This window comes from Miniopterus schreibersii, assembly GCF_964146895.1.
Source record: "Miniopterus schreibersii genome assembly, chromosome: 18".
Taxonomy (NCBI): Eukaryota; Metazoa; Chordata; class Mammalia; order Chiroptera; family Miniopteridae; genus Miniopterus; species Miniopterus schreibersii.
In genome coordinates this window covers 28,178,958-28,435,426 of record NC_138121.1, presented here as the reverse complement: position 1 = coordinate 28,435,426, position 256,469 = coordinate 28,178,958, and the positions used below count along the sequence as shown (strand labels likewise).

General features: G+C 47.6%; 3 protein-coding genes and 1 pseudogene across 31 annotated transcripts; 3 read left to right on the top strand and 1 right to left on the bottom strand.

Moving 5' to 3' along the window:
- Nucleotides 1–18,225: 18,225 nt before the first annotated feature.
- Nucleotides 18,226–136,308, bottom strand: BANP (BTG3 associated nuclear protein). 28 transcript variants are annotated; one of them, XM_081117641.1, is made up of 18 exons: nucleotides 136,183–136,249; nucleotides 134,274–134,362; nucleotides 131,187–131,275; nucleotides 129,855–129,945; nucleotides 121,164–121,259; nucleotides 117,604–117,742; nucleotides 112,436–112,527; nucleotides 109,074–109,273; nucleotides 89,915–90,031; nucleotides 88,007–88,182; nucleotides 75,228–75,467; nucleotides 69,236–69,403; nucleotides 67,998–68,024; nucleotides 66,342–66,472; nucleotides 64,676–64,747; nucleotides 61,643–61,681; nucleotides 36,715–36,858; nucleotides 32,638–33,277 (listed from the first exon to the last, which is right to left on the bottom strand). In XM_081117641.1, the coding sequence occupies exons 6-18, from the start codon at nucleotides 117,671–117,673 to the stop codon at nucleotides 33,206–33,208; spliced, it is 1,548 nt and encodes a 515-aa protein (XP_080973767.1). In that variant the 5' UTR covers nucleotides 117,674–117,742; nucleotides 121,164–121,259; nucleotides 129,855–129,945; nucleotides 131,187–131,275; nucleotides 134,274–134,362; nucleotides 136,183–136,249; the 3' UTR covers nucleotides 32,638–33,205. The 28 variants fall into 28 exon arrangements, with proteins under 28 accessions (XP_080973754.1, XP_080973767.1, XP_080973769.1 ...); XM_081117643.1 differs by lacking the exons at nucleotides 129,855–129,945; nucleotides 131,187–131,275; nucleotides 136,183–136,249 and adding exons at nucleotides 134,840–135,055; nucleotides 135,147–135,603; XM_081117622.1 differs by lacking the exons at nucleotides 121,164–121,259; nucleotides 129,855–129,945; nucleotides 131,187–131,275; nucleotides 136,183–136,249 and adding exons at nucleotides 134,840–135,055; nucleotides 135,147–135,603.
- Nucleotides 115,526–117,555, top strand: LOC308547967 (small ribosomal subunit protein eS1 pseudogene; annotated as a pseudogene). The gene is made up of 3 exons: nucleotides 115,526–115,558; nucleotides 115,654–116,581; nucleotides 117,526–117,555. The product of its transcript is annotated as a small ribosomal subunit protein eS1 pseudogene (transcript).
- A 7,755-nt stretch (nucleotides 136,309–144,063) lies between the features above and the next one.
- Nucleotides 144,064–174,263, top strand: CA5A (carbonic anhydrase 5A). The gene is made up of 7 exons (XM_081117619.1): nucleotides 144,064–144,296; nucleotides 148,690–148,887; nucleotides 164,137–164,255; nucleotides 165,969–166,064; nucleotides 166,219–166,281; nucleotides 171,509–171,664; nucleotides 174,006–174,263. Exons 1-7 carry the CDS (start codon nucleotides 144,140–144,142, stop codon nucleotides 174,147–174,149), a joined length of 933 nt encoding a protein of 310 aa, XP_080973745.1. The 5' UTR covers nucleotides 144,064–144,139; the 3' UTR covers nucleotides 174,150–174,263.
- A 19,661-nt stretch (nucleotides 174,264–193,924) lies between these two features.
- SLC7A5 (solute carrier family 7 member 5) lies at nucleotides 193,925–230,994 on the top strand. The gene is made up of 10 exons (XM_081118416.1): nucleotides 193,925–194,562; nucleotides 208,485–208,610; nucleotides 220,205–220,310; nucleotides 220,908–220,952; nucleotides 221,389–221,512; nucleotides 222,892–222,995; nucleotides 223,450–223,546; nucleotides 224,975–225,124; nucleotides 227,325–227,502; nucleotides 228,663–230,994. The coding sequence occupies exons 1-10, from the start codon at nucleotides 194,013–194,015 to the stop codon at nucleotides 228,716–228,718; spliced, it is 1,536 nt and encodes a 511-aa protein (XP_080974542.1). The 5' UTR covers nucleotides 193,925–194,012; the 3' UTR covers nucleotides 228,719–230,994.
- The last annotated feature ends 25,475 nt before the right edge of the window (nucleotides 230,995–256,469 follow it).

Below are 256,469 nucleotides of genomic sequence, written 5' to 3'. Positions count from 1 at the left end.
CTATTAGTCTATCCATTGGCCATCATCAATGGTTTTGAAATTTATAGCCCATGATATGGCTTGAACTGCTTTGCTTAGTTTCTATTTTCTGCCTGACTTGGAACAAATCTCTTAAACTCTCTGAGTTTTTCTTTAAAAAGAAAATCTGTATAATAGAGTTAACATCTAAGAGAGGATTTTATTTTATTTTTTTAAATTCTCACCCAAGGATATGTTTACTGAGAGAGAGAGAAACACTGACGTGAGAGAGAAACATCCATTGACTGCCTCCCATCCGTGCCCTGACCAAGTATTGAACCAGCAACCTTTTGGTGTACAGGACGACACTCCAGCCCACTGAGCACCCGGCCAGGGCTCCAGGAGGGTTTGGACAAGAATCGGGTCAGAGGAAGGAAACCTTAGCAGACTCTGTGCCTGGAACTCAGCAGGGACTCGGTCATGTCACATCACCTCAATGGAGAAAGGACAAACGTCGCACACCTTATGATGAGGCTTTTCCAGAACCTCAAAAACAAACGCCCCTGGCTGAGATCCAAGAAAGACCACACCAAATTCTCGCCAAGGCCCAGGGCATGTGGCTGCAGGCAGAGACTGGCTTGGTGGCCAGGCCTAGTTTTCTGACTGCACCCCACAGGCTCATCTCCTCTAGAACCAATACTGGACCCCAGTGACAGTGTCTGTCCTCCAAATTCCCTTTCCTCAGCATTTTCCAGCCAGCGTTCAGTGCCTTCCGCCAGCCAGGAGCCAGTTCGGAGGAGCATGGGAACCATGTGTCCTCGCCTGCGAGGCCGGCCTGGGAGGCGGTGAGTCAGGCTTTCTGGCTGGTGAGTACCAAGCACCACGAGCCCAGCTGAGTGGCCCCGGGACAAGGGTGGGGCCTTCCCCAGGGTAGACACCCGCCTCCTCTAGGCCTCCAACTTCAGGGTCAGGCCACTGTCGCAGCAGCCAGCAGCCTGGGGATGCCCAGCACCCAGCCCCTGCCACATGCCATTAATGAGTTTTCAGGTGACCATAATAACGTCCGGCCACTTCCACCAGATGCCTGGGGTCTGGGGAGAGCCACCTTGGCATCCTTTCCCAGCTCTGTAACTAAAAGGGCCTCCCTAAAGGGCCCGGTGACATCACCGCATGGAATGAAACAAAGCTCCAAGGCACAAACTGCTTCATCACCTGCCATGTCTGTGATGTGCACACAAAGGAAGGGGGTGAGACCTCCTTCGTGATCCCTGGAGAGAGTAAGCGGTCAGGGGCACTGCCAAGGACGTGCTCTGCTGGGCCTGCTTTGACTTCCTTTGAAGAGTACTCCGGCCTCGAAAAACAATCTGGCCAATCCAGCATTTTCTGGAAACGGAGAGCCGGAGAACGGGTTGGGGCAAATGCTTCCCCATCTCCACAGGCCACATCCACCCACCATGGAACCAGCTGGCATTAGCTTCTTTCTCCAGACCCCCATGCAGACTTTGGGGGGCCTCTTAGTTTGGCCAGTCTTAGAGCTATCTGAAAAATCTAAACGAAAGAAAAGTGATTCTGTCCATAGAAATGCAAAGGATTGTGTGTGGGTGGAAGGCAGGACCCTGGCCCTGGGTGGGCCGGCTTCCCACCCCGGCACTTCTCACTGCCTAGTGCGTGGTTCTCTGAAATCTCCTGTGAAAAGCTAGTGACATCTTCCTGGATCCCTCCTTAGCTCATGAGTTAAATAAAATCTCTGACTTGTGTGCATTTTGTATTGGTTTGAGTCAGAATTTTCTCTTAAAAATGATCCTTTCCCACCAGGCCCCACCGCTAGTAAATGGCAGAGCGGGGATCTGAGCCAGCTCAGCCCACTCTGTCCAGAGGAAGGAGGGAAAGGAGCCTCTCTGGCGCATCGATGGTGTACCTGCCACCTGTACTACTTTCAGTCCCCACTTCAGTGCCACAGACGTGAAGGCGAGGATCAGCCAAAGCGGCAAACTCTGCTCCTAAATCCGTGATCAGCCCCAAAGCCAGCACCTCCAACGGGGAATGGACGGCGACCCCCTTGGCTGGGAATTAACCTCAGTGAGGGGGTAGAAGTCCCCTGGATGCTGCAGCTGGGTACAAACTGCCATCATGTGCCCAGAAGGTGGCGGACCCCATGTCGAGTGACGGGCACGTCCCCTCCCATCCAAATATGGCGGCACAGAGGAGGCTGACGTGGGGAAAGCCGCCCTGAGGAGGCGTCGCTGTGTGTTTTCCTCCCCCCACCCCAACCCGTTGTTTCTCCTTGATGATGCCAGGGACAGGTGACCCACAGCCCCAAGACGATGCCATTCCAGGAGGCTTGTTGCTCCTCACAGAAAGGAGAGAGGCCCCTTCGCCCCAGTGATAACAGGACTTCCCTCCAGTCAGGCCGCAGCGAGCAGGGGAGAGAGGCTGCCTGTGTCCCCACTGTACAGCCGGCCAGAGCCTGAGGGTCAGAGGCTGAGGCCCAGAGAGGTGAAGCGGCTTACCTGAAGACACACAGCAGGAAGTTTCAAGGCCTCCAAGCAGATTCCAGGCCCCCAGCGAGCTGCCCTCTCCTCAGGCTGGCGCGTCTGCGGGTCCGCACTGCGGGACTGCAGGAGGCACTGGACATGCGCAGTTACGGGAGCCCGCTAGGCAGGAGCAGCGCCCTGCCGCTCTGACAGCCGCCCCTGCCCCCGGCCCAGGCTCCGCCAGGCTGCGTGGCTGCTCTGACTGCTTAAGGACCCCGTGAAGGCAAAGCTGTGTGCTCAGGCCAGACCCAGCTTCCCCACCTGAGCTCTGCTGCCCAAGAAGCCAGCTTCACCTTCCGTGCCCTGGGCCATGCAGGGGACAGCGGGCCAGGCGCGGGCAGGGCTCAGCCCAGGTCGGAACCCACAGGGGAGGAAACTGATCACCCAGACTTCTCGGCTGAGCCACAGCAGCCAGGACACAGGCTCCCCTTTAGCTTCTTCAGTGGTGCAGTCATCAGCCTCCTGAGGCCGGAGAAATGCCATCTAGAGCCAGGTGGCCTAGAGTGGGCTTGTCCTCCCTGAGACAGGCGTTCCAGGGGTGTGTGGCAGCTGGTGCCAGCTTTTCCTGCATTAATTTTGGTTAAGCAGGTGGCCTCCAGAACTGGATGACCTGGGTTCAACCCGCTTTACCACTCACCAGCTGTGTGAGCTGGGACAGTTTGCTGTACCTCTCTGGGCTTCACTTTTCTGTGTCTGGCACACAACAAATGCTCAATAAATATCTGTTGAATGGGTGCTGAATAATACAACTGACAACTTTGTGGGTTACTCATCAGTCACCAAGGCTTAAAGAGGGCCATGACCTTCTGGGGAAAGTCCCACCTCTCCTCATTGCTGTCTGGGAAAAAACCTGACTTTCAGCACCCCAGCCTCCCCAGAGCCCTCCAGTGATTCAGGCACTAATTACTTAAAGATCTTAATCAGTTCTCCAAGTTTAAAAAGATTAAAGGGACACAAGAATCCGTGCTATTTTTCCTTTGGTTTTCCCCTTTTTTTAAAAAAAAAACTTTCACTTTTGAAATAATTCACAGGAAATTGAAAAGAAATGGATAGCAGGTCCCATATACCCTTTCCCTCCGTTTCCCTCCTCCTGTCGCCCCTGGGTAACTATCTGGCACAACTGCAATATCATTGCAACAGCGCAACCAGGGGATTGGTGCAATCCCCAGAGTGGAGCCAGATTCCACCAGTCCTGTGTGCATGCATGTGTCTGTGTCTGCGTGTGCATGTGTGCATGTGCACATGTGTCTGCGTGTGCATGTGTGTGTGTGTGTGTTTCCCTCTCTACTGAGACTGTTTCTCTTTATTGTCCAGTAGTATTCCACGGTGACCAAAGGCATCTGAGTTGTTTCCAGGTTTTGACTGTTAGAAATGCAGCTGCTACAAATATTCATGTACAGTTCTTGTGCGACAATAGGTCTTCATTTCTCTAGAATAAATGCCCCAAGAGCGTAATTGCTGGGTTGCATGTTCCGTTTTAGAAGGAACCGCCAAACTGTCCTTGAGAGTGATGGTTCCCCTTTGCATCCCATGGGCAGTGGACAAGAGACCTGTTTCTCTGCATCCTTGCCAGCATTTGGCATTATAACGGTTTTTACTGCAGCCATCCTGATCCGTAGGTAGTGGTATCTCACTGTGGCTTTACCTTTCCGTGTCCCTACTTGCCATTCATGTCTCCCCTTCGGATGTTCATGTCTTTTGCCCATTTTTGAATTGGGTTCTTTTGCACGGTTTTTGAGTTCTCTCTATATTTGCGACCCAAGCGCTCCGTTAGACATGTGATTTGCAAATATTTTCCCCACGAGTTAGCTTGTCTTTTCACCCTCCAAACAGAGTCTGTCAGGACGCAAAATTTTCCACGTTGATCAAGCCCAGTTGATGGACTTCAGTACATGCTTTGAGAGTCAAGTCTAAGAACTCTTTGCCTGCCCCTAAATTCTAAAGATTTTCTTCCATGTTTCTTTTTTCTAAAGTTTTATAGTTTCACCATGTTCCACTTCAATCCACAACCCATTTGGCGTTGATCTTGGCAGAAGGCGTAGGATTACCTGGCAGCTCGTCTCTGCCTCTGGATGGGCTGCTCCAGCACCGGCTGGGGAAGAGCTATCGCCCTCCACGGAAGGGCCTTGGGCCTGTAGTGAGAGTCCCTTAGGCATGTCTGTGTGGGTCTATTTCTGGGCCTTCTGTTCCCTCCCATCGATCTGTGCGTCTGTCCCTCTGCCGACACCACACCGCCTTCATGGCTGTTGCTCTCACACGCTGGCTTATCAGGTACAGTGATTTTTCCTACTTGAGTCCTCTCTTCCAAAATCGCTTCAGCTCTTTCTTCCAGGTCCTTCGCCTTTCTGTAAAACTTTCAGAATAAATTTGTCTATGTTGACAGGAACCTTGCTGGGTTCTTACTTTCTCCTTTTAAAATATGCATTTGAAACAATCTGCATTTACACCGGCATTTCTGCACACCCCTGGCCAGAGGTGCCTCGAAGGCTTCCAGAGCTCTGGGTGGATAGAAGCTGGGTTTCCTGGGACACCAATGTTTACCACTTAGTGAGTGGCCTCCTGGGTGGCCCCCGCCTACTGGCTTCCTCTAGCTGGCCCCTCCCCCGGCACATTCGCAAAACCAGAGCAGAGAGTCTCTCTCATCGGCTTCTGCAGAGGCTTTGGCTGCTCCCTGGGGGCTGTGCCTACTGGGCGTGGGGGGAAGCACTCCTCAGAGGTGGGGCTCCAACACCTGCACCGCACCAGCACCACCGAGGGCTCGTAAAACACAGATGCTAGCCTCACCCAGAGCTTCTCATTCAGGCAGCCTGGGACCCAAGAAGCTGCATTTCAAACAAGCTCCAAGGTGCTGCTGCTGCTGGCCAGGGATCCCCACTTGAGAACCCCTGCGTCACATGATAGACTCCTGGCCTGCAGGCCTCCAGAGCCCCAGCCAGGCTCTTCTTAGAGAAACAACACCCTGTACAATCTGTGTGGGCTGATAACAGCCCCCAAAGATATCAGGGCTTCACCCCTGGAACCTGTGAATGTGACCTGATATGGAAAAAGGGACTTTGCAGGTGTGACTGAGTTAAGGATCTTGAGATGGGGAGACTGCCCTGGATTATCCTGGGGAACCCTAACTGCAATCACTGGTGTCCCTAGAGGAGAGAGGAGGCGGGAAATCTGGCCTAGATAGAAGAGGAGGGGACACATGAAGACGGAGGGAGAGACTGGAGTGATGTGGCTACAAGTCAGGGATGCCTGGAGTCCCCAGGAGCTGGAACAGGCAGGAAGGCTCCTGCCCTAGGACTGCTGTTGAGCGGCAGCACCTGCAGTGCTGAGGTATCAAAGTGACATCAGAGGGGCCAGAGAGCAGCTGCCAGGTCCATGTCCCAGGCAGGATCCCAGGACATGAGCAGAAGCAGAGATGTGGCTGCAACGGTTCCCCAAAGGATGCTCTCAGGAGCAACTTCTGCAGCGAGTGAAGAAGGCAGGCCTGGGCAGAGAACAGCGGGCTGGCACGTTCTCTGGTTGGGCCAGTGGCCTCAGCTGAGTCTCCTCTCCAGAGCTCTGAAGCTGGGACACCGCATGGAGGCAAGAAGGCCGGCAATTGCACCTGTCACATGCCACGTGCTTCCCCAGGCTGCCCCAGAGAAGGCATAATTGTGGGGAACATAGCAGTTTCCGAGGGGGGACTCAGCTGTGAGCTACCAACCTCTCCTCTCCCTGGGTGTATTGGCGCATTAGTTCTCTGTTACTGTGAAACAGATCCTTCCAGGACTTTGTGACTTAAAATGACAACAGTCATTGATTATTTCACAGTCTCTGAGAGTCAGGAATTCGGATTTGGCTTGACTGGGGTCTCTCATGAGGCTGAATGTCATAGCGTCATGCTGGGGTTGTCCAAAGGCTGGACTGGGGCTGCAGGACCCACTTTGGAGGTAGCCCCCTCACAGGGCTGCTGGCTGGACCTCAGTGCCTCTCCCTGTGGGTGATCACACAAGAGCATGACCACGGGAGGCGCCGGGTCCCCAGGAGCATCTTGGGGCCACGTCCCTGAGAGACGGCGTCTCCCAGTGCTTGGCAGCATCCACACAATCCACTCTCCAGGAGTCTTCCCAAGGATGGGACAGTTGAACTGAGGCTGTCCAGGCTGACAGAGGACAGGGAGGAGCCCAGGACATCTCTACATCAGAAACTTGGCCCTGAAGCAGAGCCAGCCGGATGGTGCAGACACTAACCTGGGTCTTCCTCTCCTTGTCGCTGCTGCGTCTCCCATCCCGCCCATTGGCTGCCGTTTCCATAGACACATGCAGAATGATGAATCATGGGTGCCTCTGTGGACCCACAGCCCCAGGGCTGCACTGTACCTCCAGTCACTGCAGTCTCGGCATTTCCCGGCAGAGAGCCCTCCACGGGCCTGGCCGGGAGAGCCAGGTGGGTTGATGGCTGGACATGGTGGTGAGCTCTCCATCCCAGGGGTTAGTATCATTTTAATGATAAAGGCACTGAAATTGGAAACTATGCACTATCACTGCCCTTGTTTTACAGATGAAAAGAGTAAGGCTCGGGGCCTAAGACCCTCGTCCAAAGCCAGGCCGCATTATGCTGGACCCTTGGATCCATCACAGGACCCTTTACCCCCTGAGCCACATCGGGTTGGAACCCTCAATGCACAAACTCAGAACCAAGGGGAGATGCAGAATACACCTGGGTGCTCAGCTCAGCCCTAGAGAATCTGCTTTCCCTAGATGCTCAGGAGATAGCGTCCTGGAACCTGGGGGACCTTCCAGGGGAGCTGTCCCCCAAAATAGGCTGCACAACACCCACAACCCCCAGCCCCACTTGGAAGGGAGCCACCGTGATTGATCTGGTCTCTTGCTTCCAGTTTCTGCCTCTGAGCCAAGTAAGCATCTCTCCTGTTTCTTACTCCCGACCCTGTCCTCACTCCCCTAATTCCGTCCTGATAATTAGGGGAGGCCTCCTCACCACAGGCCATGTGCTACGCAGTCCCTGCCCTGTGCCTTCACGCATTCCACTCTGCTTGGGGACTGCAGTGGGCTGAATTAAAGCCCCAAAAGTTGTATGCATGTCCTAGTGTCCAGAACCTGCGTCTCTTACCTTAAGTAGGAAAAGGGTCTTTGCAGGTGTGATTAAGATCACACGATGAGATCATCCTGGATTTAGGATGGGCCCTAAATCCAATGACTGGTGTCCTTATAAGGTAAGGACAGAGGGAGGTCTGAGACACAGACACAGGGAGAGGCCATGTAAGGACAGAGGCGGAGACTGGTGAGATGCAGCTGCAGACCGAGAATACCTGGGGCCCAGGAGCTGGAGGAGGGAGGGAGGGTCCTCCCCCAGAACCTTCGGGGAGAGCATGGACCTGCTGACACCTTGATTTCAGACATCTGGCCTCCAGAACTGGGAGGGAGTACATTTCTGTTGTCAGCCCCCTGGTCTGTGGTAACTTAGTTCCCCCAGTAACTAAGACGGTGTCCAGCATCCCTTGGGCAGGATGGGTCAGCTAAAAGGCCTGCTGGGCATTCTGGGTTCAGCTTCTGAAAGAACAACAGACAGGAGAAGTCTGGGGAAGGGGCATCAGACTTCCTAGGGGACCTTCAGCGCCTGGCAAGTTTTGGGTGAAACATGCACATCCTGGTAATATTGATTTCCTGGCACACTTTCGTAGCTAAACAATAATTTGAGCCAATAAAACTGGAGATTTGTATGGTGGGAGGTGCTCACAGGTGCCCTCTCCCTCCTTGGCTTAAAGTCCAGGCAGACCCTGCACATAGACTGGTTTTTATCTTTATAAACCAGTGCAACGACACCTTACGCAGTTCATGTTCTGAAAAGGAAGAAACGGAATTATTTTCCTCTCTTAACAACAAAACTCACTGAAGCCGCCCACACAATAGCTGGGCCCTGTTCGCTTTCCAGAGCTTCTCTGTCTTTGTCTTCTCATTTTAGCTTCATCAGAGCCCAGACCCAGATGGGGCAGGAGGCACCATGCCCATTGTTAAGATGGCATGGATGCTGGAGAAGGGAGGGGCTGGTCTAGTTCCTCCATAACAGAGCCAGCTCTGCCCCCAAACCGTGCTGGCCACACCAGTGAGACAGGCAGCTGGAGAGCGCCAGAGCTGGGGTCTCTCTGCCCAGCTGAGGGCAGAGTGCCTGGGTCTCCCCACCAGGAATGACTTCATAAGCTGATGGATGCAGGCCTCACTTCTTCTTAGAGAAAGGGGAGCAAAAAATGCTAGGGAAAAAGTCCTCTGTCCTCCACCTTTATTCATCTCCTAATGATACAAAAAATGGTGTGGAGGATCTTGGACCCTGGGGTAAGCTATCCTGCACTCAGGTCCTGGCTCTTAGCTGATGACCTAGACCTGAGTCACTGCATGGATTTCCTATGGCTGCTGTAACAAATTCAATGGCTTAAAATAACACAAACTTATTTTTCTACGGTGGCTAAAATCAAGGTGAAAGGGGATTTGCTCCCTCCTATGTCTCCAAGAGAATCTGTTCCTGCCCCTGCAGCTTCTGGTTGCTGCCAGTGGTCCTTGGCTCTTGTGGTTGCACTGCTCTGGCCTCTGATGTCACATGGCTTCCTTCTCTCCTGTCTGTGCCAAATCTCCCTCCACTTCCCTCTTATGAAGACCCTCTGATTACATCGGCCCACCTGGACAATCCAGAAGGACCTCCCTATCTCAAGATCCTTAACTTAGTCTGTTAAGGAAGTGAAGTCCTTTGCCATGTAAGGTCATGTATCCACGTGTTCTGGGTATTTGGACATGGACAACTTGAAGGCCATTTCTCAGCTTACCACAGTCATCTAATCTTAAACAGGAGTTATAAACCTGCCCTGAGAAGCCTGAGAGGGCAAAGGCTCCTAGAGCATGCATAGCGGGGGGGGGGGGGGGGGGGGGGGGTTGGCCAATATGAGCTCAGGCCCTGCCACATCAGTAGCTGGTGGCCATCAGTGTCCCCTCTTATGGCTGGTAGAGCCACCTCTACCCCCTGGACTGCTCAGGTTAAATGCCAATCTCTGGGGACCAGGAGAAGCTTTGGGCCAGCTCAGCCCATTTGCCCACAGAGCAAATGACATGCTGGATGACATTCCAACTCAACATCTGTGAAGAGAAACTTCTGGTCAACCCAGATATGGAGAGACTGGCCATATACTCATTTGCTGTCTGGATTGGTTTTTAAGGGAAAAATTGGATCTTTTGCAAGAAATGAATTAAGCAGAAGGTTGCAAACAAATAAAGGAGGTAAGTTAGGTGACAATAAAGAAAGTTCTAGAATTCTGGCAACATGAGTCCAGACACCCTACTCCTTTGAGAAAGTACACAGGGTTCTTCCCGCTAGGCAACCAATCTCACTTGTGGGAGTTTATTGTGCTCAATTCACTCTCTATTGGAAGAAAGTTCCTCTGGGAGCCCTTATCTGCCAAGGACTGTTTGTTAATTATGAGCAGAGGAGGTTCAGGGGGCAGGACAGTGCAGGGGGAGGAGGAGAGGCTTGTAATTCCTTTGCAATGCACTGACTTCAGAGGTGTGGAGACATGTGGTGGGAGGCTGGAGACCAGCCCGCGGTGCTGGCGCCCATCCACGCTGTCTCCCTCTGTGGGGACCCACTGGCCAAGAAGGAAATGCATTGTGCCGGCCCAAATATTGCCAGATGTGACAGGGCAACGGATTCTGGTTTTTAAATCCTCGATTACTCAGAGGTGGCTGACCTGGGACATGACTTCCTCCTGGACTCCCTGAAACGGGCTTGCTTGGCCTGGGCCCAGACCCCGCCCGACTGAAACTTGGCCTGGTCACTGCATGGCTGGGTCTAAGGATGTGTCCTTCAGTCCACACACATACACACATGAGCTGGTGTAAGTACTTGTCTTCTGAGTGGGCCTCAGCCTGACTTCCGGGATCCAGTGACTTCTCTCTTCTTACCAAATTTGTACCAGACACCACCACATAGCATGCTTTCTATCAGCCCATTCCCCAGTCCACGGCAGACATCACTAATCAATCACCTAAATCCCAGCAAGCCCTCTAGGATCCTTTACAACATAGTGCTTCAGGCTCTCGATATTTTATCAACCTGAAAAGACACATGTTTACTAATCTTGCCTGAGACACTGTTTACTTTCAGATACACATCACATACACTATCTTGACAATGTCCCCCAGCACCCGCTGAAAGTGCTGGATGTGTTCCAGAGCCTTTTATACTTTCAATGGTCAGAATCCCTCTTATTATGCAAGGGGTGTCCTGTCCGTGAGGAAAATGACCACGGTGCTCAAATCAATAGGGGAAGGCAGGTGAGGCTGCTAACAGCAAATCTAGCTGGCAGTGCAGGGATCTGCAGCCTTCTGTGTGTATTGGGGGGTTGGGGGGAGGGAGCAGTAGGGAGGGACTTTGTCATAACACAGAGAACAGGGCAGAACATGGGACTGTGCGAGGACGGTGAAGTGGTTCTGCTGACAGAGCCACAATAGTGAAGTGAGGCCACTTACAAGCCTGTGTCAGCTCCAACAGGAAAGGCTAAGATCTCAACTGGAGACAGCCTGCAGTGTCTGTGATGCTGAGTGAGAGAGGCCAGGCAGGAAAGAACACACAATGTCTGATGCCGTCACAGGAAATGCCCAGAACAGGCAAATCCATGGAGATGGAAAGAGAACTGGGGCGGCCAGGGGCCGGGGAGACGGGGCAAATGCTGATGGGAATGGATTTTGTTTGGGGTAATGAAAATTGATAGTGGTGAGCACAGCTCTATAAATATGCTAAAAGCCATAGACTTGTACTCTTTAGTGAGTGGACTGTATGGTATATGAGTTGTAGCCCAATAAACCTGTGAGGCAGAGTCACCTCACAACAGGACAGCCAGGTTGCTGGGAGGCTCAGGGCTTCAGGGTCAGGTGGCCTTCACAAGTGTCTTAACCAGCCTGAGGAACAAATTCTATAACTATGAAATGGGGTTAAGACAACTCACCCAGCTGGGCTGTGGGGGCTCTTGTGAGGATTAAAATATACCAGAGACAGCCTGGCATGCAGGAGACAGTAAATCTGGGTCCCTCAGGAGCAGGCCTGGTGAGTCCCAGATGTGGACCTAAGAGTGACCAACAGTTCCTCTGATGGCTTCTGACAGGCAGGCCCCACAGCTCCCACGCAGTGAGAGCACGCTCGCTGCAGACAAAAGGGGACCAGATACCCCCACCCCCACGCACATGGCCGCCTGGTACCAGCGCCCCTAACTCTCGTGGGGAGTGTCCAGCAAGGAGCCCCTTCATGAAAGGGGCTCAGGGAAAGTGCCCGGGCAGAGAGGAGCAGCACCCCCCTGAGAGCGGTCACCGCTTCCTTCTAGAGTCACGTAAGGGAGGAGTGGGGAGCGGGGTGGGGGGTGGGGGGTTGGAACGAGGTTCTACTGGAAATTTCCACCCCAGAGGCTACCATGAGGGCACTTGTAGCACCTGAAGGCCTTTCCATGCTTGGGACTCCATTGGGACACCATTTCAAGAGAAACCAAAACCATGAAAATGTGGGTTCGCCCCAAGCCTGGCAGTTTCCTTCCTCTTGTGGTCACAGCCACAAGGCACAAGCTCTGGGACACAAAACCGAGGGGACAGGATCCCAGCAGACAAACGTCGGAACAACACACTCAGGCCCCGGCAGCTCCTCTTTTCTGTCTTTTCAGCTTAAACCAAGCTCCGGGTCTGGAAGGACTGTCCTCAGAGTCCAGCGTCGGGAACACTGTGGGAATGATGGATAGATGGCACTTTTGAATCTGGGAGCCTGCCCGCCAGCGGGGACAGACCGGACCGAGGCCATAGGGGGGTCAGGAAGCCCGAGATCTCAGCCGTCCCCACGGAGCCGGGACATCCTGCCAATGTTTTCAACAACCGAAAAGCCGCTTCGCCCTGTCTCCGGTACAGCGCGGGCCGCGCAGGGCACGAGGGAGCGCCGGCACATGGCAGCGGCTCCCCGCGATCTCACGTTAAGCCCGATTTTTACAGAGCGTAAGGACACTGGGAAGAAATGGGACTTCTGAACGGCCTTTGGCGAACCCCATCCATTTCCCTTCCAGTTCCATCTCTCAAGTCCCCTCTGAGCATCCCTGTTAATTCGATCGCCACCCTTCCCAGCTCTGAAGCTCTAGCCCAGGGGGCCTACAGCAACCCCTCCCCGCCTTCCCGAGTGAGAGTTTTGGGGTGCGTTTGCATGTTATGGAAGAGCCTTCCCAGGGAGTTTCAGGAAGTTTATGTGCGGAAACCCAGATTGTCACTTTCGTTCATCGCCCGACTTTCTAATGGGAAACAGACACGTCAATAAGCACCAGGAAGAGACCAGCTTTAAAACTCGCTCGGATGAAACTGTTAGGCTCACACATGCTGTAAAAGCGGCTTATTATCGGTAGGGCATGCTTAAGGTGGCTTGTGCACAATTGCAAGCTGTTGATCCCCAATTCTGCCCCTGGTTGGTAAGAGGGGACCCAGCCCTGCCTCCATGCTTGGTCGGAAAAACCGTAATGAGTTGCACATTTAGCACAGAGTATAGCTAATTGGGTTTGTTTGTGGCATATCCGAACCGGGTGCTGAGAGACAAGCTTGTCACCAGGGACACGTCACAAAATAATGCAGTAATTGATAGAAAACCTTGATGAAGGAGGAAGCCCCTGATTGCGTCAGATCAAAGGCTGCAGACAGATCGCTGTTCCTACCAAATGAATCTGCTTTTGAGCTTCTGCCTTTGGTCTAGCACTCGGGATTTTCGCTGAGAAAACAGAATGCTTTGTTTTGCTTAAAGATATTCCCAGACTGCATTTGTCACATAATTTCATTGCCAGTCTGAATGCATTAATAATAATTTAAAAATACAGATTTCCTAATAGCATCACATCCAAAAACTCCTAAAGAAAGCACTTAATTTCCGACGTCCGGGCTAGAGCCAGGGAGCCCGCACTTACCCTGGAGGCAGCGGTGGGTGTCTCTGCGTGTCCTGCTGTGGGGCGTGTGGTGGGTCGGCTATTTACGTGTCCCCCCTGACGGCACTGGCCCAGGTGCCCGCGGTAGTCGCAGGGCGCTGACTCTGCTCTCCTGGACTGGCTTGTGCTCAGCTGGGAAGTTTCAAGTTCCAGGCAGTCTGGGATTCCCTCTCCCCTCGCACACACTTAACCCTGCTTTTGCCTGGTTAAGAGGGATCTGAGTGAAATCAGTCTTGCACGCTTGGGGACACAGACTGCCTGTGCTCGGTGGAGGAAGGACCTGCTCTTGGTCTCCATCTGGCTTCCCTCCTGCTTTCTCCCTAATAAACTGGAGCATGTGGGGAACATGCTAGAAGATGCTTCTTTGCAAGGTTTGTTGGTTTTCTTAACCCGCTGGGCTCTTTTTCCCCAGGCAGCAGAGGGTGCACCTGCTGGAAGGAATTCGGGAGTCCTCCCTGGGGGTTACCGGCCTGCAGGTCTCATGATGGGGAGTCCCCTTGGCCGCACTCCTTTTCAGGGCTGCCTTTGGAGAGTTGAAGGCTTAGACCCCACCCCCAGGCTCAGGAAGGATGGAGGCGCTGGGGAGAAGCAGGGCTGGTAAATTCCAGCCCACTCCCAATTGTCTGCGGATGCTCAGCCAGCTCCTTCCTTCCTTCTGCGCCTGTAGCAAGTAAATAGCGCCCACTGACCAATAAACTGGGAAGCAATTTACTGCCCAGTGGAGGCAGCGGCTGCCAGATTCTGAGCCCACCTCTTCTCTGAGCCCTCACACAACCCCTGGCCCCTGAGTTGCCCATTCTGTCCAATTACCAAGGCATCCTCAGCTCTCATGAACTACAGGGAAACTGAGTCATGAGAGCTTGACATGCTGTATTTCACCCCATAAGTAGGCACTGAGCTCCTACCATGCACCAGATGGGGGTTCCATGGTGGATGTAGGCAATGACACACACACGTGCTCACTCACACACGCTCACGTTCTTGCTCCCATCCAACCACGGCGACCACATGAGGCCATCGTTAGTATGTTTCCCGGTCACATGAGAGTCACAAAACCTTCCCAAAAGGGCCCTGGGGTCTCAGGTATTCTCTCTTGCTGACTAAGACACCTTCAAGAAATAGGTGTCGGGAGCCATTAACTGAAAAGACACAACCCCAATCTCGGTTCTGATTCCTGATTCCAGAACTGACACCCCAAAGTTCCAGCACTTGGAAGCACGTCTCTGGGGCCTTGTTCAGTGGGCCTCCATCAGCCCCCATATGGAGGAAAAGAGAGACCCACGTGGCCCAGAGAGGCAGCAGCACGTAGGGGTCAGACTGACTCTGCAGCCAGCTGCCTGGATTCAAATGGGACTTCACCACTTACTGGCTGTGCCACTTAAAGCAAGTTGCTTAACCTCTCTGAGTTTCAGTATATGTATTGCTAAAATTTGGATAATAGTACCCCTCTCATGGGGGTGATGTTCAGGATTAAATACTTTAAAACATGTAGAGCTCTTGGAAGTGATATTACTGAAACTCAAAAGAGAGATGCCATCGTTCCCTGGTCCCCTCACAGGGCTCCCTGGGAAGCCCTGGGGGCTGGAGCATGTGAGAGCCAGGCTCCGGCACTCATGCTGTGACTGCAGCCAATTTGATGTGTATCTGCAGCCTTGAAACCGCTGTTAACCTTTGCCACAGTCGTTCCCTGGAATCTCCTCTACAGAATAAATCCAAGATCCAGGAAACAGAGTACAAAGTACTAATTAACCAGAAACTAAATGCTCCAAAATAGGGGATGGCAAATTTGGAAACATTGTGAAATGGGTCAGCAGCAGCCCATGGGTGATGCATAAAGAGCTCCTACTTCCACGGGGTTTATATATAAACGTAGATTTAGATACGAGCACTTTCCCTAAAAATGACAAAATAAAATCTTCAAAATGGAGGACCAGTTCATTAAAATACAATCATTAGAAGTTTTAAATCATCTTAATTGATATCTGAGACACAAAATCTTGCAGCTGGGTGGGAGTGTGGGAGTAAAGATTGAGCGGGCCACGCCACCCCACATGTTCATCTTGGGGACGCCTAGATGGTAGGATTAGGGGTGGTCTCTACCTTGCTTTTCCACTTTTCTGTATTTTTGCAGTTTCCCACAATGAGCATGCATTTCTCTTAGTACCAAGACCCAGACATTTATAAAATAAAAAAGCCCATCCTGACTTTTCCTTCCCTCCTTTTCATCGGTTCTGCTTCTTCGCTGCAATGTCTCTCTCATTGTTTCCAATTTTCTGTCTCAGCTCTTTTCTGCCAGTCAGCAAATATCCCACCACCCACCTCCAGCTTCCCAAAGAGGCCCCCTTGCCCTCTGCTTGGGGCCACCTGCCTGCAGCGGTCCAGTCCACTATCACACTCTCCCTCCTAACAACCTGGGGGGTGCCAGTATTACTGTGCCCAGATCACAGATGTGAACACTGAGGCTCAAAGACTGTGACTTGTCCAAGTCACCCAGCTAACAGGTGGCAGGGCTGGGACTTGAACCATTTACACCAAAGCCCTTAGCCATCCTGGGAGGTGAGAAATTCCACCCCATGAAGCCTAGTTGGGAAGATGCCGAATTTGACCTGCTGCTTCCCTGGGTGCTTGTCTGGGTGCTGCCTTTCAGTGTAGTGGCCTCATGATTCGCATCCCAGTCGTCCCGAGGTCACCATCAGAGTTAGCATCTGGTGGGCAAGGATGGTGTACAAAGTACCATGAGGGGATGAATGCTTAATCCACTTACTCAAGGGACACTTCTGAATGCCTCCGCCTGAGCCACGGGGACAAGTTCCCTACTCTCGGGAGCTCACACTATATCGAGGGGATGACTCAAAAGGCACCCAGATGAGCAAGAAAACGTAGGAAATGCCTGAGTGCGGTGTGTTTAGGCAGAGAATTCCAACAGGGTCTTTATTTTAGGGGGTGACCAAGAGAGGCCCCTCTGAGGAAGGGGCAGGAGGATCCCAGGCCGAGTCTGGAGCCTGAGATGGTCAGGTTTCCGTGTTGGCTCAGCCAGGCTGACGTCTTGGTGATTCAATCAGCTCATCTGGGTGTTGCTGTGAAGGTTTTTGTAGACATGGTTAATTAACCCCTGCAGCCAGGCTTCAGGTAAAGCTCATCACCCAATGGGTGGGCCACCCCCACTCAGCTGAAAGACTTTGGAGAAAAACCGAGGTTTCCATGAGGGAGGAGAGTCTGCCTCTGGACAGCAGCGTAGGCTCCTGGCTGTCTCCAGCCCTGCCCCAAGAACATCAGACTTGCCAGGCCCACAGTCCTGAGAGCCAATTCTCTAAAATAAATTTCCTTATATATTTAAATCTCCTACTGGCTCTGTCTCTCAATACAAGATGGAAACTTTGTCTGAGTCCTGAGACTCTATTGTCTGAAGGAGCCTCAAGAGTTAATAAAACATGGCTTTCTCTACTATGCTTCCTTTTGTAATGAGATTTTATAGTTGGGAAACTGCGTGCAAGGCAGGTACACAATCGGTTAACCATGGTGCTTGTGGCCATTTCCATTTAAAAAGCCAGGCCGGGCATCCTGCCCTTCACAGCACCATGGCACTGTTTCCTGTGGCAAAATGCGATTAAACATAAACCATTTCAGGTTAGACCACCATTTCCAGAAACACAATTTCCTCAGTTGTGGACTGCCAGTATTTGTTGGATCCTACTTTTTAACCAAGTGCTCTATTTTGTACACAAGGCCTGAAAAAAACTTTATAAGCAGGAATCTGGTCGATTTAAACCAGTGGTTTCAGCCGTGGCGGCATATTTGCCCGGGTGGGTTTGTTCTGAGAGTGCCCACTTCAACTCCCGACAACTGAGCCAGTCTCGGGGTTGGGGAGGGCACCAGTGCTTCAAGTTCCCCCAGCTGTTTCCAAAGCATCAGCAAGGTTGAGCACCTCTGGTTTACCCACAGCACTCCGCTGAGGCATTCTCTGACTCCAGATGGGCATTCTCCTTCGTGAGGCAGGCAGGAGCGTGCCCTCTGCCAACAGCATGCCCAACTTTTGAGAGGAGCCAAGGACCAAACACTGGCCTCCCACGAGGTGAACTTGCTAGGCTGATAGTCATCAAGTGAGGGTGACTGGTGGCTGGCCTATTTAAATGACGAAAGCTATGAGAAAGCCTCGTTCGTGTCCCTGCACCTAGTGGAAGTTGAAATCTCAAAGCAAGTGATTGATGCTGATTGGAGTGCAATTACCCCAGGATTATTTTTTTTCGGGGGGGGGGGGTAGATGGTGTTGTCTGTTTCTGGCCCAAAGACATGGTGCATGCCCTCTTTTCTATTATGTGCAGGTCTGGGTGCTTGTTTGAGTATCTTGCTGTGTTACAAACCCCCAAAACCTGGTGCCTCGATACAGCAAAATCACTTCTCTCACACTCTCCGCTGACCACCACAGTGCTGCCCTAGAGAGAGGGAGACATGGAGAGGCTCAGAGAAAGGCAATAAGAGGTCAAGGAATCAGATTAACCCATTCCATCTGGAAATGGCCAAATTAGCCAGGGGTGGGGATCAGGGCTAAATCATGAAGGGTCAGCTAGGGTGCGCCTGCAGAAAGAGCCAAAGTCGGAATCTATGGACCGAAGCCTTAGCCCTACCACCTCCTGCCCCGCCTGTGACGTCACCTGACTTCCTCACCAGAAAGTTGGAGATGAAGCTGGTGCCCTTCTACATCCATTTGTTGGAAGAGCAAAGGGGCGACAGAAAGCATAGTCAGGTACCAAGAGTTATGCTGTTTTCATTGATTTATTTATTATAATTAGCATAAGGCCTTTTAAAATTACGCTTTATTGTGATATAATTCACATACCATACATACATTTCACGGATATGAAGTGTGTAACTCACTGGTTCTTAGTCTACCACTGCTACCGAATAATAAAGTCCCTTTGACACTCGAGGGGGTACTGTCAGGCCACGAAGAGAAGCACCAGCGACATGGCAGAAGTGAGCCAGGGAACCCCCCCGGAGGGACTAGCACCATGATGTTCGGCTGAAAAGGGGCTTCGGTGGGCAGAGAGGTCTGGACACGCTGGGGGTGGGCCGCCTGTGCAGGGGTTTCGGGACAATCCGTTTCACTCCCTTGGGGCTGGAGTAAAGCTGACAGCCTGTCCTGGGGGCCTCGGGACCACAGTCCGAACCCGCTTCCTGAATCCTGAGCACCCGTTTCACTGGCCGATGTTCCTTCCCTTGTTCTCTTACTCCAATGGCGGGGGGGCCCTTCCCTTCCAAGGCAAGTCGTTTGGGAGTAAGGGGCCCTGGGGCCTGTGGGACCCGCCCAGCCCTGTGGGATGGGGAGAAGGGTCATGAGTTTGGGGGTTTAATACCGCCCCTCCATGTGACCCTCGTGAAAGCCTTTCTGGCCAGGCCATTCCGCAGCCCAACCAGGGAGAGGGTGGATCTGCGGGCCAGAGCACCAGTAGCAGGTTGAGCAAATGGTGGCAGAGGCTCCTCAGGGCAGGAGACAGGCTCGGCCCCACCTAAGCACCTCCACAAAGGATAAGGGCCACTGTCAGGCGTGCTTTCCTTCAGGCTGACCACATCCAGGTGGAGGGGACAGGAACACCTGCGGCGGCAGAGGGAAGGCAGGGCAGCGAACACGGACTTGCTGGGCACGCCGATGGGGACTTGCACCTCTGCCCCTCCCTGGCTCCACGGCAAGTCCAGTGAGCAGAAGGCACTGCCGGCCCACAGCGAGGGTATGGGGGTGTCTCCTGGAGTGAAGCTGGGGGGCTCCCTCCTGACCCCAGCAAACAGGTTGGAGTGCTCTCTCTCCCACTGTGCTACCCTGGGGCCAAGTCCAAGCTGTTTTGCCAAAACATTGTCTCCTCTCACCTCCGCAGGCTTCAGCTGGAGAACCACCACCGCTGCCCTCTGACCCCGACCCTCAGTCAGGAGTCAAGAATTCTGTGGCATGCCCTGGCCGGTCTGGCTCAGTGGTTGGAGCATCAGCCTGAGGACTGAAGGGTCCCAAGTTTGATTCCGGCCAAGGGCACATGATTCGGTTGCAGGCTCGATCCCCGGCCCTGGTCGGGGCGCGTGTGGGAGGCAACCAATCAATGTGTCTCTCACATCAATGTCTCTCTCTCTCCCTTCCACTCTCTCTGAAGAGCAACAGAAAAAATAACCTCAGGTGAGCATTAAAAAAAAAAAGAATTCTGTGGCAGTCACCCAAGCCACAGTTCAGGGAGCCATTCTCTCATCGATGAACTGGAAGGGTTTTCAACTTTTTGCTCTTATAAAGAACACAGCTAAGGTCAGAAATCTGTTCAGAGAACCTCAATGGAAAACTGACTTCTGCCACTTGTCCAGGTTTCCCTGTAAGCCCCAGTGCTCCCTCCGTCAAAGTATAGGCTTGAGGGATATGCTTCTTCCAGGCCACAGAACCCTGGTCTAGACTGAGTGCAGAATACTGTACATCAATGAAGTGAAAACACAGACCGCTTGACAAGGGAAGGAAGCCGCCATTGGCTGACTGGGGAAACTCACTGGCAGATAAAGATGGATGAAGTGTGTGAGCAAGTGAGTGCATTTGTGCAGATATAAATTTGTGAGTGTGGACTCATACACAAAAATATCTGTACACACATGTGCATGTATGTGTGCACACACTCACACTGCCCAGTTCTGTTCACTGGGAGGGCTGGATCTGGGACACCCTGGGAGCAGGAGCACCCCCAGCACCCAGATCTTGGTTTCTAAATACCATCTTCCTCTAAAAGTGACCAGCACTCCTTGGAGAGACAGCTGATTCCAGTCTGAGCAGGAAAAACACCAGATGCTTCTGGAACGTCTTGACACATCAGATGGCCGGGAAGCCATTCAGGAGGAGCCTGGGTGCCGTCAATGCCCTGGGAGCCAGCTTGATGGGGAGTACTGAGAGCAACAGATTACACCCTGTTGAAAAAAATTGTAATTCATGAGTTCATACTCAGACAAATAGACGAACAAGTGAAAGTTTGAGGAGGCATGAGATGTTTACATAGTTTTCAAGTACTTTCCTACAAAATACTTATTTATAATAAAGAGGGGAAGTAACTTTGCAGGGGAGTGGCGTGACAGACACCATATTAATTAACCAATGTTTACATGGCCAGTAATGGGACAAATAAAAATTTACCCCCTGCTCCCTGGACACACAGAGGTACAGCCATACTTCCTGCTGTTCCTGCTCAACTAGAATCCCATCTCCGGGAGATACCAGACATCCTATGAAACCAGCCAAATGCCAAGGCTGAGAACATGGGGACAGATGAGAAACTTGCACAGACTAAAGGAGATGGGGGAGGGAGTGTGTCTGTGACAACCCTGTGCTGAGCACAGATGGACCCTGTGCTCTCCAGCCAGGCTGGACGGGGCTCAGATGGACCATGCTGCTTTCGGATTCTGACAGCACACTGAGGCTCATGGAAGGCCTGTGTTTGTAGGGGACACATGCCAAAAGGCTGGGCTGTGGAGATCATGGCTGGCCCTCACCCTGCACTGTACTTCCTGCACGCTGGCAGCGCTCTCTGCAGGGCACTCCCTTGCCTTTTCATGGAGCTGCTGTCTCATCCACATGTCCCTGGGTGTGAAGTCTGGTCCTTCCACATCCTCACTTCTGCCCATTTCTCTGCTGCCTCTCCTGATCTGAGCAAACCCCCCTCCCACCACCACCATACTTGGCACATTCTGCTGCCTGAGGCTTCACCCCAGAGAAGGGCCCAGGGCTGGAGGGACTGTAAGTGCATCCAAGGGAGAGGGTCACCGAGGAGGGTCCCCCCGGGCCATGGGTCTGAGCAAGGCCCCAAGGGACAGGCATGTCCCTTGCACCCTGAGCATCCACAGGAGGCCCCTGACCTGGTCCATCCGCTGCCCACTCCTCCAGTAAATGCCGAATACAGATATCAGGGTGAGAACACCCCTTGGGCCAGGGCGTCCCTCTATACACTTCTCCCCTCTGCCCTTTTATGGCACTCCACTGTCACCCCCACATCCAAGCCAAGGAAAGAACAGTGCCCTGTGGATGGGAAGCCAGCTGGGTCCGAGGGCACCTGGCCTCGCTGGGGAAATGGGGGCCTTTAGTGCTTTCCTTCCTTCCTCCCTTCCTTTTCCTCACACCAACTCCTGCATCAGCAGGTCCTGCTTCCACCCATTAGATGCCAGTAGCACCCACCCCCAAGTGTGACAAACAAAAATGTCCTCAGACTCTGATCAATGTCCTATGGGAGTAAGACTTGCCCCTGGTTGAGAGCCCACCCTTGTCCATGGTTAGCCCACAGAGCTCCAGCTCCACGGCTTATTGGCAAAATGACTCCACTAGCTGAGCGGGGGGGGCCTGGAAGCTCCAGGCATTCAGGCAAGTCCCCTGGGCCTCTGGGGGCCTGGTCCCGGCTGGCGAGGAAAGCATGAGAAGAAAGCAAGAGGTCTATCTGCAGGGTTTGTGATAAACTCCAACAGAGCCCAAACACAGGCTTTCCTTGTCATCAGGAGCCCTCGGCCTGAGTCAGCTACGCCCACTGCACTGAGATCATTGCTGAAAACCCCCCAATCACAGACACAGCGAAGGCTGGAAGGAGCGAGTAAGAGGGAGCTGCTTGGCTGTGATAAGCCAGGTCTGGGGCTCAGGGGGTTCCTGGGGCTGCCCCAGGCCCGTGGCCAGCATGAGGTCCTCACTTAGGTATGCTGCCCCCAGGGGGCAGCAAAGAGAGCCTGAGAGTCCACAGAGAGGCCTTGACCCACACCCACTCAAACTGGCTGGGGGCCGGGGGCCCCTGTGTGGTCACACTCGGAGGTCCTCACAGGGAGCAGGTCAGCAGCAGAGGCAGCGAGGCAGCAAGGCTTCGTGGCTCACCTCCTCCTGACAACCTGGTGGCCTGAGCAGGGCTGGGAAGGGCACGGTCAGAGGTATCTGAGGTGATGTTTAAGCCAGCCCAGCCCCATGGGCAAGCGAGTGCTGGGCAAGGGTCTCCCGGAGGCCTTCTGGGTCATTTCCCATGACAGGCAGGGCCAAGAGGGAAGCAGGGGCCTGCCCAGGAGAGAGGCTGCTGCTTTTCCCCCACAGAAGGGGCCCAGCTCCGGGGTTCAGGCAGTGGTGAGAAATGGCTTGTGACCAGAAGGGTCAGAGGGATGGCACACAGGATCCGAGCTGAAAATAAGACCTCTGCCCACATTCCAGTTCACTTCGGTGGTCCTTCTCTTTGGGTCCTTCCGACATCCAGCTCCCGTGATCTTTCTGAGAAACCAAGGAGTCGGTGACTACATAGAGGACAAATTCAGGGTTTGTGGGGCCTCTGGCTTATGTAATTTGAGGGGACCTCTTCAAGAAAAGCAATACAAAATCACAGATACCAGACTTGGCACAACCGTGAATGCTTAGCTCCTGGTCTGCTGGGTGCCCTGGGGATGACTTGATGTCAGATAACCAGTCCTGTGATGACTGACTTAGGAAACTGGCATTATTCTGCCCAGAGGAGGCTGCGACACCAGCCACAGACACGTCCCAATGTCTTGGGCCAAATCAGCAATATTTTACCTTTACAAATTGAGATTTATGCTATCACTCCCTTCATCATGTGCTAACCCTGTTTTTTAAGCCCCGTAAGACATTATTTTCTTTACACTGTCAGCTTTTTAGACTACTCACACGCCTACCACTTTCTCTGCTCTCCTTCCTGCATCTCACATCTTCCATCTGTGATCACTTTCCCTCTGACAAAAGCACAGCCTTTAAAATTTCTGTTAGTGCTTGTCTGCTGGTGGCAAACTTTTGCCCTTTGTGTGTTTTATTTAAAAATTTTACACAGTTTAAATTGAGAAATAACAGAGATAAGTGTGGAGCCATAGCACTCCTCATGGAGTGAGTGCACTCAAGCACCACAAGGACGCAGGCCCCCCCCATCACTACAGTCTCTTCCTCCCTAGACGGTTGTAACAGGGGCCTCTTTCTGTCCACACTCTGTGTGTGCAACTCATCGTTGTCACCGCAGGAGTGGCAACCCGTTCATTTCCATGGCTGTTTCGTATCCAATGGAATGAGTTGGCCACGAAGCGTTGCTCATTCTGCTGGTGACGGGCACCTGAGGGTTTCCCTTTGGGCTCACCAACGGGCGGCTGAGCCCGACCTGGCACGTCTTCTGAGGCACACACGCCCGCAGAGCATGCGTTGGACAGAGCCCGCAGGGGCTGCTGGGCGATCGGGGTGTGTGCTCAGTTCAGTAGCAGGCGCCTCACCGTTTACCACAGTGGTTTCGTCAGTTCCCACCCTGCCACCTCCCTCAGTATCATTAGTCTTTTAAATCTTAGCGATTCTGGAAGCATCTCGTGGTAGTTTTGACTTGACCAGTGAGGATGAACGCCTTTTCAGGTATTTATTGACCAGTTGGAGATCTTTTCTTGTTACGTGTCTGTTCATGTGTTCATGTCTTTTGCACTTTTTTGCGGGGAGTGGGAGGGAGACAGAAATTCATTATTCATTAGCTAATTCGGCAGTAATGAATGAATGAGAGTTATAACCCTCGTTTCTGAAAATGATCAGGATGGCCTCCCCTCCTCCATCTCCATTCCTTCTTCTGCTGGCTTCCAGGCGGCACCCCTGTGCTTGGTCCATCTACACATGGAGTTGTTTGTCTGTATTACCTTACAGGTAATAAAAAACCTTATTACCTGAAATATTGTGGAAATTAGTCCTTCACTGGCTAAAAGGATAGCAAACATCCACCCCACTCTGTGGCTTGATTTTCTGACCTCTTTTAATCCTGTCTCGGATGAACCAAAGTTCTCAGTCGGAATGAACAGCAATTCATCAGTCTTTTCCTTTATAGGCAGTACTTTTGCATTCAGTTTAAAAAAACTTTGCTAACTCTAAGGTCATGAAGAGATCTCCTTATTTACCTCCTAAAAGAGTAATTGTGCTCCTCTCACATTTTGCCCCCTAACTGATTTCTGTATAAGTTGTGAGATGGGGATTAATAACTGCTTCCTTCACAAATATCTAGCTGACCCAGAACCATGTATTGACAATAGTATCCTTCCTCACTGAGCTGCACCCATCAGTACCACCCATCAAGAAGAGCTGCATGAGTGGGTCTGTTTCCAGGCTCCGCATTCTGCCCATTGCCCTCTGTCCATTCTCACACCAACGCTGCCTTCCTTGATTTCTGGGAGCATGTTAGCCCTCCAAAGTTGTTCAGTCTTCAGCACTGCCTTCGTTATTCTTGGCCCTTTGCATTTTCAAATGCTATACATTATAGAATCAGTGTGTCAATTTCCACAAAAATCTGTGCTTGGATTTTAGTTGGAAGTGCACTGAATCCACCGTTTAGGGAAGAATTGACCTTTTTACAGTATTAAGGCTTGCAATCCACAAACATGCCCTATACCTCCATTTCTTACATTTTCTTCATTTTCCTTCAATATTTTACAGCTGTCTCAGATATCTTTTGTTAGCTTATTTCTATGTAGTGGAAGTGTCTGAAAGGCTATGATAAATAACATTTATAAGTGATCATTATTGTCTTTTTCTGATATTTAGAAATACAACTGATTCTCATAGTTGAGCATGAGTCCAGCAATCTTGCAATATTTACTCATTGCTTTTGGATTTTTTTGACTTTTCTTTATATACAAACATATCATCTGCAAATGAGTTTCGTTTCTGGCTTTTCAAACCTTATACCTTTAAATCTTCTGTTCTGGCCAGGTTCTGCAGTGCAGTGCCAAGCAGAAATGATGCTGGGCAGCCATCCTTGACTCGGTCCCATCTCAGGACAGAGCTTTGATATTTCACAGTTATTTGGGGTGTTTGCCACAGGTTTCTTTTTTGATCAGGTTAGGGAAGTTCCTTTCCATTCCTGGTTTGCAAAAGGCTCTCTTAATCATGAATAGGTGTTGAGTTGTACAAATGATTTTTCTGCACTTATCAAGATGACCATATGGTTTATTTCTTTGTTGATGTGGTGAGCTACACGGATTACTTCTTTGAATATTATACAAAACTTGCATTCCTGAAGCCAACCCAACTTGGGATGACATATTATCACTCAAAGTCACTGGATCCACTTGCTCATACTTTGCTTAGGATTTTCAAGAGAAACACTGGCCCATAACTTTCTTTCTCTCTTTTTCCTTTGTAACATCCTTCTCAGGTTTTGATGTCAAGGTTATGCTCCTTCACAGAACAAGATAGGACATGAGCCTCCTTTTTTGTTGTTGTTCTGTGAAAGAGTTTATAACAGATTGTTGTTTTTCTTAAACATTTGAAACAGGGAAGTCATTTGAACCTGGAGATTTCCTTGTGACAAGATTTTAAATTATAAAGATTTCTTTAAGATAGGCACTATGAAGAGTGACATCAGCAAAGTGGCAGTATAGGAGTTTCTGGTACTTGTCCCCTCCCAGAAACATTAATTTGAACAATTACCCACAATGAACATGACTTCAGAAGGACTAAGGATCCCACGTGAGGGATTACAGCTCCTAGGTTAAGCTCAGATAAGAAAAGATACACTGAAGAGGGTAAAAAAAGACAGTTTCGTGTTACCCCTGTCAGCCCCTCCCCCAGGCCCAGGCAGCCCAGCACAGAGAGAGACACTCTCCACAAGGGGGAGGGAGAGTGGGGAATGTTGCTCAGCTTTGCCATGGACTCCGGGGCCAACCCGCAGGTGCCAGGTTTGTCCCCGTGAACCCAGGTTTCAGGCCCAACTCTCTGGAGCCAAGCACCAGGCTACTCACCGGCTGACCCAGGCACCAGGCTGGCCTGCCTAAGAACTCCACCCAGGTTCCTGGACGGGCTGACTGGGGTAGGACTTTCCCTGCCAGTCAGTCTGTGAAGACTAAAGGAAGTGCCTACATCTTCAAATGTGCAGACACCAACAGAAGGCCACAAGGATAATGAATAATCAAGGAAATATGATACCAAAATAGGACGCTAATGAACTCCAAAAACGGACTCTAAGAAATGCAGATCTATGAAATGTCTGAAAAGAATTCAGAATAATCCCTTTAAAGGAATTCAGTGAACTATAAGAAAGCATAGCTAACTAAACAAAATTAGGAAAACAGTGCATGAACAAAATGAGAAGTTCAATAAAGAAGCAAAACATGGGTTTTTTTAAAGTAAACGAAAAACACGATGTCTGAAATGAAGACTCCGACAGAGAGCTTCAATAGCAGACTAGATCAAGCAGGAGAATTAGTGAACTAGAAAACAGGCCATTTGAATCATCCAGTCAGAGGAGCAAGAAGAAAAAAGAGTAGAGAAAGCCTACATGAATTATGGGATACCATTAAAAGGAAAAAAAACCCACTACATATTACTGAAGTCCCAGAAGGAGAAGAGAGGGAGAAAAGGGCAGGAGCTTGTTTTAAAAAATAATGGCTGAGAATGTCTCATAATTGGGGACAGATTTAGATATCCAAGTCATGAAGCTCACTAATTTTGCCCACCCTGCCAAATTTCAACCCAAAGTGATTCTCAGCAGGACATATTATAATAAAACTGTTTAAAATCCAAGACAGAGTTTTAAAAGGAACAAGAGGGTTAAAAATCTTAGATACAAGGGAACCTCCAGAAGGCTGTAAGTAAATTTCTCAGCAGAAACTATGGAGGCCAGGAGAGGGTAGGATGATGTATTCAAAGTGCTGAAAGAAAAAAGCCGCCAAGAGAATACCTGGCAAAGCTATCTTTCAGAAATAAAAGAGAGATAGACTTTCCTAAACAAATAAAAGCTGAGGGAGTTCATCACCACTAGACCTGTCTTACAAGAAATGTTAAAGGAGTTCAAGCTGAAATGAAAGGACACTAATTAGTAACCTAAAAATAGATGAAAATAAAAAATTTACACTGGTAATGGTAAGTATATAGTCAAATTCAGAATACTATAATACTATAATACACTGGCGTGTTAATCACTTAACTCTGGTATAAAAATTAAAGGACAAAATTATAAAATATAACTACAATTACAATAATTTGTTAATGGATACACAATGCAAAATGATATAAACTACAACAATGAAAACAAATTTGGGGGCTGGGGAGTAAAAGTGTAGGGTTTTCGTATAAGATCAAAGTGGTTATCAGCTTTGAAAAGGCTGTTATATTTATAAGATGTTTTATGTAAGCCTCATGGTAACAGGAAAGCAAAAACCTACAGAAAATTCACAAAAGATACACAGCCACAGTACGGGAACAAAATTATCCCGAACACACATCTGCATCAGCCAAAGCACCTGTACAACAGCTTGGACAACGTGGATGGGGTGAGCCTCACAGCCAGCCAGCCCACGAGGAGATCCCACCCACAAACAAGACAACAACCACCAAGACCCAATTACAACAGAAGAGCCCAAATAACCCAGAAAAGAGACACTCCTAGAGCATCCAGCTCAGGAGCTTAAGGAGACTGCACCAGCAGGTCCCACAGGACATTTACTACAAAAGGCCACTCCAGAAAGACCGGGAGTCATAGCAGTTTATCTAATACATAGAAACAAACACAAAGAGACAACTAAAATGGAGAGACAAAGAAACAACCCCCAAATGAAAGAAAAGGAGGAAGTTTCAGAAAAAGAGCTAAATGAAATGGAGGTATGCTAAGTAAAATAAGCCAGGCAGAGAAAGATAAACATCACATGATCTCGCTTATACATGGAATCTAAAGAACTTAATAAACTGATGAACAGAATAGATTCAATGACATGGAAGCATAGATGAGACATGAATGTCAGAGGGATGGAGGAGGGTGGGTGGGTGGCGGGGGAGAGCATAACCAAAGAATTTATATGCATATATGCACAACCCAAGGCACGGACAATGGTGGGGAGAGAGACTGGGGAGGGGGAAGGGACGGGGTGGAATGGGTCATTGGGGAGAAAAAGGGACATCTGTAATATTTTAAACAAAAATAAAATTTAAAAATTAAAATAAAATAAAATAAAGAGTTCAGAGTAATGGTTACAAGGATGTTCAAGGAACTTAGTGAGAACTACAAGAAACTTCTGGGAATATATCCTAAGAATTCTGAAACACTTATCAGAAAGAATATATTCATCCCTACGTTCATAGCAGTGTTATTTACAACAGCTAAAATCTGGAAACAGCACAAGTACCCATCAGTAGAGAAGTGGATAGGAAAGCTGTGGTATATTTACAGAATGGAATACTATGCAGCTGTAAAAAGGAGCTCTTACCCTTTGAGACAACATGGAGGGACCTGGATATTAATATGCTAAGTCAAACAAGCCAGTCAGAGAAACACAGATATCACATGATCTCACTTATATGTGGAATCTAATGAAAATAAACTGATGAACAAAATAGTTCGAGAAACATGGATGCATGGAACAGACTAAGGGGTCTCAGAGGGAAAGAGGTTGCGAGGGTGGGAAGAGATTAACCAAAGAACTTATATGCATAGGCCTTGGACACAGACAATAGTGTGGTGAAGGCCTGGGGTGGGGTGGGGGCTGGGTAGAAAGGAAATGGGAGACATCTATAATATTGCCAACAATAAAAAATACATTTTAAACAAATAAATACAAGGGTAAAGGTAAAAACAAAAACAAAAACCACACTCACAAAAACTAACCTAAGTGCATTAAAGACTTAAAGGTAAGACCTGAAACATAAAACTCCTAGAAGAAAACAAAGAGAAAAAGATCTTTGACCCTGGTGTTGGCAACAATTTTTTGGATAACACACCTACTGCACAAGCAACAAAAGCAAAAACAATCAAGTGAGACTACATCAAAATAAAAAGATTGTGCAAAGCAAAAGAAATAATCAACAAAGTGAAAATACAACCTACAGCATGGGAGAAAATATTTACAAGCCAGCCATCTGATAATGGGTTGATATCTTAAATAAATAAGGAACTCCATAGCAAACAAAAAAAAAATTCCAATTAAAAAGCAAGCAGAAAAACTGAATAAACATTTTCCCAAAGAAGACAAACATGTCTAACAGGTACATGAAAAGATGCTTAACATCACTATTCACCAGAGACACCAAAAGCACAATGAGGTATCACCTTACATCTGCTAGAATGGCTATTATCAAAAAGACGAGAGATAGTAAGTACAGATGGGGAAGTGGAGTTAAGGAAACCTGTGTACTGTTGGTGGGACTATAAACTGGTCCAGCCACAATGGAAAATAACCTGGATATTCAAAATGGAACTACCATATGACCCAGCAGTCCCACTCTGGGAACAGAACCGAAGAATTCCACAAGCTTTGATACATCAATTTGTCATATTTAATTGCCAATTAAAAATACCTTCCCACCCTGGCTGAGCGGCTCAGTGGGTTGGAGCATCATCCCAGCCACCAACTTGTTACAGGTTTGATCCCCGGTTGGGGCGCATAAGGAGGCAACTGATCAATGTTTCTCTCTCCTATCGATGTTTCTTTCTTTCTCTTCCTTCCCTCTCTTAAAAAAAAAAAAAAAAATTAATAAACAGACGCTCAGGTGATTTAAAAAAACCCTTCCCATTTTGATTTCTCAGTTGACCTTCTTTATGGTCTGGCCTGTGGCCAACTTTGATCAAGTTCCAAAGAGCACGTGGAAGAATGCGTGCTCTACGACGGCCGGACGCAGTTTCTACACGCCAATTAGGTCAAGTTTGCTAATCACATAGTGGAAATATTCCGCTGCTTACTGACCGCTTATAATACTGTTTCTGAAACGTTTGTCACCAGATACTGAATTTCACGTCTTAAAGCTGTACAGAATCTTCATCCTTTATCCAGGGCAACAAAGGGGAGCTTTAAAACAACTTTACTCCTTTCCAGGCTATCCCAGCTTACAGAATAATGTTTGCCAATATTTTATTGTTTTTAACAACTTCATTGTGAGACAGTTTTGTACATAACTGTGTTTACTGTTCTGGTTGTGCACCACCCCTTCTTGCTCAGAACCTCCTCCTGGAATCCACATGCCTCCTCTTGAAGAAAATTCCTTACAACTTCCTTTCTTGAGGATTCATCTGCAGGTAACACCTGCATTTTTGTTTATTAATGGTTTTTAAATGTCACCCAATTCTCGCCCAGCCGGGCATGGCTCAGCAGTTGAGCGTCAACCTAGGATCCAGGCGATCAGGGTTTGATTCCCGGTCAGGGCACATGCCTGGGTTGCGGGCTCGATCAATGACTCTCTCGTCATTGAGGTTTCTGTCTCTCTCTCTCCCTCTCCTGTCCTCTCTCTGAAATCAATAAAGATATATTTAAAAATAAATAAATGTCACCCAATTCTTAATAACTTTGAGATATATAATTCACCCTTTTAAGTGTGCAATTGAATGACTTTTAGTGAATTTATAGAGTTGTGTCAACATAACCACTCATTCTAAAACATTTTCGTCACCTCTAAAAGAAACCCCATATCCCCATTTCTCCCTCGCCTCAGCCCCTGACAACCACTAATCTGCTTTCTGTCTCTATGGCTTTGCCTATTCTGAACATTTCATATAATATGTGGCCTATTATATCTGGCTTCTTTTACTCAGAATGGTGTTTTGTGTGTGTGTTTTTTTGTTGTGTTTTTTAAAATATATCTTCATTGATTTCAGAGAGAGGAAGGGAAAGGAAGAGAGAGATAGAAACATCAATGATGAGAGTCATTGATTGGCTGCAGCCCGCAACCCGGGCATGTGCCCTGACCAGGAATCGAACCCCGATCCCCTGGATCCTAGGTCGACACTAAACTGCTGAGCCACGCCCGGCTGGGCCAGAATGGTGTTTTTAAGGTTCACCCATGTTGTAGTCTTTTTATGGCTGAATAACATTCCATCGTGTGGATGGACCACGTTTCGTTCATTCATACATTCATGCACTGATGGACCCCAGGTTCTCTCCATGTGAACAGTGCTGCTATGAATATTCATGTACAAGTTTACGTGTGGTCATTGGTTTCAATTCTCTTGCGTGGACACCTAGGAGTGGAACTGCTGGGTCAAATGATTGTCACCAGCATTCTTGAACAATAGTTTCACTACAGACCCAATCCTGTGTAGAGAATTTTTTTTCTCTCAATGCCTCATCGATACTACCCTCTGCTTCTGGCGTCCAGTGGTTGTTGAGAAGTCTGCTGTGGCTCCTTCATTCCACTGTAGGTGGTTTGGCCTTTCTCTCTGGCTGCTTTCAGAATTATTTTTGTCTTGAATGTGCTGTGTATGTCCAGGCATGGATTTGTTTTTATTTCTACTTGGAATCTATTCTGCTTCCTGAATCCTTTAAATGTTATCTTCTGTTTTCTCCACTCCCTCCATCCAGGATTCCAGACAGGTGTTAAATGCATTATGACTGGCCGTTTTTCCCACTTCTGTCTCCTGGAAAACAACCTCTCTCAGGTGACTGTCCGGGGAGGTCCTGAGGCCTCATTTCACGATGCGCATCCTTGGAGGATGAATGGAGGCATGGGACGTAGACATGCTGTCCCACTGTAGTGAGCTGCTCCCTACCCCCACCTTCACTCCTCAGCATGCCCTGGTGGGAATGACCCAGCCCAGGAACCCCCATGGGGTGGAAGGGGAAGAGGTATGACTGTTTGGAATGGCAACTTTAAATGTTTCCTAGAAAAAGCATTGAGCAGTCATAGTCTAAGTCAGTGAATACAATTTTGTTGTGAATTTCACAAACCCCACTAATGTAACTACCAAAACAGTTTGACAAAGCAGGCCCCACATGCCGGTCACATGTAATGCAAACCACCTCTGTGCTTGTGTTTGGAATTGTTTTCTCTGCCTTTGTTTTTTAACTCTAGACGATGAGGCAGGCTCCTTTGGCCACGACTTCCTCTAAGAAGCCCTGGAGGTATAATTTTCTGGAGCTGGTTAAGGTCTGTGTCATTCGACAGTACGGGTTACTGGTGGAGCACCTACAATACTGACACAGGCTCCCACTTTCTCTAGATACCAACAGTGTGACTCAAACGAAGGGGCCTGTGTCCAAAAGGGATGTTCCACCAGGCAATGCTCTGCCTCTGGGGGAGCTGACACTCCAGGCCTGTTACTGGGGACTGACAGAAACAGCACACCCCTTCCTTTGCAAGAACCCCACAAGTACTGTCTGCACAGGTGAAAGGGCTGACTGGGTAACCCTGAGCACCCACCAGGAGGGAGGCTGGCCTCAGTAAACCACCTCTTCAAAGGAAATAACATAAAGCCACTGTGGTCATAAATACATTTTATTTTATTAGAAATGCTTAATTACAATGTGGAGAGCATTTCCCCCTAGAAAAGTAGGTAAGCAATATGTCCATCAAAATTGTTAGTTGTCTTTGCAAATACCTATTTTCATTTCACTGAACAGAGCACACAGCAAAAGGCTTCTGCTACTCCATTTTTTTTTTCAATTTTCTTTTTTGTTATAAACACCATAGCAAATTAAAAAAAGCTGTTTAAACAGAGAAAAATATTGTAGTTCTTGATTTTCTGCGTGTACTTAACGCATTCCACACTGTGCTTCCCCACTCTTTCTCTAGATATCAACAGTGTGACTCAAACGAAGGGGTCTCCTGGTGAGGGCGGCGGTTGTTGTTATCATCTGTTTATTTATTGGGACACTTTCCCTGTGACGAGGCTCCGGATGCACTTTAACAGAATGTGTGCTATCACCTCCCTGTGGAAGCCATGGGGCCAGGCGCATGTAGAACTGGGTGGTTGGCTGGAGCCGGCGCTGAGAGCGGCGACAGCTCCTCCACCTTGGGTCCTGTTGTGGTCGGGCAGCCTGTCCTGCATCACTGGATCTGGATGGCTCCGTGCTCAAGCTGCATTTCGGGCTGCAGGGTGGGCTGCAGGGTCTCGGCTGTCTGCAAGAGGGGAGAGAGGAGGGCTTTTCTATAAAAGTACCCACCAACTCAAGTCCAGGACACTCACTGGTCACAAAATACCACTGGTTTTCAAGCACAGAGCAAACACACACAGCAGAACTGGAAGGGGCTGGGTCCTAAGTGCACCCCTGCTTTGAGCGATGACTTTCCCAGAACCTGAGCTGCTTTGCAGCAGCTCTGATGAATCCGGGCTGTGGAATCTCCTTGCGGGGCCTCCTGCTAGCCCAGGTCCCGACCGACCCTCCCACACAAGCTTGCAGGGCTCCCTAAAACCTGCGGTGATTTCCTATTCGTACCCCCTGCTTATCACCGGGGATACTCTCGGAGTGGTTAACGTAACCGTAACCTAATATATTTGCCTAGAATTTCAGTTACCATTTTGCCTTTTCTTATAAAAACTGTTCCAATGTTCAAAAAAAGCATTTTAGGGACAGGTACCTTTCTTTCCATAAAGACATAAGTACTATACAATGATTACAGATATTAAGAAGATTTTAAATGCATATTCACAGTTTTAAGACACGTTAAAGGGAAAAATACAATCTTGGAATAAGTCACCAATCATTCATCTCAACCATACAGAACTGGCTCCCAAATGGAGGTTTTGGAATTTTTAGGATCCCCTAAGCTGTCTATCAAAGGCGATGTCACAAAGACTAGACCCTCAGAGGTGGCCTTCCTGGCTTTTCTGGCAGGAAATTTAGTTGGAGGGGCCTGGCAGGGCGACTGAAAAGAAAGAAACAAAGAAAGCCACAGAGACGGGAAGGCGGAAGTCCCTGGGTATGGGGGCTGGGCGCTACAACTCCTATTGCAATTCAAGGCTGCAATTTTGAAATACTATACAAACATCAAATGACATTCAACAGTGTTTCCTTAAAGCAGAGGCTTTCCAGTTTCAGATGAAGGACTCAGCACAGACAATCCGTGCACTGTCATTGGAGCTCATGAGTGGCTGGGCAAGAGCAACAAAAAAGGGATCAACTGACACAGACAAGGTGGGGGCTTCCCCACAAGTTTCTGGATGAGGGAAAGTGGACTGGACAGTGCTGGTGGCTTCAGGTGGAGGGGAGAGAGAGGCTCCAGGCCGGGGCAGTAAGCATGTGTCTCATTCTCTGCTGTTGCTATCTGTCCTAATTGAATGGCTCTTGAGAACTGCCAGATGTGAACTGAGACCAAGAACATTGATAGGAAGCCAAGGTGGCAAGGGGCTAAAATGGACACGGCTTCCGTCAATTCTGAAATCTGTAGAATGACCACAAACCTATACTACAGGAAGCTGACCCACCACAGAGGCCCCAGACCTGAAGAACACATGCAGTGCAACCCTTCTGTGACTGCCCAGCAGCAGGGATTGAACTGCCTTTACACACGACCCTTTCACAATAGCCTCGTGTCAGGTACCATCGCCTAATGTGGGACAAGGTGGGCCCACATGGGAGCTTTCTTCCCAGACAGGGTCACTCTTAAACCACAATAAAAAGCTGGTTGGGGAGAATTCATCTTCCCTCCACACGCACCCCTCTGGGCTCCAGGCCATGACTCATCCTTCTCGGTCGGTCTCACAGTGGAGGGGGTCCCTGTAGTCACTGCTGTATGAAAGCCCAACACCACTAGAGTGGGAAATGCCTGGGCTTTGGAAGCGGCTGGAGGGGTCTGGGTTTGAGGGGTAGGGGGTACACACACACCTTTTTCAGGATATACCTTCCCAGACTCTGGGCCAGTTGGGGCCTCACTGTGAATCAGGACAGAGTAAGAATTTTAGTCCTCACAGGACTGCTGAGTCGCCAGGGTCACCCTGGGCAACCTACTTGGCTCCATTGAGCCCCACTCCTCACCAGGCTGCAAGCCAGCCAAATGAGAATTTCCTTTTCTCCAAGGGCAATGGAGAGCACATGGCACCTAGCACAGTGCAGAGTAGAATGTGGAAGGGAAGAGGGACCATCTGGAAATGTGGGGCTTTAATTCTAAGTGTCAAAGGCTGATGGCATCAAGACACACAAGGCTCATCAGTACTGGGCCGAAGACAGGAGAGGAGCAGACCCAGGGAGGACAGTAGGACGTGCAGAGGGTGGGGAAGGAGCCAGTACCCAGCAGGCTGGAATAGTTCACTGACAGGGTCCTGTGGGCAGGGGACTCCAAGGCTGTCCCCAGGCCAGGGCTGCCCAGACACAAGGCCTTCCCCTGCCTTACCATGGTAAAGTAAAAGCCCCTTGCATCATAATGGCACTCATCTTGATCTCAGCAGTAAAGTTAGTGATTTAACCCTACAGCCTATGAGGTTTGAGAATGCAGGCAACCAGCCTATCTGAGTTGTTCACAAAACCAGCAGCCTTGTACTTTGTTCCAATGACCCGGTGCCCTCTCAGGACCAATCCTATGATTATTCTCATGAAACAGGAATACGCATTTATTTTAGAACTGGTTGTTCTGAATACAACCAACCAACCAGGGAGAACTCACTCACACTGTCCCCTAAAGCGGCTCAGGCTGTCAGGCTTCTGCCAGTTCTCCCTGCTAGTATGAGGGAGCAGGCTTGGGTCCCCCACACCCAGGGGGACTCTGGAGAAGCCATGATGCTCTCTCCACAAAGCACACTCACTGTGGGGCAGCTCCATGAAGACCTCAAACATCTAAAGAAGTGACCCTCTCATCTGACATTTTAAAAAGTATCCAAATGGAGTGTGAATGCTGGAGTTTCCAGTGCTCCCAGGAAAGTACAGATAAAGGGCAGCTTGAGGGGAAATCCAGCAAAACCAGATGAGGAGAGGCTCATCAGTGGTCACAGTCAATCAGACATGCTGAATAAGCCCGTAACAAACACAAATGGGCCTTACAAATGTGGAGTTCCTGACAAGGCCGGCAGGCTGCCATGGTAGTAGTGTGAGAACCTGGCCAAACGGTGCCCCCAGGAGCAAATGCAGGCACCATAGCTAGCTGGGCCATCCTGCATTTCTACCCCAAAGCAGCGGGCTGCTTAGAGGCAAATGCCCCATAAACCTGCCCCTGGGAAAGGGGTGGAGGCTGAAGGCCAGGCCTGCATGAGTGTCGACCCCTGGGCCAGGTGCCGCCCACACTGGGGGAAGCAGGTCTCAGGCCAACAGGCAACCCTTGCTTGCGAAGGAATATTGAGCAGAATTTAATTTTTGCCTCTGAATTTATAGACAAACATTTGCACAACACAGAAGAGCTCAAGGATCAGTTTAAGACTGGCACCTGGGTGAGGATCTAACTTCTCACCTGCACATTTTCAGGCACTTATAAAAAATATAATTCTAAATGAGTGCCTATGTCCAAATTATGCATCTTTCAATGGTAATCACCTTCCTCCCAGAAGAATGCCAGAAGTAGAAATACCCAAGCTGTGTTCACACCCAGAGAAGGCCCAGGACCTGTTCACAGACAGAGGCAGGACTCACCTGAGCTGCTGTGGTGTGGTCAGTCACTGGCGCCAGCTGGACATACTGGACCTGGATGTCACTGCCCTGCAGAGACGACCCATCCACTCCTGCAGCAGTAGGGTCTGAAGAGGCCACAGCTATCAGCTGGGCCCCCTGCAGCACCTGAAAAGACAAAGCAGACACCATCAGCAGCGTTACGGGCACAAGGACAAAAATGAGAGCCAAGCATGCAGACTCCATTGTGACCGTATGAGCCAAGGAGGATGACCCGGGACTGCACTCCACACTGTGGGGTCCGTCTGTCTCGGGAATCACTCTGGAGTAACGTCTGATTGGCCACTGTATGTGTATGGTGTGAACATGTGTGAATGCATGTGTGTGAGATCGGGTTATTCCACTACATCTGCAAGGGGCCTCCCTCAAACATCTACATATTGGGCAGAAAGAAAGCTTTTTAAGCCTAATAGGAAAAAAGCAACCAGCTCGAGTTTCTGAACAGTGAGTGGGGGAGTGGTCAGAGCACTGGGATGGAGAGATGGTAGGACATAGAGCAGGAAGGAAAGCACTTGAAGACCTCCTGGAAATCACCATGGTTCTAGGTTCATGGGAAGGGGAGACATGGAGGGCAGCCAGGAGGGACAGGAGATGGCAGCATGTCCTTAACCTGTAAGCAAGACACATTCACTGGCCCTTCCTGGAACCCCCAGAGCATTTGCAAGTCAGGGGAGATGAAGAAGCCCCCAAAGAGTTGACCATCGAGTTTAAGAAATAGAAAACATGCATATGAATTACAACACCTAACACTCCAGATGGAGTCGAGAAGACCTCTGGGTGAGGAGCGGTGATCAGGAGAGGACATTGATGAAAGATAGCAGTAGAACTCCCAGGGGTGAGACCAAGTTCCAGAGACACATCACCAATGAAAGTCCCCGTGACACCAGGGACAGAGCGCTGGTCTGTGCCTGAAGGTGGGGGCCAGGTGAGGCCTTGGGGACAGGCTCTGGGTGACTCCACCACTCAAGAGCACCCCCACGTCCAGGCCTACTTCCCGCCCAGCCCACCTGGTGCTCCAGCAGCAGAAAGGCAGGCTGGTGCCTTGACATCTGAAGGCCAGGATGGGGAGTGGGGGTGGGGATCTCTGAGGCTTTGTATTCATGACAGTGAGTTGCCAAGCACTGTGAGGGTTTTTACTTAGGGGTTGTATCCCACCCCTCCCTCATGGGCTGTCCAGGTGGGGCAACAATGACCATGCTTCCTGGCCAGCCCACTGCCTCCTGCGACAGTATCAGAGCTGAGGAAGAAGGTGCAGATCTGGAGAGAAAGGAGGGATTGCCCACTCTGGAAAAGGCAGGCTTGGAGTCCTTATGAAAATACAACCTGTGGTTTTCAAATAGCATTCTAGTTTTTGATAAGCACGAGTTCCATTTCTTTAACAAAGAACCATCAGTGGAAAAACAGGTAAATTCAATTTTTAGAAAAGATGGCAGAAGGTTCTTAACTACTTCTTCTTTTGTTTCTTCAGAAACCACTGGAAAACAGTTTCCACTCTAATGCCAGCCAGCTATGCCGGGAGGAGCGCTGCCCCTGGGCGCACGCGTCCTCACCCCCAGGCCAACATGGGCAGAGGCACTTGGCAGACGGGATTAAGTTGATCATCTCAAGACGGAGAGAGTGTCCTGGAGTGTCAAGTGGGCCCAATGTCACATGGGCATCTTGAAAAACAGACTCTTTCCCAGCTGCAGAGGGACAGAGGGATGCAACATGAGTCGACTGGCCATGGCTGGCCTGGAAGACAGAGGAAGGGGTGCCTATAGAAGCTGGAAAAGGAGCCTCCAAAGAGACACGTCGGACTTCTGCCCTCCAGACTATGAAAGAGTAAATGCGTGTGGCCACACCACAGTGGCCATAGGATATGCACACAGCTGCACTCACCATTTCTACAACTGCCTTCTTCAAGCGCAGGGCCTGGCTTCTGGGTACCCAAAGGGCTGAGCTGAAAACAATGGCTCTTTATTAAAACACCACTCTTTTCCATTATAAACTGTTTACACTAATGAGTGAGAGGTTTAAAAAAAAGAGAAAACTGAAGTCTCCTCTATTACCCACATTTTCTTTTCCCCAGCACATACTCTCCTCCAGATCTTTCATGATCAGAAAATAGGACATGGTTCTGTCCAGTTCCATAGCTTTGCTTCCCCATCACCAGGGAGGCAGCCATCTCCCATGTGGTCCATGGGGCTGAGCAGTCAAGGGCAGCAGCCGACATGGCCATAGCTGAACTGAGGAGCCTGCTCTGCCTGGGAGCAGGCAGGGGACACTGGAGCTTGGGGGTATCCCCACAGCCCTAAGTGGGGAATCCCTGAGTCCCCTCTGCAAGGCCTGGAGGGCCTCCGCTAGGCATCAGTCTCCTTGTGGCTCAGGAAAGCATCAGTGTTTTTTTTAAGAAAAGGCAGCAAGACCCAGGAGGGTTCCCTAGGTCCCTCCAGAAAGAGTCCAGATATGCTCTCTATTCCACAAACTCCCAACAAGGTCAAAGGACTCAGATCCAGAAAAACCATCTGGGACCTGAAGAAAGGGAGACATGAAGCTGTATTTAGTCATGGATATGTTTTAGGAGCCTCTGGCCATCAAAGAATTTGGCAGTGGCTAGCTGATCTTTCATTCCTTTGCCTCTTTTTGGAGTGGCTGTAGGCACGACCCCCTGACCCAGAAAATAAAATCCAGTGTGTGACCTCACTTTGCCAGCCAGGAATGGACAAGGGTGCCACTGTTCTTGTCAGCTCTCAGCACCAGATGAAAATATGGAGCCGTGACCTGTCAGGGTCTCTGCAGGATTGCACAACATCTTTAGGACATGGGTGGGGCCACCAATTCCTTCTCTCCACAGGTTGCTTCACCCTGGTCTATAAGCCTGAAGTTAATGACTGAACCACTTTGGTTCAAGGATTCTATACTATTTGTCTCTGGCTCCCATCCTCACATTTCTCAAATTATCAATTCTTTGTGCTATGAATACATAGCTATGTTCTTGGGAATGTGATTATTCAAAACCTCTAGCACAGTGGAGGAACCACTGCAGAAACACTGACCAGCGTACATGTCATTAGCTGGCCCCATTTCCCACAGGCCTTATTTCAAATCTAAGACTGAGACCAACACACCTGCGAGTGGGTGACCAGCTGATTTGGAGGCTGGTGCAGTGCTTGTGGCATCTGTACCTACATCTCTTAGTCAGCAGACTCACTCCTAACTTACATGCATCTGTGAACTTTTTATGAAGAACTCCCACACAGGAATGTCCATGTGATGTTCTTGCTGCCAGGCCCCACATTCCCCAAGTACGTCACAATCAAGTATGGCATATTCCCAGTGGCAAAGCTGAGGAAAGAGTACTGTGGGCAACAAAGTCCCACTCAATCTAAGTTTGTGGTTTGGGTCAGAAGTTGGGCAACAATGCTGTCCCAAAACAGCTAGAAAAAAATAAAAATGGGGAAAAGACTAAAGGTAACAGAAGTGGTAGGAAATTCTCAAAACCACACAGTCGTCTGCCCTTTGGGTGGGTGAAAAGAGGGAGAGGGGTACAGTCTGCGATACCATGGCTGCCCTACCTCAGCACAGATTTCCTAGATCCTGGACTGAACTTTAAAAAAATCTAAGCAATATTTTCAAATACTAAACTAAATGTTAGGTATTTTAATGTAGTCACAGTTTCATAACTGATGTATATTTTAAAAGATCCTTTAATAAGTGAGTTTGAGGTCAAATCATATAACCATTTTTTAAGTAAACTTATAAAATCATGGGACTTATTTCTGAGAAGGTTCTGACTGTACTATGGGTTTGGCGATGAGCCACTACCCCCTACAAACGGAAGGCATTTTACCATATCCTAAGAGAGATTTTCCCCTGTCAGCATTGCCAATATAATGACTTTTCACATGATCTACACAGCTGATTAAATCTTAAGAATTATAATGTCAGAAATCTCAGAATCTAAATGTGCAGAATTATAATAGTGAAGGTAGGCACATTACCAGCCTGGCTGGCAAATGAAAATAAAAATAGGAACATGTTCTCCAATGGGAATTCATTCAAAATGCTATGCCCTTTAAACATTTCCACATTGGCTTGGTTTTGTTAAGTGATTCAGAAATGAGTTAAACATTTAACGTGCACACTACTGGAAGAAAAGACCTTCCAAACAGTTATCATTCTCCCTCTTCCTCGTACTCCAGACCCTGCAGAGAACACCTGCCCAGGGGACCTCCCCTACCGAGGCCTCAGCGGGAGTCCTGTGCTGCCCCAGCTTCAACACCTTGACTCCAGCATTGGGAGAGAGGATGGGCAGGCCAGCACCTAACTAAGCCTGCCTCCTGCTCATCTGTCCACAGCCCCATCTCCTGTGGGACAAAGCTTGCCTGGATGAATTTCCACTCATTTCCCAAAAATGAGCTTTCAGCTCCTTTTTCATCCTTCCTGCTCATTTTCTGTTTGGTGCCTTTTCCAAGCAGGCTCTGGAATGTAGAAAGATCTAACTGGAATGCAGTGAGCTCCAGGCAAGTAGCCAGTGGCAGCACCTCCAGGCTGCCAGCCACTGCAAGCTTGAGGCTGCACTTACAGTGGGGCTCCCTGAAGGGCAGCATATCATCCGTGAGGCATTCAGGGATGGGGTGCAGGCATGGGCTAGTGTCCCAGCTTCATTTAGAGGGTTCCTCTATACATTTCTGAAGCATAGCCAATTATTTTCCGACAAAAGAAAAAGGCCTAGGGTATGGATATAAAGCAGCCTACTAAGGGGATCATGGATCTAAGAGCACTGTTTAGTGGAGCAAACACATCTGGTTTTCCTCTCTACATTGCCAATTCTGAAACTCTGTTTAATACCCAACTGAGATAATGCAAAACTGGTGCAGAACAGAAAATAAATGCAAGAAGCCCAAGGTCTTTTCAGTATCATTTAGATATAAAATTTCAAATCCAACCAAAAATCCGCCCAGATACAAAAAAGAAAAAAAGAAAAAGAAAACCTAACTCGCCCCCCCTCCCCCAAAAAAACAAACCAACAAAAAAGCCGTCAATGCACTTACAAGATCTGTTTGTAACAGTTTAATTAAGTTTGTGGCCAGGAATGAGACCACTCATCCCGAGGCCTCCTAGAAACAAGTCCCTTGCTTATTTTGTGTTTATGTTTAAATTGAACTTGTCACCCTGCCTGGTGTGGCTCAGTTGGTTGGGCGTTGTCCTGTGCAAAATGATTGCTGATTTGATTCCCAGTCAGGGCACATGCCCAGGTTGCGGGCTCAGTCCCTGGTAGGGGTGTGCAGGAGGCAAGCTGATCGACGTTTTCCTCACACATTGATGTTTCTCTCTCTCTCTCCCCCCTCCCCTTTCTTTTCTTTTTAAAAATCAATTTTTAAAAAATCTTTACACTGAACTTGTTAAGGTAACACAATCAACCAACCAGGCTGATTTTCTTAAATCTGGATATTAATTCAAGGATTAGCTTCCTTGTGACAGAAAAATGAGGAGCTGAAAGACACCTGCCCCTATCCTGGGAATGCTCCCATACCAACTGGCCAGGAGACCAAACCAACTGTCCAGGAGATCTACCAGCCCAAAATCTTTTTTGTACATTTGTACATCAACTGTCAAAAACAAATTATCATTCTTAAGTCTTTAAAACCTCTGACGGACCACTAGTATGTTTCCTTGGATTCCATTTTGAGTGCTTTCATAAACCACATCGCCACTAGTAGATGGTCAGAAAGGAGGTCAAATGGCAAGGCTCCTCTGGGATCATTCCTCAACAAGATCCAGCACAGAAACTCCTCACAACCCTCAGCATTCAAGCCAACTGATGCAACATTTTAGAAAAGCATCCTACAGCCAGTAAGGCTACACTTGCAAAGCTAATGGGCTAACAGCCATAAACCAGATTTACAGCCCGGAGCTGATGGGAAGATGCCCCAGAGAACCAAGGTCCAGATTCTGTGCACACGAAGATGCCGTGTGGCAAGAGGTAATAAAAAGCAGGTTCTGCTGTAAGCTCTGTGGCTCGTTCCAGCATTGGAGCATGAACCTCAAACACAATCTAGGAGAAAGCAAACAAAACCTAAAAAATAGAATAAAGCTGAAACGGAAGTCTGGAGATACTTGGTATTCATCTCCCATCGCTCCAGATAGGCCAGCCTTCCTGGGAACAAATCTTAACCATGTGTCTTAAAACTTTCCAGTTGATTGGGGCTGGGGGTGGAGGGAGGTTTAATAACTCAGCCAGAGTCAAATCCAAGGCCCTCCACTTTTTCCCAGGGGTCCAGGCCTCTGGCTTCTAGAAGGGGTGGGTAGGTGGGGAGTGGGTGAGACACAGCAGGAACAAAATAAAGGTTTATTTTAATTATGCATGTGAATGATACATCGTATCACTATACTGCTGCTCAGACACTGGGAAGGAAAGGGTGCACCAGTCTGCCAGCCATCACACTTCATGACTGCAATGAGCTGGGAAGCCCAGTCATGGAGGTGAAAGCTTCCAGCCATCATCCCAACTGATAATGAGCACAACGTGGCTGGTGGTGGCCTCCCTGGGAAAGACCAAGAGAGGTACCTCATATGGCAGGTGCACCCACATAGGAAACACCTTGAGTCCTTGCATAAACTTAAAAGTTCATCATGTTGTAGAAACACAGCCTCGCTATTCATGCCGATGGATGATTTACTGTGAGATGCTGACTAATCGGGCATCTACACATTACTTACACGGTGATGTAGCCTCCATCAGACCAGCGTTATTATTCTATTCTGATAAACCACAAAAAGTTCAGAAACTGATTTCTACAGCTACTAACGGTAAGAATATTATTACTACTTACTAACAGTAAGACTATTACACACCAAGCAGACAATCTCATTAGTTAGACAATCTCAACTTATCTGTCTTCACCACAGAGGCCCTCTTTGGTGAGGACAGTACTTCTCCTGTTTCAAGGCAACAGTTCTAGAGGCGACTCCACTCCCACATGGGCCTGATTTCAGTATATGATGACTACAGTGCATTAAGGAGGTGCACAAAAATATGCCCACGACTGAGTGTCCTTTTATATAGGAGAAGAACGACTGCATCTGTGTGCACATCAGTGACTGGGAGGCCTGGGAGGGATGGTTAGATGCAGAGAACACACAGGTATCTCCTATAGGAAGCCCCACTGCACCCAGAACATCACCAAATTCACATCACTCCACAAACAACTTGTTTCATGGTGTAGAGCGTGGGTTTATCACATATCTCTGTGGGATGTAGGCCCAAGGTGGGGAGGTCAGCCAACATTTTGCCAACAATGGGGCTGGGGATATGGGGGGATCAATTATGTCTTCCAAGATATCTCTACCTGCCAACCTCCGAAACCTGTAGTGTGAGCTAATTTGAAATAGGGTCTTCGAGGATGCAAAAGATAGGCTCACCCTTGCCAGGTAGCCTCACTCTTGTACTGGCTGTGCTTGGTTCAGGACCTGCTTGCACTGGACCCAACACAGATCTGCTCCCACACCTGTTAGGGTGTCCAGAAAGCCTAAGGCCCAGGAATTTAGGAGAAAACTGTTGGCTTCTCCTCCTTTGAAAGGGCAGAGGAGTAATCTGGAGACACCCAGCTGTGAGGAGCAGACAAAGATTAGGGAGAGGAGAGGAGCTGTCAGGATGTTCTCAAGAAGCAAAAGGTCTGACCTTTGTCAACTAAAAACAGTTGACCAGGTAGCCTGGGTATGCATTCTAGCTGAGGGTCTGAAGTGTGAAGACTGTTCCTGGGCCATCATCCCAAAAGCAGTGACCTCCCCTGGGTGGCTTAAAACAGCCAGAAATATATCCTCTCCCAGTTCTGTAGGCCAGAAGTCCAAAATCATGGTCAGCAGGGCAGCAGTCCCTCCAGAGGCTCTTGGGGTGGGTCCCTCCTTGTCTCTTTCAGCTCCTGGGGCTCCTGACAACCTTGGCTTGTGTCTGCATCATTCCAACCTATGCCTTTGTGTTCCCATGGTATTCTCCTTTCTGTATCTATATCCAAATTCCTCTCTTCTTATAAGGATACTTTTCATTGTATTAGTTAGGGTCTAACTAAACCCCTTTCTGCATCCATAGCAGAGCTCAGTCTCAATGTCCCAAATCTTTTCTAGGAACAGACAGGGTACTCTGAACTAAATGTCTGTGACCCTCTCCCCCCACAAAACTCATATGTTGAAGTCCTAACTCCCCAGTGTGATGATGTTTGGAGGCAGGGCCTTTGGGAGGCGATTAGGATTAGATGAGGCCATGAGAGTGGGGCCTCTATGATGGAATTAGTGCCCTTTTGAGAGAAAGGGGAACTCAGGTGCTTTCTCCATGCATGCACCAAGGAAGCCATGGGAGGACTCAACCAGGGAGAGAGGGACCTCATGAGAACCCGACTGTGCCAGCACCCTGATCTCTGACTTCCAGCCCCAGAACTGTGAGGAACAGACGCCTATTGTTTAAGCCCCCAGTGTGTGGTGTTCTGTTACAACCGCCCAAACTCAACAGAGAGTGACAGTATATAAAGTCACCATCCTTCTCGTGAGGTGGAACAGACATCTACCTTCTTGTGAGGTGAAACCAGTTTGGAGATGGCTAGGAGGAAAGGACAGATCACTGTGAAAGAAAAAAACCCACTAATGAACCCACAGGCATCTCTAATAGATCAGCCTTGGGTTTAAAATCTACTGTTAATTTCTATAGGACTTTTAAATGAAGTGACATTCTTACACACACACTGTGTTACCTTCAATGGTTTGCAAAGACCTAGTTTACATACATTTCAAGTTCATTTTAAGAAGAATCCCTTCAGCGAGTCCCTGGACTCCTGACACCATAGAGCACTTCTCTGGGAGCATTTTAAATTTAGGGACTTCACAGCAAGTTCACCTCGGTCCCTTGACACTGAGAGACTATGTTTCTAACCTCTAGGGTTCAGAAAGAGGAAAATGTAAGACAGGCAAGGACAACAGCCTTTTTATTGTGCCCATCTCTGAAGGGTTTTCAGCCTTGAACCAGACCAGTGTCCTGTCCTTCCACTGGGCGCCCTTCAGATGGGACCAGGAGTTATTTGCTCTGTTAAAGCATGGCATGCTGCTCGCAAACACATTGGGTCAACACAGAAAGGCCTAGTTTGTATGTGGCAACTGCTTGCTCTCACTGCATAGTGTGCTTGAGGCACCCCACTCCGAGGTCAGATTAACTGATACCAGGAGTCAGAGACAATGCAAACATTTAACTTCAGGTTTTAAAAATGTCTTTAAACTTTGTCCAAGTGAAAAACACCCAAAAAGCAACACTTCATACTCGGCCAATGGTGGGCCGCCTCTGGGGAGGAGAGTGTGGGCTGCTTGTGAAAGAGGGCACACTTTACAGTACACTTCTGTACCCTACCCAACGTGGGGCTGTGCTCATGCTATCACTCAGGCACTGAAACGAGAAACCGTCACCACAATAACTCCAAGTGAGAAAGACAGGAGATAGAAGGGAGGAAGGGGAAACTTCCTCCTGAAGGTGATTCCACCTCAGAAAACACCATTTTGCAGATACAAAGGTTAAGCTACAAGTTCAGGCTGTGCTGGGGTGAGGGTGCAGCCAGGTCAGGGCCCCGGGCATGTCAGTAGAATGTAGGCCTGGAACTCAGGGCTCCCTCCTCCTGCGGCCCCTGCTGGCCAAACCAAAGAGGAAAGCCAGTGGGTGAGGGAGCCTAGAGAAAATCAAGCCAGGAAAGCAAGGGTTCATACAAGAGAGGCCAATAACAGGGATATCCCTGTGTCTTGCACCACCACAGTATGTCCTCTCTGGGGGATGTCGTGGCTGCTGCTGATGGCTGCAAGTGTCAGGGTCACACGTACACTATTTTAGTCATCAGAAGAGCCCTTGTCAATCATCATTCAGCCTGAACGTGAGCAGACAGGGACCCAAAGCCCTGGGTAGTGGGTAGGACTGCAAGGCCAGTGAGTTTATGTGGGAGCAGCAGGGCTGGCTGGGGTCCTGGGACCTTGGCTGCACACTGGGCATTCAACACAGATGCCATCTTGTTTGTTATCATTAGCTCCACTTTGCCAGGAGGAAACGGGGCCTCAGAGGCTAACTTATGTGCCCAGAATCACAGGCCAATAAAAATACAACTAAACAGAAGAAGCTTTGAGCACAGTTGTGGCAACTCCTCCAGGCTGTTCCCATCGCACCATGAGGCCAGAGCCAATCACTTGTGTGTGACAGAGATGTGTTAGAAAAAAGTGAAAAGAATGATTACGCAGCAAATCATACAACTAAGAAACCTCAAGAGCCTCGGTGACTTTAAACATAATTTACCTTTAAAACAAAGAGAATTATTTATGCTAAATCCCCTCTACTTCAGCCTTCACTCGGGTTTTTTTGGCCAATTTGTCTCTTGGCTGAACACCTGCCAGTCATGAATTATTTGGCTTTGGTGTATTCTTCACCTCTGGAGGGGCTTTAGGAATTCAACTCAGGTCCTTCAGTTCCCCACAGGTTAGTGAGTGAGGTAAACAGCATAGGATTCTCTTTAATCATTTCAACACAGTGTTAGAGCAGCAACTTTAACAATTTAAGCAGAGACCCTAACCAGACTGGGTACATGGTTTCTAGATGACAGTTTCCTCATAAACACATAGTGAATTTACAGTCCCCTCAGTGGTTCACTCTCAAAGTCAATAAAAAGGGGGAAATTACATTGTGCTTGAAATTTTGTTCCTTTTGCAGTAATTCTATCATTTAATGGTTCAAGGGCTCAGCACGATTTCAGTCAGGCTCACTGGTGTCTTATTATCTGTCAGAACTCAGGACACTGTGGATCCTACTGCTCACACCTCTTGCCACTAGATTGTCTAGCAGGTGGTTCCTTTGACAGCCCCATTTCCCCCTGCTCAGTGCCATGATGAAGATGATGTGCTCCTGGAATCTGCAGGCCCTGGAGACCAGCAGCACCAGGGCACACTCAGTGCAAATTACAGCACCCCTCCCTGCCTTGACTCCCCTCAAGTTTTTCCTACTATGTATACTCTTCCCTGGAGGAATGGAGCCACCTGAGTCCAATCACGACAGTTAAGGGCATGGAGGACAATCTGCCAGTTTTATAAACGTGGACCAGTTAGAGCTTCTAGAGTTTGCACAAGGGAAAAGCCAGGGCCTGAATAGGAATGAAATGTCCTAATAGGTACCTTCGCTTTCTAATGTTTCTGTCTACAAAGAGGTGAAATATCTGGAGCTAATGACAGAGTTCCAAGGGGCATTCCTGCTCCTGAAATTCTACCTCGCACCTACCCTCACTCTCTACAAGCCAGAAGTTCAGAAATCAAGCTCCTGGTGCAGAAGTGGTAACTCTGCTTCCTTTCAACAGATAGCAGCTGCTCTGACAGCTTACAGAATGGAATTCTTGGGTCTAAAGAATTCTTTACACATTCCTTAGATGCTCTGCATGGCCACTCAAACCAACAGGTACACTGGCCTGGCCCCAGATGTGGGCTCGGGCTGCCCACCTAGTCAGGTGACAATTCCTACCCATGACACAGGCCTGCTAGCAGGCAACACAGACGCAGTTAAAAAACTGAGACAGAAAACTTGCAGAAAAACCCAAAGAAATCACCAAAACTCCCTCATACAGAAAAAGTTCTACAACTTGGATCCCACTAGAAAGAAAACTGAAATTACTCAAGAGTCACAATTTTTCAGGTTACTGAGCTGTAGGTTTTAAATAAGTACTCTTCTATACATTTCCAGGTTATTATTCATGATTAAAATGGAAAAGTATTTCAAAATGTCTTCAATTAACCTGTGTAGCTTACAATGAACTAAGTGCTAACTTGGAATAATTACTATTGTATTCAATCATCAATCATTAAGTATTGATAATTTGGTACTACCCCAGGTACTGAGCAGAATAGAAATGAACAAAATTTAGATCTAACAGTATTAAAACTACTTAACCTTTTAAATACATATTTGACAGTAATGGAATTGATCAAAAATACTTTGGGAATTTTAGGGCCTGCCACCCCTCCCTTGACTGAGGTCAGAAGACTGATGTGGACACTCAACCAAAGGGGCTCAGGGTGGCCGTAAATACAGTGACCAGCGTATGATGTGTCCAAATCACTGGAAATTATCTTTGGGGTTTTATTATAAAGCTATTTCAGCCTACACTAATAAGGGCCCCTTCAAAGGCATCTTCATTTCAACTACCTAAATACTGAAAATGTGCATTTAAGTAATCATTTCATCCAACTTTTCTCTAAAATACATTATAATACCCTGCCCAGCCCAAACTGTTGTCCAGCCTTTTCCTAGTCTTTCCCGACGTGAAACAATCTTGTTCATTACAGCTACAGAGACAAAATAACAGGCCTAAGTGGATACGCCACGTGAGCCTGAAACTCCTTCCTCCCTGCTCAAAAGAGACCAAAGAGCTATATAGCACAGTGAGTTCTCTAGTCTTCTGTGCCCACTGGCATCAGGTCCATTTTGCTTCATATAACAAGCCTCTGTTTGGGACCAAAAGGATTCCTGAAAAAATTAGAGCCAGCAGCAGGAAATACCGTGGGCCCCTTGTCCTGTCCAGGCCAACCACCTCAGACAGGGTGACAAATCCACAGTGTCTCGTTTAGCCCAGGGCTGCCAGTGGGTTGGGCTCCTCAACCAGGCAGCAGGAGACCCACAGTTGTTTTTGTGACTTTTCTAGGATTTTTTTACAACTAATCAACTAAGCTCTGACCTTTAATGTCTTAAATTATATTTTTCACCATTTCCAGTATGGAAGGCTTTTCCATAGGGATGAATTCTCTGAGCTACCTGAGTTCTCCAAGATTTGCTTGTGCTTTGGCATGCAATACAGGAACATATTTCCTTGAAGGGAACATTTTTTAGTACAAGTGAAGTGATCAGTGTATACCATCTGGGAGGGTGGCGCTGTTCTTGTCTCTCCACTGCGACAAACCATTAAAAGTGGACTAAAGCTTCCTGGAAATAGAGGAGACATTTTACTGCTACAGATAAAGGCACCCTACACATGCACATGCATGCACACACATATCTTACACACATGCCCTAAATAAACGCCCTCCACACACACATGCCCTCCACACACCCTACACAAACCTCCCTACACACACACACACACACGCATGCACGCACACACACCTATTTTTCTCATGGACTCTAAAAAAGTCCTACATATAAAATGTGGGATACTTCTCATCTCTTCAAATCTTTTTCCCAGCTGGGTTTAAAGGCCTCATTTCATGGAAAAAATTCTGAAAGCTACTGAAATTTACCTTGAAGCAAAGTATAAGGAGGGACACAAATGCCAAAGAAGTCAAGAACGGTTTAAAAGTTTAAAGAATGCCCAAACTGTTGTTAGCTGGTTGTTGGTAAAGTTATCTCACCAATACGCAAGGAGATTAACCTGGCTTTATCACTGGGTTGCTTAACTTTGTTTAACGCATATGTATCCTGTGTGTGTGCATGGTGTATTCGTTATTACAAAGATGGGCTTACCAGAACACACATAGAATTATCAAGTGATTCTAATTATCAAGTGATCTGACATTGTTTAGCCTATAGACATACAGTATATAAATTCTTTCATACACATCTTAGATGACATTAGCTACAACTGTAAAGAGAAAACCTACCCGTATCAAAGTACACATCTAACTGAAACAGTACTAAACCATTTCATGATTCACGATCTAAGCAGCATGACTAAAGCTCATCTTTCAAGATTTCCTAAATGGCTGGAAACCTCCCAAATACAGAGAAATAACTGACCCAGATTTGAGTGTTTCAATAGATATAACATTGTGTAGCAACAGAGTTTGGTACAAAGTGAGGGTTCAAATCTTACTGAATCTCATTCTACTGGGTTCAAATTCCACACCCTGCATGCAGCCTGTATCTGGAAGCAGCACTATATGCCTTCTTGGTTTTGCTTCACACCAAAGTGTCTACTGAACACACACTGTAACAAGATAGGAAACAGCTCCCATGGATTTTTCCCTTACTTTTCCAGTATATTTTCGTAAGTTCAGTTACCTTACTCCCAACAAAAATTCCTATGAGCTGGGCAAAGAAAGCACTGTCATTTCAGTCTCTACAGAAAGAGGTTGAGAAGGCAGTAAGCAGAGAAGACAGATTAGAACACAGTACAAGGTGATCAGAAAACTCACTCTCCTTGGTAGTGGCTGGTGGTGGTAGTGATGGTAGTGGTGGCTGGTGGTAGGTAGTGGTGGTGGTGGTAGTGACGGTGGTGACAGTGATAGATGATAGCGATGGTGGTGATAGTGATGATGGTGGGTGGTGGCAGTCGTTGGTGGTAGTGGTGGTGGTTGTGGTGGTGGGTGAGGGGTGGTGGTGGTGGTGGTAGTGATGGTAGTTGGTGGTAGTGGTGGGGGAGGTTGGTGGTAGTGGTGGTGGTAGTGATGGTGGTGATAGTGATGATGGTGATTGGCAGTAGCAGTGATGGTGATGGTGGTTGGTGGTTGATGGTGGTTGATGGTGGTGGTGGTGGTAGTGATGGTGGTGATTGTTGGTGGTAGTAGCGATGGTGGTGGTAGTGATGGTGGTGGTAGTGATGGTGGTAATAAGAGTGATGATAATGTTCTAGAGAACTGGAACTAGTCTGGAGCTTCAGGAGTCATGAGAGTTGGGTTCTGGGTCCACCCCTGACCTCACCTCCCTTCATAATCCTGGAAAAGCTACTGTCTGCTGTCGCCACATGTAAAAGGAGAATAACACTCACCTAGTTCCTGAATTTGTCTCATTTCCTCTACAGAATACTACCAAAGAGTTTATGACACAGCAGAAAGCATGTGCCCTGCTCCAGAAAGGGATGCCTGAGTCATTGTAGGCAGACAGATAGCTCCCTGTGATGTTTTGGAAAGAAAGACACAGTTTAGCTTCTGAAGGTAATTTTATATGATGGGAACCTCTGTATGTTACATTGAGGTTAAAGGGACCCCTGACTTGTTCTTCTTGGTTGTGTCTGATCTTTATTAGCAACTTAATGTTGACTAAAACTACAAATGCACCAGCACCCTCTCAGGAACGGGTGCCTGTCCTTCCTTGGGTGTTGAAGGGCCTAGTAGGCAGAGAGGAGCCGCAGACATGGTGCTCCAAGAGGAATTTGAGGTTAGCCAGCAGCAGCTGCCAATTATCCCAAAACAGACTGCTTTCGGAGCATTATTTCTTAGTCACATGAATAAATGTTGAGGTTTTTTGTTTTCTTAAACTCTCCAAAGAAACGAGATGAACAGAATGCAAAAGAATCTCGAAAATTGCATAAATCTCTATTTTAAAAATCTAAGTTTTTAAAAGCAAAAATATTTTAAGACTGTTTTAAGAATTCAATAATTACTTGGGGTGGTGAACACACGATACAATATACAAATGTGCATTATGGAATTGTACACCTGAAACTTATAATAATTTTATTAACAAATGTCACCCCAATAAATTCAATTTAAAAAACACAATTCAATAATTAACAATGTATAATGATGAAAACGTAACCGATTTTATCATTAGCCAAGCTGCCCTAACAAAGCACACAGTTAATAAATCATGTAAAGTTTCTCGATGTGGATTTTATGCCACATGGGTGGGCTGGTGTCTGCCTGAGGTCATGACCCTGGCATTGACAGACTAACCCCTAATCCATCAGCCTGAACAGGGAAGGTCATTTCAGGAAGTTGTAGTGCAGGATTCACCCAATAAATGTCTACAGGAAATGTGTCTGTCCTCTAATTGCAGTGGTGCCTCACCTTAGAATCACTGAACTCCAGTGCAGCCCATGCTTTCTGCGTGCCTCCTGTGCACTCAGGCAGGGTACGTCCTGCCTTAAAGAACTCAGAGTTAAGCCATGTTAGGCACAGCATGGATGCTGAGGGACGCAGGCAACCCCACACCTCATCCTTACCAATTCAAGATCCTGGCATGGATGTCGCATATTGCCCCTCTAGGAAAACACAGGCACCATGAAGGCTTGCAGGGCCCTCAGCCTCAGCTTTTAAATGTTGGTTATGATCCTTCTTGGAATCCTGTCCCCATATTGTGGGGGCCCAAGTCACACGGGGAGCCTGCACAGAGAACTGAGGGACTCAGGCAGACAGCTCAGCTGAGCTCCCGGCCATAGGCCAGCGTACTCCAGCCCCAGAAGCAAGCACCCAAACAGGGCAGCATGCTGAGCCTCCAGATGACCCTGGATGATCCCAGAGACACCACCTGCTGAGCCAAATAAACCCACAGAGTCATGAAAGATAATATATGGTCATTGTCCTCAGCCCTAAGTTTTGGTTTCTTAATACAGCAAGAGGTAAGTGAAGCAAGAGTGATAATTAAGTGGTGGTGTAGGGAAGTGTCCTTGTGCTCACAAGTTCTATGGTAAAGTTTTTAGTGTCTGCAACTTACTATCAAATAGTTTAAAATACAACACACACACGTCCATACTTACTTATACAAATGTATGAATTTCTAGTTGTTTGTACTTTTATACAACTGAATCAGGATTCATTCAGTTCGTTCTAATTCAAGCAGATTTAGAACTAAAACCCTCTGTATTGCAATGCCAATGTCAATTAACATCTGCAATTTTTGTGAACACGGTAACTTCTTGTTCAACCATCATTCTCACTTACATGACTACGTGAAGACAAACCACTTATTGGCTTTCACTAGCAACTCAAATGCTCAAAGCAATTGTCCCAAGTAGAGGTCACAAAGGCAGTACATATATGAAATGCGAAGTGCCCTGTCTATGTTTAACTGCACTTATTCCAGTTGTTCTTACTGGAAATATCTGAATTAACCCAAAAGAGAAGGATTCACAGCCTTGTTAATGTGACTGAAATGCTCAGCTTGCAAAGGACTGGAAACCAAGCTCACATGCCAGTTCTCTCCTAAGGAATGTTCTTAATTTGAATAGTATTACATGATGCTCTAATTAAAACAACACATTTCCTATGCCTTATGCAATCTAAACCCCCAAGAAAACAATTATCTTTAGAGAAGAGGGGGAAAAAATAAAGCATTTTCATTTCAGCTCACTTAAATGAGTTACAGGAAATGTCTGGTTTTGATATGAAGTCATGTGGCTGGGAGCTTCATGTCACCAGTGTGTGACCTTGGAGCACTCTTGCTTCCATTGTGGTGCCAAAGGCAGGCCTGTGTCCTATGTTGACTCCACAAAGCCCCCTGCAGAGCAGGGCACACCTCAGTTTCAAAACCGCCATCTCATCTCCCTCACCTGTCACACAGATGTAAACTTTAATACCTTATACTTGCATATTGTGATTTGTTTTGTAGAAGCCAGTTCAACACTGAGGATATTTTTAGAATAAATGTCCTTTCTTTTTGGCCACTTCTTTCCTCCACTACTTAAATTTAATATAATCTCTCCACTTCCATGTTTAATTCTATAATTGCAATGCAATCTCCTAAACTGAACCAGACTGTTTAGTTGTTTCTCCAAGTGCTTAGATACTTCTGAAAAATTATTTTGAGTTGGCCAAGTGTTCAATCACATCAAATTAATCAGAACCAAAGCATGTACCTCTTGCTAACTAAACTAAATATCCAAATATTCGCTTTAAGAACTTGGAAATTTTTTACCCAAAATTCATCACTTAAATTGAAAAACTGTTATAACAAGCTTGCAGTCAACTGTTTGAGCTGCATGTGATTTTGAAGGGGCTGATGCTTGCTGTGATTAATTACATGTGAGCTTTTGACCCATCGTCTTTGCTCTCATGGTTTAAAAGTATCACCCATCAGCTTCCCCTCACCTTCCTAAGGGTTTGCCCCCTAAGCCCACAGTTGGCTTTTGCCAGCACCTGGGGACACTGCTAATTGGGGTCAAATTTAGATAATAGCTTTGAAATTATTTAATTAAAGGACATAGTCCTAGCCATGTAAATAGAAAGCATATTCTCACCCAACATGTTAGTGCATTACTGCAAAGCGCATAAGACATAGCAGCAAGTATGTGAAGCACAGCAAAATCAGGTCACTGGTGCTATAAAGGCTCTGAATTGAGAAGAAATCCTCTGTGGACGTAACCTAGTTGTGAGAGTGTTTTAGTGATACCTGGGGAAAAGGTGGGGGGGTTTGGGATGGGCTGGAATGCACTATTATTGCCCTATTTAGAACATCAGGGCATAAAGCCCCCACGCACTAAAGTCTTGTTGTCCAGTGCATTTCCGGAAGAGAAGGGATCTGAAGAGTGAGGGTGCCTCACTAGGGCCAAAACTCTGACTCACCCATGGGGGCTCATCTCTGAGCTCTAACAAGGATTCACAGAACAGAGATGCGCACTATACTTTGTTTCACCAGACCTCACAACTTGAAGGCTTCCCTATACAGAGAAGGCTTTACCTGTCCCACAGGCGAGGTGGGACAAGTACAGAGCATGACTTGAGTAACTCCAGGCTCTGCATGTTCTCCCCACCCTTCCTCTAAGGGGAATCCTGTTATTTCCCCTTCCTCACCTGAAAAAGCTCCTCCAGCAAACCACAGGGTGTGAGAGCACCAGGCCAATCAAGCACCTTCCTGAGCTATGGGCGCCAGGTCTGAGTGCTGATCTGTTATACTCTGTGAGGACTGTAGCAGGCCCCACTTTTGAGGCTCAAATCCAAATCTTAAAAGTTAAAAGGGGTTTCAGAGATCCTCTTGGTTTTCCCAGGGAGAGTTGGACTTTGAAGTAACACTGTCTATGTGCACCAAGCACTTTGCTTGGGCTCCTACCCTCCAGGCTGATGAAGGCAGGAAGCACACACAGCTGTCAGCCCAAGCCACAGGCCTCAGCTTCCTTAACCATTCACTCACAGGAAAGGCACTCGTTTCAGAAAACGAGTTTTTCCTCTCTCCTCCTTAAGAATCGCATCTTTTTGCTTGAATCTTTACTTTACCCTAAAGAATAGCTAGTGTCATGAGAAGCAGAACCATCAGGCAGGCCCAGGACAGGGGGTAATAGGAATTCTGTACAGCAAAATGCACACCATGATGTGACTTTATAGGCTATGACCAAAGAAGTTCTAGTGAAAGGACAATAACACTGTTACATGAACACAAGGTACAATTCATCAGAATTTAAGGGTTGCTCCCCAAACATATTTTTAACCTCATCACTCTTCATCAATGCTCAAAACTGGGCCAGATTCTATTCATTTAAAAGTTTGGGTGTTTTTAAAACATCCCCATAACTTTACAAGTATCTTCTATGAACAAAGGAGCAAGGCCGAGAAGACATGGTGACCAAAGTCAGTCAAACTGAATTCTGTGCCTTAACCTTCCAAGCAACGTGAATGCTCTGAGGACTGTTCTAGTCACGTTTGACCAAATTCAGTTTCCTGGTTCAGGGAAAGAAACACATTCACCAAAACACATGAAGAGGCTGCCATGACCAAGATGTTCATTCTACCTAATGGGGGTTTGATAAGAAGTGGGATTAGCAGTTTTCTCCAAGGAATTAGAACAAGCATCCTCGGCCTTTTCCAACCCCAGCATCCTGCGCTGTTACACGTCAGCCAGCTCCAAACCTTGGCAACGCTGTGAACCATAATCTGGGATTTTCAATAACACAAACATAATGCCTCATGCCATCCAAGATTCCACTTGCTAACTGTTCCCTAAGATTACTAAAACATGTTTATATTATGTTTGGCATTTCTTTAACAAATCATTTTAATTCATTTTAAAAAGCTAAGTTCTAATCTAAATTGCTTCACTGTCATGAGGCTCAGATGATCTACCTTCTTTGAGAGGTTCATTCATAATTTTAACAAGGAAGGGAACATTTCCCAATTAATACTTTAAGTATATATTTTCTAAATAATGTCTCTAAAATCATACACACACACTGAAACTAAAACGATGTTTTCTGCCAGAATCTACATGTAGAATTACGAAGGGTCACAGGTCAGTGACATCACTCAAGAACAAAACAGATCTTACTTTTTTAAGTGTGTAAAGTAAAAACTTCTCTCTTCAGAGCCTATTCATCACTCTCACATCCTGCCTGCACGGTCAGTTTCTGGGGGTTTGGACAAATGAAGCTGCTCTCCCAGAGAGGTGGCCATGTGTACAACAAGCGTCTATCAGGAGCCAACCAGATGCCAGGCTGAGCCCTGGTCAGCCTTCTGTTCTCAGGGAAGGGACACCTTCCTAAAGCAGGTCCCTTTTCAGTGTCAAAGAAACTGAAGCAGAAAGAAGTCTCTGCCCCAAGAAGACACACTGATTGAGTGGAAGCACGAAGGAGAGACTTGGGCCACAGTTATGACCCCCCCACCCACCTGGCTCTCTACCAAACAATATCCCACCTCAAAGCAGGGCCTCCTCCTCTGTGGCCAAAACAAGGGTCTCAGGAGGTAGCACCATGGGAGTACACGGGTGTGGTCAGAGGGACGAGAGCCCTGAATGGATGCTTCAACTCTCACCCCTCACCCCATCATAGAGCCTACCAGGGGCAGGCAGGGGCTCCAACTCCAACTTTCTCTGACAGAGAGTAAGTAGGAGATTTAGGTGCATTAGGTCCAACATGGCAGCAGGGCACCATGGAGAAAGGCCTCTGTTTCTGGCAGAAGCTGGCTCAACATCCCAGGCTGCTCTCAGCAGGACCTCCTGGCACAGAGCTGCTGCAGCTGACCCTCCAGGACAGGGCTCCTTCTCTCCCTAACCTTCCCTACAAGGGTGATGTGAAGACACACAGTAAATGACTAATTTAAAAATAATCACTGAGCCCGGCCAGGCGTGGCTCAGCAGTTGAGTGTTGACCCAGGATCCAGACAATGGGGGTTCGATTCCCGGTCAGGGCACATGCCCGGATGGCAGGCTCGATCTCCAGTCGGGAGCGTGCAGGAGGCAGCCGATCCATGACTCTCTCATCATGGATGTTCTATCTCTCTATCCCTCTCCTTTCCTCTCTATGAAATCAATAAAGATATATATTTTTAAAAACAATAAAAAATAATAATAATAAAAATACTCACTGACTAAAAAAAGGAGACAGTAGCAAGTAACAGTATAAGAAGTCACCTACACTCCTCCAACAGTATACCTATGGTCAGACTGGGGACAAGAGAAATCAGCGCAGTTTGAATTCTTTTAATAATGTGACTTTTAACAACAATGCCATCTGGAACAAAGCCACAAATGCCTGTGAATATCTGAAAGACCAGCCTCAGGCCCATGCATCTTTCTCCAAGGTCCCATAACCAAAATTAGTGACAGAATCTTAATTTCAACCCTAACAAATTTGGCCATTTGGCTTCCCCACAAAACAAGAGATTAGACGAAGGATAAGGAATGATCACTACAAGAAGATGTGCAGTCTATGGCCATACCACCCTGAACACACCCGATCTCGTCTGATCTCGCAAGAAGATGTGCATCACCAAAAATGGAGGGAAGAGAACAGGAAACAGCTGAACACACCAAAAGGCCCAGTGCTGCCTCAAACCTGCTCATAGCCACAGCCATCCCTTGAAATGTAGCTTCCAATTAAACCTCCCATTCTCCATGGTCTGCAAGCTAGTCATCTTTCCAGATCCTTCCTCCCCACGCTGAGGAAGCACTGGAACACTGCTGCCCTAAGCCCCCATGTCTATAACATACCAGGTGCTCACACGCTGTCATCTGACCCATAGCGGACTTGCCACATGCCACACCCCTACATGGGACAGGACCAAGATCTCTTGATATTTAATTTAAAGAAAATATATAACTCAAAAAAGGATGGTTCACTGTCAGAAACATGTTACACGGTTATGTAAATGTAGTATAATAAACTCCACACAATGTAAAGACATCAGATCTCTCTCCCGGAAATAAAGTTCACTGCGGACTTGACCCAGCAGCAGCAGCAGCAGCAGCAGTGGTCAGACAGCACACATTTCCCTCCTGTCTCCTGCCAGGTAACCAAGGAAGAGGTGCTTTCACAGAAGCTCTGCGCTGACTTAGAAAACACTCTGCCAACACAAGTAAGACCAGCAACACACATCTTAGAAGGAGAAATGAGGAAGCCTGTGATATACATGACTGTATCACAGGAACAGAAGTGGGAAGGGGCTCGACAGCCCCAGCATCTGGAAGAAAGTATTCCTGGTCACCAGCACCTGAGGGATGTTTAACTGCTCTGAAAGGATTTTGAGTGTTGGTGCTTAATCAGACTTAAATAGCATATAACACCCACCGAGTAAGAATTCCGCATGAAGCTGATGAGACAGTCAGTGAATCTATGAACTAAAAAGACATGTAATTTTGTGATAGTCATTTTTATGTAATTTTTAAATTATGTCACTAATACATAAATTTCTTTGTGAGCTTCTATAATTCAGGAGCATTTTCTGTTCCCCAGAGTTGAGGCAGCTATTCAACACCTTTTGCCCCACAAAACTGGAGTGAGCCTGGTGTTAGTTTTCAGTAAATCAAACACCAACACTTATACCGGGACTGGAAACTGGGAGTAGCTGCCTGGAGCGGTAAGGAGGGAAGATTCTAAGGCCAAGTCTGGCTAAAGGGGAAAGAGCCCTAGATGCCCAGGGCCTATCCCCTTGTGGGCGTGAGAGAGACTAGAGAGAAGGGAAAGAAAAGGGGAAAGAAAAGAGACAGAGACGGAGGTGATGTGGGGAGAGGGGAGAGATGGGACAACAGGTGATCCTGCCTCCTGCACTGCTATGTATCTTAGTCAGCCCTACCAGTGATATTGGGTTGAGTGGGGTGTTCTGTGTCTTGCAAAACACTATTCTGTTTCACAAGTACTTGGTCAATTTAGAAAACAAAGCTGTTATGAGCAGGAAAACTTAACAGATAACTTACTCAACAGGAACAAGAACTGGATAGATGATAAAATAACAAAAAACTATTTCCACAATGAAAAACAAGAAAGGATTAGCTAAACAGATGTTTAACAGAAAAGGGCAGCTTCTTATGAACACATAACTGTTTATTTAAATCAGGAAGCAGAGTTTCCTTTAAAAAAGAAAAAGGCGCTGGGTTCCAAAATTCCCTTAGCCACCATCAGCATCAGTTCGTCCTTTACTTACGTTCTGTCTTTAACTGGAGGTCACAAAAATGTGACCAACAATGAGAATCAGGTGAAGGTGGGAAGGCAGCATGGGATTTTATAGGCAGAATTCAGATGACTAATTATTATTTGTATGACACAGAAAGAGATCAGTGCAGTAGTTCTATTTATTTTGTAGTGAGGTTACTAAGAGAAACAGTTAGTGGGAACCTGGAGAAAGACATGCTTGAACAGATATAAATCGGTGGTAAATCCCGACTGCTCGTATAAACAGCCCGATGAGCCATGGACACAAACTCTGGCGAAGCAGCAGCACTTGGTGAATGTGCAGAATGGGAGAGCACAGAAAACACTCCTGTTTGGAGAAGTTTCAGAAGATGACTATTCCGATGTGAACTGTAGGAGTCCATCCTGAGTTGACAACTATGGATGAAGCTTATGTGCCTGCTATACCTGTCCACAAAAGTTGGGTTCTCTGCCTTCAAGACTTATGTGTAATTGTGTTGCCTAATTATAAACAGTGACATGATAGCAACATAATATAAAAACCTGATTATATTTCAAAATCCCTGGTGGTATTCTGCTCAGGAATATAGGCAGAAACAACGGGAAAATCAGAAGCAACAGACTTATTTTTCTCATCAACTGAAGTCCAGCAACATTTTAATTATGATCAAATCTCACTCTCAGTATGAATACAAACCCACTAAATTGTCAAAAACAAAGAGATAAATTTCTGATAGTTTATCCCCTACCCCAGCCCGACATCTCGTCTCTTCAAAAGAAACATCAAATTGAAGCTGCTGAGAACTGACTTCTACTGGGCCTGGCTCACAACTTTATCACCAAGACAGCTCAGAGAAACAACTGTGAATTTTTTTTTAATTTGCAATTCTTTAGCTTTTGGGCTCTTTTCCATGGCAGCAAAGTTATATTTATATATTAATACTGCTTCAGGACACTGATTAAAACCTCATGTGTATGTTCAAGAAGAAACTTTCAAACCAAGAAACTCCAGTTTAAACAAATGCTTTAAGGTCTGCTGCAATTCTCCCGAGGCGCTCTGAGGGTTCAAGAGAAAAATCCAAGGGGTGTAACTACTCTTTCACTTCCTAGTCCAGCAACACATGTTCTCCACGATCTACTCCCAGCAGAAATCAGGCCCTCACCGATGATGACGGGAAAACAGGTGTTTCAAAGGGGAGTTTGCACTTGGTTTTGAAAATAACAAGCATTATCTTGACAGTAAACAAGCTCTGTGTTTATGGTTCATATGTTTTATAAAAAAGGAAGATCATCCAGGCTCTTTGTCATAATTACAAACATCACTTTAATAGAAACTCTTCAAAAGGACATGAAGATTTTAATCCTTGAATTTACCAGCAATTTCACTAGATCTTAGAAAGCAAAGCACTCCCTAGAAACCCTCACAGTTGGCACTCTTCACTTTGTAAGGAAAAGTCATATCAAGTGTGTTACTTTTTGTCGAGACTAGAAAAAAGGCAATAGCTGGAGTTTGACAGCAATTCCCCTGAACAAAATCTACCTTGTTCTGATATATAGCTACTATACAAACACAGTGATCAACAACATGTCAATTTATAGAAAATGGGGATAAACAGATGGGAGTTTTCATCTGTAAGACAAAGAGCTACCTGAAACCCCAGAGAAGCAGATGTAGCCCAGAGCCCCGCAGTGTATATGTCCCACTTCCTTCAGCATGTCCTTAGCCACCAAGAGTAAAGCCAGTATTTCCCTGGGGCTAATGCAGCGACTCCCTCTGGTTCCCCTTCCTCACTCCCTCCCTGTGGCAATGCAGTGTCTGACCATCCACCACAGAAAGCAGCACGAAGTGAAGGCAGGCGAGCACTTACCTGCCCATCCTGTCCCACATGGTGTATCTGTAGATTGCCCTGTAAAATGGATGAAAAAAGAGCAATCAAGAACAAAACTAATTTCAAGACCTAGTGGCAGGAACTTCCCGATGCCATTGGTGAATACCAGCAAAACCAGTTACAACAATTCTATAAAAACTCAACCCTCGTAGCAATAAAAACCCAAAGCAAAATATTTAAGCTGAGCTTACAGGTTACTATTTTTTCTTATAAAAACAAACCCACTGTATCCCTCTGACCGCAAATGCAACTGTAATTTTTTTCTAACTTTTATTTTGAGATAATTTTAGACTCACAAAAAGAATCAAAAGTGGTATAGACAGAGGTCCTATATCCATCACCCAGCTTCCCCCAGGGGGACACCTTACATAATAGTGCATTATCACAAGCAAGAAATTGGCAGAACACAATGCAATTAACCAGATCACAGGTGTACTGGGATCTCACCAGTTGGAAATTCATTTTCACATATTTAAAAAAATAACAATTGCTTTAAGTTTGGTATGTTCTGTTAAATGTCCCTTTGCAGACATCCTCATTTTGACAAAATAATTAATTTTTAAGTGAACAAGGTAAAACTTGATTGTGATAAGAAGACAACTGCATATTATAACTTATTACAAAGTAATCATTAGTACTATCAGCAATTTCTTCTAATTCATTGCATGCAATTCCTAATGGAATAAAAAAAATATTGGATTATTTACACAAGAGGGATTCAGTTATGAAAACTGAAAAGGGGGAGAATTGATTTAAAAAATTAAAATTAAGAAACATTCTAATGATTTCTTTAGCAAAAACAATGTAAAAAACAAATGTATGTTGATTCATTCCTTTTATTATTATATCAATTTTCCTTCTTTCCCAATGACTACCAGCAAATCAAGCATCCTGACTGAGTGTACGTGCCTTCTAGACTGATACCTCTCAGTTGCCGTTTGGCCTCCACTTGTCAGTGCCTTTAAAAATGAAGTCGCCCTGTCCCTCAAAGGGACACCCTGCTTAGTCTGTGGGTTTCCTTACAACCTGCATTAGGGCGAGCTAGCAGATTCCTCTCCCATTGCCATCCAGCTCCTTAACTCTGACGGTCAGGCCTTCCAGAACCATCTTCAAGTTCACTGTCTGCTGCTCTCCTTCCCCTGCCCGAAGCTTTAGCTACGCCAGTGTGCTTTCTCCCATTCGCTCATTTGGCCACATGAAGATTAGTGAACTAATCATTCCTATGAATGAATCAACCCCCTCTGACCAGGTATTAACTGTTCCTCTCACAGGAATTCACTCGGCCAGGTATCCCCGTTCTCCCCTCAGAACCTATGCTATCTCCTCCCTTTGCATGCTGGGCCCACTGACAACCTTCAGGGTCTGAATGAAAGAACTTCCCTTATAAAGCATCCCAGAGCCCCTCTCTCACGAGCCCCCCATTCTCTGCACCAGTGAATGCACGTCGCTTCTAGCCCTCCTAGCACAATCACCTCCGTATACTGTCGGGAGCCTCTAACTCACATTTTTACACAGCAGCAACAGCCAGCACAGCAAGGTGCGCAAAAGGAGAGCTCAGCAAAGGACTCATACTCGAGACAGTAAGCAAATTACCGCCACTGCCACTGCCTCCTCAGCCCCCTAGGTTCTAGGAACTGAAAAGTCAAAAGGGCTCTCATGTCATATCTACTTAAGGAAAGCAGCCTAAGTTGCTGCTAGAATACAGAGAAATGTCCACAACGCACCTCTGAAACGCTATCAGGCACCACTAAACTAGTCAAACGCTTCCCTCGAGAGGTCCTCCTAAAAGGCTCTTTGACAAGTCAGGACTTTCAGTTACTGCTGATTCTGTACCTGCTTTCCAGGTTGGTGTGTGAGGAACCCTGACACCATGTAAGAACACACCACAGTGCAGGTGTGTTCTATCTGGTACTATCTTCCCGGCCTAGAAACAAGTATGTTCTTCAACACCCAGCCCACACTGCAGGGGGCACGCCGTTCCCTATCACGCTGGGTTAGCAGAGGGCATGTGCACTGCTCGGCAGCCATGGGACAAAGTCAGAGGAAGCCAAGTACACTGAGTCTGCTGACGCTATCCTGTGCTGTAGGAAACAACCAATGGTGTCCCCGCAACAGATAGCCACCAACCACTTATGCCCTGTACAAGGCAGGAAAGGCAAGATTCCCCAAGAGGAGCTCCAGAGAATATCAGCACCATGACTGTCTAGCCTCACCTTCCAACAACCCAGGGTCTACCTGACCTTCCTTCATGCACCGACCCCCTATAGCAGCTGATACGCATATGCAAGAGCATTTCTGCAGCTGGTCCCTGCATTCTGTCCTTATCGTGAATTACAATTAATGAAAAGTAGAATGCCGAAGCACTGCCACCAGTGATAAGAAGCCTGGATCTCATGAACTTAAGGCAGCTGAGGGAATTCTAGAAGTGGCAGGAGTGAGGAGAACCATGAAAAGATGCACTGAAAACTTGCAGGACACACACATGCTATCTCACCAGATTCCCAACCAACCCACAATATGCACATTGATCCTCCAGAGACAGCCAAGGCCCACGGAGGTGAGGAGAACTTGTGAGGTCACAGTCACAGGAGCAGGGCCCCACCTCCTGCTTTTCCCACTCTGGCATGCTGGGGAGCTCCCTGGGCGGGAGGGCAGGGCCAGAGAGCAATGCTGGGGGCTAGGTCTGCATCTCATGTGGGAAGACGAGAAAAGCAGGGTGGGCTGGAGAAAAGGAGAGCTCAGAGGGCAGCTCTAGCCAGGAGCAAAAACCTGGATATAGCAAGTGTTGGCAAAGAAAACCAGATGGGGCTGCCCAGATAAACCATCAGTGTAGCAAGAGCAGGACAGGTAAGGCCAGGAGTCTGTGCCCAAGGAAACGAGAGACAGTTGGTCAATGCTGGGCATCGTGTTGTCTGGGGACTCCCAGTTGTCCATCTCATTTGACAAAGGTCAGAATGCAGAAAGCCCTCAGGCATACAGTGGGCCCTGGGAAGTGCTGTGGCCACAACTCACCTCACTGTCCTGCGTGATCTGTACCTGCTCCCCTTGAGGCACCTGAGCGATGTGAAGGTGACCCTGTGGGATCCGCAGCGAGAGAAGACAACAAGAAGCATCAGAAGAAAATCAAAACTAGAGGAAACAGAAAATGCTTTCCGAAATTTTTTTCTTGATTATCTGCTCACAATTCAAAAAAAGACAGCTAAACCCTGAATAGTGCAATATAATATGTGCATAGTATCAGCTACTAAATAGCCCCTTGAAATTAAAACTTTTGGTATGTAACACATACAAAACATTTTGCAATAATTCTTAAAGCAATGGGGCCTAGGAAAATTCTGTTAAGTCTTTAAATTTGCTTAAACTAAACCAGCAAATTTCAGAAGGTGAAGGACATACAGAAAAAGGAAACAGAATTTTCCAGAAAATCAGAATAACTTTTTTTTAAAAATCACACTATTAACTCAGAGTGATCGGAGACCTCGTGGAACTACACGGCGGAGTCTCCCAGCGATCTGGGAGTGCAGGATGGCTACAGAGCAGTGTGGGATTGCGGGGAGGGGAGATGTACATGTGCATCTACACCGAAAACAAGTCAGGCAATATTTTTTAAACCAAAGAAACACTTACATGACTATTTAAACAGCTGGAATAAACACAAATAAATCAAGCATCCAACTATACAATGCATTTATATCTGTAGCTACAGGCAAATAACTACTGTAGAAATTTCTATTGATTTCATTTTACTATGTCTATGTAAACCCTGTATCCAAGTTATCTATTCTGGAATTCTTTCACAAAACTTTCTAAGGTAAGAGCAGCTGGCTTTATAACTGTCAATTAAACAAAGAATTCACTATTCACAAATGCTTCATCTCCTCTGAAAGAAGAAAAAAACCCATCTGAAAGTCCTCATCGGCACTTTCTGGAAGCCCACCCCTTTCTAGGCAGTGTCCTGAGTGCAACAACAAACTGAGGCCACCCTGAGATGAAATCGGGGTTCCTGGAGAAAGCCCTGGTGATGCAGCCATACAAAAAGAGTCTGGGCGTGACTCAAACATCAAAAGGATCCCAGGGGCACACTGAAACGGTCCCATTCCCTAGCAAAGTTCCTGCCCCTGACACCTCAGCCACAGGACCCATACAGGATCTGGAGGAACTTCCACCTGGGCTGGCACTGCCGCAGACAGCTAGCTCATTGTTGAGCTAACTGCCCACACGAGCTCAGCACATATCCCACAATCAAAAGAAAGTGCTACACAATAACTGAAGCCACCAGCTTTTGCCACTGACCCCAGAAGGAAATTACTTTTTCTTCCCCCAGTAAAGGGGTGCCTGTGTTTCTGAAATGAGAAAATATCTATGATATATCTATGACAACTCCCAGGAAGACAGGCAGAATCATGGACCCTTAGAGCTGACAATGACCATTGGGCGTAGCACAGTGGGGGGCCATGAAGGGCCCTTGACAATGACATGGCCACTCAGTAATCACCCTCATTATGAAACGTAAGAGCTCACACCCTAACTACTTCTACTTTAACTTGCACTTTTCCCTCATCCCAAGCTATCCATGTGATCCAGAAACGCAGGGAGGACTGGTCTTGGCCTTCCCAATCCCCACCGCACCCTCCCCTCCAATTCATTCATGGAGACAGACTAGCAGAAGGGTACATACTACTTGGACCTGTCCGTCCTCTCCAATCTGGTGGATCTGGACCTGCTGGGCATTGGCCAAGGCGTAGTGCAGGGCCTGTGGCTGGGGCTGTGGTATCTCAGTGGCGGGTGGCGGCGTGCTCATCATGTTCTCTGTGGGGAAAGACAGGCTCAGCATCAGCCCAACAGATGAGCCATACATGCACAAGTCCAGGCTGCCTTCTCTTCCCCAATCCCCACCCCAAACTCCCACAGAAGAGGAAAGGAAAAGTTTCATTCTGAAATCCAAGTCAACATGTCCTAATGAATACCAAGGCATTTTGTAGAGCTCATTAAAATCAGCATTAAATAACAGAGATTTCTGACCTGTAGATAGAAGGAATCTAATGAACAGGCTATTCTCATCTACTTCTTTAAATGAGTTCCTCAGGATATATCGACAAAATTAAAAATAGGAAAAATTAGATATTAAACTCTGTTTTAAACCAGCAATAAGTAATATCTGTCTTTGGATAATTAAACTACAGAAAAAAGCTCCACTCACTTATTTAAAGATACACTTTAAATAAAATTTTACTTTCTACTTTTAATCCAAAATGATGTTTGTTTTGATGGTATGTATTAATTTTAACTGCAAAATCTCTATGAGAAAATTTTTCTTGAACACTTAGAGCATTAAGGGCTCAGAAAATAATTTAATTTTCACATATTTTGTGGCAGAAAATTATGATAAATCAAGAAGACCTTTAAACATAAAAACATATTACGTTCGGATGAAATTCTATGAGAGAAGTGGATTAGTAATATGAATGAAAAAAGAAAAGTTATAAAATGTCTGATTTCTAAAGAAAAACTTTTCAAACATTTTTTAAATAATTTAATGGTGGGCATCAAATTGACATGGTATATAGAGTCCACTACATATATATTTTTAAAAGTAATACAGCAATATGCCAGAAATTACATCCTTTTAAATTATTTCAAAGTATAATGAAAAATTTTAGGTGTCAACATTTTAAAATGCCAACTTAAAAATATGCAAGGAAGAACACTTTTTCAAACTTCTTTAAGAGGGTACTGACCAAAATATTTAAAATCCACTCTGCTGGTTAATAAGAACTATAAAACTAAATAGGTTACCAAATAATGTCTGCTCCAATGTTAATAAAAATCAACACATTTTGCTGGTTTTAAAAAATATAACCAAAAACAGTAACAGTCCCCAGTGTTCTTAAAAAAAACCAGTAGAATACAGGACTTGTGGGTATGATGGTTCCCAAACCTAAAATTCAAATTATTGAATTTACCATTTAATCAATAGCTCCCTATAATTATACAACATGAACACCAATTTAAATTCATGTTTAGTAATTTTTACTGATATCAAAATCTAGTACAAAAACTTGCATTGATGACTTGTTTGTGATCAAGAACAGAACAAGATCTACAGCCAAGTGATGGGAGACAGGTATGGTCATGCTGACACGAGATCAAGGGATAGTGCTGAGGCAGCTCTGGAACACTGAGCCCACTGGAAGAAACTGAAGCAGAAAGGACAGGCCACCCAATGGGCCTCCTCCCCTCCCTGGGCTGGCTCTTCCCTGCGTCCAGTGGAAAATCAGCTGTAAGAGCTGGCTCCCTGCAACTCTAAAATATTGGGCACTAAACAGATGCCTACCTAAGGTCTTCAACTCATCAATGAGACCTGTGGGGAAAAAACGCTGAATTGTATTTTAAACAATAAAATGTAGCCACCTTAAATTGTATAGTGTTGCTAGATAAGAGAAAGCAACTCAAATGTTTTAATAAACTGATTTTTTTAAATGCCTTGAAACTAGTGGTTTTATGGTTTGTGTTCAAACTGGCAGTACTAACCTTGGCTCAGGATCTTATTTATAGCATTTATTTGGAAGTTCCTTTGATGTTAGCTGATAATTCAAAAGTAAGCAAGACACCCCAGCTGGAACTACTACCAACAACAAAATCCTGGTTTAGTTACATTTTACTGAATTATTTCTGTCACCAGAATATCCTTAAACATCAGATTTGCTTTGTTAGGCTGGGTATGCAAAAAGAACAATGACAAAAATTCCGTAAGTCTCTTCAACCACCTATTTTGCTTTACCTAGCTTTAGCCAAGTATGTAGTACATTAAAACAGAGAACAATTAAATCAATAGAAATTTACAAAGCAATGTACTTTTCTTAATGTTTGATTTAAAAAATGAGTATGTCCTGTGTTTCTCTCAAAACTAATCTGATTCCAGCACTCGCGAAGCGGCAGCCCTCAGACCAGGAAGCCTCTGGCCTCTTGCAAACTGAGCAGGAAGGCAGTGCTTCAGAGTTTATTAGTAGGAGCATGAGACTAAATATAATAGCTCAGAAACTCATTCTTCATCCTCTCCAGACAAGCAAACACCTGAAGGCCAAGGGAATGTAATTACGCTCATCTCCCTCCTGGGTGTTTTTAAAGCCCTGCCTTGAATGCCACTCTCCTCTTTACCCACCCACCTATGTCTCTGTTCCCTCCTACTCCAAACACCTGGCAGAGAGCAACATGGTAAATAACTGGGCAGAGGGAGGAAGTAAAAGAGCTGCTCAGTACGGAGCCCGACATGGTCCTAACTGTACCCATCATTCTGCCCAGCCCCACGGGGCATCAGTGTGTGGTGGTCCTGGTTCCCATGCCCTCTTCTATTGCCACCAAGGACCTCGAGTGGGTCTGGCTGAGGCTCCCCACCTATCACAGAAGCAGCATTCCCTAAATAACTTCCACTGATGTGTGTACACAGAGTTAAGGCTTGAATCACTGGGATCCAAGTGGCAGCTCTAGATTCTGCGGGTGAGGGGCCTCACTCGGGATCAGCCTCCCAAGTCCTGCAACGCAAACTGCTTCAGGCTGCTCCCCTAGGCATACCTGATGCACTGTATGAGGATGAGGAGGGTGTTCTCCGAGAGAAGCTCTTCACGGCCAGGCTCTGGCCTCGCTGTTTCCGCCGCCAGGCTGTCCTGCATTTGGAGTCGATGCTCTGTTTTATTCGGTACCAGTCAGATTCCGTGATTCCAAATTTATAGAAGAGGTGACCTGGAAGAAGACGTCCCAAATAAAAGCACCATGAGGTGAAGGCCTTCCTTTTGGGTCCTGGCTGTTTGGGAGCAATTTGAACATAAAAATGTGATTGGGACTGAGAGCCTCCCCGAAATGCATGCTGGTTATATGTTATAAATTCTTTTCATTTATTTAACTTTTAAATAACTCTGACTAGACCCATCCACACCAGACAGAAAAAAGGCAACAAGCTAGGTGGTGAGGGGTCACACGAGCTTCCCAAATGCTCCACGAACTTTTCTCTAACTTCTTGGATGTCAAAAATCAAATCAAAGATCCCAACAATTTTATCAGAGCTGGTTTTCCAGACTCCAGCTCTATTGATTCATATATTCCTGGCTGTCTCCCTCCCTTCTTTCAAGTCCTGGCTCAAATAGGACCTCAATAATCCTACCCTTATCCGGCCCCTTTGACCCCAAGGTTCCTCTCACCTCTACCTGTCCTGGTCTCTAACAACTTAGAGAATTTATACATTTATTGTGTTTACTCTTTGTTTCTCTCCCAGATACAGGGATCTTTGTTTTGTGCACCCATTTATTCCAAGAACTAAGACTATACAGGCCCACAGTAGATGCTACAACACACGATGACTTGGTGACAACTCTTAAGACATCTCCATTGCTACTTGAGTCTGCTCCTGGTTTATGTATAACTCTCTATGTGTTTCCATCTGCCTCCCCAATCAGAATGGAAACTCCCTACGGGCAGAGGTGATGTTTTATTGCCTAGAGCCCCGCACATACAAATACATGGGCTCTACCTCCATGGAACTGCTGGCTACAGAGGGTGCATGTAGTCTTGCAGTCCAACAGTTTATCCTGAGCTCAACAGAGCATCTTAATGGCACTCACATTTGTTAACCTCTTACATCACAGACAGCTCTCTATATGTGACTGAACAGCATCCAGAGACCCCTTATCAACAAGGGATCCAGTGATATGAGAGGCCACTGGGTAGCAGATGGAGACCTCTCACTGCAACCCTGCCTACTAGACCACACCACCTCTTCTTTATGCTGAATCAACAGAAAGTAATGATCATGAATGTGGGAACCATAAGAAATGCTTCAGCAGGGTGACCTTCTCTCTAGCTGGCTTATGAAACTTCCCTGATTAATGGAAAAACAAATGGATGTAATTCAAAAATTGAATAATAAAAAGATTAAGCTGAAAAACATCCTGTTTTGACTACTAAGAGCATTAAGTTAGGACCATCTACTGAGAATTAACTTGATTCACAATTCCTAAAATCTGTTCCTGTCAAGACCAAAATACTACAAATAATTAAAAACAAAGGGAATCAAGTTCTTAAGTACTATATTAAGTATCGAAAGTTTCTTTTGTCTTGGAAAGACATTTTTGGACTTTTCTATGAGCATCTCCTTAAAACATCTTTGATTCTAAATATAATGAAAACAAAAATTTTTGTAACCTAGATAAAAAAGAAACTGGGTTAAGGAGGGGTAAAATTTATAGGATCAAAAATAACAAAAACCTGAGGTAGTTTTAGCACTTTGTAATCCTCATGCATAAAAGGAAATACATAAATGAAGCAGCAACTCTTTGCTTTCTGATTTTCAGGTCATCTCTAAAATATTCACAGAATCATTAATTAATATCTACTAAGTGATTGCTACATGCAGGGTATGGCTTTAGGTGCAGGGGGTGGCCTCACAAAGTTCTGGGTTAGGGATCAACGTTAGTGACAAGAAAACTCAACCACTGCTGTAGTTGCAGAAGAACCCAAATATTAACTGTATACTCACCAGAGAACCCAACTCCCGGCTATAGTTACAGGGGAGTGCAACTGCCAGAACTACAGTTATGTAGCTACAGGAGAACCCAACACCTGACTGTAGTTACAGGGAAATGCAACTACCAGAACTAAAGTTATGTAGCTACAAAAGAACTCAACTCCTGGCTGTAGTTGCAGAGGAGCCCAACTACAACTGTGGTCTCCAAGACAAGGAAAAAAACAGCAATCACACACAGTATCAAAATATCTTATTAGGTATATCCTTCAATAAAGAGAAACATTCTACAAACCCTCCTCCTGTTCTCACACCCTCACACTCAAGGAAAAAAACTTTCCAAATGCCTCAAAGGATTAATGAAATTATACACAATTTTAAAAACTTGTCAGGAACAGAAAATATATATAAGACACACATGGGTGTATAAATATAAGAAATGAGCAAAAACATTAACATGTAAATTCAACTTGTAAAAACCAATTTGCCAGTTAAAAACCTGGCTTATATCCTTTGAAGAAAAAAATATACATTTATGTAGTTATATATTATCCATTTTTAAATTCTCCTAAGACATCATATTACATAATTCCTTCCAAAAGCAACTCAAGACTCAACTGGATGGCAAATGCCATCCTGATGACTGCCAAGAAAAACTAACTAATGAATCAGCAACACAAATGTTCCCCTGCTGAGAGCCCTAGGGGGAGAGAACAGGAGGATGGATGGAATGGGGCACAGCTCTGCCCTCAGAAACCCTGTCGCATCAGCGGGCAACTCCAGGAAGGAGCGCTAATAGAGGGTGCAGCCTCCTGACCACACACTCTACTGGATACTGCTGTTCTGACTTTTCCAAAAGTGTTCATTTGAACTCAGCTGGTACTTCACACTTGTGAAGCATTTTACCTCTTAAGTTATTTAATGTTCATAAGCAAACCTCATGAAACAAGAATGCCATTATCCTCACTTCAATTACAAGTTGAATTATCACTTAGGAGTGAGACCCGGATTTAAAATTCAGGTCTCCCAGTGCCCACCCAAGTGGAGAAGAAATGGTGACAGCATAAATCCCAGGAGTACTTCCCTCTGCCCCTCAACAGCACCCAAGAGACCCACTGGGGGATGCTCAGGGGACCTGGGAGAAGATGACATCTATCTCACAACACAGCCTCTGCTGGCATGACTCCCATGGCTAGCTAGGCTATCACCCTGGCTACCCTGAGTAGACACAGGCACAACTCTAAGGTCATTTCCAATTCGCTGCCCCAGTGTACAGGGTCCCTGGGGCACTGCACAGCCATCTCATCCAGAGGGAGAGCCACATAGCCCTCTCAGTATCTTTGTGGGGGAGCTGTTCAGCAGACAAGCCCCCTGGGCCACCCCCAGAAAGATGGCCCCTGCGAGCTGGCCCGTCTGCTTTGCTGGCAAGCTGTCTGGCCACTTCCTAGAGATCCGAAGAGTCCGTCACTGTTAACTGCCTTCCCACTTTCCAGAACGCCCATGGTTAACACTGGTGGTTCAAATCACAAAACCAGATTCCCAGCTCTCAAATAATGAGCCCCACAGAGGGGCTGAGACACATTGTGGGAAAGAGGAACAGAGGAAATCAAATGAACAGAGCATGTAATCTTGTATCCTTGGTGGGTGGCATGGGCTTATCAGTCACAAAGGAATGAAAAACACTATCGCTGCTAATGTAATCTCAAGTTCAAGGAGAAAAAGAAGTAAAAAACTGAGTGCCAGCAATTTATTTCTTAAAATTACAATCTTGAATTCATAGTGACTGGCCTAGAAAAACAACAGAAATCTTCAGCTCTCTGAGTGGGGGAAAACTGGCCGGCATGCTCCCTCAAGTGGTGGGGTCAGCATGCCTCTGATGCACCACGCACTTCGTACATCCAGCATGTCCTAGCCTCAAGGCCAGGTTAGGCTCTTCTCCCCAAGCAGTGGCCAATAAGTGTAATGCAGTGACAGCTCCTCAGTTTACAGGAGAGCCCAACGCTGCCGTCAGGCCTCTCCAAGCACTGCGTGCCTGTGAACGGGCTCCCAACAGTTCTGCATCTCACGGGCCCCTTCTCACCACTAGCCCACACTGACCAAAGCTTCCGCCCAGCTCTACATTCAAACGAGTGCCTCAGCATCCCCAAATCCCTGTGGTGCCCCCCCTGCCCCACCGAGAAACTGTGTGAGACACAACATTTGATGACCAAAGGTCTAAAAAACCCAGGCCCTGTGTACTGTGCTGAGATGTCCCTCAAAATTCTGTCCTTCCCAGGACCTCAGAATGTGACCTCCCTTAGAAATAGGGTCTTTGCAGATGTGATTAATTACATTAAGATGAGGTCACACTGGAGTACAGTAGGCTCTAAATCCATTATGACGGGTAGCCTTATAAGGAGAGGAGGAGACACAGGGAGAAGATGGCCATGTGACAACAGAGGCTCAGGGACAACATGGCTGTGTAATGATGGAGACACAGGGAGAAGACATCCAGCTGACAATGGAAACACGGAGAAGACGGCCATGTGAAAACAAAGACACCGGGAGAAGATAGCTGTCTGAGGATTACTGAAGATGTCCGTGTCACCCAGTCTGCAGAGGCAGCAGAGACTCAGGTGGGCATGACAAAGTAGCCAATGCCCACACTGGCCACTGTTCAAGCTCAGGGCTCAGTAGTTTGATCCATTCATTCGTTTCATTTGTTGTTTTGAATAACAATCAGCAATACAGATTAAACAGGGCCAAAAGGAAAAAAGTCCAACAAATACTTTTAACCTTTCAAAATTCCACCTGGATTTTAATAGTGAGAAGGCAGCAATTTGCAATGGTTCTAAAGGAAGGAGAGCTCAGAAGGCGGCCAACTTCCCCGTGTGCAGGGAAATACGACTTGCCCATTCTGACCATGCTGGGCCTTCCCTACATCACTCGGACTCCCTGAGCACAGCCGTGTCCACTCATCCCCATCCCCATCCCCATCCCCATCCCACCCCCATGTGCTTCTGCTCTGAGTACCACCTGCCCAGCTTCCCCACCACTCCTATAGAATGTTCTCCAAGCTTCTGCCTAACAACCTGTGTGTCACAGCCTGTACCTATGTTCCAAGGCACCTCTCCAAATCATCAGCACTGCTTGCAGGTAGCCCTATGACTCCCTATGGGAACAGTGGCCCACTACCCAGAGGCCATCAGACCTGCACAATGCTAGGCCTGATCCAGGCCACTCTCAGAGCCTTTGCATATGCACTGTTCTCCGTCAGGGCCTTCAACCACTGCAGCATGGTCAGCCTCCCTGTGACACACTGTTGGGCTGTGGCTATTCACATGTATCTGACTGCATACTGTGCAGTTGGGAACTACTTCTTGTTCATCTTTACATCCCAACAGCACCTTGCACTATGGGTTATGCTGTCACACACTGTCACATGGTATCCCATCACCATGCCAACCCATGTGTTCTAAGGTTGCACACACATTTGTCCCATCAGATCTGAGTAGTGCCCTCTGCACTAGGCATCATGCTCTAAAGCATGGGTTGGTAGACAGTCGGCATGCCCCTGCCTGCTTCTGAAAGTCACATTTATGGAACACAGCCATGCCTACTTGTTTACATCTGGTCTGTGGCTGTTTCAGACTGAGGAGTTCACAACACAGACCCTAAGCCCGCAGCCAGCATATCAACTGCATGTCCCTTGGGAAAAGTCTGCCAACTCCTGCAACACTGTTCTGAAAACTGCTTTATCCCCACCTGAAGGGCTGATGGCAGCTGGTTTCACAAGCAGTTTCTCAGTAACCTACTCAAAATAATTCTCAGGGTCTGAAAGGCCCACACTCCCAGTGTCTATTCCATGGGCTGGGCACCAAGCAAGTTACTAAATGAAATGCTCAAACCAGAAATCACTCTCCTTGCTCTGTGACTAGTTCTGATGCCAGCATCCTCTCCACCCCAACAATGGAGGTCTGACTCATCCCGGAAACCCTGCCTCACAGGGCCCACCCTCCAGCCAGGTCTTTCCTTAGAGAGGTGAGCAGAGAAGCAGCAGCCCACACTTACACCGGATGCCATAGATGGTGAGGGGGTCGAGCTGCTTCTTGCCGTGCTTCCCCTGGCCCGAGAGGTTGGAGACAGCCTGCACCTCCCGGTGAAAGAGGTAGTCCAGCAGTGTCAGCGCCATCTTCTCGGCTGTGCGGCAGTTGGTGCTGATGTGCAGCATATCAGAGGGGATGATGGCACAGCGCACCCGCATCTCAGGGTTGTTCTCGTCTCCCAGCCAGGTGCCGTTGGGGTAGTCCTCTGAAAGAGAGAAGGGGAGTCTCAGACAAGCTCACACACTCCAAAGGGCCCAGTATTCAGCTCAAATGCACACAAGAAAGATCCATGGGGTCTGGTCAACAAATCACTTTCCCAACTTCCTAAGTGTCAGCCAGGAGGGCTAGGGCAATTCCTGTGGTCACCAAACAATGTGGGATCTTATGTCCGATCAAGAACAGAAATGAGGACATCATTCCTAAAGGATAGGCCTGGGTTTCTGTTTATCCATCTCAGGGAGATTAATGCAACATGTTGTAACATGTAAATATTCTTCTGCTTGGGAAACTGGCTTCCCTAGGGCTAAGCCCACCTTGTTAACTCACGAAGGCAGAGGGCTGTGTGTTGTCGGCATGTTCTCCACCCAACAGCTTGCCCAGAGCTCACAAGTCTGATAACAGGTGGCTGCAGAGACCCCTCAGTGCCAGATGACAATGCTGCCTGGACCTGACACACACAGGCCTGTGTGTCTAGAAGAGGTGACACTGGACAAGCTCTAGTCTCAAAACCTGGATTCTCTTTACAACTCCAGCAGGGTAAAGAGCTTTTAGAAAGACTTGTGTTTATTTTCAAGTTCACCCCACATCTGGAGGGGCAGCAAATTAGAGTGGGCTGAGAGTGCCAACATCAGGGATTAGGGAGGGAGGCAACTTGCAGAACAAACTTGCTCAGGTTCTGACTGTGAATCTGCACCATCAGTACAGGACAATCACAAGCAGTGTTTCATCTCCAGATGAGAACCAATGCGCAATCCTGTGTTTAGAAGACTCTGTGACTCAAGTCTCCACTTGGAAAACTGCTCCGAGAAGAGGCCACTTGGAAACTGGGTACATCTTAAATGAGACAAGCTATTTACATGATGTAAGCTGTTGTTCTGACCTGCTGAGGATTTGGGCGGCAGCCAGCTCAGCATGAATAAAGGGCTCAGGGGATGCTAAGCTGCCCACACTCCTCTCCTCAATCTGAGTCCTTCCACTGTCCCGCTGTGTGACCTTCACTCCCTCCCTCGCTCCCCTGACCTCCCAGCAGTGAACCTGGAAGTATACAGATCAGAAACACCTTCCAACCTCCTGCTCAGAGCATCATGATCCCTTCCTCTCCTCACGACCAAATTTCCTTTCCTGTCACTTGTTCCTTCCAATAACCCTGTGGAATGCACCATTTGTGATTTTAAAATCTCAAAGGTCACTAATAACAGAATGAACACCCCCCAAGCCTTGCATCTACATTCCCCAGCCTTTGTCTTTCTCAAGGGTAGTCTAAAATGTAAACACCAGAGCTCAACATTCATATGTGGGAAGGATCCCACTTTCTCTACCTTCAGCAAGGCCACAGTGATAATCACGGGTCAGGTGTGTGGCTGATGTAGAGAGAGAGGAGGGAGGGCAATGAGGTGGGTAACTCTCCCTCCCACACAGGAGAAGCACTGCACTTAAGAACTATCAATTCTGGCCCAGCTGGCATGGCTTGGCGGTTAAGCATCAATCTGTGACCCAGGAGATCGCGGCTCGATTCCCAGTAAGAGCACATTCCTGCATTGTGGGCAAGATCCCCTCTCTCTTCCTCTCTCCGAAATCAATAAAGATATACTTAAAAAAAAAAAAAAGAAAAGAAAAAAAGAACTATCAATTCTGCCTGGAAACTTGGCAGCTTTCCAAACAATCTCTTCTTACCCTAACGTGGGAGCAAGTTAAGGTACAAGAGATAGTCCCTGTGCAAATATACCACTGTGAGAGGGGAGGAACGTTGACAGGGAGTTAGAACCTCCCTCTGGCTGGCAGGGATCTCAGAGGGACACCAGCTTTCTGCTAAGTGTCCACTAGGCCTGTGGGCTGCCAAGTCATGTCACAGCCATAGTCACCATTGCTTCAAAATGTCTCATTAACTTTATTCTGAAACACTCAGAATAAAATATTCTGATAATTTACATTCCAGCTTCCACCCACAGGAGAGGTCCCCAGAAAGGGTGGCCAGCCTGCCAGCTTCGCCAAAGGCCTGGAGCAGAGCAGAAAACCAAGGGGCTAGCTGTCCATGACTCCTACACCCTGCCCCTTCACAGGCAGCCTCTCCCAGCCGAGCTCCTGAATCATGAGATTTCCAGGAACATCAGGTGAGGCTTGGCAACCCTGGCAAGATGACCCCATTGTCACTAGGGCAGATTGGCCATTGAAGAACTGCTTAGGGTGGTTGAGGCTAGGCTCCTGGCTTTGGCTAAGGCCAGAAAACAACTCACAAATCTAATTTTTGGAGCTAAGAGTAAAAGATGAGTAAGCAGTATCATTTCCCAGAAACATCGATGGTTTAGAAGTGGAGAGGTGCCATGAGCATATGCTCAGATATATGCATTTTTCTGAATGTCAGTCAGCTACTATTACATTTAGCCTATCTACAGAGAAACAAAATGAACACATGATCTAAATATGGATGAGATAGGACTTCTACAGGGGCTGTCTTGAGGTCTTAGCTGGAATGCCAAAAGGGCTCCAACTTCTGGGGCACTTATTAATTTATCTACAAATACTTGACTGGGCAACTCTACCCCTGGCACTGAGTCTAATGCTCAGGATCTAGACCGTCAGTGAACCCAGAACCAGTCTTAATTACACCAAACAGAGAAAAAGAACCACCCTCCATCTGTAGCAGTCAAGCCACGAAGCAAATAGAGGGAGGGGGAGGGAGAACAGAGGAAGGGAAGTGGGAGGAGAAAAGGTACAGGGAAGGAGGAGGAGGGGAGGGAGGCTGCTACAGAGAAAAGGGCAGGTGCTAAAGCGGAAACAGGAGTCTTCTGGGACCGGGGAACTTATACTTTGTTTCAAAACATGGTCAGAGACAGTTAATGAACTCAGTGGGACTAAATATTCATGCCAGAGTCCTTGGGACACGATGCAAAGGTGTGCCCCAGACACAGTGACCTAAAGGAGCAGCAGGACTCCAGAGGATTGGAGGATAAGAGCTGGAAGGCCATCCATGCTTCTCCTCGGCAGTGGGAGGCTCCCTGACATAAACTGTCCCCTGATGCCAAACCCGCCAAAACACACCATACTGCGAGTTCCAATTAGATCAAGCCTGAGAGGCTGAACCCCTTGAAGACGTTTAGCACTGCATGATGGAGGTCTCTGAGGAGTGGAGGCTGATTAGTGAGGAGCTGGCTAGAATGCAGGATTCCTGAGATCCTCTGGGTGACTGGCTGCCTCACCAGCCAGTTTCCCCACATCTGGTTCAGAATCACCTCCTCACTGCTCTGGGTCACGTTGTAAGTGAACACACTGAAATTCGCGGATACATCTCATGGACACCTGACAACCTAAGTGAGCCAGAGGAGCTGCCCATACTGAGCTGATGAGCAGAGGGGACAGAGGGCACAGTAAACAGAGAGCTGGCAGCTGCAAGGCAGGAAGCGTCACACAGCAGAGGGCAGAGCTGACCACTTTAGATGGAGACCAGAGCCAGCCTCAGTAACAATGGGACTGCAAGCAGCCACCCCTGGGGAAGAACCACAGAAAAGGTTCCAGATGGGGGAGCATTTCGAATGTCCTGGACTGGGAAGGGCCATGTGCTCTGGGAATGAAATGGAGCTAATGTGGCCAGAGCAGGAAGAACTGGGCAAAGAGGTGCATACAGAGGACTGAACAGGGAGTGACACAATCAGTGCTGAGAACAAATGAATGGGAAACAGAGCAACAGAGGGCACAAGTGGCCACTTCTGGGCTACTTAGCAGTCCAGGAAGAACCCATGCACATGGGCATTAAGTCTCAGGACAGGGCCTGTGGTGGTTGAACCTTCCCACGTTCAAGCACTGATGCTAACCAACTGCGAATACAGTCAGACCGAAGGTAGTATCTAGTGATACCATGCATATTGAAACTTAAGTGTTTGAACAGGAGAATCCCATGTGAGCCCGCAGGGAACCACTAGGGGTACTGGGCGATGCTGCCCTGCCTCCCTGATGGGCAGTTACACTGCACACGGGCCAGTGCAAAGACGGTGTGCTGGAGCTCTCAGTCTAACTACCAACACTGCCAAAGATTGAGTGGCCATTTTCAGGAATAACTAGTGAAGCGGACTCTGCTTAGCAAGCTCCCCATGTTTACATAACATATTTAAAGCAATGTAAACATTGGACAAGAGCTCAGTGTTGTTTTCCAAATAGCAAGTCAACATCTTGTCAAAGTGATACTGAGTGTGTGTGTGTGTGTGTGTGTGTGTGGAATGCCAACAGGGAAGCCCTTCAGTCAAGAAGGGCTGACAACTCGAGGTCTCTATAAACTCACAGTGTTTACTTATTTCTTACTCCAGCCCAGAGAACCAGCTTCCTATCGGGATGCCCTCCATACTCATCCTCTCCTTCCACCACAGCCATGCCCTCTACACCATGAGGTCTCCCATTGGCACCATGGTGTACAGGCCCTGCCCAGGCTCTCGAATCACAGGCAGGGAGGAAGCAAGGGGGCTTCTGACGCTCACACACCTGTGCTAGGAGCACTCCACCTTGTCCAAACCCAATACTTCGCACTGGTGCTGAACCAGTGACATGCAGGAGAAAAAGCCATCCTTCCTCCAAACATCACCCACTGAAGAGCCTCACAGCTCCAAAAACAATCTAAAAAATATGCCTGCAGGCCAGCATTGTGACTTTCCATTTACACAGGCACAGGAAACACACGTGTAAAGGCAGATATTTTCAAACTGATTCAAGAGGAAGAATGAAAAAATGACTTCGTCTATTCAACTTAATTATTTTGAAGGCAAAACATGATGTTAAATTAACAACAACAAAATTTACAAATGAAAAGTTAAGCTAGCCTCTTTTTATGTAAAAAATAATCATCACTGCCCAGCTGGCATGGCTCAGTGGTTGAACATCGATCTAGGATCCAAGAGATCCCGGTTCGATTCCGTCAGGGCACATGCCTGGGTTGTGGGCTCAACTCCCAGTGGGGGACGTGTAGGAGGCAGCCACTCAATGACTCTGTCATTACTGATGTTTCTATCTCTCCCTCCCTCTCCATTCCCCTCTCTGAGATCAATAAAGACATATTTAAAAAATCATCATCATCATCATCATCAGTAAGACTGATTAATCAGAAATTACTCAGAGTTCACAGAATGATCTCTGCTAACAGTGTTGCAAAAGGTAATACCAAAGGGTACAATGTGAAAAGTGCAGCACTGCCTTCTCAGCTGAGGAGCCCACTGTCCAGCGTGGAGCATGAAAAATGTGAACTGGGGAGGGCACCTTAGTTGGGCTCGGTGGACCATCGAGGGTTCTTTCCTCACTGGGCCCACCATGAGGAAGTCAGCTTCAATGTCCCATGACGACCCTGCTCCCTGCTAACTCCTGCCTGTGGACAAAAGCTGGTCCGCAGTGCTAAGTACACGGACTTCCAGAACTACAACTAGAATATTCTGGAAGATAAACAATATCATTTTAAACTCCTACAGTAGTTGTTATTTCAGGGAATACTGTTCCCTCCCCTGAAAAAGTAAATTAGTCTAAAACTCAACTTTCCTTATTTTCCCTCCCTTATTAATACAGAAAATAATGGCTTAAATTTCTCTGGTAATGCAGGAAATTATCCAGAAACTTTATTCCAATCAAATATCTCAAGATTTTAGAAGGCATTTTATAACTTATTTATAACCTACCCATTCCTAACGTCACATAAATGCCCTGTGAATTGCGGTTGTGTCGTCATCTCTCAAGCAAGAAATCTGAACCAGGTAGTCAAGAAACACAGGCTGCAGCACAGAGGTAAAAAGGCATCGCCATGGGAACAGGGGACCCATCCCAGAGGGAAGAAAGGGCCAGGGCTCCACCATCACCATCTGTGGGTCTCACCTCTGAGCTCCCTGGCAAGAAGAGAGACTCACCGGGGTCAGTGGGTGGGCATTTCTTATCCGAGTCATGCTGGGTGCACCTGCTGACTCAGCTCTGCTCCCCTGGAAATACTCAGCCCTAACTCACCTCAGACTCAGAGCTGGAGCCCAGTCTGGATCCCCGCTTCTCCCCAGTGACAATGAATCGTGTCTTTCAAATGGAAAACAAGACAGAGTACCTGCCCACATAAATATTTGAGAAATTTGAGAAATTCGTCTTTTGACAATTCATAAAGGATATATTTATTTTACTAAAATTACTTGGTCCAGTCTTGGCATCTGAAACAATAGAAAGATTCTAGTAGCTTTATTTGAAAACTACCAGTTGGAATATAAGAAAAATAAACTTACTTTCTATTCCCATCATTTAAATCTTCAATTAAATTAACTGGCACTTCTGAAAAACCTATTACAGTGAAAACCCTTCAACAGTAACTGCAATTTTCTTACCATTAAAACGGCTCAGAACACACATATTTGTTCTGAGGTTCCATTTTAGTGCCAGGAAAATGAAATGAACAGGAGAAAGCACAGAGATGAAAAGGAGGAACACATATATTCTCGTGGTCAAGTTTAAACCAAGAAACACAACCAACTGCTGTTATGCTTCCCTCCCTACCTGCTGACACACATACACACATTCTCAAGATCCTGATGCACATTCCTGCCACCAATGCCAGTCAGCCTTGGTTCCAGTCATACTGCTATCCCAGGAACAAATCTCTCTCCCAAGGATAAGAATGGATCATGTGGAGCAAAAACAAGACAATATTTACTCAGCATCTACTATGTACCAGGACTTCACGTGCATTACTGCAAATCAGGGGCTCTCTGCTAAGCAAATGTGGACAGCTAAGCTGACTCCATATGATGTACCCTTACTCCTCCAAAGCAAACAGCAAAACCCACTTCTGTGTATATCTTGTGTGTGAATGACCTCATAAAGTGCAAGGCTGGGCAGTCTAAATGCCATCTAGCACCAACCAAGCCTAACCTGCCACCTTGACTCTTTCCAAAAATGATGTGGCTTGGCCTGTGGCGTCACACCTGCCAGTCACACAAAACACCTCAAGAGTCATGATATCCCACAGTATTAACAGTTCTGATGGGTAAAGGAAGAGGGAGCAAGTGCCCAATTCCTGCAAGTGTGCTGCTTGGATATGCCTGCAGATTCCCATTATGCTTCCTCTGCTCCTAGATGCGCCCTCACTCTTGCTGAGAGCTGCCTGTCACAGCCGATCCCTTAGCCTTTACTAAGACAATATATTCAGTTCTTTGTAGCCATGAGAGGTAACTAATGACCTATTTCAGTCTCTACCCAAAGGATAAGGAACAAATCAAAAGGCAATACTTTCTGATTCACTAAAGGCTTCAGGAGGGTTCAAAGGCTCGGACCATAGTGTCAATTCCACAACACAATGAACTTCATGTCAATCGAGTTCCTCAAGATCAGCTCCTACCATCTCCAGGCAAGTCTTCAGAGAACGGATTCATGGTCATAAGCTGGTATCAGGTTATATTTTCCATCTATTCCCCAAACTAATTTTCATCTGGCTTTTGTAAAGGCCTGCCCAAACTGTTTATGAATTTCAAAAGCAGCATACTGCATAAAAACATAAAAGACATAGTCCAAATACGTGTGGTAATACAGAATAAATCCACATAGAATTCGCCGAGCAGGAAATCTCAGGCCAGTGTCCTGAAACCTCTCAGGCTGCATTACCGTCTACATACATCATGGCTCAAAGTGTTTCCAGAGCCAGGACGTGCATTCACTGTAATGGAAAATAAATAATTTCTTCCACCCAAGGTAGAAGTTAAGAATCCTATGTGTAATACATGAAACATTTTATTGTTATACTACTTACAATTACCTGTCCCATAAAGAATCCTGTGTTGGGGTATTCCAGGATCCCAGGGGCTATTTTTATTTATGTAAAAATAAAGCTACACTTTTCACATGTGAACTCTGGCCATCTGCCAGCTAAATTTCTATTATGTCATATACAGATGCTTCAAAAAAATCTTCATCCCAGTCATGTAACAGCAGAACACGTGGGAAGGGGAAAGGGACCAGAATGATGAAAAGAGAAGGGGACCAGGGGACCCCACAGGCTGGGGAGGGACAGGACTGGGAATGAGCCAAACAAGGCTTTTCAAAGGTGTCCTGCTGGGCCAGTCCTCCCAGCTCTGGATCACACAGTACTTAGAATCTGGCACCAATTGCTGAGCCCTTATAAATAAAGGTGTTTACATCCGGACTGTGAACCTCATCATGTGTGATACCTCCAGTGACTGTCGATAACACTCTACCCCTTCTGGCAAACCCATAAAAACTAACAGCCGTTTTCTGATTTTAGACACAATTAACTTTGTACCTGTGGCCCAAACACACATGCTTATTGGAGAGTGATGTGACATCTTTAAACTGTACACAGAGTGATAATTTGGGGTTTTTAAACTGGCAATTCAACAGGGTTGACTTACATACAGAATAATGATACAGGAAAAGGGAAAAAACAAATAGCTTTTGGTACTGGAGTCAATTCTTTTCCGGCCGACATGAGCACACTTCCACAGAAACAGCATGATCACACCACTGACCAAGGGCCAAGGTCACCCACTCAGGCCTGGACACCCCCTGTCCCAGATGTCAAATTCTGGACTGCACGGCAGGGCCAGATGGGCTTCTTTCCCACTGAACTCCTGCCTGCTTACCATGGATATTGTCCTGAGCCCGACCATAACTAAACCAAGTGTTGAAGAGCACCCTTTGGCATAAAGGAGTGGGAACCACTGGGCACAGGCAGGATGACCCTAATCAGTATCACATGCTGTGCATTCTGAAACAGCATGAGAGGCTGAAATGATGTTACCCTCCCAGCACTATTCTAGATCGCCCTTTGGCCCCTTTTCTCTAATCTAGGACAAGTGCAGCATTCAGTGCACAGCCACGCTCACACATCCACTGACATTCTCATACCAGTTCCTCTTTATTAATTTGATTACATTTTGGTCACTAACCTGTCTATAACCCTTTACTTAGCAGCCAATTTATGATCGCTAATAAAATGTTTTAATGTTATCACACACAAAATTTATGCAAAAAAAATTTATGTAAAATAAATTATGGAAATATATTCTCAAGAAATGTTTTTGGCTAAATTTCCCTCTTTACATATGTACGGCTAATGTTTTGTGAACACAGCAATTTGTACTGATCTTATTTCATAGCCACAGGCACCATGAAATTTCGGAGAACAGGTCTTGGCTTCCCATTACTGTGACCGACCACCCCTCACAAAGGAACTGATTCGCCCAGACTACACTTCGTCACTCCCCACTGAGCACATCACAGATATTTACCATGTAAGTCAGCTTGCTGACTGGGCTTCAGGACATTCATGAGGCAAATCTCTGATACGATTAAATTTAAACCTGAAGTACAACCCTCCTACTAAAATTAAGTACCCAACATTTTATACGCAGGATTAGTCAGGTTTTCTAAGAATTACCAAATGCATACACAGCAGGGATTTAAACTCTTCATTAAGAATCTAACTAAATCCCTTCGTTAATCAACAGATCCCATTTTTGGTCCATGCTGCTCATTTGTTTCTCTAACTCAATTAGCCAGCTTAATCTCTGAAGGATTATACCCAACACACTTTCCCTACAACACAAGTAGAAGCACACCAAGACCAAAACTTCCAAGAGAAGACAGGAGTAAGAACTAGGAAATAAGTTTACTGTTCACTGCTCTCAACAGTTAACACTTCTTTCTTATTCTAATGGAGTTCATGCCCGGACAGATGGGACTGCCTAAACAAAATACTGGGATAAAATGATACAGTACCTTTGCAGTATAAATAAAATAACTCCAAATTTGATATAAAACAGCATGCCAATTTGTGCAAACCACTTGGAATTCTTCAGAAGTAACTATTTTGATACCTGTGGGTCTCTAAAACTTTAGGCACTTAAATATTTTTATGAGAAGATAAGAAAAATCTGTATTGTTACAGCTCTGGGCTCTCATTAGGAACTAAAATGGTTCAATCTAAAGACAAGCCTATGGCCCCTTAGCACATTAGTAATGTTTCTCTAATATAAACTAGGTGACTTGACAGTCTCTCTAGCTGAGCAAGTTGCTCTAGTCTTAAGGGAGGACACGGTGGGAGACAGCTAATCTGATTCTCAGTGCATTCATAAATCTCACAGAAATATTTAACAGGTGATACCACTACAGGTCGGTAGTAAATCTGATACAGGAGACATTAATGGATTAGCTCTTCCTCCAACATCACATACGCGGCAGTCACTTAAAGATGACTCCATCCATCTGTCTCTGTATCACCTTCCCTAAACAACTGTGCCAACTAAGACTTGCTCAGTCCAAGTTCTTGTAACACTGAAACTGCTGGGGGAAACATTCCCAAGGACAGTGTTAGTGAAACATATTACAAAATGTTTCTGCCTAATGGAATAATAAAACAGGATGGTCCTGACTTATAACCTCTTCTTCAAAATAAAAATGAAATTTAAAATCAGAAAGATTTCTCTAATTTGCCCCAATCCTAACAACCTGTATTGTACATCAAAGTCACACTTGATGGAAACAATTAGTTTTAAATGTGGTTATAAAGCTTTGCTCAAGACTTTGCTAAAGAAAAATGTTTTACACAAAACATATCACTTCATATTTAAAGAACTTAGATACAAAAAAATCCATATTTTTTCTTACAGATATTAATAATATTAATAAGCTCAAATTTTGATTCCTTTTTGTATGTTCATTTTAGTTTCAGTCTGTGGTTCCCCCCCACTGAAATGTATTTCACATTAATCATATCACGTTAAGAAACAAATATAAAAAATGAAATTTTTTACTTTTATAATAACCCTAGACTCTCCCCAAATTATCAAATGTTATGTTCCTTAGCTGATGCAGTTTAAACCAAACAAATGTTAGGCCTAAAGTAGGTTGCTAGACCTGGTGAGTATTTACCCAAAATCCACATGGAAAAAGAGTAAGAAGTTTTCCCTGCAATTGTTGCAAATGTGATTTCATTCAATATCCTTGAGGATAAAATCAGCAGTAGCCCTCTTTCCCTCAAATTTAATGTGTAAAAAACTAGTTACCCTGACCCAGCAATTTCACTCCAATTTCTTGGGTTGACTGGGTACCAATCAACCCAAGAAAAATGAAAACATACAGCCACACAAAAACTTGTATACAAATGTTCACAGTGGCACTATGCATAACAGTCAAAAAGTGGAAACAACCAAGTGTCCATCAACAGATGAATGGACAAACAAAATGCAGTCTTATCCATATGGTAGAATATTATTCAGCCATAAAAAGGAATGATACATTGATGCCTGCGACAGCATGGATGACATTATATGATTTCATTTATAAGAAATGTCCATAATAGGCATATCCACGAAGACAGAAAGAAGATTAGTAGTTGCCAGGGGCTGGGAAGAGAGAGAATTGGGAGTGACTACTACAGGGTTTCTTTTAGGGGTGATGACAATATCCTGGAATTAGACAGTGGTGATGGTTGCATAACTTTGTGTATAAATTAAAAACCGCTTTAAATGTATGATTTAAAATGGTGAATTTTATGGTATGTAAATTAGAGCTCACTTGTCAAAAAAGGTTCCCCCTTGTTCTCTTCTCTCCCCCCTACTCTGCAATCCCACTCCTAGTAATTTGTTAGAGAAATTTTGAGAAAAACATTGTTTTTAATGTTTCAGATATGGTAACAAGTCTTTCTAACAGGAAAATTTTTGTTCAGTAGAAAAATCTACCTCATGTTTTTAGGGAAAATCAATGACTCAGATGTAGAAGCAGAAAACGAGTTCTTAGTATTAAACAAATTACAAACTTCTGAACTCAGTAACAATGCTAGATTTGTCTGTGTTCTCTCCTTTCTCTCCATGCTGTAGTAAGTCCTATCTGGGAAGCATTAAGTTAGTCCTCAAAGGCATGACAAAGGTACCAGGTGGCAGGAATACTTTGAAGGGCACACCGAGCCAGCCCTTCAGGGATGGGAGTGCACCTTCAGGCCTTGGAAGGAAAGAGGAAGGAGGAACATAATGCCCAGCGTGGGTAAAACGGGGTCACTTAAAGGCTAACGGCCACCCCACACAGCTCCCTCTAAGTCTCACAGCTCACGAAATGGACCCGACTTGAACGTGCAATCCCCCCTGAGAGTCTACCTTAGGCCCTCATCAGAGACATAAACAGACCTATTGCCCAAGGCAATGAGCCAACTACTAATTATACCACTAGTTACAAAAATGACAACTGTTCATCACTAGAAAGCATCCAGAACTTGATTAAATAAGCAAAACTGACTGAAAATAATTATGTAAATCTGTACTAATGTGAAAAGATTTCTACTATGCAAAGGAAAAAAACAAGTTATAAAATCACAAATTAGTTTGTAGGTTAACATAGAAAAAGCCCAGGAAATGTAGAGACATCTCTAGACATAGAATTTTCCAGGTTATTTCCACTTTCTTCATCATTTTTATATTCTATTGCTTTCTAAAAACAATAAACATTTTTACTTTTTTAAAAAGAGGTGTGTGTGCCTAATGCTATTCAGGCAAAGGAAAGGCTCTGGGGGCGCACCTTCTGAGTTCAGGGTGATGAGAGTGACGTTGTTCCCGATGTTCTGACTTCCCGACTGTCCACAGGTGGAAACGGAGTCACTGGCCTCGGACCCGCTCTCCCCGTCCTCGTTGTGGCTGTCTTCTTGCCCTGGCACCTTCACCACAATGGTGTTCTGCCGACGCCCGGGAACCGCACTGAGCGGGAAACAAAAACACCACCAGTGTTGTGAGAGCAGCACCACTGATAAGCAGAGACTAGCACTGAGTCGCTGCGTGTTCCTCTTTCCTTCCCTTGTCAGAGACTAACTTTGCACAGAGCAGTGGGCCCAAGTCTTCCCATGCAGCTCCTTCTACCAAGATTAAAAGCAATTTAATACCAGGAAATAGTCTGGGTTAGAAGAAACTATGTACCATCTTAGAAATTTAAAAAAGTGTTTATGTCATAAAGTAAAATCACAGCTTTCTGTGACTCAAGGCCTAAATGCTGTTTCCTGATCACAAAGGTATTCCTACAAAATGCTGGCATTCATGTAAGAGTAACTTTTAAGGGTATGTCAAAGGGAAAACTAAATTAGGAGGAAGTATGGCTAGAGACGTCCATTGAGCCAATCCACTCCATACTGTTATAGACATTCTAGAAACACCTCAGCCTTTGAAAAATGCAATTATCACTCCCAATGCTTCCCACTGACAAAAACCACTGACGTGGGTTTAAAAAGCCAGTCGAGTATCTCTGATGAAAATTCTCACCACCACCGGGGTCCTGTACGGAGAACCGAGATATTTTCAGAAAAACAGGGCACAGTCCAGCTCCAAAAAAGTACTCAGAAAAAAAAGAGATTATCTTGAGACATGCTACCTGCCTTTTTAATGACCCTTTCAACGTCCCTTCACGTGAACTGCTAAGCACTGAGAAAGGGGAGAGAAGCACAGTTTCCCTGTTTACACATCAAACTGTTTTAGATCCTGGCCCTACCCGGAGAAGGGAGCTACACTTTCTTGATTCCACAGAGACCTGTGCAGGCTGATCTGGCTCCTAAAGGCTCAGACTCTGAGGGATGACCTCCACCCAAGCCCTCAAGAGGCACACCTGACCCTGCCTCTTCTCCACCGGCCAGACCTTCTCAGCCTCTGAGCATCCAGACACCCAGACTTCACCTGGTCTCCCTGCACCCCAGCAGGCAGGCCCACAGCAGCACAGCTGGGCTCCCAGAGACCTAGGCTATGACAACAAAGAAAACAGGACACAGCTGGAAGAGGAACAATCTGCAAAGAGACTGAGAGAAAAGGCAAAACAGAACACTATGAAGACAAAGGCAGGAAACAAAAAGCAAAAGAGCCCTCCTGGAGGCAGGTTATCTGGAAAAGCTAAGCCCCAACCACCAGGCAAGGCCACATGGAGCTCACTTCATCATTAGACAAGGGTGGCAAAAATGCCTTTTATACACTCCCATCTCTGACAAAGGTTACATTCAAAATGTCTCAAAAGAAAAAGGTGTGAGAAAAAAGCCATCACCTCAAAATGTCTCCACCACTTAGCAAATTTACATGAGGATGTCTGTTGACTTGGCATGGTACTGGACAGACAGATGTGAGTAAGCTGTGAGAAGATAAGAGGACAAGGGCTTGACTGACTGTCGTGAAAACATGTCATAATGTCCCGATTCCACACACTACACTGGACACGGCAGTCCCAAATGCTGTCTCTCCTTCAACCTCTCACTCTTATCCAGCTCATCCAACAGGACCTCGGTCAGAAGTATGGCACAGCCCCCCCACCGCAAAGAACTATGGGCAGTGCCTAATGGGCTCAACCCTTGTGAGGACAGAAATGCCCAACTGCGCCCGGCTCAGAATGCTGATTTGTCCTCAAGGGGACTCATCACAGTGGCAGTGAAAGGTGGGGTATGGTGTTGTGGCTACTGACTTGCTAATGATATTTTCCAGGGAATCCGGTGCCCTGTTGCTCAAGGGGTCTTCCATCTTGGCTACAATGGCGTTCTGCCGATCACTGTTGAGTATTACTGTAGTCTGGGGGACGACGCTAGGGAACAAAAGAATCACAAAGAAAAAGAAGACCTTAAAACAACAACATTCATTGTAAGAGTGCATAAGAGTAATTCAATACAGTCAGCTCCCAATGATGGGCACTAAGAAAGGGAGGTGGCACCAAGCAGAAACCACATTTAAAGTAATAAAAAACAATTTACTGGGCAAAGAATAAAGTGAAGATGGGGATTTTTTTAAATAGAGAATCAACCTTGCTCATTGCTGGGATTCTCAGTTTGCACAACGGGATAATACAGGAAAGGGATATTTAAACCTTTATAGAGAATAGATCGAGATGTCACAAATTATGCAGTCAATAAAGTTCCTACAGTAGTGTTTCCTGAAAAACAGCTTAGTATTTTTACTCATTCCATTCCAATGGATTCCTACATGACAAATCTAGGCTTTTGTAACTGCTATACTTATCAATACCATCCCAAAATGTTGGTGCTGCTCTGGAAAGAAAAGGCAAACACAGTAGAGGGACTTTGGGTGGGCCACTTCTAGGTTCCACTGCGCGAGTGCAGAAACCATGACCACAAGGCCCGGCATTTTGTTTTGAAGGAAAATGATCACAGGAGAAAACTGAGCCCTAACAGGGCACCTTCCTAGAGGTAGCACTGTCTGTTCACCAGTAGCCAACAGCCTATATGGAGGGGCACACTCACTGAGACTTCTCAGTCATTAATCTTCTAGCCCTCGGCACTTATGGCCGCAGGAAATTTGAGAGTCTGTTCCTTGTGGAGGTCAGAGTGCCACAAGGAGCACTTGAAACACACGGCAATATTACCTGAAAAGAATGTCATTCTTGACTTCACTCTCCAAGACACAATTCTGGGGAAGCATCACCTTTACCCATGACAATTCGCATAACCAACAGCACATGTGAAAACCTAGCCCATTGTCACAGCCACATGGCTGTTCAGCCCCCCCCCCCCCCCCCAAATCAGGGCACAAAAGACTCCGCTTCCTCCACTGCACTTCACTCAAAGGTGGTGTTTTTTCAATTATTCTATTTGTTCTTTGGTGACATCTAAAGTCACCACCAAACCCTGAGAACCTCGAAAGTAACCTAGGTGACCTTTGACTTGGTCACATACTAGTTGACGAATTCATGCTTCTCAAAACAGACAAAAAGGTTTGTATGTGTTTCGTATTTCCCAAAGTGTATTCCATGAACACTGGCATCCCCCAGGACTCCACACACATACCCATTCCTGTTCCCTCTCATTCCATGAGGAACTAAGTAAGTTCTGCTGAGTAGACAGCAATTCCCTAATGGACATTAGCACATTAAAGGTCTGAGAAGTCCCATAGGAAACACACTGATTAAAATTTATTCATGCCTATCCGGCAAAGTTCTGATTAAATATACCTTTTCTCCCTAAAGATTATTAGGATCAAGGAAGCAATGTTCTCAGACAACCAGCTTCAAACTGGAATGAACATAGACCTAGGTACCCCAAGACTTCCAGGAGGTTCCTGGGTGTGGATAGTTCTCAGCATTTCAATTTCAAGATCCTCACCTTCCAGAATGTACTATTTCCTAAAAATGATTCTCCCTGGGAGAGCACCTCCAGTCAGTTTGGTTTTTTTTTGCTTTTTTAAAAAATTACCTCTCACTCTTATTGTACTCAGATGCACACCTGAGGTGCAGACACAGGGCCAGTCTGAAACATGGCCACGCCTCTAATGCCCACCTGGAAAACCCTGCAGTGAGCTCTTGTTCCACATGCTTTGCTTTCAACAAAACTGACAGGACCCAGTTAAATATTCAGCTCACAGATCATCAAAAATAATTCTTGATGATAGACCACAACAATTTTTGGCATGTATCTTGAAGGCCTGAGGAACCCTTTCCTCTCCCACATATTTATTTATGAGAACGTTTCTCAGAACTTAAAACTATAAAAACTAAAAAGAGAAATAAAACCTGTCTTATTCTGAGCAATAAGTCATGGATTCAGAAATTAACTAAAACTAAATCCACCTCCATCTCAAGGACATATTTACAATATCGGGTTATTAGATTTCATTATAAACAAAAGTAACACATTTATGCTGTTTTGTTCAACTGTGCACTAGTAATTGTTATAAACTTCTTTAACCCTGGGGACTTACTGTTACAGGAAATAAATATTTAGCTTCCTTTTCTGTCCATATTTCTGTTACTGGGGAGTGTGACAGCCTGAATGACAGGACAAAATTTTGTGACAGAAAAAGCAAAGGAACAAGGTAAAATTTGGCTGTCAAAAGCCTATTCATAGGATTTTAAAAAATGAATGATGGTTTCAGATTAAAATATTTAAAGAATGAATCAGTTTTGTTTTTAAATATCAATATTACAATATGCCAGAAATTACAACCTTTCAACTAATGCAATTTATGTCAACCTCAAATTGTACAAAAGAATATTTCATTTTTCAAAATTATGGAGCATCCATATCACATTAAGAAGAATAAAGTAGTTATCTAAGGGTTGATATGGAAAAATTGTCACACTAAGTTTCTTGACTTAACTAGAATTACAGTCCCCAGTCAATCAATCAGACACTAATCTGGGTGCTGCTGTGAAGGGATTTTGAGGATATGATTAAAGTTGTAATTTGTTGAAGTTATTCAAAAGATACAGTGAAACCTCGATATAACGGACTAATTTGGGCAAGAGGATGTCCATTAAAGCCAAAAGTTCATTATGTAATAAAATACGTTTTCCAACTGTGCGGGTTAAAAAATTGACAAATTAGGTAGTTTACCTGTTTTTACTTACGTAGAAACGTTTGTGTAATTAAAATTAAGCAAGTATGAAAAGTTAAATTTCATAGATAAATTTTCTACATGTATTACAGTAATTTTAAATTTATACTGAATAACTCTAATAAATGTGTGCATTCACCAGTCACCAAGAGTAAACAAAAGCACACGGCTGGAGCATGGCTTATAGCACATGGCAACATCAGCTGCTGCAGAAAGTGACAACAGAACCAATTACCTCGCTCGATGTGGTGTGATCACGTGCTAATCATTTGCTGAACATTGTTTCCGAGCAGTGATTCTTGGATTTAAATATGTAGACTATAGTTGTAGATATGTAATATTTATTTATGTTGATGAAATTACTAGTGTTTTTTCCTAACATATGGCCTATTCGCTAAAATTTGTTAAAAATAACAGTGAATTAATAACAAAAAAAATAACCTGTTAATTTAATTATAAGTAAATCTTGGTTAAAAGCATTTTTAAAATTAACAGGGTGTTAATTTTCACATGATATATAGACTGGAAATTTTGTCCCTTACATCCGAAGTCCATTAAATTGAGGTCAGAAAAATCGAGGGTTTATTATAATGCTAGGTGAGCCTGGCCTGATCAGATGAAACCTTGAAAGGTTTAGGCTTTCCCTGGTCTTGAAGACTCCAAACAGCTCCTGCCACCTGCCCTACAGCCTTCAGATGTCCTTGGCTACCCCCACACTGTGTAAGCCAATCCTGTGTGATAAATCCCTCATAGAGGTGCTGTATTACTCTGTCTGCCTCTCTCCCCCTCTCCCTCTCCCTGCCTCTCTCTCTCTCCTACTGGTTCTGCTTCTCTAGTTGAACCATGACTGATATGTTTTGAAATAATTATAGATCAACAGGAAGTTAGAGAGGAAGCATATCAAGTCCTGTGTCCCCAGTGGTGACATCCTATAACCTGTAGTACAATATCAAAAATAGGAAAGTGACATTGGAATACTGCCTCTTTCAGATTTCACCAGTTTCTGCATGCACAAATGTGTGTCATGTGTTGTTCTATGCATCTGACATCATGTGCAGATCTGTGTACAGTTCCATTGCCACCTAACAGTGGCCTCCCACTGCCCCTTTAGACACACCCACCCTCCTATCTCACCCTATCCCCTCAAAACCACTAACCTGTTCTAATCTATAGTTCCGACAGTTCGGGAAAGTTATTGGCATGGAAGCATACAGCACATGACCTGCTGAAACTGGCTTTTTGCACTCAGCACAGTGTCCCCAAGGTCATCCAAGTGGCAGCATGTATCAGCAGTTCATTTGGTGTTGGTGCTGCATACTTTTCCATGGCCCGGGTGTTTGTTTACAGGTGGATTAGTTTGCATAGCCTTTTATCCGCAGAAGGGTATCTGCAGGTTTTGGTTATTACAAATAAAGCTGCCATGGACATTCATGCACAGGTTTTCATGCGGTCATAAGTTTTCATTTCTGTGGGACAAATGCCTAAAAATGTGATTACTGGGCCATATGGCAAGTATGTGTTTAGTTTTATAAAATACTGTCAAACTGTGCTCCAGAGTGGCTGCACCATTTTCCATTCCCACCAGCAATGGGTGAGAGATCCAGTTTCTCCACATCCTCATCAGCATTTGGTGGTGTTGCTATTTTTTATTGAGCCATTCTTTTTTTTTTTTAATATATCTTTATTGATTTCAGAGAGAGGAAAGGAGAGGGAGAGAGAGAGAGAAAAACATCAATGATGAGAGTCAATGATTGGCCGCCTCCTGCACGCCCCAGACTGGGGATCGAGCCCGCAACCCGGGCATGTGCCCTGACCGGGAATCGAACCCCGATCACCTGGATCCTAGGTCGACGCTCAACTGCTGAGCCACGCCCGGCCAGGCTATTTAGCCATTCTGATAGGTATGGAGTGATACCTCATTGTGGTTTTAATTTGCATTTCCCTGATGACTAACGATATTGAACATCTAAATAATCATATGCTTATTTGCCCTCCTATATCTCCTATTTGGTAAAATATCTGTTGTATTTTTTACCCACTTTCTAATTGGATTGTTTATTTACTGCTGAGTTTTGAGAGTTGTTTGCTCTAGAGATCAGCCCTTTGTCAGACAAGTGGTTTGCAAATATTTCATCCTAGGCTGTAGCTGGTCTTTCCATCCTCCTGGAAGCTCTTTCACAGAGCATAAGTTTCTTATTTTGATCAAGTTCAATTTATCTTTTTATGCTCTTGGTGTCAAGTCTAAGAAGTATGCCTAATGTCCAAGGATTTTGTCCTGTATTTTCATTTAAAGGTTTTCCAGTTTTACATTTGACATTTAAATCTCTCATTCATTTTAAATTAATTTTGGTAAATCTGTGAAGTTGACATCAATGTTCATTTCTTTTCTTTTGCCTGTGGATGCCCAATTGCTCCAGCACCATTTGTTAAAAGTCTGTCCTTCCTCCACTGAATTTTTTTTTGCACCTTTGTCAAAAACTATTTGGACATATTTGTGTGGGTCTATTTCTGGGCTCTCTATTCTGTTCCACTGATCAATTTATCTATTTCTCAGTCATCTTGTTTATAAAAGCTTTCTTATGTGTTCAGTTCATTCTTTTGCAATCTTAAATCATTATCTGAACCTTTACCTATAACTGTATATTTGTTGTTGAAGCTCCTGTTAAATAAAAACTTAATCAAAACTAAGGAAAAGGGAAATAGCTAGGCCCATAGACTATCCTAATTGTTTAATTCTAAGATTATGCTAATTATACAAATTGAATACTCTTGCTAAATATAGTATCAGAAGTAAAACACACCCTAGAGCTTGGCCCAGTGACCTGTGATGGGTGAAACAAGGACCATTTACCCCTTGTAGACAGTGACTATGAGTGCAGGACCCCCACGGACCCCAGCAGGGGCAGTCCCAGAAGCAGGACTACCCCAGGGGCTCTGTGTGAAAGGAGTCATTCAATCCTAAAAGTCTGAGGGGACACTGCACAGACAGGTGAATAACCTGCCCAAGCCCACACAGCTGGTAAGTGGCAAAGTTAGATTTGAGCCCAAATCCTCAAGCAGCAGAGCCAACATTCTTAACCAAAATCAATGAAGCCCCCTACTTCTGAAATATCAGAATTTCCTGGAGAAGCTAGGGCACACCCTCAGACAGCCTGGGACTTAAAAAAAACACAAAAAACAATTCCCAAGGTGATTCTGATGGATGCCCCTAGTTTAAAGCAATAACAACAAAATTACACACAACCTTATACAGGAGACACAAATCTGTTCTGTTGACTGCTTCCCCACAGCACTCAGCATCTTCTCATCTATTACACAGTTCCATTATTACCGTTTCGTTTGTTATGTGGTTGTCCACATACAGGGATCTTTTGTCTTTGTTCACTGGTACATCACAACTGCTAAGGTGAATGCCCAGTACATGGTCAAGCCTATGTGTTTAAGACATGAATGAATTCAAGAATAAGCCTCATATCTGAGTGCAAGCCTCTGGCTGTTGCCTCTAGATTTCCTTGGTCTCATGCTGCTAATCCAAATGCTAAAAGAAAAAAGGCTTAAGAATCATAAGCCGTGCCCGGCTGGGCGTGGCTCAGCCATTGAGCATCGACCTAGTATCCAGGAGATCGAGGTTCAATTCCTGGTCAGGGCACATGTCCAGGTTGCAGATCGATCCCTAGTCGGGGGCGTGCAGGAGGCAGACAATCAATGACAACTCTCTCATTATTGATATTTCTACCTCTCCCTCTCCCTCTCCTTTCCTCTCTCTGAAATCAATAAAGATATTAAAAAAATAAAAATAAAAAAAAAGAATCACAATCCAGAACAGAAACCTACTAACACAATGCCAGAGGAGGGCCTAGAATGGATCATCCAGAGGAATTTCTGAAGATACTAAACTGAGGGTGACCTAGAATCCTATGGTCTTACTGGTGTGAGCCCAGCATATACCACAGGGCCTAGTGGATATTAGACACAGTGAACAACCAACATTAATATTATTAACTTTTTAAACCTCGGGGTTTAGAAGGATCAAGGAATACTAAACACCTATATTCACGACTGGGACCCCGACAAAATTCATTTGATGTGAACCCTGAAAAGGAATTTATCTGCTGAAAATAGACTCCTATGGTCAACTGAGGGCCCAAATTTTATAAATACTAAGAGCCTAGTGGCTACTTCCTGATAGTGGCTCTCGCGTACCCTGCATACCAGGACCCTGGGCTCCCCTCCCTATACCGTTTGTTTACACTGTCTGGGCCAACCACCGCAGGGAAACCCTGGTTTTGACTTTCAGTACTATACAACTAGATACCTTATTTACATAAAAAGGACCTAATTGAAAGCCTTGGTGGAAACTTTTTAAAACCCGGCCTGCCCTCTGTCTCAGTGGAACACAATTTAGGTTGCTACCTGAATCTGTGTCTCCTGGGCTGCAGCTCCTTTTGGTTAAATAAATGCTTTTTATTTTTTATGAAGAATTTTATCAATCTAAAATTAACTTTTTTGGTTTACCATGATCTCATTCACAGAAACCCTAGCTTACTACTTTTATTTTCATTTTACTGATGAAAAAACTGATGCTTAAAAAAGGTAAAATTTTGTCCAAGTTCTCACCATTTATAGGTGATGGAGCCTGAATCTGAAACCAAGTATGTCTCATACTTTAGCTACTTATTGATCAAGAAGGATAATCCCATTTCAATTACCATTACAACTTACCCTCTCAGTGTTTAAGCATTTTAGTTATTTTGTTTTTAAATACATTTTGTATCTTCAGCTTTCAGAATTGTCATGGCAAACATTTTCCAAGCTGTACTTAGGAAGTGGCCAACTTAGTATCAGTTTCGAGAAATTGCTTTGTGACGGTGTTAGAAGTACCTGTATTATTATTTTAAAAAGTCAACTTTTCTGCCCCCTTTGCTCATCAGTCACAGGAAAAATGGACTATCATTCAAAAATACACTTGGGGGCTTTATTCAAATCTGTGCAAAAAAAATTTAAAAACCCACCAAAATGAAAGACTTGGAAAATGTAGGGTGTAAACTATTTTCCACAAGTTTGTGTTTGCCACTTTTTATTACAAAAAGTTTGACAAAAGCAGCCCCTTGGTTTGAACCAGGGAACTTGGAGCCCAGTTAGTGTGGTCTAGTGCAGATGAGGATGGGACAGAGATTGGGGAGGGGGGGGTGACACCAGGACAGGATCAGCCAACATGTAAGAAGAGGTCAGTATCTGACATGCAGAAAGCCCAACAAGAACACAGGCAGACCTGGGGCAGAGAGAGAAGGGTGGGGTGAACCAGAGATTGCACCCAAGCCCTCTACGGAAGAACTAAGGGTGTCAGATCTGTACATATTTAAAGTACTTCATAGGAACTCTAACACAGAATCTGCTAAAACCCTATACACTTTTCAGGGACTTCTAATTGGATTCTGAATGTGCACACACATGCAAACACATACACACACACCTCTTATTGTGTACTAACAGAGAACACCCCTTAGAATCAGAACAGTCAGCTTAATATTTAGAAACAGCTCCATTTACCTGAAAACACCACAGTGATTCAAGTTTGAAGCTCAGAGGGATGAACCAACATCAATTAACAAGTCTGCCATGGAAATGGCTGAAGGTGTAGGAGTCATGCCTATATTCTCCATCCCTACCCAAGAGTTTCAGTGCACTGGGGTTCAACCAAACAAACACTTCTGAAAGTTCCCTTGTAGAGTGGAGTCCCCTGGGACAATCAGATTTGTATAAGCAGCACAGTCATTCCTTATTTCCAATTTCCAAAGATCAAGGAAAACTTCCATGAGTACCAAAAGCTTTTAATCCAAGCAAAAAACTCAACCAGGAAATAAGAAACCAACTGCCACCAAGTCTGATGTATCACAGTGACATGTCTATAGATGTTCACTGAATAAATGTGTAGGGCTTAGGGGACATGGGCATATTGCATCAAATAATCAAGAATGTCCACAATTATGTTCTCTGCCTAAACCTCACTTTCCACGTATGGGTGCTAAGAGCACATACCATTTTAGGAGAAACTAATCTTCCAAAGACAAGTTTAAGTAACTTAAAATGCCCAAAGGCCAAATCCTCCATCACTAGCACTGTCCTGAGAAGCCCACTCCAGGCACAGTGGAAATGCCCCACCCTTGGGGAGTTCACATTCTAAGTTACTTGTATTAACCCAAACTAGGAGCAAACCCTACCTTGAAGGCTTAGGTACGACTAAAACTTTACCCAGAACTGTATTATTTGCAAATAACTTCCCATTCATTCCCTGTGTGAGGAAGTCAAGTCAGATGATATTTCTATTCACATAGTGACCTCCAACTTTGTTTTCTGTGGCCAGGGTGGGAGGAATTCCATCAGAATATCTGAAAATTATATAAGAAAGTTTTTGCCTCCCTCCCGCCTACAATTAAATCTCACTAATCTATATTCTGCTGACCACTGATCCTTCTGTAACTCAAAATGATGATTCATCAAGTTGAAAGTTTGCAAAATCTAATAATATCAACTTTCTAATTTTTGTGAATTATCTCATAGAAAGTCTCTCAATTAACAAAAGCAAGCCAGCAAGAATCTCAAGTAATTTCTTCTGCTCTCTACTTATAAGAAAACATGTTGACAGATTCTTCTAAACCACACAGGTATTTGTTCACTCAATACATTCTCTCCCATTGGCTTTCACAGTTATACTCCTGCATACCACACGAGAAACTGGGTCACAATAAAGAAATTTTTCAGTTCAGTGTAATATACTTACAAAACAGAATTGTTTACCAGTCTTAGAGTTTCAACAAGGGCCAAAAAAAGGGGGGAGAGGGGGTAGCAATCCTCACTTAAACAATGAAGTCAAACACTCTGAGACCCTCAAGCCCAAGACAGGCAGATGGGCTGGGTCCACCAAGAGTTCCTGCCCCTTTTTCATAGGGTGATACTGACCCTGGGAGACACTACACAGTTCCAGGCTACAGTTCCAGGTGGCCTTCCGTGCAAATGTAGCCCTGGGACAAGTGCTTATGGGTGGGATGTAAACAGGACAGAGGTGTGTCCTCCCAGGACAGCATTTTAAGAACAGAATGTGACTTCTCCAGTCTTTCCTTTCCCAGACTAAGGACCCTGAGGCCTTAGGGGATGTCTGAGCACAGATGGAAGGTACCAGCATCTGAGCCACATGGAAGAGAGCTGTGGGAGGCCCAGAAGCACTCACACTGTTCCATGAACATGAGCAAGAGGCAATCTTCGAAGGTGTCAACCCCCACGAATCAGGGATTCTTCATCACATGGTTCATGTTACCTAATCAATGCACCAAGCATTCAAATAAAAAATTTATGAAAATTTGTTTTAAAAGGTTTTTTTCTATTGCTTGTTAAAGATTAAAAAGTCATAACAACCAGGAAACAAAACAATACTCTTAGTGATAGGAATAAATTACCAATAAAAATTTCTTTCCAAGCTAATGAGATAAGTAAAATAGAGTATAAAATCAACCCCTCCCAAAATAACCAACTGCACTAAAAAAATGGGGACAATCTAATGCAACAAACTTCAAAAACCAGCTGTTTAAGAAAGAAGACTCTGGAGCAGACAGACTCTGGAAGGCTCGGGTTCTGACCTGCACCTAACCCCACTCCACAGAAACCATGCTTGTACACTAACAAATTTCTGTGAATTCAAACTACTGGTCCCAAATTAAGAGAAGAGCACATTGGTCAGGAATGCATATTTTTTTCCTTCTTTCCAAGGAGCTATAGAAACTACTAATAACAAACAAACGTAAAAGGGAGCCTGAATGATAGGCTGACTCCCAGGCAGAACAAGTACTCCATCACTGTACAGAAGAGCAGGAGACCTGCATGTGGCAGCCACAGGAATGGACCCTGTGGGGAATTCTGAGCACTCAGAAGACACCTAGTGTCCAGATCTTGTCTCTTATGCCATTTCCCAATAAAAGGAGAAATGGCTTACTCTAGGACTAGGGTAGCTAGCTACAAGATGAGCCTGGAGTGCCTTGTGGTGCCAGAAAGTAAGAAGTGCTCAGACCAAAAACAATCCCACAATGTTGGGGAAGGGGGTGGGGGTGTTCAAAGGCACAGGAGCCACCCAAAAGCACTCCCAATGGCCAAAGCTGGAACAATTTGATAAACAAAATAAAGTAGTACAGATACTTCTCAACTTGTGATGGGATTATACCCAATAAACCCACTGTAAATCAAAAATACTGTTAAGGCGAAAATGTATTTAATACACCTAACCTAAGGAACATCAAAGCTTAGCCCAGCCTACCTTAAACATGCTCAGAACACTCACACTAGCCTGCAGTTGGGCAGATCACCTAACACAATGAATACACTGTAGGGTATCAACTGTTGGCCCTAGTGACCTCATGGCTGACTGGGACCTGTGGCTTGCTGCCACTGCCCAGCATGACGAGAGTATCATACTGCATATCACTAGCACAGGAAAAGGTCAGATTCCAAAGTTCTAAGTATGGTTTCTATTGAATGTGTATCAATTTTGCACCACTTGTAAAGTTGAAAAATCCTAAGTCAAACCATCGTAAGTTGAGGACTATGTGTAATGAATTCTAACCCAAAGTATAAAATAAATATCCATGAGCCCATACTGATATAAATGACTGATGAAACCAATAAGTGGGGAAGAAAAGATAAACTCCCACGTGGAAGAAGAGAGTGCACAGACGCTCTACCTTCCAGGAGGAAGTGTGACTGCCCACTTTGTAAGTAGGCACCAAGCTTAGTGACATCCTTCCAAAGAGCAGAGGTTGGAAGGGGCAGGGGGACGATAGCAACTGTGCAGCTGAGAAGTCTGACAAGCACTCCTCAGCGTGATGATCCATGTCAACACCACCCACACTAAGTCATGGTGATGGCACACAGCCTTGGTAAGATGCAATCAGAAGGGCACTTCACTTCTATGGTCTTCCTTCCAAAAACCCACAATCCATGTCTAATCATGAGAAAAGCATCAAATTCCAATTGATGGATACTCTATAAAACACCTGACCAGCACTCCTCAAAAAGTCATAAAAACAAGAAAAGCCTAAAAAACTATCATAGACCAGAGGTGCCCAAGGAGACATGGCACCTAAATGTCATGTGGGCCTATGGGCATTTAAAAGATAATATTATATAGTATGAAAAATATTATGCTAATGTATGCTAGAATTTAGATGAAAAGGGAAGCCCCTTGAGAGATACAAATTAAACAACACTGACTCAAGGACATCTACATTTATTGAAGTTCTGTATTTATTAAAAATATTGAATTCATAACCAAAACCTAAGCACACACAGCTTCACTGGCAAATCCCATCAAACAGTTAAAGAAGAAATAAAACTCAAACTATAGAAATGCTTTCCAAAAACGCACAATAAGAGACAACTTCCAGCTCATTCTTTGAGGCTAGCATTAACCTGATAACAAAACAGATAAAGACAGGTCAAAAAAGAAAACTACAGGCTCATATACCCTATGAACATAGATACAAAAAATTCTTACCTAAATATCAGCAACTCAATCCAAAAATATATAAAAAGTGTAATGCACTATGATCAAGTCAGGCTTATTAAAACAGAAATGCAAGGTTAGGCTAGCATTCAAAATCAGTGTAACAAGAGAATCAAGAAGAAAAAGCATAAGATCATCTCAAGCAGATACATTGAAAGTGTGTGAAAATTCAATGCCTGTTCATGATAAACTATCACAAAAACAATAACTCTCATGAATAAGGAATAGAAGGGAACTTCTTCAACCTGATAAAAAGAATCTATGAAAAATTTACAGCTAACATCACACTTAATGGTGAAAGACAAGATGCTTTCACTCAAAGATCAGACATAGCACAAAAGTATAAAACAGACTACACTGAAATGGAGATCCTAGCCAATGCAGCAAAGTAAGAAAAGATATAGGAATTTGATCGGAAATAAAACTTGTTATTTTAAAACAATATGACCACACACATTTAAAAATCCCTATAGAAAAGTCCCTAAAATAAATGAATTTAGCAATGATACAGGATAATATCAGTATAGAAAAACCTTATTACATTTCCATACATTACCAATGAACAACTGGATATTGAAATTTAACATACAATATCATTTATAATAGCATCTAAAAATATGAAATACTTACAGATAAATTTAACAAAGTATGTACAAAAGTTGTACACTGAAAACTACATGGCACTGCTGACAGGAATTAGAGACCCATGTTAAGTGGAGAGGTGTACCATGTTCATGAAGACTCAGTGATGTTAAGATGGCAATTCTCTCCAAATTAACCTACAGACTCAACTCAATCCCAATCAATGAGATGTGAGTTATTCTAAAACTGGAAGTACATCAAATTATTAGAATATGCACAATCTATTAAGACATTTGACTGTGTTTATCATCTGCTTTATTAGATTGTATTTGAGTAATCAGATTAGGTTAATGAGTCCCTAAACTGTATGTATGTAAACTATGTTTTCTTGGGTTAGTACTTAGCCCTCACATGTACAGGGAATCACAACAAAGTCACCAAAGGTCTGTAGGTTTGTGAGGTACTATAGACGAGTCAGAAATAGAAATCATGTATACAAAATTAAATGGAAACATCAAAAATTCCAAATTTGCAAAGGAAAGAATTAAACAAGTCCATCATGGCCGAGACCACACCCTTCCTTCACAGTTCAAAGAACCTTATGTTGAGTTTGTCACATTCTAAAGATTATGAAATGCTATACTTTTGACAGAGAAGGTCAATGCCCCAAACTGGAAACACTCTGAACACTGAAGACCCAGGCCAAGACTGCTGGTGCTCAAATGCCAGAACGAGATGCACAGAGTGAGACTTCTCTCTACCCAGAAGCCATGAAGGCTCAAAAGGCCAGAAGAGTCCTTCCACAAATATCCAGCAACATTTAAATCAAAAGACCCTCTGGGAAGTAAAAGAGAATCAGCAACCAGCATATAAAGGGAACTTAATATGATCAAATATTTCTATTTTCTGTGGATCAGTGATCAGTTTAGAGGAAAAGAAAAAAATCTGCCCCTCCATATGTCTTACATGACACATCTTTCTATAAGAAAAATTTTAAAATAAATCACTTTTTTACTTTTAGAGGATCACAAAGAAGCCTCTAATTAATTATAATTGTTTTTAAATTGTAGAAATACACTAAGCTATAAAAAAAAAAAATTTAAGCTTTTAAAAATAAAAATCTGTTATGTCAATCTCATCTCAATAAAAAATAAACCACTTGTGTGCCCTGGCTGATGTGGCTCAATTGGCTGGAGCATCGTCCCGTACACCAAAAGATGGCAAGGTGGGGGTTTGATTCCTGGTCAGGGTACATACCCAGGTTTTAGGTTCCATCCCCAGTGATGGTTTCATCAATCGAAAGTCGATGTTTCTCTCTCCCCCTTCCTCTCTCTAAAATCAATTTTAAAAAAATAAACAACTTGTGCATACAAAAAATGAAAATAGCAAAATAGAGCCTGGGCTGATATGTCTCGGTTGAGCATTGTCCCATGCACCCAGAGGTCGCTGGTTCAATTCCCGGTCAGGGGACATACTAGGGTTGCGGTTCAATCCCCAGGAGGGGCATGTAAGAAACAGCCGGATGATGTTTCTCTTTCATCAGTATTTCTCTCTCTCCCTTCCTCTCTCTCTCTAAAATCCATAAAAACACATTTTTAAAAAATAACAAAATAGAAATCTATTACTTTGAAAAGTAAGAAATATAAGCATTTTTCTAGTTAGTCAATATGTTCAGTTAATGAAAACAAACCCCAAACATCTGGGTTTTGAGTTGCTGTCTGATTTATCAAATAGTCTGTTTCTATAAGATCCCACTGGACAAGCCGGTATTCTATCCCAGGATCCATGCATTGCATGCTGGCATTCTAGAGGGGTCATCAACTAGGACAGCACCCCACATCGGGCCAACACCAGGTTCAGCTGTGTCCTACTAGTGTACTTTCTTCAATTGATTCTATGTCTAAACTCAAAAAAGTGCAAAGGGGTTTCCACACTGATCTATAGTATAAATGTCCTTGTCCATACACTTGATCCCTTCAATCCAATTAATAAAATGAAAGCCCTTCCTGAAATGCTCACAGCTGGGCATTTAAAAGACAAGCCTACTCTACTCTATAAGGACTTCCTCAATACCAATTCGAAACAACTTTAGCGTTTAAACCTCCAGTTGCTACTCCTGGAATGACAATAAACAAAATCCAAATACTGGCACACTTGAGAGGAAGAAAAAAGGTACCTACTTAAAAGAATTCAAGTCCATTTTTCTATTCCTCAAGTAGAACACTGTTGTTGGGTGAGATCCCACCCAAATAACCTCACATTTTATTATAATGATTAAGTTTTAGCATCAAAGATTTTCTTTGTTTCTTTCTTAAATTTATTTAAAGAATCTCATTCAGGTGTGGAATCTGAAAATCTGGATCCAAAATGCCAGTCAAGGTTGGCAGCAGTCCACTGCCTTCTATCCTCCAGGGAAGACAATAACTCTCAGAGATGATAGCATGGTCTAGTCCAGGCCAGTTTTAATTAGAAATAACTAACAGGTGAGTGGATTTCGGTATGCAGAGAGGGATCCAGAGGTGGGCCTCAAGCTGACAGGCTGCACCAGCCCCTGCAGGTGGGGCTGGCTCTGGGCCATGTGCAGCCTCTCCAAAGGGAAGAGAGAGCGGTACAGCTTATCATCCACTATCTACAGGCCTTATTATAACTGAAAAGACCTTTACAGTATCTGCATTCAAGCTGTGAGATTACACTCAGACTTCCCAAAAAATCATTCATAGCAAATGCAAGTAGGCCTAAGGAATCTTAAGTAATTTTTTAAAGCATCCATTTGGATATAAAATAATCTAGGACTTACATAGTTCTAACCTTTATTTTAAATATCTGAGGCTCAAAATAAATACATTGTAGAAGGACCTTATTACTCAGAATGTTAACCAGTTTTTAACTGTTTTGGGAGACTTTCCCTTTCTATGTTCTACTTGCTACATTTAAAGCACACAATTCTCGTTTACTTATCTGTGTTTACAAATTAGTAACTTTCTAATTTAAATATATTTTTTCATTGATATACTGGGATTAAATTCTTATCCTTTAATTCCCCCAAAATTCCTTGTTAACAGCTTTCAATTGTTGGTAATTTTTTTTCTCATTTTCAGAGCTTATCCAGAGAGAAATGGCAGATTTAGTATCTTCTTTAAAAATTCACATACATCCTATTTTAAAACTATGCCTATGAGAAAATAGATTTTTCCTCCGAATAGTCTTACATTAACTTTCATTAGTAATGGTTGTATAAACAATATCAAAAAGTCTTATTTCAATATACAGTAAGTATATTCTATAATAGGTTGATTTTATCTCACCCAATACAATTCTTTAAAACCAGAAAACCCAACTAGATTATACATCTGATTTAGTATTAAAAAACTTTACTACTTGTTATACACACAGAAAAAACTATGGCAAGGCTCTAAATGATAAAACCTTCTGCCCGCAAAGGGAAGCACAGTAGAATTTCTGACTAGGAAAGTTGTTAATGGTTCTTTCCACTAGCCCTGCAATCACTATAATGCTAAAGAAAGTCAGAAAGATGGCAGCTCCTGGAAATGCCTTTCTTTACCTAAGCAAGTAGCTCTGTTGTCAAACAACTCAAAACCCAAAGGATTATGGCTTACCAGTCAGGAGGGAAACCTCAACAGAAGTGGTGCCACCCTCTCTCCTGCCCACCTGCATGAGTGAGTGTAGGCAGTTTTGTTATTAGAACAGTGAGAGAAACTGATGGGCCCCAGAGCTAGCCTAAGTCACCTTCTTCTGGTCTTTTTAAAGCTGACAAGACTGGCAATCAACACAACTATATGACTTGGTCCAGGTCATCCCAGCTGTTTCAAACCAGGGTAACTTGTAACAGGCAGAGGCCTGTTCTTCCTCCTGACACAGAAGGAATCCCAAAACAAGTCACCCTGGAGGTGCAAACCATAACTGTAATAGCTCTTCAGTCCCTGGGCACTCACCCTCAAAGACCTTACCCTGATGGAACCATCACGAATAATCAAAGACTGACTATGAATGGACAGGTTTTGTCAACACTCTCCCTGACTCATCTCATGAGGATTACATCTTCCAAACACAGGTAAAGAAGCAATACCCCACCAAGGAGGACCGTCCTTAGAACGTGCAAGCTTCTTACTAATGGGCAGGAAGCATGTCATTCACTCTTTTCTCATCCCTTAGAGCAATTGTTCTCAATGAAGGTTCCCGGGGGGCGGGTGGGAATCCAATGGGACATACCTGGTTATTAGAATTAAGAGATACCACTGAGATTTAGTGGGTATAGGCCAAGGACATTAAGATATCCTTCAATGCAGAAGACAGTCTCAACTAGCAGAAAAATCTTCCTGTACAAAGTTCAAATGTCCCAGACATTCATGAGTGAAAAACATGCTTCTAACTCTCTGAGCCCAGAATCTTACTCCATTCTATATTTACACACAAAATATTTTTGGATAGTTGTAAGAATTGAATTTTCTAGGAATTCAACGACTGTTGAAGTCCAGAAAAAATTACACTTTGCTTTATTTGAAACTTCATCAAAATTGCTCATCATTTTGTACTAGTCCATCACCAACTAGCATGAGTCACCAGGACTCAACACGGGAGGTTTGAGCATCTGGCATATTCACTGCCGCTTTATGTAGCTAATCCAACCATTTACATAATGAAACATATGCTATTTTATTATACACTACTACCTTTCTGTTTCTCCTTCCATTACACTTAAGGCATTATATTCATATTTTAATTATAAATTACATTTTCTAAACATTGCATTTTAGAATAAGAGGGCATTACAAAAAAATTAATCTTAAAAAAAGCACTGGGTCTGAAAGGTCTAAGACTCACTGCCTGCACAGAGGACATGCTCAACAAATGTTTGCTGGGAGTAAACACATGGGTGATCTGTTAGGACAAAATATAAACTAGGGCAAAAGGCCCTGTCTCACAGCAGCACCGTGGACTGCCTCATATTCCCCTATGGGGAATGAGATCCCTGGAGTCCCTGGCCCCAACCTGGAGATCAGGTGTAGGGGCCATGCAGAGTTTCAAATACACCAGGACATCTCTGAGAGTCAAAGGAAGCAATTATGCCCACCCAGCAGGCATCATCCACAGCTGTCCCAGACAAACCAGAACAGGTGGCCACCCTGAAACTGAGGCATGTTTGTGAGCATCCCCAAACCAACCAGGAACCCTTCCTCAATCCCACATTCCCCTGAAAAGTCCACAAAGCCCCTAATGCCGCTCCTGTCCCCAGAGCACAGGGCGAGGGCAGAACCCAGCCAAGCCTGGCAGCAAAGCCAACTACTGTCTTTCTGTCTCAATATGACTCCCACTCCTTTGCATCTACCCTGACAACCCTACTCCACCCCAGCATCTCACTGCCCTCCCTCCTCACAGCCACACAAGGCAGGAGGCAGCTGTCTGTCCAGGGAACCAAAACAGAAGAGCCCTCAGTAAAAATGCTTCAAGTTCTCCTCAAGTACAAAGACAAATTTTGCCACTGCCACAAATATGGCTTCTTTGTAACCTGCTGTGGGAAAGCACAAAAATGCCAATAGGACTAATGGAACTGCTACCCAGAGCCTGAGCTTTAGCTCGTTTCGGAAGCTCAAGTAGGTGACAGGGTTCTGTGGACTAACGAATACATAAACAGGTCAAAGACTTTAACACATCTTTCTAATCTAACCAAATTCTTAATAAAGTTTCTATTCAAATGGCACATACACTACTACTACACTTCCCACTAACATAAGGCTCTAAATATATTTTTTTTAATCGGTAAAATAAAAACTACAGATGTGAATGGAAAATTTGATGTACTCAAGTAAAATTTATAAATACTAATATGGAGAAAAAATATCTAAGAACTTGCCAGATAGAAAAAAAAAAGAAAGAAACAAATGCACATCTTCAAAGATCTGGTGGGTTAATTCCAAAGAAAAGATTCACCAGTCTGGTTTATGTTAGAAAGAAAATGTGAGGATGACTCCAAGTCAGTCCAGCAGGGTGTCACGTGTTTAGTTTGGGTCTAAGTGAAATAGGTGCTGTGAAGCTGCAGAGGCAGATGCCCTATGTATACTACAACTTGGGTAACCAATCAGGGGAGCCTGGGGGAGGAGGTGACCACAGCCCACTGGTCTGTTCTTACCATCGCACTTTGTTGCACGTCTGCGTCGCGCCGAGAGGGGAGCCTGCCACCATGGGGACTTGGATGGGACTGTGCTGCTTGTTCGTGACTAGATCCAGCTTTTCTTCTAATGATTTACAAGTAGCCTCGAGAGCTTGCAGCTTGGCTTCAATGCTATCCAATCGCAAGCATATTGTCTGGTTAATGGAATACAGGAATGACTGGAAGTGAAAAAAAGAAAAACTTCAGAAGGGATATCTTGAACTTTAAGGAGAAAGTTCCAAGGAACATCAAATGGCTATTTCCTAATTTGAATCGTATCTACTCCAATAGAATAATCCCTGCACTTTAGCTCTTTAGTTATAAGCCAGAAACATTTGAGTAAACAAGTTCAACCTCTTATATTTAAAATGTGACTACTTAAATCATGGGTTTACTTCCATGTGTAATTGTGATCCTTAGTAATGCTTAAGACCATATGATAAAAATGTATGTAGTTTTTAGGATGTCCTATTAATCAGTAAATTTACATATAAAACTAGTCACATCTTTCTAACTATAAAAACACATTTACATGTAACATCAAAACAGCATGGAAACCATTGGTCCTGCACATTCACATTATCCCCACTGCCCTGATGTTAAAATTTGGTAGAGTACGAACAGCACACCTGCCACCTAGTGGTCAACATGAAGAGCAACCTCACATTCTATTATCATTTCTGAGCCAAATCCCAATTACTAACTCCGATTGATCACAGTAAGCAGAGACATGCATGACTCCGGACCCAAGAAATGGATCAAATACATACACCAGACAGGAAAGCTCTTCACTTCCCACAACTGCCATTTCTGCCGTGAGTCGACAAGAATACAGATAGAAGCATGTTTTCAAGTAAAACACCGCAATGAACACCCTAAGCCGATCTCATCAGCTGGTAAAAGGATTAAGAGTGCTAGTTAGGAGCAAGTTCATAAAGTATCCAATAGCTCAATTTAGTAGAAAGGCTGGCTTGAGAGTCAGCAGATGAAAATGATGAAGAATCTGCCTTTCGTCTTTCTCTCTGCTTGTCTGCCCACAGTAAAAGGCTGGCCTCCGTTTGGCTGACAGGGCATGCCATCTAACTGTTGCTGGAGTACAGCATTAGCTAGGGCCTGCTTTCCTAATCTGAAGCAAAATAGCAAAACTAGAGCTATATCACATCACGCAGCTGCATCAAGGCCTGGGAGAAAGAAAAAATGTATACTCTTAATCAGTACATTTTCAACAGACTGAGCTTATCTTGTGAAGAAGTTAAATGTACTTGTCTAATTGCCTGGTAGATATGGCAGTAAGGGGCAGCAATGCAGTAAACAAAACCCACACACTGTCCAAACAACTCACTTTGTCTCAAGCAATCACGCCCCCTGATGAGACTCATCATGAGTGCTAACATACAAAGCAAGGGGCTAACCTCTATGTCCCCCGCTGACTGCCTTCAGGAGAACAGGATGTTGGAGCAAGTGTATGACAGAGGGCCAGGCAGAGACACACACAGTGCAGACATTCCATCACCCGGGATCTACAAAGAGGTAACTTCCATGGTTCACTCTGATGTAAGTTAACATTAGAACAACTCATTGGTGGCTGAATTCTTGAGACAAAATCACTTATAACACCACTATTCTTTATCATTTGAAGACATCAAACATTTGGCTCCTGAATTCTTAAAACACAGTAAAACCTTATTATTTCAACTCTGAATTACAAATGATTCTGCCTGGAGTTTGGGCAAGATTCACTGTTATGTACTAATAAAAAAATTATCAAACAAATTAATACAAAGAGGAGCAGAGAATAGTATTTTTGAATAAGTCTTTTATATACAAGTGATATTAACCATAAATATTTAAATTTATTCATGCCTTGGCAATTTGGTGAGCAAACTTTTCCAAACAGTACACACATGTAGCAGTATTCAAACTATGGCCCAAAGTCTAACTTATTCACAGTGGAACTAGGACTGAGGCTGGACCACTTTCGTTTTTTACTTTATACATTTTTGTATTGTTTATGTTTATAATGAATGTATCTCTGGTGGTAAAATTAGAACTGCATTTTAAAATATGATAATTTGGTGTTACTAATGTAGTCACCTTCTATCCATAAGTCCAAAACATTAATTTAACTGTGAATATACTTTTAAATCACCTACATGTTTAAGCTTATACTGTTTCCCCTTGTTAACAAAATTGTTACATTTGGGGGGATATGATGTTTCTAAACACACACCCCATATAAATAGAGGGATTACATAAAAATCTACTATGGTCTTCATTTGCATTGCTTTCTTGAACTTCTCACATGTGCTGATATTTATCCCCATGACTCTGTAAACACTAAACCAAAAAGGTAAATCCACAGATCCAAAATCACTAACTGACTGACTGACTCAGTGGTTTCCAAGACCACATCTAGTAAACTTTAAAACTTAGGTGACTTAAATGGTAGATAAAGAAGTATTTCGGCACTAGTGGGAAATATTATCCACACAAATTGTTCTCTTTCCTTCTGGCCACAACTGGTCTATGGTTCTATAGGAAGATGCCTCCTGTGGCAGCAATCTCAATCTAAACAATGTTGATTCTTTTTTTTTTTTTTTTAATGTTTTTATTGATTTCAGAGAGAGACAGGGAGAGGAAGAGAGAGAATAAAAACATCAATGAGGACAGAGTCATTGATCGGCTGCCTCCTGCAAGCCCCCTACTGGGGATCGAGCCCACAACCCGGGCATGTGCCCTGACTGGGAATCGAACCATGACCTCCTCTTTTATAGGTGGATGCTCAACCACTGAGCCAAGTTGGCCGGGCACAATGTTGATTCTTCATAATCTTTAAGGGGGAGAAATGGTTTTATGCACTATATAGGGGGTTGAACGGTGACTCCCAAAAATAATACATCTACATCCTAACCCCCAGAATTTATAAATGTGTTATTTGGAAAAGGGTCTCTGTAAATGAAATTAAGTCAAGGATCTTGAGGTGAGATCTTTCTGGATTAGGGTGACCCCTAAATTCAATAACAATATCCTTATAAGAGAAGAAAAAGGGAAACAGACACCAACACAGAGGGAGGAGGCCATGTGAGGATGGAGGCAGAGACTAGAGTGATGCAACCACAAGCCAAGGAACATCTGGAGCCACCAAAAGCTGGAAGAGGTAAGAAAGATCCTCCCCTAGAGTCTCTGGAGGGAGCACAGCCCTGCCTGCATCTTGCATTCAGACTTCTGGTTTCCAAAGCTGTGAGAGGATAAATCTCTGTTGTGATAGGCTCCCCATTTTTGACAATTTGTTTTGGCAGTCCTAGGAAACTAAGGTATAAATAATATATTTGTACTTTTACCTTTATAGAAGGGTCCTGGCAATTGATCTCTAATCGTTGGCGTTTCAAAGCTGGTTCATCTTCATCTGTCACTACATGATTCTCCAATACAACTGAAAACCAAAGGCAGAAACAAAGGACTTAAACGTGAAAGGTTTTACCAACTGTTTTAATATTAAGATAGTAAACCATTCTGACACCTTAAAGTTAAATGAGAAATGGCACAACCCGTTTCATATTTTGCCTTTTTATCATTTTAACTTAAAATTTTCAGAAAGAAAATAGGCTCTCTCCTTAATCTAAAGAAAAACTGAGATACTGGATAAATAATTTCCCTAATGTGCACTGGGTTGATTCTAACTCCAAAAACTATAGGTTTCTCATTCAATGTTCTATTAAGCAACCCTATCTGAATTTTAGCATAAAACAAAATCATTATAATAATGATATTTTCCCAACTTTAAAGGCTTGTCTGTTGGCTACCTAGTTTCAAATTCAAAATCTATCTGGCTATTACATCTTCTTAGGTGTTGATCATCAAAACAGTCCCAAACTTAACATTCTAAGTTACATAGGAAGCTACTCCACAGTGCCGCTGAAATCAATGCCTCCCCATCAGCAATTTCAGCTGATCTTCATAGCTTCCCCACAGAGAAGCAACTCAGCTCACATTCAAGGCCTGCCACAACCGCCTTCCTTTCATCGAAAATTAGCTACAAAAACAGTAATATTGCCACAGAATCAAAGACCAAAATTGTCCACAATCATATCATTTCTGCAAATTGTGTTTCTCTGTCACTGTCTGCTTGCTCTAGACCTAGTCAATCACTAAACATTTACATATTAGCAATTCTGGACAGACTATCATAGTCATCATTTTTATTGAGCATGATACCAGGAGTGCTTTTCCATTTTGCTGCAGTATTTTTCCTTCTCTCCTTGCCTGAAATTACCACTGTTAGCTGCCTCATGTGTTTCTCTCGCCTCTTTCTGCAAGCTCACACATGGACAAGCATATTACATATATACCAGAGGGCCAAGGCCATCTTACACCAATAGATCTGTCAGCATCTGTTGTCTTCACTTAACAATGTAATGTGGACAGCCCTCCCAGTTCATAGCTTTAACTCACTTTTTAACAGTAATATCAGTTTATGAGTCTATTCTCCAGAAATGAGTACCAGCATATGAGAGTATATATTATATAAATATACACATAGAACATACACATTATAATATTGTATATATATACATGTGTACACAGAAGTCCGTTTATTGTAGCACTTGTGGGAGAGTGTCTACCCATGGAGAATAAACGTTGGAGTTTGCACACTTTCGCATATTGTCAGACCTTCTTTCAAATGCAGCCCATGATACAATCAAGCAGGATAAACTCACTGTGGACAGATGATGCCTGCCTCATCTGGACAATGCTGTCTGACCATCCCAGCTCTTCCCCCTCCAATCCTCCCTGTACCCAACCACCTCCACTCAAGGAAATCTATCCCTCTTCCACCTAGTCGCACATCAGTGCTGCAACTAGTGCCTGCTAATGATGTGACACCAGCAGTGGCACAGTGACTACCCCTAAACATAGACTCCACCCCACCCCTCACACAAGGCTGTCGACATATGTGGACACAGCATATCTGGTTGGCATTGGATTTCTCATCTGCTAAGAGAGGGTCAGGGGCAAGCACTGGAAAAGCCAAGTGCACAGGTCACTAAGGCCCAGGCCCCATCTCAATCAATGCACCGCCACTTCGACAGGAGGTACATGTTTAAGTTCCAAATAAGATGTCGATTTAAAAAAAAGAGTGTCAATACCTTTAAACCTGTGCATACTAGATGATTCACTTCAAAACTCTTAAGTGTAAAGATACTGCATAGTCCTATGGCTCTAACATGAACCTTTCATAGTTTCTAGGCAAGAGGAGTAAAGTGATCTCCCAGAGGTGATTACCTAAAGATCCTCTGCAGAAACCAGCGAAGGACTGACGACAACAAAAGGCATCCTGCCTACCTAAGATCTCTGTATTATACACTGTGGATCCTGTGAGGCAGGAAATGCCTCAACCACCTCCACAGAAATAGATGAAAATGCATGCTCATTTAATTAAGTAATAAAGGGGAAAATCCATGTCTACAAGTTTTTGTGGTTAGCAAAACACAGGTTCTCAGAACCTTAGTCACAGCCTATTTACCTCCATAGGAAACTGGTAATTATATTGGGACTAGGAGGACAGAGAGAAGTCCTGGCAATCATTATTCTAACCCTTTTAATTTGCTGAATAGGAAACAACTCCAGAGAGGTTGAGTTACTTGTCCAGGGCCACACAGCTAGTTCCTGTAACTACAGAAAAGAAGACTCCATGCTCCTTGGCAGCGTGAAGCACCTCAGGCTGGAAGCAAAGGGCCGTAAAGCAGACACGTAAAAGGAGATGTGTCTGTGGCACACAGCACAGCCACAGGCACCCGGGATCAGCAATAACTTCCCATTGGCTGCGGGACTACACGTTTCTTTTCTTCTTTGTCCTTTGCTGCCCTGCTTTTTGTAATTTTGTGTGCATTACCTTTAGAATTAGACTAAAGAACCCATACTCATTTTAAATTTCACAAACTTCATATTTTAGAGATGAGGGGGAAAATAATCTCAAACCCACTCTGAATGCAAACATGTGCACCATAGTACTTGCTGAGTGTGTATAAGTTCTTTTGGGTAAGAAATTGCAGGCTTTCTGCATATGAAGGCCTGAGAGAGCCCTGCACACAGGTTTTCATTAAATGGTCAATAAACTGTAGTTCCCAGTTATTTAAGGAACAGAGATGGAACAAAACAAGATTAGAAATGCTTCTCTAAGCCTTCCATAGACTATACTCTATAGAGAGGGAATTTATGTAAGAAGTTAGTTATCAGAATTTTAATAGTTTTAAAAATTCTCAGATTTTATGTAACTGAAACATTTCTCTTTTATAAAACTGCAGTGTGTGCTTTCTAAAGAAATTGTTGTTCACCTATAAAAATATAAACACGAATATTTTTTAAATTGCTATACACAGTGATAGTGCTGCTGCTTTTTTAAGTTCAAAGGTATTTAAGGTGTGGTGCTAATGAGGCTGCAAGTTCTAACTCTAAACAACTTGGTTAGTTTTCACAGAGAAAATTATAGTTGAATAGCTGCACTCATATCCCCAACGTTGTTCAATGATATAAGACTCTTGATTTTGCCAATTAACAGGTGACAGTGCATCTTACTAAAAAAACAGAAGCAGCTTTTGGCTCTCTGAGCAGCACCACGGTGGTTGGCAAGAATTAAACGCCTTACAAAAGGCGGCAATAAGGGAGCCAAGAAGAAAGTGGTTGATCCATTTTCTAAGAAAGATTGGTGTGATGTGAAAGCAACAGCTGTGTTCAATATAAGAAATGCTGGAAAAATACTAGTCACGAGAACTCAAGGAACCAAAATCACATCTGATGGTCTCAAGGTTCATGGTTTTGAAGTGAGCATAGCCGACCTGCAGAATGATGAAGTTGCATTTAGAAAATTCAAGCTAACTACTAAATGTGCAGGGCAAAAAACACCTGATTTCCATGGCATGGATCTTACTATGACAAAACATGCTCCATGGTCAAAAAATGGCAGACTGTGATTGAAGCTCCTGTTGATGTTAAAACTACCGATGGTTATTTGCTTCATCTATTCTGTGTTAGTTTTACTAAAAAAACACAACAATAAGATTTGGAAGACATTCTGTACTCAAGATCAACAGGTCCACCAAATCCGGAAGAAGATGATGGAAATCATGACCTGAGAGGTGCAGGCAAATGACTTCAAAGAAGTGGTCAATAAATTGATTTTGACATCATTGGAAAAGACAGAGAAAAAGCTTGCCAATCTATTTATCCACTCCATGATGTCCTTGTTAGAAAAATCAAAATGCTAAAGAAGTCTAAGTTTGAACTAGGAAAACTTATGGAGCTTCACAGTGAAGGTCACAGCTCTGGAAAAGCTACTGGGGATGAAACAGGTGCTAAAGTTGAACAAGCTGATGGATAGGAGCCCCAAGTCCAAGAATCTGTTTAAAATTCAGACTTTTAATGATGACAAATTCCAGAATTCTTTATATTACTCTCCCCTTCCATATCATAACCAATTTCCAAAAGAAGTTTTTTTTTCAATTAACATATCAAATAGATCATACAAGACAGACATGATGCTTTCTTATGAAATTTCTGAAAATTCTCTTTTCTATGGGAAAAATAATTCAGCATTTCAATTCTACTATTCTAAAAAGAAAAACAGGAACCAGACACTCAGTAACTTAATTATGTGCACTTGTAACTATAAACTTAACAGAAATATATAAAACACTTAAAACTTTAAGGCAAAAAAAAAACTTACTGAGAAATTTTTTAATAAAGTAAGTGTAAACAAAGTTTTTTCATAGGTGAAGTTCTTGAAATTTAGTGTTTTCTTTATAAGGGGTCTTCTTAAAACAAATATTTAGTTAAGGTTTCAAAGTAGATGTATGACTTTAACGTCATTAAGAAAAATTACCAGCCTTAGCCAAGTGTAGGAAAAAAGTTGTTCTCACTCAGCTGATGGAAGAGTAACTTAGTAAGACATTTCAGGGAAATCTGTCAGTTTCTTATCAAAACTGTGAACATACAAAACAATTCTACTGCTGGGAATTTACCATAAAAAAAAATATTTGCGAAGATATATGTGCAGGGATCTTTTTGCAGGGGTTTATAAGAAAGAAAAACAGTGCAAAAAAATGTAAATGCCATCCACAAGGGGGAAGTTCAATAAATGAGGGGGCACCTATAAGTGGAATACGATGTAGTTGTCAAAAAAAATGCAGTCACTTTGTGCATATCAACATGGTAAGATTTCCATGACCATTATACAATAGCAAATTTTAAAAGGGGGAAATTATAAGGAAGAAAGTTGTCACAGAAGCCCCTGTGGGTGAGGGCAGGAAAAGGAAAGCAGAGACTATGCACATCAGAAGAGAGGAGAGCTGACAAGATGCTGAAAGCCTACCCACCTGAGAATGGATCTTTCATACAGTGCATGCATCACTTTTTCTGTTTCTTTCTTTAAAAGATTAAAGAAAACTTCTGGAAGCACTTTTAGATTTTTAAAAAATGAACAAAGTCCATCTACTCTCCCATAGCTCCATACCTGGGTGATGGGGACTCAGGTCTTCTACTGCAATCTGCACCACGTCCGCCAGATCCTGTTCTGACATCATCCAGAGTGAGAGGAGAGGGGCCGATAAATGAGCAAGAATCAAACTCACACAGGGCTAGGATTCTATCACCTACAAAACAAACACAATGGCAAAGAGAAAGATTAATGATACTGGCCTGTGAAATGAAAATTGCTAACCATGTATATTCAAGAGGATGTCAGGCACTGGCCAGGTAGCTCAGTTGGTTGGAGCATCACCCTGTGCACCAAAAGGCTGTGGGTTCAATTCCCAGTCAGGGCACACACCTAGGTTGCAGGTTCAATCCCCAGGGTGAGTCTGGAGGCAACCAATCGATGTTTCTCTTCTCTCTCTCTCTCCCCTTCTCCCTCTCTCTCTCCCCTTCTTCCTCTAAAATCAATAACATATCCTTGGGTGAGGATAATAAATTTTTTTTAAAAAAGAGGATGTCAGATGTCCATGAATGTTTAATATAGGGTTCTTCTTGCCCCAAACCACCAAAAGGTTAGCATTCTTGGAGAACTGAGAAACAACAGCCCAAAAAATGCTCACTGCCTCTGTCTAGCCCCTACCTGATAGCCTCTCACTTTATCAATCCATTCCTCACACCACCTCCAAAGTCACCTTTCTAAAATGGCTTAAACTTATCATCCCCAAGCCAAGAGTCTCCAGTGGTCCCCTACTGCCCTCAGAACACGTCCTATCTTCTACCTGCCCCCCATGGGGCCTCAGCTCCTGCTACACACACCACACCCCAGAAAACCATCATGCTGTTGTCTCCACCAGTAACACAACTCTCACCTCTCAAATATTACCCAAATGGACCCATCAGCCAAGTTTATCCTCTATTTCATACTCTATTTCTGCTACTCAAACCCACCCTCCCCGTGAGCTCCTCTGTTTTGTTTCCCCTTGGCTTCCAGCGCAAACCTGAAACACAGGTTTCATCTAGCCTACTGCTGTGTCCGGGAGCACTGCCATCCTATGGCCACCTCTGGTGTGAGTTGTCATCCCTGAGCCTAGCATTGTGTCTGGAATAGTCAGTTACTTTCTTCCTGATCCTGAAACACTTTGATTAGGCCTAGACAGACCTTATTTTCCAAAACAAAAATGAGGCCATGTCATTCCAAATATGATCAACCAGGGATCTAAATTTAGTACCTGAAAACAGGATGTGCTGAAGAACTCAGGAATCAATGTCAGTATTTTTTATCATATTTACTTTATATTATTTATTTATAAGTAAATATTTATAAAAGAAATTATTTCTCCACCTAGACTACATTCTCCCTGAGGGGAGAAACCATGCACTCAACTACAGCACAGCTCCTTTCATCAGTAAGTACTTACTATCCCTAGTCACAACTCCTGTGGGGTAGCAGAGAGATAACTTACAATTTTCAGATCATCTAGTTTCAAGTCAGAATCTCCTGAAGGCAACTTTTAATGGTAAGTTCCAACAGGCATTAAATTAATCTGCAGGTTACACACCTGTTCTTAAAGCCTATCAATAACATGGTTCCTCTTCTCTTTTGTTCAGATTTAAATTCTACCACTTAAATGGTAGCAGCTCCAGAATTTCATATGGAAAAGAAGTTGTAGGAAGAACCATTCTTCTCTCTTAAATCTTCCTTTATAGAATAAACATCTGATCAAATGTTTGATCATTAAGATGGCAAAGCTGTTTTTATTCCCAGTTTATACACTTCACACAAGACTGAATGCAGTGAGAAAGTATCAACTGTCCTTTAAAAAAAAGAGATTGATAATCAACAATCTGGATGAGAAACAAAGGATCTCAGAGGAACTTCAACTGAGCACTTTAGTAAAAGAATTTTTATCTTCGCAAGTCCCCCCCATAAAAACACATGGAGCAGCTAGGATAGCAAAACCAAAATCCAGGTCAATGTCTATAACAGAACTAAGTGATAAGGTCTTCCTAACAAACCCCAAAACAGAAGCAAGTGGAGACACACCACTGACAGCTACAAGATCATCACGGTAAAAGTGCATATGAAGCAGGAAGCAGAGAGAAGCAATGTGTCAACTTGAGAACAGCAGCTGAAACCAGTGAGCACAACCCCACAGTAGACAAATACAAGAAGTCTGCAGTAAAGTCCGGAAGGCTTAGAACATTCTGGGCCCCATGAACTCTTAAAAATAATCATCCAAAGCTCCCTTTAGTCCAAACACACTGAAAAGAAATGACTGGGAACAGAATACAAAATATACAGGACAGGGGAAACAGTGACAGAGGCAAAAAAAAAGTCTAATTAAAAGTGGGAGAGAAAAACAGAGCCAGGAGAGTTCAGAAAATGAACTGCTACATTTTTTTAAACTTCCTAAAAAGCATATAAAATAAAGCTCTAGAACACTGAAATTAGAAAAACTATTCTAAATAAAGCCTCCCTTCTAAATATTCAGGAAAATTAATTCCAAATCAAAATAAACAAGAAAAAATACTGAGTACCAGTATTTGTTTTAAAACAGAACAAGGAACAACCTAACATCAGCACAGTCAGTGAAGGCACGCTAGAAAGATGTCCCCAAAAGAGATGAAAATACTACCCTGGTATTTCAAAACAAGTTAAAATACATGAAGGAAATATGGTATTTTAACCCTAAACCATCATGAGAAAAGCTCAAAAATGAAGTGAAAGAACTCAGGAAAGATTAGAAACAAAAGAAAAATAATTTTGGAAATGAAAACTAGAAGGAACCCAAGAATAAATAAACACAATAAATTATGCCTTCAGAAAAACAAGTGAGAGAAGGAGGAATATTTTAAGAATAAAAAAGAACTGAAAAGAGTTCAAGAAAAAGCAGCAAAGTGACAAAGACAATCCAACATATGTATAACGGGAGACTTTAAGAAAGAAAACCAAATCAACACTCACTCAGTGTGGTACATTGTACTGGAAAAGTATCAGAAAATAGGAAAAATAGCCCTCCTGCACTTCTGGTGGAAGCATAACCCTGAAGAGCAACAAGCAAGACAGCTATCAAAATGCTCGGCCACAGCCCTGACCACACCATTCTCCATTCAGGAATCCTTCAAGCACAGTTTCACATACATTATCTGTGCAAAGATCTACATAAAAAAAACAACTAAGGCATTGCTTTTAGCATCGAAAGAATGGATGCAACCTATATGTACATCAACAGCAAACAGTATGACAGAGCCAAACAATGCAATTTCAAACAACTGTAAAAGGAGGCAAATATCTCTATGGACAACTCCCAAGATGCATTATTACATGAATATAAATAGGGCAGAATGGGTACAACATGTTTTTAAAAAAAATAAGCTAGATATAAACAGACTAGCCCTGGAACATAAAGTGTAAAAAGGAAATTATTTTCACTTTTCACCTTTTTATACTATTTGCATTTTTTATCAAGTGCGTTTATCATCTTTTCAAAAATTAAAATAAAACCAAACACTTTTTAAAGATGGCCAGACAACTAAATATTTAGGCATAACACACTAAATATTTAGGCATAAACTGTGGGGGAAATTCTCAATTCCAACCTCAGTTATATCCAGTAATATTCTCTGAACCTGGTGCCTGTGCTGAACACTGGGAGTTTCTTCAACCTTCATCCTCAGCAACTGCTCCAGGAGAACCTGTCAGGATAAGGAAATAAGGTGTCTTGCTAAATCTGTGTCCTCTGAAGATAACCTCTAAGTACAGATTAACTGGTGGTCAGTTTGAAGATCAAAGCTACTCATGCCATAAACTCAGTCTTCTTTTTTCCAAATTAAGAACCAAAGCAAAAATTATTAAAGGGATACACTGAACTCTGTAATGAAGGTGGTAGTCCTCAGTTAGATACCACCCAACTGATCTTTGACTTGAGAGACTTAAAACATTTTAGAGTCAGAGACTGCTTTCAGAATCTAATTTTTTTAAAAAGGTGGACTCTTTCCCTGGAAAAGTGCACAGACAGACAACATTCTGCCAAGTTTCACGAACTTCACCAATACCAGTGTAAGAGCTTTAATTTATAGGGCCATGTGGCCACCAGAGGAAAGCTCCCCGCCTCTCCTACAACACACTGTGGCTATGTGGCCAAGTTCGAGGCAATGGAACATGAGATCAGACACAGTACAAAACTAGTAATGGACATGGCCCTCCCTTCTTGTTGTCTTGCTGCTGCTGGACATCAGGGATGAAGATGGACAGGAGCTAGAACAACGGAGCAAAAAACAAAAAAGTAGCTTGGGGTCCTCACATCTATGGAGCTGCCACACATCCTGGACTGCCTACCCCAGACTTCCTCATAAGAAAGGAAAATAACCAACCACTTGCTTTAAAACAACGTATTTTGCAGTCTGTCACATGCAGCCAAGCTTGACCTAAGTGATACACCCTGACGCCCATTCATGATGGCCCTGGATCCATAGCTTTCAGGTTTAATACCTGTCTCTCATAAAGGTCTAGTGGAAAGTTTTCAAGGGCCTTTTCAAGCCTTTCCCTGGCTTCTGAAAGTTCTGCAAGTTGCTCAAGAAAATACTCCAAACTCACCAGAAAATCCTGAATCCTAACCTCTTCCAAATGAGACACCATACATTACCCAAGTTGTTTACTCAAAAGGATTTTGTGGCCAGGATAAAGAGTCATTTAAAATTCTGCTAACAGTGAAGGCTTGAATAGAAAAAACTAGGGCAACAAGCCCAAGAAAACTGGAACAGAGCAATATATGCGGTTGCCATTCTGGCAAATTAAATTTGCCATTTCTCAGAAGTCCTGGAGACAGTCCAGTCTTAATATAATAAAACAACTGGACTGAGATTAATGTTCAATGATGTCTTTAGTGGCAATGACTAGTTAGAACCCTGCTTTAAAACAACGTATTTTGGACTCTGCCACATCAGCCACCCTGAAGTCCATTCATGATCCACGGCTTCCAGGTTAAATACATGTTTCTCAGAAAAGGCTAGTGGAAAATTTCAAGGGCCCAATTCAAGCTTTTTCCTGGTTTCTAAAAGTACTGCAAGTGACTTAACACTCCAAACTCACCATAAAATCCTGAATCCTAACCTCTCAAGTGGCTGAAGAGAGCTTCTAGGGTGCACATAAAAAAAGAGCCCACCAACCAAATCAGCAACCTAAGTCCTCCATTGCTTCATCTTAGGGGAGTGGTAAATGAGTAAAACACTGCAGACACTAATGTGAGACTGGTTTAATTACATGAACCACAATGGAAAGGTCTCCAGAATATAATACTAACAGGAATATAAAAGGAAAATTGCAAAACAGTATGTATATGATCTCTATTCTGTTTTCTAAGAGTTGCGTATTGTAGTCATATGTCCCTGTGAGTAAATGTATACCAGATGGTCTGAAATGATACACACTGAACTTAAGGTTACCCATGAGAGAAGGAATATAGACAACATGAGCTGACCTTCATTCTTTTTTTTTTAATCCTCACCTGAGGAGTGAGGATATTATTTCCATTGCTTTTTAGAGAGTGGAAGGAGAGGGAAGGAAGAGAGAGAAACATCGATGAGAGAGAGACACATCGATATCGATCGGTTGCCTCCCGCACACACCCCAACCTGGGACGGGGATCAAATCTGCAACCAGGCACATGCCCTTGACCAGAAATTGAACCCACAACCCTCTGGTGCGCAGGCCGATGCTCTAACCACTGAGCCATGCCACCAGGGCTGACCATCATTCTTGATCCTTCTGAACTGTTGAATTTTCTATAACCCCATGTTCATTTATCACCTGTGAAATTGTTTTTCTAAAACAAAGTAATAAGTATATAGCCTACAACTCGTGTGCATCCATCACACACAGCCATATCCACTTGCCCAAGTATGCCTGAGGCTGCAGACACAAAACAGCCCTTCCCTCCTCTATGAACACTTCCTTTCTCCTGGACCACTGTGTCATACTTTCTCCTTTCCCTTCCAAACCCCAGCTCCTTCTTCTTCAGTAAGATAGCAACCTTGCTTTCTCTTCCCCATTAGTTCCCTTGAACTTAGCCTCCCCACCTGTGGCTGCTATGAGCACCACCTGGCCTCACTCCTGTTCACAAGCATGCCCTTCCCTCTCCACAGCCTGGGGCCCCCGCACTGCAGCAGTTCTGAGTCCCTCATCATTTGCCTCTCAGGTCATTCCCAGTACACATTGCACTGCTATTTCCCCACCTCCCCTCCATCTCCATTCCTCTGCTTCCATTCAGAGCAGAATTCCTCAGAATTGCCTAACCATGCTGTCTCCATCTCCTCCCTTCACATTCTCTCTAAAGCCAGTCAATCAGACTCTGGCTTTTCCACCAACCAAACTGCCCCCATTCAGCCTGCCCTGCCCATTCCCGCCTCCTCCACAGCCAGCTTCCCTCACCTTCCTGGCCTGGTCTTGCAGAGGTTTTTTTGAAGGTCTGCATCATCTCCCTGACGTGGAGGGCCCAGGGCCCAGTGCTGGACCTCTTCTCAATCATCCTGAAATATCACCTATGCGCTGATGGCACAGATTCACCTTTCAACTCAGACCTCACAAGTGAACTCCAGATCCATGAAGCAAACAGCCTGCTGGACAGCTCCCCTGAGTGTCTAGTCCCAATTGTAACATGCCAAACTGAACCCAATACCCACCCCACAATCAACCTGCTCCTTCCAGACTTTCCATCTCATTTTATGGTAACACCCAGTTGCTTAACCAAAAACCTTCAGCCCTTGGTTTTTCTCTCACTTGTGTTCCATCTGTGGGCAAATCCTCTCATGATACACATTCTGCGGACACCTGGAGTCATACACTGGCCTTCACAGGGGCCTCCCTTTTCTGCCTTTACCCTGCTGCTGGGACATGGGGGTTATGAGGTTCTACACCCTCAGAATGTGGGCCTACATGTGGTACTGGCTGGTTCCTCACAGTAGAAGCGCAAAGTTATCATGGGTTCTTGCACTTATAACAAGTATATACTTTACAACAGCCAAGTTTTTAATTAGCAACTGGTACTAACTTAAACACCTCTAAGCTCCTGTCCAATTCTAAATATCTAAAATTTTATGGTGTAAGTTTATAAAAGACAAAATTCAGGCTATATGCAAACTTCTATCAATTAAAACAGCACCATTTGAGGTTGACAAGCATAAAAAGATACAGGTTCTGGCAGGTAAAGTTGGTGATAACAATAATTATAGGAGCTACCGTTTATTGAATCTTGAGCACTATATTAAACATTATCTCATTTCATCTTCCCAACCTTTGATGTAGGTGTGTCCCCCTTTTACAGAGATAGGCCCATCCCTAAATGCTCCCCTTATCTGATACACCATGAATATTTATTAAGGGAACATGAGACCAGAGAGCAGCGAAGAAGTGGGGGTGGTGTAGGGAGGAAGCAGAGCACGTTCCCACAGTAACACATTTTGTGTCCAGTTAACTAAGCCCACATGTTAACCATCAGCATGTGTTCTTATTTCCTTTCCCTGGAGTTTAGGCCAGTGCATCCATCCATCTCCCAGCTCCCTCCAGAAACTGAAATCCTTTTATCACCCATCTGCTCCTCCTGTTTATTGCCTCATGCTGCAAAGCTTGGGGAAGGAGGTGGTCAGCAGTCCAGGGCTAAATGTCCTAATCTCCCCTGTCCACCTCACAATTTTATAGAAACCAAACCAAACAACTATCATGTGCCAAAATGTTAAGGGAATTTATAATCCTAACTAGCAACATAAAAACAAAAGAAAATTAACTCCCAACTTGAGCAATCATTACAATAAGTAACAAAACAAAAAACAATGGCAGTGGCAGATGCAGGGACCATCCCAGAGGTTGCTGACCCACACAACAGATGTCAGGCAAGTGCAACCTCTCAGAGGCAGAGTGAATAACCAAAGAGAACTAGTTAACATGATCTAAAACAGAAAATGAACAAAAGCATAGGGAAGTCTGCTAAGGTCATGTGTTTAACACAGGCTGACCACGCATAGCCCTGGCAGACACATCCACAATAGTATCATCATGGGGGCCAAATATTCTTGGAAAAAAATATATTCATCAAAATTCATAAAGGAGTCCCCTTTTCCTTCACTATAAAGGACATTACTGGGATAATTAATAAAATCTGAATTAGATCTATTGCTTAGATAATAGAGCTGCATAATGATAAATTCTTAGTTTTGTTAATGGTACTGTGGTTATACAAGGGAATGTCCTTGTTTTTAAGAAACAGACACTTAAATATTTAAAAGTAAAGATATATGTTAAGCCCTAGCCACTTTGGCTCAGTGGTTATAGCATCGGCCCTCGGACTAAAGGGTCCCAGAATCGGTTTGATTCCAGCCAAGGGCACGTACCTTGGTTGCAGGCTTGATCCCCGATGCAACCAATCGATGTGTCTCTCTCACATCAAAGCTTCTCTCTCTCTCCTCTCTCTCCCTTCCACTCTCTCTGAAAAGCAATGGAAAATATCCTTGGGTAAGAATTTAAAAAATAAAATATATATGTTAAACTGTTCAGAAAAAATTTACATATGTATACACACACACACAAAGTTGTAGAGAGATGATAAAGCAAATATAAAATATTAACATCTGAGAATCTAGTAGACTATACCATAATTCTTTGTACAATTCTTACAACTTCTAGGCCTGAAAGAAAACTCAATTCCTATAAAGAGACGTTGAGGCTTTTTCTCAAAAACATAAAAAGGGCAGTGAGGATGGAGAGAAGCATTTTCATTTGAAGGTGACTTTGCTAACACTAATTATACTTCCAAGAGGTTGCTACTGACAATTTTTTTCCAAGTAGATTTTCTCAAAACAACTAAAAGTTTCTGACCTACACTCTCAGTGCCTTCCTCAGATAAATGATATGGTTCAGTGGATCCCTCCAGATTGTCCCAAACTCTCCAAGTCAGCAGTGAAGAACATGGATGCTAGAGGTGACTAGGACAGCAATCCCTAAAATGACACCACTTTCAACAGTGCTTGGCACCAACTGAAGTGTTGGTGCCACTCTCATCCTACTGTTATTGAACTCCCAACCATGATTTCTTTCTCCAACTTGCGTTAGTACTTTTAGTCTAGAGATTGGGGATTCAAAACTACAGCCCGAGGGCCAAATCTAAACAGGTCCCCAATCTCTAGACTAAAAGTAGGTAAGTTCTGTAAGTTTTATTCAAAAACAGCCCTACCCATTCAGGCTTCCACCCTCCAGGGGCAGAGTTGAGACCCCAAAGCCAAAATATTTATCTGTCACCTTTGCAGAAAAAGTTTGTTGACCTCTGCCCTAATGTTTAATGATGTCCCCAGCATCTACAGAATCTTGACACTGCTTCTTAAGACAGCAGGATAAAGAAATTACAGAGACTATTGTTTAAGAATAGTAATCTTGACCTCAATTACCTATAGGTCTGGATTGGTTTTTCCTGCTCCACCTCCTGTTGGCTGTAAAGAGGGATTTCTGATTCAGATTTTAGTGGATTTATAGATGTCCCAATAAGGCAAAGCAGCCATACTGAGCTCTTGAATGATCCTGGGAGAACCCATGAAGCAAGTCGAATTAAATTTTTTGTTGCTTTTTTAGATAGAGTGGGAGGGAGGGAGAGAAAGAGAAACATCAATGTGAGAGAGACACATCAATTGGCTGCCTCCTGCCTGCACCCCAACCGGGGCAGGGAATGAACAGGCAACCCAGGTACGTGCCCTGACCAGGAATCAAACCCTCAACATCTTCGGTCCGCGGGCCGACACTCTAACCTCTGACACACACGGGCCAGGGCTTGAACTGAATTTTTTATTACTAAAAGGTTTGTCAGTACAGGGCTCTTGCCCAGTCACAGAGGCCACAGCCTGGCTGGCTCAATGCAGGCCCAGGTTTCCTGATAGTGCTCTGGCCAAAATAGCCAGGCCTCCACCCCTACCTAGGCCCTTCTGCTCAACTTTCATTTTTGGTGCATTATTTATCCTCAACTATTTAAAATGCTAATACAAAACACCATAGGACAAGGTAATGATGGTCAATTTCCACACATTAAATTTCACTTATCAACTTTTTCAGTGATTTAACTAAAAAACCTGTTCTCACCTCTTCACCTCTGGCCTTTTCTGACAGATTTTATTTGCCCATGCTCATGCCTTATAAGCAATCAGACCTTGTGTGTTACCGGTCTGGGACACCCAGTCACTCACATCACCACCATCCCTCCCCCTCCCAAATGTGAGGCTTCTTAAGAAGACAATGCAAACCTTACTGTCACCCCACCATGGAGGCACATGATCCAAAATATTTTCATCATATCAGACAGTTGTTAACTATGGGTAAACGTGAAAGATGCAGAGAAGTTAATTCAAAGTAGGAACCAATTTCATGACTTTACAGTATTTTGGGCAAACTATTTACTTGTAGCTTAAGAAATTAATGGTTCCATCATATTTTAATTCAAGACTATCCACAGGTTTCAAGCAATGGGAGGCTCTAGGTGCGGATGCCAAGCTCCACTTCCGAGAGACTTACTGTGGAGCACTATGATGTGGATGCCCAACCTTGCCAAAGCACTGGGAGATAATGAAGGGTCAAGAGCATTCCTCCTGCTTCTTACCTTCTAGGACTGAGGACAGACACCCTCTCTTCCCAGGGACCAGGCTGAGCACAGCCCTGAACAGTGGACAGAGCCAAAGGTAAGGCAGAGGGCATAAAATGAGTAGCTGAAGCTCTCATCTTTAAGTGGTTTCACATCCTGCACAGGAGAAAAGTGGGAAACCTAAGAGTTAAGTATTTTAAAAACTATTTGAGAAGGCAGAGATGACTGCTAAGATTTTCTTCATCTGTGATGTGCTAACTGAGCTCCAAAACTGTCCATGAACAAGAAAACAAGTATAGCTTTCTAAGAACAAATTGCATCCATGTGATCCCACTCAATATTTGCTCTCAAAGTCCCTGAAACTCCTCACATCCCCACAAAATGAACATTTCAGAATGGTTCCGAGCACTTCTGATGAACAATTCATTATGTGATTTTGTTTTTACGACCACCATATATATGAAGTCAGAGAAAACAATAACGATTTTTATTTACCTCTAGTATAGGGAAAACTTTTAAAGCTTTTATCTGAGACATTCTCATTGAGACCCTTAATGTGTATTTTCCCCACAGAAGTCTTTTCTTCAAAATGAGAAAATGTTTATTGTTTCCAGATTTAAATAGTTAAAGTAGTAAAGTTACATGGGCATTTTAAAGTCAGTTTGGCACTGTCATGTATTTAATTGTATAGCTAATGTTTTCAGGATACATACAGTATAGATGAAGATCATAAGGAAAAACTAAGGCTAATAAACTATAACAGGTGTTATCAATAAATCACTAATGAAAACTCATCTAGAATCTGTGCCTAGCACACCTAAATAACCAATCCACAAAACAAGGTTTGTGGTTCACTGTCTCTTATTTCCTTGGTGACCATCTAGCACAGGAGGTGTTCTTCAGCACCAAAGTGAATAAACAACACCTGGCAATTTTTTTAAATGCAAATTGAATCTTTCCCCATCTTTCAAGACTGGACACTTCTACTCCAGGCCACATCCTAGAGCAGAGAATAACTAGAAACGACCTAAATGACCAACAATAAAAGAACTGCTAAGCAAGTTATGATAGATACATCCACTCAAGAAATGTTATACACCCATTACAGGTTATCATGAGAACTACAGAAACAGGGAAAATAACTCATATTTTTAAGTAAAAGTCACTGAAAATGTTATGTTCATATGTAGACAAATTATGTAAAAAAGTGTCTTTTGCAGATAAAAACTGGAAAAGTATTCTCAGATATATAACGTATGAATGTGATAGGATTAGAGGGGGATTTTTTCAGAAATTTCTTTTATGTGGATGTGCTATTCTACAATAATAAAAGAAAAATATCTAGGAAAAGTATATGTTTTTAAGAAAAGAACTGTGTGTTTTATCCTGAAAAATCAATCTGGGAAAAAAGCAAATGCACTTAATTCAAAACAGTGGATCAGAAAAAGATCCCGACTACTATCTGGTGAGGGGAAATACCACAAGAAAGCAGAAAAAGTTTATTAAGTTTATATATTTTTTGCAATTATATCAAAACCTGACATTTATTTCTTAAAGTATTCATAATCAACTTTAAACCTCAAAGAAAGAGAGTGTGCATGTGCTAGAAACCATTACTATTTGCCTTTTATGCTTTTCCTGATAGCCTTTGTAAGGTTTTACTTCAGCTGATACTAACAATTACACCAACTAGGTGATGGTCCAAGAATCTGGGGTATAGATGCAGCATGGAAATTAGTTTCCTCAAAAATCTCTGGAACTGCCTTCTCCTAATAAAATAAAACAAACAAACAAAATAAAAATAAAGCCTTTTATTGGATTTGTCACAATATTACTTCTGTTTTAGAAGAGAAATACCAGTTCACAAAATTGGGACTACTATTAGTCCAATTGAATTGTTTTTCATTAACTTCTGGGGAAAACCAATATGACATAAATCACTTCTCCACAATACAGCTTATCATATAATAAGTTACTTAACACCTCAGAAAATTCAGTAAGTGACTGACTGTTAAATAATTATGGAATAAATAAATTATGGAAAATATATTCATACCATTCTTTGGTTCTCCACATTTTGATTGTGGCAATAACTTTGCCATTATTTTGTACATGTTAGTAAGTTATGTGCATATAAAGCTGTCTGTTTCCCAAGAAATTTGAGCCTCTTAGTTTCCAAATCTGCAGCAATCTCATTGTTTTTGTGAGGATCACATGCCATGTCTGCAAAGTGCTTAACTCAAGCACCCAGTAAGCGCTAAGTAGGGGAGAGCTAGTACCCTGTGGTGGATAAGCATGACAGCCTAAAGCCATATTGCCTGCTTTGAAGCACAGCTCCATTACTTACAAGTCACTCCAATTTCCTGTGCCTGTATCTTTAAATATCAAATAATGACTACCTCACAGGGTTGTTATAAAGAATAAATGAACTTGCATAAACATTTGCTATTATATTTTCTCCTGAGAATCATGCCTGCAATTTGAATAAATTGCAGCAAAAGAGGTTTATCTGTCTTTAGACAACTTTAGCTATCATGAAACTCTGCCAAGACTAAGACACAACCTTCCCAATGGCATAGTTAAAGGTAATTAGCATGACTTCTTCCTGTTATTTTTAAAAGGGGTAAAAGAGAGAAAACATTTTAAACATTTGCAAATATTAGTATAAAATTATACTTTAAGTGGTGATGATCAATGGAGTTGTTTTTGGAAACTGCAGGGATATTTTTTGGTTGCCAAAGTAATGGAGAAGGGGGTGCTACTGGCAGTTGTTGTGGGGAGGGGTCACTGTACACCCTGTAATACTTGGGTTGATCCTTCACAACAAAGAATTGTCCGGCATTCCTCGTGACTTTCAAATGCCCAGAAGACATTTCGTGTAAATGAAAATCTGTTTATAATGACCAAGCCTAGAATCTAACTATATTTTAATTAGGTTCCTTGTAAAATATTCAAACATTACAGAAACATTGTAGAAAATATTTAAGAAAAGTAAATCTTCCATAGTCACCTGTTATGGATATAATTGTGTCTCTCCAAAATTCATGTTGAAACTTTGGCCCCAGTGCCTCAGAATGTGACTGTATTTGGAGACAGGGACTTTAAAGAGGTGGTTAAAATAAGCCATTAAGGTGGGCCCTAATCCAATATGACTGGTATCCTTATAAGAAAAGGAAATTTTTACAAAGAGACACCAGACATGTATGTACAGAGGAAAGACTCTGGGAGGACACAGAAAAGTGGCCATCTATCTGCAAACCAAGGAGAGAGGCCTGAGAAGGAAAGAAGCCTGCTGACATCTTGATATCAGATTTCCAGTCTCCAGGAACTGTGAGAAAATAAATTTAAGCAAAAAAAAAAAAAACAACCCACCAAAAAAACAAAACAAAACTGGACACTTCTGAAAAGCACTAGTCAATATTTGGCAAATGTCCCTCATGAGTTTTCTCATGATTAGACTGAGCATATGCATTTCTCATCTGAGGGTATGTTTCAGTGCATCATACCGGGTTACATATCATTACGTCTTATTACTGATGATGTTAAGGTGGTATCTGCTGGGTGTTTTCACTGTGATATTACTAATTTTCTCTTTGCAATTTATAAATTTCTTGGGAGATATACTTTGGGGCTATATAAATATCACAGATTGGAGGAGATTTAAGGAGCTATGACAACTGAATGAAGAGTGGGATCCCGGATTAGATCCTGAAACAGAAAAAGGACATTAGTGGAAAACTGTTCAATAAGGTCTATTATTTAGTTAATATACCATGCCGATGTTAATTTTCTGGTTTTCCTACGGATATTTGATTATGTATGATGTCAGCATTAGGGGAGATAGGTAAAGGGAGTAGGAAAGCTCTCTAAACAATTTTTACAACTCTTTTGTAAAAATTAAGTTTATAAAACTACAGATTCTGATTCCATACATCTGGGCAGGGCCTGAGAGTCTGCATTTCTCTAAAATGCCCAGTAATGGTGACGCTCCTGGCCCATGGACCACTTCACTTGCAAGGCCTTGGCAAATACAGCTGGTGCATTCTACTGTGCACAACTTTCAAAGGACAATCAACTAAAACGCATCAAGATTACACTTCGAGTACAGTCATCACTGCTTAACTAGAGTCATTCCTTAAACTTTGGTACACAGAAATGCTCTCTTAGTACACTGATATTCTGTGAAACTGACTGAAGAATCTGAAATCACAATCTTTGCTAAAAGACCCATCTATGGTTAGCCTTCCCCAGCTGAACCTGATACCCTCTCCAAGACTGCAGAGCCAGGAGAACCTCCACAAGGAACGCACACCATCCTCCCACACTTGCAATAAGGAAGCAGCCATGGTGATTGTGACTGAACCGAGGTCCCACTGATGGTGGGCATCATCACCTAGGCCACTGGGAGGCATCAAAGAGGAGCACAGGGATGAGGAGAATAGGTTCTGGAATTCCTGCTCATAATCAGGAACTGACTGGTATACACGTGATCTCTGCTCATCCCATTAAAATTATTTTAATAGCACATAATAAACCCACAAGAAAGAAAATAAGAAGGCAGACAAGAGATTTTGCAAATTTCTGGCAGACTAACAGGATCTAAAGAGAGCAAAGGGAATAGCAATGTGGAGCACACAAGAGTGGGTGGGTACAACCAAAGGGGGACTGTAAGCCTGCAGCATGCTGGGAAGGAGAGGTCGAAGTCTGCGCCTGCACATGGAAGACAGTCCTGGTACAGGAGAGCTGTACAAGGGGCCCCTTAGACCAAGCGGGCCACACCCAATCAAAGGGGTCTTATGCTGGAAGGCCCAGAGCAAATCTCTTAGCCATCTGGCATTCAAGTTCCAAGCACAATAACAAGTTCCCAGTCACCCAAAGGGAAACCACACATTTTCAAAACCAACCCCACAGACTCAGATCTACCACCTTCCTCTTGCTTTAGATAACAAGTACCAATAATTGAGGAGTACTTGCCATACAAAGCAAAAAGCCAGTATTTTAAAAAAACAGTGACACTAGATGAAATAAGAAATCAGAAAAAAAAATGAAAAAATCCTTACTAGTATCCTCAGTGTAAAGAAGATAATGCATTAAAAAATAAGCTACTATGAAAAAGGAATAGAACAAATATACTCTTGGAAATTAACATTTCAATTATGGAAATAAAAAATTTAAAACAGGATTGGAAGATAAATTGAAGCCTTCTCCCAGAAATAATAAAATGACACAGGAAGAAGATAAAGATAAGAGATTCAGGTGGTCAAGATGCCCATCACCAAACTAACAGGAACTTGGAAAAGAGAAGAGCAAAAGAGAAGAAATTCTCAAATAAATAATACAAGAGACTTTCCCAGAGCTGAAGGACAAGCCCCCAGGATCAAAGAGCACATCCTTTGGGACTCCTGAAATGTCCTAAAACCAAAGAGGATCCTAAAAAGTTACCCTAAAGGAATAAGGCTACTTGGTCAAAGGTTCTCACTGAAATGAAGAAAACCAAGACTAAAATATGAAGCCCTGAACAAACCCAGATATGTATAACAAAGGAAAATACCAGAATGATACCACTGCTGGCATAGAAAAATCAATCCAGATTAGAAAAAGAAGACAGTGGACTGGAGAGGAAGGGGAAAGTTGAAAAGATTTGACACTACCCTTGAGAATTTAAAACAATGTAAGAAGTCAATGGAAGCCAGAAATGCAAAGAAAAAGAAAGGCCATTACAAACAATAGAAAAAACAAACAGCTGTATTAGAAGGAAAATGCATTACTTGGCTGTGAAGCAAACAATATATAACAACTTGAGTTAACTGAGCATAGTGAATTCAGGGGATAGAAGAGGTAGAATATGACACAAAAAGTTAGATCATACTATCGTAACAAAGTCAAAAACGTGTAAAATTAATACCAGCTTATCATTTAGAGCTATTAAGAACTTGAAGAAACAACAAAAAGATGTAAAAGTCTCTGAGGAGGGGGACTGAAAGGTGGGACAGGGGACTGTTGCTTCTTATTGTAAGCTTTTCATTGACATTTCATTGTGTACATTTCTTTAAAATATTAAATAAAGGTATGTTTAATTTTTTAAGAACATTCAAACCTTGGCTTTGTGTGTCAGGCAAGTCACTTAACCTCTGTGAGTCTCAGTCACCTCATCCATAAAACAGCAGTCTCTACCTCATTTGGTCCCTGTGATTAGAAACACTGGAAATGATTAGCAGTCCCAGCCACAGCACATGACCCATAAATGGCAGCTATTTTTTTAAGAAGTAAAGCCAATGATGGCAGAACACATGACAAGAACACATTAAACTGCAAGACAAAGGGGAAATGGAAACTAAATATATAAAATTTTACAGGCAGTTGTCGTGTCTTCTTTTACCACTGGATATCTGTCTGTATCCAGGGTTGTCCTAAAAGCTGAAAGTTAAATGACCCAATTATCTACTTTCTGATGTAACATTTCCCTCACTGAGGACCACTCAACTATCCCAAGTTATTTTTCAGTTTCCCAAACTTCCAGTTACAACTCTACCCTTAGGAAGGGCTGTCTCTTCTCATTAACTGGTTTAGTTTAGTGCTAGTTTTACCAAGGCAGTCAGGTCTCGGTGTACGTTCCTTAGAGGACATTGGGGAAGAACAGGTAACTCAAACTAGAGAAATCACCTGTTCCACTTCCAGACTCTAGCCTGGGCCCGCCCTGGTCCGGGCAGGCAAGCGCTCTACCCTTGGAAGTCACTCTTGTTGACAGTTCTTCGGGGAATATTTATTTCTCCAATATCAAGACAATCCCTACCATCTCATCAGAGACAAATCAGTCCTCTATTATCGCAATGTATCGAATGCACATCGACTTTTTGCCAGCACGGGAGCTGTGCGGGACTTCAAAGAAAAAAACTAAGGTCACATTTCAAAAGGATTAAACCACAGAAATAGCAAAAAAAAAAAAAAAGTATAGGAAGGGGAAAAAAACCTGAAATCCTCATTCATCAAGGTCGGGAGAACTGGATCGGATCCTCTGTGGTCTAAAGCTGCCTATTCCTGAAAGGGCACCTAATGTCCCTATTTTCCTTGGTGAAACCATACGCAAATTCAGAGAGCGCTGTTTGTGTTCCTGACTCTCGGGGCTCCATTTAACGTTGGTTAACTCAGGACGCCAACCGAGTCGGATGTCGGACTGACAGGAACTACCACACCGCAGGGTCTTTCGGGTGCGTTCGCAGTTTCCCATTTCCCACGGAAGGGACACCCAGCCCGGCCCCTCCAGCAGCTGCGAGCCGTCTGTCCGCAAAGAGGCCCTAGGGACGTCTGGGTGCACTTCTCGCAGGGCTGCTCCCCAAATTTAAAGGCAGCTGGCGCGGCCCGGAGGCCGGGCCTGTCACCCGGACCGTCCTACCCCGTGCACCGCAAGGCAGGGGGCTGGGGGGGGGGGGGGGAGTGCAAGTGCAAAAAAAACCACAACAAACTAATGAAAAGAAAGGAACAGTCTTCTCTGGGAAGAAAACGAGCCTGCGCTCGGCCCTTTGACCCAGCTCCCCAGTATCAGAATGCGGGGGTACAGCGGCATGCGCCCAACGGGAGAACGCGGGGGTCACGGGGCCTCAGAAGCCGGGGGGCTGACAGGGTTGAGGGGGCGCCCGGAGAGGCTGCGGGGAACGGCGGAGGTAAAGAGAGTGCCGGCAGGCCTGAGGGGGGCAGCGGTGCCCCGGGGCGCTGAGGCCGAGGGGGCGTCCGGAGGGACTGACAAGGCTGGGCGGAACGGCAGAGGGAGAAGGGGTGCCCGCAGGGCTAAGGGGGGAGGCGGGGCCCGGGGGCGCTGAAGGGGCTACCGGACGGAGGCAGCGGGCCGTTGGCGGGCCGGGCAGGGCGTCCCGGGTGGGGGCGGCGGGCGCGGGCGCCGCGGCCAGAGGAGGGCGAAGGGAGGAGGGAGGAGGGGAGATCTCGCTCTCGCTCTCGCCCCGCGGGAAGGGGGAGGTGGAGACGCGACCGGCTGCGGGAGCTGCAATTACCGTGTGGGCTGCGGAATTCTCGTGGTGTTTGTCGGGGAGATGTGATAATGGCGCCCGTCCTCGCGAGAGAAGCCGCTGATCTGCGCAGGCGCTGCGAGTCGCTCCCCGCGGCCCATCGTCCTACATGGTCTGCGCAGGCTCCCCGGATCGGGCGGGCTGGGGGCGGGGGCGGGGCTAGGGGCGGGGCCTGCCACTCCAGGCCTGCAGGGCGCGCTAAGCCCCGCTCTTGTGACCACGGAGCATGCGCACGCGTCCTACTCCAGCGCCACGGTTTGGACCCCGAAGAGTTCTTACTTCCCGATGGTATGCGTGGGCTTCTCGCTAGCCGGTTGTAAATCGCGTTGGTGGGCCGTTGAAGGAATTTGTATTTTCTTTGAGATTGAATGAATAGGAATTAGCTCCCCTCAACGACTACATATCCCGGAGGGCGTTGCGCGAACCGCGAGCGGTGCATTCTAGGACTCGTAGTCCTGGCGTCTCCGCCTTGCTTGCCGGTACTGGTAGTCTCTGCATACTCCGGTCGCCCTGCTCGCGCCCGGGGCTGCTGGGACTTGTAGTTCATGTGCTCCGGGAGCGGGCAGGAGCTTACTGGCTTCCGCTCTGGAGGGGTTCCCCCCAAAAATATGTGGTACTCACCGGTTTCCAGTGTCATGAATACAGTCTTGAGTGCGTGCGCGTGGGAAAAAATGTTAGTTATATGTGATATATTTTTACTTGTAATTAATGTTATGTTATATGCCATATAATGTGCCTATATAAACTTATAAATATAGTATGAATGTGGACATAATATATTTATATAGTATAACTGCGTGCTTGTGGGTACTCGTGGGGAAAAGAAATCGCAAATTATGGACAATTCCCAGGAACGTTACTTCCGCTTACTGGCATCACCATTACTTCTCATTTTTCTTCTTTATACTCACCTCTATTTCCTGAGTTGTTTACATTGAGCAAGAATTCCTTTGAGCATCCAAACACAAGACGATGGAACTATTTTCGTTTGGAAAAGAAAATGCTTTACCATAAGTTTCCTGCTCATTTCCCTTTTGCCAACAATAAAAACCTGATTTGGAGCAGCAACCAGCTGTGCAACCTTGGGCAACCTCGTTGAGTTAAAATCTCTTCTAGAACTAACACTCGGGTTCTGCTGAGGCTGGTCACTGGTTTCCTTTCCAGGAAAAGTGCCTTAAGTTCCAAAGAAGAACCACAGAAGGTCCTCTGGAAAAGATTGATAATGCAAATGAGCTATAGCCTATGTAGAGATGAAAAGTCCAAAGAGATTGGGAAAATTGCTCAGCAAGGTCACATGGCTGGAAAGAGACCAAAGCAGGATTTGGAATCCAAAACACCTGAGTCTGCTCATATGGGGGGAAGGAGGGGTTCCAAACACTAACCACAAAAATCCTGAGAGAGAAGTGGGGGTGGGGAGGGGAGGGGGGAGTCTAGAGAGCCATGCCTTCTATCCCTCTGCCTCAATCACAGCCGAATCTATACACTTAACTATGTAAGAATTTTTAACATTCTGCATCTGACAGGAAAGCAGATAAACGTAGGGTGGTATTTTTCATATTATTCCAAAGTATCACAAAATCCTTGCCTGTAGCTCTCTTCCAGGTATGGCTTTGCCTGCTCCTTCCTGCCCAGGCCTTCACACTGCTTGGCTCCAAACTACTGATGATTAAGTAATGATCAGAAATTAAACCAATCAAAATTATAGCTGTGCTTATGTTAGAGTTGTTGACTTCTCTTTTTTTGTTCTCAATGCTTCAAATTTATTTATTTTTCATTTTGCTGCCCAGGAAGCTCAAATAGAGGAAGGTGTTAATATTCACACCTAGCTGGTTAACCATGGTTTTAAAAAAATTAAATAGCTTGAAATAGGCAAAAATAACTGTCTACCAATGAAGGGTGACTTCCTGACCACAGAGGACCCTTCTCCTTGACAATCAGTTTATACAAGAATCTAGTGGAAGTTTCTGAAGTTAATTAGGCTGAAGTAACGTTGGTGGGGGCTTTATAGGAAGGGAGGGAGGTATACTCTGGCCTGGATGGCACCTGAAATGGGGAACCACTTAGATGTACGTACACCGGGCATTTGCAAAGATCTCAAAGGCCACTTCTTCAAAACTAGGCAATGCCCACCTTAAGCAAAACCTGGAATCCTTCAGAATGGTTCTGTTCCTGAAGATGTCACTAGGATAGAGAAAAGTGAATTATTCATGAAGCCCTTAGTTGCCCAGGAGAAGACCTAGAAAACTGAGCACACTTGTTTATAAGAACAGGGCTGTAGAAGCAGGCCTGACCTGGGCTTTGTATCCAGGCTTTTCTATGGTGAGTTGCTGAGGCTTCATACTCACAGCTCATGAGGATCTGGGGAGGATTCAATGAAGTAGAGCTTGTAAAGGGTTTAACAGAGAGTGTGACTTGGGAAATGATCTTATTACCACGTGTTGAGTTACCATGCCTTGAGCCAGGCACGTCTTATTTTAATCCCTCTTCTTTGTGAACATAAAGTTCAAAGAGATTAAGCCATTGTGATTAAGGTCACACAGCCATTGCAGTGTTAGTGCTCTGAGGAGAAAGGTGGTGAGATGTGGTGGAAAAGGTAGTTAGGATAGGGGCTGTGCAGGTCCTTGTTGGCCAAGGGATGAGTTTCGTCCTGATCCTAAACATAATGAATGGGTAGCCCTTAACGAGGTTCGGGGCAGGGGCAGGGTTGAATATGATCACATTTGTGCTTTCAAAAGTCACTCTGGCTGGAGTGTTGGAAAATAGGAGTGGGAAGGAGGGATTTTGAGTGGATTTGGGAAGAGTGCTTGAGGAAGTTGTGGCAGGACTCCAGGCAAGAGATGATGGAGGCCTGGACTAGGGTGATCATAGTTCAGCATGCAGAGAAGGGTGATTCCAAAGAATGAATTCAATAGGAATGATCAATACTGAGGGCAGGGTAAGGGAGAGGGGACAACTGGAATGCCAAATGGGCCTACAGGCATGTAAAATTGGATAGTCAGAAGCACCATTCCCTGAGAGAGGGAACTCTGGGCACCACGGGCCAGCAGCCACCATGGCTGTGGAGGCTGCCAGGAACAATGCCTCTTTGTTTTTGATCCAGCCGAGGGGACCTCTTCTGTAATTCCTCCCCCACCTCCAGGACACCTCTTTCCACTTTACACAAAGCCACTGTGTGGGTTCCCAGGTTTGAGTGTCAACTGGAATCCTAGAGATATAGCCCAAAGGATAATTCAGGGGGAATGGGAAAAAGCAGCACCCAACAACCACTGCAGCCCCATTTCCCCCTGGAGTGGATTCCCCCCAGACCTGGGACAGGCCATAGCCACATGTTCTGTGCCATTAGGAGATTTGAGGACCAGGAAGTGATGTCAGCAACATGGCAGAATAGGAGATTCCCCATCATATCCTCCCTCAGCAACAATAACTTGGCAGCCATCCATGGACAGAAGTGCTTCTGTGGGACCTTTGGGATTTAGGTAGGAGACTAGAAACCCTGGTGGCGCGCAAAACTAAGGAGGGCTATTTTTTTATTTTATTTTTTTATATCTTTATTGATGTCAGAGAGAGGAAAGGAGAGGGATAGAGAGATAGAAACATCAATGATGAGAGAGTCATTGATCGGCTGCAGCCCACAACCCGGGCATGTGCCCTGACCGGGAATCGAACGCGGATCGCCTGGATCCTAGGTCGATGCTCAACCGCTGAGCCACCCCCAGCCAGGCAGGAGGGCTATTTTGAGTCAGCTTCCCCCAGATAACAGACTCAGCCACAGATCCAGAAATAGACCATCCCCCTGTGGACTTGGCTACAGCTCCATTTGACCTTGGTCCTGCCACCAGCAGCATCTGCCGAGGGACCCAGCAAGAATCAGGCCTGCCCATGCCCCAAGTAACAGGCCCACTGAATTTGGTTCTGGTTGTGGACCCTGATGTAGCCTGAGATCCAACTCTAGCCCCTCTTAGCCCTAGTTCAGGAGCAGTATCACCCATCCAGGGACCCAGAGGGAGACACACCTATCCATAATGTGATATACCATATTAACAAAACAAAGGATAAAAATTTACATGATCTCAATAGATGCAAAAGAGAATTTGACAAATTCAACATCCTTCACGATTAAACCTTTCAACAAATAAGTTATAGAAGGGGCAAAGCTCAATATAATAAAGGCCATATGACAAGTCTACAGCCAATATCATGGTCGATGGTAAAAGGTTGCAAGCTTTTCCTTTAAGATCAAGAACAAGACAAGAAAATCTAAAACAGTACTGGAAGTCCTAACCAGAGCAATTGGGCAAGAAAAAGAAATGAAGTGCATTCAAACCCGAAAGGAAGAGGGTGAATTGTCTTTGTTTGCAGATAACATGATCTTATACAGAGAAAACCTTAAAGAATCCATCAAGAAACTGTTAGAAGTGCCCGGCCGGGCATGGCTCAGCAGTGGAGCATCAACCTATGATCCTGGTCAGGGCACAGCGCCCAGGTTGTGAGTTCGATTCCCAGTAGGGGACATGCAGGAGGCAGCTGACCAGTGACTCTCATCATTGATGTTTCTCTCACCTTCTCCCTTCCTCTCTCTGAAATCAATACAGGTATATATACTTTTTTTTTTTTTTTAAAAGAAACTGTTAGTACTAATAAATTCAGTGAAGTTGCAGGATACAAAATTAATATGCTAAAATCAGTTGCATTTCTATGCACCAGCAATAAACAATCTGAAAAAGAAATGAAGAAAATAATCCCATTTACAATAACACCAAAATAATAAAATACTTGGATTAAATTTAACCAAGGAGGTGAAAAATCTACACACTGAAAACTGTAAGACATTGATGCAAGACATGAAGAAGACACAGATCAATAGACATCCCATGTGTATGGATCAGAAGACTTAATATTGTTAAAATGTTCATACTACCCAAAACCATCTACAGATTCATTGCAATTCCTAGCAATATTACAATGGCATTTTCCACAGAAATAGAAAAAAAAAATCCTAAAATTTGTATGGAACCACAAAAGGTCCTGATTAGTCAAAGCAATCCTGGAAAAAAAAACAACAAAGCTGGAGCTATCACATGTTCTGATTTCAAACTACATCACAAAGCTATAGTAATCAAAACAGTATGATGCTGGCATAAAAATAGACATAGACCAATGGAACTATGTATAGAGAGCCCAGAAATAAAGGCACATGCATTTGGTCAACTAATCTTTGGCAAGGGCACTAAGAACAAACAAAGGGGAAAGAATAGTCTTTTCTTTTTTTAATGTTTTTTTTAAACTGATTTGAAAGAGAGTAAGGGAAAGGGAGAAAGAGAGAGAGAAACAACAATGTGAGAGAGAAACATCGACCAGCTGCCTCCTGCATGCCCCCTACTGGGGACTGAGGCAACAACCCAGACATGTGCCCTGAACGGCAGTCGAAGCGGAGACCTTCGGTGCTCAGGACAACACTCAACTAACTGAGCCACACCTGCCAGGGTGGAAAGAATAGACTTTTCAATAAATGGTGTTAGGAAAAACAATATGAGCATGCAGAAGAATGAAATTTGCCCCCTATCTTACACGGCACATAAAATTAACTAGAAATGGATTAAAGACCTAAAACCATAAAACCCTTCAAAGAAAACATAGGGAAAAACTCCTTCATACAGGTCTTGGCAATGATTTTTTGGATATGACACCAAAAGTACAAGCAGCAAAAGCAAAAACAAAATGGACAGCATCAAACTAAAAAGTTTCTGTACAGCAAAATAAAAGACAGTCTACAAATTGGGAGAAAATATTTGCAAATCATGTATCTGATAATCGGTTAATATCAAAAAATATATAAGGAACTTATACAACTCAACAGAAAAAAAAACAAAAAAACCCCACCCTGATTTTAAAATTGGCAGAACACCTAAAAAGACATTTTTCCAAAGAAGATACATAGGTACATGAAAAAGTGCCCAATATCACTAATCATCAAGGAAATGCCAATCAAAACCACAATTCAATATCTCCTCACGCCTGTTAAAATGGCCATTCTTCAAAAGACAAGAGATAACAAGTTCTAGTGAGTATATAGAGAAAAAGGACCCCTTGAACACTGTTGGTGGGAATTCCACTATGGAAAACAGTATGACGTTTCCTCAAAAAATTAAAAACAGCCCGGCCGGGCGTGGCTCAGCGGTTGAGCATCAACCCAGGATCGAGACCATGGTTCGATTCCCCGTCAGGGCACATGCCCGGGTGGCGGGCTCGATCCCCAGTCAGGGGCGTGCAGGAGGCAGCCGATCCATGACTCTCTCATCATGGATGTTTCTCTTTCTCTCTCCCTCTTCCTCCCTCTCTCCCTTCCTCTCTCTGAAGTCAACAAAGATATATTTTTTCAAAAATTAAAAATAGAATTAGCATATGATTCAGCAATCTGACTTCCTGATTGAGAGAGGCCCGCTTGGAAAGGAGCCACCAGCCAGCCAGCGCCACCTCGCCAGCCATGTGAGTGTCCCATCTTGCAAGTGGGTCCTCCAGCCCCAGATGAGCCATCTCAGCCAGTGCCTCCTGGAGCAGAGATAAGCTCCACTGAGCCCTGCCCACATTACAGATGTGTGAGCTCGATAAATGATTGTTGTTTTTAGCCACTAAGTGCTTGGCATGTAGTACTAAGCTTTTAGCTACTAAGTAATAGTAGCAGTACCATTCTAAGTACTTGATTCATATCAAGTCATTAACAACACAACAAACTTTTATTTCCTCACTTTACAGATGATGAAACAGAGGCAGAAGTGAATGAATGAATGAATGAATGAATGGTGAGTGAAGCTACCCAAGGGTAGCTACATTTCTAAAGTGACTCCATAGGAGGAAAAGCACATATATTCCAGAGTTGTTGATTTCAACAAAGGCAATGAATTTGTGGGTCCATTCAGAGAATTGGATGAAAGCTATAGGCCAATTTGTGCACGTGATCAATGGGATTCTTGGGTCCCCCGGAGACCACAAGTAGACTCAAAGTTCAGAACTCATTCTGTGGGGTCTTTCAGATCTAAGATCCTAGGATTCTAAGGTAAGTTATGATATCCCTGTCCCCCGGAAGCTTATAAGTTTAACCCCCCACCCAAAAAAGTACAAACTTCCCCAACCCTGTAGCCTCCGTTTCACTGGTAAAAGGTGTCTGCGAAATAAAATGCCATGTAGTCCAAAGTAAATTTGTCTGTTATCTGGCACGTGTAAATATTATAAGCTGTATAATGAGGGGACCCTCTAACTTACTGTCTAAATGTGGACAGTTTTGTGCAAGAAAGGGACACCACAGCCTGGGAGTGTCCTGGGCCAACTAGGGCAGCTTACTTGGGCCAGAACAAATTTGTATCAAATCATGTCTGTTTTATGGAAAGTGGGGATTGGCTGCTTTTCCAGGAGTCTTAGGCAGAGAGGTCACCTGCTCACCTGCCCCACCCACCCCACAGCTTTGACTGATTCCCCCCCACTCCTGCACTTTTGAACCTGTTGTTCCCCCTACATGCAGCATGGCTCTGTGCCTGGTCTGAAGCGGCCCGAGGCCAGAGCGCTGCTCGGCTCCAGTCTAGAGGTCAATACCTACAGCAGGGACTTTGCCCTCCCCTGTGTGCCCTCACCTGCTCCCCCAGACTCACAGCAGGCCTGCCTTCCTGGCTCGCTCATCCTGATGTTTACCACATCAAAGCACTGTGACCCTAGGGGCCTGGCTATGGTGAAGGTCACTTGTCCCAGTGCACCCACCGCTAAGCCAAACCAAGTGTCATCCTGGAAGCTGGGCAGGCATGGGTTGAAATTTAACTATCAGGGCTCAGGGTTTGGGTGAGTTTCTATAATAAGGGGTGGGTCCAACCCACTCCACCGTTTCCCCGATCAAAGTGAGGATAGTAGGGAAAATCACCCTCTCTTGATTGGGCTCCGTGGGGACAGACCCAAGATGCTAAGGACCCCGATGTTGGGCAGAAACCATCCAAAGTCCTCAGGTTTCTCCGTCTTGGTCAAGCAAGTATGGGGGACTCTACGAAGTCATCTGCTAAGGCCTGAGCGACCATGCTCCCAGGTTCCCTGTGCCCAGAGACGTAGGAATAACGCTTGTAAGTAGAGTTTCTTAGAATCCTCGAACTTCCCAAATGCAATTTGATGTGTGGCTAATTTTATGGTGTCTTTCAAAATGGATGACAATCTTGAGCCAGAACACTTAGGTTCAGATTTCTGCTCTATCTCTTTTCTTGTGGGCAACCTTCAGCAAGTCCTTTAACCTCAGATTCTCAGGGTGGTTGGGAGGGCGAGAGGCTTGGAACAAGGCTGGTACCAAGTGCCCCTTCCCCCAAGACAAGCTGTTATGTAACATCCAGCCCTGAAGGATCGAATGAGCTAGTTATTAGATCTCCAAAACCTCTCCAGCAGAGAACATTCTCAGCAAACGTGCGTTAAATAGACCACCGACCAGTTCTGTCCAGAGAGCCCCGCGTCAGCCTCGTTTTGGCACTGGCATCCTTAATGCTCTCTCAACTTGGACTCATCCTTTCCCCTTCCTGGGTCTCAGAATCTCCCTCTGTCACACAAAGGGCCTGCGTCCAAAGCTGATAAGTTGGCTTCTGGTGTAAATATTCCACACCTTCCAGGACTGGATAGTTGAAAGAGCATGGGCTTCAGAGCCAGTCGCTCCTGGGGCTGGGCATTAGTGACACTTGTCTGCAGTGGGTGCTGGGTGGTTGCTTCACCTCCCTGAACCTCAGTGTCCTCATCTATAAAATGGGGTGACTAAGTGTCCCATAGGGCTGCATAAAGATGAAATGATGTGAGTGGAAAGCCTGGCACACCCCAGGCTCTCAGTGAGCATTATCAGCTCTCTCCAGTTAATCTGTTGGTCCACACCTGCGAACGATGCTGAAATCTCTGTTTTGAAACCACAGGGCAATTTACAGGAGCACTCCAGGCTCCACTTGGGTTCCATTTAGGTCAGAACTCAGGCCTGTGAAGGTGAGGGCAGGCAGCCTGGGGTGTACTGGACCACATGCCCTGGGGCAAACTCAGGCTCAGGCTTTAAGAGGACTTTGGTATTCAGGAGCTGCTGTAGGTCTCCGAGAGCAGGAAACCCAAGGAGTCCTCCAGAACATGACACAGATGGAAACCAAGTCACTGGATGCACATCAAACCCCCTACCCAGAAAGGGCTGGGATGGAAGCTTGTCCCACCCCTAACCCTGATCCTTTCAGTTACCCCAGACTCAGAGTGCAGTCCCCCAGTCAGCAGCCGCAGCACCACCTGGGAGCTTGCTAAAAATGAGGAACCTCGGGCCCCACCCGACCTACTAGTAAATCTCAAACCATACGGAAGCGCATGCACTCACATAGAAAGACCCTCCCGCCTGTCTCCCTCCAACCCCAATTCCCAGAGGCAACTGCTAAGGATAGTTTGCAATGCAGCCTCCCGACATGTTCCCCCTGCACATAGAAATCTGTCCACACATACACAAAACTTTCCAAAAGATAAAAAGTACTGCACTGTACGTGCTTATCTGCACCTTGGTTTTCTTTCTTTACTTAACTGTAGCCATCTCCGCAATTGTCTCCTAGTAACCATCCCCTCTTAGTAGTTAGTACAACCACTAAGAGCATCAGACCACTTAGATGGAGTCTTGGCCCCACCACTTCGTGGATGTGTGCCCCTCACAAGTTTCTTAACCTCCCAGAGCCTCAGTTTCCTCGCCTGTAAAAGGTGGGTAATAAGATTACTTATCGCACAGCACTGCTGGAAGCATGAAATGAGGTGATGCGTGGAAAGGCTTGGGCCAGAGCCTGGACTCTTGTGAGAGCTGTCTTTGGCATTGCTAGTATCGCCATGGGTCATCATACGCATGTTCCTGTGTTTAGCCCTGTTGGGGGACATTAGGTGGTGGTCAGTTTTTAGCTCTTACAAACCATGCTCTCCCACACCTTTGCACACTTGTGTAGGATGGAGTAACAAAGTAACTGTATCAAGTGCCCAGATTGGTTTGTGCTGTAGTTCTCCAACCACAGGGTGCTGTGACTTCAGCATCCACAGTAAACGGGGTCTTTTCTGCCAAACAAGGAAGGTTGGAACTTCTTTCCTCTCTTCACTGTTTTGTTTATTGGGATTTGGCAAAACATTTCATTTGGGACGAAAAAGAAAGGTTGCTACTAAAAATGATTGAGAATCACTGGTGGTGGGGCCCAGAGAGAGTCAGAGTTATAAAATGTTTGGAAAAAATTTTAGGGACCAATCCAATGAAGTGTTCTCTGACCATGTTTCAATGTGTGCGGTAGGTAGCTACCTTGTACCAACAGTGGGCATCTCTTCTGGGGGTGGGGATGGGGGAGCGTCGGGATCTGTTCAACGTTTCCCTCATCCCTCCCTGCGCTGGGCCAATGCTGCACCCACAGGAGGAGCACTGTGAATATTTACTGAAGGGTGGAAAAGAGGGTACTGCTTTACCTGTATTACTTTCCATTGGAGAGCTGCTTTAGTTATGGCAAGACTTACTTTGCTGACACCGGCTTCAGCCTGGAGATACATGGCTGACTTGAGCAAACTTTGGAAACCCACTTAGGATTTAAGCGGCGTCACCTCTTTGCGGGCCGAGATGGGCAGCAACTTTTACTCGGTGGCAGGGCCGGTGTTCACTGCAGATGTTTCATGGTCGGCGGCCCCTTCACCCTACATGAATTTTTGCGAATGTAGCCTAAAGACCCCCACTCTCTGTATCTTGCATCCCTGGGGGCGAGGGTGGGGGCTCAGCTGAGTGCGGGGTTAGAGGGGGGCTGCCTCTGTGGCACTTAGCTGCTCCCGGGTTCCGTCTGTGTTAAGGGTTGTGCAGCCGTGTTAAATCCCCGATTCCCCTTAGAGGGGATGGACGTGAACATGGTTTGTGAGGGCTGTGCTGTTTGTTAAGTGTCGCTTCCCACCAGACACAACCATGGTTTGTGCAGGTCAGAGGAGTTTGGGAGAGAACAGACGATGGAAGACCAGACACTCCTGGTACAGATCTGGGTTAAAGCAGAAGGAAGCACAACCAAGGACACCAGACAGAGGTCCAGGCCAGTTACTGGGCTCTGAGTGGGCTGCCATCTCTTCATCGGTCATGAAAAAGAAGCAGGGCGCTTCAGGCTGCTCTTTCTCTGAGCGCAGCGTCATTGCTTTAGGGCACTGGACGGGGGTCTCTGCCCAACTGTAAGGTGGGAGCAGGAGCTAGCACACATCCCACAGGCTCTCTCATCTAACCTTGGCCAACCTGCTATTATTATACATTATTATTTTTGCCCTTACAGATGAGGAAACTGAGGGGGGTTGTTCAACAAGGAGAAAGGAAAGAACCTGCCCAGTAACTCTAGTGAGTAGGGAGAGCTGGGTTATTTGCTCACAAATATGTCTTTCCCCTACATAATGTTAAAAACTTTAACACAAAATTAATTATCAACACAAACATAGGGAGATGTTGCATGAAAATCTGCGTTTTTATTCTCTCTTGAAAAATCTAAAGGTCCGGAAACAAATACCGCTATGCTTTCCAGACTGCCACGGTCCCCACCTCTCCTTACTGCCTCCCAGCACTACGGTGCGAGTCAGCTGCCGCATTTACATTACTTGCCTGGCCTCGGCAGGCCCCCAGTCTGCACCCCAGGATCCGGCAGGGTGACTGCCAAGGCCTCCATCTCTGGGATTTTGTGAGCACTGGGTCTTTCATGCGGTCGGGTGACTCCTGCCCACATGAACTCAATTGGTCACCTCCCAAATGTGAAAGACAGCACTTCTTAACTATGCCACCCTCCAGGTTCCAACTCTGTGCCCCTCCCCGGCTCGCTCTCAAATCAAGGTATAAGTTATTTTTTTAAATATTTGTATTTATAGGGTTTCCTCCAGCAGCATGTACACTTTCATTGGGAAAGCAAGACACACGAATCTAAGGTGGAATTTCTTGGGTGGCCTTTGGCAGAAGGGTTGAGGGAACAGAGAAAACCCTCAAGGGAACAGAGAAAGCCCTGCCAGTTCTGGGTGGCAGCCCCAACCAACGCGAACCTTGAGAAAAGGGGGCAGGGTGGCCATTCTGCTTAATTTTCTTGTGGCCAGAATACTGTCACCTCCTCCTTTTGGGAGACTTTGAAGCATCTGTATCATCCAGTGGGACGGACAGGAAGGGGTCCCAAACTGCTCTGCACTCTGCCTCGCCCACCTGCTTCCCCGGCTCTGGCCTGGACCCACGGGGCGTGGACTTCCTGAGACCACACTGTGACACAGATCAAAACCAAATCAATGCAGGCCAGAAAAATCGGTATCTGGGGATGGTCCAGAGAGGGCATGGAGCAGGGGCCCCTCACAGGTGGGCAGGGTAAGCAGCGGGCTGTCTGGCAGCCCCCTGGCTCCACGCTGGGCTGGCTCTTTTGGGATCTCTGCCGTCTGCTACTGAGGTTCAGCGAGGCCAGCGCATCGTCAGGGTCTCCTTCTCTCCCTTCTTTCTGTCCCCAGTGCACCCCCTTTGGAAGGGCCCAGCCTCCATGACAGGGGGCTCCCGGCAGTCTCCCATCAACATCCGCTGGAGGGACAGTGTCTACGACGCCGGGCTGCAGCCTCTCCGGGTCTCCTACGATGCTGCGTCCTGCCTCTACGTCTGGAACACCGGCTACCTCTTCCAGGTGGAATTTGACGATGCCGCCGAGGGGTCAGGTGAGCCTGAATTGGGATTTAAGGCCTTTCTCTTCTCCTGTCACATCCTAAGAGTGGAATCATGGGCTTAGCAGAGAAGGGGATGAAGGTTTTGCTTAAGTATGAAGTTTGGGGACAGGGAACAGCATTGCGAAGGCAGGAACAGGAAGAATTCGCGAAGGCTCTCTGCACGGACAGAAGTGATGCTTATTTTAAAGATTGTAATGCCAATCACCTACATTCACATGGTTTTACTGGGCACAAAACTATAAACAAAGTTAAGTCCCTTTCTTTGTGGGTTACATTCCAGGAGCTGGGGAGGAAGAAGCCCTAAACTAATAAAATCGCAAAAATATAGCATGTCAGAGGAGATAAGCAGAGAAGGGCAGAGGAGAGGCGTGGCGGTGCTGGGGCCGGGAAGGAGAGGAGGAGGGAAGCTGTGCTGACAATGGGGTGAAGCACCCGGAGCCTGGCCACCTCGCTGGCTCTTGCTCAGAGCAGACACTGACCTGGCTGATGTTTAAATGAAACAACGGCACAGCTGCTATGAGGAAGAGGAGGGGAGGACGGGGGTGGAGTGGGGACCAGCCGGGGGCTGTCTGGGATGATGGTGGTAGAGGGCTGTGGGGCAGCTGGGCAGGGAGGCGGGAGAGGAGCCCCAGCAGCCACTGTCCCTTCCTGGGTCCCAGCGCTCTGGCCGGGCTTTCTGTGAACCCACTCATTTAAAACCCCCTCCAGGATGCTCGGAAGTGAGGGATGGCTACCCCATCAGGTTGGGGATGGTTCTTTCTACTCCTACGATACTTGTCAGGATTGGCTGCTCCATCCCAGCTGGTGTTTTTCAGCCCCTCTTGGTATCATCATAAGCTTTGTTTATGACAAACGTGTTTCCTTCCTGGGAGTGGAGAATGTCAGGCAGAGGGTGCCCACGTGACAAGCCCCCAGTGAAAACCTTGGGCACCAAGTCTCCTGTGGGCGTCCCTGGTGGACAACATTTCATGTGTGTTGTCACAGCTCATTGCTGGGGGGTCAGCGCGTCCCTGTGACTCCACCAGAGAGGACCCTGGAAGCTGGCACCTGGTCTCCGCCAGACATCCCCTGTGCACCTTTGCCCTTTGCCGATTTTGCTTGGAGCCTCTCTCTGTAATAAACCTTAGCCGTGTGTACGACTATGTGCTGAGTCCTGGGAGACCCCTAGAGAATCATGGAACCTGGGGACCCCTGACACAGCCCCCAGCCCCCATCCTTTCTGGGCTGGCCCTTGGCCCACCTCCTTCCACATGCTTGGTTATATTGCTCACTCACCTGTTGCCCTGGCAGGGAAGTGAGCTCCATGAGGGCACCCCGAATGGTGTGTGCTGTGTGCTGCTAGCCGCCTCGGCCCCCAGGGGGGAGGGGACTGGATGCCCAGCGAGCAAAGTCGGGCCTCACCTGTTTTACCTGTGATGGACTGATGGCTACAGCAGGGGACAGAGAGCACTTCCCCCACGCAGGCCCAGTGAAGAGCTTCACACACACCGTAGCTCAGCCTTCCCGGGTCTCTCCTCATCTCCCAGGTGAAAAGCAGCTTGTGTTTCCTGAGAGACACCCACATGCCTGGAGCTGCTCTCGGTTCTTGATCAGTCTTCGCAGTAACCTCAGGGACACTTCTCAGGTAGAACTCCCCAAATGCAAGGGACCAGAACCCCAACCCTGGCCAACATAAGCAAACAGGAACTTCTTGGGAGGCTAAGCCTAGCTTGAAGAAGTGAAGGGGAAGCCCAGATCTTAGAAAGCAAAGAACTAGGCCAGCTCAGGGCTCTGGGGAGCAGGGTTATGCATTTATTTACTTAGCGCACCAACTTTTTTCCTGCCCGTGTTGGTATGTTCCAAGTTCAAATTCCCAAGGAGCAACTAAAATAGGCTTTTCAGGAATATGGTTTGTATTATTTTTAAATATTTTATGCAGCGACTTTAAAAGATTAAAGAAATAAGAATAATAGTTCCTGAACTTTTGCTTTGTTAATAGTTGTGTGAATACATATTCTAATAAGATTGAGAAAAACAGATATGGATGTAGTCGAGTTCATAACCCTGTATAATTGTTATGTGTAGCCATGGGTTTTGCTGAATCTATTTGCTGAACAGATTTATTTTCCTTTATGTTTTAAAATATGAAAGGTGAAGGTTGCTTTGGACTTTTGTAGTAGTGTTAAACACATTTGGCGAAATAATTCAGATTCCCAGGCGAAAAGGTCTGATGGCTGAGCTTGGTATTCACCCAGCCCTTGGTCAGCGGGGGACCCAGCACCCTGACCCATATCCTCACCAAGACCACATGCTCAGGGAAGAGAGGGAAATCGAGGTGCTCTTTCTAGAAGGGGGAAGGTATGTGTACTGGAAGCAAACACCCTCTTTAAAAAGCACCACCATAATAGCCCACAAAACAGACACCCCTGTGGAAAGTATTGGGCCTCCTTCTGTGCAAGAAGAAGCGGAGACTCAGAGGGGAAGCGGCCCACTCAAGATCGAGTGGCGGGGAAGTGGGTCAGGTTCAAGGCCAAGTCCCGCTGATTCTAAAGCCCCCACCAGTCATTTACTGCTCCCTTCTCCTTGTCAAGGGCTTCACTCGCACAAACTTAAATATTCCTTGTAACGACCATGTGAGGCGCATATTATTTCCCATTTGACAGATGAGAAAAATGACTCAGATTCACGGCTAGAAGTCACAGAGGCCTCACGATGAGATTCTCTGCCCTCCAAAGAAGGGAATTTTAGGAGCAGGAGCCCTCTACGGATGGGATCTGCATCCAGTAGCCACATGGTTCAGGCATGAGGCCAGAGGTGCTAACCTCAATGTAGGGAAGGAAAGTGCTAGCACATGGGGTGAATGTGATCATGTAAGGTCCTCAGGAGAGCCAGCAGCTTGCTCAGGGTCCAGGTGGCTCCTGGCTCAAGCCCAACCAAGCCATGTCCAGTGTGCTCACCCCAGGAGGAGGGCCAGTGGGCAGTGAGGTCAGCCTGGGGCACCTATCTTTTACCTACGGGCAAGAAGACACCCACACCCAGACTCTCCTGACAGGTGGAACAGGGAATCTCTGCAATGCTCAAGGGCCCGATTGTTTACATTATATTTTTATATTGTACTTTCATTTGGGTGTCTTACAGCATGTGTGCCTTGGAATCTAATTGTTCCTGTGTCCCACGGGAGTACAAGGTCAGAGTTTAGACTGGGAAACTAGTCTTTTACAGGTGATAATTATCCCCAGACACACAAGTCAAGGCCTCTTTTTGGCCAAGAATTTCAACCTCGTGAATTTTTACCTAGAGCTTGAATCATAGGACTGGGCGTGACCAGTCCCAGCAACCCTTTCTCTGGCTTCAGTGATTTGTTCAGGGGTGGGCATGTGATTCAAGCCAAGCCAATGAGAGCCAAAGAGCTTTTCTTGGAAATGTTAAAAGAGAACCTCTCTTTCTGCCTGCATTGTGCTGGGGTCAGCTGCAAGGCTGGGTTTGCTGGTCCTCATGGCAGAGCAAAACCAAGAGGTAGATAAAAATTGAGGCCTGAGGCCATTGTCAGAGCCCCTAACTGCAGTTATGACTGAAATCAAACCAGCTCCTGAACTAATCAACCACTTTTTTGCGTCAGTCAGTTTGATTTACGTTGCAATCACTTGTTTTCAAGAGTCCTAATATAAGTAGACAAATAAAAAGTGACTAAACTAAGAGAGAAGAAATAGAAGGGAGGCAGCTGGAGAATTGCCAGTTTCAATCCTTTTAATCTTTGCTCAAATGTGATTCGGCTGTAGGCTGGGTCTGTGCCAGCCACCCAGGGTGGAGGGGAACTTTGGCAATGATCTGTTTAACTTGACCCAGAGAGATTGGTGGTCAGAGCGTGGTGCTTTAAGACTCTAAAACCTGTCAGGGAAGCCAGACCCATATAAGTCTAGCCCTTCTGACGTATATGAAGTCCTGGTAAATGTTTAGCAACTGGCCTTCTGGGATGTGAGTTGTGGGGTGGAGGTGGGGGGACAAGAAGCCATGATTTGTAGTGTTTGCCACTTTCCGTGGTGTAAATTACTCCCTCACAGTTGGCCAATTTCAAGCTCCCACTGCAAAGTCGTTGATCATAAATTAGGAAGAGTCTCGCACCGTCAGTTCCCATGAACCAGTATGAGCCTGTCTCACACGTCACTGTCCTGTTCTTTCTTCCCTCCGGTCCCTGCTTCCTCAGATCTTATTTTTGCTTTTATTTTTGCAAGGCATTCGCAGTATTGGTTAAGACTTCCTTTGTGTTGCATGTGGCAGAAACTCAACTCAAACTGGCCTAAGCAAAGAAGAGGGAAACATACTGGCTTAAATTCCTCAAAAGCTCAGGGTGTGGCTGGATCTGAATCCTCCACCACTCGGCTCTGCCTTCCCCTGGCGGGGATCCTGGAATGAGGCAAGGATGGCGGCCCTGTAGACCCTCCCAATAGAGCGGCACAAAGGGACAGTGCCTCTTTCCCAGCAACGGCAGCATCAGCCCCAGGGCTGGCTCCCACGGCCCAGCTTTGGTCACTCATTTTGGGTGAGCCAGTCACAGTGACTCTGAGGGTGAGCTGCCCTGGAACAAGGTGAGACCAGAGTAGAGGACCACAGGGGTGTTGTTCCCAGAAGTGAGGTGAGGCTGGAGGGGCACATTTGGCACTGTCTCCACTGGGCCTGACATTATTGCTCTTGACCCTGAGCTGACCTTGGCCCACCCCCGATTCGCATGCCTCTGGAAGTCCAAGGTTTTTGTACTCATTGTTGCAGCCAGGCCTCTATGTTGACCCAACCCTGAACCCCACATTTTGGCTTCTCCACCACCTTCTCAATCTGGTTCAAAAGGACCCACCCCACCCTACTACAGACGGGAAGAATTATCTGGGTGTCTCTCCCAGGCCACATAAATTAGTTGGATAATTCCCCCTGTGGCTCATGTCCATATAGGCCAATCTGGTTTTACTTTACTTTTTATTTTCTCCAAAACCCAGTTTCCCTTTTTTTCCTTTCCTACTCAATTTCCCAGGCTCCCGCACCCATCTCCATAGCTCGTTTTCCAGCCTCTAGCCCCCACTTTTTCAGATTATCTGTCTTCTTTGTTCACTTCTATTGGATATTGGGAGCCAAGGGAGCAAAGGAAATGGAAAACACAGCTGAAAGACAGAAAGCTCTAAAAAGAAGTCTTGCAGCAAGAAAGTGAGAATAATGAGACTTTCCCACAATTCTGGAAAAAAACAACCCTGGATGTACTAAAAGAAAATGCTTCATGAGCAAGGAAGGAAGTGAATAAAGAACCCGCGGGGTAGAAGTAATTCTGCATTAAATACGATCACTTAGGTTCCGTAACACCAACAGGCGGGAGCCAGAAACTCAAAGCGAAATGCAGCTGGGAGGCCAAGGACATTTTCCATCAGTGTGGAAGGCTCCAGCAGCTTTTCCAGCGGATGAGGGACACGAGCGCTTGGAGATTAACACCAGCCAGCAAGGATGAATAACAGAGGTGGAGCAGCGGCTCCTTCCAAGAAATGTGAGTGGCGCTGAGGCCCAGGACAAAGAGGCTGGTGGAGCCACGAAGGACTTTATGGGAAGGGGGAGGCAATGAAGGAAAACTGCTGCTTCAAATGGCCCCCTGCCGTCACACCCACAAACCACTCTGCAGGTGAACAAAGACCCTTTGTCCCAGCACAGCGACCCTTTCCATGATGAATGACAGTGCCATTTCCACCTGATGGGCATGTTGGTGCAGAAAATGTATCAAAGGTCAAGGTTCAAAGGGCGCAGATAGATCCCACTGCTTCTGAGCAGACTCTGTTCTGTGAGCCAGGCCCTAACTTACTGCAGTGGTGACAGTCACGGCTGCTGCTGTGACACGACAAATCAACATGCTAATTGGGGAGCAGTTTTCAAGGCGTTTAATTCTCACAAACCCCCAAGAGATAGGTAAATATTTCTATTTATTGGAAGAGGACACCCATATCCAATATTCAAATCCAGGGCTGTTTCCAAAACTTACTCCCTCCCCTCCAACCACATGAAAAAGCCAATGCATCTGGTCTTGCTGACAGTGTAGGGGCCCGACTCCAGGGCGCTCAGATGGCCTGTTGTCCCCCATCCCACCCACTTAGCTGAGTGGAGTGAGTAGAGCAACAGATGGCAAAATGCCTCCATCTTCCATGCTAGACCCTTCTTCTTTGGGGGGACAGGGCCCTGGGCTGCCCCTCCAGCACCCAAGTGGCAACTCATCTTACTCCTGAAGGGTGGGGGCTGGACAGCATGGTGTTGACGGCCTGGCTCTGGAACCAAAAAAAAAACAGGGTATGAGGCCAAGTTCTTCCACTTACCGTGGTGTGGCGTGAACATGTCACCTACCCACTCTGACCCTCAGTCTCCTCCTCTGCAAACTGAAGATCTGACTCCGGTTGCCTGGTGGGAAGATTAAAAGAGGGCCCATGTGAAGCACTTAGCTCCGAGTGAGGAGAATTAAGTACTTGATCAAGGATAGCTTCGCCTACTGTGTGCATTCAAAATAAGATGGTCAAGCAAGGCTCTAGCTGTGCACTCTTTTAATGTCTTCCACTGGAGGGAACACGGAGAAGGCAGAGAGGCAGCTGCCGGCCAGGCCGAGTGTGGCTTTCTCTGACCACGGAGGCCTCCCTGTGTTTGCCTGACCAGTGGGCAGAAGGAGAACGAACGGAAACGCCAACCCTGGAGGCCCCATGGTGACTTGCAAGCAGCCTTCCTGAAGGGTCACTCACACGCAAGGACAGGAATGGGCAGTTAAGGTGTCAGGCACAGAGGCCACAGCCTGCTAACTCTCCTTCCAGCATCAAAGTGAGTTTTAAGTCATTCATAAGTGGGGCCAAAAACAGCCTTTCATCCTCTAAGTGACTACTGAAAACTGTCCTCACTGCCAGGAGATCCCAGCTGGGCACAGTTCCTGGAGCCTTGGGTGTCTTGCCTGAGGGTGTCATTCATTGTCACAGAATTAGCCTCGGGCACACGCCATAGGAAATCAATGCATGTTTGCTCCTGGAGTGAATGCATGTCCTGCAGACCCGTATGATTTTCACGTTTGCAGACTTCACTTCCATCACTTGGGGATCTTCCGGTGTAAGGCAAAGAAACTGACTCAGGCCACAGAAGCCAAAAGGGAGCTGTCTGGAAGAATCTGGGGCTCCCCTGGAAAGGTGGGCTGCAGGTGGGGCCTGGAAATGGGTCCGGGACTCCAGCAGCAAGGACTGCTCTGCCATTTCTCTATGCGGAAACCAGAGTCCCAGGGGATCCTTCCGCTGGCAGGCCACCTGCTGTGAGGCATGGACTAGTGGTTTCCAGATTATGCAGAGGGGAGAGAGGGTCCCCAGGGAGGAAATCCTGTGGTGTCAGGAAGGGGACTGTGGCTACCAGGCCAGAAGATGACACCCTGACTGGGGTGAAAGAACACAATTATCACACTCATCCTGGGGCAATTATTTTTCACTGCAAACTTGTAAATTGGCAGCCTGGTTCCTAAAACCATAGACTTTCCATTTTCATTAAAGAATGAGATGTAATTTACTTACTACCTTACTTATCTCCTGTTCCTTCCCTCAGGTCCTGGGCCTGGGTTTTTGGAGGTTGTGTGGAAGTGTGATTCTCTGAGCCTGTTCCCTCACTCAGTCCACTGGAATAATAACTTCCACCTAGGAGAATGCTCTGCCCACAAGGGCCCGTGAATCCACGCCAGTCCCTCCCCCCTGCAGCCAGCCCTTGTCATTGGCCCATCCGGTTGCCAGTCTCTTCCTGCCCCCCTGCTCCCCGCCCTCTGGTCTCCCCTCCCAGCTGCTCCCTGCCTTCATTATTTCTTCTTCCCTTGCATTCTCCCACACCCTGGTCACGCCGCCCTCCCCAGTCGCCCCCACATCTGGAGTGCACGCGAGGCTGAAGAGGGCTCCCAGGCAGATGTGCGTGGCAAGCCTGCGCCCCGTCTGTGCTGACACAGTGCTCCACCGAACAGGAATCGATTGGGAAACGGACGATTCTCTTAGGACCCTCTGAAATCCCCATCGGTTGTCAACTCCCACGTGGCTCCAGGCCTGTTCTCGCTCTCTCCACCATTAGGAACGCTGCTCACCAGTGCTTCCAAAAAAGCACCCCGGAATTAAACGTACTTGTAAATCTGCAATAGAGCAGCTCAGGACTTTTTCTCTTGGCAAACATTTACTAAGCGCTTACCGTGGATGGAAATGTGCTAAGTCACAGAACCTTCCCAGACGCAGTCCTTACTCACAAGATCTCAAGGTAGGAAATATGTGAAAAGGAGAATGCACTGCTGACACTCCCCCTGCCCCCCACCCCCCAAGGCAGGCACGACTTGTAGACCCTGAATCCTCCCAGGTCTTTGCGCGAGCCACTGGTGGCACATGGCTGCCCTCAGAAAGAGTGCAAGGTCTAGTAACGACGCCTGCAAGGCTGGTGTGTAGAACAGAATGGGCCACTGCGCTTCCCCAGGGTTTGGAAAGGCAGAGGAACCGGTGGGTTGTGTGTGACATGTAGGGAAGAAGAGGAGGGGGAGGAGGGGGGCTGTGTGTGGCTGGGGAGACCACCTGGGGGAGGAGGGGAAGGAGATGGTGGGCGAGACTCAATGGAAGGGGCATGAAAGAGGAGAGCTTGGAAAGGAGCCATGGTGGAGGCCTTGGACGATGAATTGAAGGACTTTCTGAATGAGATGCTGAGTAGATTCCTGTGACACACTCAGGAGAGCCCACTGCAGGGACTATCATCCTTCAGGGCCTTTAATGTTGAAAACAACGTCAATGGCAATGGCACGCAGCCTCCAGGCACCCCAGCTGTGCTGGGGGGTCCTCACTGCTCCGGCCGGGTAGACGACTGCCTGGAAAGGATGCCCAGTCCACACAGAGCAGGGTTTCTGCCTGCAGGCCTATCTACATGCTGAGGTTAGAGTCAGGCTGGGGGAGTTGAGGAATCCAGCAGTTGATGGCTTGGGCAAATCTTGCATGATGTGTCCTTTTTTCAAAGACCAGAACATTCAGTCTGTTGATAAAGGCTCCCCTACTTGGCCACTGCCAGCGCCTACCCCTTTGCCTCTTTCTTTGCTCTGCTCCCTGCCCTCCAGCCACTCGGATGGTCCATCTGTGCTGCCAGGGGGGCCCACTCCCTCTCTCCAGTCCTTGCTACCTCTTGTCCCGGGCTGCCTAGAACCATCTTCATCTTCACTCTTAAGGCCCAGCTGAACCACCACGTCCTCAGGGATGCCCTACACCAGGTCCCCCCAAAGCACTTCCCTCGTGCCTGTCACAACACTCACTGCTCACTCTGATTATTCATCTTCTGTCTGCCCTTCTCTCCGGATTCCTAGCTCCAGGAGATCAGTATGACATCTGCATCGTTCCCTCAGGATCCCCAATACTTAGCATAGAGTTGGCACACGGTAGGAACTCAGTGAATATTTGTTGAATGAATGAATGATTTTTCCTCTTTTATGCGTCTGTGGCTGGCTGAGCCCCTTCCAATGGACAATCTCTTAAGATAATGTTTGTCCTTCAATGTCCTTACGGGATGTTCCTATCTTGGGAGTAAGAGTGGCTGTTTCAGCTGCCTGCAAATCTCTACTTTGACGGCGATAATGGTGATGATAATTTTAATAAGAACAATAATACCAGTAATAATAACAGATAGTGCTACCGCTAGTTGAGGCCCTGCTGGTGCCAGCGGCTCTGCTGGCGAACATTTTCCAAGCATCACTGTATCTGTTCCTAGCCATGTTCCGATGAACTCGTGTCGTTATCTTTTAAAAGTGTCAAGTCTGAGACACAGAGAGAGAAAACAACCCATGCAAGGCTGCACTGTGTGAAACCAGGATTTAAGCTGAAGTTTGCCTGGCTTTAAAACCAGAGCCGATATGTGATGATCTGAGTTTAACTCCCAGAGAGTGAGCTGGATCCCCTCATTCCGGGGTCCTGGGGTGGGGCTGTGCCCCGCACACACTGACAGCGTGCTGGTTGGTTCCTGCCGTGGCTCCCACTTGCCTGGAGAGCATTGCAGAGGGCTTCCTGGTCTGGAGAGCACACAGGAAACCTTTGCCTTTGAGCTTGACAGCTTCAGAACATTAGTAAATCCCTACAGCGGCGTCAAGAACAGGCTGATCCTCGGCAATGTCGTGTTAGTTGCAGTATTGACTAATTCAAACATCTTAAACGTCTCTTACACTTATTTTAAGCCTTAAAACAGCTGTGGCTGCCAAGAGCCTGCTTGTCCTGGTAAAAACATGGAACTACAAATAGGTGGCTGCTAACGGCCACTGTTGTAAGCACGGAGACAGTAAATTGCAGCGTGGATCATCCAGCAATGCCATCTGTCCTCGGGGTACTTGAAGGGTCTGGCAGTTGCTGATACAGTTCCCCAGTTACCTCTCAATGCACCTGCTCATGGAGAACTCTGGGGTGATCAAGGCCTCCTCTCTGTGATGACCCTGTTGATGGCAGAGTCTGGAAGCTGGGGACTGGCAAGCTAAAGGGCCCCTTCTCACGTACTGGGCTTGCCTTTTTAGATTGTTTTATTAAAGGAAATTTTTTTGACACTGTGTTGTCATTATGAAATGTCACTTTGAGATTTTGAAAACCCAGGGCTGCAATCTTAATTTGGATTCTTAACTTTCCTGGCAAGAAAAACCACAGAGTTTGGCTTAAATCCTGCTACGTAAGCCAATGGACTGAGCCTTCAAGCAGGCCTGGATTGAGGTCACCGGGTGACCTGGGGCAGGTGACTTAACTCCCGAGTCTTAGTTTCCTCATCTCAAAAATGAGCTAATAGTACCTGCTGCAAGGAGGTCCTATGTTTGCTGGGGGAACCTAAGTGCTTCGGACAATGCCCAGCAGGTAGCAGGTTCTCAGGAAATGCTGGCTTGTTAGGTAGTAGCGTTTACAGCATGTACTAACTGTCCATCGGGTGCTGACAGCCACACAAGCTGACAGATGTTGGCTGCACAGCACCCAGGAGGAGACGCTGACCAATGAGAGCCTTTCCTCTTTAATCAGCTATTTCATCCCATGCGGAGACCTTCAGTGGCTGCTGGGTTTCGTTCTTTGAGTGCTTCCAAACTGTCAGGCATCATGCTAAGAACTTTGTATTTACCACACCACTTAATTCTTGCAGTGCCCCTCTGAGTAAGCACTAGGATCACCCCTACTTTACACATGAACAAACTGAGGCTGGGAGCAATCCAGTAACTGGACCAAGATTGCTCAGTTTGGAAGAGACAGTGCTGGCATCTAACTCCAGACCCTTGCTCTTGACCACCTACAGAAAGGGCGACAAAACACTATTTCCCAGTTTTTACATAAATGCACAGGCACTCTGCTAGTGGGCTGTCTTTGTGGGTCGGATCTAATTTAAGAGACATTATTACAATGAGAGTCTTCTCTGTAGTCCAGATCTGCTGGCGTTCTTGAACTTAAAGTGCTTTTTTTAAAAAATCAATTTCAGAGAGAGAAAGAGAGAGGAAGAGAGAGATAGAAACATCAAAGATGAGAGAGTCATTGATCGGCTGACTCCTGCACACCCCTGACTTAGGGTCGAGCCCACAACCCAGGCATGTGCCCTGACCAGGAATCAAACCTTGATCTCCTGAGCTCCTGGATCCTAGGTAGGTGCTCAACCACTGAGCCACACCGGCCGGGCCTTAACATGCTTTTTGATGTGCTGGTTTTCTCTTCTGAAATGCACTTAAAGGAGTGAGGCTGCGTGGGCCAGACCGGCTGATCCCCGTGTGTCCCCACCAATCAGCCACAGGGCGGCGCCCCAGCCCAGCCCATGTTATAATTCACCCTGTGCCTTCCTGCCCCAGACCTTCTCCCTCCTCACTTATCCTAGAAAAGCTCACGTTTTGCTTATCTCTTTATTTATATTTGCATGTTACAAAGCTAGTAAGGGGCAGCGGGCTTTGGGGGTTCTGAGTTTGCTTGGTCCCAGCCCAGGTTTCCAGCAAGTCCCTGGTTCACGTACAAATGACCAGATGTCAGCTTGAACGCGCGAAGATCTATATTCTGAGGCCCCACTGAAAAGAAATGCTTTCCTGCAGTGGGAAAGCCCCAGGATTTCTAAGAACAGACTTCCATTTATATTCGGGCTACTGGGCCTTTCAGAAGCAGACAGGCCGAAGTCCGACTGGTGAGAGCCTGCTTCAGTCAAGAATCCTGGGGGCAGTTTGATGTTGGAGTGGACCTGTGGCCCATGGGCTCCAGTCCTGCTCAGGGGCTCAACTTGGGAAAGCCTTCTGACCTCTGCATCTCTTTACCTGCCAGAGGAAGGAGCAATGCTCTGTGCTCACAAGTCCCCTCCCGTCCCAGCAGTCTCCAGTTCTGGCTCTCTGTTGTTGGCAACCGCGGGGAGTGATTTTTCTAAGTTATTTTTGGTGGGGATCTGGCAGACATCCTGCTAGTGGTGAATGTGTGCCTCCTGCAGTTGGTATCATTCTTTTTGGAGACCTTACATATGTACCTACATAGAATTCTAAGATGCTCGAGCTGGAAGGGGACCACAAGAGCCATTTAGGCAGTAATTCTCTTTTTTTTTTTTTTTAATAGATGAAGGAGCTCAGTTTCTGAAAGGTTATATGATGTTTAGTCACCAGCACCATTAGTATCATTGTCGCCTGACATTTTACAAAGTGATTTCTCTGCCATTATCTCCATTTATCCTGTCAGCATTCCTCATTTCACAGGTAAGGAGGCTGAGGCTCAGAGGCTGAGCAACTTGTTCAAGGTCACACAGCAAGTTAGAGCTAAGCTGCAAATCCAGGTCTTTAAGTAATTATAGTGTTCTGTGGAATTCCCTAGAAATGCCAAGCACTTCCCAAGCTACCATGGGAAAGACTGAATTGTGCCGTAATACACAGATCTGCTTACTGAGTGACTGAATGAACCAATCATCAAGCTGAGTAATCCCATTCATTCACCCACCAGGTGCCTCCAACGGATGTGTCCTGGACTAAGTCTGAGAATACAAAGATCAAGACAGAAATGGTTCCTGTCCTGGGAACTAGACTGGACGGTACTTAACTCACAGCCTTATAAATTGTATTCACCAGTTTGTGTCTAATTCAATTTGTCCCCGACTTAGATGAAACATACATCATTCCTACCTTCTGGCACTTAACTTCTGGAAAAGATGATACAGGTGTACATTGGTGTTCATGTGGTTACCAGCCACTCTCGGTCTCTCAGTGCCCAGGGCATCTCCTGGAGGACAGTTGGTCAGATGACAGGCATACTAGCCCCTGAGGCTCACCTCTCAGTCATAAGCGATGCATTTTGCTGGTGTTTGGTCTCTGGCTGTCCAACGCTACAACTCCTTTCCTACTGCAGATACAAGGCACCAGGCAGAAGTGGCGCAAAGACTCTCACTGCCTGTGTTTCATGGTTATGTTTTGTACTTTGAAGGGTAAAGTGGAAAGGCACACATTTTAGCATCAGAACTGGGTTTGAATCCTAGGTCCAATTGCTACACCTCATGAATTACAGGCAACCTGTCTAACTTCTCATCAGCAATTAATATACAACACAAAACTACAAAGGCTGCTCTGCTCGAGTATCCTCTCTCCTCGAGGAATAACAATCACCCCTCTTGTTATTTCTAGCCACAGAAAATCTCCATCAAAGTCTTGCAATTCACACCCCTCTGAGAGGTTTTTCTCTTTCATGCTCACAGTGCTCTTGGCCACCAGTAGAGTCAGACTTTATGATTTTAAATGTTTTTATATACTTGGTAGGGAAAGAGATATTTCTGCATGTTTTTAAAAATGAAGATGTAGTTCATGTGTATGTGTGTTAAGGAGAATAGAAGATCACTTCATGAAACCATAGAACTTTATGAATGGATGAGACCCTAAGGACCTAGACCAACACCCTCATTTCAAGTCAAGAAAGACGGTGGGAAGCTTTACGACTTGATCAGGAACAGAATCATGAGCTGAACCTGTTGTCTTGTTTATAGTTCAGTGTTTCCTGCTACGAGTACTTTTTATGGTAAAGACCAATCAGAAAACACCACTAGTCAGTAGTATTTGACATGTGGAGGAGCTGATGCGAGCAAGGGCCCCTGGAATTCACTCCATCGCTCTGCCATGTCTTCCAGACTTGTCCCAGCCACCCCAGTAGCACAAGCTCACTTCAATTAAAAGTGGGTTGTCCAGCTCTGGCCAGCGTTACTCAGTGGTTAGAGCATCAGCCTACAGACCAAAAGGTTGTGGGTTCAATTTCCAGACAAGGGCGGGTACCTGGGTTGCAGTTTCGTTCCCTGGCCCCGTCAGGGTACATGCGGAAGACAACCAATCAATGTCTCTCTCACATCGATGTTTCTCTCCCCCCCTTTTTTTCTCCCCCCTCCCCCAACTCTCTCTAAAAAAAAAAAAATCAATGGAAAATATCCTCAGGTGAAGATTAACAATACAAAAAAGTGGGATGTCCAACAGTTACCATTACATCTGTAGCAGTTGTTCATGGAAATCTATTAGCAAAGTGCAGTTAGAGGCAGGCTAAGCCATGTACACCAGAGCCACGCAGGAGGTCATTAAAATGCAGAGTCTTTGCCGTAACCCTGAACCTCTGGATGGCACCCACAATCCTGCGGTTGGTTCCCCCATGAAGTATCCTCCTGTCCGAGCCCATGTACATTAAGCTAACAGCTCTTGGGGAGGTTGGGCTGGGTATTTAGAGTGACTTAGAAAGGAGTATTCCTATAAAACCTGGTCATATAGTGGAACTAGATTAAGCTAGGGCTGCATAAAGACCAGAACTGGTGGAAAAGGTAGCATGTTGTAGCTCAGAATTTCTTTGTTTTTAAATCTTGCTCTTTACATAATTAGTTTATGAAATTATTTGGTGACAGGATTTAAGCCCTTTTTTTTTCATTCAAAAGACATTTTTTTAAAAATTAAGGAAGTCTGGAAATCTTATAAGACGGCATGCATCTCAGATATGGTTTTTAGTACAGTATTTGCCTTATTGGTGCAGGCAGGGTTGAGGCTTCTACCGCCACCTGGCGGTAGCACTGGAATCTGCATTCACTGAGGCATTTACTGTGAGCAGGGTGTAGGCCTGCCTGGGGCCAGGTGACTGGGACGCGGGGCCCACCTTCCAGTTTGTCATTTCAGCATGACATCAGTCGAGAGTGGACTCATGTGACTTCACTTTAGACAGTGTCACAGCAATACCACAGTCCAACAAATAGACAAACTAACAGGCAAGTTCCACTGGTTTCATTTTTCAGGAATTAGTGGTGGCCCCTTGGAAAACCACTACCGACTGAAGCAGTTCCACTTCCACTGGGGAGCAGTGAACGAGTGGGGCTCAGAGCACACGGTGGACGACCACGTGTACCCAGCAGAGGTTTGTGGATATCATCCTAGCAGCGAATATGTGGGTGCTTTCTACATGCCAGGCTCGGTTGTGGGGTGACCAACCATCCCAGTGGCCCAGAAAGGGGAGTGTGTCCTGGGATGTGGGACTCTGTGCTCAAACCAGAACAATTGGCCACCCTACCCATTCAATCACACAACTATCCTAAAGGGAGGTTATTATTAGTACTTTTATTTAACAGAAGAAGGGACTGAGGTTCTAAGTGGTTTAAGTAACTTGCCGAAACCAGACAGCTGGGATTCAAGAGGCTTAACAGCCTCTCACTCAGCCCCCCGGGGTTGCTGGTAGTTGATTTTGGACTCATACCTTCCTGTCCTTCAAGGCGTTTGAGGCCTCCTATGGAGAATCTGAAAATCTTTATAATACAGATCACCCTACAACAAGTGATATTTGTAACATTCAAAAATGGGAGTCAGAGAAAAAATAAGCAGAGAGAAATGTTAGGAATTGGTTTTTGTAGTTATGGTGGGGTGATACATGGTGCCTTATAAATTTCCCCCAATATTTTATTATGAAAATTTTCCAACATACCCCCAAATGGAAAGAACTGTACAGTGAGAACCCATGAGTCTGCCACCCAGATCCTATGATTAACATTTTGCCAATATTCGCTTTATCACACTTCTGTCCACCCACCCGTCCCTTTATCCACCCACCAACCACCTGACTTTCGGACACATTTCAAGTTACAAACTGTTTTTGTTTCAACTATGTATTGCCATTGTTTTGGGACTGATACTGTAGTTCAAATCAAACTAGAGTCCGGCCAAACCAAAAAATAAAAATCACCTGTAATCACACACCCAGAGGTGACCTCTGGGGACAGCTTATAAATAGGGAGTTACATCTATTGTTCTAATGATACACATGGACCCAGCACCCCAGCAGAGGACCCCAGGGCCCTGGAATCCAGCAGCTGCGTGGACGGGGCTTGCAGACTCGGGGTTTGGGTCACCATTCAGAAAGACCTCCACACAACACATTCCCATAAAGAAATATGTACGGACACCCAGACCCCTTCCAGGTTCTGAGCCAGACCCGGCATGGTCAGCACCACACGCTCTCATCACAGAGAACCCCGAGCCAGGCCCCGGTGTCCCAGCTCTGCCTCCTGCTCGCCAGTGACCCAGGAAGCCTGTTTCCCAAGCCAGTCCCCTGCCCCTGATTTAAATCCCTATCATCTGGCCAGTCCTGATGCCATATTTAGATTTGGGAAGACAGAAGGAGGGGTGTGAAGTAAGGACACAGCGGAAGTTCAAAGGAGGGTGACAAATGTAGGGGGGAAAATGCAACATTTGGGGCATTAAAAATTATTTGTTGTTTATCTGAAATTCAAATTTAACTGGGAGTTCTATGTTTGATCTGGCAAATCACATTCAAGGATATCTGAAAAATACGAAAAATAGCAAATAATCCAACTCCCCGTTTCTATTTTATAAAGTTACAACAAGACTCTTCCTCTCCCACCAAAAACGCTGAGGCCCTTGCTCTCTGTGACTTTATCAACCCTTTGGGGGCTCCAAGCATGCTGGTGGAGCCCGCATTCCTTAAGCCAGGCTGCTCCTACTGAATTCGTTAAAACCACTAAATGGACACATAGGTCTGCCGTGCAGCAGGGGGAGCGACTGGTTTATTTCTTGCTGCAACATGATGGGTATAAATTCTCTTTCTCCTGTGTTTCAGCTGCACTTAGTTCACTGGAATTCTGTGAAATACAAAAACTACAAAGAAGCTGTGATGGGAGAGAATGGCCTGGCTGTGATAGGCGTATTTTTAAAGGTAACCCCTTGCTAGGGCGTAGCTCTCCTAGTGAAGAAAGCGCGCTCCGTGACCAAGAACTGCTTCTTGAACACAGTCTACGTAGCGTGAGGTGTGCTTGTCGCCCCGTCCTCTGCCTTTTCGACTGAACATTTTGTGTGTCTGTGCCGTGCAGCTGGGGGCCCTCCATGAGGCACTGCAGAAGTTGGTGGAAGTCTTGCCAGAAATAAAATATAAGGTAAGCTACGCATATGAAAATCAGCATCATTGGAAAAGCAAGATTGTTTGGAGTATTGACTCCTTGGCAAGGAGAAAAGCCAGCTGGTGGAAAGAGCGCTGCAGAGAGGGCCTGAGTCCCATTCTGGAAATGGAACTCACTGGGGCTGACTCCAGTTGTGTCACCAGCCGGCTCACTCTCTGACATTGTGTCACTGCTGTTCCTGGGGCCCCTCTTGTCTCAGCATAAAAGGGATGCTGGTTTAGATTTGGAGTTCGGTCATTCGGGCAGCAACTCGATTTTCGACATGTCCCCCCGCACTGATCCTGTCCCAAGCAATGACATTTATGAGTGATAACGTTTGTTTTAAAACTGATTGAAATAAACACCTATTACCTTTAAGAGTGCCTATCCAAGTGCCACCTGGCACACTCCCGGGGGAACTTAGGATCAGCCCCTCCCCGAGAGTACGGGGACCACGGGAAGAGGGAAAGTCCCGCAAACCCACCACTCTTGCGTGGCAGAGGGAAAATCCCGCAAACCCACCACTCTTGCGTGGCAGAGGGAAAATCCCGCAAACCCACCACTCTTGCGTGGCAGAGCGCATCTTGGCCCAGCTCCCCTTGGACGCGTTGTTGCACAAAGCACAACTCAGAAAGATGACAAGGACAACGCTGTAGCTTTTCCCTAACATCAGCTAAGAAAGCACTTTGATGGAGAAGTGGAAATTCCAAAGAAATGCAGTTTATTTGTTTGGTACCAGACAAAAGCATTCTGAGACGGAAGGAGTCACCGTGGTCCTTGAACGTGTGGACGGATGGGGCTCCCACCTGTCTTAACAATGGTGAGCTCGGATCCACAGGAAAGCTGGGGGTCAGCCCTTCCTTGGTTGGTTCACAGGGGTCCTTTGATCTGTGTGGTACATTCTCTTTGATGTCGACCTAAGGGTGGGCCTCGTGGGACCGAGACCACATCACCCTCCCCACCCCCACCGCCGTGGCTGCCGGCTCAGGAACTCCACAAGGCCAAGGTGCTTGGAGCTCCCTCTTCCTCGCTGGCCTTCGGCCAGAGTAAACCTGGGCTGTTTTCCCCACCAGCACCCACCTCCTCCATGGGGTGGTCTCCATCTCCTGGTGGGAAAGAAAGGAGTTGGCTGTGTGCTACTCAGGGGAGTGTTTTCCTTCTAGGGAAGGCCCTGGAGCATCCCCCCCCCCCATGGGCTAATTCAGGGTCTCCTGGGCCAACCACATGGGAGGAATGGTGTCAGTGGGGCAACTGAAGACGCTGCCTGGGCTCAGCTCTGGTCCTGAGGATCATCTCTGGGCCTCAGTTTCCTCCCCTGAAAAGTAAGACTTAGAACCTTAAGAGGTAAAAAAAAGTCCCGGGCTTGGCGAGCAGGAGCCCATGCTCCATGGCTGGGAAGTGTAATCTACTAGAGTGATTTGTCACAGTTAGCACTCCACCCTGGGCTCTAGGTCGATTTGTAAAATTTGGCAGCATTATGAGTCACCTCTGTGTTGTGCATTCTGTCGGTTTTAACACATTCATAGAGTCACGGGTCCCCCACCCAGGGCCACACAGAGCAGTGCCCGACCCCGCACGTGCCATCCTTCGGCCCTCGCAGAGTCAAACCCCCTTCCCCGCAAGCCTTGGGGACTTCTGATTTGTTCCAAACCCCATGGTTTGGCCTTTTCTCCCATTTTTATTCTGCCGTGTTGTACCGAATGGAGCTTTCTTTGTAAGCTACCTTCTCTCCTTCCAAAGTGGAATGTGCATTTTAGAAGAGAGAACAGGGAAGACTTACGGAGTGGGCACCGGTCCCCCAGGAGCTGGCCTGTCTGTGTCGGGGATGGACGGTGGACCGAGCTGCGCCGTGTGTTCCCAGCCGACACTCTAGCCAGCAGGGGGAACAGTTTTCTGTATCACAGGCTGCTCTGAACCCTAATGTGCTTTAGGGACAGGACACAGGGCTCCTGGGGACGTTACTAGAAATAGGTAGATGTCCTCTCAAAATTGTAATTGGCAAGAAACTGGCAGAGGGCAGAGCGGTGGTGCACCAGCTGCTCCTCTGTGTGACCCGCTCCCTTTGCTCCCACCTACAGCCCTTGAGGCGGGAGGAACCAGCCGGCTTTGAGGCAGACAGACCTCCCGTAGCATCTGTATTCGGCCACTGTCTAATTGTGTGACCTGGGGAGAGTCACTTATATCTATCTTACTTTTCTCATCAAAAACATAAACCTAACCCTGCAGGGGTGGGGAACGTCCAGCCCGTGGGCCTTTTGGTCTGGCCCTGCCGAAGCAACCGCAGGCGGGACTCGAAATTCAATAAATCTAGGAGCTTTTTTCATAGCTCATTTTTAAGTTGATAATTTTGTATGGCCCTCGAATGATGCTATAAATATCCAAATGGCCCTTGGCAGAAAAAAAGGTTCCCCACCCCTGTGGCCAAAGGGTGGTTCTGAAAATTCAAGGTAATAGCTTCAGACGTTGTCTGGCAGCCTTTGGGGCTGGGGACAAGGGGAGGAGGAGGGGATGTATTTGTCACCACACACCCACTGGTGTTTTTTACATTTTGTCCCGTGTGCATATGAGACTTGTTTCCTTCACAAATTAAGTAGACCAACCAATGGAGTATCATTCAGCCATAGAAAGGAACCAACACACTACAGCCTGGAGAAGCCTGGGCGATGTGAAGCTGAGTGAGAGAAGCCAGACGCAGAAGTCCACGTGTTGTGTGATTCCATTTCCAGGAAATGACCAGAAGAGGCAAATGCATGTGGACTGAAGGCAGAATAGTGGGGCCTGGGGCAGGGCAGGGCAGGGTCCCCAGGTTAGGGAGTGACAGTCAAACAGTATTTACTGGGGACCTTTCTTCTGAAGCGATGGAAATGTTCTAACTCGACTGTGGTTAGACATGTCCACCTGTGAATATACTAACAGCCATAGAATTGTACACCTGAAGCGGTGAATTCTATGCTCTATGAATTATGTTGCAGTTATGCTGTTTTGAAGACATTCCTAGGTAATTAATTGCAAAGAGGAACAATACCTGTGCCCACGAAGTGCCTCGGAATTGTCCGTGGGTGTGCACCAATTTACTGCCTTTTTGTTGGCAGCTTAATGAACATCTCCCCACTTCTGAGTGATGGGAGCCAGCAGTCAGTGTACAAGTCTGGTCATCTGCACCCCTTGCCTTTGCCTCCGAAGGCTGGGGGGAAGGGTCCGATTGGCAGGGAGGCCTCCCTCCTTGGGAACGAGAGGATGCCTGCTCCCTGCTTGAGTGTCCTCTGGCAACGCCCAGCCCGGGCTGGTCCGGAGTTGAGGCTGGTTGTGTTGTGTTGCTTGCAGGCCTCTCAGTCTCACTGGACTTACAGAGGGGTCCCTGAGGGATCCTTTCCTTTCTGAGCAAAAGCCTGCTAGGATGCCTTTGGCTTACAAGGAGGCAGACAGTGGCCCAGAGGCCCTCCTTTGTCTTTGTAGCCTGGGTGGCGCACTGAGCAGCGTCCAGACAGCAGCCCCTTGCTCCTGCCTCTGCCAGTAGACTTCCTTAGCGGTCCCGCCCTAGGCAGAAGCAGGGGTGTCCCCATCTGCAGGCTCCCCCCACCCGATCTCTTTTTACTGCCTTTGTGTATCATTTACTCACTCCAGTCACCTGGCCTCTTTGCTGTTTCTCTAGCCCATCAGCCGCACCCTGCCTCAGGGCCTTGGCACTGGCTATGACCACCCCCCCAGAACCTGTATAGCCTCTTCCTTCACCTCCTCCATGTCGTTGCTCAAATGTTACCTTCCTGGGAAGGCCTTCAGGACCACCCCTCTAACAACACTCCCCCCACTGCCCTACTTTATTTCCTCCATCATAATTATTACCGTGTAAACTGCTAGATATCTACTTATTATTTGGTGTGCTGTCTGCTTTCCACCGGTAAAAGTTGAGTCCCATGCCAGAACCTAAATAATATCGGGTTCACCGCAGATGCTAAACGCAGAGCTGTGAGGGAGGGAGGGAGTCAATGGGGCATCCCACCAACGTCACTCGGAACTCAGAGGGGCAGGTTTCTCCCTACCCTTTTATACAGCACAGGAATCGAGCAAACGTGAATTCTGAACACAGGGCTCCCAAGCAGGACATGCTGATGAGAGTCCCTGGTGGAAGCAGCGCAGAAATCTGGGGATGCAGTGGTTGAGAACAGCTATCCAGGTCCATCAATCCCGCCTGTTCCCTGTGAGATGGAAAATTCTGGCGCAAGAGTCGGGGAACAGGCTCAATGCAGGGCACCCTCCTGAGCGTATGTCATTACCACGGCTCTTACGGTAGGGACGGCTGCTTGAAAGAGCAGTTCAGCTGTCCTAAAGGGGCAGCCACGGTGGAAAACAGTGCGACGGTTCCTCAAGAAACTAAACATAGAATTCCCATAGGATCTAGCATTTCCACTCCTGGGCAGATATGCAAAATAATTGAAAGCCGGGTCTTAAAGAGATATTGGTATATTCATGTTTACGGCAGCATTACTCACAATAGCCAAGGGGTGAAAGGTATCCAAGTGTCCACTGAGGGATCAATGGATAAACACAGCGATATATTAATTAGTCAGCCTTAAAAAGGGAGGAAATTCTGACACATGCTACTGTATGGATGAACCTTGAGGACATTATGCTGAGTGAGATAAGCCAGTGGCAAAAGGACAAATAGTGCATGATTATTCCACTCATCTGATGTCCCTAGAGGAGTCAGGTCACAGGGACAGAAAGCGGGAGGGTGGGTGCCAGGGACTGGGGGTGGGGGATGGGTGGGAAGTTAGTGTTTAATGGGGACAGAGCTCCGGTTTGGGAAGATGACAAAGTCCTGGAGATGGATGGTGGTGATGGTCACACAAGCAGTGTGGATGTACTTGATGCCACAGAACTGAAAAACAGTTAAAATAATAAATTTTGTTATGCATGTTATGTTACCACCGTTCTTAAAAGTGTAAGTTTTTCACAGCCTAGGCATATGAAAAGAAATAACTTTAAAAGAAAAAATAGAAGCATTTGGTAAGGATCCATGCTCTGCCGCAAGGGTCATATTTTTTTATTACTACTTCCAAATGCGACAACTGTGGCCTCACAGCCTTTATCTCGGGAACACACTTCCCTTCTAGCCACGTGGAAGCCACAGCTCCGAGATAAAGATGGAGCACCGTCCCCTGCCTTCCAGAGCCTCTGCTCCTCCAGCCCAGCACTGATGCAGCCTGTGGTCTCTGTCTCTCAGGATGCACGGGTGGCCGTGGGCCCCTTTGAGCCTTCCTGCCTGCTGCCCACCTGCCGGGATTACTGGACCTACCCGGGCTCCCTCACCACTCCTCCACTAACCGAGTCTGTCACCTGGATCATCCAGAAGAAGCCCATTGAAGTGGCTGCGAGCCAGGTGAGCTGCACCTGTAGCTGGTGTAGTGGGACCGTATCGAAGGAATTGTTTGGCAGTGTCACTAAGATATTGTAAGCGAGCATCGTGGGGTTTTATCTTCTGGTGCATTTTGGATGTTCCTACCTCAGAAGAATTTTCCAATTGAAATACAAGCTCGTTGAGATTGAACAGAGAGATTCCTGAAATCATAATTCTTTGACCTTGAGATATTAGTGTGTGAGAGAGGCAGAGACAGAGAGAGTCGGGGGTTGCTGGGAAGGGAGGAAGAAGAGAGCATCTTAGTTTGTTCCACTTCTTTGGATGATAAAACAGTAAGTTACAGAATTATATATGCTGAGAAAATTCCAGAAGGATTGCATTAGTCAGCTATTGGTACAATAATGCGGAGTAACCACGCAAAACTCAATGGCTTGTAACAAGCATTTGCTTTTTCTACTTGTGGGTCTGTGGGTTGGCTGGGGAGGCTGTATTTTAGGTTGTGGATGGCTGAGCTTCACAGAAGGTGGCTGGTGGTTGGGTCGGGCCCAGTGTCTCTCATGCTCCTTGGATCAATGACCACCAAGGGCTGGTTCTCTTGGTAAATGACAAAAAATGCAAAAGGCAAGCCAAACCGCAAATGCATGCTTAAGGCATCTGCTTTCATCACACCCATTCACACCCTGTTGGCCAAAGCAAGTCACAATGGCAAGGCCAAAGTCAGTGGGGGCAGAGAGGTGGTGAGTGGATATTTACTGAACAATACCCTGATTTGTCACATAGATACATACCAAAATGTTACTACTCATTGTCCCAGGGTCATAAATCTGCAGTGGTCTTCCTTTTTCTTGTCTAAATAACCTATTTTTGTAAAATAAGTATATATAATATATCTACTTATTTTGTAGTATCTTTTTCTCTGGAAATCTCAAGAATTGGGAGAAAGTCCACCTGTCTAAGGCAGTTTAGATTTAGGGATGACAACTATGCAGCAAGCATGGTGTCACTGTCCCACCCCTGCCCAGGGCAGACATTTCTGATCAGTCATAGCATTATTTATCACCTCTGGCTCAGATACTTTTTCTGAGGGCTCTAGATGCACTCTTAGAGGTTCTTCCAGCCTCTTGAGCCTGTGCAAATATTCTTTAAAAGTCATGGAATGATGCCCTTTGCTTTGGGAGTCTGAACTTTGATGAGATGTGGGCTGCAGATTACTTATCCTACCCCCAAACCAGAACTGTTGCAGACATCAGAAAGTCCTTGGCAGAGGAATGTCCCCAATACCCCTCTGTCATTCACAAACATGTAATAAGCACCCATTCTGTGTCATGTTTGTAGCAGGAGAGGGTGGGAGAGGGGTAAGAAGGGAGAGGGTGATACGAAAACAATGATGTCAGTCTCTGGAAACTACTGGCTGGTGGGAAATGAAAACATAGGTGGATATTTTTAAGGAAAGGTGGTGAGTATTATACAAAAATACAGAGCAGGAGCCCCTTACCCTGACTAGGGGGACTGGGGAGGTGATGTGTGCACCCCCTGGACAGTGGGAAGGAGAATGCCGAGTGGTGGAGAGGAGAAAGGCTCCATGTCTGAGAAAGTAAAAAACATGTGCAAAGCAAGAGCAGGGAGCTTGAGCGTCTGGGGGACTATGTGCACCATGCAGATCTAACTTAATAAGTGGTCACTATGTAGATAAGATGTCTCGTCTCTATTAATTAAACATGTGAGTTATTTTCACAGAGTTCATAATTACATTCTGAGAACAAAGGAGATGACACATAAATAACCTTTTAGTCCCTCGAGTGAAAAGTAAATCAAATGTTACTTCAGCATTTATATTGTATGTGTTAGATCTCTACTGCTGTGTAACAAATAGATCTAAAACTTAGTGGTTTAAAATAATAATAATCACTTATTAAGACTCAGAGTTGCTGTGGGTCAGAATGTCGGTGCTTCTGGCCTGGGATCTCTCAGGGAGTTGCAGTCAGATGTCAGCTGGGGCTGTAGTTTTCTGAAAGCTCGCCTCAGGCTGGAGGATCCATTCCCAAAGTGGCTCACACCGGTGGGGCCTCCTCCCACGGCTGCAAGTTGGTGTTGGCTGAGGGCTCAGTTCCTCTCCACGTGGGCCTCTCCGTGGGGCCGATTGAGTCCTCGCAACACGACAGCTGGCTTCCCCAGAGCAAATAATCCAAGAGGCCATGGTGACAGCTGCAAAGCCTTTCCTGACATAACTCAGGCGTCACCTCAGCCATATTGGCCATCCCTGATTCAATGTGGGAGGGGACTGCACAAGGCACCAGGGGCACCTGGGAGCTGCTGCCCCCTGTCCCTGTCCCCAGGTAACTCTGATAGCTCTCTATTCCAGCTGGCCGCCTTTCGCAGGCTCCTGTTTACCGCCCTCGGTGAGGAAGAGAAGGCCATGATGAACAATTACCGCCCGCTTCAACCCCTGATGAACCGGGAGATCCGTTCATCCTTCCAGGCTGCCGAAGGGGACACCAGATCCTAAATGCATTACGTCCACAGCAATGGGCCGAACTGACTTTAAGAAGAGGAAGTATTGTTTCCCAAGTTTCGTGGTCTGATCACATGTAACCTCTGAAATTAAAGAGAGAGACAGAGATCATTGTTTCGGTCCACGTGCTTTTCAGCTGCAAAATGGAATCACTTTGGAGAAAGTTGAGTATGATAGGGAATGGATATCATGGGACTCTCAGAAGTGCATGGCAGCCTCAGGGGCTGAGTAAGCCCCAGGTGGCTGAGGTCACCTGACCAGCCTTCTCTCACTTCCATGCTTTCATCTCTCCAAGTGGGTGTCCCGTTTCTCCACACTCACGGCCCCCCCACAGTTCCCAAGCAACAGAGTCTGGCTGTATCCATGTCCTGGGGTTGCTATAACAAATGACCCCAGACTGAGGGAGTTACACAACAGAAATGTATTTTCCCAGTTCTGAGACTGGAAGTTGGAGATCGAGGTGCCAAACCACGGGGTTCTGGTGAGACCTCTCTCCTTGGCTTGCAGGTGGCGCCTTCTCCCTGTGGCCTCCCTTGGCTTTTCCTCGATGCATGCACACAGAGACTGAGCTCTCTCCCTTCCTCTTTTTATAAAGCCACCAATCCTATCGAATTATGACCCCACCCTTCTAAAAGTCCCATCCCCAAATACAGACAGATTGGAGGTGAAGGCTTAGACATCTGAATTGGGGCGGGGGACATAATTTAGCCCAACCACACACTGTGGGCTTAAAACAACAGAAATGTGTTGTCTCCCAGTTCTGGAGGCTAGAAGTCCAAATTTAAGGTGTCGGTAGGGCTGGTTCCTTCTGGAAGCTCTAGGGGAGAACCCATTTCCTTGCTGTTTTCCAGCTTCTAGAGGCACCTGCTTTCCTCGGCATGTGGCTCCCCTTCTTCCATCTTCAGAGCCAAAGACTTGTCCAAAGCAGCTGCCCAGGACACGCCACCATTCTGGAGGGTGTGTAGTGGTTTCTCTCTGTTTGTTGTTTTATTTCAATTGTGGTGAAATACACATAACATAAAATGATCATCTTAACCATTTTTAAGTGTACAGTTCAGTGGTCTTAAATATATCCATAATGTGCAGTTATCACTGCCATCCATCACCATAGCTCTCTTCATCATGTGAAACCGAAGCCCTGTCCCCATTAGACAATGACTCTCCATCTTCCCCTCCCCCAGCCCTCGGCACCCACCATTCTGCTTCCAGTCTCCGGATTCTGAATGCTCTTCGAGTCAACACGAGTGGAATGATAGTCTTTGTCCTTCTGTGACTGCCGTATTTCACTCAGCATATGTCCACAAGGTTCATCTATGTTGTAGACTGTGTCAGATGTCTTTCCTTGTCCTTTCTCAAGGCTGAATAGCATCCTAATTGATAAAAGTACTATTATTTTTGGAGCATTTAAAAGAGTCCCCTCTGGTAGAGATGCAGCTCTACAAACAATAACCATGGTATCTTCCAACATTATCTTACCGTCAGATAAACGTGAAAAGCAGCGCCGAAAAATAAGCCAATGCTAGTCTGCCTACCAAGGGCCAGGGATAAACTCCATCTCACTTTGGGGACAGAAAGAATAAATATACTGTCGGCCAGGAGTGGCTCAGGGGTTGAGCATGGACCTAGCATCCAGGAGATCGCGGTTCATTTCCCCGCAGGGCGCATGCCCGGATTGTGGGCTCAGTCCCTAGGTAGGGGCGTGCAGGAGGCAGCCAATCAATGACTCATCATTGATGTTTCTCTCTCTCCCTCTCCCTTACTCTCTCTGAAATCAATAAAGACACATTAAAAAAAAAAAAGAATAAATATACTCATTGTAGTCCACAAATAACATCTAAAATCGAAGAGAGCCTGTATTATGAATGTGGTTTACTTAGGCACAGATTTATATTTCCCCCCCAGTCACAGAACTTGTTATAGTTCCAACAATTTACAGTCTGGCTTTAAGCTCTTCGATGTTCTGACACCTACTACAGAGAAATCCTAAACTTCCTCATACGCATGCTTTCCTGGAAAAGTGGAGCTGTTCACCAGAGCCCTTCGTATTACAGTGCTCTGTTCAGATGCAACACAACAGGCTTTGATGTTGGTTTACAAATGCCCCAGAGTCACTTTTGTTTCACCACAAAAGAAAAAAGTTTGGGTGCGTTTAGCGATGGGTCGAGGCATAGATGTTCCAGTTGGGTGCGGGGCTCTGGATGGGCAGACAGCTTCAATCGCCAGAGATGTATGGTGTCCAGGAGGGAAGGAGATATTTTTAAGTTTGGTTTGGACTCCCAAATATTTCTTGTCTTTTGAGAAAATCTAGCCATTCTTGAGTCTCTAGTGAAGTGGGTTTTAGCCCATAAGGAGAGTTCCCTATGGCTGTTGTAACAAGTGGCCACAACTTGGTGACCTCCTGCCTCCCTCTTATAAGGACGCTGAGATGACATTGGACCCACCGGATATCCAGGATAATCTATCATCTCAAAATCCTTAACTTAATCACCCCTGCAAAGTCCCTTTGCCATGTAAGGTCATTCACAGGTCTCAGGGATCAGGATGGGAACACCTTGGGCCATTGCTCAGTGGACTGTATATGCAAAGACAGCCTGTGGCATCTTCAGCTAAGCAGCAGCAGCCTGAGGCTGGCCTCTTCTGGCCGCAGGGGGCGGGCTGGGAAAGGTGCAATGGAGCGGGGCGAGCGTGCGTGTGGGTGTTGGACGTGTTCCTGAGCTGTGCTGTCCTGCAGCGCCTCCTGCGGCGGTGCACCGTATGATCCAGAGCGGCACTGTCCTATCTACGGCAGCCCTTGGGCACACGTGGCCGTGGAGCACTTGAAATGTGGCCAGTGTGATTGAGAGGCTGAATTTTAATTGTACGTAATTTTAATTAGTTAAAACTTAAATGCCACACGTGGCCAGCCAGTGGCTACCTTGTGGGACCACACAGGTCTCTATCTTAACCTGGGCTTTCGTTACGTGGGTTTGTATGTATGTAAAACACCACCCAGGTGAACACTCAATATTCATGTACTTCCCGCCACTTCATAAGGTGTATATTATACTTCAATTAAAGAAATACTTTGCCTGCCGGCCAGGGGGCTCAGTGGTTCAACATTAACCCATGAATCAAGAGGTCTCCAGTTCGATTCCTGGTGAGGGCACGTGCCCGGGGTAGCGGGCTCTATCCCCAGCAGAGGGTGGTGCAGGAGGCAGCTGATCCATGATTCTCTCTCATCATTGATGTTTCTATCTCTCTCCTTCTCCCTTTCCCTCTCTCTAAAATAAATAAAAACATATTTTAAAAAAAGAAAGAAATACTTTGCTTAACCACCTGAGAGCTCAGGTTTCTGAGTTTCTGCGGACGGGATATGAGGCCGCCTGGGATATTGGTTCAGGCACTTCTGGGAATAAGTGAAGCAGGCGGGACATTGGAAGCACAGGGTACACTGACGGGGGTGCAGGCTGCAGAGTCAGGGATGTCGCCGGAGTCTCTTAGCGGAGTCGCCTAGCGGAGGCCAAGCGGACAGGCCCTCGCCTTGCCTCGTTCCTTAGCTACCCACGAAGTGCATCATGCAACATGCTGTCCCCAGGTAACTGGCGCCACCAAGAGACGTTGGCTCTTTTTCCTGAAGCAGACACAGGTAATTCATGCTCAACAAACATGGCTTCAGATAAAACATGTTTGGCTCTTAAAAGGATTGAGTTCGGTGGTGATGCTGGGTGCAAGAGGACTGGCCCAAAGGGGTCAAAACCGGCGTCGAGAAAGGAACCCGATCAAAACAGACACGCTTTTGTTCAGCTTCTAAGCCGATGCCCCTGCTTGCTTACAATCTGTAATTAAGAGTTTACCCGACAGCAGGGTGTGCCACTACCAATAAAAGTTTGCACAGCAAGGCTGAGTGTTTTCACGCATATCCAGCCGTCCTCAGCCCCACTGTGTGTCTGAACCACAGGGGCCCAGCCCTGACCCCTGAGCTTGTGCTACCCTGGGTCTGAGGAATGATTTTTACAAAGTTCCCCAAGTGACTGGATTATGTGGCCAAGGATGAGACCACAGCATTCCCAGTTAGTTGTTATAACAAGTTCTACCAAAATTCTATGAAACTGTCCTCACGGGGAAACTGAGAGGATCATTTGAGGGGTTGAGGCTCCTGCGGTCTCTGGATTATGGGCAGCTCTCCGGGTCCTGGGCAGCGTTTTGCCTTTGCCCTCTCTGATGTGATCAATTAAATGAAAGAAGAGAGAGACATAGCCTTAAAGCAGAAAACACAAAGTCCTGAACTTTACAGTTTAGTGAGAAATCGTATTCTACAATAACCTGCAGATGCGTTTCCAAACTCCACTCAAAAGAGGCACCTGCTCAGACCTCCTGAGGCTTGTGAGCGCGGCATCCTCAGGTATGGAAGGAATGACGCTATTGGGGGATGGGGTCTTTGAGTTGGAGCGCGCAGAGAGCAGCCACATGTCAGTTCTCTGTGGGCCATTTCCATGGGGACTTTGGGACAGAGCAAAGCCCATTGTCAAGAGGAGCTTTGCAGGGGGAGAAAGGACCACAGTGTCTTGAACTCAGTTCCACCCGCCACATGGTGATCACACGTCCCAACAAGAATGCCAAGAACAGGTGGGGTATTTTTCCCCATATTTCCCGTGTTGATATAGGTCCTTCCTCTGAACACACAAACATCTTTGTCTCCTGGTGTACATTCTCTGTTGTCAGTTATTTTTAACAAACTGGCCTTAACCCTGAGACAGACTTTCATGGTAAGCACACCGAGCCTGACGGACACACTGCAATAAAACCATAAACACACCGAGAAGAAAGACGTTGACCTCAGTTCTCAAAGCAACAGCACAGATAAAACAAACACACTTCCACTCTCTGTCCCAAGTGGCGGCAGGTGCAAAAAGCAAGGCCTGTGGCTTTGCTGGGTGGTGCTCACCCACAGTGATACCATTGTGGTTTAGAACTGTATTGTAGAATTCCTGGCCCAGCTTTTAAAGCCCAAGGCATCCTCTCTTTGCTTTTATGTTATTTTCTCATTTTGTAAAAAATACAAAGGTGTGAGAAGCTTGCAGCTTCATGGCAAACTGCTGTCCCTCCCTTCCTCCCCTCCCCTCAAAGTCCCGAACTTTACAATTTAGTGAGCAATCGTATCATACTCTCCCTCCCCTCCCCTTCTCCTCATTCTTGGGTCTATCACTAGAGTGGGAGTGGGCTGCAGGCCTGACTAAAGCCCCTCCTCATTGCCCTCCTTGGGACAAAATCCACAGTTCTTATGGGGTGGCCCCTGCCCGCTTCCCCACCCCCTGTCCCCAGCCGCCCACATCTGCGCCAAGCAGGAGCCTGGCGGCTCCCTGCAGCTGGTCCCGGCCAGCCCGGCCAGCCCCTCTCCCACCTGCTCCTCAGCTGCTCCCCCTTCTCTCAGCTGAGACACCCACACCTCGCAGAGGCCTCCCTGGGGCCCCAGACTGCACCTGGTGCACAGCTGTCCCCCCGCAATAAAGGGGCACCTTGTCCCTTAGGGTTTGTCCCTTGTGCTGAAAGGCCCCCACTGACCCCATCTCGGTAAACGGCGCCTCCACCCACCCAGCACTCAGGCCAGCCTAGGGGAAACCCCTCATGACTCCCTGCCCCCCAGTCCCCACATCCCAGGGATCAGTGGGCCCTGTGGCAGCACCCCTACCTATGGCACATTCCAGATCCACTCACTGATCTCCATTCCCTCTGCTGCTGCCACGAGGCGGCCCCACCTCTCCCCAGAACTATGTCCCCAGCCTCCTGATTTTGCCACTTCTTCCCAGCATCTCCCCGCCCCCCACCTAACCCATTCTTCTCTTTACAGGGCAGAGATTTTGGAGGGGAAATTTCAACCTGACTGCAGTGGTCCCTCGGTTTTCGGATGTAACCCATTCCGAAGGACCGTTCGAGTTCTGAAATGTTCGAAAACCGAGGGATCCACAGCCGACAGCTGGGCCTCAGGATCTTGCCCTCAGCGGCAGCCGCGGGGCGTGTTCCACTTCCGAGGCGTGTTCGAAAACCGAAGCGTTTACTGCCGGGTTTACAGCTTTCATAAACCGAAATGTTCATCAACGGAGACATTCAAAAACCGAAATACCACTGTATTTGCTTCCCTGTTCAAAACCAAGGCTTCCTATTACACTTGGAATTGAGCAGAAGCTCCTTCCTGTGCGCGTGGGGTTCTCTGCTTGGCTTGCTGTCCCCACAGCTATCTGCCTGAGTCACCCGCACCCTCGGTCTCCTCCTCAGCCTCTGCCCTGGCCACAGGCCTCCCTGCCATCCTCCACCCGACTGCTTGGATCCGGACTCATCTCCGTCCACACAGTTGGCTTGCTGTCATGCTTGTTAGCTGTTCACTGCTTGCTTCTCACGCTGGGAGGTGAGCCCTGTGAGGGTGGTGTCCTCCCTTCCTCACAGGCTCACAGTCATCGGTAGAAAGTGAACGAGGTGCTCCAGCTTGTAAAGCTCAGTGCTCCCTTCTATCCCCACTCAGCAGTGTGCACTCTGTTCTCTCTCCTGGAAATGCCCTTCCCCTTCAGGTTCTGCATGTATTTTCTGTTTTCTATCATTCAGGCTCAACTCCAGTGGCTTCTCCTTTGTGATATTTTCCTTGTCACCACCCAAGGAGAAATCACCCTCTCCTCTGTGCTGCTGCACATCCTACTGGTGTGTGTGAACGTGAGAGAGGGGGAGCACCTATGGAGCAGTGTGGGTCAGCACGGAGCAGTGGGGGTCAGCATGGAGCAGTGGGGGTCAGCATGGAGCAGCGTGGGTCAGCATGGAGCAGTGGGGGTCAGCACGGAGCAGAGGGGGTCAGCACGGAGCAGCGTGGGTCAGCACGGAGCAGCGTGGGTCAGCACGGAGCAGCGTGGGTCAGCATGGAGGAGTGGGGGTCAGCATGGAGCAGTGGGGATCAGCACGGAGCAGTGGGGATCAGCACGGAGCAGTGGGGGTCAGCACGGAGCAGTGGGGGTCAGCACGGAGCAGCGTGGGTCAGCATGGAGCAGTGGGGGTCAGCACGGAGCAGTGGGGGTCAGCATGGAGCAGCCACTGTTTATGGGCCCTCACAGTAGGAGGCATTGTGCAGGGCGATGTGGTGAGCATTTCTAAAGTACAGAATTGAGCTCTCAGCTCCAAATCTCCCATTGAAGATCTGACCTCCTGTTCCTGACCTGGTGTCTGTGGCATATGCCCTGTGGCCTTGTGTCCAAAACTGAGCCCGAGTGAGCAGCTCTGAAAACCAGTCTGCAGAGATTGTAGGTCTCTCCAAACTCTACAGAATTACAAGAACGGCTTCCTAGTGCACCCACCTCTATCCTACACTGCTCGGTGCTGGGATGTGGCACTAGGGATGAGGGCTCCTTGCAGTCTGGGACAAGGTGAGAACAAGTTCAATGTGAGGGTCACTTTGTCCTCACATCTGCTAATACACAGGTGCAGTTACACTTCTGAGGCTGAGCAGTAGGAATGCCTGGCTCCCATGTCTATGGAAATGTTCAAATGTATGTCAACAGGAAAAAAAAATCTTCTGTTTCCGCTATACTTAAGATATATTCACCAACTGTTGCATTGAAGATTAAGGCTGTGTATTTTTTCAATGTCAAGATTCTCTTTATCAGAATTTCCTGTGTCAGTTTGGGATTTTTTTTTTTTTTTTTTTTAGTAACAACGAAATAAGAAAATTGTTTTTAAGCAAAGTGAAATCTTCTGATCCTTTTTATTGAATTCTGGAAATTCAGAGGAGCCCTTCCTCTAGAGGTTCTCGGTCCCTGAACACATAAACACAAATCAAAGGTGGAGACATCAAACAATAGGCTTTTCATATACATCCATCTTACACACTCCTTGATATTTTTTCAGTATTTCGTAATGAAACACAGCATTACTCCAATTTCACATCCCACCAGGATGTACCAGTTATTGTGCAAGAACAGTGGGACATGCCAGTGGACAAAACTACAAAGCACCCAGGCCCTGGTGAAGCTTGCATCTGCGGGGCAAGCAGTACCGAGACGGTGGGTGGAATCAGCAAGTGTGGAATATGCTAGAGGCAACCAGGGCTCCAGAAACAGCAGGTTGGAGGCAGGAAGCCAAGTACCAGGTCCAAGGGGCCTCACTGAGAAGTTGACATCTGAGCAAAGACTTGCAGGAGGTGAGGGGGTGAGCCGTGCAGAAACTGGGAATGGTTTCTGGAAAGTTCCGGAGCAGCAGAGCAACCAGAGAGTCCAGGATGACGTGAGGGATCAGCCCTAGCTGGTTTGGCTCAGTGGTTAGAACTTCGGCCTGGGGACTGAAGGGTCCCAGGTTCGATTCCAGCGAAGGACACGTACCTTGGTTGCAGGACCCAGGTTGGGACACGTGGGAGAGGCAACACAATGTGTCCCTCTCACGTCGATGTTTCTCTCTCTCTCCCTTCTACTCTCTCTCAAGAGCAATGGGAAAAAATATCCTCGAGTGAAGATTAAAAAAAAAAAGAGAGGAGGAATCAGAGGGGACAGGTCCAGAGGGGCCTTGGGGACCACTTGAGGGGAGTGAGGACACCAGAGCAGGCACAGCTCACTCGTGTCTTACAGAAGGGAGACGCAGGCGAACTGCAAGCGGCCCAGCCGAGCCGAGCAGCAGTGGCGGGAGGGGAATGGATGCTGGGGACACTGTACCATGATCCAGCCCTGCTGGCTGTGGGGTACGAGAGAAAGTGAGGTGTCCAGGATAAAGCCAAGGTGTCTGGTGGCAAGTGTTCAGAGGGAAGAGTTGCCCTCAGTGGACCTGGACGGCTGGGGATGGAGGTTTGGGGGGAAAGGTGGAGAAATTCGTTCAAGACTAGAGGTCTTCCGTCCCCTGAAACTCTGCCTTCCTCTTGTCTTTTTAAGTTGTGAGAGCTACACTTTTGGTGATCAGTCATAGCTTGTTTTTCCATCTCCCACTCATTTCTGGAACCTAAAAAGAATAAAATTCAGTATGTTTTTTTTTTTAAAAAAGGGCAAATGCATTGCTGACTGGAGGAAGATGGAAATGATTGGGCCGGACCCTCGGCAGGCAGGCGTAGCCCCTGTGGGCCTCAGGGAGCAGAGTGATACTGGGGTGACGTGTGCAGCATCCCCAGAATGGAGGGCTCAGAAGCCATCAGGCACAGGGAGCAGGAGCTCCTCTGGAGTCCATCGGGCTTCTCCTAAGGAAGGGCTCCAATCACAAGGGGGTTGAGAACAGAGGCAGCCAAGACCTTCCCTCCAATGGCCATGTCCACTTTGGGATGGAACTGTCGATGGGGACAGGACAGATGATGCTGGAGCCCCTTCGCCCAGTCCTTGCAGCTTCCTTCCTGCTGGCCTGAGTTGGCCATCAGGAGCTGACTGACCGCTTGGAGCTACTTCATCACCCCTGCAACAAGGGCTGGGGGGGGAGGGTCTAGTAAACATGCCTGGAGTCTTCCTGACTAACCCTGGGGTGAAAATGCTTCAAGTGATTACGCCCAAGTTCCTTTTCTGAAGCAGGTTTTCATGTCTGAATCTCTTTAAGAAAAAGGGGAAGTAGGACGGGTGGAAGGGGCCTAATATATGGTCACAGAAGACAGTTTGACTATGGGCGGTGGGCACACAGTGCAATATACAGATCTTGCATCATAGAAGTGTACACTTGAAACCTATAAGATCCTATTAATCAATGTCACCCCAATACATTTCTTTTTAAAATAATTTTTAAAAATTTTTAAATGAAAAAAGGGAAGTAAAAAAAAAAACTCTTGCTGGGTTCGTTGGGCTCTAATTGATTTCAGTTAGAAATAATCTGTCTGCCAGGGTGGCACATCCTGGGGACACTCACTCTGGACCCTCAGAGTTCCCTCCCCTAGGAGTGTCACATGTCAAAATCAGCTGGTGGCTGTGGAGAGAAGTGAGTTAGTAGTTGAGTGGTGAGGGAGCTGCAAAGAAAAAAAAAAGAGCATGGACTGACAGGTGGATAAACAAACGGAGCCCATTTCCCCACACCCCATTAAGCCAGTCCCCCATTCCTAGGAATAAATCTGTCCAATAAAACGTCTTTGCTTCATTTATCTGGTGGAAAGTATTAATCCTTTCTTTGCACAGATTTCAGTTGCACACCGCCTGTCCCGTTTGGTTGACACAGAAGTAAAATTCTTCATGGACGGTTGCACCAGTTCCCCCTTGTCGGGCAGTCGGTATATCTAGGGCGGGACGATTTTGGAGAACCGCCGAGGTAAAGCTGTGACCTTCGGACTGGAGTATCTTCAGGGTTTGTATAGTGGTACCGAACTCTGGTTTCACTGCATGGAGAGATTTAAGATCGCTTCTTCCAATTCATAACCTCCAAGGCTTGGGAATGAGAGCTTCGATGAGGAGAAGAGCTTAGAGCTGTGAGTGTGTCTCTGAAAGGCTTCCGCAAAATGTTCAACAGATGCTTTCGGTTGTCCACCCTTTAGAGTGCATAGTTCAACTTTTGACCAATTCACTTTTGGAGGAAAGACTTCCGTTAGCACTCCTACTAGCGGTTGAATGTCAGCTTCTAGTTGAGCCATCTCCTGCTCATTTACAGGAAGGCCTGGGAGGGAGTCTGGCCATCTGTTTCCCCTCCGAGGGCTGTTCTCCAGGAGGTGGTCTGGCCTGTCTGATAACTTCTGTATAATCATGGGCTGCAAGTACTCCCCTTAGCAGCCAATCCAGATCCCTGCGTGTGAATTTATGAGAAGCTATCAATCTTTCTAATTCCTCTCTGAACTTTGTTGGATCTTCTGAGAGAAAGGGTAAGAGGGTTTTATCAGATTAGCTGCTGTTCAGGGGACATGTCTTCTTGGCGGGGGGAAGGGGGACAGGCAGGATACAGCCACAAGGCACCTTGTGTATGAGTAGCTGAAGCTGGTAAGGCCTGCTTATGAAGACCTGGGAAATACAAGAAATCAAAGGGGGGGGGAGCAAAGTGAGTCTCTCTGCCCTTCCTGACATTCAGTAGTTATACAAATTACCTGGCCACCTCTAGCTTGAAGGCCAGGCCTGAATGCTCTCTGTAAGTCCTGTAAAGAAAGGGAAGTGAAACAGGCAGCTGGGGAGGGCGGAAGATGTTTAGGATTTAAAAGATCTGACTGGGGAGCTGAAGTTAGGTTTAGGGGGAGGGGCACTTAGAGCAGAGGATCTTCTGGACCATCAGGGACAGGGAGTTGAAGATAAAGGGGAGTATAGGTGGGAGGAAGAGAACAGGTTTGTTGTTTAATTTTTGCTTTAAGTCCAACTTCTCTTATTTTATTAAGGGAATCTTTTAAATTCGATGTTATGCTTCTTTGTGTTCTCCTTTTAGTTTGATCTCCTCATAAATACCAACAAGACAGTTACTTATTATGAGAACTTTCTAAAAGTTGTTTTAAATATAGAAGTTTCTCCAGTTCAAAAAAAAAAATCTATCTTCTAGTCATTGGCGGATAGGAACCTCATCAGTCTCTTTATTCCAATAGCGACTCATTCCAATAAGCCTTTTAATGGAAAGACCCAGGGTTAACTTCCCAGGCTTAGAGTAAGTTTTTACCACGGGCACTAAAGGCGCCCCTGGGGTGGGCTCATAGTGTAGCCTCCATGATGCAAAAATTCACTCCCAAAGAAAGTCAGAGAAAGCATAGACCTTCGTTACATAGGCAGCAAGGATGGTGTAGGGGATATGGTGTCTCAGGTCACACACAAAATGTGAGATGCCTCTAGCCACAAACCCACTAATTTGTGGCACTGGGCAGGCACTACTGGAATGAGATTTTTTTTTAAACTATGTTTTTATTGACTTTTAGAGTGAGAGGAAGGGAGAGGGATAGAAAGAGAAAAACACTGATGAGAAAGAATCATCAGCGATTGGCTGCCTCCTGCACGCCCCCTACTGGGGATCGAGCCCGCAACCCAGACATGTGCCCTGACTGAGAATAGAACCAGTGACTCTTGGTTCATGGGTCAATGCTCAACCATTGAGCCACACCAGCTGTGCTGGAATGAGATTTTTCCAGCACTAACAATTAACAAAGGTTTAGACAGCACAGGCCCCTTGAGGTCTGGGATCCCTTATGACAAACTCACCTGAGACCTGGCACAGCTGGACAAAGACACTATTCCACTGGCCACCAGGTGTAAGTGTACCTTCTGGATGGTGGAGATCAGAGAAGATATATTTACTGGTCACAAAGCCAAGGTCTTAGGACATAGAACAAGACGGAAGAAAAACCTTATCCAGTTTTTATACGGGGACCCACAGCAAAGTTTGTCTGAAAGGCCCGTCTGGAGAGAACTGCTTAACTCCCCGGCCTGTGAGGCTGGCTCGAACAACAGGCTTATGGGGAGTCTCTACCTGTGTTATATTCCTATGGTATTTCCTTTTTTTTTTTTAATATACTTTCATTGATTTCACAGAGAGGAAGGGAGAGGGAGAGACAGAGATCAAGGAAAAGACCATCTCTGGGAGAAAGGGATCAGTAAAGAAAATCCAAGAGTCACTCTAGACCCAAGAAGCTAGCTTCATAAATATTTTCTGCCAATCTAAGTCTAGAAGAGATAAAAAGGACTCTCCTCACTTCTAACTTCTATGGAACCCTGCAGAAAAAGAGCAGAGAGGGTGACAGAGCAAACAAAACAATGATCCCCTCTGCCTGCAGAGGTTCCCCAAGCCGGCCGTGTCCCAGCCAGTAATGTTCCTGCTGGCTCGGCACGTTGTCTTGGCTGAGGAGGCTTTTCCCCTACCCCGTTAGTTCTTCTGGCTGGTCAAATAATTCAAACAACATACAGCAGATTAACAGGAGAAAGTCAAATTTTTTAATATGTACACATGGGGAATTCACATAGGCATGAAAATTCCAAAAACAGGGCAACGTTGGGTATATATGAGATTTTGGACAACAGAGGAAAGTGATCTTAGATTTCAGAAGTGAGAATAGGCAATTGACAGTTACTTGAGGGAGAGATGAACACACATGGCAGGTGAAGTTTCACTGGGCAACTCTGAAACAATGAGATGGGGGTGATCTAGAGGCATGCTTGGAGTCTTCCTGACAAACGCCAGGGTAAAATGCTTAAGGTGACTATGCCAAGGTTCCCTTCTTTGATGCAGGGGAAAGTGAAAAATTCTGCTTCAGTTTGTTGGGCTTTAATTGATTTCAGTTTGAAATAATTCGCATGCCGGGAATACTTGCTCCCGACCCCAACACTATGTACCCACATCTGCTGGGAAACAGAACCTAATTTCGGATATTGCTAAGGGCGGTCCCACCTTTCAAGCATGCAAACAGGAAAAACTAACAGCTGAGCACAACAAAAGCATGACTTTTAAAAACAAATTTCCAGAAGAAAAAGACACTTGCTACATCAAAGAACATAAACATTTCTCCCATGTGGCTGAGAACAAACCTAGCAGGGCAGCCACACTAGGGGGGCAAGCTTCCACATCAATGGTTTATCAGATACATATTTTCTGGGGAAGAGAATGGGTTCAAAGGAAGAGCAAAGATCTAACAGGGCTATAAATACTCAGGCCATCCCTCTCGAATTGGGCAGGGTGGTTAGAACCACAACCTTGAGCATCAAGAAAACTCCTTCTGCAAAAACAAACAAAGAATGGTCTACTTTCCAGCTCTGCCACCTTGCTGCCCTACTGTGGTTGATTCCAAGGAAACAGAACAGTGACAAAGGTTAACCCAGTTGGAAAGAGCAAGCTGTGAATCTCTCCATTCTGGAGCTCTGTGAGATAATGTATCTGCCTTATCTCATTTAAACCTCAAACAAGTACTCTTAGTTCCCACTGGACAGATGTGGAAGCTGAAGCACAGGTTGACACACGGTCCACAGCTAGAGCTTCCTTCCAAAGCCAGGCCACTAGCCGTTCTGCATGCATTTAAGTAAGTGCAATTCTGGGTCAGCTGTAAAAGCAGGATTGCTGAGGAGGTTGTGAAAAAATAAAGAAAAACCTCACTCAACGTGGAGTCCTCTGAATGGGGAGCTCTCACACATGTACTACCCATCGCAACTCACTTTACAAACTGGGACAGGAGGAAGCTTATTTCACATACACAGGGAGGAGGAAGGAAGATTTTCTTCTTGCCCAGCAACAGCCCAGCCAATGAGAAACCACCACACTCAGCTAATGAGAAGCCACCACCACCATGAACTCTTGCTTTTCTCCTATGGACTTTTGCTCATACCCACCCCTCCTAACTTCCTCCTTTTTCTCTGTTAAAAAAAGTTCCCCTCCTTTGTTCCGTGGGCTTGCCTGTGATTTGCCATAGTTTGCACGTCCTGAATTGCATTCCTTTGCTATTCCAGAATAAACTAGTTTTTGCTGGTAAAATAACTGGCTACTTTGTTTCCAAGGTTGACAAGTACAATGTGGGGTGGGAGGCAAGGCTTAAAAACCCTGTCAGATAAAGTGAGCCCACTGCCTATCAGAGCAAAGGGTCTGTCTACAAGGGAGAAAATCACTCTAAATGTGATTTGTAACTTTTCTTTACCTACAGAAACAATAGGCTTGCTTTAAGTGAAACACACCTGGAGATGGCTTTTGTTTGGAGTATTTGTGAAACTCGATCCACTTTTGCTGATTAAAGATTTCTAGGGCCATTCAACACTGCTTGGGTAAGGGGGCCAAACCTCTTTCCAAGGCCCAAAACATCAGAGTTTATTGCTCAATACAAACAGCAGTCAGAGACTAAGCCAGGTGACTGGGAGGGAGATTTTCCATGGAGTTCTACTTTTCCCCAAGGAAGAGACAAACCAAGGCTAGGAGAGTAAGGTGCAGCTCGAATGGAAAGGGAGACATAACCATGAGGCTGCTCTTGTGTTCTCTGGATAACCTTCCTTTCAGATTAACAATGTAAAGGGAGTATAGGCTCATAGAAAGTTTAGAAACAACAGGGAAACATAGAAAACAAAAACATACAGTAAGTCCTCACTTACCATCCTTGACAGGTTCTGCAACTTGAAGCGAACCCAGTTTTTACCTTAGGCTAATTGATATAAACTAGAGTTAAGTTCCTACAGCATCTCATCAGTGTTATATTAAAACAATGTTATTGGAGGACCTGCTGTATGTAAGCCCCCTCCACCTGAAGATGGCTGCTATTACCATTTTGGTATATATTTATTCAATTTCATAGCCATTTTATAGACACTATTACTACCACTAGTGGCTACTATTTATTGAGTTCTTTTGTGATACATGTTGTTCCAAGTGCTTTACATATATGAGTTCATTTGTAGTGGTGTTTTAGGCAGCAAGAACGGCACTGGGTGTTAGTCTGGTGGGGTCAGACGGGGCCTGGGTCCAGCAACCTCGGTACTTGAGTTCTGGCTAGGAAAGAAATCCAGAGCCAAGACCCAAACTATAAGAGAACGTTTATTTGGTAAATCACAGAGGTGGAAGAAGTAATTCCTAGAAGAAATGGGCTTAGGAAACAAGGTATAGAGGCAAAGGAAGGGCCCTTGGAGCTTGGGAGTGAGGAAGCCTAATGCTAATGCTAACCTGCCAGGAGGGGGCGGGGGATGGGGGGGTAGGGAGGTGGGGAAGGAAGGAGAAAGGGAAGTCCTGGGCCTGCTTGCTGGGTCCTGGTTCCTAAGACTTTTAGGGGTGGAGATTTTAGGGGAGGTCCTAGGGGGAGAGCTCATTATAATATTCAGCAGCTTTCCAGGTGTGTCCTTTCAGAGTCTGGGTCTCCACTGATGGATTGGTCGGCACCAGGGCGGGGGTCATTATCAGTGCAGCTGGTCCTAAGTCAGCTGTGGCTGGTTTTGTTGCTTTTCTGGGCCTGGAGCTGAAATATAACTAAGGCCTAGAAGTTATCTCTAGGGAGGAAAGGTCAGGGGGTTCAAGCCACTTAACTAGCGACGTGCTAGGGGAGGAGAGGTAACCCTGAGGGCAAGGTCCCACCCTACAATTGTTGGTTGCTAGACATCCCCAGGGGCTTTCCACCCTGGTAATCTTCAGTACCTGGCCCATCGTCCTTGCTCTGCTTATGTCTAACTGCCTACCACAGTAGGTGCTACTATTTCTATTTTATAGCAAGTAAAACCGAGGCCCAAAGAGGGGTAGGATTTGCTCAAGTTCCTTCAGCTGGTGTGCAGTGGGGCCTGGGAGGGAACTCAGCTTGACTCCAAACCTACGGTTTATACTGCTACATAAAACCCCCTCCTCATTTCCCCCCAGTTTTATTGAGATATAATTGACATATAAAATTGTATTCGTTTAAGGTGTACAACCTGATAATTTCATATTTGTTTATACTGCAAAATGATCATCACAATCTGTGTAGTTAACTATCACATAGTTACCATTTTTTTTCTTGTGATGAGAACTTTTAAGATATAGCCTCTTAGCAACTTCGAAATATACACTACAGTATTGTTAACAGTATAGTGACCACGCTGTACATTACATCCCAGGAGTTATTTATCTTGTAACTGGGAATTTTTACCTTTTGACCACCATTTCTCCCACTCCCCATTTTCTATAGTCCACATTTTGCCATCAGGAATCTGAAGATCACTGAAGGTTTGGAGATAACAGATAAACAGTTCAGAAAGTAGGCAGAAAAAGCTTGAAGGGCAGCTACTACATTGGCCCAACCTCCAACCTGTCTCCTGGCAGCTGGAGGACATGCGACAGGTTCTTTTCTCCTCAGGTAGCCCCAAAGCCTCTAAGACTCAAACTGGAGAAAGAGGCTTCCTAAAAGGGGCTTTAACTTTCAGCCTCTACAATAGATACAGCTCTGCCTGACTGGAGTGCCATGGGCCTTTTCCAGGGCAGTTCAGCTTCTGCAAAGCCAATCCTTCCTATTCCAAGATGAAACGTTCCTCCCCAGGAGGCTGTTACACCCTACACCTGAGAAAGAGGAACTGCTTACTCCTACAAAACGGCAGCTTTCCCAGATCTCAAAAATGCAGGTGGGGTCCCAGCTCAGCCAGAGTACCCCAAGAGTCCACCAAATGGGGCCTTGGAATGTTATACCCCACTGTTTCACTCATGATATATCACAAACATATTTTCCCAGCAAAGATTCTTTAACATCCCGATTTTTAATGATTATACTGTATTCCACCATTTGGATATAGCAATATTTACCAAAGCGAATCCATTTGGCTTCTATTCAATACTGACTATTCTATTTTAAAGCTGTAATAAGCAACCATGTACATAGCCAAAACACAGTACACTCCTTATTTCCTTAGAGAAATTGCTAAAAGTGAAATTACTGGCTAGACAGAACACACAGTTTTAAGGCTTTTGACAGAAACTCTCAAACTCCCCCCTACAGAAATGTTCAAGATATTCTCCCTTCTAACCTTGGTGAGAATAAATGACATGACTCTCAATAAATTACTGGCCGCTGCTGAGAATCTGTGTATAAACAAAAAGGCTCCACCAGTAGATGGCACTCTCTGCTAAGATTTTTAGAGTTTTGGATTTCAAGTCAGGCTCTCAGGGCTTGATTCAGTTTGCATCAGGAAAGTCAGAGACATACATATCAAAGCAAATTTGCAGGAGGAAATCTAGGATGTTATATGAAAACCAATCAACAATGGTGGCGAAACAGTGGGATCTTGGGATCCTGTGAGATCTTAAAAACGCTCCTGGAATGTGGTCACTCTTCCAACTTAAGATCTCCTGCAGCTTTCCAAGAACCTCACAGGGCAGCCACCAACATTCCAAGTGCACATGCATTCCCTCCACTTCCCTTGTTAATTCTCACTCCAGGAAAGCAGGATTGGGCCATCCTGGCTCCTTCTGACCAGCTTTCTGGGTCCTAGTAGTACTATTAGCTTAGAGTGGCTGTAATTTTACACTTCCATGTGTGATTGCTGATTGCTTCTCTCTGTTGCCGGAGGTGGCAGTCACTGGAGCCCAGTGCAACGGCAGCACAGGGGATACACCCTGAAGGTGTCGGCAGTGTGAATCCAGGCGGAGGTCCTTGGGGCCTGGCCTTAGAGCTTTGCCAAATGATGCCCTTCCTTGTGAAACCAAAATCCATCCTGAGACTTTCAAGTCTTAGCTGCTATAAATGACAAAAACTTAACAGTCTGGAGGTGAATAAACCACAGGAAGAAGGGTGGTAGAACGACTAAAAGTACACGTAGGTTCAGGGGTCATTAGAAGATAGGGTTCAAGCTCACTTACTGGTCAAAATTACATCACTCCACTAAGCCTCAATTTCCTCATCTATAAAATGGCTCTAACAATAGCACGTACTCTAGTAAGTAAGAATTTGCCGTGCAAGGGCTCAGCACAGTGCGTGGCACCCAGTAAAGGGCTCTGTAAGTTTGCTTGGCCATTGCATTCTAGCCTCCTGTTAAGCAGCACCCTCTGAAAGGACAGTGGGAAGGACAAGGGTGAAGAGATTATGTTTTTATTATCCTAAACCATCAATTTAGATAACATCTTGCAAGTTAATATTTGTGTTGTGTGACCTCCGGGCAGCCGATATTGCAATCAGCTCTAACATCAGATGAATGGCTGGCATGCTGGGGGTTGGGGGGTGTTCTATTGGAGGGTAGAAGGTCCAGAATGACATGCTTTGGCTTATGTCAGTTTAATCAACAAGTATTTGGGATTCTTTCTTGCTTCCAGGCCTGGAGGGACTGGTTATCCAGCACTCCTTGTCTGACTTCTGGCCAGGCTCTGACTACCTGGCAGCCCTTCTTACCTAAACGCACCTCCTGCGTTCAAGAGTAACAGGATAGCCCCGCCCGGCATAGCTCAGCGGTTGAGCGTTGACCTAGGATCCAAGTGATCAGGGTTTGATTCCTGGTCAGGGCACATGCCCAGGTTACGGGCTAGGCAGGCAATCAATGACTATCTCATCATTGATGTTTCTCTCTCTCCCCCTCCTTTCCTTTCTCTGAAATCAATAAAGATATATTAAAAAAAAAAAAAAAAAAAGAGTAACAGGATAAAGCCCCTTCCCCTGCAGCCCGCCTTTAAATTCCTTGAATTTCCAAGCTAGATTTCGGGGCACAGTTCTCAGGGTGCTCTCTCGGGAATCCCCCATTTTGTCAATTTAACTGAGCTGATGCAAACACCTCATTTCCCAAAGCCTGTGTCACTTCTTCTTAAAGCCGTGTGCCCCTGAACGCCCGCTCTGAACACCGTCCTTTGGCAAGATTTCCCTTAGGATAGAATCGGAATTTCTGAGCCCAGGAGTGAGCTCAGGATGTGGCTTCAGCGCTTGCCCCTCTCAGAGCCCTGGCTCACTGGCCCAGTGATTCAGAACCCCAGGGCCCGGGTGGAGTCTGAGCCTCCCGAACCAGCAGGGGCCCGTTCGGATCCTCTTCATACCTCCCAGGTCCCCGCATGAGCAGACTGTGGGGGACTCAGCCCACTGGGGACGGAAGCCCGTGCCCCACCGGGACTAACCGCCCTCCAGGGAGCAGGCAGGCCTCCTCTGAGCCCCAGGGTCACCCTAAATCCCACCCTCCCAGCGCTTTGGCCCCAGGCCCGCCCAGTTACACAGCGTGTTCCCAGCCTGGGGCAAAGGTGGGGCGCCCCGACCGCCGAGTCGCGTTCGGATCCACAGGGGCGGCGAGGCGCAGGGGGCGCGCTCGCGGCCACCGCGGGAGTGAGGCTGGGGCCACGTGGGTGCTCCCGCGCTGGGCGCGGGCCAGGGCGCCCCACCCTCGGGACTGCGGGGGCGGGGCGCGGCGGGGCGGGGCTCCTCCCCCGCGGGGCTGGGGAGCTGCTTCGGGCCGGGTGAAGGAAGGCAGGTGCCGGTTGGCCCGCCCCGGAGGCGGGGCCGGGGAGTGGAGCAGAAAAGCCCCGGCTGAGCCGAGGGCGCCTGTAGTTTCTGGTCGGCGGCGCGCGCTCGGTCCCTACGCCGACCCGCGGCCAGGCAGCAGCATGGCGGGCGCCGGCCCCAAGCGGCGCGCGTCCGCGGCCCACGCGGCGGCCGAGGAAGAGGAGCTGCAGGCTCGGGAACGGATGCTGGCGGCGAAGCGGCCGGCGGGCGCCGAGGGCGCGGAGGGCGCGGGGGACGAGGGCGTGGCCCTGCAGCGCAACATCACGCTGCTCAACGGCGTGGCCATCATCGTGGGCACCATCATCGGCTCGGGCATCTTCGTGACACCCACCGGCGTGCTCAAGGAGGCGGGCTCGCCCGGGCTGGCGCTGGTGGTGTGGGCCGTGTGTGGTGTCTTTTCGATCGTGGGGGCGCTCTGTTATGCCGAACTGGGGACCACCATCTCCAAATCGGGCGGCGACTATGCCTACATGCTCGAGGTCTACGGCTCGCTGCCCGCCTTCCTCAAGCTCTGGATTGAGCTGCTCATCATCAGGCCCTCCTCGCAGTACATCGTGGCGCTCGTCTTTGCCACCTACCTGCTCAAGCCGCTCTTCCCTTCCTGCCCCGTGCCCGAGGAGGCCGCCAAGCTCGTGGCCTGCCTCTGCGTGCGTAAGTACCCGCGCGGGACCCGGGCCATGCCTTATCCCTAGCGCATTCCCGGCCCCTGGCCACCTTCACCTCCCCGTGCCGTTTCGCTCCCCCAGGCCAGCCTCGCGGCTCTAGGGTCAGGTCTGGAACCCACGTGCGTCTCATTCATTCGGTTACGCATCGCCTCGGAAATTCCGCTGCGACAGACTGCGGGGTCCCTGCGCCCAGCCTCTTGTGGGCGGTTCACTTCCCCACCTGGGCCACTCAGATCCGGTGGAGCTGAGCAATATTCTCTTTCTCTTGCAAGGCCCACGTGGAGTGAAACGCGAATTTCCTGTTTGAGCTCCCCAGTGCTGTTTATGGAGACAGAATGCTTTTTAAAGATTTTCTTCATTCATTTCTTCTCTGCAAACTAGCTTATCAGGAATGAGCCGAGGCTGACTCATACAAAAAAAACATAGTAATAAAATTCTGTTTCGGCAGCCGTGTTGAATCCCCTAAAGATTGCTTTCAGTAGTAAAAGAAGGGTGCTTGACTGTAGATTAAATCTGTGTGTATTGGGGTGGGTTTGGGGACCCCAAATTGTGCTGACAGCCACTGGCCATAGTCCTAATGTTGGTGGGCACTGTGGTAGAGTATTGGTAGGTGTGGTCCTAGTATGTTGGTGGGCATGTTCCAGGTGTGTTGGTGGACACATGTTATATAAAATTTCCTGGGGGCCAAAGAAAGGCTGACAATATCATTACATTGAGAGTTTATTAAGGAAACTTATATAGGAGGCACACCTTGGGCATTGGCAAGATGACATGGCACTAAAGAATTACGTAGGACAAGGCAGGGTGGAAAGGGGTACTGGGGTGTGACCTGCCCCAGATAAGTCGAAAACACTTTATTACATACTGGCCCAAATCTAGCTGGATCTAGCATGAAGGTCCGGCAGTGGTCAGGCTGCGGTCCCTGTCATGGAACAGTCTCTCCTCCACACTATGGTGTTGGTATGTTGATGGGCATGGTCCTAGTACGTTGGTAGGCATGTGCCTGGTATGTTCTTCACCTAAGAGTGAACCAGGTCGGAGAAAATTGTTGCTTTGCAAAATAGTTTTCTTATGGGATTTCAGGAAAAAAGTTATTTGTACCAAATGTAATGTGATTTTCTTTTTGGCTGTTGGCAGTTTTTCCACCTACCCCTTGGCCAACCCCTAGGGAGGCTTGCAAGATGGAAGGTAAGTGTCCTGCTTTCAGAGCTGCCACCCTGAGGATTTGCCTGAATCTCAGTCATGCATATAAGTACAGAGATAGCAGGGTACATTCGTTGTTTCAGGTCCGAGCCGTGAAACTCAGGGACTGTGCGGCTACTTGAAGTGGCTGCTGCCTGGCCATGCCTGCTGGCCTTGTTGGAGTGTGTGGACGGAACTGGGGCAGGTATTTTAGAACTTTGAGACACACTCTGGAAAGTGGCGTATCCAGAAGGCAGAACTCAGCGTAGCTCTGTTTGACTGCCGGCGCTTTCCTGAGACCCTGACAGGCAGGCAGTCACACTGGGTGAAGGGGGGGGTCTCAGTGATATGGATCTCAGCTTTAAAAACTTTGGTCTAAATCTAGGGATAGTTGTAGCAATAGTCTGTGTTGTCTGAGAATAGGAAAACCTCTTGCTTCTGATGGGCCTTGAGATGAGAGTTTTATGGGATGATGCATCGGGGCTGGCTAAGGAAAAGCCCCTCTAAATGCAAGATAACTTTGTTGGGTTGTTTTTTCATTAGGAGAATTTTAATTGTCCAATTTTCATCATTTCTAGATACGATATAATGTTTGGGCCCAGTAATACGTAATGAAACAGTATCTTTAAAGGGCCCCCTCTCTAGTCTTTAAAAAAATGGATCCCTACTGCCCTAGCCGGTTTGGCTCAGTGGTTAGAACGCTGACCCTCTGACTGAAGGGTCCCAGGTTTGATTCTGGCCAAGGGCACATACCTTGGTTGCAGGCTCCATCCCTGGCCCTGACTCTGACTGGGCCCTTGCAGGAGACAACCAATCAATGTGTCTGTCACGTCAGTATTTCTCTCTCTCTCCTCTCTCTCTTTCTCTCTCCCTGTCTCCCACTCTCTCTGAAAAGCAATGGAAAAGTATCTTCAGGTGAGAATTAAACAAATAAAAATTTAAAAAAATAAATAAAAATGGAACCCTTACTTTTTTAAACTTCTGGGTTTACGCAGGTAAATCCTTAGATAGATTCTAGAGGGCTGCAGTGGATACGTTCTGGCCAGCGCTCCAGGTCACTTCTGTTGTGGCATTGCCGGCCCAGTGGGGCAGGTTATGCCAATAGCACCCCTTTCGGTAGGGGTGAGGGTGACCTTTTCCATGTGTTGATCGGCTTTCGTAGCTCTTTCTTTGAACCTCCTGTGTGAGTGTGTGATACATGTGTGTACGTGTGTGACTTTTTCTGATGGAAAGAGGATTTTCAGTAACACAGAGGCGTGTGCCATCTGCAAGAGCAAGTGCTAGTCTAAAGCCTTGCTGGGTCTGGAAACGGACACGGACTTGTCCAAGGCTGAGAGAACTCAGCCTGCTGGACTGGCTTGGCTTTTCTCACCTCATACAGTCAAACCTCTGTTCTTGAACGTCTCCCATCTCCAGCCCTGGTCAGGGTGCGTGCAGGAGGCAACCAATTGCTGTGCCTCTCACATCAATGTTTCTCTCTCTCTCTCCCTCTCTCTCCCCCTTCCACTCTCTCTGAAAACCAATGGAAAAAATATCCTCAGGTGAAAAAGAAGAGAAAGGGTGCTCTGTTTGCACCACTTTCTTCCCAGACCCTATCCCTGTGGGTGTGTGCCCCAGGGTGGCTTTCAGTGCTGGTGCTTTAGGAAAGGGCCCTGGGGCCGCTCTTTCCGGTGATGTCGTGGGTTCTGGAGCAGTTTTCATTTTCCAGGTCGATCTTTTCAGTCCCCTGGGCTCACCCCACAGCAGTTTCTTTCTGCTTGTTAAAAAGTTGCGCTGTGAAGTGGGTTGCCTTTGATGCTTAGAATGATCCTGGGGACAGTATAAATGGGGAAAGAATTCCCTTTTCTTGTAGATCTGACAAAGAAATGATGAGATGGGCCCTCTTTGATAGCATGGCTAGGCTATTTTCACTTTTTTAATGAGTCAAAAAGGTGAAGAGCTAGCTCCGTAACTCCTTCTTGACGGCCATGTGGAATTTGATATAAGACAGGTTTACATGGGTCATTTATTGCTTAATGAAAACTTGTTAGTGGTTGCTGAAATCAGGTGAGTGTGGGATCTGCGTGTGACGGTCTTTCAGGTTGGAGTTGAGTCCTCGCCAGCAAGGTTTGCCTTGGACTGTTTATCCTTCCTGGGCCACTTTCTTCATAAAATGTCTGGAGAGGCCCCAGCTGGGGGCTCATGAGGGCCAGCCCAGGGCAGAGTCTTGTATGTGAGGGCCCCTGTGGTTCAGAAAGACAGCGGTGGCCTCAATTGGTCCTTTATCTCCAGGGAGAACCTCTTGGAAGAAGGGATCTAAATGGGTCCCCTTCTCCCTTTGCTGAGTTGTGAAAAAGGCTTGGAGCCCATCTGAGCCGTGGTCGCTCCTAGCCAGGATGCATAGGTGTCAGGGAAGTGGCTCCAGCACACCGCTGGTTGCCTGCTCTCTTCTTCCCACTCCTAGTGGGGGGAGGGTGGGACCATGCCTGCTGGGACAGCCCCCACACTTGGACTTGCTAGTTACTTGCAGCACTCAGGTTGGTCTGCTGGTGACTGAGAATGGGACTCCCGGTCACTGGGTCCCCTTCCTGCGTGGTGGCCCTTCGTGAGGTCTGAAGAGCACTTTCTGCCTTCTCTTGTAATGAGACAAATTGGCCAGGGCTCCCCTAGACTGAGTTAGGGGCCCCCACCACGACCCTTACTTGGGCAGATACGCATGGTGTGGGGGTGCGGGGGTCCTCAGCTGTTGTTCCTCTGGGGACCCGTGGCCTGAAATATTTTCCACCTGGTGTCAGGCAAAGAGCCTACGCTATGCACGTGGACAGACCTGGCTTCTGTTTTGAGAAATTCACTGGGACTTCCAAGCCTCAGTTTACACATATGTGAAATGGGGATTTGTCACAGCCCTGCCTGGGTGTTTTTGAGGACTCGAGGTCATGGTGTATTTAACAATGGCACATGGGGACCCAGTCACACAGTGGTTGTGACTTACGCTCCACGCTGCCCTCTGTCTGATGTTCACCTATAACATTTCGAGCTGCCCTAGAACTTGCTCTTTTCTGGTTTAGACAAAAGGAGGAAGGAGAGAGGGTGGAGAGGAGGGGAAAGCTGCAGGTGCCTGCCAGCGCTTCCCACTGGGGTCTGAGCTGACGAGATGCCCATCGCACAGGCGTCAGCCCCACTGGCCTCAAGGGCTTGGGGGGGGGGGGGTTGCTAACCTGCTGTCACCTCCTCTCCAGGTAGGGGTGAAGGGCATAGATGAGGTGCAGGTTTGGTGTCTGTGGGGTAAGCCATGGCTAGCTGACTTGCAGAGCAGCTGGTCAGTTGGAGTGATGACCAGAGTAGCGGGGGAGACCGTAACAGCCCCCTCTAGCCCCCAGTCTTCTAGCTGCCTGGCTCGTTTCCATCAGTGCCAGGCAGTGACCCTGCTTCTGGGACCCCATACAACATGTCCACCACTGTATCCCTTGGACTCCAACCAGGCCTGTCACAGTGAGGCCTGGTTTGGGGTGTCTGGCTGCCTGCCAGCCGCCAGGGCTAAGCTCCTTGATGTGTGAGGCAAGACTTCTGGGTGTTTTGAAGGAGCCGGCAGCCCCAGAATCGCAAGCCGTGAGCTCAGTGCAGACGACAGCCCAGTAATTAGCACTGAAATCCGACTTGCCTGTCAGACATGAAAGTGGTCCGGCTGCTGGAGAGAGTCAGGCGGAGTCACGGGACTGGGGCCGAGTCATGTCTGGTCCTTCACAGAAGCCTTAGACCCCCAGGGAGGTGGGAGATGCCGATGAACATTTCTAACTCTTTTCCCCTGGGTCACAGCCCCTTTGATAATCCCATGGAATGTGCGGGCTCTGCCCAGAAATGTGTACCAGGCACTTTTACTCCAAATTGTGTGGTCATAGGATGTTCAGGTCCCCTAAGGCCCTGGCCCGGGTCAGGAGCCACTCCTAGCCCCAAGAGGGGCCCTGATCAGGGCAGAAACAGATCTGACATTTTCTAGCCAGTGTACTCAGATTCCTTTCTTCCCTCATGCTCTGTGCCTCAGCCTATGAAATCAGTGTTGTCATTCCCATTTTACAGGTGGGGAAACTGAGGCAGAGGTGGGTGGGGAGTGCAGGCTGTGCATCCTCCATGCTGAACTGCCATTTGTCATCAGCCATGTGGGGACACACAACCTAGTCTATGGTGAGGATGGAGGGCACCAGGAGTCTAGAATGGTGTTGGATCCCATGTCCAGGCATCTGGTTGGCCAGGGCAAGGACACATGGATCTGAGGTTTGGCCATATCCCAGATTCCTGGGAAGTGCTTCTCCCCCTGTCTGTGGGATGCCAGACTCCTAATATACTTTTCATCTTTCCATGGAAATCACATTGCAAATGAGCTTCTAGGGCAAGGTGGGCCAATAGCCACCCCCTGGGTTCCAGCTGCCCAGGGGCCATAGGCCCTGTCCTGTGGCCACACTGGCTTCCAGTTCCTGTCCCCTCCTTCCATGACTCACAGCAGGTGCTGGGGACTACAGGGCGCCATGTGATTCTACACCCCCCAGTCAGTGTCACCTCCCCAGGCTATTATCTGGATTGTGGCCAGGGGAGTTGCCCAGAGTGCACCTGTTCCCACCCCAGGCTTTGGCCCATCCTGTCCCCACTAACAGAACTACTGCCGAGTCCAGCAGTTTTTTGGCTCTGATGGTTGGGGTCCTGTCTACATCATGGCAGGAGTACCCCACCCAGCTCTTTCCTTGATCCCGACAGGATGCTGAATTCTTGCTCTTGCTCTGCAGAATGGGCTATCCCACGCAGGGCATTTCTCTCTGTCAAGCCCACCCCTCCTCCCAGTGGATTTTGCCTGCTGTGTGAAGAATTAGCACTGACTTCCCATTCAGGATCTGGGAGCATGATACACGCAACCTGATCCGTTCTCTGAGTCACTCTGACCTTGATTGCTGGCTGACATCTGTCGATGCTGAGACCTGATCATCTATAAGTCACTCAAAGAGTAGTTGATACGGACCTGAGCCACTCCCCCACAAAAATGAGCCCCATGGCCCACTTTGACCCCATGGCCAGCCCAGCACTTTGTCCCTGTCTGCGTGAGTTGCCCGAGACCAGCATAGGATTCGGCCCTCTGCACTCACACGGGCTGCAGGCTGTGTCTTCATTTGGTTCCCTTCTAGGGGAACCTGTCAGCCTGACTAGCTGGAAGTCCAGGGCCACTGCAGAAGGCCTAAGCGGGGCCCTGGCTCTGTCTCTCAAGCTCTTTGGGTCCTTGGGCTGTGGGGCACGGGCCAGGTGCTTGGCTTGTCTGGGCCTGTGTTTCAGAGCCCAGAGCAGGGCAGGGGTGTGTGTGTGTGTGTGGGGGGGGGGGTTGTGCCTGCAGAGGGTGTGTGAGTCAGACATCCCATCCCTGCAAGGGTCAGGTGTCAGAGGGACTGTCAGGAATTAAACATGACAGAGCAGATGTGTCTGGTGAGGGGAACAGTGGACACCCTGGGAGACCAGAGACTATGGCTTCTCCAAGTGCAGAGAGGAGGCTGCAGGTACTCTGAGTGAAGCAGGGGGGGAAGGTGGGGCCTGGCGGGAGCTGCTTCTGGTGGGTACCCTATGCAGCTGCACCTGTGCCTTATGGTTCTGAGGGCATTGAGACCTTAGAGCTGAGGGAAAGGACTGGAGGTGGGTGTGGGGTGAGGGTGGCAAGTTCAGAATGTTTTCCCTCATGCCAGCCTGTCCCAGGAGGGGCTGTCTGCTGGCTGGGTCTGAGGAAGTCCAAGTTCAGGGGTCTGGGGAAGGAGAGAAGCCAAACCAGAGTTTGATTAATGAGCATTTTGTTTTGATGGATTGGTGGGGGCAGGCTGTTCAGCTCAGAGGGAATGTGAAGGTCTGTGTCTGGCCTGGTCATAGGTAAAGGGGGGCATCCTGTGTGTCCTGTAGTGGTAGAGGGAGGGGCTCCTCTGCAGTGAGCTCAATCCAGAACATGAGGGAAGAGGCTCTGAGCCTTCACTGTTTTCCAGGATGGCAGGGCTTGTTGAAGTCCAGCGTTGTCGGGTCCATGTGAAGACCCTGTACCGGGGTGCTGGGTCGTGATCTGTGGGGGCAGAATGGGGACTGGGCCCTGTTCTGGGGTGGCCTTACCCAGTAGGAGGGAGACATGTAAACACACGTTCTATAGCTTGTTCAGGCCCTGTGTCTACAGGGCACATGCAGGCAGGATAGCTGGGGTGGGGCTGGCCTGCAGCCCAGAGTACTTGGGGCAGGCACTCATGGGCACTACTCTCTGCAAGTCCCACCCGAAACCTTCCGCCCAGAGAGCAGCAGCCACCTGTCCAAGACTCCACTCGGTAACAACAGCCTGGTTCAAACGTGTGGGACAGAGTCCCCCACACACCCACCCCCTCGTCTTTGAGGGTGCCCAGTAGACTTGCATCTCAGGCATGCTCGTGTTGGGTAGGGCCCTATGGGATTTGCCCCCATTAATGAGTCTCAGCCCTGGCTGCACCTTGGAGTCACCTGACTGGAACTGATGCCCATGTCCCCTCTAAGACCTAGCAAAGAAGCACAGTGCAGGTCAGGGAGCTATGGTGGAGCTTCTCATGGGCAGCCAGGGTTGAAGATCCTGGTTAGTGGCCACAACATGGGAGTGGGATTTCGGAGACCTGCTCTGTGACTGCTGTGTGATTTTTCAGCATGTTGGACAGCCTCTCTGAACTCTCTTTACTCCAATTATCAAACGGGGGTTGAATACTACACATGTCCACTCACCTTTCAGGTACAGTGACTGCAGAATGTTTACTCTCCTTTTTCTTTATTTGCATAACTGCTGGAGGAACAGGGTCAGGGAGGGGAACTCCCTGGGATTTCTCACTCAGGGAGCAGGCATCCCTCCTGTCAGTCCTGGCTGTTCTTTGGTTTAGGTGGGGCCCTTTGGGAACCTCCCTGTGCTCCAGGACTCTTATTTCCAAAAAGCCCAGTGAAGAGAGAAGTTGCTATTTGTGGGGTTTCCTGCTTACCCCCAGACTTAGGGTGTCGGCAGATTTTAGAATTGACTAATCTGCCTTTCTGGCGTGTTTTGAAATGAACTGTCAGCCTTGTTCCAGATGCTCGCTGACACCTCCACCCTGGGCTATGGTGAATTCTGTGTGGTCGGGCATAACTCAGTCCTGGTTAAAAATGGAAAAAATGCAGAAACATATTTTGTTCTTGGGCTGGACACAGGCAATTTGAAAATGTGATGCTGTCCTATTAGTAATGTATTTTTGCAGAAATCAGTGAATGGAGTTGGGGAGGGGCTTGAGGCCAGTGTGCCCCCTGGGACTCCAAATTCCATGTCCTGCCTCTCCCTCAGGTGGCAGCCTCTTGAATTGGAGCACTTCCCTTTGATCCTGGGAAGACTGGGGTCCCACCTGAACAACTCCCTGCTCCTGGGAATTGCTTCATTTTCCCTGTGGCCAGCAGGGGGTATGAGGTCTGAAGCCATGGTTGACCTGAGCTGCTCAGTGACCTAGTACATCCTGGAAGTGAGGCCACATGGTTTGGGTTGTCAGGTCACACACATTTGTTTCCTTGGGGCCCAGTAAAGGTGACTTGTGCATCAGAAAGTTACCCCCTGGTTCTCTAAGTGCGATCCCCAGACCAACAGCTTCAGCATTCCTAGGTCAGAAAGGCAGATTCTCAGGCCCCAGCGGGACTGACACACCCTGGAGTGAGACCCAGTCTGTCATTAGGAGGGATGAAAGTGTTAAGGCAAGAAATGAAGAAATGGTGGGAGGGAAAAGGTGGGGCTAACTGTGCGGAGGAGCCCCCACGAAGCCCAGAGGACTTCTGGACTTCCAGGGTCCAGGGAGGAGGGTGCTGATAAGCTACATTTCTGTTGAGTGCCCACCAAACCTTGGGTCCCCGTGTGTGTCAGGTAGATTTGGATGAACAAGGCAAAGGCATGACAAGAACCCACGGAGTGACTAGATACCCCTTCAGTGGTCACACCTGTTGGTGGCAGCTCTTCCAGCCACCTGGGTCACACCATCCTGTATGTGGTCACCGGCTGTTGTCCTAGGAGCCAGCCCACCTGTAGCCAGGGTCCAGATGCCCCGTGAGTGCCGAGATGTCTGACAGGTGGGGGTCCAGCTGCAAGTCAGCAGGCTGGCTGGCTGCCCGAGCTTGGGTCTCGGACCAGCCCTCAGTCGCAGTGGTTAGCAGGCACTGCTCTCTGGCCTGGTGCCAGCTGCTGCCCCGAATAAGCCTGGGAGACCAGGCTGGATGAGCTTTCTGGAACTGGCACAGCCTGCTGGCCACTTCCTTTTTATCTCAGAGCCTGTGGCAGAGCTCTGGGTCAAACGATAGTCATTTGCCTGGCATCTCAGATAGTTTCCAACAGCTGGACCCCACCTGTGTGACACAGCATTGCTCATAGGTCTCAGACTTGCCTTTGCCTCAAGAATTGCCCTTTTTATCAAGGACCCGAAAACCTTGTGTAGAAAGCACCACCCAGATGGGGAAACAGAGTGGGGTGTCTCGTCACACTGGTGGGTGGAGACTCCCCAGAATACACCATGCTCAGGGTTAGGGAGAGTCCCAGAGGGGCTACCCAATGGCGTCCTGAGAAATAACAGATTGAGGGGAGGAGCCGCTCTGTGTCCTTCGCTCTTGTGGCCCTCAGGGGATATGGTGCCCTTGCAGTCTGCAGATGACTGATCTGAACCAAGTCACCTAATCAGGCCAGCACTTGAGTTGGACCTTACAGCTGGGCTCTGAGATCCCCTGAGGCCAGAGGGTGAGAGCAGGAGGCCCAGCTGAGGGATCTTTCTTCACTGGACAGCGCTTTCAGTCCTTGAGGCGTACCCGACATGAGGATGGGGGTACAAGTGGAGCCACCATGGAAGGACAGGAGCCCCTTAGCAGAGGGATGGTGACTTTGCAGCATAGCCCTGGGATCCCGGCTCCTTTGCCAAGGTTGAGCTGGGTGCCCCTGCCAGCCAGCTAGGTGGGTTATGTTATAGCAGGGCGAGGAAGGGACTAATGAGGAAGGACTGTGGAATGAGCCATCTGCACAGAGCCTAGAGCCACCTCCCCTCTGGGGGGCACTGGGCTTTATCTCCTTCGCCTCAGCTGCAATGAGCACAGCCATGCTTGTCTGGGGGTGCTGGCTCAGGGAACCCTGGAGATGGCTGGCTTCTAGCGAAGGTGCCCTCCTGATAGCCACCCACCTTTATCAGCCTGCTGGTGGGCCTGTGCCCTGGTGAACCCCATTCTCTCCCTAACTGCAGTACAAGTACTTTCTCCTAATCTCCCTTCCTGGAGGGGCTGCGGCTGCAAGTCAGTATTCCTGGTGACAACAGCAGCAAACCCTCTTACATCTCTGTACACCCAGAACCTCCCAATCTGCCCATCAGCCCCTCCTGCAGGTGTGGGAACTAAGGCTCAGAGGAGTCAGGCATCTTGTCCAGCTGGTGGAGTTTAAAGCAGGGCAGCTGGGCCGCAAACCCAGTCCACCAACTCCTCCGAGGACTGCTTTTGTTAAGGTTAAAAGATACTGAGTCCTGATGGAGTCGCCTATTAAGATTATATTTTGTTTTGAAATTTTTTAAAAAGGAACACTATGAGAACAATAAAGTGCCTGTTTACTCAACAGCCAAAGTCAATGCAAATGAAAATTTCATCATGTGTTTTGGTTCTTTTTACGAAGAAATAAATATTATATAAAGTCCCCTTTGTCCTGTGATCTGGTCCCTTCCCCTTCTAGACTGTGGGCCACCAGCCCATTGCCTGTCCACAGTCTGGACATGTTTAATGTCTCGAGATGGTACTGCACTGAGGGAGGGAGCCTCAGGGCAGGGGGCTCTGACACCTGCTGGGCAGGGCTCGGCACAATTTGGCCGGGAACAGCTGGGTTGGATCTTGGAATGGGCAGGGGTGCGCCTTTTGTTACCAATGGAGGGGCTTTGGGGTGTCAGAGGAGTGGCCTCTGTCCCACCCTAGTGACAGCTAAGACCCCCTCGGTGTCAGTGTCCAGTAGGATAGCCCACAGACTGGGGGCTCTGGGCAAGCTGTCTCCCCTGGAGCTTCAGAGTCCTCATTTGTGAAAGGGAGAGCTGCCCCTGCTCACCAAGGAATGGGAAGGCAGCAGAGGGTGAGTTGAGCAGAGGATTCAGCCAGAGCTGGCTGTGCTTGGTGCTGGCAGCCCTGCTCTGGTTTCTGAAGCAGGGTCCAAGTGCCCACTGTGAAGAGAGGACCAGCTCCTTTGAGGGCTGGTGGCAGCAGAAAAGCTGCCTCAGGAACCGAAGGGCTTGCCCCCGCCCCCCCCCCCCCACACACACTTCCCTGGGACATGAATGGAGGGTGATGCAATCTGCCGGCCTCTTGCTGCAGCCGGAAGGCTGTGTGTGTACTTGGGAGGAGGAGCCTGAGGCGCTTTAGGATTGTGTTGCCAGGAGGGAGTGGCTCAGCGGTTGAGCATCTACCTAGGATCCAGGCCAGCGGGGTTCGAGTCCCTGTCAGTGCACATGCCCAGGTTCCGGGCTCGATCCCCAGTCGGGGGGCGTGCAGGAGGCGGCCGATCAGTGACTCTCTCATCATTGATGTTACTATCTCTCTCTCTCCCTCTCCCTTCCTCTCTGAAATCAATGAAGATATTTAAAAAAACAAAACAAAAGGATTGTCTTTCACTTACAAGGGAAGGGGAAGCTGACTCAGAAAAGCCTTAGGATCCTCGGGCAGTAATGAACAGATTAGAATCTGGCCTTGCCCTCCAGGGCCCCTCCATCCTGGATCCCAGACACTGGGCAGATTGAACCTGAGAACACTAATCTGGAAGCCCAAGAAAAGGGAATTCCACTACCACTCTCCTCTCCCCACCCTGCACTGTCAGCCCTATGGGGGATGTCAGAGGGCCCCAGAGACCTGGATCTCAGTCCAGGGTCTCCCTCAACCACCTTGGACAGGGGGTTTCTATGAGCCTGAGAATGTCAGTGCTGACCTGCTTAGTACAGGACAGCTCTCTCCCCATTGGTCCTGAGGGCCAGGACTGAGCATGTGTCCACCCCAGAGCCACACAATGAAGGCCACGGGGGCTGTTTGCCTCATGCACACATCGGCCCTCTCCTCCAAGCCTTTTGGTTCCTGCTTCAAGAGGTGGCGTCAGAACTGTGACACAGACACTTTTGTCATGAGCCCCATGCTCTCATGGCCTCATTTAAACTCCCACCGCCCTGGGGCAGCTCATCTTACGAGCCTCTGACAGGTGTCTAGAAGCCACCTGTAAGGGCCACGCCAGGTCCGAATGTCACCCTTGGCTGTCATACCTGGTACATGGGGACTTCTGAGTATTTCAGTTTAGGAATAGCAGCCTAAAGCAAATACTTTCAAAACAGTTTTAGCCTGAACTTTCTCTGCATAACATACAGTCCCTCAACCAATGCATTAGCCAGAGTCGAGAGCAGTGAGGGAAAAATGAGGGTGAGGGTGCTTTTAAGGTCAGTTAATTTCCAAGAGAGATAGGCAGAGCAGTGAGGCTCTAATCCTATCCAGAGCACACTGGGAAGATTTTCCTGTTTTCCTTCTACCTGAACTAGTGGCTCTCATCCCGTTAATTAGCGTGGATTTATCTCTTTGGGGCCTAATCCTCAAATAGTAAAATGACATGTAATTACTCGAGCTGGGGAAAGATGCCACCTGGGGTCCCCCCGCCCGGGTTAGTTCTGTCTGGAAAAGAGAAAGGATGAGCCTTCTTACCTTACCGAAGCCTTCTGAGCAAGTGATGGGTATGCAGGAAAGAGGCCCTTCCCATAGGCCCTGGCCATGCTGGTTAATGTTTAATGACCAGCCCTCCAATAAAAAATGGCCCCCCATCTGTGCCTCTGCTAATTCCTGGTGTAAATGCTCCCCGGGCAGCTGGTTTCTAGCACATGTGCATGTGTGTGGGGAGCTGGGATGAGAGCCTGGCGCGCTCACCTGCGAGCAGAGCACCTCAGCAGCATAGAGACCTGAGTGCATGGACGAGTTAGAAATAGGGAAGTGGGAAGGGATCCGTGTTGAGTTTTTGTTGTCTTTGTTTTAGTATAATTTTCATTCATTGTAAGTTTATGGAGTGGCTGTGTTAACAGCCAGCTCTCAAGATCCCTAAACACTTAGTGGCGCTCGTGAGTGTGTGTATATCTCAACCCTCCACCCCTCCTTCGGTGCAGGGCTGGGGTCCTACAGGCACCGGGCAGTGCCTGCTGAGTGCATTTGTTGAGCGTGACTGAGCTGCCACCATATCTCCATCTCTGCTCCCATCCAGGTTGGGGGAAACCACCTGTGACAGGTGCAATTTTCAGTTTCGAGGTATGCCGTTACAACAGCTCTTGTGTGGTTTCCTGTACCAGCTAGGACCACCTGAGCCAGGCTGCTTGCTGACGCTGGGGCTGTGGCATACACCTTTAACCCCCATTTCAGCTGTCAGAATTGTGCCCTCATGGTTTCAGCGTTTGGCTTGACACGCAGATTTGTGCTAACAGGATACCTCACTGACCTGTTAACCCTGTGGGATTCTAGAAGATTCTCTCTGAAAAAAGGGTTTCCCACCTTCAAGAAGTTTATTACACTGTGTATGAACCTGATAAATCATGCTAAATGTTGAGTGGGTGCGAAAAAGTGAATGCAGTCCCCCTCCAAATAGCAGGTTTGTGACCCCACCAGAGGGGCTGGGTTCCTTCTCAGCCTCCCTGTCTCGCGTGCTGACCATCTGTCCGGTGGGACTCACTCACTGCTCTGTCTCCACAGTGCTTCTCACGGCCGTGAACTGTTACAGCGTGAAGGCTGCCACCCGGGTCCAGGATGCTTTCGCTGCTGCCAAACTCCTAGCACTGGCCTTGATCATTCTGCTGGGCTTCATCCAGATCGGGAAGGGTGAGTGCAGCCTCTGGGCCTTCACAGCTGTCCTATGAGGCCCTGCTGTGCTGGGGGGGTCCCCACTTCTGAATGCTTCCAGCCCCCAGATCCACCAGGTTCTCCAACACATCACTTCACCTGCTCTGCACCCTCACCCTTAATAGGGGGTCCCCTGCTCTGAATGCCCCCAGCCCTCTGGCATGATGGCATGAAGGGTATCATTTGAATTGGGGCACTGTGAGCTGGGTCACACCGTCCCAAGAGGGGCACTGACATTGAGTTAGAGAGACTAAAAATCACCCAACAAGTTAAATCTGTCCCAGAGTGGCAGGGAGAAATGGATTCTCCCTGTCCTCTGAACCCCGCTGTCCTACCACAGTCAGGGTTGGGTAGGATGGCTGACATGGGAGTTCTTAGAGAGAACTTAGCATTGGGCCTGGCACATCGTGAGCATGGCAGAGAGGAACTTGTTTTGTCTGCTGAGACAGATCTTGCGCACAGGAAGCTACAGATTGCAGTTGCCCTGCAGGTGAATTGCAGCTGCCTTCCAGGGAATTATATAGAACAGCCCAGTCCCCAGTAGGGCGCTCATGCCCATGGATGGCCCGACCCACCAGCGTCCACCATGCTGACCCCTCCCCTGTGATCAGCACTTTGTTCCATCATCCGTGGGTCGACCACGCCATGGCATTTGGTGGCAGTGCATTCTCTTACTATTGATAGGCCTCGTTCCTTGCAAATGTGCTGTGATTTGCTATCATTCTATGAGCAAGGATGGGGTGGTCCCCCCCTTTCTGGCCACTATGGAAAATACTGTCAGGAGCATTCCTGTAGATGTCTTTTGGTGAACAGAAGTGCTGGTTTCTCCTGGAGTGGGTGGACAGCAGGCCCAGGGTGGGCATTGGCTTAGAGTCCACAGATGAGTGATCCCACAGTGGCTGGTCCAAGGCAGGTTCTGAGAGCCCCTTCAGAGGAGGAGGTCACCATGAAGACACACACATAGCAAGGCCCCCGCAGCCCTATGTCTATGTATGGAAAGGGCAGGTGGCCACCAGGGCCTCACTTTACATCTGAGTGCTGTTAGAAAACTGGGGCCGCAGAGACCAGCCCTTGTGTCCCCTAGCTCACCAGGGGCACTGCTACCTGATGCAGCTGGACCTGGCATCAGCTCAGAGTTCTGTCACTGGGAGAACCAGAACTTGGGCCACTTTCAAAATCCCGTGTAGGCACAGAGGTTGCACATCCATCTCATGTCAGTTCCCCTCCACTGTGAAGCCTCGTGCAGGCAGTGGCTGCTGTCTTGTCCTAGCCCATCCTCTCTCACACTTTGGAGCTGACTAGCTGTGAATTGTGTGATTGGGAAAACCCCTAAAGGCCCCATACCTGTGTCCTCGAGGCTTCTGCCTGTGATACCCAGAGATCTATCCTTGCAGTTGTGAACTTCCCTGATTCCTCCCACCCCCTGCTGGCCACAGGGGGCACTGCACTGTACAGGAATTGCATCCACAGACCATTAGACTGCAGGGAGCATGCTAAGGATTCAGGACAATTGGGTGCACGTGGGGCCGCAGTGGATGCCACATTGCCTGCCCTCACTGGCCCTCTCTCGGGGTAGAGAGAAGCTCACAGTTCTGATGTACGCTGACCTAGTAAAGCGAAAGCAAGAATCCAGATCATTCAGGCAGACCATCTTTATAAAATATGTCAATATACACGAAACATTTAGCATGGCACCTGGTGCCTAGTAAGAACCAGCTCCCACCTGATTTGCAGTCACTCTCTCTGGAAGGTAGCCTAGGTCACTGCTTCAGGAGCTGGACCTCTTGGGAGCATGGGTCTGACCAGTGATATCCTGCCCCCCGGGAAGTCCTGAACATTGCTTGTGGGTAAACCCACCAGGCAGGGCTGGGATGAGCCAGAATCTGCCTTTACTCCTGCTGCTGCTGCTTTGAGTGCTTCCACTGTACTTGAGAGCCTTCCTGGGACTTCAGGTTCCAGCATCTTCCTTAAGACAACACCATTTCTTACCCTTTATTTTTCAGGTCTCAGGGACGCTGGTTGGGGCTGGGTAATTTCCTGGCCTCATGGAGAGTGGTTAGGACAGATGGGTGGAAGAAAAAACTCCATCCCACACCCACCACTTTGTCCAGCTAGGAGATGGGTCATTTGATAGAAGCCTTGCTTGTGAAGGCATTTACTTGGCCGGTATTAGATACAGACAGATGAAGAATGTGGGGGGGAACCTGACTTGTAAAAACAAATTTCAGTAGGGAGAGCAAAGAGCTTTTGTTCAGCCTGAATACATAATGTGTTTATAATTCTGTTGCTGTTGCAAACATCCATCCCCCCCACCCGCCTGAAGCAGTTCCTTTCTGAACTCGGGATACAGTGCAACGTCGGCAAAATTCCTGTCTCCTGGTTTTCTTTAAGAGATTTGCTTTGTTCCCAGATGAATGCCTTCCTTTCTAGAGGACACATTGTTGAAAATGTTGACCCCTTTCTCCCACAACATTTGTCTTGACTCTGTTTCCCCCTTGGGCAGCGTGCCCGATCCCCGTGGATCCCCGTGCTGCTGGAAGGAGGGCTGAATCCTCTGGCAGGGGCTCAGCTCAGTGTGCTCAGATTGGCCACTGGCCATCCTGCGCCTGTAGAATGCGACCTGCTGGCGACCAGCATTAAAGCAGTCTTCTTCCTTGGCCTGCCTGGCACCCAGGTGGGCCCAGGGCTGCAGAAGGGGCTCAGGCACGGGGCCCTGCCGACCCAGGTTCAAGTCCAGCTGGCTGTTTGTTAGCCCCAGGCCTCTGTTGGCTTTGTTGCCTTGTCGCCATAAGACCGGTGAGCAATTCTGCCGTCGTTCTCAGTAGAACCTCCTGAGGCTCCAGGTGCGGCTCTGTGCAGAGACCCAGTGAGGACATGGCCCTGCAGCCCAACACTCACTCTGTGGTTCAGGGACAGCAGACGGGCTGATAGGGCTCCAGCCTAGACCAGGAAGGCCCTTCTGAGGTGTGGCTGAAGGCACCAAGTGTGACAAAGGGACTGCTCTTCAGGGCCCCAGGGCTGAGATTTGAGTGTGGGAGGAGCTCAGGCTACCCTTATGGCTGGGTATGCAGGACCTGGCACCATCTAAGGTGCCTGGATTCACTCCTAGCCTTTTCAGAAGGGGAAACTGAGCTCAGGTGGGCATTTCAGATCCGGGTGGCTGGAGTAGCTATCTCAGGAAGTGTGGGTTGGAGCGACTTGGCGTGGGGTGTCCACAGAGAGGTGGACAGGGTAGGCAGAGGGCACTTTGTGGCTCAGGACGTACCTGCCAGCCGCCTCCACCTGCTTTTGCTCTTTTTCTTTTGTCTGTCAGCCTCTTACCTACGACACCCTACAAGGTCCACAGCCCCAAGGTCAGGCTGTTCCCAAAGCTGAGCAGTGTTTCTCTGGTGAGAGTGGAGTATGCGGAAGGCTCATCCCTCATGCCCAGGTCCTTTCCAGAGGACACACAATGGGACCCTTGTGGTTTTGCTTGGGCTGCGGCATCTGGTGGGAGGACACTTCGTGTCTCCTTGAGCAGTTATACAACAGATTGTGTAGATGTGCAGATAAAAGTTCCCACAAAAACACTTTCTTCCTCTCCCACATTGCATCTGAGCAGGATGCCCTCCGCTGGGAGGTGACAGGAGGAGACGTGTCCCCTACACCAGGGCCTGGCACTCCAGCCTCGACAGCAGCTCACACGAGCTCACCCAGCCACTAGGACATTGTCCCCAAGGGCCAGGAGACCAGGTGTGGTTGGCACTGGGAAAAGAGACACTTAGACTCTGAGCTGATTATCTCCCATGTCCATTACTGTCCCAAAGTTACTGGGGGGAATGGAGGGTCGAGAAAACATTGGAGATTCTGCTGGCCAGAAGGAGCAGCCTTGCAGTGGAGAAGGCCCAGGCACGCCTGTGAATTGGACAATATGCTCCCAGCACGCCTGTGAATTGGACAATATGCTCCCAGGGCTAGAGACTGGTGTTTGAGTCATTTTACAGTTTGAATGAGATTCTTAGGTTATTGAATCAGGGCTCAGAAGCAGTGGCCTGTCCAGTCCCCCGTAGCACTGTCAGTGACCTGACCCCACATGGCCGGTGATGGTTGGCACCGTGTGCGGGGACATGAGCTCCCTTAGAAGAAGGCCCCCGTCTGTCCTACCCAAGAGCGCAGCGTCGGGCTGCACAGGGGAGGTGGTGGGAAAGGCCCACGCAAACAGGCCAGGCGACCTGGAATGGCTAGGCAGGGGCAGGGAGGAAACACTAGTCTTGGGAGAGGGTCTGGGTCTTGAGAGACCTCTCCCCTTGGGCAGGTCCCTTTGTTTACAGGAGCCTCAGCTTCCTTGTCTGTGAAATGGCAGCACTAGCAACAGCAACCCCAGGGCCATCGGGGCCATCTCTTGGTGTTGTGAGATGTTGCCAGGCACCTCAGTGGCCAGTGAAAAGGGCTACTCTCCCTCGCAGGGAGATCAGCATATGAAGCGCTCCCAGGTCCCACCTCCCGCTTAGGGAGGACTTGAGGGCACCAGTCACAGAATTCATCTCTGGGATCAAGGTCACTCTGAGACTGCAGGACACTGTAACAGGGGTGGGGCAAAGGGCCAGGGTTCTGCTCTCCGAACCAGTCACCTGTGTCCCAGGAGACTGGGATGGGGCCTCAAGGCCCCTCCCCCACTGCAGGCCAGTCTGCCCCTCTTGAAATGCCCACAGTGGCAGTCACACGGCAGATATGGGACCCGCCCCCCCCCCCCCCCCCCCGGCCGCTGTGGAAGAACTTGTAGTGAGGGGGAGGGTTGGTTGCTTTTCCTGTGGGTGTTCTTTGATAATTTTTAATTGAGTCCTTTCATGGGGCCTGCACGGCTCCGTGCTAATTCGGCATCCAGTATCATACCAGATTTGCAGTCACATGCTTTGCGTGCTGCCCTCCGGGATGAAATCAAAGGCCTGGAAGTTGGGCTCTTTCCCACTGCCGCCCTCAGCTCACCGTGCCCTTGGCAGTCAGCAGCACGGACAGAGTGTGGGGCTAGAGCTGCAGCAAGAATGGGGGTACAGCCACAGAGCCCCTTGCTAGCATGGTTAGTTCTCAGGGGTCTCTGAACCCTGTGCAGTCAGAAGAGGGTCCTTTCTAACCAGAATTTGAGGCTTGAAGCTGATCCTAAGGCCAAGGGGCCGGCTCCACCAAGAGTTTAAGACTACGCCATGGATGGGCGGTGGGCCGTGGACAAGCACTGTCCTCCTCTCGGCTGCCCCCAAACCCAGATTCCTGCCACATCACTGTTCCCAGACGTCAGGCAGAGCCAAAGTAGAACAGGCACTGGACCCAGTCGCTCAGCCTAGCTGGGGGAGACAGATGGGAAAATGGAAGCCTCAGTGAGCCGGCCGTGGGGTGTGGACCCTCCAAGTGTACTGGGTGTCTGTACTTTCTCTCTGAGCCCTCTCAGGGCACACAGAGCTGACTAACCAGATGGGACTCAGCCCACTTTATAGAGCATGATCCTGAGGCAAAGCACCTGCTCACTTGGCCTATGATTACAAAGCGGGACCCAAGGCCACGGCTGTTCTACCACGTCCCTACCGTGTCCGTGAGGCACAGAATAGAATCCAGGAGGTCTGACCCGAATGGAGTGAGGCCTGGTTGGTCTCTGTCTGCAGGGAGTGTTAGGGCTGCCGTAGCAAATGACACAAACTGGGGGGCTCAAAACAACACATTTATCCTCACAGTTCTGGAGATCAGGGCCATCCATGCTCCCTCTGAAACCTGTAGAGGAGGATCCTTCCTCATCTCTTCCAGCTTCTGGTGGTTCCCTGGCTTGAGGCATCATCACTCATCTCTGCCTTCATCCTCATGTGGCCTCTGCCTGTGTCCCTCCTTTTCTGTGCCTTTTAATGACACTTTCATGGGATTTCAGCCCCACCCTGACCTATGGTGTCATCTTGAAATTTTTACGTTAATTACATTTGCAAAGAGCCTTTTCCAGAAGAGTAACATTCCGAGGTTCCACGTGGACATGAATTCTGGGGGACCCTTTTCAGCACACTCCATGATGTAAATGGCCATCGTGTGTGACCCCAGAGGGTAAAAGTGGGACTGAAGGCTGAAGGTTCCAGTGGTGGACGCTCCCTCAGTTAGGGGAATGACTTTCTCATAGTCAGCGTCCCGAGTCCCCATCCTAGGAGGGCTGCCAATCGGCTGGCTGAGTCGTCACCCCCCTCAGGCTGTCACAGGAGGGAAAGCACTGGGAGGGGGCGGGCCTGAGACTCTGGACATCCATCCCCAGATTGCGGATGTTGACCAGCAGTATGTGGGCTTCCCATGCCTGGGGCCCAAGCAAATCCCTGCCGAGCATTTGGCCAGTCCTTCCCCAAGGCACAGAGGCTAGGCCAGGCCTCAAGGGATTCAGGAACCCTGGGGAGCTCTTTGTCCTCTGGATCAGGAATCGGGTGGATCCTGGTCCTGTCCCTATATGCACATGGCTGTGGGTGCCGTTTCCCTGCTTCTGCTATTGAGGAAGCTTCTCTCTGAGGGTGGGAATTTACCTCCATTCCTGGGTCAGTGATGGTTCCCGTAGCTGTGTCTGCGTGTTACAGTAATTTGGTTTTCTCCGAAATCAGCTCCCCAGGGCCTTTCGAACGCTCCCACCCCAATTACTCCGGTTCTCTAGGGGATCCTGGCAGCCGGGAGGCCAGCATCGCCTGGTTCCCAGGGCAGTCTGTGACGTTGCAACTTGCAAAGAGCCCTGCATCTGGCCGTGTGCTAGTTTTCTCATTCCTGGCGGTCCTCCCAGGAGGTGCTGTTAAGGGCTGCAGTTTAGAACAAGAGAAGGCAGGCGAGGTGCAAGGCCTTCCGGGGTGGGGAGTGCAAGTTACAGGCGGCTCTGAGGCTGCAGAAAAGCCCCAGAAAAGGGGCGGTGGCACAGGGGACTCTGTAGTGTGACAGGAGCCATCAGCATCATACTGTGGGGCCCTGGGGCTCCCATACCCCTGCCCCTGGTCCCTGTGGGAGGTCCTGCACTGCTGCTGTCCCCGCCTTCCCAGTGGACGGCAGGAGGGGGGCATGAGGCTAGAGCTTGAGTGGGGGAACTGTGCAGTCATTCATCTGTGTTTGCCTGTGCCTGGAGCTCTATGTTGAAACAAGGATCGTGCCCCACTTTGGGGCCCCTGGGAAAGAGGACTGGAAACAGTTAGTGGATCAACTCTGGCTTGGGGAGTGGTGGCACGTGGCATCTGTCATCCACCGCCCAGAGTAGGGTCTCAGCCCAGCACTCTTGCCTTCTGGGATCATCTGCTGTGGGGCCACCCTGCACATTGTAAAATGTTGAGCTTGTAAAATGTTGAGCGGCACTCCTAGCTTCCCACTAGAGGACCCCCACCCCAGTGTGACAATCCCTAGTCTCTCCTGACGTCACTGCACATGCCCTGGTTGCTGGGGTTGTTGGGCAGTTGAAAGCCACTGCGTAGAGTCCAGAGTCTGCCCTCCCCCTGGGAAGGCGCCCTGTCTCCCACCTCTCCTCCGTGGGGGCTGCTGGGCACTGCTAATGCACATCGTTAAATGGAGGTATGGCTGCCTCGCTCGCTTCTTGCTCCCCTAGGGACAGGCAGGCAGTTCTCCGGCCCAGAGGCGAGAGCAGGCAGAGCCACTGCTCAGAGCCATCACCCCTGAGCTCCTTCAGGCAGTGCCAGCCCTGTGAGGGCCAGCCCTGGGAGCGCCGCTGCAGCGCCAGCAGACCTGGCGCCCTCTCCGTGGCGCCCATTGAGAGGGGGCAGCACGCTCAGCCAGCATTTGGTCAGGTGCCCAGTGGAGCTGTAGGTCTCTTATTTGGGCCAGAATCCAGCACAGACAGGCTGAGCAAACCCAGGAGCTCTGCCACTGGTGCACATGTGTGCTAGCTGCTCTCAGATCACTCCCTCTGTCCCTGGTCCTCAGTGGGGTACACTGTGCCTGTGCCAGGTGGGAAACAGTGAGGTGACAGGGCAGGGGGACAGCTCAGGGGAACTTGCAGCAGGTCAATTGGGGTCCAAAGCTGACTCCTTGACTGAGCTTTGCTAGCCCTCCCCTACCCCACCTCATCCCACCTCACCCTACCCCTTGCCGAGAGAGAAGTGGGAGGTCTGCCTGCTAAGCTCAAGGTTGGGGGGACTGTAGGTGCTGGACATCTGTTTTTCTCCAAGGGACTTTGGGAGTGAGGCTCTGGACAACCAAGGGAGGTCCCAGCAGGTTGCCCCAGCCACGCCTGTCCTAGGAATTTTCAGAGGCTACAGAATTGAGCTGTAAATCCTAGGAAATACCATTCCACAGCAGGAATTCTTGTCCCCAGCATGACTGCCTTAAGGAGATGACTGCATTTACCTGTCAGAACTCTGAGTTGGTGATCCCTTGATGAAAACATTGAAGCCACCCTGCCTGGGGGCTGAAAACATTCAATCTTACCTGAAAGCCCCAGGCTGTATTTCAAGCCTTGAATTTTACCCTTAGTAACTGTGGCAGCCATCCCTCTGTGTAGCAGTGTCTCCAACCCACGCATGCACATTCCTGCACACACGCGCAGTGTTATTAATTCAGGATCGAGCTTGAGGTGGAAGCCAGTTTTCACAACTGCACCAAAATCTGTATCCCAGCATATGGGAAAAGAAATACCCAATCTGAATAATAAATAGGAGGTATAAAAGTATATCCTAATAGGAAAATGGGGCAGATGACTGAGAAAATTATAAATTCAAGGCAAGCCTGTGGACTTGTAAGGAACCTTTATCATGAAAGACCTTGACTGTTCCAGAAGTAGTTCTAAGACCCTGACCTAACAGCACCCTATTGGGGAGTTGGAAATGGGATATGTAATCCTTTGGAGATCTAGGCTAGCAGGAGCAGTCCTGGGCAGCTCCTTCAGACTCTAGGAGCACCAGGAGCATCGTGGGTTGGCGCGGCCTTCCAGCTCATGCATGTGGTACCCGGAGGTGTGACACATCACCTGGCCCACATTCACAGGTACTGTCATCATGATCCAAGACCAACTACATACCAGTAGGTTCCCACAGCCCTAGCCAGGAGGCCTGACCCCCCCCTCCCCCCAGTTTCCCTGACTGTGGGACAGATGCTCCTCCCTCTCCACGGAAGTATGTGGGCAAGGCCCTGGGTCAGGCAGGGCTCTGCAGATGCAAAGGAATGTACATTCCAGAACATACCATGGGAGAGCAGCTCTCCTAAGGTGATCTTGAAGAGTACACTGTCCTGAGCTGGCTCTAAGCATTGCCCTGCCCCCCACCTGGCCTGCTGACCACCCCGTGACCAGACAGTCCTAAGGTCAGGCCTCCCAAGACAAATCCTGTGCAGGCGGTTCGAGGGGTGAGGTGCCAACTACCCTGGAGCCTGTTCTGGTCATAAGACCATGGCCTCGTGGGCAGGTTGAGGGGAGTTTGTGGATCCCATGTTCATCCCCCACCTCAGGGAGATCAAAGACCTCAGCATACCTGCAGGGTTAGGACAAATAAGCTCCAGGACAGAATTCAGTGTCCAGGATAAGATGGACCCATAGACAAGGACTCCCCTCCCCCCCGCCCCAACACTGCAGTGTTTGCCATAGGAAATCTGGCGCTGCTTTGAAGTGCAGGCTTCAGTTAGGTAAAGTGACAGGTTTTATGGGAACCTCCCTTTCACAGGTCTCTGTTTCCAGGGTGACTGAGGCTGTCACCTTCATGGCAGACATAGGCTCCCTTGGAGACCTTGGGCCCCCATGGGGTCCCCTCAACCCCCTGCCCCACCAGGGACCTGCTGACCCACTGGCCAATGGTGACATTGACCCATGTATCAGCCCTGGAGCCATGGCCCATGTTGGCCCCTGGGATGTGGGCAGCAGCTTCTCGGCAGGATGGGGGCACAGTCCCTCACACATGGAGCCACAAGACTTGGTTAGAAATAGTCCCTAAGCTAACAAACTGTCCGCACCTGACCAAGAGTTCAACTCCTCCAGTGTCAGGTGGGCAGGAGGTGACTGGGTGCCTCCGGTCCCTTTGTTGGTGCCTTTGCTATTGTTTGAAGCCCTCCTGTGAGGTACATGTCTGTGCCACGTCCACCCCCAGAGCCAGGGGAGCCAGGAACTAAAAACCCGTGAGCCAGGTGACCCTCATCACTGGGGAGCGGAGAGCTATCCACCTGACTCCTGGCATGTGTCTGCTGGCACCTGCTGATGGGCTGGCCCCTCCTCACAGAGTGAGTCTTTCCGGTCCTAAGTGTTTCTGGACCATTTTACAGATGATAGAACTAACTGAGCCTCAGAAAGGGCCACAAACTTTCCTAGTAGCTAGGGACCTTTCTGAGGCACCCACATTTCACGGTGTCTACCATACTGGGCTGAATGGTTAACCCCAAAATACATGTCCAGTGGAACCTGTGAATGTGCCCTTATTTGGAAAAAAGGTCTCAGATGTAATCAAAGTAAGGATCAAGATGAGACCATCCTGGATTAGGGTGGGCCCTAAATCCAACGAATATCCTTATAAGAAACAGAAGAGGAGACACAAGGAGATGGCCATGTGATTAAAAAGGCAGAGACTGGAGCGATGCAGCCACAAGCCAAGGGCGCCTGGAGCCCCTAGGAGCTGGAAGAGGCGGGGAGGATCCTCCCCAGAGCCTCTAGAGAGAGTGTGGCCGTGTGATACCTGGATTTTGGACTTCTGGTCTCCAGAACTGGAAGAGAAGAAGCCTCTGTTGTCTGAGCCTCAGTCTTGTGGTCATCTGTTAGGGCAGCCCCGGGATACTCACATGTGGGCCTCACAGAGGTCACATGTGGTCAGCAGAGAAGCAGACTGCTGTCCAGACCCCACCCTGTTATATCCAAGAGCCCAGTGCTTTGTTCATCTGGATTGAGGACCAAGGCTGAAACCCACCCTGCTCACCCTCCCCCGACACCTGTCTAGCAGGCGCTCACAGTGCACCATCCTGGGGAAGGGAGTTTCCTGGCATCAGGGCGCCATCAGCCAGAACCATCGTCTTGTTCAGCTCAGTCCCTTCCGTGTTCCAGGGTCTAAGTCATTTCCAGGTCATGTGCTCAGCGGCCACGAGGAGGTAGCATTCACGAGTTCCATCGCACACACGAGCAGCCCGGTTTGAGTTTGGCAGCTCTTGATTCTCTGGGCACAAAGGGCTAGAGTGAAGCTCAAACCCAGGTCCCCCTGACCTTTGCGGCTCACGTCATGGGGTCTGCGGGGACCATGCTCTGAGGTGACCAGGGCTGATCGGCCCTTCCCTCCTGGCACATCCCTGCATCTGCCTGGGCTGCTGGCATTCGGAATGGCCAAGGGTCTACAGAGCTGCCATCCCCCTGCCGGCTGAACGGGGGGGCCCCTTGAAGGCCACATTCCTCTAGGTCACAGCAAGATCGTGCTCACCTTGCCTGCGCTCCGGCCCCAGGGTAAGTCAGGAACGTGTGCGTCGGTGGTGCAGCAGGTGCATCTCATTGGTTACGGTGGAAAGCTTCCATCCCAGGAGTTTCGTGTATTACTGTAGTTTGCTCCAGGAACTTTCTGGAACTTGCGGCATGACCCCTGTGTAGCACTCTCTAATGCAACACACCTTTCTGTCTGTTTGGCCTTTGCCAGGTGATGTGTCCAATCTGGATCCCAAGTTCTCATTTGAAGGCACGAAACTGGATGTGGGGAACATAGTGTTGGCGTTGTACAGCGGCCTCTTTGCGTATGGAGGATGGTACGTTCCAGAATGCCTGGGCCTCTGGGCCTTGGGCCACACGGAGCAGGCCCTGAGGTGTCCAGAAACCCGAATCTCTCAGTCACCCAAGGGCAGCTTTAGAGAGTGGCGGGAAACCCTTTCAGAGCCGCCTGCACCCAACGCATCCCGAAAAGCACGGAGAGGACAACGCAGCAGCCCTGGCGCTTTTTCCCAGTGTCTTGGCTCCTGAGAAGGCGGCCCTGTAGACAAACTTTTGCTGAGGGGGAGTGAAGCACTTGACTTCGAAAGGCTGGGCCTGGTGGTTCTCCTACTCTTCCTCACCAGGAGCAGGATGCCTGCCTGCAGCTTCCCCCCCCCACGCTTTCTGCCCTGCTGGGCCACAAGAGTGGCTGCCGTGTGGCGGGGGAGGGGTGAAGGTGCTGGAAGGCAGGTCAGCGAGAGGATAGGGCCGTTTGAGGGGGCCGGGCCTGCTGGGGTTAGGATTTTTCCCAAGGGAGCAGGATTGCGCCCTTTCCCCTCTCCACTGGCCCTGGGTTTTCATGGAATCTGTGTTCTTTTTCCCCCCTAATGAATGTGGAAAGAATGTATAATTAAACTCTGCTCTCTAAATTCTAGGAATTACTTGAATTTTGTCACAGAGGAGATGATCAACCCCTATAGGTATGTGTGTGAAGAGAGATTTTTTTATTTTATTTTAATATGGGAGAAGGGAAGAGGCTGGTTCTGCCTCAGACTTCATCCATGGGCCCAGCCCAATCTCAGGTGAAATCAATGAGGGGCCTTTGGGTTAGGATCATGCTGGGGTGAAGGTGTGACCTCGAACAAGATTCCCTCCCAGAATAAGCAGGAATGCCCGTTTGCCAGATGGGAGCCGAGGCCGGCGGGGTCGAGTCACTAGCCCAGGTTCACAAAGCTGCCCAACCCCAGGTGCCAGCTTCCAGCCGGTGACCAGAGCTAGTGAGCGGTGCTGGTGGCAGTCTCTCTGCTCACCACTTCCCCGCACAGTGAGGCTCAGGGCCAGGCCTGTGGGTTGGCGAGCCTTCGGGGTGATTCCAGCAGGAGCTGCACTTTGATGATGCCCTTTCATTCCTTCCAGAAACCTGCCTCTGGCTATTATCATCTCCCTCCCCATAGTCACCCTGGTGTACGTGCTGACAAACCTGGCCTACTTCACTACACTGTCCACCGAGCAGATGCTGACGTCAGAGGCGGTCGCCGTGGTAAGATGCCACCTGCCGGGGTTTGCCCAGGTTGCAGAGGACTTTGAAAGTGCTGATGCCCAGGCCACACCCTGGGCCAGTTTTAGATCAGCATGTCTGCGGTGGTCCTGGCCTGAGTCATTTTTTAAATCAGGTATGGAGGGGTGGAGTCCATCATGGTGATTTGGAAGGTCCAGTCCCCAGTAAGTGAGGTCTGCAACCCAGAGCACAGGGATCAAAGGGATCCTCTCCCACCTCTTCCTGGGTATTTTTTTCTCTTTAGCACTTACCAGTAGTTGAGTACAGTTTCATATTAAGTTGCTCACTGTCCGTCTCCCCCACTGGTGTGTGGGCCCAGGAGGGCAGGGGTTTCTGATTTGTTCAGTGCTGAATCTTCAGCGCTTAAAATTGTGCCTGTTGCATGGCCGTGCTCACTCAGTACAGATCTGCTGAATGAATCAACAAACAGCTCCAAGCAGTAGGTACAATGAGGATCATTCCCATTACACAGAGGGTGAAACTGAGGCACTGAGAAGTGGAATCACTTATCCAAGGTCACATACCTAGTAAGTGGCAGGGCCAAGATTTGAGCCCAGGCAGACTCACTGGGGAACCTGCACTCTTACCCACTGCAAATCACCCCGTGCTGGGGCAAGAAGTGAGTGAGCTCCTTGGAGCCCCACCCCATCCATGGCTCTGGGAGGAAGGAATTTGGTGGCCTTCTACCCACTGCCGACATACATCCTGAGCCACCTCTGTTGGGCATTCTGGACACGGGGTTCAGAGGAGGGAGAGCAACATCCCCAGGCCCCCTGGTGGCAGCAGCTGAGTGCCTTGTCCACCTCACAAACCAAATACAGTGGGGCCCTAAGTAGAACCAGCGGGCTTTTGAATTCATCCTATAGGCTCACTTCTCATAGTGTCCTCACCAGCAATTTTAGCAGGTGAGGGTCGACACCCACCCATTCCACCTTCTAAATAATGCCTCACCGAGCTCTGCTCTGGGTCGGGCAATGGGGACCCAGCCAGAGACAAAGCGAAAAGTGTTCCCTTGTGGAGCAGCCGTGTGGATTGGGAGAAAGACCGGGCAACTGGTCAACCTGATGTAATGCTGGGGTGAGGAGTGCCCAAGGAAAGTGCCAGTGTGTGGGGCTAAGACTAAGGCTCCAGTGCTGTTCTAAAGAAGACCCTGTCCCTGGGACAGCCCCCCACAGTCCAGACCCCGAGGAGTTGCTTGTGTGCAGGATCCTCGTGAGGAGTGTGCGGGAGGGCTTGCACACAAGTGGGCTGGGCCTGGGCCCGGCTGGGCTGTGAGCACGGCGTCCTGTCTGGGTGGAGAAGTCGGGGCCGTGTGCTGGTGTCATGGGGCACGAGCTCACTCATGCTCGGCATCTGTCTAGGACTTTGGGAACTATCACCTGGGCGTCATGTCCTGGATCATCCCCGTCTTTGTGGGCCTGTCCTGCTTCGGCTCCGTCAACGGGTCCCTCTTCACGTCCTCCAGGTGAGCCCACCCAGGACCGCCCTCCCACACTCAGGCTCTGTGGGAACCAGGGCAGGACCGGAGGGAGGCTGAGCTGGGGGGCCAGCGTTGCATGCTGCTTTTTAACGCGAGCTTCAAAAGTTGTGTGTTTTTTGTTACGTTGAGTAATATATAGCTGTCAAAATGTTGAAGTAATACAGAAATAAAGGAACCAATGACTCTCCCTTACCCAGAAGTGACGCACACAACTGCTGGGTCCTTCTAGACTCTCTCATGGGTTCATTGTGTACCCTGCCCAGGGGGAGGGGGACTGGAGGTGGGCAAGGCCCCTAGTTTTCCCCACTGCCAGCTGAGTCGGTCAGGGACACCAAGAGGCCCCCGTCAGGGAGCGCAGCCCTCAGGCACAGGCTCTCTACTCCCCGCCCTGCCTGGGTTGCTCGGGGGTGAGGCTGACCACCTGTTTTTCTGTCCACAGATTGTTCTTTGTGGGGTCCAGGGAGGGCCACCTGCCCTCTGTACTCTCCATGATCCACCCGCGGCTCCTGACGCCCATGCCCTCCCTCCTGTTCACAGTAAGCTGGCGGCACCATTGGATGCTCCCCTTCCCTGGGAGGATTGCAGGTGGATTAAAGTGCAAGACTGGGGTGTCCTTCAGATATTATCTCGGGAGCCCCCAGCAGCAGCAAGGAGATCAGGGTGGGGGGTGAGGCCGCAGGGTCCATCTGCACGACGCCCTCCCAGCTTTGCCTGATGTCAGCTAGACAGCAGACCAAGGCGGAGACCAAGATGCAGATAAGTTAGCAGAGTGTTTCCTTGTATTGTGCTCTTCGCTGCATGCTCCACTGAACAAGGGCACTGGGTTGTTTGTTTTTTTTTAAGTTTTTAATTCCAAAAATAATACACAGTAGTTATAAAACAACTTCAAACAGTCCAGCATGTGTGAAGCAGAAGCTCTTTTCTCCCAGGGAGCTGTGGTCTACAGGCGGCTTCACGTGCTCGGTGCTTCCAGTGCCCTGTGGCCTGTTAACAGATGTGTGACGTGCACGCACAGTGTTTGTATGTTTTAGTGAGATCACCACTGTGTGCATTTTTCTTCAGCTTGTCTTAGTCTTTCCATGCCAGGACACACGATTTTATTCGTTCCCTGTTGCTATATAACCAATCACCCAAAAACTTAGTGGCCTAAATGGAAAGCATTCATTGTCTCTTGGTTTCTGTGAGTCAGGAACAGGGGGCAGCTTAGCTGGGTGGCCTTGGTTCAGGGTCCTTCGCGACGTGGTAACAAGATGGTGATCAGTGCTGCTGTCCCATCTGAAGCTGCTTCCAGGATGGCCCCTCACGTGACGTGGCTGTGGGCAGGAGGCCTCAGTTGCTTTGGATGTGGACTTGTCCACAGGGCAACAAGGCAGCTGGCTGTCCCCAGGGCAAGGGAGCCAAGAGGAACAGCATGGAGAAAGCCACCAAGTGTCTGATGTAGCCTCAGGAGTCACACTTGTCATTTCTGTCTTGTTCTATTTGTTAGGAGTGAGTCAGTAAGCATAGCCCAACTCAAGGAGAGGGCTTAGCTCCACCTCATAAAGGGAGAAGTACCAGATGATACTGGGACACATTTAAAACCATACAGAGCCCGAGCTCAGTTTTGAAACTCCTCTGTGGTATCCAGTGGCCTGGGGGGGTCTGTAGCTGATTTAAATGAGCCCCGGGGTTGGTACTTAGCATGGTTCCCAGTCATTGCTCTTACAAGTAATGCTGCATTGAGGGTTGGGTTTAAGCGTCTCTTTCGTTCCTGCTCTCAGTGGGGCCTTTGCTTTCTGAGAACTCATGTGTTGCCCAAACTAGGTCTTCCTTTAAAGCAAGAGTGCACAAGTGCTGTCAGCCCCCTGCAGACAAATCCCAGCATCGGGGTGGCCTCTGTCATGCAGGCCATCCTGTTCCTGGCTCTGGCTCCAGCCCGGCCCAGCCCAGCAAGGCCTCATGCTGCCCTGTGTTTCTACTTGCAGTGCCTCATGACCCTGCTATACGCCTTCTCCAACGACATCTTCTCCGTCATCAACTTCTTCAGCTTCTTCAACTGGCTGTGTGTGGCCCTGGCCATCATTGGGATGCTGTGGCTCCGCTACAAGAAGCCTGAGCTGGAGCGGCCCATCAAGGTGAGGGCCCAGCCATTGCGGGCAGCCCCAGGTCTGGCACACACCCAGGGCCGGCTGGGGGCTCAGTGTTTTATGTGCTGGAGAAACAGGGTTCCAAGTGTCCCTGGGGGCCCTGTATGGGGAGCCAGCTCTGCACAGCTTCTTGGTTCTGCCCCTTCCGGCATGTGCCTGGGAAAGCCCCCATCCCTCTTTGAGTTGCCATTTCCCCCGCCCCTCTGAACCAGGGGTCGGGATGCCTCCTGTCGAGAGTTTCAGTGCGATTCTACCAAGATGAACGTGTGATTGCTTCTAAACTCAACAAACGTGGAGGGTAGTTAACTCAGCTGATAACTGTATACTGGGAACCTTTTGAGTACCTACCAAGAGGGTGATTCCAGGTTCTGGGGTTCATCAAAGGAAAAAAATGGACCCCCCCCCCCCCAAATTCCTGTCCTCCTAGAGCTTATATTCTAACAAGAGGGAGAAGCAATAAATACGAAGCCTACAGTGCCCAGTGGTCGGGTGATGAGCACTGTGGGGATGGGCAGGCACGCAGGGGGAGGGGCCTTCCTGGCCTGGATGGCTGGGTGGTCCTGAAAAGATGCCACGTGGGCAGAGATGTAGAGGCCATGAATGTTCAGAGTGCCTAGGGTGTGGGGGGGAGACTGTGTGGAGTGGGTAGGAGGTGACGTCTGAGCCCGCAGGGCATAGACACAGCCAGACTGGCTCTGCCTCCTTGGAGAGGAGTTTAAGCATTAGACTGCCTGGTGCACCTGCCCTGGCCGCAGCCTGCCCAGGAGAAAGCCGAGGTGCCGGTGGAGCCCGGCCTAAGGTGAATGCACTTCTCATTAACCCATTCCCTAGGAACAGCTGCCCAAGGGTCACCTTGTTTTTCCGAAAAAGGTGAAGTCCACTTTCCTGCCGGGGAACTCAGTGAGCATGTCAGCTGTGACTCATGTCAGGGAGTTAGAGAGATGAACTCATGGTGGCCACTGGCTAGCAGCTCTCGTCCCTTGTCCGGTCCCCAGTGGCATTTGTCCATCACATCTGGCACCTGTCCCCAGGCCACATCCTTGTCTCCCCTTCCCAGCAGTCCCACAGGGGCCAGCAGGGCCCAGCACCCTGCCTTGAAGAGTTCTCCTTGGTACCAGGGCAACCTTAGTGCCCTGAACTGCCTTGCTCCCTGCTTGTGGCGGACTCTGTCCCCTTGTGTCCTGGGCACATGGTGGATTCTATCCATGTCACCTGGGTATGTGGTAGGCCCTGTCCCTGTGTCAGTCTGTGCCTGTGGTAGACTCTGTCCCTGTGTTATCCTGGGCACATGGTGAGCTTTGTTTCACTGTCAACCTGGGCTGGGGAGGGGCATGCAGGGTGGGCTGACCAGGAAGGCTGTCACTCAATCTTCATCTCCCAGGGCCTCTTGCCAGTATGTGGGCAGATGGTCAAGTCTGCCCACTCAGATGCAGAAGCAGGACATGGTCTTTGGAGTTGGGCTGGGCTGGGCTGGGGGCATTTCTGTGGCTGATCTGCCTTGAACTCTGTGGCTGGGCCCGTCTGCCCGTGGCTGTGCAGACTGCAGTCGGCCTGCCCACAAAGGCTCTCTGAGAAGGCGGGTGCCCCTCACTTATTAGTGGGTGGCAGTGGTCTTCCCAGAAGTGCCCCCACCTTGGGTGACTATAGGTGGATGCTGGGCCATGGTTTCTGCCCTGTGATGTGGGAACCAACAAGGTCAGCCTCCCCTGACCTTGGGAAGCCTCGAGGGACCAACCTGGTTGTTTGTGTTTACTGTCGGCACCGCCTGTGCTTTGGGTAATTACTGCCTGGCGCCTTGCTCTGAGTAAACGGAGAACAGGGGAAGGTTTCAGTTCTCCAGAGACCCCAGCCTCTCGGGAGGCCAACTCAGAGTAAACCAGCATAAGTCAGACCGGTAAATACTGGAAGAGGGAGACAGGCGCGAGTGATGGCCCTGGGAGGTCAGAGTGGTTCTTGGACCAGGCGGGAGGAATGGGCTTGGAGCTGGAGGCACAGGGTGTGCTCTGGGGGGATCCCATGGGAGAAGCTGAAAGGGCCTAAGGGGGAAGATGACTCCACCGAGGTCAGGAGGGTGGTGGGGACACAGCGCTCTCAGCAGGGTGGACAGGACTTGTGATGACAGGATGTGAGAGCTGTGGAGAGGGAGCCAGAGATGCCGACTGCCCGTCGCTCCGCCCTCTGTCCCCAGGTGAACCTGGCACTCCCCGTGTTCTTCACCCTGGCCTGCCTGTTCCTGATTGTCGTCTCCTTCTGGAAGACCCCCGTGGAATGTGGCATTGGCTTTGCCATAATCCTCAGCGGCCTGCCGGTCTACTTCCTTGGAGTCTGGTGGAAAAACAAGCCCAAGTGGCTCCTCCAGGGCATTTGTGAGTATCTCCCCAGTGCTGCCCGGCAGCCAGGGCCTGTTTCCATCCCTGCCTGGGGTCCACAAGCGCCCTGCCCCCGAGCGCACTATCTGCTGTCTCATCTAATCCCATAGCCAGGAGTTCAGGCATTTGGCGTGCCTGGTGACGTCTGGCCCACGTATTGCAGGGATAAGACGCTGAGCTTGGCACCAGCTAATCTCAGAAGAAGGGATTCCAGAAAACCAGGCTGCTTTTGCCAAGTAACAAAATCCCACTGCCTGTCGCCAGCTTAAACACAGAGGCTGACCTAGAAAGGCAGGGAAGGAGAAAACAGGATCTCTGCACTGTGGTCACAGGGCCAACTGACAAGCCAAGTTTAAGAGCCTGTACTGAGGCTGCTGTTAATATGACCAGCTCCTGGAAAACTCATTGGTGTTTGCAAGCCTGCACCCAATTACCATGTCCTGGGTGGCTTGTAAAAGCCCCAGAATGGCCGTCTCCGAATTCTGATTGGTACCTGCCCGGTGACTAAAACATTTCAGCAGACCTTAGCCTCCAGCCCAGACTAGGCTCCCTATTAACCATCTTATAGAACACACCCAGCCCCTAAAGCAGGGCCCTCTGTCCTTAAATCACTCCCCATAGAGTGTTATCTGGGCCCCAGGCACACATCCACCTGCCCCACCCCCTCTGCAGGACCGCAGGCATGTGGCTGTCATCAAGTAGTGGTGGGCAACCTGGGTGTCTGCCAGGTGATGGCCCTGGTGTGAGCAAATGGGAAGGGCCCATCCAACAGTCCCTCAGCATCGGGACTTATTAGCCCATTATTGCTCCCATGACCCCAGGGTGGGGACGGCCAGTGCCCAGCCCGTTGCCAAGTTCTTGGCCACACCCCCCAGGGTGACTTACAAAAAGTCACTGGAAGACGTACAGCATCTCTGCTGCTAACCTGGAGTGAAGGCTGGTGCCCACCAGGAGGGAGGCCCCTGGGCTCGGTACATATTTTCAGATTGGGAGGTTTCACATAAAGTTCTGGGTTTCTGGCTTTTCTTGCAACCACGGAAGTTGTGGTATCGTGAGTCTGGGTAAGCTGCAGCTCACGGCATTCGCTGCTGCCCCCGGTCCCCCCAGGCCTGTGATTGCATGACCCCCGAGTGACTCTGCTCTCCCCTCCCTTGCAGTTTCCACGACAGTCCTTTGCCAGAAGCTCTTGCAGGTTGTCCCCCAGGAGACATAAGAGAGAAGAGCCAGGAAGATGGCAGACGGAAACGCACAAAGATCATTTTAAAACAACTCACCCACCTAAAAAGCCACCCGTTCCGTCATCCAGGCAGCTCAGCGAAGCGCCCGGCACCTTCCCTCCACCAGGTCGGGTGCCAGGGCCACTGTGAAAACTGGTACGAACTTAGTCCCAGAAGACGAACTTCTATCAATACCTCCTCAAGAGTGTGAGGCACGAATGTTGAACTGAGAAGAGGCTGGGCCTTCTGACCGATCGTGGACTTTTTGCCGTGTTGGGCCCTTGTCCTTTCCCACCTTTGTTTATTTGTATTATTTTTTTAACTTAAATTTTGGGTCAGGTTGACACCACCAAGATGATTATTTTTTAAAGAAACAGCGGAGAGGGCAGGTGGGGAAAATCTTGTCCCTTATCACTGCCAGCAGCAGGATGTGCCTCAGGGACCAGGGCCTGTCGTTGGGTGTGACCCCCAGCGCCAGCTTCAGGCACAGTCTCAAGTTGGGAGGAATTCTGAGAGCCGAACACTCCAGCTACCAATAAGCTACCGAGACTTGGGCCTTGTATGGATAGCAGACTTGCACTGACAGATGTGTGCTTGGCTTCCTTGTTTTTTTGTTAATAGATGTAGTGACGTTGGGGAAACTAACCCTGAGGTAGATCCATCCCTCCCTGACCCCTAGAAAGAAGAGAAAGTCTCAGTGAAATGGCTGTCTTCGGAGAGGTTTGTAGGAGAACCTAGGACTTGGGCTGATTCTGATGCCAGCCCCAGCTCCACAGAAAGAGCCAGTTCCTGTGCCTGGTGTTTGTGGCTGGTGGAGCTCCTGGTAGAGGTCACAGGCGTCTGGATGATCCTGGAGCTCCCACCAGACATGCAGAGCAGGGCCGGTTTCTGGGCTAGAACCTGGTGACTCAGGATGCCATGGGGCTCCTGACTGTGCTTCCTGCCCTGTATGGCAACCTGAGCAAAAGCACCAAGGCAGGAGGATTTGGGCATCTCCTGTGGGCAGGCAGTGGGCGGCACATCAGGCCTAGCCTGCGGTAATGCTGCCTCCGGACCTGTTCTGCATTTAGTTGGGGAGCCGACTCTGGTTCTCTCAGACAAAGCCCCAGGCTCGAGACCTAGAAAGAGATTCGACAGGAAGGCAGATGCTGAGACCCCTGATGGGCTTCTCATTCAGGTCCCCCAAGGCAGCCCCTCCCAGGGTCTGCAGAATTGGCCTCGATGGCTGGGTGGCAACCCCAACAGGCTGTCGGGCTGGCTTCCAGCTCCTGGCCAGGGCACCATCATCCCCTCCCGCCAGTGACATGGCCTATCCCAGACTCTATTCCAATCAGCAGAAGATGGAGCCAAGCCTTCCTCCCTGCTCCAACTCAGCACCTGCTCTGGAAGCCACCCTGACTCTCCAGTGTCTGGCTCCCAACATAGCATGCCTACCCTCCTCTCCAGACAGATTGTGCTAGCAGGCTTTTGTCCTTGTGGCTCCCATGGTATTTTCCCCGAGGGAGCCAGCTGAGGCCCAGCTAGCACATCTGGCCACCAGCTGGCTTTCCTGAGCTGTCACTATATCCAGGAAGCCATCCTGGGGAGCACCATCAGCTAAGGTCAGGTTGCCCTCCTCTAGGCCCCTGTCTCAGGTGCTGGGACCTCTGCTAAAGGTGGGTTGGGGGGACTCAGTCTGATTCTTGGGGCTGTGTTTCCCAGCTCAGTCCAGCCCGGGGACCCACCTCAGAAGGCAGGGACTGTCTGGGGCTACATCTGAGGTGCTTGCCTGCAGATACCCCGGGTCCTACTATGTTGGCATCAGGGGAGACAGACTCTGCCCTTTCTGACCACTACTGACAAGTGTCCCAAGCGCTCACATTTGTGGGGGTTAATTTTTTTTTTAACCAAACCCTGGCGTAACCAGCAAGCATTTGTTCAGGTGTCCTGCTGTTCTACTTTGTCCTGAGGTCTCAATAATTAACGTAGGGGATGCCGTCTGTGCCATGTTTATTTATTTGCAGGGTCAGTTCAGCCCAGCTTCTCCGGCATGTTTTTGCTGTCTTTGTGTCCCTGTTGGTGTCTCTTGCCACGTCGATACTGTCACTGTGACATTGTCATCGGCCCGGCCGGAAGACCACCATGTAATGATGTCTGTGGCTTCAATGTCTCTTTCTCTCCTCGTATTAATGGCTAATCTGTAACACTTGGCTGGTCAGGGGTGAGAGTTCTGGTTTTTTGAGGGGGGATTGTTTTCAAAGAAAAACTGAGAATTATAAGTACTGCTGGCGGCCTTCGTGTTCTTTCCTTCAGCACCACATTCTGGAAGTAGGAACGTCCCTGGGGATGACTCCCCTGGAGAGGGTTGGTCGTGTGCCCCTTGGCCTACCTCATTCATTCATTCTGAGAGCCAAACAACTGATACAACCTCCTGGAGGCCGAACAAGGTGGCCATAGCCCCTGATCACATACTCAATGGGCGGTGAAGGCTGGGAGGGAGGCAGGAGTCTGAGAATTCAGTCTACCTCTTAGAAGGGGCATCGAAGTTGAGACCAGGGAGGAGAGTGGAAGGACTATTCCAGGCCCTGAGGTGGGAAGAACTTGACCACAGGCCTTCAGGTGACTGGTTGCTGCCAAGACCAGCACCAGGAGGTTAGGGAGGAGACATGCCAGCTTGGGGCTGGGAGGAAGGGGAAAGTATATTTCCTCATTTCCAGGACATCCCTGAGAGTATCTGGTCTCAAGGTGGACTGGGCTGAGCTCCACACCAGCTCTTCCACGAACAGCTCTCGCTTAATTCCAGCAAACTCCATTCCAAGCACTGGTGTTTGTCAGGGGCCTTGAGAACAGGCGGCGTGTGGGTGTGCTGGGATGGGAAGGGTGTGGCAGGGTTGCACAGTGAGGGTAAGTGGACCAACCACAGTAACTGTCCAGTGAGCCCAGGCCAGGGGCACCAGTGCAGGAAGGCTGGACCTGGGGGCCCACGAAGGGGGCTTCTACTCCAGGCATTGGGGCCACCAGACCGGTTTGGGGCAGGAAGTACTGCCTAGAGCCACCTGCAGTGTACAGAGAGGCCCTCTGGGCACCAGGTCTCAGTGCTGCCACCACTTGTGAGAATACCACAGTTCACAGGTCCCGGTCACCAAGTACACCCTGCATACTGGACCCCAAAACCAGGCAGGCCCCCAAATGAGCACATGGAGGAATTCCCCTCCCTGCAGGCTGCGCGAGGCATGGAGCTGACAGGCAGGAGGTGGGATTGCACTGCCCTAGTGGGCAGGGGGCTGCCAGTGCAGGGCTGATGGAAGCTTGCCTGTGTTGGCTGCACCCACGCCCCCAGTGGGTGAGGTGCCCACAATGGTTCTCCTGCCTAGTCTACCTAAGCATCCACTTTCTGCTAGAACTCCAAGAAGCTTGGCTGAACTTACAGATCACAATGCACTGAGAAGTGTGTTAAAATCCTACTTCTGCCCTAGCCGGTCTTGCCAGTGGTTAGAATGTCGACCCACGGACTAAAGGGTCTCGGGTTCAATTCTTGTTGAGGGCACATACCTGGGTTGCAAACTGGCTCCCATCGCAACGTGTGCAGGAAGCAACCAATCAATGTGTCTCTTTGACATCGATGTTTATCTTTCCCACTCTCTCTGAAAAGCAGTGGAAAAAATATCCTTGAGTGAGGATTTTTTTTAAAAAAAATCCTACTTCTGTTGGCATGGAAACATTTGGGAAACATAATAAAAAAGGCGTGAAAGATTGGGAACCTCATCGTGACTTCTGTAGACCTGGCTAGACCCTGCAGCCAGCCCTTTCCCCAGTTCTGGGACGAGTTTTCCTTCCACAGCTGCTGATGGAAAAGGGTCTGGACACTTGAAAGGACAGTTCTCAAACCAACCCGACCAACCTACCCTACACATGTGGTCAGAGCAGAGCTGTCCCAGCTCTTCCTTTGAGAGGGGAGTAGAGAGAGAAGGGAGGGGTGAGAGAGAGCTTGAGACAGAGGAGAGGAAGGAATTGGAGGGGAGACAAAAATGTCCACAGGGTAGGGGTGCCAGAAGCACAGTCAAGCAACAGCCTACAATTACTCAACCACCATGCATGGAGAGGAATGTGTGTGTTTGGAGAAGGGGAAGGGGGAGGCAAGACTGGAATGGTGGCTGCAACAGGAGGAGACTTCTTGTGATCCCCATATTCTTAGAAAAGTTCATCGGGCTCACCAAATTTGCCATGTACATGTGTGGAACCAGTGGAGGGGGGTTGGTGGCTATCTACAGTGAGGCAGGGCCCTCTGGCATTGCAAAGCCACCTTTGCCCATGCAACTAGCTAGAACGACAGCAAGAGTGGGATAGGGCAGGCTGTGGGAATGGGAGTGACATCTCGGCCAAGAGGGAAAGCTCAGAAACCTGGGGATGTCCCCGGACCCCAGGAAGGAATCAGTGCTTCCACCTCAAGAGTTCCTCTGGTCATACCCCCTACCTCTGCACAGGACCCCTTTTATGAATCTTAAACATAGGACACTTCTCCAGCCTCTAGAGTTCATAAGTCCTTGTTGATCTCTGAACAACCTCCAGAGATCAGGGCAGTGGGGGAGGCCCTAAACCAGAGTCCAAGTCATCGTTGGTCCAGTTCCCAGTGGAAGCAGCAGATCCTCACCCCAAGAGCCGCTGTCTATAAGGATGGGGACTGCCTGAGGCTAGTGGTATCTATGGGGCCTGAACACCTTCAGTCTCCTGCCAGAAACTTCTAAATTCCCCTGTGTGCATGCCCACACCAAACAGGTTATGTGCTGCCCATTTCATTACGTGGGGTCCAGTTTCAGCAAGACTCAGTTATTTCTCTTCCAGCCAAGGAGTGACATAATTCTGCAAGTAGGAACTCAACTGTGCAATTAAAGTTAAACGCTTAAATCACATAAAATGCCCCGGGTGAACAGGCCACTCACAAAACTGGTATCAACCAGTTTCCTTGAGTCAAAGAGGGGCACAGAAGGTTCCAGAAGTTTCCTCTCCCTCACTGACCTCTATGCAGGCTGCTGTGGAATGGCACGTGGCCTCCAGGAGGGCTCTTACTCCTCCAAGTGAGGCTCCAGGACCCAAAGTCAAAGCATGAGTCCTGCCTGATCACCTTCCAAGCCTGGTCCCGACCCTTCCAAGCTCTGACAGGCAGTGGCTGAGCCGTGCTCGATGGAGCCCTGAACTTCTCAGAGAGGCCTCAATCCCTTTGGCAGCTCTTGCCCGACTTGAGGTTGAGAAACGCATGTGGGAGACTAGGGGCTAGACTCAGTCTCCCTGCCTGAGGCTGCAGTGAGGTTGCAGGGGGCAGCTCTTCACCTCGAGAGCATTGTACCACACTCACGCTGTTGCCCAACCAACAAAGCTGATTTCTCTAGTTGGTGAGAGTTTAACTAGTGTTTCCAAAGAGCCATAGTCTGTCCTTCTGTGCGTCCTTGGACATGACAGCTGTCCCCAACCCTCTCCTCTAGTTGCAGTAACATTTCTCCAGGTTTCTGACACCCTCATGGGACAGCAGCCCTGCCTACTTCTCAAAGAGCCACAGAGAGGAAGCCTTGAGTTCCCACTTGTTCCATTAAAGCTGCTTCTATTTTATTTCTAGGCTTGGCTTAGTCCCTAGAGTTAGGCTGCGAATCCCACAGGGATGGAATTGCCAAATATAAACCAAATCTGGACCAAGTAAGGGGAGACTTTGTTGGAAAGAGTTATTGCAAAGGGCATGGGCCATCGCCATCGAGAGAACACTGCTCTGACCTAAGAAGTGTGGCATCTGGGGTCTGGCAAAGGGCCTCTCTTCTACAGAGAATGAACAGGGTGGGTGTGGGGTGGGCACCTGGGAGGGTGTTGGGTAGAGAAGGTTTTCTCCCAGGCCAGCCTGTTGCAGAAGGGGCTGGGCTCAGGCTGGCCCAGGCTGAGGGGGGCAAGTTCAGGGTTCTGGGGAAGGAGAGAAGCCGAACCAAAATTTGGTGAATGAGCATTTTGTTCCTATGGATCAGTGGGATGGGCAGTTCAGCTCATCACTGCTGAGGTGCAGAGGGAATGTGAGGATCTGTGTCTGGCCTGGTCACACATAAATGGGGACATAAACAAGAGTGTCCTAGTGGTAGAGGGAGGGGCTCCTCTCCTGTGAGCTGGATCCAGAACATGAGGGAGGGGCTCTCAGCCTTCACGGTTTTCCAGGATGGCAGGACTCAGTGAAGTCCAGCGCTATCTAATGAAAATGGGTTGTTCTGTCCCTGGGCACACTGCCCCCGCTCCAGCCACTTGCACCCTCTCCCACCCTTCACTGGGGCTGTAGACATGGAGAGCCTGGCTTTGCTTTCCTCTGTCCATTATGAGCTCCTGCTGACCTCAGATCCCTTAGGTGAGCTGAGCAGGGATCCTGAGTATCTGGGGCAGGGAAAATATGTTCACCTTATACCCTTTTGTTCCTTTTGAATTTTGAGTCAGGTGAGTGATTCACCCATTCACAAAACCATACTTTTAAAATTAACTTTTAGATATCAGCAGGCTCCCTGGGATGCTGGCACTGGTCTGTAACTTGATCTAGGTGGATGGAAATTCATTGTGCTGTGCACATAAGATTTACGCACTCTTCTACGTGGGTTTTTGAAAGTGTGCACTAGCTAGCTTTGCTGCCTGGCCTTTGTCCTGACCTTGCTGTGTTTTTCCAGGGTGTCCTGCAGACGCTCATCTGAAGATGGGGGCATTGTTGTCCCTTCCTCTCCAGCCTTGGGTGTCTGTCTGATTTGGGCCTGGGACCCCTGACTCATCAGGAGCCACACTGAGGCCCAGGAATCCCACCTGTGGGGAAAGGTGGGAGAGGGACTCTCTGGTGTGGCCAGACTCCCAGGCTGGTGGGAAACTTGGGGCAGCATGGGGGCATTCACAGCCTTGGGAGTTACCTGCCCTCTGAGGGTTGGAACCTTAGTACAAGCTGCAAGAGGCTTTAGGGCCCGGATGCCTCTGAGAAACCAGGGAGCCCAAATTTATTAATTCACTGAAGTCCAGATTCATTGATTCTGTGCCTCTGCTCCCATTTTGACGAGGCATCCCTGGGAGGGAGGGTCAAAAGTGTCTTGGGACATTACTGATGTCACCCCAGAGGAGAGAGTTCTGGAGCTCCCTCTGGAATGGCCTTCGGGGCTCCAACCCCCGGGGCCCCACCTCGCTGACCCGGGCAGTTATCCTGAGCTCTCGCTGAGTGACTCTGGCCCTGGCCCGGCTGTTCCTAGAGGCTTGCTCACCAGGCTTCCATGTGATTACCGGATGGCAAAGGTGTGTCTCCAGGCGATGGTGAGTTAGAATCTCAAACTGGAATCAAATGGCTGCACTAGGATCATCAGGGCCCAGGTCTTTGTTGTACAGAAGGAGAAACTGAGGCCCAGAGAGGACAGAAAGGCCCTCAGTTTGGGGCGAGACTATGAGCAACGGATGAGATTAAACAGTGCAAAGCCTGAACTCCTGTTAGAATTTCACCTTCTTTACCAAAGAAAATGACTTCATTGTTTTTATTAAGTACATATTTTAAAATAGATCATATATACAAAAGATACAAAATCCCAAAAGTTCACAGGACATGTATTGAAAGCAGGTTTCTGCTTCCCCCTGTTCCCAGCTCTCTTCCCAGGGTTCCTGGGTCCTTGTGGCCTGTTCAGGAGGGTGCAGAGCACCCAGGGGACAATAATGAAGTGACTGTAATGAGCTTAAGCACTGGGCTTGGAAAAGTTACATTCTAGGGGACAGAAAGAACTAGAAATGCCATCCCTTATGGAAGGCCTAGGGCCCTGGACAGCAGCCACTGTGGCTGCTCTTTGTAAAGGGAAGAAAGGCCACATGAACCCACCTGGGGTGTTTCTGGCCAGGGAAGCATCCAGAATGAATTCATGGAAGGAAATGTGTGAGTTTACACTAGGAGGCGATGATCACTTGGGAGTGGGGGCGGGGGTGTGGGATGTGCAGAACTGGCAGATCTGGAGAATTGCAGCAGGCGTATGTGTTGCATCAGGTAAAGTTTCACAAGTTCTTGTTCCCAGAAGACAGAAACGCTGGTGGTGGGACGGCACCTTCAGGCTGGTAGGCGAGCCACTGGGTCACTGGAAGGTCACCTCCAGAGGCCAATGAATGAATTGTTCATCTGTGAGGGATGCCTGGGGGTGACACAGGTATCTGTCCTGAGCCTTGTTTGTCTACCATTTCTATCCTTGACTTGAAAAAACATGAACAAGGTGCCAGGAGCAAACATTTGAAGGACATAATGCAATGGCTGTTGCTTTTGAGACAAAGATCCACCTCCTTAAATGTTCCCAGGGCCTTGCATGTCTGCTTCTGCCTGCTTTTCCAAACTTTGCTGAACCCCCCTCCCCTCCCTTCTGCGCCCCAGCCCACAATGGCCTTTGCACATATGCTTCCCCACTGAGCCACTCTTTCCCTGCTCCCCCTGCTCCCCCTGCTCCCCCTGCAGTACGCACTGTGGCTGCTCTGGTCCTGCAGAGTCCCTCTGTCTGGGCATGGGGAGCACGGACTCCTCCACCCCCTCGAGAGTCATAGACTGTTGTGAATCACCTATTATTGGCTTTTCTTTTCCTTGCTCATCTGTAAGAACATGTTGGATGCTGGGGATTCCTAAAGACATTTAGATGGAAGCCAGAGAATGGGCGAGAAGCTATCTTGCTAGTCCGCCCAGGATCTGAGAGGGTGGTTTCTGTGTGAAATCTAAGCCCACCACCCTCCAGCCGTGAGAAGCTGAGCAAGTTGCTCTCCTGTCGAAGCCTGTTTCCCCACCAGTGAAGTGAGTGTGGCAGGAGGACCCATCCATCTCCCAGGTGGGTGAGGGTTAGGAGAAGTGGCTCCACCCCCAAGCACACCCATGTCCACTCCAGAATCCGCCTTTCTGCCGGGACCCTGAGCCCACTGCCTGCTCCAGGGGTGGAGATTGGCTCAAGGGCAAGTGCACGCTTCTTTGCAGCACTGCTTCCTGAGCTGCAGGTGCAAGGCTTAGTGAGCCCTGAGGAACATCTGCTCGGGGCTCCTGGGGAAAGCTCCTGAAGAGATGTTTCCTTCCTCTGGACATGGCTTAACGAAGGTTTCTTCTCACATACACACACACACACACACAAACACACCCGTCCCACCTGTTGTTCGATTGCACGCTCCATAGCAGCCACATGGGCCCAAGCACAGCCTTGGCAGCAGACGTGCAGATGGGGAAATGAGACACAGAGAAGCTCTGCATCTCCTGGGCCTGGCCCTCCTGGGCCTGATAAGCACGTGTGCGGGCTTGCGGCCCCAGGGGCTGAACTTTTACAGCAGGACAGAGCTGAGCCACCTGGTCATGGATGAGACACTGGACATCTGGGAACAGTCCTTTGTTTTTGCTCCATTAAACCTCATCGCAATTGCTCACGCCCTCCTATGCGTGGGTCCCCGAAATGCTTTTCTCGAGAAACCCTGACTCGGTGGAAGAATCCTATTTCCACTGGCAACACAACCCCTTGGGAGACGGTCAGGCAGCGTTTACTAGTTCTAGTATGACTCAGCAATTCCACTTCTGGGGTTGGATCCAGCTAAAAGACATGTGCACGCACACCCCGGGACATGTGTGAGTATAGTCACACTCATGCTGTTCACAACAGCCCAAACTAGGAGCTACCTAGACGTTCATACATTGTAGAAAGGAGCATCTGTGTTGTGGGCATGTGCTGGGCTAATAAATGGTGATGAGAATGATGACCTAGCTGTGCCCGGCCACGGGGAGAAGTGCCACAGACCTAGTGTTTGGTGAGAGAAGCCCGTACCAAGGGCTGCCTGCTATATGACCTCGTTCCCAGAAAACTAAAACCCTGGGGACATCTGTGGAGTGACACAGCAGCTGGGAGTGGTCCTGGGGCTGCTACCAACAGACATTTATCAACAACTTAGCACAAACTGGGGCTTAAACAACAGACATTTGTCCCCTCACAGTTCAGAGGCCAAAAGTTGGAGATCAAGGCTTGGGCAGGCCTGGATCCCTTCAGAGGCTCTAGGGGAGGATGCTTCCTGCCTCTTCCAGCTTCTGTGGCTCCCTTGGCTTGTGGCTGCATCACTCCAGTTTTGGCCTCTGTCCTCACATGGCCTTTCCTCTGTGTGTCTGTGTCCAAATCTCCCTGTCCCTAGGAGGACACTGTCATTGGATTTACTCCAATGACACCTTACTCCATCACAACCTCATCTTTTCTTGGTCACATCTGCAAAGACCCTATTTCCAAATAAGGTCACATTCTGAGGTTCTGGTGCACGTGAATCTTAGGGGTATGCCATTCAATACAATATATGCTTGAAGAGTTCTGACTAGGTGAGTCCCCAAGGGGCCTTCTGTGTCATGCTGGCCACTATGACAATCCATCAAGCTGTGGACACTCAGGATATGAGCACTTTACTATTTGTATGTTATATTTCAATTAAAACTTTCCATTAAAGAAGGGGGTCACAGGATATCAAACTTAAAGAAAATATAAATCTGCTCATTCCACAAATATTTATTAATATTATTAGTTTCCTGGGATGGCTGTAACAAAGTACCACAAACTTGGGAGCTGAAACACACATTTATTATCTCACAGTTCTGGAGGCCACGTCTGACATGGTCTTGCTTGTCTAAAATCCAGGTTCCTTCTGGAGGTTCCAGGTAGATCCCATTTCTTTGCTGGTGGCCCCTCTCTCCATCTTCAAAGCCAAAGTGTGGCATCTTCCCTCCTCTTGGACCTCCTGTTTCCCTCTTACAAGGATCCTGTGATTATAATTGGACCCTCCTGTGTACTCCAGGATCATCTCCCCATTTCAGGGTCCTGAACTTAATCACGTCTGCAAAGCCCCCTTTGCTCTGTAACCTAACGTATTCACAGGGTTCGGGATGCATGGACATTTGGGGGCTGTTATTTTGCTAACCACTTATCTACCATGAGGCCTGAGAGAGAGAAGGGGAGTCTGGACAAGTGAGTTGCACCTGAGGCAAACCCATGCCCCCACTTTGCCCCCAACCCCCGGGGTGGGTCTTGGGGTGGGGATATATGGTGCTGGCTTGGATTGAAAGGGAGGTGACACAGGGCTTTAAGAACTGGGACGCAGCGTGGAGTTTGGTGGGATGATTGCAGACAAGATTCAAATATTCTCTTCAGCCACGACTGTTGGTTAGGTAGCCTTAGGATTCTGCAACCTGGGAGGGTAGGATTGGTGCAAAAGAGAAGAGGGCGGGGTGCTATTCAAGGTCTCAAATTCTAGAAAACTCTCTAGCCTGGTAACTTTCACACCAAGATGGCTCAAGTCTGAGACTTCGTCAGGGACTCAATGTTTCTGCCCTGACAGCTGTCTGGCATCCACCCCCAGGGACGGACAGAGAGATAAGCAAGCGAAGGATCCCTGGCAAAGGACACTCATTCTAGCCAGAGGTGTTCTTTCTCCCCCTGTTTCATCAACTCATTCATCACCTGGTCTCTGCTGCCTCTTACCCTGGAGGCTCCAGTGTAATGTCAGCAGCTAATCCACCACTTTCTCACCCCTTGAGGCCTTCTCACAGCAGATCAGCCAGCACTCGGCCTTGCAGCCCAGGGGGCCTGTGTGCAGGGCCCAGAAAGTAGCCTTCCCATAGGAACCTGTTGGACATTTGCTTGATCCCTGGGTGAGACTGGGGGGGACTCAGGAGACAATGTTAATGCACGGACATTGGGGCTGATGAAAGCTGTTAAGTTTGGACTCATGCTATTGCAAAATGTTTAAGTGTTTCCTAAGAGAAGATATAAAGATAATGCCATATTTTATGTGACAGCAAGAACATTCGGGGTTATGTGTGAGAGAGGTTCTCTTGCTTATAAATATCGTCTTCATTGCAATGGTGTCTTGGACACATCTTGACCCAGGATGTCCGGGACCTCCCCCTCACATGGCTGTGGGTGGAGTTGGCCAGGTGGAAATGCTGCCAAATGAATCCATTATAAGAGACCATTTGCTTGAAGGGGGAGCCTGAGGAGGGGGGGCATTTTCCCTCCAATGTGATGGGCCCTCCAGGAAGAAGCTCTGGCGGACTGCATTCAGGGTTTTCTTTAAAGATCAGGCCCTATCACTGTGACCATCTTAAGATGTTTTTTTACTCTCAGTGAAAATATCAGTGTCCTGCTGCTGTAACAAAGGACCGCAAACAGTGGTGCTTAAACAACAGGTGTGTATCCTCTCACAGTTCTGGAGGCAGAAGCCTGAGATCAAGGTGTGGACAGGGCTGCGCTCCCTCTGGAGGCTCTAAGTCAGGGTCCTTCCTGCTTCTCCCAACTCCTGGGGCTCCAGGGGTCCCTTGGCTTGTGGCCGCATCACTCTAGTCTCTGTCTCTGTCTTCACAAGGCCTCTCCCCTTGTCTGTGTGTCTCTGTGTTTCCCCTTTTCTTCTCTTGAAGGACACTCTCATTGGATTTAGGACCCATCCTAATCCAGGATCACCTCTTCTTGATCCTTACCTTAATTACATCTACAATGTCCCTATTTCTGACTAAGCTCACATTCTGAGGTTGGGGGGGGCGGGGCATGAATTTTTTTTTGGTGGGAAGGACACCATTGAACCCACTAGAGACTCCACGGCACTCCTTGCCAGCATAGACCTCTCCCCTCTCCCGGTGTGAACATTTCCAGTCTTGGTCCATGTAGAAATCCTGGCATTTTGTAAAATATCCACCAGCGAGAGAGTCCCACCCAGAAACTCGAACCAGACAATTTGCTTGTGTGCTGGGGGTGGGGGTGAAGCTGGGACCTCAGGAAACCTGACAAGGGCCTCCGTCTAAACAAGAGTCTTTGAACTTTGGAGCCAAATGACCCTCCCTGCAAACAACAGCTAATGGGAAGCAATGAATAAAGCAGGAAGATCCAGCAGGGCCTCTGGGGATCCTGAAGTGTGTGTGGGGGGGGTCCCTTCTCGGCTCCCCACCCCCACCTCCAGAGTAACACCCCAGAGACTGAGGAAGGAGACTGAGGAGGGCGCACTGAGCTGGGCTGACCACGGGCTCTCTGCCCTGATGTTGAGCCGCTGAGCCTCTGTGTCCTCCTAACACCACGGTGACCTCATGGGGTCACCGTGAAGATGCAGAGCTAACAGAAGCTTTGAGATGGCTGGCTTACCTTGTACCCAAATGATATTCCAGCAGCTTCCATTTCTGGATTAGCATCAGTTACCTAGGTGATTTAATTACAGAACCACACACCCAGACAGAAACCATGGTCTAGGCCACCCCTAGGTGGGACTCGGCCATCCTGGACCATCTCAAATGGTCAGAGGGTGTATTGTTCCATACAGTTGAGAGCATTGCTCCATGCTCTGCTCTAGGACCAGGCGCATCCAGTCACATTGAGCTGCTTTCTGCCGTACTTAGAACCCACTCCCCTCCGTCTCCAGGTCACGCTTCCCATCCTGTGAGCTCCCAGTGGTGTGAGCAGAGCAGGCTCAGGTGGGGGTTTGCTCTGCTCCAAGTCTCCCCTCACCTGTCACCTCTCAGCCACTTCGGGTTGGCCACACACCACGTGCTCAGTTAGGCCTTTCCAGGCCTTGCTCTGATCCCACCGAAGCATCCTCATGTCTTTTATCACAGAGCAAATATATCTAGTCCAGGCCTTTGCCTTGTTTCATCTCTAGGATAAACACTAGGATGGGCCAGGTGTTGAAGGAGAGAGTCGGCTCCTTGTGGCTCCAGAGAGGCTGGTGTGAGGGGATTGCCCCTTCCCTTCATTGTCCTCTCGAAATCTGTCCTATGGCTTCAGGTGGGGCCATGAATGGGAGGCTCCAAAGGAGGAAGAGAAAGGGGGTGCAGTCCATACGCTGCTGCCCTGCCCACGGCCTTGGGGTGACCATGCTCCTCTATTGCTGTCATGGGCTGAATTATGTCCTAAAAATTATGCCACATCCTAACCCTTAGTACCTATACATGTGACCTTATCGGATGTCACCAAGTTAAGATGAGGTCATACTCAGGTCGGTGGGCCCTAAATCCAATGTCAAATGTCCTTATAAGAAGAGAGAGATTTGAGACACAGACACAGAGAGGTTATGTGATGACAGAGGCAGAGACTGGAGTGACGGGGCCATGAGCCAAGGAATGCCTGGAGCCCCTGGGAGCTAGAAGAGGCAGGAAGGATTCCCCCTCTAGAGCCTCGGAAAGTAGCACAGCCCTGCTGACATCTTGATTTGGGACTTCTGGCCTCCAGAACTGGGAGAGAGAAAATGTTTGTTATCTGAAGTCACCTTATCTGTGGCATTTTGTTATGGCGGCCCCAGGACACTCCTACAGCAGTCCTCACTAGGTTCTGGAAAACTCACTGCCCCCTTGCCCTGGCACCTCTATGTATTGGAGGGTGCCTCCCCACACCTTCCTGGTCCCCTGCATCCTGTCCATGCTCTCCCTGCTCAGTGCAGAGTCATGTGCCCTGCATTACTTGTGAGGGGGTGTGCTCAGAATGGGCCTGCCCTCAGCTATTCCTGAGTGCTGAGAATCCCCCTCTCAGCAGTGTGGTCTTGGGCAAGCTTGAGTGCCAGGCTGTGGCAACTCTGGGATGGGGGAAGCACCTGTTTTTCCCATGGGAATGTGAGAGATAGGCTGCAGGAAGTTGTGGGTGAGACTGGAGCAGGCTTTAGCATCAGCTAAAAAGCCTATGAAGGATGCCACGGCCTGAGGACACCATGTATCCACAAGACAGGTGTGGGTGGGTAGAGGGTGAATTAGTGTCCTGGGTCTGACACAACAGATGACCACAAACTGGGCTTACAACAACAGAAATGTTTTCTCTCCTAATCCTGGAGGCCAGGAATCTGAAATCAAGGTATCACAGGGCTACATTCCCTCGGAAGGTTCTAGGGGAGGGTCCTTTGCCTATTGTGGCTCCTGGAGGCTCCAGGCATTCCTTGGCTTGTGGCCACATCACTCCAACCTCTGCTTCCATCCTCGCATGGCTTTCTCCCTGCTTCTGTGTCTTAAATATAAGGACACTAGTCATTGAATTTAGGGGCACCCTGATCCAGAATGACCTAATCTAAACTTAACTAATTACATCTGCAAAGACCCCATGTCCAAATAAGGTCATGTCTGAGTTTCTGGGTGAAGGTAAGTTTTTCAGGGACACTGGTCTTCCCCTAGCAGAGGACAATAACTCACATTGTAACCAGCTCCCAGGGTGTCCCAACTGCTCATTGGGGAGCCTCAAGTCAGTCTTGAGCCCTCTGAAAAGCCCTGCTGAATCCAGCCTTGGCCAAGGCAGTCCCTGACCCCACGGGGCCTGGGCCTCCTCCTTGTTTCATGCGTTCCACCCGGGTGACTTTTTCCGACAGGGATAATACTCCCAGCAGGCAAGAGGATTAAGTGAGCTCTGAAAGTTGGATGAGACAGCAGATGGCTGTCGCTTCACTGAAAGCAGGCGGGTTTTGTAGGCGTCTGTTAGTCTTCTAGAGCGGATGATTTCTGACACATCATTGTGGTGGCTGGAGACGCGCTGACCTCAGCACATTGTTTCCTCACTATGTGGCCATGAAGCCTGATTGATAAGCTGCTGGTCAGAAAAGGAAAGGGTGGGAGAAGTGGCTAAGAATTCTTGGTCCTCGGGGCATAGGGAAAGGGGCCAGGGCAAGTGGGGACACAGGAGAGGTTTCCTTCACCAAGTGCAGTGCCCTGTGCCTCAGGACCCCTCTCTTTCCTGGTTGTGTCCCCTCTTATGTCCTCCTGGGGCCAGGGCACTTTGTCAAGCACAGACAGCTCTCATCCTAAAACGGGATTTCAGTACCTGTTGCTCAAAGTTCCAACTTCTCATCGCTCAGTTTTCTGAGCTCAGCTTCAGGCATTAAATCATCTTGGTCTCATCTCTCCGGGACTCCCTTAAAAAAATTATATATATATAACTGATTTCAGAGAGAGGAAGGGAGAGGGAGAGAAGGATAGAAACATCAATGATGAGAGAGTCATTGGTCGGCTGCCTCCTGCACGGCCCCTGCTGGGGATCGAGCCTGCAACCCGGGCATGTGCCCTGACCGGGAATCAAACCGTGACCTCCTGGTTCATGGGTAGATGCTCAACCACTGAGCCACACCGGTCAGGCAAGAGTTCTTTCTTTCTTTATTTTTTTAAATATATCTTTATTGATTTCAGAGAGAGGAAAGGAGAGGGAGAGAGAGAGATAGAAACACCAATGATGAGTCATTGGTCGGCTGCCTCCTGCACGGCCCCTGCTGGGGATCGAGCCCACAACCCGGGCATGTGCCCTGACCGGGAATCGAACCCCGATCGCCTGGATCCTAGGTTGACGCTCAACCGCTGAGCCACGCCTGGCCGGGCAAGAGTTCTTTTTTTAAAAAAAAATTATTTTAATAGAATTCTTAAATTGAGGTGTAATGCACATAACACAACGTAACCCGTTTTAAAGTGCACAGTTCAGTGGCATCCATCACATTCTCAATGTCGTGCAGTCACCACTTCTATCCAGCCAGGATGTTTTCAACACCCAGAAAGGAAATCTCATAGCCATTAGCCACTCCTCACCCTCCCTCTTTCCAGCCCCTGGCAAACACTAACTTCCTTTCTGTCTCTATCGATTTGCCTATTCTGGACATTTTATAGACCTGGAACCACACACTGTGTGGTCCTCTGTGTCTGGCTTCTTTCATTCAGCGTAATGTTTTCAAGTTCATCCGTGTGTGTGTCAGTGCTTCACTCCTTTTTGTGGCTGAGTAATATTCCATTGTGTGGATACGCTGAATTTGTATATCCATCATTAGTAGATGGACATTTCAACTGTTTCCACTTTGACCATTACAAATAGTGTTGATTTGAACAACCATTTTTGTTTCTTTGGGGCACATACCTGGGAATGGAATCTCTGAGCCGCCCGACTTTCCTTTGATCTGGCCCCACTCTCATTGCTGCCTTTCCCCATCTCCCTCCTCAGGACTCCCCACTGCCTAGTTTGGAGAGGAAGAGAGTCTCATTCTCATACTTCACCAGCCAGGTGAGCCACATGGTGGGTTCAGGACGTCCTTCCCAAAGCGCAGGTGGAGGAGCTTCCCCAAGGTGACTTGGATCTGAAGACCCTGCATGTAAAAACACTGAATCATGTAGTGAGGCCCTTCTGTCCTCATCAGCCCCTTCTCAGCCCTTTGATGGTATCAATAAAGTCCCAGTTAGGTGCTGGTGGGCCTTCAATGCCTCTCACACTTGTGATTTTTCCTGTTGGCCAACCTGGAGTCCCTATCCTCTGGCGAACAGCTGAAACCTGCTAGAATCTAATGTGCTTTTATGTTGTATTTGTTTTTACACTTATCTTCTATTTATGGCTGGTTTTCCCTTTAAGTAAGTAAACTGAGTCAATTTAAAGAAAAATAGCAAGTAAGAGTACAAAGGTGGGGAGAGGTAAAATGGTTGATTGAGTCATGGATTGGCCAGTGGAGACTTGTGCGATTTCAACTCCTGACCCATATAAAACCCAATATGCCAAGAAAACACCAATCCACATAAAACCACCACGTTGCAGAAGCCCTGCAGGTGTATAACATGTGACCCAGGTGCAAACACCTTCTCCTTAACCTGGGGCCCTCCTGGAGCTGGAGGGCAAGGAGACTTCAAGTACAAAGATCCCACTGAGACGCTGGGGGAGGTGCCTGGATTAACTGCTTTCATTTGGCAGGTGGGACTGGGATCACGACTAAACAGCACGGGGCACCAGCACTTCCCACCTCTGTGCCAACAGCAATGGATTATAGCACTCTCGAAACCAGGGTTCTCAGTCTTGGCTTTGGACATTTGGGGCTGGACAATTCTTTGTGTGGGGGTGGGGTGGGGGCTGGAGAGGGCTGTCCTGTGTCTTTTAGAATGTTGAGCAGCATCCCTGACCTGGACCCATTAGCTGTCAGTAACAACCCCTTCCCAAGCTATGACAACCAAATATGTCTTCAGACGCTGCCAAGCAACCCCCTGCTAGAAACCTAAACCCAGATGCCACTCGGGGGCCTAGGTAGCCGTCACCGTTGATTAGAGCTGGCCCAGTGAAGCCTCTTTGTCATTCCTGGCAGTACAGAGTGTCCTGGTTTGTATATCCTTGCTTTAGCACCGTGACCCCTTCCAGGACCTCTTTGCATCATAGCAACAGGCAGAGAGCCACGCTTGGCTCCCAGTGGCCCTCCTCCGCCCTTTCTTCAGGGCCAGTAACTCACAAACTCAGGTGAGGGCGGGCACGTGCCAGAGCAGCGCCAAGGCGCACCAGGCCCCACTGCAACCCTCTTCTCCACTTGCGCAAGGGACAGCCTGTGCATAAAAGGTGAGGCATGTTCTCTTGAGGAAGAAGCCCCTAGGGACATGTTCAGTTCTGTGCATCAGTAAACCCAGGGGACAGGTGAAGCTCCAACGGCCTCCCTGTCTCCACTCCCGACCATCACACCATCACAAAGAGGCTGGTGGCTGATGCAAGAGGCCCCAGGTTTGCTTTCTTCCCTGGAACTGCAATTCGAGAGGGAAGTGAGAGCAAAAACTCTGCCACCGCAGGCCACCCGCAGGCGAATCTGCACCAGATGCCAGCATTTGGCTCAGCAGTTAGTCAGAGGGTGGTGCTGGAGCTCTGCAAAAGGGGGACTGAAAGTGATCCACAGAAACGGGAACCTCCCCCCTCTTGGAGCCCTTACAATTGGCGTGGGCACAGAAGAGAGACAGGGAAAAAGCAGGACCATGCATGGATCTCCCCATAGACCTGGGGGGGGGGGGGCTGTGCCCAAGCGGGATAGAAACATAGTCTCCAGTCTTCAGCAGGACTGAGCAGTGGGGATTTGACCTGGGGACTCCAGCAGAGGCTCTGAGGCCTGAGAATGCGGGGGGGTGGGGGGTGGGGGGCTTTCTAGAGGAGAAAGATGGGTAGCATTCTGGTTGCAGATAGAGGGGTCTGGGTGGCTGGGAAGTTGGCCTTGAAGCTGCGATCACATGGCAGACACGTGTCTTTACTTAGCTATAAGTTCAATGGGGGCTTGAGGGGCCTGGTGCATATTAGCTATCCTTGGTGTCCCCATTGCTTGAGTGAAAAGGAAAAGAGATGGGCAGGAGTCAGGAAACTGTGCCCCTTTGTCTCAGGGTTTTACATCCACCATGCAAATGACATTTAGGGCCAGGTAATTCTCTGTGGTGCGGGCTGTCTTGTGTGTAATAGGAAGTTGAGCAGCATCCCTGGTCTCCACCCACTAGATGCCATGGTACTGCCCCCCCACCCCATCCCCAGTATTGACAATAAAAAATGTCACCAAACATCTCCAAGTGTCCCCCGGGGGAGGCACATTCGGCCCAGTTGAGAGCTGAGCACTGGGCCCAAGGCCCTGAGCTGAGCAAATCCCCTGAGCTGTCCTCCCTCCTCCGCCCAGGTAACTGTCCTGATCCTCTATCCCCAGCTCTGACATCTGGCCTGCCATATCCACCACGCCTGCCACACCCACATCTCCTTGTCCCTGGAAAGTTCTCAGCCTCTTTGGAGGCTGGCTGCCCTCCTCTGTCCTGGGCTCCTGCCAAAGTGTCCACAGGAGCCGGGTAGCCCCACCTCACCCATCCACTGTGAAGACTCTCAAAGCCAAGCGAGTTCATCTTGCTCTCCTAGAGGTCTGCAGAGAGGCCCAGGACCAGGTGAGCAGCATCTTCTTGCGTCCAGAACATGGAGGTCTCTCCCGCAAAGATCAGGAGATGCACTCACCTAAAAGGGGAGGGAGGAAGCCCTGCCGCCCCTGTCCCTTGGTGGGCACTGTGCTGGGGCTGCCCCTGCATCACTTCATTCATACCCGAGTGAATTATGGCTGTTAGAGAACAAATTATTTCTCACACTTGTTACAGGTGGTGAGACCAACTTTATTCAGGACTGTCACAATGGTGTAGGGACATAGCAGTCGGGATTGCAAGAGGGGAGAGAGATGGGGCTCAACTCCGAAAACAGCATGGGCCAGTGGAGCTTTATAGGCAAGGAACAGAGGGGGTCGGTGGATGGGAAATTACTGAGAGGAAACTTCAGGGGTGAGGGGCACTCCGGTTAAACTGACATGACAGGGTTCTTGCTAAAGGCAGACCAGGTGCTTGGATATCACCTGGGGGAGATGGGGGATGGGGGACCCAATCCATGTTGAAGTGAATGCAGAGGGTCCTGGCTAAACTGACTTCTCAAGGTTCTTGCTAAAATTGGGTTCTTTAGGACAAGGCCCAAGGGTGAGGTCTCTTGAAAAAGTACCCAGAGGAGCCTGGCTAGCGTTTGGTCGAGAGACTCTATGTCATGGTGCAGTGGGCATTGTGTTAGTGTTTTTATTTTTATTATTATTATTATTATTATTATTATTATCATCATCATTATTACACAGGAGTGGGGACTCAGAGAGGCTTGGTCATTTTCCCAAGTTCCTCAACTCTGCTGCCAGGCAGACATTTGTGGCCAGCATGCTGGGCCCACGTGTGTTACCGCAAAACACTGGGCTTGGTGAGGGAGGGATGAAGGGGTCTCTCCTTTCTGATGCACATGCTGCCCCTTCCCCCTTCAGACCCCAAGGTATGGAATACAGTGGATAACCCTCTTTTGCGGGGTGCCTTCTGGAGACCCCTCAACTCAACATCTTTCAGGGATTTTTTTGAGTCAGAGGGAGAACCAAAGCTTTTTACCCAGTTGTTTTCTCTTTAATTCCTCACCAGCAGGGTCCTGGCAGAGCAGGTGGCCCCTGAGGAGGGTAACTGGGGAACTAGTGACCAAGATAAGGGTTCTGGGGGCTGCAAGAGCAGGAACTAGGGCTGCCCAGGAGGGTCAAGGACACAGCAATCCCTTTGCAGCTATGGGGGGGGGGGGGCATCTGATAGGCTCCCCATAGGGGGAATGTGGCCCTCTTCCTCGCAGGAAGGAACTGGGAACAAGGTCTTCCCCTGGCCTCACTCTCCTTCCACCCCAGGCCTCCAGGCTCCTGCAATAGTGTCCCCACTGGCCAAACCCCACAGGAGGCTGTGAGTGGGGAGCCAGGGAAGCATGGCCTGGAGGGCAGTTTGCAGGGCCCAGAGCAGGGAGGGTATCATAGAGGGAAGGCCTACAGGCCGCACACTGATCTTTTCAGGCCTGGGCAGAGCAGGCTGGATTGTAATGCCAGGTGGCTCCAGGTAGGCTGAAGAGGGTGGGGAGGGCACATCTACTTCCAGCACAGGCGGCCAAGGATTAGAGGGATGGGGGTGCATGGCAGGTTCGGGATCAGCGCTCCTATAAATCACCCGCAGCAATTAACTTCAAAAGAGCTCACTTTGGGCTAAACGAGGCTGGACAAGCAGTGACTACAGATCTGTGCCAGGAAGGCTCAAGTCCTGATCCGTGAGCCGAAGAGCCTTGTTGGCACCCTCTCTGGTTCCCTCCTCCACATTCTCCTGGCACCCATACCTGCCTTTGTCGGGGCCTTCCTCCGGGCCCCTGCTTGGCTAAACTCCCAGCAGCCACAAAAGGCTGGCATGAGGAAGGGGCCCCTGTGACTGAGTGATGGAGGGCAGTGGAGATGTGGTGAGGGGCAGTCATGGAGCACCCATAGAAACAGACCCTTCCTACCTGCTTCTGTCAGCCGTGAGGCCTCGATTCAGGGCTGCCACATGCAGTAGCACAGTTTGTGCACTCACTGCACAGAGGCACCTGGCACCAGCCCTGTGCACCCTGGCCTGGGCCTCCTCCAGTTTGAGTATGGGGCATCTGCTTCTTTGCACAGAGATGCCACCTGTGTGCACCAACCAAGCCTTCCGTGAGACTGTGCCCACCGAAAGGGAGTGCTTTTTAAAAAAATATATGTTTTTATTGATTTCAGAGAGAGGAAGGGAGAAGGAGAGAGAGATAGGAACATCAATGATGAGAGAGTCATTAATTGTTTGCCTCCTGCACACCCCCCACTGGGGATCGAGTCCCCAACCTGGGCATGTGCCCTGACCGGGAATCGAACCCTGACCTCCTGGGTCATGGGTCAACACTCAACCACTGAGCCACTCCATACGGGCAAGGGAGTGCTTTTTAGCAATATGTCCCCTCAGAGGGAAAGACTTTTTCAGTTCTCACCAAACTACCTTCTCCAACCATCATGGTATAACAGATCAGCCCAAAAGTTAATGGCTGAAGACACTGTATTTTGAAGGCTCATTGCTCTGGGCAATTGGGTTCAGCTAGGTGGTTCTTGCTCAGGGTCCTACACACAGCTGCAATCAGATGGGGGTCTCACAGTGGTCAGACTTCTTACACAGAGATTGTGGGCTCCAAGAGCGACTCTTCCAAGAGACAGGAAATAGAAGCTATCAACCTCCTGAGGCCTGGAGCAGAGCTGGTACAGTGTTACTTCTGCTGGATTCCATTGGTCCAGCAGCCACAGAGCCCATCCAAATTCAAGGAGAGGAGTTGTAGACCCCACTCCTTGATGCAAGGCGGGCCATAGAATTTGGATGACTACCTTTACCCCACCACTGTGCTATGTAGACTAGGTGGCAGCCCTGTGCAGGCCCTGGTACTAGAAAGTAAAGGAACCCCAAAATGAATAAAATCCTACCCTGCTTTCCAAGAGCCTCCAGTCGGGCTGATGAAGGTTCATGGAATGGCGACATGGATCACACAGGAGATTTAGCTGTGGCAGGACACAATGTCCCTACAGGTGCTCGTGGCCCATAGTGCAGGGGGTCAGGGAGGAGTAGAGAGTGTAAGAAGATTTCTGTCCTGTCTTTAGGCCTCCAGCGTCTGTGAGATCAGCAGGGATGGACTGAATCTTACACCTGCCCAGGTGTTAAGGGCATGGCCAAGGAGCTGCCCCCTGTGTAAATGGTGGAGAGGAGGCTTCATGGTATCATTTCATCCTGTTTTGATAATTTCTCATTTGAAAGGCAAGGAGACGGAGGCCCAGAGTGAGGAAATGCATTTTCCCAGATCCCTATCCCATTAGTCTGAAAGCTGCAGTTAGAACTCTTTCCATATTAACTTTAGGTTGGTTACAAACACAAACAATACAGAAACCTAAAGTCAATAGGGACAATCATCTCTCCTCCCCTTCCTCCTGTTAGCAGAGGTAGGTAGGTGTTAATAAAGGGAAGGGGTAAAGGGGATCAGACACTGAGCTTAATAAACTAGGGAGCTGAATCAAATATTAAGCTTAATAAACTGGGAAGCGGAATCACATACTAAGACAGCATTCCATTAAACTTGCAAGGGAGCTGTAGCATTTACAGGCTCATTCACACACTCCAGGGGACAGCTGCCAAGGAGACTTGACCCTCCAAGAGGCAGGAAAGCCTCCCATGGGGTGCTGACCACCTGGTACTGAATTATCGGGGGCGTGGGGGGGGTGGGGGGGGGTGGGGGAGGTGGGGAATTCCTCTGCTGGGCACATGTGCCCTAGAAACCGGATGAAATAACAGAACTTTCGGATATGCCCAATCGAAGCCAAGATTGTAACCATAGAGGCCTGTCGATCTAGCCTGGGGAAAGAATGGATTGGTTAGAAAGCAGACCCAGCGCAAGCCTGCGAAAGCTTGGGAACTTGATTGGTTATCATGAAAAAGTACCTGGTCCTCCCCAAGCTGGAGATAATATCCCAGGGAGCCAAGGAGCCAAGAGCGCTCTCTCTCTCTCTCTCTCTCTCTCTCTCTGTCCCCCTCTCTCCAGGAGCATGCACTCGCCCCACTTGTTCACTCATTGCCTCCACACATGCTCTCCATAGCTAGACCCAATCAAGCAGGTCTAGCAGCCATCTGGGGCCCGTGGCAGCTGGTGCAGGCTCCAAAGGACTAAGCTTTTTATAAAAAATCATTTTCTTTTCATCTTCACCTAAGGATATATTTACTGATTTTTAAGAGAGAAGGAGAGAGAGAGAGAAACATCTGTGTGAGAGAGAAACATCAATCGGTTGCCTCCTGTAGGCCCCCCAATGGGGGATCAAACCCACGACCTAGAGATGTGCCCTGACCGGGAATCAAACCCACAACCATTTTTTGGTGTATAGGACAACCAACTGAGCCACCCGGACAGAGCTCCAAAGAACTAAGCTTTGATATAAAACAGAAACTCTGGACACTGGCCTTTGTTTGGCCTTGATGAAGACAAGATTCGACTTTTTTCCGTGGCGGGACTAATGGATATGGGACATTGAAAACCCACGGGCAGCCTTCTATTTCCACCTGAATAAATCTTACCACACTACAATCTCCCGTATGTGGGTCTGTGGAATGCTTATATCATAGTCCCATGAAAGAACATGATTTCTACCTGCAGCATTCCCATCCACCCTCCCCAGAGGCTTATCTTAACATTTCCTCCAGCGATCAGGGGAGAGATAAACGTTCCAGTTCTGCTAGGGCGGGTTGTGAAATTAAGGGCTCCTCCATGATCATGCTTACAAATGCTCATGGATAAATTTACATTTCAAAAGAAGAGTTAGGCTTGTAGAGCAGAGTTCATTAAACAACTGTGCTTGCCTCTCTTAAACTTTGGTTTAGTTTGGTTTGGTTTTTTGAGAGTGTATGAGTTTCCTGGGGCTGCTGTAATGAATTGTCATAAACTGTGCAGCTTGAAAGCAGCAAGTTCTCTCTTACAGCGCTGAAGGCCAGAGGTCTGAGTTCCAGGTGTCGGCAGGGCCGCGCGTCCCTGGTGTAGAATCTCTCTATTCGTCACGGTTCTCTAGAGATACAAGACCAACAGGATGTACATACACATAAAAAAGATTTATCATGGGAAATTGCTTCACGTGATTGTGGGTGCTGGCAAGTCCCAAGATCTGTAGGGTGAGTAGGCAGGCTGGAGGCCCAGGAGGGCTGATGGTGTGGTTCCAATCTAAAGGCCAGCAGGCTCCAGACCCAGGAAGAACCGATGTTTCAGTTTTCATCCGAAGGCAGGAAAAAAACTGTTGTCTCAGTTCAAAGGCCATCAGGCAAGAAGTATTCTTTTTAGTCACAGGAAGGTCAGCATTTTTTTTTTTCTCTCCAGGCCTGCGGCTGAGTAGATGAGGCTCACCCACATTGTGGAAGGCAATCCTTTTTACTCTGTCTACCGATTTAAATGTCAACCTCATTCAAAAACACCCTCACAGAACACACCCAGAATAATGTTTGAAAAATATCAGGGTACCCTGCGGCCCTACCAAGTTCACACATACAATTAACCCTCACGCCTTCCTGCCTCTTCCAGTTTTTTTGTGGTTCCAGGTGCTCCTTTGCTTGTGGCTGCGTCATTCTAATCCCCGCCTCCATCCTCAGATGGCCTTCCTGTGTCTCTGGATCTCAAATCTCCCTCTCCTGTCTCTTATAAAGACACCAGTCATTGAATTTTGTAATTTAATTTTATCTGCAGAGATTCTATTTTCAAAGTCACATTCACAGGGTCCAGGGATTATGACATACCATTTGGGGAGACACTATTCAATTTACGGCATCACACTGGATAAGAGTGGGCCCTAATCCAAGACTGGTGTCCTTATAAGAAGACATGTGAAGAAGACACAGGAGACTAGAGCGATGCAGCCATGAGCTAGGGACTCCAAAGATTGCCACTGCCACCAGGAGCTGAAATAGGCAGGAAGGATCAGAGGGAGGTGGCTGCTGACACCTTGATTTCAGACTTCTGGCCTCCAGAACTGGGAGAGAATCTGCTTCTGTTGTTTCAAACTCTCCCGTCTGTGGCAATTTGTTATGGCCACCCCAGGACTCTCAGACACCAATGACCTCTTGCCATCTACATTAGTTTTCTTTTGCTGTAATGACCACAAAAGTAGTGTCTTAGAGTTCTGGAGGCCAGACTTCCGTTTGGGCCTCATGGGGCTAAAGTCAAGGTGTGGGCAGGGCTGGTCTTTCTGGAGGCTCCAGGCGAGAACCTGTTCCTTTGTCTTTTCCACCTGCTCTCCTTGGCTTGCGGCCCCTTCCTCCATCTGCAAAGCCAGCAGAGTAGCATCACCCAGTGTCTCTCTGAATCTTGCCGTTCCTTCTGTTGTCACATCTTCTCTGACTCTGACCCTCCTGTCTACCCTTATAAACACCCTTATAAAGGTCCCTTTGCCACCGTGTATGGTCACATATGCCCAGGCTCCTTCTGAGGCACAAGATGTGGTTACCCTGCCTGCCTCCTCACCCTCCATCATCCCACGGTGACCAGAGTGCTCCTTTTTTAAAAGATAGATCCCTTCATGTCACTGCCCAGCTTACCACCCTTCCCAGCTCCCCATGGTGCTTAGAAAGAAACCCAACCCCCCATCCATGACTACAATCCCATGGGAAGCGGCCCTGCCTCTGCACCCACCTCCTCACTTGCACCACAGCAGCCCCTACTCCAGGTTTTCCCTTCTCAAGAGCCCCTCCTTGCCCCTAACCTGAAGGAGCTTCTCTCCTCCCCACCAGGTTGCCCTGTTTAATTTATTCACTCATTTATCGTCATCCAAAGCTATCTGTTTGTTCCCTTGAGCCCCTCTGTGAACTGCACATTCTGCGAGAGCAGAGACCTCTGTGTGCCTAGAGCGCCCTCGCATATGGTGGGTGCGCAACAAATATTTGTAAAATGAACAAATAATTTCAGCAGGGGCTAAGGAGTTAAAGCCAGCCCTGTCGCCTGTTTCTTGGCATAGGTTTGTTGTCCAATTCTCAGCCAGTTTTTCAGACACACAAAGAGTCCTTGGCCTGGGCTGGGGGAGAACAGAGGGCTCAGTGTGCTGGGTAGACAGTCATTGTGGCACTTCAGCTGATGAAGTTCCCTTCAACTGTAAGCAAAGTGCGCAGTGACTGGAGGAGTTGTGCTCTCTGCTGCGTCTTCTCCACCCGTGATCTGGAAATCTTGCTTATTTGACCTGTCACTTCCAAGTCTGAGTTTAGGCGCGGCCATGGACAGCAGAGAACACTATTCCCTGGGTCTCACAGTTTGGCTGAGCTTTGTAACCCCAGGGCCTAAATGATAACCCATGTCTTGGCAGCAGGACATGGCTTGCCCCCTTCTGGGTGGGAGAACCTTGGAGAGCCAGGAACATGGTGATACTCAGAGACAAAAGGCAGCCCAGCCCTGGAGGCGGGGTCCCAGCACTTGCGCCGGGCCTGCCCAGCGCCGCAGGGACCTTCAGAGGGCTCTGGCGTGCTTGTTAATTGCAGCGAGGTTATACAATTATCTCTGAAGAATGTGGGCATTGCATAACCTTGCCCAGGGCTGAAAAGATGTGTCCACTAGCCAAGTACATAAAAGGCCAGCGAAGCAAGAGCCTTCTGGGTTAATAAAATGGAAAACCTAATGTGAGTTTATTTACATCTGCTCCCCCAAGGAGGCGTTCTACAGAGATCTTGGAGGCCAAAAGCTGTCACTCAAGGTGGGGAATTGGCTTGCTTTCTACGGGAGAGGTCCAAGGGGTCCAGTGGGGTCACACGGAGCCTCTGGAAAGCCACAGGGTGAGGACTGCTGTGGGGATGCACCACCATTCAGTGCGGTGTTGAGCCGCATTTTGCACAGTGAATTTCTGCATCCTTGTTAAGCCCATGTTTGTATTATGCAATGTACAGTCTAACCGACTTGTGACTGTCTCTCGGATGGAGGAACTCCCCATGCCTACCCCCTGCCTGGTGTTCACTGAGCAGCACCCCCTTGCTCCATCCATGGGACCAGGGCCTCTGATGCTCCAGGCGAGTCCCATCCTGTTCCCCTCTTCTGGCCTTGTTTGTTAAAACGTGCAGGATCCTGTGTTAATTTCTAAGACATGAAATAACTGGAGGTTACTCAGAAACTGCTGGGCTCTCACCCCAAC

What these genes read in the sequence shown, in the direction of transcription:
- BANP (XM_081117644.1), bottom strand. Translation starts at nt 117,673, where the DNA reads ATGATGTCAGAACAGGATCTGGCGGACGTGGTGCAGATTGCAGTAGAA. An exon ending in CACCATCTATGGCATCCGGT is followed by an intron (nt 69,404 to 75,227) that starts GTAAGTGTGGGC and finishes GTCTTCTTCCAG; the next exon opens with GTCACCTCTTCTATAAATTT. An exon ending in AGGACGGACAGGTCCAAGTA is followed by an intron (nt 64,748 to 66,341) that starts GTATGTACCCTT and finishes CTCTCGCTGCGG; the next exon opens with ATCCCACAGGGTCACCTTCA.
- CA5A (XM_081117619.1), top strand. Translation starts at nt 144,140, where the DNA reads ATGCTAAGGACCCCGATGTTGGGCAGAAACCATCCAAAGTCCTCAGGT. An exon ending in ACCACGTGTACCCAGCAGAG is followed by an intron (nt 164,256 to 165,968) that starts GTTTGTGGATAT and finishes CCTGTGTTTCAG; the next exon opens with CTGCACTTAGTTCACTGGAA. An exon ending in TTGAAGTGGCTGCGAGCCAG is followed by an intron (nt 171,665 to 174,005) that starts GTGAGCTGCACC and finishes TCTCTATTCCAG; the next exon opens with CTGGCCGCCTTTCGCAGGCT.
- SLC7A5 (XM_081118416.1), top strand. Translation starts at nt 194,013, where the DNA reads ATGGCGGGCGCCGGCCCCAAGCGGCGCGCGTCCGCGGCCCACGCGGCG. An exon ending in CTTCATCCAGATCGGGAAGG is followed by an intron (nt 208,611 to 220,204) that starts GTGAGTGCAGCC and finishes GGCCTTTGCCAG; the next exon opens with GTGATGTGTCCAATCTGGAT. An exon ending in CTCTTTGCGTATGGAGGATG is followed by an intron (nt 220,311 to 220,907) that starts GTACGTTCCAGA and finishes TCTAAATTCTAG; the next exon opens with GAATTACTTGAATTTTGTCA.